This window comes from Aquarana catesbeiana, linkage group LG08, assembly GCF_042186555.1.
Source record: "Aquarana catesbeiana isolate 2022-GZ linkage group LG08, ASM4218655v1, whole genome shotgun sequence".
In the NCBI taxonomy this organism is placed as follows: Eukaryota; Metazoa; Chordata; class Amphibia; order Anura; family Ranidae; genus Aquarana; species Aquarana catesbeiana.
Genome location: NC_133331.1, coordinates 281,067,721 through 281,356,078, shown reverse-complemented (window position 1 = coordinate 281,356,078; position 288,358 = coordinate 281,067,721). Strand labels below are relative to the sequence as shown.

General features: G+C 44.2%; 7 protein-coding genes and 1 pseudogene across 12 annotated transcripts in view; 3 read left to right on the top strand and 5 right to left on the bottom strand.

Moving 5' to 3' along the window:
* The window catches only part of LOC141104511 (uncharacterized), a 19,713-nt gene extending 3,316 nt beyond the window's left edge, over positions 1–16,397 (bottom strand). Inside the window, exons 1-10 of one of the 4 annotated variants that reach the window (XM_073594085.1) lie at positions 15,923–16,397; positions 13,617–13,711; positions 13,394–13,491; positions 13,198–13,303; positions 12,756–12,905; positions 12,375–12,656; positions 12,025–12,156; positions 11,289–11,393; positions 8,357–8,407; positions 1–892 (exon numbers count right to left, since the gene is read on the bottom strand). The exon at positions 1–892 is cut by the window's left edge and continues 3,316 nt beyond it. In XM_073594085.1, the coding sequence (XP_073450186.1) occupies positions 84–892; positions 8,357–8,407; positions 11,289–11,393; positions 12,025–12,156; positions 12,375–12,656; positions 12,756–12,905; positions 13,198–13,303; positions 13,394–13,491; positions 13,617–13,650 (1,767 nt within the window). In that variant the 5' untranslated portion in view covers positions 13,651–13,711; positions 15,923–16,397 and the 3' untranslated portion in view covers positions 1–83. Of the gene's footprint in view, positions 893–8,356; positions 8,408–11,288; positions 11,394–12,024; positions 12,157–12,374; positions 12,660–12,755; positions 12,906–13,197; positions 13,304–13,393; positions 13,492–13,616; positions 13,712–13,823; positions 14,999–15,922 lie in introns of those variants that run through there. The other 3 variants (XM_073594083.1, XM_073594084.1, XM_073594086.1) reach the window with 3 other exon arrangements.
* An 8,373-nt stretch (positions 16,398–24,770) lies between these two features.
* On the top strand, positions 24,771–41,163 carry LOC141104529 (uncharacterized). The gene is made up of 6 exons (XM_073594126.1): positions 24,771–24,898; positions 29,231–29,397; positions 29,522–29,619; positions 29,731–29,842; positions 30,440–30,547; positions 40,110–41,163. The coding sequence occupies exons 2-6, from the start codon at positions 29,364–29,366 to the stop codon at positions 41,114–41,116; spliced, it is 1,359 nt and encodes a 452-aa protein (XP_073450227.1). The 5' UTR covers positions 24,771–24,898; positions 29,231–29,363; the 3' UTR covers positions 41,117–41,163.
* Positions 41,164–55,119: 13,956 nt separating this feature from the next.
* LOC141104505 (uncharacterized) lies at positions 55,120–68,401 on the bottom strand. Of its 3 annotated transcripts, XR_012235485.1 has the most exons (8): positions 68,244–68,401; positions 64,571–64,665; positions 64,354–64,451; positions 64,166–64,292; positions 62,489–62,599; positions 62,009–62,101; positions 57,353–60,523; positions 55,121–56,542 (listed from the first exon to the last, which is right to left on the bottom strand). XR_012235485.1 is itself a non-coding variant. In XM_073594070.1 (7 exons), the coding sequence occupies exons 2-7, from the start codon at positions 64,602–64,604 to the stop codon at positions 58,941–58,943; spliced, it is 2,046 nt and encodes a 681-aa protein (XP_073450171.1). In that variant the 5' UTR covers positions 64,605–64,665; positions 68,244–68,401; the 3' UTR covers positions 55,120–58,940. The 3 variants fall into 3 exon arrangements, 2 of the variants coding, with proteins under 2 accessions (XP_073450171.1, XP_073450173.1); XM_073594070.1 differs by having other exon boundaries at positions 55,120–60,523; XM_073594072.1 differs by having other exon boundaries at positions 55,121–60,523; positions 64,166–64,271.
* A 96-nt stretch (positions 68,402–68,497) lies between these two features.
* On the top strand, positions 68,498–106,848 carry LOC141104566 (uncharacterized). The gene is made up of 9 exons (XM_073594173.1): positions 68,498–68,616; positions 78,002–78,102; positions 78,213–78,310; positions 78,466–78,571; positions 80,803–80,907; positions 80,998–81,032; positions 81,123–81,231; positions 83,079–84,227; positions 99,614–106,848. Exons 1-9 carry the CDS (start codon positions 68,606–68,608, stop codon positions 101,314–101,316), a joined length of 3,417 nt encoding a protein of 1,138 aa, XP_073450274.1. The 5' UTR covers positions 68,498–68,605; the 3' UTR covers positions 101,317–106,848.
* Positions 89,876–99,437, top strand: LOC141104536 (uncharacterized; annotated as a pseudogene).
* Positions 106,849–109,254: 2,406 nt separating the features above from the next.
* Positions 109,255–178,600, bottom strand: LOC141106755 (uncharacterized). Its single transcript, XM_073597682.1, is given in 16 exon segments — positions 109,255–110,562; positions 116,177–116,282; positions 119,192–119,289; positions 122,963–123,067; positions 125,191–125,346; positions 125,646–125,726; positions 127,908–127,957; positions 154,771–156,346; positions 157,857–157,962; positions 163,454–163,542; positions 166,042–166,146; positions 166,705–166,807; positions 166,904–167,001; positions 167,126–167,257; positions 177,676–177,830; positions 178,536–178,600. Coding segments are annotated over 14 exon segments (3,897 nt in total). The 5' UTR covers positions 167,160–167,257; positions 177,676–177,830; positions 178,536–178,600; the 3' UTR covers positions 109,255–109,372.
* Positions 178,601–183,571: 4,971 nt separating this feature from the next.
* On the bottom strand, positions 183,572–276,754 carry LOC141104564 (uncharacterized). The gene is made up of 11 exons (XM_073594172.1): positions 276,650–276,754; positions 263,431–263,562; positions 262,187–262,279; positions 259,210–259,307; positions 256,106–256,211; positions 249,012–250,238; positions 239,134–239,231; positions 236,575–236,686; positions 230,809–232,037; positions 206,500–207,219; positions 183,572–185,899 (listed from the first exon to the last, which is right to left on the bottom strand). The coding sequence occupies exons 2-11, from the start codon at positions 263,462–263,464 to the stop codon at positions 185,084–185,086; spliced, it is 4,533 nt and encodes a 1,510-aa protein (XP_073450273.1). The 5' UTR covers positions 263,465–263,562; positions 276,650–276,754; the 3' UTR covers positions 183,572–185,083.
* A 5,255-nt stretch (positions 276,755–282,009) lies between these two features.
* On the bottom strand, positions 282,010–287,723 carry LOC141104532 (uncharacterized). Its single transcript, XM_073594132.1, has 5 exons — positions 287,609–287,723; positions 285,666–285,832; positions 284,787–284,882; positions 284,390–284,494; positions 282,010–283,870 (listed from the first exon to the last, which is right to left on the bottom strand). Exons 2-5 carry the CDS (start codon positions 285,700–285,702, stop codon positions 282,858–282,860), a joined length of 1,251 nt encoding a protein of 416 aa, XP_073450233.1. The 5' UTR covers positions 285,703–285,832; positions 287,609–287,723; the 3' UTR covers positions 282,010–282,857.
* Positions 287,724–288,358: the final 635 nt, after the last annotated feature.

Below are 288,358 nucleotides of genomic sequence, written 5' to 3'. Positions count from 1 at the left end.
ATCTTGTACTGACATAAATTCATGAATTCCAATTATAACATAAAACTTAAATTATTCTATAAATTATTTTCTGGAGTTCAGCTTCACGGTATGACCACTGTTTGTATCATTTGATACGAGAGAAGATGTGCCCTTTTGTGAATTCGAAGATGTGCATTCAGGTTGGATTTCCTGTTAAACCGTTTCCCGCACTCGTGACAGCAGTACGGAAGGTCGCCAGTGTGAATTATCTCATGTGCAGCCAGATTCGATTTCAAGGCAAAACATTTCCCGCACACAGAACATGAATATGGCTTCTCTCCCGTGTGAAGCCTCTCGTGTCTTGTCAAGGAAGATTTATGAAAAAAGCATTCACCGCATTTGGAACATTTATATGGGTATTTCCCTGTGTGAATTTGTTCATGTCTGATAAGATACGACTTGATCGGATAGCTTTTGCCGCATTCTGAACAAATAAACGGCTTCTCCGCTGAGTGTGTTTTCTGATGGGCGGCAAAATTTGAAACTTTGGCAAAGCTTTTCCCGCATTCAAGGCATGAATAAGGTCTCTCCCCTGTGTGAGTTCTCTGATGTTCAATAAGATGGATTCTCTGAGTAAAACATTTCCCACATTCTGTACACGAGAACGGTTTCTTTCCTGTGTGACACATCTGATGTGAGATAAGATGACCTTTCTTGGAAAAACATTTCCCACAGTCAGAACATGAATATGGCTTCTCCCCTGCATGACCTCTCTTGTGTGAGGCAGCTTCTACTCCCTGGCCAGAGGACTTGCCACGCTTGTGGGTGGTAGGGTGACCAGGAGAACTTCCCTCATGTGTAGATGGCTCTTCTGTAACACCATCTGAATTGATCAAAGGTGTTTCATCTGAGTACCTTCTGTATCGTCCATCTGGTGGAAATAAGAAATGAATAATCATGATACAGTGGCTATAGAAAAGAATCACCCCCCTTTAAAATAATCACATTGTGTTGCTTTGCAAACGGAAAACAGACAGTGTTTGTTTTATCCAGCTGTATTTACTCAGTACAACTTATAACATCCAAGTGAAAGATATAACACCAACATGTCAGGGAAAATTTTAAAAGAATGCAAAATCAGAATCACCGAGTTTGAAAAAGGATCACTCCCCTCCTAAAAATGACTTGTTAAGACCTCATCTGGAATATGCAGTGCAGTTTTGGGCACCGGTTCTCAAAAAGGATATCAGGGAACTGGAGAAAGTGCAGAGAAGGGCAGCCAATTTGATAAAAGGCATGGAGGAGCTCAGCTATGAGGAAAGATTAGAGGAACTGATTCTATTCCCTCTTGAGAAGAGGAGATTAAGGGGGGATATGATCAACATGTATAAATGCATAAGTGGTTCAACTGAACTTGGTGTTGAGTTATTCACTTTAAAGGTCATCACGGAGGACAAGGGGGCACTCTTTGCGTCTAGAGGAAAAGAAATGTAATCTCCAAATACAGAAAGGTTTCTTCACAGTATGAGCTCCCTCAAGAGCTGGTTCTGGCCAGCTCAGTAGATTGTTTTAATAAAGATCTGGATTCTTTCCTATGTGTACATAATATAACTGAGTACTAACATTTATCGGTAAAGTTGATCCAGGAAGTATCCGATTGGCTCTTTAGGGATCAGGAAGGAATTTTTTCCTCTGCTGGAGCAAATTAGGTCATGTTTTGCTTGGGGTTTTTCGCCTTCCTCTAGACTAGATCAACTGTGGGTATAGGATTGTGTAAATGGGATTGTATGTTTTTTATTATTGGTTGAACTAGATGGACGTGTTTTTTTTTTTAACCTAACTATGTAGCTAATCACCTTCTCAATGGCACACAAAGCCATCTGATTTTCAACTGTTATCAGCTGTACTTATTTTGATTAGCTCACCATGAAAAGAGCTTTCCTGGAGCATTTCAGTCCCTGGTAGTGTAACTGAAGCAAACAACCAACAATGGGTGGCAAGGCACTGTCACCAAAAAAAAAAATTAAAATGTTTTATAAATGCCTAGAAGCACCAGGAAGTCTATTATTAAGAAGTGGAAAGTGTTTGGTACAACCCAGACCCTCCCTGGATCATAACGTCTCTCCAAACTGGATGAAAGAACCAGGAGGAAACTGGTCAGAGAGACTACCAAGAGGCCTACAGATACTCTGAAGCAGTTGCAGGAATTTATGACAAATAGTGGTCATTGTGTGCATGTGACAACAATAATCACAAATTCTCCACAAACATGGCTTGTATGGGAGGGTTGCAAGAAAAAAGCCACTCCTCGAGAAACACCACATGCAGTCACGACTGAGCTTTGCAAAAGGCACCTTGAAGATTCTGAGGCCACATGGTAAAAGGTGTTGTTACGGTCAGATGAGACCAAAATTTAATTATTTGGACTCAACATCAAACAATTTATCTGTGGGAACTCCAATACAGATCACCATCCAAATATTACCATTCCTACAGTAAAGCATGAAGGTGGTAATATCCTGTTATGGAGGTGTTTCTCTACAGCAGGGACTGGAGTATTTGTCAGGATGAAAGAGAAATGGATGGGGCAAAATCCCATCAAATTCTTTAGGAAAATCTGCTGCCCTCTGCCAGAAAGTTGTCAATGGGAAGAAGCACACAGCAATAATGACCACACAGTGGTTGAAGAAGAAAATGTCCTTGTATGGCCTAGTCAGAGCCCAGAGTTAAACCCCATTGAAAATCAGTGGAATGACACAAACGCTGCCATCAAATTTGAGCAGTTCTGCAAAGAAGAGTGGGCAAATATTGCAAAGTCTAGATGTGCAAAGTTAGTAGAGACATATCACAACAGATTAAAAAGGTTAGAATTAAAGCAAAGGGTGGTTACACAAAATACTGACATAAGGGGGATTTGTTATATGTTTTTTGATAGAAGGCAGTGCACTCTGCATGTGACCAGCATCCCCTGAGGAAGCCCGACAGATGGGCGAAACATGTTGGGAAGTACATCGCTTTTGCTGTGTTACTGTGTCTGCAACTAATTACATGCCATCTCTGTATTTAATCTCCTCTTTACATTTTTATGTAAATTTCTATTTTGTTTCTTAAAATAAAGAAAAAAAAATTTTTATACAATATATTTGATATTCATCCAATTGATTTGCACCTTAAAAATCCCCATGCTTCTTGCTTGCTAAAATAAAGCAAAAGGTGGTTACACAAAATACTGACATAAGGGGGATGATCCTTTTTCCAACTCAGTTTTTTTTTTTCTGACATGTTCGTTTTATATCTTTCACTTGGATGTCATAAGTTGCACTGAGTAAATACAGCTGAATAAAACAAAAAATGTGTCTGTCTTCATTTCAGGCTGAAAAGTAACATATTGTGATTATTTTAAAGGGGTCTATTTTTTTCTATAAACACTGTATAGGTCATGGTGCAATGATTTGCCACTGATCTATGGTGCCATGCCAAATCTATAAAGTGCCCAGTGTTCACAAATAATGAAATCATGCCACACCACAGCAAAAGCAGTGGATGGACTACTTTACAAAATGCAGAGCAACTGCATTGTATGGTACTTCTGTACCATGCAATCTGGTGCAGGCAAATAAACTGCGTTTGCGAAAAGTCCGCAAGTGCAGTGCGTTTCTCACATGGCATCCTGATGTGAACTGGCCTTTAGGCAAGTTGGAAAAAATTGTCAACAAGCTACGAGGGCTGAACCAAAAGTAATACAAAAGAGGGCATAACGTTTTAATTAACTTACATGGGATATTCAAATTTCACATGTTGGTAAAGTAATGCGTCCTCTATGCAGGGATATGCAATTAGTGGACCTCCAGCTGTTGCAAAACTACAAGTCCCATCATGCCTCTGCCTCTGGGTGTCATGCTTGTGGCTGTCAAAGTCTTGCTATGCCTCATGGGACTTGTAGTTTTGCAACAGCTGGAGGTGCGCTAATTGTAAATCCATGCGCTATAGTAATTTTTTTTTCATTGCAAGTAAATAATGGATTCCAAGCAGAAGCAATGTGTCGGTATTGAGTTCTTGATAACGGAGGGGTGCAGACTGTCCAACATTCACAGAAGGCTACAGAATGTTTATAGAGAGGACACCACCAATGACAAGATATTGCTCTTGGTAATGGTGCCATCTCTATAAACATTCTGTAGCCTTCTGTGAATGTTGGACAGTCTGCACCCCTCCGTTATCAAGAACTCAATACCGACACATTGCTTCTGCTTGGAATCCATTATTTACTTGCAATGAAATAGAAGGATTACTATGGAGGAAGTGCAAAGTAGGGTACACACATGAGAAAATCAGACGAACGGTCCTCCGATTCTCCACAAAGGTGTGTATCATGATGTAACCGCCAATGATATATGTTCTTTGTTCAGTATTCTGTGTTTGTAAACATAGAACTCTGTGCTGTGATTGGCAATAATCAGTATACAGATCCTCCTCTTCTGGGGTCCCCCGCCTGAGCTCCTGGCTACATCCCCTGCTGAGTACCCCCATAGCAAGTGGCTTGCTATGGGGGCACTCATGCATGCTCACTCCTGAGTGTGTCCATAAGACACACAGAGCAAGGCTCAGCCCCACCCCCTGCCACTGGCTCTGATTGACAGCAGCAGAAAGCCAATGGCTCCTGCTGTTGTATCTGAGCCAATGAGGAGAGTGAGAGCGCCTCGGCTCTTGTGCACATTGCTGGACCGAGATCAGGCTCAGGTTTGTATTTAGGGGGGCAGGCTGCGGTGGTAGCAACTTTAATCAACACAAACTATTTTTAATCCTTGTGCTGCCAGTCTTAGTAAATAGTTAGGAAGGTATATTACATTTACTTGTTTTAAACATTTTTTTACATTGTTTCAGGTGCTTCCTGGTTTCTGGCCTAGGACAAAATGATGTCATACATCCCAGGAGTCTTCATGGGCATTTTTGTTTTATCTGGAGGAGGGGCTTTCTCAGCCAAGCACTCCTGTCTGCATGCCTGAGCTAAGGGCAGATGGATTCCTGGAAGTAAATGCTACACAAATCATCTGCCCTTATTCAAGATGGCTGTAGCTGGAATTGCTAGGGGGGTTTTTTTTCAACGTTTTTTTTCTAGAAAACTAAGCAAGACGACATGGATGGATGGGTGGGTGGGTTTGCTTTGAATATTAAAAATGAATTAAACAGCGGTTTCAGTGTATGGCAGTCAGATACAGTTAAAGGAGTTGTAAAGTCTCATGGTTTTTTCACCTTACTGCATTCTATGCATTAAAGGTGAAAAACCTTCTGTGCTGCAGCAGCCCCCCAGAACCCCCCTTTTTCTTACCCAAACCCGATCGTTCCAGCGACGAGCATGAGCCCAGCAGCTCCAGCCACTGTCTCGGTTCCTCATTGGATAGATTGAATGCAGCAGACGCTATTGGCTCCCGCTGCTGTCAATCAAATCCAGTGAGGTGGGAGTCGGGTGGTGGGGCCGAGTCCTGCTGTCTGTGTCAATGGACGCAGCAGCAAGACTCCAGAGTGCTCCCGTACAGGTGCTTCCATGAAAAGCGGCTCTCCGTGGAGGCTCCCAATGAAAGGGAGGAGTCAGGAGTGCCGCCGGGGGACCCCGGAAAAGGAGGATCGGGGCCACTCTATGCAAAACCCTTGCACTGAGGAGGTAAGTATAACAAATGTTTGTTATTTAAAAAAAAAAACCTTTACAATCACTGTAAGGTGAACTTACACTGGACCACCTTCCCATCCCCCCCCGGTCCCGCTGACCTGGAGCGCGGCGATCACCCGCTAGCAGACCTTGTATAGCCGCCTCACCGTCCGGGACTTAGAAATCCCGTACAGCTTAAGCTCCTAAATGTACCTCGTAAGGAAGTATGTATAGGAGCATTCTAATTGGTCGGCGCCGACCAATCAGAACCCATTTAGCCCGTCCTGTCACTGCAGGCGAAGAGGAGAGAAAGTCACGGGGATTTCAAATCCCCCAACCGGTAAAGAGGTGATGTGATCGGTCAGAACAGGTGATCACCAGCAGGTTAGTGGGAGCAGGTGCGATGGGAAGGGGGTCCAGTGTAAGTTCACCTTACAGATTTCCGCTGCACGCCGATATACATCGCACAATGGCAGCGGTGGGCAAATGGGTGTACCTGTACCATCCCCTTTAATTGGCAGGGCTAGCGAGTGCACGCGCCCGTCGCATATAGCGTGACTGTGCCCGCGGACTTGATGTCCGCCGGGGGCCGCGATTGTGTCACGTAAACAAGGCATTTCCCCGTTCTGCCTAGTGACATGACAGATCACTGCTCCCCGTCATCGGGAGCAGTGATCGCTGTCATGTGAGTGGAAGCCCCCCCCCCCCCACAGTTAGAATCACTCCCTAGGACACACTTAACCCCTCGATTGCCTCTTAGTGTTTAACCCCTTCCCTGCCAGTGTCATTTACACAGTAATCAGTGCATTTTTATAGCACTGATCGCTGTATACATGACAATGGTCCCAAAAAAGTGTCAAAAGTGTCCGATGTGTCCGCCATAATGTCGCAGTCACGATAAAAATTGCTAATAAAAAAACCCATAAATGAATAATAAAAATGCCATAAAACTATCCCCATTTTGTAAACGCTATAACTTTTGAGCAAACCAATCAATATACGCTTATTGTGATTTTTTTACCAAAAATATGTAGAAGAATACGTATCGGCCTAAACTGAGGAAAAAATATGTGTTTTTTTATATATTTTTAGGGGATATTTATTATAGCAAAAAGTAAAAAAATATTGCTTTTTTTTTTTAAATCGTTGCTTTTTTTTGTTTATAGCGCAAAAAATAAAAACCGCAGAGGTGATCAAATACCACCAAAAGGAAACTATTTGTGGGAAAAAGAGGACGTCAATTTTTGTTTTGGTGTAACGTCACACGACCGCGCAATTGTCAGTTAAAGCGACACAGTGCCAAATCCCAAAAAGTGCTTTGGTCAGGAAGGGGGTAAAATCTTCTGGGGATGAAGCAGTTAAGTTTGGATTTGACAAATTACAGTATATATTTTTTTAATTATCTGTATGACAACTGCAGCCTTACTGGCTAATGTCAACATGCCTCTCTCAGTGTGAATAAAGTAATGTAATCACTATGATTGGGAAGCAATCCAAGTGGTTTCTGATCAATAATGTGAGACCAGTGCTGTCACTGTGGTCACAAAACCTGGAGCCTGCACTGCTGCAGTAAACAGGTTCACTTGAATTCCCCTGCTGCTCCATACAGAGAAGTGACATACCTAGTACTTCCAGGTAAAAAGAGCAGACGACTCACTCTCCTTATTTCCAAGTGACAAATCGGGGACTGGCCACTAGGGCATCCAATGCTTTTATATGGTAGAGCTTACACAAGGCTTCTACTCAATCCCATGGGTGGACAGAACTGTGGGAAAGGGAGAGTCAAGCACAAGTTCTACCCCAAGGATGCTGTGCTATCTGAGCATGGAGAAAGATCTTACCCAATTCATACATCTGACCCATCTATGGTTCTACTACTGATGGAAGGCAACATGGTTTAATATTATGTTTCTGGAGTTTCACTTCCTGGTTGTTACAGACAGGTGGCCTAAGTTGGAATGTAACAAGTTGCACATCAAAGCTTTGTAGAACAATAGCTTGGCCTCTGACCAACCGGTGTGATAAAATGGAAATCCTTGATTAGCACTCTGCAAGCAAGCTTCAAAGAGAGATAACTGATGAAGTTGAGCTACAGGAGATCAAAGGGCCAACTAATACTGAGGATGACCCAGGTCACATAGCGATGATACATGGACAAATGCTGCCCCTAGAGGCCAATAGCAGGACGGACAGAAATACTTTGATTCGTTAGAGACCTAGATGGGCTGGCAATGGGGTTGGGTTTGGACGATGTATGGACGGAGTTTAAAAAGTGCATACGGAGGAGAAAATCGTCCCTTTTTCACTCTTGGCTTGCCTGATGGCTCTCATGCCACATTGCTCTCTGTTACCATTTTGAGCCCAGCTGACGAGACAATATCTAGAGGACAGCCTTGCGATAAGTATCTTTGATGTTCTTTTGTAATATGCTCTGTAATATTTTCCTTTAGTGTTTTTATGTTAGCGTTTTCCTATTTTTTGGGAAATAAATAAGATGTTGTTTTAATAGACTAGCTGACTATAGGAATAGACAAGTTAATACCTGTATGCAATAAATAGAGGGAATCCGTACCCACCCTCGGATAATATTTATTTTAGTTTAACATTTATTTCAAATATCCACCCTCCTATAAAGACCACGAGAGTCATCATAAAAATTATTATTTTTTTTTTTTCGACAGAGAAAGAGAATAAAAGATGGCTGTCACAACCAGTGACTCGTATCAAAATTCAGCATTTATTACTCACCCATGTCGATCACAAGGGGAATTTCCTCTTCAGTTCTGGTGTCTCCGGGGGCTGTGAAAAAAGATGAGAGTGAAGCCCCCTGTACTGAGAGGAATGAGGGACCCCAGAGAGTGTGTGTGGGGGGAGACTAATACAATGACATGATGCGAGCCAAAGACAGTTTTTATCATGCGTTTTGCAAGCACATATAAAAAAAATCAAAAGAAACCCAAAACTCATCTCATCTTGCGCACAATCTTCACAGGGGAATAATTCTATATCCTCCTGATATATTGCATTAACACATGCATGGCATAAGCAACAGTGGGGTCTTGCAGCTACACAATAATGGTGGGGAACAAAGCAAAGAATTATATAAGTAAAGTTGGTGCACTGACCACAAAAATTATTTAGCAATCTTTATGCTTAAAGCGGAGATCCACCCAAAAATGGAACTTTCACTTATACGCTGCCACATTTGGCACCTTTCAGGGAGGAGGGGGGGGGAACGGGGGACCTGTTTTTGACAGGTCCCCTTCCCCACTTCCGGAGATGGGCTGGGGCCCGATCTCCCAGAAGTTTGGCCCCCCCTCCTCCTTCCCCCGCCGCCAGGCCAATTGGAAAGAGCAGCGCACTTCGCGCATGCGCAGTAGGGAACCCGCTGTGAAACGGAAAGGCTTCACTACCAGGTTCCCTTACCAGGAATGGAGGCAACAACACACAGGAGTCGATCTGAAGATCGGCTGGGATGCCGACATCGCGGGCTCCCTGAACAGGTAAGTGCCCTACTATTAAACGTCAGCAGCTTTAGAATTTGTAGCTGCTGGCTTAATTTTTTTCACCCAGGCTGGACCTCCTCTTTAAAATAGTCCTCCTTTAGGAGATCCAATGGTAAGAGTAGAGCAAAGATCTAGCACAGTGTTCAATGGGTACAAGGCTCTCTGTGTAGTGGGTGGTGCGCTGGGACCCAGCAGCTCTAGGATAGAATGAACAGAAACATACAGTAGTGCATTATGAAATCGCAACATTTTAAAAAAGGTTTGTGTGGTGTCCTTATATGTATTGGTTGTCAATTTATAGTGCGCCTAGAATAACCAGTTTCTCTCTTACATGGTTAGTTTTTTTTTTTTAACCACTTGACTTCCAGAAGATTTTACCCCCCCCCCCCCCCGCATGACCGGGGCATTTTTTTGCTATTCGGCACTGCGCTACTTTAGCCGGCCATTGCTCGGCCATGCAACACTGTACACAAAATACATTTATATCATTCTTTTAACACAAATAGAGCTGTCTTTTGGTTGTGTTCGATTATATAAACTAAAAAAATATCGAAAATGTTGAAAAAAATATTTTTTTTTACTTCCTCTTATAAAACATATAAAATGAAATCAAATGTCTTCATAAATTTAGGCCAAAATGTATTCTGCTACATGTCTTTGGTAAATAAACAAACTGTTTTTGGGGACACTGCACTATTGGGGACGCTAGTATAGTTCTGATGGTGATCAAGATACTGATCTGTACAGACACTATACTGGTAATGGCAGTGATCAGCGACTTATAGTGTGACTGTGATAGTGTGACAGACAATCTGGTGCTAACAGACACTGGTTGGGAGGGATACTGACTGACAAAGATGTCGCTAGTAACACTAATACAGTGATCAGTTATAATACTGTACACTGTATAAAATGACACTGGCTGGCAAGGGGCTAACATCTAGGGGCAATCGAGGGGTTACCTGTGTGCCTAACGAGTGTAATATGTGCTGCTTTTACTAACAGAAGAAAACAGTCAGATCGCTGTCTATGTGCAGAGATCTGTGTGTTTGTCAACACAGAACTCTGTGCTGTGATTGGCCACAGCCGATCAGCAGGTTTCAGCCGTAAATCGTTGGCTGGAATCTGCTAACAAACCTGTGCTGTGTCCAATCACAGAGGGTGCACGCATGCGCGCCCCAAACCTGGAAGTTTGGTGGTGGCTTATGAGTACATTGCCTAGCCTGGTAGTACCGCCCGTCCGCAGTAAATGTACTGTGGGCGGATGGCAAGCAGTTAATGTTATATCTCATTCCATGCCAACATGGCCATAAATATCCAGACACATATTCCTGTAGACAGTCTTGAGGCCATCACCAAAACATGCTTCTGGAAGTCAGATCCTTACACACCGGGTATATCAGTCTTCATCCACAAGGCTGTTGCTGCTTTCCACCACGTGGGACAGCTGCAGACTTTTGATCCCCTATCCAATGCAGGCCACAGAGGGCAGTAGGGCTCCCAGGTCAACTTCTGTGACCAGTAGCCAGGAGCATCTTCCGATTTTTGACTTTGTTCTTCCCCTACTATTATAATATTAGCATCTATGGGCAACAGGCTGTCCAAAAAAAAAAAAAAAAAAAATACATGCAATAAAAGCTTTTCTGCATGCAATTAAAGAGGATTTGTTCTTTTTAATTTTTTTTTACCGTTGTGCCCCCTATGTGTAAGTGCTTTCTAACCCTAGTTATGAGGTCCAACCTACCCCCCACCCCCTCTTGCCTCAGCTAATCTGACAAAGCAAAGGAGACAGCTAATTGATAGCTGCAGGCGTCTCAGCTATAAACACTTTTCTGAGACAAGCAATGGCAAGAGGAATGCAGAGGCTGACGTGTTCCCCTTCCCTCTGCATTCTTCTTGCCGTTGCTTGTCTCAGGAAAGTGCTCACAGCTGAGATAAGCTGCAGCTTTGAATCAGCCGTCTTTAGCTTTGTCATATCAGCTGCGGCAGAAGGGGGGCAGGTCAGATCTCATAAATAGGGTTAGAAAGCACTAAGCAACATGGGACAAAGTACTACATGTACTTTGCCCCATATGGGACACAACTCTAAAACAACATTATAATGATAGATATTCTTAAAGTGTGACAGAAGTAAAACAGAAACACTTTTTCTGCATATAGTGTTTATTACTCACCCATGCTAATCTCTATAGGAACTTTCTCCTCTTTAATTACTACAAGTCCTTTCTCTTCCTCCTCAACTTGATCGTCTGTCTGAGAGTCTCTGGTGTCTCCAGAGTCTGTGAATAAAGATGAGAGTGAAGCCCCGATGCTGAGATGTACGAGAGACCCCAGAGACTGTGTGTGTGGTAACCCCTAGCTCAGCTGATCCCTCACTCAGTAGGAACCCCCAGCTCTGCTGATCCTCTGGTTTTCTGATCCTCCTGGTCACATCTCTTGGCTGGTAACACACAATGACATGATGTGAGGAGGAGAGCCGGAGTCTAATAGAGTCTGATGGTTCCTGACTCCCCCACTGGGCACATACTGTCTCCCATTACTGTCTACTGACAGAGGAGGGGGGAGAAGAAGAGATTGTTGTAGTGACTGAACAAGGAGAATCTGGGACTCTTTTCTGGATCTAGTCTCGGTTCACATATCAGCGGTGCAAAAGAAGTGTGATTTGACCTGCGATTCAGCAATGCGAATTCCATGTGAGTTTCAAATCCCTCTAATCTCTCTTTGTGGAAAATCGGATTGCACCAAGCCAAACTCGCACAGGCCCCTTTTTTAAAATCGCAGTGCGAATCACCCGCATATATTTGAACACCCTTAATAGTAATACATTCTATTTCACTTGCCATGCAAATTCGCACTATGAAATCGCATCGCAAAATGCACAAGTGTGAACCGGAACTGTTTATTACTCACCTGCGGTGATCTTTGGAGGGATTTCCTCCTCCTTACATGGATCATCACCACCCGAATATGGCTCATCTGCTTCCAACTTAATCTTCACATGTTCTTCTTCCTCCTCCTCAGCTTCTGATGTCTCTCTGGTGTCTGTGAATAGAGATGAGAGTGAAGCCCCCTGTACGGCTGGTAACATGTAATGACATGATGTGAGGAGGAGAGCCGGAGTCTAACAGAGGCTGATGTCTCCTGACTCCCCCACTGGTCACATACTGTCTCCCCATTACTGTCTACTGATAGAGGAGGTGGGGGGAAAAGAAGAGATTGTTGTAGTGACTGAACAAGGAGAATCTGGGATTATTACTCACCAGTGCCAACCTCTGGAGGAATTTCCTCTTTTTTAACTTTTACATGTGTCACTTCCTCCTCGACTTTGACATTTCTGTGGGAGGTTCTTGAGTCTTTGGATAAAGATAAGAGTGAAGCATCTGGTACTGAGATGTATGAAGGACCCCAGAGGGTGTGTCTGGATGGGGACTGACTACGTCTCTTGGCTGGTAACATGCAATTAAAAGCTGTGAGGAGCTTGTGATTCACAGGATCTGGTGGCTCCTGACTCCCCCACCGGGCACAGCCTGTTTCTTTATCACCTTCTAGTGACAGAGAAGTGAGGGATAAAAGAGATCCTGTTAGTAACTGCACAAAGAAAATCTGGGACTCTTTTCTGCATTTGGTCTATATTTACTCACCTGTGCTAATCTCTGGGGGAATTTGATGCTTTTTAAACAGTTTATCACCTCCCACATAAGTCTCTTTTGCTTCCTCTTCAACCTCGATATGTTCATTGTCTTCCTCCTCAGGTTTGATGTCTCTTATAGTCTCTCTGGTGTCTCCGGGGTCTGTGAATAAAGATGAGAGTGAAGCCCCCTGTACTGAGATGTATGAGAGACCCCAGAGAGTGTGTGTGGGGGGAGACTGGTCACGTCTCTTGGCTGGTAACACACAATGACATGATGTGAGGAGGAGAGCCGGAGTCTAATAGAGGCTGATGTCTCCTGACTCCCCCACTGGGCACATACTGTCTCCCCATTACTGTCTACTGACAGAGGAGGGAGGAGAAGAAGAGATTGTTGTAGTGACTGAACAAGGAGAATCTGAGACTCTTCTCTGGATTTAGTGTTTATTACTCACCTGTACTGATCTCTGGAATTATTTCCTCCTCCTTGCACAGCTCATCACCTCTCACATTCCCCTTTCCTGCTTCCTCTTTCACTTGGACACCAATAAGATCTTCGCCCTAAATAGGACAAAAATAAACATGTGGCATTGTATTAAATAAAATAATTGAACTATATTACTAAACAAGAAGCCTCTCAGTCCAATTTACCTGATCATGGCAAAGGATTCTGTAATGTACACGTGTGGAGTCCCGGGAATACAGAGGACGGGGACATCTCTCTGGGGGATTTCTGTTACTGGATCCATCTGTAGGAAACACACACACTGACTGAATACATTGTTTCTATGTCTTTATATCAGAGGATGTGTGTATCTAGGGGGATCCTCAATACTCTTCTCTCCTTTTACAAGAAATTAAAGCCTCCTCTTACCTGGTGATGTGAGGGGTGGCCGGTTCTCCATCATGATTTCCCTTTAGAGATCCTTGTGTCCATCTGAATACTTACACTCTTCTGAATGACCGGGTCTGTAGTTGAAATAAAGGGTTGTAAAGCTCACATTAAGTTCTATCAAATCATTTACTGAACACAGACCTATCTTCATAATATAAAGAGAGAAGATAACTGGAGGATTCCTACAGATGCTCAGCTTAACATTCTCAGGTCTCATGTTCCACCTTCTTCTTTCCTCTCCTGCTTCACAAGGCCTAGCCCATGAGGCGATATGCAGCAAAAATCTGTGGTGTTGTGGACAAGTTCCTCTCACAGTAGGATCCCAAACCCATAGTTACAAGGCAACCCCCAGGTCAACACTTCCAAGGGATGCTTAACACTGCGGGCTCTCTGCCTTCCCAGCCCCCGGCCAGACAAGGTAGAACCACTTGAATCAGGAGGCACTGGGTCTTTGGATCCCTCCACACCAAAGAAATACTCACCACCCCACCTTACCCAGTGGGTGTGTAACTTGGTTTCTTTCCAATGAGGACAGCCCTCACGACCCCCATTGTACCAACAGAAATGCTATACAACCAGAAGACAAGAATGATGGTGGAGCACCGCTATTAGACAGTGATAAGAACATACCCCAATCCATAGCTTCGCTCAAGACTTGCTCCTCTTATCATAAATAGACAATCCAGGTGCTGGCTAGTATAGCCCATTCCCATCACAGATATGAAGAAAAAAAAAAAAAAAAATCAGCTGCACTCCAAACTTAGCCCCTCCTGCTGTATTTATTGATTGTCAAGAAATGACGGTATACCACGTCTCCACCCAAAAACCAACCTTCATTCCCCTATCCCACATATCTCCACCCAAAAAACGACCTTCCTTCCCCTATCCCAGTCTTTCTCAACTCCAGTCCTCAAGGCGCCCCAACAGGTCAAGTTTTCAGGATTTCCCTCAGATGAAACGGCTGTGGTAATTACTAAGGCAGTGAAACTGATCAAATTATCTGTGCAAAATAATGGAAAGCCTGAAAACATGACTTGTTGAGGCACCTTGAGGACTGGAGTTGAGAAACACTGCCCTATCCCATACATCTCCACCTGAAAACCAACCTTCCTTCCCCTATACCACACGTCTCCACCCGAAAACCAACCTTCCTTCCCCTATAAAACACGTCTCCACCCTAAAACCAACCTTCCTTCCTTCCCCTATACCACACGCCTCAACCCGAAAACCAACCTTCCTTCCTGCCCCTATACCACACGCCTCCACCCGAAAACCAACCTTCCTTCCCCTATACCACACGCCTCCACCCGAAAACCAACCTTCCTTCCCCTATACCACACGCCTCCACCCAAAAACCAACCTTCCTTCCCCTATACCACACGCCTCCACCCGAAAACTAACCTTCCTTCCCCTAAACCACACGCCTCCACCCGAAAACCAACCTTCCTTCCTTCCCCTATACCACATGCCTCCACCCGAAAACCAACCTTCCTTCCTTCCCCTATACCACATGCCTCCACCCGAAAACCAACCTTCCTTCCTTCCCCTATACCACATGCCTCCATCCGAAAACCAACCTTCCTTCCTTCCCCTATACCACATGCCTCCACCCGAAAACCAACCTTTCTTCCCCTATACCATACGTCTCCACCCAAAAACCAACCTTCCTTCCTTCCCTATACCACAAGTCTCCACCCGAAAACCAACCTTTCTTCCCCTATCCTTGTGAGCAAGCCAGGAGTAGCGAAACGTGTCATGGAAGTTTATTTTTTTAGGTGGAGACATGTAGCATGCAGTCATTATGTTGACAATCAAAAAAATAGCAAAAGGAGCAAAGTAAAAACTAACTAGTCCGTGGTAACCCATACATCCCCAGAAATGATACTGGAACATCAGCCATTATCATCTAAGCGTCCTACAAATGGCGTGCAGCATCTCAACCAACCGCCTCGTTTTATACGAGAAGTACCCACAAATCCTTGATAGTCACTATTCCATCCAGCCAACCTTATCTAGGTTAAAGAACGACCCTTCACTACCCATAACAGACTGACCTGGGGGGAAGACAACAAGCGAGCGACTCCATTCACTATTGACAGGTTGTGTCTTTCCGAAAAACACATACCCCTGCGCCATCAGAGCTGACCATCTAATAGTCTACACACCAGAGGACTTGCAGGAAGATGATTTGTGGAGGTGACATGATCCCCCCATCCAGAACACACAGAGTGCTGGGACCCTCTATTCTCATCTCAATATAAGAATATATTTATTATTATTATTACCTCCTCCTCACTAGCACACACTCTCCAGTCGAACCTCCACCACCATCTGCTGGAAATAAAGAGGAGAGTTCCTGTAAGTTTTCTTGGTCTTTTTTTTTTTTTTTTCAACTTGAGCTACAAGAAAATGGCCGACCACCTTCACGCCTGACTGGCTCTTCTTTCTCTCTGCGCACGCGCGAGCTACAAGAAAATGGTCTCGCACGCGCTCCTACGCTGGAGAGAGCTTAGTGTACTGGCGCTGCCTTATAAGAAAACCCCGCCTACTGGGCACGCAGGGTTACCGCTAGAGAACAAAGCTTTAACCTAACATTTCACCCTTCTGAAGAGTGGCGGCCATTTTCTTGTAGCGCAAGAACGATTTCTGAATCTCTGCATATAAACATGTTTTATAAATAATATATTTTTTAGAATATATAACAGATATTAAAAATTTACAAACTAATAAGTATAATTTATTAAGGGATAGGGTTAATAAACCCTAACCATATATATATATATATATATATATATATATATATATATACATTATTCATAAATTATATTTATTAGTTTGCATATTTTATACAGTATTGTTAATATTTATTATATATTTTAAAAAATATATTATTTATAAAACATGTTTATATGCTGATTATATGATTTTAAGGTCTCTGTCACATTTAATGTTAACCATTTTATAATAAAGTATTGTTGGTCTGTTGCTGATTATATGATATATATTAAATGTGACAGAGATTGTAAAAATATTAAAACCAATTATATATTATAATTATATAATGGATAATATATATATATATATATATATATATATATATATATATATATATATATATATATATATATATATATATATATATATATATATATTATATATATATATATATAGTTTTTTTATCTATTATAATATATAATTGTTTTTAATACTCTTTATGGTCTCTGTCACATTTAATGTTAACCATGTTATAATAAAGTATTGTTGGTCTAGCAGACATGTTTTTGTAGCTGGAGGAGAAGGAAGGTGTCTCAAACTGTATGGCTACTAATGAGGTGGTAATAAAGGGAAGAGAGATCAGGTCACCTCCACAAATCCTCATCTTCCTGTAGGTCCTCTAATATGTAGATCATTAGAGGAGGGTTCCACTGGGGCATCGGTACTATCTTTACAAGATAATAGTTTAAGCTGCCACATTGGGATTTTATTCTTCAGTGCTATAAAATTGGGATGTTTGCAAGAATAAACCTTAAAAATATGGAAAGTCTCTCGAAATCAGAAACGTTTGGTCGCTGTGATATTACATCAGGTGATTGGAGACATTAGGATAAGTGAGGAGCTCAGGTAGGTTTGAACAAAAAGCCTGAACTGACTTGAGCTATCCCACCAGCAAGCTGTCAAAGTGGACAGCCAGTCATAAGCAAGGCAGCAGAGGCGTGGCCTGCCCCACGTGTATACAAAGGGCGTGTATACGTGCCGCCTCTGGGACAGAAAAGAGTGCATCCACTGCCTATGATTGGCTGTCGGCTTTGACTGCTTCCCAGGGGGAATCCTAGTTGGGTGTAATCCTTGACTCTGACCTCTCCTTCAGCCCCAACATCCAATCACTGGCTAAATCCTGCCGCCTTAACCTCCGCAACATCTCCAGAATTCAACCCTTCCTGACTAATGACACCACAAAGCAACTTATTCACTCCTTGATTATTTCCCGCCTTGACTACTGCAACTCTCTCCTTAATGGCCTACCCTTATGCAGGGCATCCCCTCTTCAGTCTATTATGAATTCTGCTACTAAACTAAACTAATACACCTCACTAACCGGTCCGTGACTGCTGCTCCTCTCTGCCAATCCCTTCACTGGCTTCCCCTACACCACCATGTAAAATTCAAAATGCTAACCACAATATACAAGGCCATCCACAACATCGCCCACAGCTACATCACCAACCTCATCTGCAAATATTGCCCAAATCGTCCCCTCCGCTCCTCCCAGGACCTTCTGCTCTCTAGCTCCCTTGCTACCTCCTCTCATGCTCACCTCCAGGACTTCACTAGAGCCTCTCCCATCCTCTGGAAATCCCTGCCCCGTTATGTCCGATGACACCACAAAGATGTAATGGGGGACTCCGCTGCAATGTCTGATGTAAGGGGGGACTCCGCTGGCAATGTCTGATGTAAGGAAGGACTCCGGTGGCAATGTCTGATGTAAGGGGGACTCCGCTGGCAATGTCTGATGTAAGGGAGGACTCCGCTGGCAATGTCTGATGTAAGGGGGGACTCCACTGGCAATGTCTGGTGTAAGGGGGACTCCGCTGGAAATGTCTGATGTAAGGGGGGACTCCGCTGGCAATGTCTGATGTAAGGGAGGACTCCGGTGGCAATGTCTGATGTAAGGGGGACACCGCTGGCAATGTCTGATGTAAGGGGGGACTCCGCTGGCAATGTCTGATGTAAGGGGGACTCCGCTGACAATGTCTGATGTAAGGGGGGACTCCGCTGGCAATGCCTGATGTAAGGGGGACTCCACTGGCAATGTCTAATGTAAGGGAGGAGTCAGCTGGAAATGCCTGATGTAAGGGGGGACTCCGCTGGGGACACCTGATGGCATCTGGTGGCAGGCGACGTGGCAGGTGACACGCTTCCAATGATTCTGCATTATGGTGAGTTAAATAATTTCATTCTATATTACAATGTAATAATAGAAATAATGCACTTCAATCATCCTGACACCATAACAACCTTGGTGCCGGGATGATTGAAGCGCCAACACCAGGTGTTTGGAGTATCTTTATCTGCTGATTTGTTAAATTTTCTGGAATACACATATTTCTACTGTTGTGTAGGATCTGGGCCTGCTGTCCCTCCATCCCTCTTTCTTACTCTCTTTTTCTTTCTCTCTTTTTCTTTCTCTCCCTCTTTCTTTCTTTCTCTCTTTATTTCTCTCCCTCTTTCTTTCTTTCTCCCTCCATCCCTCATTCATCTCATACCACACCCCTTCCGCCCGTCCCTCCGAGTTTGCGCGCAGAAGCGAACCCATACGTAAGTAGCGCCCACATATGTAATCAGTGTTCAAACAACACATGTGAGGTATAACTACGATTGTTAGAGTGAGAACAATAATTCTAGCACAAGACCTCCTCTGTAACTCTATACAGGTAACCTGTAAACATTTTTAAAGCGTCTCCTATGGAGATTTTTAACCACTTGCCGACCGCCGCCTGTACATATACGTCGGCAGAATGGCACAGCTGCGCAAAGTAACGTATATATATGTCACTTTGAATTTTGCGTGCGCGCCCCTGCCGCAAGCTCCGTGACCATGCCCGCGGGACCCACGGACTCGGTGTCCGCCGGTGTCCCGTGAACGTGTCACGGAGATGCAGAACGGGGGGATGCCTGTGTAAACAAGGCATCTCTCTGTTCTGCCTCGTGACAGGACACTGATTACAGTGATTACAGCTCCCAATTACAGCGATCAGTGTCGCGTCACAGTAAGCCCAGCCCCCACACAGTTAGAATCACTCCCTAGGACACACTTAACCCCTTCCTCACCCCCTAGTGGTTAACCCCTTCTCTGCCAGTCACATTTATACAGTAATCAGTGCATTTTTATAGCACCGATCACTGTATAAATGTGAATGGTCCCAAATTAGCGTCAAAAGTGTCCGATGTGTCCGCCTTAATGACGCAGTCACGATAAAAATCGCAGATCGCTGCCATTACGTATGAAAACATAAATATACACATATCTACTATACAGTTCATCCTTGTGTTTTTATTTTGGAATTTTCTGCCAGGAATCAGATGTTTACAATAGTACTGGAGAGTAGAAGAACCTTAGGAGTAGTGTTGAGCGAACTGTTTGCCGAACACCCAAATTTGCAGTGTTTTCACCCCGCCAAACACCCTGCAATTCACCGCACATTGCACAGCGCATTCTGTGTCCTGATTGAGCAAAGTTTTTCCCAATCAGGGCGCAGTGTAAGATGGCTGTTAAAGAGGAGTTCCACCCAGGGGGCCGGTTAAAAAAAAAAAAAATGAAAAGTCAGCAGGTACAAATACTGCAGCTGCTGACTTTTAATTGGACACTTACCTGTCCCTGGGTCCAGCGATGCGGGGGATCGAAGCCCCACACGTCTCCCCCTCCGTTAAGCGGTGCCGGCATTGCAACTGTGGGCGCCGGGCTGTGGCTGCACAGCCTGGCACCCACTGCGCATGCGCGAGTGGCGCCGCGCGCCGTGATTGGCCTCTCAGTCACCTGGGACCTGTAATGGGTCCCAGATGATTGACAGGAGGGAGGGAGCAGAGCGGAGCCCTTCCTGTGCCGAGGGGGAAGTTATGTCACCAGCCCAGGCAGTGGAAGGGGCAGACTACGAGGGACCCCCTAGCAACAGGCATTTAGAGGTGAGTAAAAAAAAAAAAAATAGGATAGACCTCCAGACAGCCTAGCTGCCAGACGTCTCAGGATAGGCTTCAGGCTCTGGCCTAGCAGCCGGGGGCAATACAACACACATCCACCCAGACAGCTGTCCAGGTGGCACAGAACCCCGATCATCTGACTCCACCCAAATATATAGGTACTCCCAGCAGACCAAGGGACCCAAGAAAATCCCTGCCCATTGGCTGAGACACCCCATTCATTCCTAATGTGTCCTTGCAATGCCCTTGTCTTATCTAATGCCACCAGATACCCGGCCATCTAGTGACAGTAGAGTAGAGAGAAGTGCAGCAATTCCAGAATTAGGGTGAAATCAATTGACCTCCTATCAATTGGCCAAGGCAACTATCACTTGGCAAATACATTTACTAGGAACCCTGCCAAAACATCAGGGTGCTACATCTGTTTTTCAGGAGCAGTAGAACTGATGCTTAAAGTGCAACTATAAAAATTAAAAAATCCTTCAAATATAGTGCCTGGGTGGGACCCCTTAGTTTGCCAATAAAGTGGCACATCTGTAGCATGTATAGAACATGCTGCAGCAAAAATGACATTTCTAAAGAAAAAAAAAAAAAAAAACTAGTCAAATCACATTTAAATTGAATCGAGGTTGCAAATGCAAAATGAAAGAAAAAACTGAGTCATCAGCTGTCACTGGGCTTCCCTGCAGAAAGCTGAAAAAAAAAAAAGTGCAGAAAGAAAAAAAAAAACAGCGTCTGGTATGAATTTTAAGGGGAACCCCATGCGAAAATTTAAAAAAAAGGCCTCTTTAGAGCTCCACCCCAAAGCACCCACCCTCCCATGTTGAGGTAATGTGGCCTGGTATGGTTCAGGAGGGGGGTGGTACCCCCCCCCCTTTCCTGACCTGCCAGGCTGCATGCCTGGATAAGGGTCTGGTATGGATTTTGGGGGGGACCCCACACCAAAATAAAATAAAAAATTGGCATGGGGGTTCACCCTTAAAATCCATACCAGCTGATGACTCATCAATTGTTAAGGACGCTGTGGCTGGCTTCCAGATCCCGTTCCTTAAAGTGGGGTTCCACCCAAAAAACAAATGTTTTTTTGTTTTTTTTTTTTAGGATTTTTTATGTATTTTTGTTTTTTTGGGTGGAACCCCACTTTAAGGAACGGGATCTGGAAGCCAGCCACAGCGTCCTTAACAATTGACGAGTCATCAGCTGGTATGGATTTTAAGGGTGAACCCCCATGCCAATTTTTTATTTTATTTTGGTGTGGGGTCCCCCCCAAAATCCATACCAGACCCTTATCCAGGCATGCAGCCTGGCAGGTCAGGAAAGGGGGGGGGGGAGAGTACCACCCCCCTCCTGAACCATACCAGGCCACATTACCTCAACATGGGAGGGTGGGTGCTTTGGGGTGGAGCTCTAAAGAGGCCTTTTTTTTAAATTTTCGCATGGGGTTCCCCTTAAAATTCATACCAGACGCTGTTTTTTTTTTCTTTCTGCACTTTTTTTTTTCAGCTTTCTGCAGGGAAGCCCAGTGACAGCTGATGACTCAGTTTTTTCTTTCATTTTGCATTTGCAACCTCGATTCAATTTAAATGTGATTTGACTCGTTTTTTTTTTTCTTTAGAAATGTCATTTTTGCTGCAGCATGTTCTATACATGCTACAGATGTGCCACTTTATTGGAAAACTAAGGGGTCCCAACCAGGCACTATATTTGAAGGATTTTTTAATTTTTATAGTTGCACTTTAAGCATCAGTTCTACTGCTCCTGAAAAACAGATGTAGCACCCTGATGTTTTGGCAGGGTTGCTAGTAAATGTATTTGCCAAGTGATAGTTGCCTTGGCCAATTGATAGGAGGTCAATTGATTTCACCCTAATTCTGGAATTGCTGCACTTCTCTCTACTCTACTGTCACTAGATGGCCGGGTATCTGGTGGCATTAGATAAGACAAGGGCATTGCAAGGACACATTAGGAATGAATGGGGTGTCTCAGCCAATGGGCAGGGATTTTCTTGGGTCCCTTGGTCTGCTGGGAGTACCTATATATTTGGGTGGAGTCAGATGATCGGGGTTCTGTGCCACCTGGACAGCTGTCTGGGTGGATGTGTGTTGTATTGCCCCCGGCTGCTAGGCCAGAGCCTGAAGCCTATCCTGAGACGTCTGGCAGCTAGGCTGTCTGGAGGCCTATCCAGAAGCAAGAGAGCAGCGTAGGGTTGGGACTGCGGCTTGCAGTCCAATCAGAAGTGACGGTTCTTCCGGCCGGAGAACCTGTCGTGGTTGGAGGTAGAGGGGAAGCTGTCGCCACTAAGGGACCATCCACCTTACTACCAGGGACCATCGTGAGTAGTGGAAGCAAGTACCAGAGCGGTATTCTCACCAATAGGGGATGGTGAAGAATTGGGAAACTTCAGCAGATGACAAGCCAGGGATACAGCCAGCAGAGGTGACACTTGCAGAGCAATATTGTGTGCCAAGACAAGGACCGAGCAGGCCAGTCGGATGACACTTGAGGAGTATCTGTGAGTGCCAAGCTAGGGACCCAGCAGGGACGCTGGGGTGATACTTGAGGAAAATACTGAATGAGAAGATTGGAAGAGCTCAGGAGATCCAGTGGCAGTGGATCAGTGAGTCTAGTGAGAGACTGGGAGCTCAGTTGAGTGAAGATCTACAATAGGAGATTCTAGAAGTGAATAAGTTCATTACAACCTTTTTTAGAAACTGTTTCAAGATTGTTGGTATAGGAGACAGCGGTCCTAGTCATGCAGATGTGGTGTCTTGCTGGATGCCTTTCCCTGCATGGCTGTCTACCTATAGAAGTCTCAGAGTCTGCTAAATTAATGTTGCAAGAACTAAGGTGTGTCCTGGTCCTATCCATTTCTCCTATAGTTCTGTTTAAGAGACAATAAATATCTTTGCATTCAAGAAGTGTGTGGCGCCCATTAATCTACCTTTCATTGCACCCACCATGCCTTGTAACCCACTCTACACAGAAGGATGTCAGCTGTCCCTAACTCTGGAGGTCACCATTAGGACCTGGAGAGGCCCGGGACTTGGCTACACAATCTTTTTATTTTATTTTGCATTGATACATGTCCCTCAGGACAGTACGCGGACTCCCATTTATGGCGAATTACTTTTTTTCCTGTTTGGCTCCCATAGACTTCAATGGGGTTTCCTGTTCGGGTCAGAACATGTTCCCTGTTCGAGAGTTCTGCTGCAAACTGAACAGGGGGTGGTTTGGCCCATGTCTACTTAGGAGGCAGAGAAAACACAGTGGTATAGATAAAAGCAAAAAGTCTGGAATTACCAAAAAAGAAGTGGAGTTCCAACGACATCTAGCAATCTTTAAAAAAAATCCATCTATTATAAGCACACTCTTATAATGTGGCACTCATTACTCCTCTATATTGCGCCGCTATAGTTCATATTTTATACAAAAACAAACCTTATATTTCTTTTTCTTGTGCGTTCCCATCTTGCTTATGGGCAGGAAATGCCCACAAGGATGATCTTCCGGGATATGGTGCTGCTGAATAACCAGCATGCACCGCCCGATCTCGCGCATGCGCCTTATGCACACATCGCAGCGGTGGAAAATTGTCTGGTTGCCATCACAACAGGTGGCGGGGTCGGAAGTGCCCGTCCTGGTGTGACGGCAACCTAGCCCTCTGCCCTGCCCACTGACTCCTGGGAAAGGATGACACACATCTCCCAGAAGCAGTAGCGAGCACAGGCGCCAAGGGAAATGACGTCAGGTGCCGCGGAGAGGAAGTGGCAGAATACAAGGGACCCCATAGCAACAGTGCTGAAGGAGGGGATAGCAAAATAAAAAACCAAATGTTGATGCTGATGTATAATGCTGTTGATTTCTTGAACGTATATTTTTTGGGTGGAACTCAGCTTTAACCACACATAGCGTACTTACATATATTTTTTGTCCCATTTGCACAGGAATGAATAATAATAAAAGTCACATTGCGAATGATTGAAAAATAATTTATCAGAAAGGAAAAAACGCTGCAAGTAAACTGTGGAAATAATTGATTTTTCTGTGCTTTTATCGTTTATTTATTTTTTTTTATTTGTGATTGGGTCTCCTTAAATCCCCAGCAGAAGAAATTCCACGTCAGTTCTCTGCTTTCTCCACAAGGTGGCGACCGCCCTTCCTGATCCTGCCGTCCCTCTCTGCGCGCTCACGTGACCATACCAGCTGAGAAAGAAAGAAAGGAACTAGCACTGCCCTATAAGGAAAACCCTGCCTGCTGTGCTGCTCTTCTCAGAGCGACCGCTAGAGGGCAAATATTTACCAAATACTGTCCACATTCAACAGAGCGGCGGCCATTTTCTTGTAGCGCAGAGAAGAACAGATGTAAAAACATTATTACAGCTTTATTATAATCGGTTTTCAATTAGTAAGTCTAATGCTTCAATTCAGTGATAAACTCTTTTATTCAAATGAAATAGGGTGAAACGCCTTAAGCTGAGGCAGTAAGCGGCCATTTTGTCGTAGCAGCAGACACAAGACACTTCCTGGTGTGAGGCTGGAGAGAGTGTGTATCCATTGAGGAGGAGGTAATATTATTAATAATAATGTTCTTATTATGAGAGAAGGGGGTCCCAGCACTCTGTGTGTGGGGGGGGGGGGGGTTATGTCATTTCTACTAATTCCCATCATCTTGCAAGTCCTTTGAGCAGATGGGGGGCTCAGCTGGGGCTGTATTGTCTCATAGTCATCACTGGGATATCGTAGAAACAAGCCTATCCAATCAACAGAACCGTTCGTGGCTGCTGACTTTAACCTGGCGATAGTGGGTGGTAAGGCGTGCGGACGCAATGCGATTTCTGAACCATTTTCTTTTTGTAATTTGTTTCGCATTGACCCTCAGAAGCTATACATTGATATCTATGGGGACAGGGCGGGGGAAAGCGATGTGACTTATCTCTGGAAAACCAAAGTCATTGGCCTTAAAGTTGAACTCCCTGCTTAAAAATCTTCATTTAATATATTCCTCAACAGCCACAACCAATATAAATCCACTTTAAGTGCAGGAAATGCCTTTGAAAACCCAGATATTACCCTGTAAAAGCAGCAGTGACATCATCACTGTGCTCTACATACATTTTTACATATCGTAACCAGAGCAATGCTTTGTTACCATAGTAACACTGTACCACTCTGGGGAAGTGATCAGGATTTTTTTTTTTTTTTTTTTTACACACTATGACTGCTTATATCAGTGAATCTCAGTAAATGACTGCTTACAGCAGTGAATTTCACTGCTATAAGCAAACATTTTTACTGAATGAAAGCGTGTATTGTTGTGATTAGCTGCGATTAGCCACAGCTAATCACATGGTACAGATGGACTGTGATTGGCCTTGTCTGTGCCATGTAATCACTGTGACCAATCACAGTTAGCAGCACAGTTGTACACAATGAATGGCATGTATGGAAGCCATCCATTGTTTACAACTGTCACGTGACCTGCTGTGATTGGTCGCAGCGATCACATGGTACCGGGAGTCGTTACACTGATCCGTCATCCGCTGTGTCCGGTGGATGAGCATGATTACACGAGATGTCCATAGCCAAGTGCAACTTCAGTAATTTTTTCAACTTTCCATCTATTAAATCTTCTGCCCTTGTTGTTTTAACTTTGGATAGTAAAAAGCATTTTCTGCCAGTAAATCCCTTATACAGCCCACTTCCTGTTTCTTGTCTAGTAAAAAGCCTAGGATTATGACATCATGCACAGTTCTCTCTCTCAATCTTGTGAGAGTTTGCAAGGAAGGGAGGGGGGTGAGTCATAAGAGGGCCAATGAGAGCTGCAGAGCTGAAGGTGTGCCTCTGTGTGTCTGTGTAAATCCAGGAAGTGAACAGACAGCAGCTTCAGCTGGCCACAGTTAAAATGGTTGTAGCCAGACTCAGTGGAGGGAGATTTCTGCAGCATATTTGGAAAGTACAGAATCACAGTATATATAAAATAATATGCAAAGTGGTTGGAAGGAAGCCTCAGAATGGCAAATATTTTTTTTTATTACAAATTATGTGAGCAGACTGCAGTTCCTCTTTAACCACTTGCCACTTGGGCAAATGGGCGTACCTGTACGTCCCCTTTAATTGGCGGGGCTAGCGGCGATCGTGTCAGGGAGCCGCAGAACGGGGAAGTGCCTATGTAAACAAGGCATTTCCCTGTTCTGCCTTGTGACATGACAGAGATCACTGCTCCCTGTCATCGGGAGCGGTGATCGCTGTCATGTGATTTGAAGCCCACCCCCCTCCCCACAGTTAGAATCACTCCCTAGGACACACGTAACCCCTTGATCGACCCCTAGTGTTTAACCCCTTCCCTGCCAGTGTCATTTAGGCTGGATTCACACCTATGCATTTTTAGTGCTTTTTGCATTTTGCAGATTTTGCTCTACAGAACTTGTTCCATAGGAAACCATGTTAAATGGACTGTAGTGCAAATCTACAAAATGCAAAAAGCACTAAAAATGCATAGGTGTGAATCCAGCCTCACACAGTAATAAGTGCATTTTTATAGCACTCGCTGTATAAATGACAATGGTCCCAAAATAGTGTCCGATGTGTCCGCCATAATGTCGCAGTCACGATAAAAATCGAAGATCGCCGTCATTACTAATAAAAAAACAAAAATGAATAATAAAAATGCCATAAAACTATCCCCTATTCTGTAGATGCGATAACTTTTGCGCAAACCAATCAATAATCGCTTACTGGGATTTTTTTTACCAAAAATATGTAGAAGAATACGCATCGGCCTAAACTGAGAAAAAAAAATTGTTTTTTATATATTTTTGGGGGATATTAATTATAGCAAAAAGTAAAAAAATATTGCATTTTTTTCAAAATTGTCGCTCTTTTTTTGTTTATAGCACCAAAAAATAAAAATCTCAGAAGTGATCAAATACCACCAAATGAAAGCTCTATTTGTGGGGAAAAAAAAGGATGTCAATTTTGTTTGGGTGCAACATGGCACGACCGCGCAATTGTCAGTTAAAGCAATGCAGTGCCGAATTGCAAAAAGTGCTCTGGTCAGGAAGGGGGTAAAATCTTCCAGGACTGAAGCGGTTAAGGACCAGGCCTTTTTCTGACGTTTGTTGTTTACAAGTTTAAATTAGTAATTTTTGCTAGAAAATTGCTTAGAACCCCAAACATTATATATATATTTTTTAGCAGAGACCCTAGAGAATAAAATTACGGTTCTTGTCGTTCGCATGTTTTATGTCACACTGTATTTGCGCAGCAGTGTTTCAAATGCAATTTTTTTGGAAAAAATACACTTGCATGAATTTAAAAAAAAAAAAGCAAACCAGTAAAGTTAGCCCAATTTTTCTGTATAATGTGAAAGAAAGATGTTACGCCAAGTAAATAGATGCCTAACATGTCATGCTTCAAAATTGCGCACGCTCGTGAAATGGCGACAAACTGCGATACTTAAAAATCTCCATAGGAGACGCTTTAACATTTTTTACTGGTTACCTGTTTAGAGTTACAGAGGAGATCTTCGGCTAGAATTATTGCTCCTGCTCTAACGTTCGGGGTGACACCTCACATGTGTGGTTTGAACACAGTTTATATATGTGGGCACAACGTATGCGTTCGCTTCTGCATGCGAACTCGGAGGGACGGGTGCTTTCAATTTTTTCTTTTTTTTTCTTTTCCTATTTATTTTACTTTTTATTTTTACACTGTCTATTTAAAAAAAAAAAAAATGATCACTTGTAATCCTATTACAAGGAATGTAAGCATCCCTTGTAATAGAAATAAGCATGACAGGTCCTCTTTATTGTGAGATCTGGGGTAAAAAAAAAAAAAATTACATTTACTAATAATAATAAAAAAATGTCCCTTTAAGGCCATTAGGTGGAAGTGACGTCAACCGTCGCTCTGGTCCTCCAAGGGCATAGAGTCGAGTGGGGGCCATCTTGACCTCACTCGACTTCCTGCCCATCACTCCACGGGATTGGATCATTTCTGCCGCTACCGACAGCTCCGGTAAGCGGGGAAAACGACCGGAAAGCCGCTGTCAATAAAAGTGATCCCGTGGCGAATCCACCACCGGGACCACTTTTATGTGAGAGGATCACCCACTGTTTAAAAAATGGCAACTAGCTGTCTAGGCCATCTTTATATAGAGCAACAATTCTTTTTGTCAAATCCTCAGGGAATTTTTTGCCATGAGGTGCCATGTTCAACTTCCAGTGACCAGTATGAGAGAGTGAGAGCGATAACATCAAATTTAACACACCTGCTCCCCATTCACACCTGAGACCTTGTAACACTAACGAGTCACATGACACCGGGGGAGGGAAAATGGCTAATTGGGCCCAATTTGGACATTTTTACTTATGGGGTGTACTCACTTTTGTTGCCAGCGGTTTAGACATTAATGGCTGTGTTGAGTTATTTTGAGGGGACAGCAAATTTACACTGTTATACAAGCTGTACACTCACTACTTTACATTGTAGTAAAGTGTCATTTCTTCTGTGTTGTCACATGAAAAGATAGAATAAAATATTTACAAAAATGTGAGGGGTGTACTCACTTTTGTGAGATACTGTATATACAGTAGGTGGTCCAGAAGTGGATAGTCTGTCTCCGGTAGGCAGGCTGTGAGCTTTGACCCTGTTGCCATTTTTGGTTTCTCTGGAACCATTCACAGAGTTGGCGATAACATTTGCAGAGGGATCCACATTGGCAATATCATATGTCAATCTACGCTTGTGATGTTCAGAAACACTTGGCTTTATGGTAGCACTTACAATTGGGACAGGCTCTTCAATGTCCCCTTTCACTATAAGTAAAGTCCAACTTAGGACACACACACTTTGTCATGCTGTATATATATATATATATATTTTTTTTTTAATTTCAGATACACATTTAACGTTTATTTGTGATATAACGTACTGCATTGCGAGTGTTACAAACCAGACTTTTTCAAGGACAGATTCAGATAGAAGATTGTGAGTCTTAGGCAGAAGAGAAGGATCTTTTACAAAGACGTCATGATGGAGAACCGGCCGCCCCTCACATCACCGGGTAAGAGGAGACTTTCATTTCTTGTAAAGAAGAAAAGAGTATTGAGGATCACCATAGATACACACATCCTCTGATATAAAGACATAGAAACAATGTATTCAGTCAGTGTGTGTGTTTCCTACAGATGGATCCAGTAACAGAAATCCCCCAGAGAGATGTCCCCGTCCTCTGTATTCCCGGGACTCCACACAGGAACATCAGGAGATCCATCAGGAGGATCAGGTAGAAAAATGTTTTGGCAATTTGTACAGATAATACAGTAAAACTACAATATGTGATCCATCCCTGATAAAACAATATGCATGGCTAATTATAAACCTTTCTGTTATCCAGAGTAAACATTTGTTTGCTATTAAAGTTGAAGTGAAGGAGGAAGCAGAAAATCCATCTGTGATGGGTGATGTGCCATGCAAGGAAGAGGAAATTCCTCTAGAGATCAGAACAGGTGAGTAATAAACACCAAACCCAGAGAAGAGTCCCAGATTCTCCTTGTTCAGTCACTACAACAATCTCTTCTTCTCCCCCCTCCTCTGTCAGTAGACAGTAATGGGGAGACAGTATGTGTCCAGTGGTGGAGTCAGGAGACATCAGCCTCTATTAAGCTGGCCATAGATGGTTCGAATCTCAGCCAGTTAAACAGGGCCTGGCCGAGATTCGATCCATATATGGGTAGACTGATTGTATCCATGGCGATCTATCAATTGACTTGGGTACAATCAGCATGTTGGATTTGTAGCATGTGATTATTGCGAGCTGTTCCCCCCCCTCCTTCCCTGCCAGCCCTCCCCTCCCCAACACAATAGCTCTACAGGAGGGATTTCCCCATGAACACTGTGTTCATAGGGAATCAAGCGATTTTCCACTGGTTGCAGTAAAGAAAATCACATAGTTTATGGCCTGCCTTAGACTCCGGCTCTCCTCCTCACATCATGTCATTGTGTGTTACCAGCCAAGAGACGTGACCAGTCTCCCCCCACACACACTCTCTGGGGTCTCTCATACATCTCAGTACAGGGGGCTTCACTCTTATCTTTATTCACAGACCCCGGAGACTCTAGAGCCACTCAGAGAGACATCAAAGTTAAAGAAGAGAAAGAAGAACGACCTGTGAAGGTTATAGAGGAGGACATTGCTATAGAGATTGGCACAGGTGAGTAATAAACTCTAAATTCAGAAAACAGACAGTTTCTTTTTGCTGCTACAACTCTTTGGCATCTTAGTCCTGGTTCACACTGGTGCGATGTGGGAAACCCTGTGATTTGGTGCCGGTTCTCGCATGGCACACTGGTTCACACTGACACCTGCGAACCGCTGGGGGTGTCAATGTAAAGGTAATGACACTCCCAGATCGGATCGCATTGCGAACTCTCAAATGGTGCAGGAATTGGATCGCATAGGTGTGAACACCCTTGCGATACGATTCCAGTGCGGACCAACAAAAAGGGTCCTGCACCAAATTGGTGCGAATGCGATGCGATTTCAGCCATACAGTTTGTATGGCGGAATTGGGATTGCACAGACATGGCATGTGATCTGCAGAGTAATGCTGTGCAAATCACATGCAATGTCTGTGATCGCACAAGTGTGAACCCAGCCTTACTCTGTCAAAAAAATAATAATAATGACTTCTATGTTTTAAGAGCATTGTGGATCCTGAACGTGATTAGTGTGCAGCTCAGCAAAACACAGGTACAAGGTGATCATTTCTGTATCACAAGGTAGCACAGCAAAATGTTATCTTCTCATGTAAATTAGGATTTTATTTTGCAACCCTTGATGGGAAACAAAGGTGGATCTTGTAATAAAGGAGTCTCAGTTTGTCACATTAGAGTAGTATGTGTGCATCTCTATACAGTGGGGAAAATAATTATTTGACCACCTGCAGATTTTGTAAGTTTGCCCACTTACAAAGAAATGAAGGGTCTATGATCATTATCATAGGTGTATTTTAAATGATAGAGACAGAATATCAACCAAAAATCCAGAAAAAAACAATACAAATGTTATAAATTGAGTTGCAGTTCAGTGAGTAAAATAAGTATTTGATACCCAAGCAAAACACGAGTTAGTACTTGGTGGAGAAACCCTTGTTGACCAGCACAGAGGTAAGACGTTTCTTGTAGTTGGTTACCAGGTTTGCATTCATCTCAGGAGGGATTTTGTCCCACTCTTTAAGGTTTCTTAGCTGTCGCTTGGCAACTCAAGTTTCAGCTCCCTCCATATATTTTTTATAGGATTAAGGTTACATACATACATAGTTACATAGTAGGTGAGGTTGAAAAAAGACACAAGTCCATCAAGTCCAACCTATGTGTGTGATTATGTGTCAGTATTACATTACATATCCCTGTATATTGCGGTCATTCAGGTGATTATCTAATAGTTTCTTGAAGCTATCAATGCTCCCCGCTGAGACCACCGCCTGTGGAAGGGAATTCCACATCCTTGCCGCTCTTACAGTAAAGAACCCTCTACGTAGTTTAAGATTAAGGCTAGGTTTCCACTAGTGCGTCCCCAAAGTCGCGCGATTTTGCCGCGATTTTTTACCGCGATTTTACCGCGACTTTTTACCGCGATTTGAAGCAATGCCTGTATCTATGGACCTCAAGTCGCATCAAAGTGGGACCAAAGTAGTGCAGGGACTACTTTGAAGTCGCTGCGACTTGAAGTCGCACAGATATGAACGGTACTCATTGGAAATCATGGGAAACAATTTGTCATGCGACTTTTCAGTCCCAAGTCGCATGAAAAGTCGCACTAGTGGAAACAGAGCCTAAACCTCTTTTCTTCTAATTGTAATGAGTGGCCACGAGTCTTATTAAACTGTCTTCTGCGAAAAAGTTTTATCCCTATTGTGGGGTCACCAGTACAGTATTTGTAAATTGAAATCATATCCCCTCTCAAGCGTCTCTTCTCCAGAGAGAATAAGTTCAGTGCTCGCAACCTTTCCTCATAACTAAGATCCTCCAGACCCTTTATTAGCTTTGTTGCCCTTCTTTGTACTCGCTCCATTTCCAGTACGTCCCTCCTGAGGACTGGTGCCCAGAACTGGACAGCATACTCCAGGTGCGGCCGGACCAGAGCCTTGTAGAGTGGGAGAATTATCGTTTTATCTCTGCAGTTGATCCCCCTTTTAATGCATGCCAATATTCTGTTTGCTTTATTAGCAGCAGCTTGGCATTGCATGCCATTGCTGAGCCTATCATCCACTAGGACCCCCAAGTCCTTTTCCATCCTAGATTCCCCCAGAGGTTCTCCCCCCAGTGTATAGATTGCATTCATATTTTTGACACCCAAATGCATTATTTTACATTTTTCTACATTGAACCTCATTTGCCATGTAGTCGCCCACCCCAGTAATTTGTTCAGGTCTTTTTGCAAGATTTCCACATCCTGCGGAGAAGTTATTGCCCTGCTTAGCTTAGTATCGTCTGCAAATACAGAGATGGAACTGTTTATCCCATCCTCCAGGTCGTTTATGAACAAATTAAATAGGATTGGTCCCAGCACAGAACCCTGGGGGACCCCACTACCCACCCCTGACCATTCTGAGTACTCCCCATTTATCACCACCCTCTGAACACGCCCTTGTAGCCAGTTTTCAATCCATGTACTCACCCTATGGTCCATGCCAACGCACCTTATTTTGTACAGTAAACGTTTATGGGGAACTGTGTCAAATGCTTTTGCAAAATCCAGATACACCACGTCTACGGGCCTTCCTTTATCTAGATGGCAACTCACCTCCTCATAGAAGGTTAATAGATTGGTTTGGCAAGAACGATTCTTCATGAATCCATGCTGATTACTGCTAATGATATCATTCTTATTACTAAAATCTTGTATATAGTCCCTTATCATCCCCTCCAAGAGTTTACATACTATTGATGTTAGGCTAACTGGTCTGTAATTCCCAGGGATGTTTTTTGGGCCCTTTTTAAATATTGGTGCTACGTTGGCTTTTCTCCAATCAGCTGGTACCATTCCAGTCAATAGACTGTCTGTAAAAATTAGGAACAACGGTCTGGCAATTATCTGACTGAGTTCCCTAAGTACCCTCGGATGCAAGCCATCTGGTCCCGGTGATTTATTAATGTTAAGTTTCTCAAGTCTAATTTTAATTCCGTCCTCTGTTAACCATGTAGGTGCTTCCTGTGTTGTGTCATGAGGATAAACACTGCAGTTTTGGTTACTGAAGCCCCCCGATTCACTCGTGAAGACTGAGGAGAAGAATAAATTCAATACCTCTGCCATCTCCCCATCCTTTGTAACCAGATGTCCTTCCTCATTCTTTATGGGGCCAATATGGTCTGTCCTCCCTTTTTTACTGTTTACATACTTAAAGAATTTCTTGGGATTTTTTTTGCTCTCCTCCGCTATGTGTCTTTCATGTTCTATCTTAGCCATCCTAATTGCACCCTTACATTTCTTATTGCATTCTTTATAAATTCTGAATGCTGTGGATGATCCCTCAACCATGTATTTTTTGAAGGCCTTCTCCTTTGCTTTTATATGCATTTTTACATTGGAGTTAAGCCATCCAGGATGTTTGTTCGCTCTTTTAAATTTATTACCCAATGGGATACATTGGCTAATGCCCTTATTTAATATGCTCTTAAAGCAAACCCATCTCTCCTCTGTATTCTTTGTTCCTAATATTTTATCCCAATTTATGCCTTTTAGCCAGGTTTGTAGTTTAGGGAAGTTGGCTCTTTTGAAATTCAGTGTCTTTGTGTTCCCTTCATGTCTCATATTTGTGTGATTTATACTGAAACTAATTGACCTGTGATCGCTGTTACCTAAATTGCCCCGTATTTCCACATCTGTTATCAGGTCTGTATTGTTGGTAATCAGTAGATCTAGTAATGTTTTATTTCTAGTTGGTGCGTCTACCATCTGACCCATAAAATTGTCCTGCAAGACATTAAGGAACTGGCGAGCCTTAAATGAATGCGCGGTTCCCTCCGCCCAGTCTATGTCTGGATAATTAAAATCCCCCATTATGATAACACTTCCCATCCTTGCTGCTAATCCAATTTGTGATAGGAGATCCGTCTCCACTTCCTCCCTCAGGTTAGGGGGCCTATAGCATACTCCCAGTATTATTTTCCCCTTAGCTTCATCCCTTTGGAGCTCTACCCATAAAGATTCCACCTCCTCCCTAGCCCCCTCAGTGATGTCATCTCTCACACTCACTTGTACATTATTCTTGATATATAGGCATACCCCTCCCCCTTTTTTACCCTCTCTATCCTTGCGGTATAGGGTATACCCTTGAATGTTTGCCAGCCAATCATGAGAGCTGTTGAACCAGGTCTCTGAAATTCCCACAAAATCCAAATCCTCCTTGTACAACAGTATCTCTAGTTCACCCATCTTGTCCGCCAGGCTCCTGGCATTGGTGAACATGCCACATAGTTTAGACCGGTCGCATATTGTCCTCGTATTGGGTGTTTCAAGATTGCAACTTGGACTTGCTACTATACTCACCTTGCGTTTTTGTGCTTTGGTTAACCTACCACTAATGCCCCCAATATTACCCTCTGGAGTATCTTCCGCGCTGGCTATCACTGTCTCTGGACTCTCCCCCCCATCTCCTAGTTTAAAAACCCCTCTAACTTTTTGGCCATCTTCATTCCCAGCAGATCTGCACCCTCCTCATTTAGGTGCAGTCCGTCCCTTCTATAGTACCGGTTACCGACTGAGAAGTCGGCCCAGTCCTCCAGGAACCCAAACCCCTCCTTACTACACCAGCTCTTCAGCCACCTGTTTACTTCCCTAATCTCCCTCTGCCTCTCTGGTGTGGCTCGATGTACCGGTAGTATTCCTGAGAACACTACCTTGGAGGTCCTTTTCCTCAATTTAGCTCCTAAGTCCCTAAAATCGTTCTTTAGGACACTCCATCTGCCTCTGACTTTGTCATTGGTGCCAACGTGCACCATGACAGCCGGGTCTTCCCCAGCCCCTCCCAGTAATCTGTCCACAAGATCCGTGATGTGCCGAACCCGAGCGCCCGGTAGACAACATACTGTTCGGCGCTTCAGGTCTTGGTTACAGATTGCCCTCTCTGTCCTTCTAAGAATTGAGTCCCCTACCACCAGAATCTGTCTTTCCTTTCCCTTTGCTGCCCCCCCACTCTCACTGGAGGAGTTCTTCCCCTGGCAGCTAGGAGAGTCCCTCAGCTCCAGCAGTGCTGGTCCCTGACTGGTTACACCAATGTCACTCAATGGAGAGTACTTATTGGGATGCTCCAGTCCTGGATCGGCCTCCCTGGCACTTCCCCCTCTACCCCTCCTGACTGTCACCCATCTACTCTTTGCTAGTGCCTGCACCTCTTTGTCTCCACCCGCCTCTGTGCTGGCCCCTGCCGGCACCTGCCGTGTACATTCCTGGCTCACCTTTAGTATGGAGGGACTTCTCAGTGCTGACAGTTGCTTCCCCAGATTCAGAACCTGGGCTTCCAGGGAAACAATGTGCTTACATTTTGCACAGCAGTATTCGCCCTCGATCGGATGATCAAGGAACGCATACATGCGGCAAGATGTACAAAGAGTCGCCTCTCCACACCCGCCGGGCATCGTACCTATTAAATTTAGTGAGGATTTGGGGATTTTACCCTGTCCAAATTACCTAACAACTAGCTTCCTGGCACTAATACTCAAGACAATACACAGGTACACGACAAGACAATACACAGGTACACAATACACAAGTACTAACGATCCACACACACACTACTCAGACAACACTCAGATACTCACACTACACAGGTACTATGACCCCTGTTATAACCTCCTGTTTTAAACTCTTGTTTATAACTCCCACTTAATCCAGCTCCACTTACACCAAGCTCCACAGCTTCAAACTGAGCACGCTCAACTGAGTCCTACAACAAGTTAAATAGGCACCTGGGAGCAATTAACCACACCCTAAGTTCTAAGCCCACTCCATGACCTTAATGTGCTTCTTCTTGAGCCACTCCTTTGTTGCCTTGGCAGTATGTTTTGGGTCATTGTCACGCTGAAAGACCCATCCACGACCCATCTTCAGTGTTCTGGCTGAGGGAAGAAGGTTCTCATCCAAGACTTTACAATTCATGGCCCCGACCATTAGCTCCTCAATGTGGCAATGTCAGCCTGTACCCTTAGCAGAGAAACAGCCCGAAAGCATCATGTTTCCACCTCTGTGCTTGACTGTGTAGGGATGTGTTCTTAGGGTCATAGTCATAATTTTTCTTCCTCCAAACACAGCGAGTCCCCCCCTTTTCAAGAAGGCACATGTACAATCATGCCAATGAACATCTAAATGATTCAGAGGAGGATTGGGAGAAGGTGCTGTGGTCAGATGAGACCAAAATTGACCTTTTTGGCATTAACTGGACTCACCGTGTTTGGAGGAAGAAAAATGCTGATTATGACCCTAATTACGCCATCCCTACAGTCAAGCACGGAGGTGGAAACATTATGCTTTGGGGCTGTTTCTCTGCTAAAGGTACAGGCCGACTTTGTCACATTGAGGAGCCAATTGACAGGGTCATGTGTTGTAAAATCTTGGATGAGAACCTTCTTCCCTCAGCTGGAACACTGAAGATGGGTCATGGATGGGTCTTCTAGTATGACAATGACTCAAAACATACTGCCAAGGCAACAAAGGAGTGGCTCAAGAACAAAGCACATTAAGGTAATGGAGTGTCCTAGTCAGTCTTCAGACCTTAATCCTATAGAAAATTTATTGAGAGAGCTTTGAGTTGCCAAGTGACGGCCAAAAAACCTTAAAGATTTAGAGAAGATCTGTAAAGAAGAGAGGACCAAAATCCCTCCTGAGATGTTTGCAAACCTGGTCACCGACTACAAGAAACGTCTTACCTCTGTGCTTGCCAACAAGGGTTTCTCCACCAAGTACTAAGTCATGTTTTGCTTGGGGATCAAATACTTATTTTACTCACTGAACTGCAACTCAATTTGTAACATTTGTATTATGTGCTTTTTCTGGATTTTTGGTTGATATTCTGTCTCTATAATTTAAAATACACCTATGATAAAAATTATAGACCCTTCATTTCTTTGCAAGTGGGCAAACTTACAAAATCTGCAGGGGATCAAATCATTATTTTCCCCACTGTATAACAAACGTGCTGGTTTGAAAGGAGTTGTAAAGTCTCAAGGTTTTTCACCTTAATGCTTTCTTTACTAGCACATGTCAAAGTTGCAAAATTGTGCTTGGGCAATTAGATTTGTTTTACCCTGAAGGCACGAAGGGGTCAAGAGTCTGCCACTGGCACTTCCTGCTTTTAACTAGTGTTAGGGTAGATTCAAAAGCATGTAGAAAACTATTTTTAATTAGCAGCCAAGTTTTGGCTTCTGGATTGGAACAAAAGAGTTTGTTTTTTGTCACTGTAAATGGATGAGCTTTGGGAGTATAGGATCTAAGTTGAGACTTGGCAGATGTCAGTTCTGCTGGGCATGTTCCATGTGGGGGACGAGGTCCTCATCCTGAGTCAAGCCTAGTATACACGATCATAAAATCAGACGAAAAATACTGCTTTCTAACCAATCGGCCGATAATCTGATCGTTAGTACACAGCTTTCGAGAGCTGATCAGGACTGTTCATCCAAAATGATCAGAAGGGAAAAACACAATATTTTTTCTCCAACTATACCAGATTGTGCAATTTTCGTTTAACCACTTCAGCCCCAGAAGGATTTACCCCCTTCCTGACCAGAGCATTTTTTGCGATACGGCACTGCATCGCTTTAACTGACAATTGCACGGTCATGCGACGTTACATTAAAACAAAATTGACGTCCTTTTTTCCCCACAAATAGAGCTTTCTTTTGATAGTATTCAATCACCTCTGCAGTTTTTTTTGCTGTGCTATAAACAAAAAAAGAGTGACGATTTTGAAAAAAAAAGCAATATTTTTTACTTTTTTTATCCCAAAAAAATATATAAAAAAAGACATTTCTTCCTCAGTTTAGGCCGATATGTAATCTTCTACAAAAAATCGCAATAAGCGCAAACGTTATAGCGGATAGATTTATGGCTTTTTTTTATTAGTAATGGTGGCGATCTGCGATTTTTATCATGACTGCGACATTGCAGTGGACAGATCGGAAACTTTTGACACTATTTTGGGACCAGTGACATTTATACAGCGATCAGTGCTATAAAAATGCACTGATTACTGTGTAAATTACACTGGCAGGGAAGGGGTTAAACACTAGGGGACAATCCAGGGGTTAAATGTGTTCCCTCTGTGTGTTCTAACTGTAGGGGGGATGGGCTCACTAGAACATGACAGAGATCACTGCTCCTGATCACTGGGAGCAGTAGATCCCTGTCATGTTGCTAGGCAGAACAGGGAAATGCCATCTCCCTGTTCTGCCTCTCTGCGTCACGATCACGGGCCGCAGGCATGCTCACGCGGCGGGCGCGCGCGTGCCCACTAGCCTGCGATTTAAAGGGGATGTACAGATACGCCCATTTGCTCAGCGGTACCATTGAGCAGTTAATCAGCATAGTATTCGTCCGAAAAAAAAAAATCAGAAGAGCAAGACCATGCATACTCAGAAATGAAAGAATACATTGCAATACATTACATCACTTCAAAATTCAAATTGATTGTTTGTTTTTTCGTTCAGCCAGCGGGCTAAACCCCAAAAAACAAACTGAAACATTGTTGGCACTTCAACGACTGACAGATCTCCTGCTGTCATCCAGGAAAGTTTTCCAACTGAAATACTTTCTGCAAAGCCTGGGAGGGCGTCCTTTTGCACTTCGAACCCTGGTCCTTTTATGTGTTATACCCGTTCTCATGTACATGTATGGTATTTTGTTTCAGCGATTTGCTTTTCTACGATTCCATCTTGTACGGGGGTTCTCCCCGAAAATGTGGTGTTGTGTGTTTGTGTTGTTTTTTTTCTACCGAGTTTCCCCGAAAATAAGACCTACTGTGATTTTCAGGGAGGGCTGCATTATAAGCCCTACCCCGAAAATAAGCCCCAGTTTAAAAGGGTTGTAAAATTCTAAAATGCACTGTATTATATAATGTAAACTGTGTATGTTTGTTCGTTATAGCGCCGCTCAGCTGATCCCCCGCTTCTCTCCTCTCAGTTGTCAGCGGGGGATCTCCCCCCCCCCCCCCCCCTCTGCAGTGCTCAGAGCGGGGAAGACCAATCAGGTAGGTCATGAAAGAGCTATAAGAAGGTATTTATCACAAATAGATTACTGAAACATGCACAGTTTACATGATATAATACTGTAAAACAGTGCATTTTAGCATTTTACAAGCACTTTTAACTCAGTTCCACTGGCCACTGGGGATTTCTGACAGAGGTAGATGGGGAGAGAAGACAGCACATGACAAGCCCTACCCCGAAAATAAACCCTACTGGGTCTTTTGATTCCAAAATTAATATAAGTCCCGACATTGCATTCTGAGAGTGGGGATATCCACTGTCACAATACACCAATCAGCGTCTACAGCCTCCAATCAACAACAAAAGTTTTCCAACATTCCTGTTTGACAGAGTTCAATCTAATGATCAACTTCTATTGAACAGTTACGGCAACACATACATTGAAATTTGGCCAATCCGAGCAGAACCGAGTGAATTTCAATATGGCCAGCTTTAGATATGGCTTTTAGATTTGCCCATAACTGTGTTTGTTTGTTTTTAGTCTTGATCACACTTATTTCTAATTTCCTCCAGATGGACGATATAGAAGGTATGATACAGAAGAACCTCCCGCTGTCCTTTCAGGTGGTGAAAAAGGTGATGATGTCACATCAGATTCCTCAGAAGACGATGATGTCACATCAGATTCCTCAGAAGACGATGATGTCACATCAGATTCTTCAGAGAAAAAACATATTCCCCAAAAATTCCATGCAGCACCTCACAGTGCAGATATGCAATCTGATCCCTCAAAACATGGAAGGAGTGTTGCTGATCATTCCACTTGTGGCACTCATGATGGTCCCACACAGGACAAGCCGTACCCATGTTCAGAATGTGGGAAGAGTTACAGTTCCAAGCAAGGTCTTTTGATACATCAGAAAACACACACAGGAGAGAAGCCCTATTCATGTTCAGAATGCGGTAGACGTTTTGCAGAAAGGTCGAATCTTGCTAGACATCGAAGCACTCACGTTGGGGAGAAGCCATACTCATGTTCGGAATGCGGTAAATGTTTTTACCATAAATCGTCTCTTATCACGCATGAAAAAATTCACACGGGGGAGAAGCCCTATTCATGTTCGGAATGCGGGGAAACTTTTTCTTCTCAACATTCTAGATTTACTCACCAGAGAACTCACACAGGAGAGAAGCCTTACTCCTGTTCCGAATGTGCGAAAAGTTTTACTACAAAATCAAGTCTTGCCAGGCACCACACAGCTCACTCGGGTGAGAAGCCTTACACATGTTCCGAATGCGGTAAATGTTTCGCCGACAGAACCCACTTTTATTGCCATCAGAAATCTCATACGGGGGAAAAGCCTTTTTCCTGCCCCGAATGTGGGAAAAGCTTCGCCTTTAAAGCCAGTCTGGTTAAACATCAAAGAAATCGCACGTGTGTTGTCCAGTTTTCCTGTTCAGAGTGTGGAAGAGATTTTAGGAGGAAGTCAAGTCTGGTTGTACATAAGGAAATGCACAAGAGACTCCATCTCATGTTTCAACAGAATCACAAAGAGGAGAAACCTCAAGGCAGATATTAGCCACCTGTCCTGAAGATAATAAAGGTCCTTATATTGTGTTTTGTCAACTAATTCCCTATTGATTTAATAAAAAAAAAAATTCAAGACAATTTTTTTTTTTTTTTTTGATATACTAGTAACATAACTTACTTCTAAGGAAGGCTATCCCATGTCCTACTCTAATGTTGAATCCTTCTTGCATCTGTGAATTTACAATGCTGCACGGCTGGTGGCTTCCTCCTCCATCCTTCATTAGGAAATCTCCTTGTATTGTTTTCGCAGATTGTATAGTTACATAGTAGGTGAGGTTGTAAAAAGACACAAGTCCATCAAATCCAACCTATATGTGTGATTATATAATGCAACTTGTTCTGTGAGGGAAGGAGGGGATCCTGTCATTTAACTGCCCCTCCTCCACTCACAAAACATGTTACATCCTATGGAAACAATACAAGGAGCTTTCTTAACCACTTGCTTGCCAGCAGTTTAACTATTATTTCTGGGTTGGGTACCTGTACATCGCTGGGGAACTTCCTGGTTTACAGGCCTGTGCATGTGTGTGTGCGCTCCCTCTGCATCTCGTGCTGTGGTTGGAGTTCATCAGCAGGCTCGCAGCCAAAGATTTTGGCTGTGAACCTACTAATGGCTGAGGCCAATCACAGCACAGATCTCTATGTTCTAGTCAACACAACTCAGATCTGGCTGTTTTTTTTTTTTTATTCCTGATTTCACTTATCATTCAGAGCCAAAATCAGGAAGAAAAGTCAGTCAGTCTGTAAATAAAATCACATACACTTGTTAGGCACACCGTTAACCGTTTGACTGTCCTCCTGATCACCCCTTTCACCCAGCCACTGCCATTAGTGTACAGTATTATCACTGATCGCTGTATTAGTGTCACTGGAGATGCCAGTGTCAGTTAGTGTCCCTCCCAGCCAGTGTCTGTTAGTGCCAGATTGTCCGCCACACTATAAGTAGCTGATCACCGCCATTACTAATATAGTGTCTGTACAGATCAGTATCTTACTCAAGATCAGAACTACTATAGCAGGTATATATATTAGCGGACCTCCAGCTGTTGCAGAACTACAATTCGCATGAGGCATAGCAAGACTCTGAAAGCCACAAGCATGACAGAGGCAGAGGCATGATGGGACTTGTAGTTTTGCAACAACTGGAGGTCTGCTAATTGCATATCCCTGTACTATAGTATCCCCAAAAACGCAGTGTTAGCAGGATCAACTCCAATCACTGCCAGCATTTGCGACATGTATTAGAATACATTTTGGCTTAAATTTATAAAGAAGTTTGATTTTATTGGATATGTTTTATAATAGAAAGTAGAAAATATATATTTTTTTTTTTTTATCAAAACTTTTGGTCTTTTTTTTCGTTTTACATAATAAAAAATTAAAAACCCAGTGGGGATCAAATACCATCAAAAGAATGCTCTATTTGTGTGAAAATAATGATATAAATCTTCATTTGGGTACAGCGTTACATGAACGTGCAATTGGCGATTAGATAAGCGCAATGCTGAATAGCAAAAATCGGTCCGGTCCTGAAGAGGGTCAATTTTAGGTCGAGTGGTTAATGGAGGATGATGGTGGAAGGGGAGGTGTGGGCATCAGGAGACTTTCACAGCCACAGCGGCTGCTTTTAACCCATTCAGCACTGGAAGCTCACAGCTGTGAGGAGGATCCAATGTCAGTATAGAGGATTTCTACAATAAGGAACTGCCAGCAGGATGTACCTTTCATTAGACAAAGGTAATGACACACACATACCCCCCCACCCCCCCGCCGCTCCACATAGGCAGAGACCTGCAGAGCTGTGCTGTGACAAGACAAGCTCAACCCCCCACCACACAAATTTAAGGCTGGTTTTATCTTGGTTGATAGAGAATTGGTCCGAAGTTTTCATGCTGATAACAGATCAACGAAACAGCAGAAAGCCACGGGACTTAGTGCTTTGGAGAGAGATAAGAAAACACTACAGATATACCCTGTTTCCCCGAAAATAAGACCTAGCGTGATTGTCGGTGATGGCTGTAATATAAGCCCTACCCCCCCAAATAAGCCTTAGTTAAAGTCCTTGTAGGTCTTATTTTCAGGGTAGGGCTTATTTTCGGGGAAACAGGGTAGGGCTTATTTGGGGGGCAGGGCTTATATTGCAGCCATCACTGACAATCACGCTAGGTCTTATTTTCGGGGAAACAGGGTATGTGCCCGGGTCAAATTTCATGAATCAGGTTTTCATCCACTTTAAATAGTTATCACTTAAAAAAAAAAAAGGAAAAAAACTATTGTGTTAAAATACCATAATTTAAAAAAAGTTACTACTCTGTTCCTGTTCTAGCAATATTTTGGATTTTCCCTCTCTTTGGGCTGGTTCACACCTTCCCGCACATGAATTGCACAGGAACGCAATTCACGCCACATGCAAAACGCACTCCGTTTGCAATCTGCAGCAGGTGTCAATACAAAGTTAATGACACTGCACTGCAATTGCCTGCATCGGTTTTCTTGTTAGTTTCGTACCATGCAATCTGGTTGCAGTGCGTTTTCAAAAGCAGTACATGCACTGCTTTTGGTGCTGTGCGATAATAGCCCATTCAAAATAAATGAGCTGAAATTGCACTACACAGAACCACATGTGAGACGCACAGTGCGTTCCTGTGCGATTCTTGTGTGGGCATGGTGTGAACCGACCCTTTAAAGTGGTTGCATACCCCCAATGCGGAAGTTGTACCTATGGGTAAGCCTATAATAAGGCCTACCTATGGGTACTGTAAATATCTCCTAAACTACATACATATTTACCATGTAGTGCACCGATGATGTCGGCCCTCCATGCCGTTTCTTCACTAGCAAGTGCTCCCGCATGCATGGGAGTGATGTCACACGACCCCGGCCAGTCACAAAAGGAACAGGGGCGAAGATGGATGCGGCCACCAGCGGGGACACAGTGGGCTTCGTTTGCAGGTAAGTGCCACATAATGGGCTAGTATGGGATGCATACTAGCCCATTATGGTTTTACTTTGCAGGGGAAAAAAGAGGAAGTAAAACCCATCAGGGTTTACTTCCTCTTTAAATGGACTGCAGTGCAAATCTGAAAATGCGAAAAGCACTAAAAATGCATAGGTGTGAATCCAGCCTTAAAGGGAAAAACTCTGCCCTTTTTAGGAGGGGCCCAGGAAACTACAAAGTGTTTCCAGTGCTCAAAGAGGAATGATTTAATGAACAAGTGTAACAGGAAGGTCTTTGCAGCTGCGAGACCTCTTATGCCGCGTACACACGGTCGGACTTTTCGGCTACAAAAGTCCGACAGCCCGTCCGACAGACTTTCGACGGACTTTTGGCAGACTTGCGGCAGACTTTCTAATGAACGCACTTGCCTACACACGATCACACAAAAGTCCGACGGATTCGTACGTGATGACGTACACCGGACTAAAATAAGGAAGTTGATAGCCAATAGCTGCCCTAGCGTGGGTTTTTGCCCGTCGGACTAGCATACAGACGAGCGGATTTCTGGGTCCGGCGGAGTTATGACGTAAAGATTTGAAGCGTGTTCCAAATCTAAAGTCCGTCAGATTTGCGGCTGGAAAAGTCCACTGAAAGCCCGGGGAAGCCCACACACGATCGAATTGTCCGCCAGCTTTGGTCCGTCAGCGTCCGTCGGACTTTTGTAGACGAAAAGTTCGACCGTGTGTACGCGGCATAAGGCCCCTTTCACACATGCGGACCGTGCAGATCCGTCTGTCAGTTTTTTTCAGGCGGATCTGAGCGGTCGCTCCATACAGCTCTATGGAACGTCGGATGTGAGCGGTGACATCTGATCCGCCCCGATCCGCTCTGCAAAATCCAGACGGATGGATGTCCTATTTTCCACCCATCTGGCGGATCGGATGAAAACGGACAGGCGGTCCGTAATCATCCTAATAGATCCTAGGTTGGTCCTTTAGATTTAGGGTAAAATACACAATCAATTAGGATAGAAAGAACCCATAGTAAATCTGAGTTATCTGTAGGTGGCTCAAAAAACAGTTTCTCCAGGAGTAGACTGTTGGGAATCAGAGATGGTAACCGGGGTCTTGGGCACGGTTTGATTTAGAGGTCTGGAAGGGTCAGAGATAGACTCTGCTCTTCTTTCTCTTGGACTTCTGGTGTCTCATGGCGGCAATTTTCCTTGTTTTTAAATGATCCGGCTATGTAGGATATGACTGTATATCCATGTGATATTATTGTGTAACTATAACCACCTACCCCTGAAGAACAGGAATTACGAAATCTCTCGAAACACGTTGGGTATTACTCAGATCTTGGTTGTACCATTGACAGAGAATTGTGGTTATTCATTTTTTCAATTATATATTTACTGTAACCATATCAAATTGTTTATGGTTTAATTCTGCACTACAACTTTTTAATATTTCTAATCAATACATTTTGAACTTTTTATTATCAATCCTACCTCCTTGGAGTCTATGCCCTATAAAGTGCCATTAGAGGGTTTCTTTGTAAAATTGGTCAACAGGGGATGTGGGCATCCTCTCATAGTCCCTTTCACAGCAAGCAACATCCATATGGTACTTATATTAGCTGCATTGAAAATGACATTTTATATTTCTTTAACTGAATTTATTGGTGTTTTTCAGCTTTAAAGAGGAGTTCCACCCAGGGGGTCCAGTAAAAAAAAAAAAAAAAAAAATTAAAAGTCAGCAGCTACAAATACTGCAGCTGCTGACTTTTAATTGGACACTTAACTGTCCCTGGGTCCAGCGATGCGGGGGATCGAAGCCCCGCTCGTCTCCACCTCCGTTCAGCGGCGCCGGCATTGCAACTGTGGGTGCCGGGCTGTGGCTTCACAGCCTGGCACCCACTGCGCATGCGCGAGCGGCGCCGCGTGCCGTGATTGGCCTCTCATTCACCTGGGACCTGTAATGGGTCCCAGATGATTGACAGGAGGGAGGGAGCAGAGCAGAGCCCTTCCTGTGCCGAGGGGGAAGTGATGTCACCAGCCCAGGCACTGGAAGGGGCAGACTACGAGGGACCCCCTAGCAACAGGAATTTAGAGGTAAGTTAAAAAAAAAAAATATCCAAATGTTTTTTTTTGTTTTTTTTTTAGGATTTTTCATGTATTTTTGTTTTTTTGGGTGGAACCCCACTTTAAGTTTTTACTCAGTAGAATATCAGAGGTTACAGGAAAAAAAAAAAAACGCTGGAAATATGTTTTACATATTACAAAAAGATACATATCCACATCAAAAAAGTATAAAAATTCACAATAGACAGTGCACATATTGTCATTCACTTGAAGTAATTATAAACCCCAAATGAAAGTGAAAGTAACCAAAACATGTACTACTTACCTGCTCTGTGTAATGGTTTTGCACAGAGCAGCCCTGATCCTCCTCTTCTCGGGTCCCCCTTCGGTGCTCCTGGCTCCTCCTGCCTTCCAGTACTCATGTGGGCTCTCTCCCGAGCCCCGCTGGCTGTGTCCATAGACCCCGCTGGATTTGCCCCACACCCTTGTCATAGGATTTGATTGACCTCAGCAGAAGCCAATGGTTCCTGCTACTATCAATCTGCCCAGTGAAGGAGTGACCTTCTACTCTCGTGCACAGCGCTGGATTGAAGGAAGTATAAGGGTCTCGGGTAAGTATAAGGGAATGGGGGTGGGGGGCACTGAGGGGGATCCTGGACACAAGGTTTTTTACCTTAATGCAAAGAATGTATTAAGGTAAAAAATAAATTCTTGAGGCTTTAGAACCACTTGAAGGATATTTCATTTGCTAAAGCACTGTGCACAAAATAAAAAAAAAAAAAAAAAAACACACTTTCTTTCATTGCTAAATTTCAATGCTGCTAAGCTCCTTCTGCCTCTTTGCAGCCACTTCTCGACTACATGCACAACATTTCTCACAGCAGGTTTTCTGATGGTGACAACAGTTGGCCATGCCACCATGTGTAACAACCTCTTATAGTCTGCATGGGAGGCCTGTGTGACAGGGCGACAAAGCAGGAGCACAACTGAAAGACAGGGACATAACCTTGTCACCCTATAATGGGAAGTGCCGCCGACACAAGGAGCTTTAAGGCAGGATTCACTGGTATTATTAAAAGGTGCAGAAATTAAACATACTGAAAATGACTTTTGAAATTACATTAACATGTTAAACCTTAGATAAGATTTTAGTTATTGGGTTTACATCTAATTTAAATTGACACTATAATAGATTTGGTAAATTTTAATTGATATATTTTTAAAGGGACGTAATCTGTGTGTTTTGACCTTATAATACAATTTGTATTTTACAAATAAATAATTAATGCAGTGCGTACCCACGACAATGAAGTCTGAGCCATATGGGTATTCCAAAGACACAGTGCTGCAGAAACTGTTTGCTTTCAGACTGTCTACCACTAACTGGATCCTAATGAGCAGACAGGGAGCAGGGATAAACCGCCTTCTTTGTCCTTATCTGCATACCTGATCTGCATAAGTGACTCAAAGTATTGAAGCCACAGCTTCAGCATGACAGGGGGGCCAATAGCACTTTCATAATGAGCTGTTGGCAATGACTAGCCTTTATGTTTCGCTCAACATAGGTTTTCAAACTTTCTTTAGACGTTCTAAAGAAAGGGCCAGTTTACTTTCCTTCAGACTTTAGGGGGGCTGGGCTGTGCCTAGTGGGAGAAAACAATGCCAAATCTTTGGTATTAGGGGGAGAAACAGTTGGTGTTGTTGGGAGGAATAGTGCCCCATCGTTGGTGCTAATAGAAGGAACAGTACCCTAGTGTTGGTGTCAGTGGAAGGAATAGTGCCCCTTTGTTGGTGTCAGTGGAAGGAATAGTGCCCCATTGTTGGTGTCAGTGGAAAGAATAGTGCCCCAGTGTTGGTGTCAGTGGAAGGAATAGTGCCCCATTGTTGGTGTCAGTGGAAAGAATAGTGCCCCAGTGTTGGTGTCAGTGGAAAGAATAGTGCCCCTTTGTTGGTGTCAGTGGAAGGAATAGTGCCCCTTTGTTGGTGTCAGTGGAAGGAACAGTACCCCATTGTTGGTGTCAGTGGAAAGAATAGTGCCCCAGTGTTGGTGTCAATGGAAGGAATAGTGCCCCAGTGTTGGTGTCAATGGAAGGAATAGTGCCCCTTTGTTGGTGTCAGTGGAAGGAACAGTGCCCCTTTGTTGGTGTCAGTGGAAGGAATAGTGCTCCTTTGTTGGTGTCAGTGGCAGGAATTATGCCTCATGGGTTGGATAAAGGCAAGCAAAGGGCTGCAGTTTGGAGACCACTGCTTTAAGGCAACAAGAATCTGAGAGAAAATAACATTACCTAAAGTGTATCTGAAGCCAAATGTAAATTTTTACTTTTTGCTAGAGTAGGAAAGGGTTAAAACTCATCAGGATTTTGTTTTGGTACCACTAGGCAGATTAACACCCTCTATGTGTCGGGGTGGCCATTGTCATCAGGACTTACAGAGGTAGTAAACCCTGATGGGTTTCATTCCTCTTTGTTTCCCTGCAAAGGTAAAGCATAATGGGCTACTACATTATGTGTCACTTACCTGAAACAGGAGCCTGCGATGTCACCGCTGTCCCTTCTCCTACGAAGCGTCCATCTTCTTTCTGGGTATTGCGGCTCCGGCGCTGTGATTGGCTGGAGCCGCGATGACGTCACTCCCGCGCATGCTCTCTGGTGCCGCCACTGAGTGCATGATCGCCGTTAGAGATGGCACGCTCAGTGCGCCTGCGCGCTGTTGTCTATGACGCATGCGCCGTAGACATCGGTGCCTGCCTTTTGGAAATATCTCCTAAACCATGTAGGTTTAGGAGATATTTCTTGCGTCTACAGGTAAGCCTTAATCTAGGCTTACCTGTAGGTAAAAGTGGTCTGTAAGGGTTTACAACCACTTTAACTTGGTTTCCTATGGAACATGTTCTGTAGTGCAAATCTGCAAAACGCAAAAAGCACTAAAAATGCATAGATGCGAATCCAGCCTAAAAGAGAATTTATTACTCGGTGGTCTCTTCCCACTGTAGATGCTCTGGTGATCTACATTAACAAGCATAACACCAAACAGAGGGCTGGTATCTTCACATTTTGGGGTTTTTGCTAACAGGCAGTTGAATCCCCTTCTTAGAAACCAGTTTGAATTAACTGGAGTGGCTCTCCATTCTGCGTTGGAGGTGATTTGGATATGTGCAGCTTCCCTTAAAGCTGATGCCTCCATCACTGGGGTAGGCCCCAGTATTACAGAGCAGTTGAAGCAAATGTCTGGAACCTTGTGCTTTAAGTGTGATGGCTTGTTACAAGCATCTAAATGTGTGTCTTGCCTACAAAAGATAAACATCCAAATGTGCAGGGAGCTTTGGCTATGTGCCGAGGCGCTGATGATAAGGCCAATGACCGTTTGACTCGGTAACCTCTTGAGGGAAAGTGTCTCTTCTAACCTGCTCTTGACTCTTCTGGCCAAATTGCTGCCTTTACAACTTCTGCCTTTCCAGCTGGTGGATTTTTCCCTCTTTTGGGAATTTGCAGCCTTTGCTGTTCCACAGTGGCAGGATCCAGGTCCACAGACCCACAGACATATGGTCCAGCAAGTATAGGCAGGGGCACTATAAATAGTTTATGGCCCACTGAGTGATTCTGTTGGCAGCCAGGAAGGCCACCCCGCTGGACCATGTTCAGCCTCCCTGCATCCTTACAGCTGCTGTGCCAGAGTTGTCTCCTTCACCAGTTAGTTCTGTTCACGTACAAGAAAAAGTTTGGCATTTGTCCCTTTGAAAATTTTTGTTTGGAAAGCCTGAATCGGATGGCAAAAGTTGTATACACACTATATGAAAATCGAACGATCGCCGCTGGTACAGAATTGTTTTTCCGATTTTCTTATAGTGTGTACCCTACTTAACAAGATCTTCTCAAGAGACCCTGATGTGACATCATCATCTAATTCATGACTGGGAAGGATAATAAATCATTCCTGTGTTACTGTACTGTTTTCTTTTTGAAGAGAAGAAACGGAGAAAAAAAGGAATGCTTACTACAGGCGGTCCCCTAGTTACAAACATCCGACTTACAAACGGAAGGAGACAACAGGAAGCGAGAGGAAATCTACCCCTAGTAAGGGAAATTCTCTCCTGTAATGCCCCGTACACAGGATCGGAAATTCCGCCAGCAAAAGTCCGATGAGAGCTTTTGGTCGGAAAATGCGATCGTGTGTATGCTCCATCGGACTTTTGCTGGCGGAATTTCGGTCAGCAAAAGATTGAGAGGGGGTACTCAATTTCTCGGTCGGAAAAAGATCCGATCGGAAATTCCAATCGTCTGTACAAATACCGACGTGCAAAATTCCTACGCATGCTCGGAAACAATTTGACGCATGCTCGGAAGCATTAAACTTCATTTTCTCGGCTCGTCATAGTGTTGTACGTCACCGCGTTCTTGACGGTCGAAAGTTCAGAGAACTTTTGTGTGACCGTGTGTATGCAAGCCAAGCTTGAGCGGAATTCCGTCGGAAAAACCATCCAAGTTTTTTCCGACGGAAAATCCGGTCATGTGTACAGGGCATTAGAGTTGTTATGGGGGGCGACATCGCGGGCTCGCTGGACAGGTAAGTGTCCTTATTAAAAGTCAGCAGCTACAGTGTTTGACTTTAAAAAGAAGACAAAAAAAAAAAACGTCCGGAACCCCCCTTTGAGTTCATCTTTTTCCTCATTAATGTACACACAGCACCCCATATTGACAGAAAAACACAGAATTGTTGACATTTTTGCAGATTTATTAAAAAAGAAAAACTGAAATATCACATGGTCCTAAGTATTCAGATCCTTTGCTGTGACACTCATATTTAACTCAGGTGCTGTCCATTTCTTCTGATCATCCTTGAGATGGTTCTACGCCTTCATTTGAGTCCAGCTGTGTTTGATTATACTGATTGGACTTGATTAGGAAAGCCACACACCTGTCTATATAAGACCTTACAGCTCACAGTGCATGTCAGAGCAAATGAGAATCATGAGGTCAAAGGAACTGCCTGAAGAGCTCAGAGACAGAATTGTGGCAAGGCACAGATCTGGCCAAGGTTACAAAAAAATTTTATGCTGCACTTAAGGTTCCTAAGAGCACAGTGGCCTCCATAATCCTTAAATGGAAGACGTTTGGGACGACCAGAACCCTCCTAGAGCTGGCCGTCCGGCCAAACTGAGCTATCGGGGGAGAAGAGCCTTGGTGTGAGAGGTAAAGAAGAACCCAAAGATCACTGTGGCTGAGCTCCAGAGATGCAGTCAGGAGATTGGAGAAAGTTGTAGAAAGTCAACCATCACTGCAGCCCTCCACCAGTCGGGGCCTTATGGCAGAGTGACCCGACGGAAGCCTCTCCTCAGTCCAAGACCATCGGACAGATTTGAAACATGTTTCAAATCTAAGTCCGTCAAACTTTTGAGAAAACAAAGTCCGCTGGAGCCCACACAAGATCGAATTGTCCGACGAAATCCGGAAAGCCGGACCAAGTATGCCGTAAAGTCCGATCGTGTGTACGCGGCATGAGTGGTATGTGTGGAGAAAACCAGGCACTGCTCATCACCTGTCCAATACAGTCCCAACAGTGAAGCATGGTGGTGGCAACATCATGCTGTGGGGGTGTTTTTCAGCTGCAGGGACAGGACGACTGGTTGCAATCGAGGGAAAGATGAATGCGGCCAAGTACAGGGATATCCTGGACAAAAACCTCCTCCAGAGTGCTCAGGACCTCAGACTGGGCCGAAGGTTTACCTTCCAACAAGACAATGACCCTAAGCACACAGCTAAAATAATGAAGGAGTGGCTTCACAACAACTCCTTGACTGTTCTTGAATGGCCCAGCCAGAGCCCTGACTTATACCCAATTGAGCATCTCTGGAGAGACCTAAAAATGGCTGTCCACCAAAGTTTACCATCCAACCTGACAGAACTGGAGAGGATCTGCAAGGAGGAATGGCAGAGGATCCCCAAATCCAGGTGTGAAAAACTTGTTGCATCTTTCCCCAAATGACTCATGGCTGTATTAGATCAAAAGATTACTTCTACTAAATACTGAGCAAAGGGTCTGAATACTTAGGACCATGTGATATTTCAGTGTTTCTTTTTTAATAAATCTGCAAAAATATCAACAATTCTGTGTTTTTCTGTCAATATGGGGTGCTGTGTGTACATTAATGAGGGAAAAAATGAACTTAAATGATTTTAGCAAATGGCTTCAATATAACAAAGAGTGAAAAATTTAAGGGGGTCTGAATACTTTCCGTCCCCACTGTGTGTATGTATATGTATATGTGTGTATATATATATATATATATATATATATATATATATATATATATATATATATATATATATATATATATATAAAAATCCTCTAACTACCTTAGGCCTGTTTTGTATGCCCAGTGTTCACCCACTCTACCTGGTGAAATTGAAGGGCACCAGATGTCATTTTGACTGTCACGTCCTGCTCTGTGTATTAGGAACACAACCAGTGACTCATCTCCACCCACCAATTTAGCTGTCAGCCTAAGATTCATGACTGACAGGTGATTGTAAACAGCGGGGATAGTGCAAAAAGAGAAAAAAACAAAAACAAAAAAACAACAGCATGAGGTCCCTCTAAAATTCATACCAACATTTGCCTATAGAGACAATAGCTATAGGCTAAGAACAATTCGACCAGCAGGGGAAATAATTTAAAGGGAGACTTCAGCAATGTGTACAGTCAATAGAAATTCCTGTGCAAATGGCAGAGCGAACCTCCAGCTGCAGTATGAAGTGAAACATTTAGCTGTGTTATTATTACTACTGCCAAATGTGACATCTTTCTCTTGGTTGTTAGGACACTGGCACCCACCAGCATCCTAACAACCAATGACTCATCCTCGCTGCACATATTCAGACTGTCAGGACTGGTATAGATTTTAGGGGGACCTTGTGTTTATTTAACACTATCCCCACTGTTTGTTTTAGACCCCTTTCACACTAAAGGCGCCTGAAAAGCGCCTCTCAATCCTCCCCAGCGTGAAAGCCCAAGTGCTTTCATACTGGGGCAGTGCGCTTGCAGGACGGGAAAAAAAGTCTTTGGGGCAGTGCGGGAGCGGTGTAAAACATCCTTGTCATTAGAATCAATGGGCAGCACTGTCGAAGCTCCTGCAAAGTGCTTCAGCAGCGTAGCTTTTCAGACGCTTTTAACCCCTTGTTAACCCCTTCTTTGGGGTTAAAAGTGCCCTCTCCTGCCCGCACAGCACCATTAAAACTATCAACGCTTTACCACTAACTCCTGGGTGGTCTGAGTGTGAAAGTAACCTAAATCAGCTGTCAGCCAGACCCTACCTGACAGCTGAATGTGCTGGGCAAAGATGAATTACTGGGGAACAGCATATTACAAATGTTACAGTATTATTTGTTATGCTTGCACAAATGTTGAGGCATTTGCAAGGTGAATTTCTTGAAAGTAGAACCCCATAGAGGTGAACAGGTGAAATGAAGCAGGCAGCACATTGGCACATTGTTAGCACTTTTACATGGCAACACTAGGGTCCATGCTTTGAATCCCGGTCAGGACATGGATAATGTACCTCTGAGCAACTCTGATTTCCTCCCACACGCCAAAGACATGCTGGTAGGTTAATTGGTAAAACAAGAGATGACTTCTTTAAAGCTTAATGCCATGTTTCTTTTTAATTTAAATAGCTTGCCAAGCTGGCCCAAACAATTCCTATAACTAATGCCGCGTACACACGAGCGGACTTTACGGTAGACTTTGCCCGGCGGACGGGATTTCATTGCACGATTCGATCGTGTGTGGGCTCCAGTGGACTTTGTTTTCTCAAAAGTTGGACGGACTTAGATTTGAAACATGTTTTAAATCAATCTGTCGAAATCGAATCTGGTTGAAAAGTCCGCTCGTCTGTATGCTAGTTCGACGGACAAAAAGCCAAGCTAGGGCAGCTATTGGCTACTGGCTATGAACTTCATTGTTTTAGTCCGGTGTACGTCATCACGTACGAATTCGACGGACTTTGGTGGATTGTGTGTAGGCAAGTCCGTTCATTCAGAAAGTCCGTCGTAAAGTCCGTAGAAAAGTCCGCCGGGCAAAGTCTGCCGTAAAGTCTGACCGTGTGTACGCGGCATAAGTTTTTCTGCCACGCTCAGCATTGTATCATACTGTAGTAGCATCAGCTATACACATTATGCAGCCCAGTGTTCTGGGCATGTGACTCCCTGTCTGTTGCCGAAACAAAATCAAGTCGGGGTGGAGTGCTTCTTAGCCATTCGGCAGAATCCTTATATTTTTATGAATGAATACAAGGCTTCTTTTGATTGGCCAAGGTGGAGAGGTGGCCAAATGATGTCACAATTTTCACCTCAGCCAATCAGGGGAAGTCTTCTATTCATTCATCAAAATACAAGGCTTCCGCTGAATGGCTGAGAAGCACTCGATTTCATTCCGGCAGTACCCCCTTTCACCTGTCACGCAGCGTTATTCTCGATTGGTATATCCACCTGTGCAGTGGATCCAGAAATGATGTGATGTGATCTGCTGCTCAGGTGTGACAGTCTGGATCCTGTCCTGCCATCATGGGCCATCCCTGTCATCATATTCAGGATTCAGACAACCGACCCAGAATGCTACTCACCTGCCACTGTTTGTCTTACTCCTGCCGCCTACTGGGGTTTGTGATTTAGATATCCCAGGAGGCTGCAAGAGCAGAACATGTCAATCTTGCCTAGGTGAGAATGGCATTGAGGGGATGAAATAATCATTAACAAAAAGCAACAAAATAAAAAGGGGTAGGGGCTTTTCAAAATGCAGGGGTAGGGAGAGTAAAGGCCCCCTTTAACGCCATTTATGAATATAATAAAAGCCAACAAGTTCTTTTTTTTATCCCAAGCCATGACATGAACATATTTTAGTTATACATACAGTGGATATAAAAAGTCTACACACCTCTGTTAAAATGTCGTGTTTTTGTGATGTAAAAAAATTAGACAAAGATAAATAATTCCAGAACTTTTTCCACCTTTAATGTGAGCTATAAACTATACAACTCAAAACAATTTGAAATCTTTTTTTTTTTTTTTTTTGGGGGGGTAAAACTAAAAAACTAAAATAATGTGGTTGCATAAGTGTGCACACCCTCTTATATCTGAGGATGTAGTTGTGTTCAGAATTAAGCAATCACATTCAAGCTGATGTTAAATAGGAGTAAGGACACACCTGCCATCACTTAAAGGGCCTCTGATTAACCCCAAATAAAATACAGCTGTTCTAGTAGGTCTTTCCTGACATTTTCTTAGTCGCATCCGACTGCAAAAGCCATGGCCTGCAGAGAGCTTCCAAAGCATCAGAGGGATCTCATTGGTAAAAGGTATCAGTCAGGAGAAGGGTACAAAAGAATTCCCAAGGCATTAGATATACCATGGAACAGAGTGAAGACAGGCATCATCAAGTGGAGAAAATATAGCGCAACTGGACATCCCTCCAAAATTCATGAAAAGACAAGAAAAAAACTGGTCAGGGAGGCTGCCAAGAGGCCTACAGCAACATTAAAAGGAGCTGCAGGAATATCTGTCAAGTACTGGCTGTGTGGTACATGTGACAACAATCTCCCATATTCTTCATATGTCTGGGCTATGGGGTAGAGTGGCAAGACCGAAGCCTTTTCTTACCAAGAAAAATATCCAAGCCCAGCTAAATTTTGAAAAAACACATCTCAAGTCTCCCAAAAATACGTGGAAAAAAAAAAGAGTGTCCTGATCTGATGAAACCAAGGATTCCAAAAGATATGTTTGATACAAAAACAACATTGCACTAAACCAAAAAAAAAAAAAACACCATACCCACCGCATGGTGGCATGGAGCATGGTAGTGGCAACATCATGCTTTGGGGCTGTTTTTCTTCAGCTAGAACAGGGGACTTAATCAAGGTAGAGGGAATTATGAACAGTTCCAAATACCAGTCAATATTGGCACAAAACCTTCAGGCGTCTGCTAGAAAGCTGAACAAGAAAAGGAACTTCATCTTTCAGCATGACAACAACACAAAGCATACATCCAAATCCACAAAGGAATGGCTTCACCAGAAGAATATTAAAGTTTTGGAATGACCCAGTCAGAGCCCAGAAAACTCTCCTTAATCCGATTGAAAAATCTGTGGAGTGATCTGAAGAGGGCTGTGCACAGGAGATGTCCTCACAATCTGACAGATTTGGAGTGTTTTTGCAAAGAATAGTGGGCAAATATTGCCAAGTCAAAAGGGATTGCACGCTGAAATCCCTCTTCACCGCACCACATCCCTTGGAAGCAGATGCATCACGTTTGTTGTGCGGCACTCAGCTCTTTTCAAGCCTGTCTTTAGGGAAATATAAGCAGGAGGAGCTTTTAGGTTTCTGCTGCTGGTCACCAAAAAAAAAAGCCTTTGGGATGCAGAGTAGAAATACATAATTAATATCAATAAACTGTTTTTATTGGCATACAAATATATATTTGAAATGAAATATTTAATATTTTTTGTCAATAACATGGTGTGGGTGGATTTCTGCCACTCACGGGCTGTGTCACGCCTCTTCAGCCTGTATCTTAGAATAAGAGGGAGGTGAAGCCTCCATCAATCAAGATGAAATATCCCCTCCCCCCCATTGTGTAGAGCTGTTTATAGAACAAGAAGGAGGAGAGAGGGCGTGGGCTGTCACTTACAACTGTGTTTACACCCACATATGTGAATCCATAGTCTTATGGGCTGCTCAGATGTGATAGGATGGAAATGCTCAGGGTAAAAAATACACTGAAAACTGAGCATGTGCACCAGCTGCCAACACTGCTCTGAAAAATCTCCAACTGCAGTGGGACATGGACAGAAGGGGGAGATAGAGAGCAGCAGGATTAACCAGGATTTTTGCAGAATACAGAAAACAAATCTCATAGTGATGTAGTGAGTATGAACAGCGTGTAATACACCATTTATTGATAGTTTTTTTATGATGTGAGTGTAATGACACTTTAACTGCAGTAGACAAAAGTCAGGTCACCAACTTGACCCTAATGTCTAGTAGGACTGTGTATATCTCAGTATGAACACAAGTACAAATATTGGATATACATACGGTAAATCTATTTACGGCTAAAACAGCTTATATGTACAGTTTATATGTATTTAAACCATTTATTTATTGGTTTGCCTGTAGTTCAGCTTTTAGATTTATTTTTCTTAGAAAGACAACTCTCACCTTCAAAAAAGGAATATTAGCCAATATAAGTTCACTGATGTAATAGAAGACATCCTAATGGCTTCTTGATTGCAAGATTTCCTCACGCAGAAGTTTTTCTTCCCAGGTAAAACATTTTTTCATATTCTGACACTGAAATTACACCCATATGAATCTCCTGGTATTTGGTAAGATGAAACTTCCTTGTAAAACAAATCACACATGCATAGAAAAATAGTTTCGCTCCAGAGCTAGTTCTTTAGGAAATAACATCAATTCTATGTGGAACATTTATCTCTCATGGTCACAACATGAAATCATCTTCCCCCTGTATGAAGTTTTTTTGAAAAAAAAAAAAACACAGGACAACGTAAATGCTTAGTGCATTACCACTATCAACATTTATGGGATCCAAAAGACAAAAACACAAAAAATAACAGGCGTATCAAACACAATTCTAGCCGGAGGCGATGTCATCTGACCATGTATGCCAGAGTTGGAAGGCTAATGTGTTTCTGGGAATGTCCCCCTTCTTCAGAGCTCAGCCCCATGTCATCTGACCATGTATGCCAGAGTTGGAAGGCTAATGTGTTTCTGGGAATGTCCCCCTTCTTCAGAGCTCAGCCCCATGTCATCTGACCATGTATGCCAGAGTTGGAATGCTAACGTGTTTCTGGGAATGTCCCCCTTCTTCAGAGCTCAGCCCCATGTCATCTGACCATGTATGCCAGAGTTGGAAGGCTAACGTGTTTCTGGGAATGTCCCCCTTCTTCAGAGCTCAGCCCCATGTCATCTGACCATGTATGCCAGAGTTGGAAGGCTAACGTGTTTCTGGGAATGTCCCCCTTCTTCAGAGCTCAGCCCCATGTCATATGCATTCGATTTTGGCACACATCGTCTTCGACTGCAGTTGTGTTTGATACACCTGTTCTATCTTATGTTTGTGAGTATGTTTTTGTCGTTTGGATCCAATAATTGTTAATGTTGAGAAACCAATAGGCATTTGTGCCCTCCTGTGCATTTTTACAGTTCTTTTGGAGATTTCCCGGTCTAATGTGGGCCGCATCGGACGAGTCATTACAGGTTGTGACATTATTAGATGTATACGTCTGAGAGCTGGATTTTGCTAACTTTTTTATGGATGAGTTTTTTTCATGAGTGGCAAGAGTTGATTTCAAAAACATCACTCTGAATGTTATTCTCACACATATGAACAGTCTTGTGTTTGATAAGATTTGACTTCTGCGTCAAGCATTTTCCACACTTTGGACAGGAAAATGGCTTCTCCCCTAAGGTTTGTCCACTGGTGATTTACAGGAGTTGACCTTTCAGTAAAACATTTCCCGCAGTCGGCATATGCAAAAGGCATTTCCCTTTTGAGTAAAATGGCATCTGGCCTAAATGGGTTCTCAAAAGTAAATCGCTCTGCAAAACATTTTCCTTATTCGGATAATGAAAACAGCTTCTCGCCCGTGTGTGTTTTCTGATGTGAAATAAGATGGTCTCTCCGAATAAAGCTTTTACCACATTCAGTACAGGAAAAGGCTTCCCTTTCATGTTGGCCAGAGCTGATTTTTCGGCAAAACATTTCCCACATAAGGAACATGAATTATGGCTTCTCCCCGGGGTGAGTTCTCTGATGTGAAAGAAGATGGTCCTTTAGACTCGACCTTTCAGAAAAACATTTCCCGCATTCAGAACAGGAAAAAGTCTTAGAGTGTGTCTTTTGATGATACAGAAGGCTCCCTTTCTGGCAAAAACACTTCCCGCATTCCGAACAGGAATATGGCTTTACCCCTGTGTGGGTTCTTTGATGTGCAATAAGGTTGCTTTTCTTGGCAAAGCATCGCCCACATTCGGAACACGAATACGGCTTCTCCCCTGAGTGAGTTCGTTGATGATGGGCATAAGCTGACCTTTCTGCAAAACACTTCCCACATTTTGAACACGAATAAGGTTTCTCCCCTGTGTGAGTCCTCATGTGTGAAATAAGTTGACCTCTCCGGATAAAACCTTTCCTGCAGACAGAGCAGGAAAAGGGCTTCTCTTCTAAGTGAGTTCTCTGATGGTTGGCCAAAGTGGATCTTGCTGCAAAACATTTCCCGCATTTTGAGCACGAATAAGGTTTCTCCCCTGAGTGAGTTCTCGTGTGTGAAAGAAGATGGCCTCTCCGGCTAAACTCCTTCCCACAGTCAGAGCAGGAAAACGACTTCTCTTCTAAGTGAATTCTCTGATGGTTGGCCAGGGTGGCCCTTCCCGAAAAACATTTGCCACACTGGAGACAAGAATATGGCTTCTCGCCAGCATGAGTCCTCTGATGTGAGATAAGGTGTGCTCTTCGCTTAAAGTGCCTACCACAATCAGGACATGAACAAGGCTTCTCCCCCGAGTGACTTTTCTGATGTTTAGCGAGAGTTGTGGCTTCCCCAAAACACTTTCCACATTCTGAACAAGAAAAAGCCCTCTCCACTTTATGAGTCTTTTGATGGAAGATGAGATTAGCTCTCGAGGGAAAACACTTTCCACAGTCCGTACAGGAAAAAGGCTTCTCCTTTGTGTGGGTTCCCTGATGCTTAGTGAGTTTAATTCGAGATGTAAAACCTCTGCCGCATTCCAAGCACAAGAATGGTCTTTCTCCGGTGTGAACTTTTTCATGCGTAATGAGATTAGACCTCTGCGAAAAACATTTTCCACATTCTGAACAGGAAAACGGCTTCTCTCCTGAGTGTATCCTCTGGTGGTTGGCCAGAGTTGCCCTATCAGCAAAACATCTCGCACATTCAGAACAAGGAAAAGGCTTTTCCCCTGTGTGAGTCCGCTGATGTACGGTCAGTTGGGCCCTCCATTTGAAACATTTGCCACATTCTGAACAAGAAAATGACTTCTCCAGGAGATGAGTCCTGTAGTGTCTAATGAATTGTTGTTTTTGAGAAAAGCATTTCCCACATTTGGAACATGAATAGGGTTTTTCCAATCCCTGAGCTTGCTGATGGGAGGAAGATTCTCCTCTGTGGGCCAAAAATTCTCCAGACTCAGAACATGGGAACAATTCATCCATTCGCTGAGATATTTGATCGGTGTTGATGGTGGAATTATGTGCAAATGTCCCCCCATGTGTAGAGGGATTAGATGATTCGCCATTTGGACAGAAAACTGGACATTTGTCTAGGTTATTCAAGTCGAGTGGTCTATCTAGCAGGAAAAAGAAATGGAGGAGAATAAGAATCTAGGCAAGGAGCACAAGAAATCCCTAAATGTAACCAATTTTTTAAAATTTGCCCTCCAACCACCAACCTCACAGTACCAAAGTCACCATTTTTAGAAACATTCCCTGAAAGACATACTTACAAATGCTCTAAACCAGAAATAATCTACAAATCATAACAAGGATCATATTTCTATAATGCTGAAAGAGCCAAGCATGCTATAAAATATTTAAACTGTCCTCTGAGTGGGATCAGTGGGGAGTCTCTAATCTTAAGTTCAGATGTGTTTGAATAACTTAACTGGATTTGCCCCAACAAAAGCGGACTGCCTGTCAAACAGTCTCGGGTTCAAGGCACACCTGCCAGACAAAACATTTAGATATGCAACATTCCTGTAGGCTACACTCAAGGAAGACAAACCAGCCTGGTGGAAGACCTGTCCCAGCTTGTGATTGGACTAGGAAATAACAACAATGGGGCAATGAGGTCATCACTCCTGTCAGCTGTCTCCTAGTGATTTTGATGGACCGCAGTAGGCAATGCAGTAAAACATGAGTGGATTACAGTGCTACCCTTCCCAGTCTTGTGCACCTGTACATCCTCCTGCCCCTTTCTGCACTTTGCAGTTCATCCATACAAGTACTCCTCTTCAGGGTGGACCCTGCTATCTTAAACAGCCCACTAAGTAAACCACCAAGAAATCTTTAAAGTGTAAGTTCACCTTTATAGAAAATCTGTAATGTGACCTTACACTGGACCCCATCCCACCCAGTTCAGCTGTACCAGATTGCACGAAAAGCTGATTCACTGGCCTGGGGACTTGAAACCCCCACGGTTTAATCTTGCGTCCATATTGCTTAGCCAGCACGGATTACAGGGATTCTAACTGGTCAACACTGTCACACGATTCAAACAAGGAAGACACTGCTCCAGGTGAGCAGTCACTAAAGTCTGGATGCGCTGGGTGCAAGCCACGGCTCGCCACCGATAAACCCAGGAGGTTCGGACACTCTGTCTTTGTTGGCTGTCATTTGCTATTTTTGGAATAAAATCGTTGGAACGTTCCTGTGGTGTGCAGTCTTTCTTTTCTTCCAACACTGTCACATGGATGTCACTGACCAATCAGAAGCCATCTAGCTCGTACTGTCAGTGCTGCTAGGAGAGGAGAGAAAGCCAGCAGGATTTGAAATCCATGGACCAGTGAAGTGGCTTTTCAGTGTCTGACAGCAGGGGTATCGTGGCAATCTGGTGCAGGGGGACCAGAGGGATGGGGAGTGGGTCCAGTGTAAGGTCACCTTACCAATTTTCTGTAAAGGTGAACTTACACTTTAAGGACTGTAGATCTGCGATTAATGCACCTAGGATGTTCAATGTCTATGGAAATCAATATATGACCTTTAATCGGTGCCTCCATAGAGAACACAAGGCTCATAAAGCAAAATACTTGACTTGTGCCTGTAACAGAACTCACCTATAGGTATTTCCTCCTCTTTAATCTTCAAGTGTATTTCTTCCTTAACTTCAACTTTGACGATTGTCTGAGTGGCTCTGGTATCTCCAGGGTCTGTGAATAAAGATGAGAAGCCCCCTGTACTGAGATGTATGAGAGACCCCAGAGAGTTGTTAAACGCATAGTGGGACAAGTCCTAGACAGGTGTGCACTTACTTTAGTGCATGAAGAAGTTAGCAAGCATGGGTTGGTTAAACCCTTAGATTACTGTGAGGTGTACTATACATCACTGACTACCTAGGAGATGCATAAATACATTGACAGTCAGAGATTTAATAAGACAAACAGAAGCCTTCCAGCTACAGTCAACTGACGATCCTCATGGGCGGGGACCCGGGTAGCAGACTATTAGTGTCTGAAATCTTTTGGGGGCTGATGTACATATTAGTAGATGCTGGACGGGATAAACGTCTTATGTTTTGTTCAGTGTCTATTACTCACCCGTGCTTATCTCTATAGGGATTTCCTCATCTTCAATTTTAACTCTTATTACTTCCTCCTCCTCCTCCTCCATTTTGAAGTCTCTCTGACTGGCTCTGGTGTCTCCGAGGTCTGTGAATAAAAAAAAAAAGAGCGAAGCACTGTGACAGAGGCTTTTGGAGGGGACTAGGGGCAAGCCTCCTACCAATGGCAGCTGGTGCTAAACTTTTCCGCAGCACATTACCCCCATGGCTTCCTCGGCTTCTCCTCCCGGCCAACCCGATATGCCTCCTGTACTGATTGGCTGGGAGGAGAAGCCAGAAGAAAATAGCGAATATTAATGCGCTATTGTCACCAGTGGGTGGGTTCGAGGCGTAGTGCTCTGCTTGAAAAAGCCCAAGTTTTTTCAAGCCAATTAGAGCCTCATCATGTGCTTGAAAAAAACAAAAACAAATACAAACGTATAAGTCTGGCACGCTGCATGCATCCCCGCATGCCAACTAGGGGGGCAGTACCCCTAATGGACCGTCTGCTCCTGCCTCCTACCCACTGATTATGGCCCATGGAGAGAGCAGATCATTCTCTAATGATGGACAACCATGTGATAAACGCAGAAAGCAAGGCTTGGATTAATTCTCTGACTAAGGACAATAAAGCTTCCCTTCCGTAGTGGATGGAAAAGTGTAATATTAATCTTGTACAGGTTCATGGTCAGAGGAAATATGGTGGCCCTCCTGCAGACTGGATTGGAGAGGCTCCTTCACTTGGTACAGAAATATTTTTCAACAATATCCCTCAAGACATCTATGAAGATAAATTAATTCCACCTTTTCAGACTGCTGGAACATTTTATGAGTTTGTCTCATAGACTGTTGTAGACTGCTGCTGGACAGTCTGAAATGAGGGGAGGATCACTGCTTGTTATGTGTTTATTATTAAGTATGTCTCTTCCATTGTGACCCTCCTAGGTGTGAATTCCCATTGTTAATAATAATAATTAATATTGTGACCACTCTTTCTTATCGAACCATTGTGGGATGTTATGTGTTTATGCTTTGCATATCCAGGGTTGTGGGCTGGGTGCCGAACGGTCTGGGCACCTAGGTTTGTTTAACTAGTGACTAGTTGCTAATTAGTTTATGTTAATTAGATCACTGTCAGCTATTAGCATAATGTTTATGTTGACTGTTCCTTAGCTATGTTAATTATATTCCTGTTTACAGTTTGTATTGTTAGGATAATGTGACCAGGCCCTACCTGATCTGGTGTGCTATATATTCTGTGTGAATTTACAATAAAGATCTCCAGTTCCAGTTTTCATCTAAGCTAATGTCGTCCAGTATCTTGCCGTGCAATAATTCCTGGTTCCAGACTGGAGGAAGCTATATGTTAAAAGGAGGAACCCAAGCCGGGTACTGGACGGTACCATCACAAGCCCCCTATACTGAGCTGTATGAGAGACCCCAGAGAGTGTGTGTGGGGGGAGACTGGTCACATCTCTTGGCTGGCAACACACAATGACATGATGTGAGGAGGAGAGCCGGAGTCTAATAGAGGCTCCTGACTCCCCCACTGGGCACATACTGTCTCCCCATTACTGTCTACTGACAGAGGAGGGGGGAGAAGAAGAGATTGTTGTAGTGACTGAACAAGGAGAATCTGGGACTCTTCTCTGGATTTAGTGTGTTTATTACTCACCTGTGTTGAACTGTGGAGGGATCTCCTCCACTTTACACGGCTCATCACTTCCCATGTTCCCCTTTTCTGCTTCCTCTTTCACTTTAACACCAATAAAATCTTCACCCTGAATAAGACAAACATAAACCTAGAGCATTGTATTAAATAAAAAACTGAACAACAACAATAAGACACTTAGTCCAATCTACCTGATCCTTCTGAAGGATCTCCTGATGTTCCTGTGTGGAGTCCCGGGAATACAGAGGACGGGGACATCTCTCTGGGGGATTTCTGTTACTGAATCCATCTGTAGGAAACACACACACTGACTGATTGTTTCTATGTCTTTATATCACAGGATATGTGTATCTAGGTGGATCCTCAATAATCTTCTCTCCTTTACAAGAAATTAAAGTCTCCTCTTACCCGGTGATGTGAGTGGCGTTCGGTTCTCCATCATGATGTCCTGCTACAGATCCTTGTGTCCTTCTATATACTCCCACTATTCTAAATGACTGAGTCTGTAGTTAAAATAAAAGTTGGATTGTAAAGCTCACAATAAATCAGTGTTATCCACAACATTTATTGAATATAGATCCACCTTCATCCATCACAATATAAAGTAAGAAGGGCACACCCTGTTTCCCAGATACATCTATTCCTAGGGGCACAGAGGTGGTCACTAAGACTGGCAGCTTTGCACCCACCCAATCCTGCCCTTCCGGCACTGATAGCTTACATGTTAGATTTACCTGCTCTGTGCAATTTTTTTTTGTAAATCCTCCTTTACAGTAGGGCTGCTCCCCCAATGTAAGGGTTAAATGCCTGCTTATGTCTAGGTCTTGATGACAGTAGAGGACCTATGACCGCATACAGGAGAAGATGGTGTGGTGACCAGTCTAGCAACAAGGAGAGAATCTGAGGGAGCGGAGGATCAAGTAGGTTGAACTACTTTTTGCGGTCCTTGGACATATACGAGCATTTAACCCTTGCAGTACGGTGGCATCCCCACTGCAAGGGAGGTTTTCTCTTAACCCCAAAGCTTTAAGTGCTGGCTCACACCAGATGCGGTGGGACTGAGTTGGATGGCTGATCAAGCGCAGTCTCAAAGCATGAACAAGGCGAAATGCGCTGTTTACATCCGGGGAAACTGGAAGTGATGTATGCTCATCGCTTCCTGCTTCCTATATCATAGAGGCGAACAGAGCCTTTCCAGTCTCCGTTTGCCTCTGTGATCAGCTAGTGGAAGCACCGGATGGTCGATTGGGTCCCTCTCACTGCTTGTAAAAGCAATCCACTTGCTAGGATTGATTTTACGTGAGAGTCCAATGTCCGCTCTAAAAAACAATAACAGGATGATGCCTGCAGCTACGAGCATCATCCCAGTATAACCAGTTGAAGTCCAGCGACGTACCAGTATGTCGCTGGTCATCAAGCAGTTAGTTTGGTTTCTTTCCCATATGGAGGGCCCTCAGGACCCCCCATCATACCAGCAGAGATAAAATACAACCAGCCTACCCAACCAGAAGGCCCCTACTGGACACTGATGAGCACAGATACCATACTTGATCTTAGCCAAGAAAGCTAACATCATCAACAGATGTGAACTCTGGCTTTCTCTGAACTTATCTCTACCCAAACTCTGAACGTGTGCTCTTTTTATAAATGTTTTAATTTTTTTTTTTTAACTCCAATGAGCTGTGGGCTAGGTCATCCCCACCATTTTATTTTCATGAGCTGTGAGGGGGAAGGGAACACCCAGCTACAGCCAATTGGTTAAAAAAAAAAAAAAAAGAAGAAGGAGCACGTGTTTGGATAGAGATGAGTTTGAAGGATTCCATGAGCTTATGTCTAGTCACTGTTAGGTAGAATCCACAAAATCTGTGAGGAGTCATCTATTGTACACTACCACAATATTTCCAAGGGGTATCATCCCCACTAAAACAAATTCAAAAAGGTATATAAAAAAGGACTTTGAATACGTACCCCAGGAATTAACCAATCATAAAACAGTACCCTGTTTCATAATCAATGAATTACTTCTGGGGAGCATATATAGTTACATAGTAGATGAGGTTGAAAAAAGACACAAGTCCATCAAGTCCAACCTATGTGTGTGATTATGTAAAGTCCCTTAAATACTTTTACTCATGAACACCAATGATGGGTGCACGATTCCTCAGACTGACACCAACGATGGGGTACTATTCCTCTCTAGGGTTGCCACCTCATCCCTTTAAACCCGAACACACATTAATTACACAGGTTCTGTGGCTGATTAAGGTGGTAATTTAACTCACTTGGTGCCTTATCTGTATTTAATTAGCCTCAGAACCTGTGTAATTCATGTGTGTTTGGGTTTAAAGGGATGAGGTGGCAACCCTTTTCCTCTCACGGACACCAACGATGGGGCATTGTTCACTCCCATCTACACCAGGACATTTTCCACTCCCACTGGCCACAGTCCGGACACTCTAAAGTCTGAAGGACAGTAAATTGGCCCATTGTTTAGAAAGTTTGGAGACCCCTGTTCTAGTGCAAGCATTCACCAATCAGACACAACTTTATCATTTCCTAATACTGAGTAGGTCCCCATTTTGCCATCATAACAGCCCTGACTCATTGAGGCATGGACCTCACTAGACCTCTGAAGGTATGCTGTGGTATCTGGCACAAAGCTGTCAATAGCAGATCCTGTAAGTTGGGAGGTGGGGCCTTCATGGATCAGACTTGTTTTTCCAGCACATCCCACAGATACTCGATAGATTGAGATCTGGCGAACTGTGGGGGGACAAGTAAACACCCCAAACTCATTGTTGTGTTCCTCAAACCATTTTTCAACCATTTTTGCTGAAATAGGTCACTGCCATTAGGGAATACTGTGTCCATGAAGGGGTGTATTTGGTCAGCAACAATGTTTAGGTAGGTGTTATGTATCAAGTAACATCCACATGAATGGCAGGAGCCAAGGTTTCCCAGCAGAACATTGCCCAAAGCATCACAATGTCTCTGACGGCTTGCCTTCTTCCCATACTGCATCCTGTTGCCATCTCTTCCCCAGGTAAGTTATGCACATACACCCAGCCATCCACATGATGTTAAAGAAAACCTGATTCATCAGACCAGGCCACTTTCCTCATTTGCTCCAGTTCTGATGCTCATGTGCCATTGTAGGCATTTTTGGCTGTGGACACGGGTCAGCATGGGCACCCTGATCGGTCTGCGGCTACACAACCCCATACACAACAAATTGCAATGTTCTGTGTGTTCTGGCATCTTTCTACCAAAACCAGCATTAACAATATGGGCTACAGTAGCTCTTCTATTGGATCGGACCACACAGGCTAGCCTTCGCTCCCCACCTCCATCAATGAGCCTTGGCCAACCATGACCATGTCCCAGTTTGACGGCTTTCGTTCCTTGGACCACTTTTGGTGGGTCCTGACCACTGCAGACCGGAAATATCCCAAAAGTTTTGGAGTTGCTCTGACCCAGTCATCTGCCCATTACAATTTGGCTCTTGTCAGAGTTGCTCAAATCCTTACGCTTGCCAATGCTTTCAACTTCGGGGACAACATGTTCACTTGCTGCCTAATATATCCCAACCCCTTTTAGATGCCGTTGCAATTAAAAATCCATTGTTATTCGCTTTACCTGTCAGTGGTCAGAACATTACGGCTGATTGGTGTATAAAGTGCCCAAATAGCAAAAAGTATCCCCAGAAATTATGCTGGACCATCAGCCATTCCCATATAAGCGTCATGTAAATGGGGTACAGCGTCTCAACTGACCCACTCCTTTTATTTGACATTTAAGTATCCACAATGATCAGCATTCCATCCATCCAAACTTATCTGGGTTAAGGAACGACCCTTCTCTACATACGACTGATCTGGGGGAAGATAACAAGCGAGCAACTCCATTCCCCATCGACAGGCGTAATTCTATAAGATGTGGGTAGTGAATATGTCCCAGCGCCATCAGAGCTGACCATCTAATGTTCTACACATCAGAGGACATACAGAGGTGATAGGATCCCCCCCAATTCAGTCCACACAGAGTGCTGAGACCCCCTTCTCTCATAAGAAGACATTATTACCTCCTCCTCACTGGATACACACTCTCCAGCCGAACCTCCACCACCAGCTGCTGCAGAGGAGAGTTCCTATAAGTTTTTAACTTGAGCTACAAGAAAATGGCCACCAACATTTACATCGAACTGGCTCTTCTTTCACTCTGCGCACGCGCAAATTATGACGGCGTCGCCTAATCTGACAAACACCGTGACAGTGAGCTGTTTTCAGCCGCCTCTAGAGGTCAACATCGAGAGGAGAAAGTGTCCTCAGTGCAGGAGGAGCGGCGGCCATTTTGTTGTAGCCAAAAAAAATCCACTAAAAGGTTGTTATTTATAGCACAAAGACATGTCCTTTTGGGGGTGTGAGGCTGGAGAGTGTGTGCCCAATGAAGAGGAGGTAATAATGTCTTCTTATTATGAGAGAAGGGGATCTGGATGGATGGGGGGATCATGTCACCTCCACAAATCCTCATCTTCCTACAATTCTTCTGATGTGTAGAACATTGGATGGAGATGAGGGGTCTGTTAGGCTGCATTCACACCTGAGCGTCCCAGGAACAATATTTCTTAATGGCTAGAGGGCAGCAGTCTCACGTTTTGTCGCACGACAAAAACATGCATTGCAAAATACGCTTGGCGTGCTGCCAATAAAAGGCGCAGGAGCTACTTTGGCGACTTTGTTGCAGGTAAGGCAGACAATTTAGGTGAATGGGCTGCCCTATGCTGTCAGGTAATTAATGTGCTAAAAAAAAAGTGTGTCCCGAAGGTCTGAATCCTATTAAACTAGAATAGAATCACAGTAGCAATTAATAACTTTCATAGCATTTTACCATCCATAGACATAAGAAGACAGCGACTAAATTAGGGGAGGATTTCTTATCTGGGGCTTACTCTACAAACACAGGACAGATCCTGGGAGAACAGTTTATATAGGGTGATCATACATCCCCGGTTTCCGGGGACAGTCCCCGAACTCAGGACACTGTCCCTGGACCAAGTCTGTCCCCGGTTTTGTCCCTGGATTCAGGGCCGGATTAATGTAGACAGGGCATCCCATGCTGGCTGAGAAACAGCCTGGTGACTCGGATGCCCGCGCCCCTGCTGGATGGTCTCACTGCCGCTCCTGCTGCTGTTCAGTGGAGGAGAGGCAGAGCCAAAAATTGACTGGGCTGAGACCAGGAGGTGAGCAGGGGGGGGGGGGGGGAGCTATGGATGTGGGGGGCAGAAGTGTCCTCTGTGCATAGCAAACCTCTGAACCCTGCACTTCTTGCCTAACAACCTCCTGTGTATTATGCAGTCCTGTGCCCAGCGCTCTGTGTATTATGCAGTCCTGTGCCCAGCGCTCTGTGTATTATGCAGTCCTGTGCCCAGCGCTCTGTGTATTATGCAGTCCTGTGCCCAGCGCTCTGTGTATTATGCAGTCCTGTGCCCAGCGCTCTGTGTATTATGCAGTCCTGTGCCCAGCACTCTGTGTATTATGCAGTCCTGTGCCCAGCGCTCTGTGTATTATGCAGTCCTGTGCCCAGCGCTCTGTATATTATGCAGTCCTGTTCCCAGCGCTCTGTGTATTATGCAGTCCTGTGCCCAGCGCTCTGTGTATTATGCAGCCCTGTGCCCAGCGCTCTGTATATTATGCAGTCCTGTGCCCAGCACTCTGTGTATTGTGCATTCCTGTGCCCAGCACTCTGTGTATTATGCAGCCCTGTGCCCAGCGCTCTGTGTATTATGCAGTCCTGTGCCCAGCACTCTGTGTATTATGCAGTCCTGTGCCCAGCACTCTGTGTATTATACAGTCCTGTGCCCAGCACTCTGTGTATTATGCATTCCTGTGCCCAGCGCTCTGTGTATTATGCAGTCCTGTGCCCAGCACTCTGTGTATTATGCATTCCTGTGCCCAGCGCTCTGTGTATTATGCAATCCTGTGCCCAGCGCTCTGTGTATTATGCAATCCTGTGCCCAGCGCTCTGTATATTGTGCAGTCCTGTGCCCAGCGCTCTGTATATTGTGCAGTCCTGTGCCCAGCACTCTGTATTATGCAATTCTGTGCCCAGCACTCTGTGTATTATGCATTCCTGTGCCCAGCGCTCTGTGTACTATGCAGTCCTGTACCCACCTTTCTGTGTATTATGCAGTCCTGTGCCCAGCGCTCTGTGTATTATGCAATCCTGTGCCCAGCGCTCTGTGTACTATGCAGTCCTGTGCCCAGCGCTCTGTGTATTATGCAGTCCTGTACCCAGCGCTCTGTGTATTATGCAGTCCTGTGCCCAGCGCTCTGTGTATTATGCAGTCCTGTGCCCAGCACTCTGTGTATTATGCATTCCTGTGCCCAGCGCTCTGTGTACTATGCAGTCCTGTACCCACCTTTCTGTGTATTATGCAGTCCTGTACCCAGCGCTCTGTGTATTATGCAATCCTGTGCCCAGCGCTCTGTGTACTATGCAGTCCTGTACCCACCTTTCTGTGTATTATGCAGTCCTGTACCCAGCGCTCTGTGTATTATGCAGTCCTGTGCCCAGGGGTCTGTGTATTATGCAGTCCTGTGCCCAGCGCTCTGTGTATTATGCAGTCCTGTGCCCAGCGCTCTGTGTATTATGCAGTCCTGTGCCCAGCGCTCTGTGTATTATGCAGTCCTGTGCCCAGCGCTCTGTGTATTATGCAGTCCTGTGCCCAGCGCTCTGTGTATTATGCAGTCCTGTGCCCAGCTCTCTGTATATTATGCAGTCCTGTTCCCAGCGCTCTGTGTATTATGCAGCCCTGTGCCCAGCGCTCTGTATATTATGCAGTCCTGTTCCCAGCACTCTGTGTATTGTGCATTCCTGTGCCCAGCGCTCTGTGTATTATGCAGCCCTGTGCCCAGCGCTCTGTGTATTATGCAGTCCTGTGCCCAGCACTCTGTGTATTATGCAGTCCTGTGCCCAGCACTCTGTGTATTATGCATTCCTGTGCCCAGCGCTCTCTGTACTATGCAGTCCTGTACCCACCTTTCTGTGTATTATGCAGTCCTGTGCCCAGCGCTCTGTGTATTATGCAGTCCTGTGCCCAGCGCTCTGTGTACTATGCAGTCCTGTGCCCAGCGCTCTGTGTATTATGCAGTCCTGTGCCCAGCGCTCTGTGTATTATGCAGTCCTGTGCCCAGCGCTCTGTTTATTATGCAGTCCTGTGCCCAGGGGTCTGTGTATTATGCAGTCCTGTTTCCAGCGCTCTGTTTATTATGCAGTCCTGTGCCCAGGGGTCTGTGTATTATGCAGTCCTGTTTCCAGCGCTCTGTGTATTATGCAGTCCTGTGCCCAGGGGTCTGTGTACTATGCAGTCCTGTACCCAGCGCTCTGTGTATTATGCAGTCCTGTACCCAGCGCTCTGTGTATTATGCAGTCCTGTGCCCAGCGCTCTGTGTATTATGCAGTCCTGTGCCCAGCGCTCTGTGTATTATGCATTCCTGTGCCCAGCGCTCTGTGTACTATGCAGTCCTGTACCCACCTTTCTGTGTATTATGCAGTCCTGTACCCAGCGCTCTGTGTATTATGCAATCCTGTGCCCAGCGCTCTGTGTACTATGCAGTCCTGTACCCACCTTTCTGTGTATTATGCAGTCCTGTACCCAGCGCTCTGTGTATTATGCAGTCCTGTGCCCAGGGGTCTGTGTATTATGCAGTCCTGTGCCCAGCGCTCTGTGTATTATGCAGTCCTGTGCCCAGCGCTCTGTGTATTATGCAGTCCTGTGCCCAGCACTCTGTGTATTATGCAGTCCTGTGCCCAGCGCTCTGTGTATTATGCAGTCCTGTGCCCAGCGCTCTGTATATTATGCAGTCCTGTTCCCAGCGCTCTGTGTATTATGCAGTCCTGTGCCCAGCGCTCTGTGTATTATGCAGCCCTGTGCCCAGCGCTCTGTATATTATGCAGTCCTGTGCCCAGCACTCTGTGTATTGTGCATTCCTGTGCCCAGCACTCTGTGTATTATGCAGCCCTGTGCCCAGCGCTCTGTGTATTATGCAGTCCTGTGCCCAGCACTCTGTGTATTATGCAGTCCTGTGCCCAGCACTCTGTGTATTATACAGTCCTGTGCCCAGCACTCTGTGTATTATGCATTCCTGTGCCCAGCGCTCTGTGTATTATGCAGTCCTGTGCCCAGCACTCTGTGTATTATGCATTCCTGTGCCCAGCGCTCTGTGTATTATGCAATCCTGTGCCCAGCGCTCTGTGTATTATGCAATCCTGTGCCCAGCGCTCTGTATATTGTGCAGTCCTGTGCCCAGCGCTCTGTATATTGTGCAGTCCTGTGCCCAGCACTCTGTATTATGCAATTCTGTGCCCAGCACTCTGTGTATTATGCATTCCTGTGCCCAGCGCTCTGTGTACTATGCAGTCCTGTACCCACCTTTCTGTGTATTATGCAGTCCTGTGCCCAGCGCTCTGTGTATTATGCAATCCTGTGCCCAGCGCTCTGTGTACTATGCAGTCCTGTGCCCAGCGCTCTGTGTATTATGCAGTCCTGTACCCAGCGCTCTGTGTATTATGCAGTCCTGTGCCCAGCGCTCTGTGTATTATGCAGTCCTGTGCCCAGCACTCTGTGTATTATGCATTCCTGTGCCCAGCGCTCTGTGTACTATGCAGTCCTGTACCCACCTTTCTGTGTATTATGCAGTCCTGTACCCAGCGCTCTGTGTATTATGCAATCCTGTGCCCAGCGCTCTGTGTACTATGCAGTCCTGTACCCACCTTTCTGTGTATTATGCAGTCCTGTACCCAGCGCTCTGTGTATTATGCAGTCCTGTGCCCAGGGGTCTGTGTATTATGCAGTCCTGTGCCCAGCGCTCTGTGTATTATGCAGTCCTGTGCCCAGCGCTCTGTGTATTATGCAGTCCTGTGCCCAGCGCTCTGTGTATTATGCAGTCCTGTGCCCAGCGCTCTGTGTATTATGCAGTCCTGTGCCCAGCGCTCTGTGTATTATGCAGTCCTGTGCCCAGCTCTCTGTATATTATGCAGTCCTGTTCCCAGCGCTCTGTGTATTATGCAGCCCTGTGCCCAGCGCTCTGTATATTATGCAGTCCTGTTCCCAGCACTCTGTGTATTGTGCATTCCTGTGCCCAGCGCTCTGTGTATTATGCAGCCCTGTGCCCAGCGCTCTGTGTATTATGCAGTCCTGTGCCCAGCACTCTGTGTATTATGCAGTCCTGTGCCCAGCACTCTGTGTATTATGCATTCCTGTGCCCAGCGCTCTCTGTACTATGCAGTCCTGTACCCACCTTTCTGTGTATTATGCAGTCCTGTGCCCAGCGCTCTGTGTATTATGCAGTCCTGTGCCCAGCGCTCTGTGTACTATGCAGTCCTGTGCCCAGCGCTCTGTGTATTATGCAGTCCTGTGCCCAGCGCTCTGTGTATTATGCAGTCCTGTGCCCAGCGCTCTGTTTATTATGCAGTCCTGTGCCCAGGGGTCTGTGTATTATGCAGTCCTGTTTCCAGCGCTCTGTTTATTATGCAGTCCTGTGCCCAGGGGTCTGTGTATTATGCAGTCCTGTTTCCAGCGCTCTGTGTATTATGCAGTCCTGTGCCCAGGGGTCTGTGTACTATGCAGTCCTGTACCCAGCGCTCTGTGTATTATGCAGTCCTGTACCCAGCGCTCTGTGTATTATGCAGTCCTGTGCCCAGCGCTCTGTGTATTATGCAGTCCTGTGCCCAGCACTCTGTGTATTATGCATTCCTGTGCCCAGCGCTCTGTGTACTATGCAGTCCTGTACCCACCTTTCTGTGTATTATGCAGTCCTGTACCCAGCGCTCTGTGTATTATGCAATCCTGTGCCCAGCGCTCTGTGTACTATGCAGTCCTGTACCCACCTTTCTGTGTATTATGCAGTCCTGTACCCAGCGCTCTGTGTATTATGCAGTCCTGTGCCCAGGGGTCTGTGTATTATGCAGTCCTGTGCCCAGCGCTCTGTGTATTATGCAGTCCTGTGCCCAGCGCTCTGTGTATTATGCAGTCCTGTGCCCAGCGCTCTGTGTATTATGCAGTCCTGTGGCCAGCGCTCTGTGTATTATGCAGTCCTGTGCCCAGCGCTCTGTGTATTATGCAGCCCTGTGCCCAGCGCTCTGTATATTATGCAGTCCTGTGCCCAGCACTCTGTGTATTGTGCATTCCTGTGCCCAGCGCTCTGTGTATTATGCAGCCCTGTGCCCAGCGCTCTGTGTATTATGCAGTCCTGTGCCCAGCGCTCTGTGTATTATGCAGTCCTGTGCCCAGCACTCTGTGTATTATGCATTCCTGTGCCCAGCGCTCTGTGTACTATGCAGTCCTGTACCCACCTTTCTGTGTATTATGCAGTCCTGTGCCCAGCGCTCTGTGTATTATGCAGTCCTGTGCCCAGCGCTCTGTGTATTATGCAGTCCTGTGCCCAGCGCTCTGTGTACTATGCAGTCCTGTGCCCAGCGCTCTGTGTATTATGCAGTCCTGTGCCCAGCGCTCTGTGTATTATGCAGTCCTGTGCCCAGGGGTCTGTGTATTATGCAGTCCTGTTTCCAGCGCTCTGTTTATTATGCAGTCCTGTGCCCAGGGGTCTGTGTATTATGCAGTCCTGTTTCCAGCGCTCTGTGTATTATGCAGTCCTGTGCCCAGGGGTCTGTGTATTATGCAGTCCTGTGCCCAGGGGTCTGTGTATTATGCAGTCCTGTGCCCAGGGGTCTGTGTATTATGTAGTCCTGTTTCCAGCGCTCTGTGTATTATGCAGTCCTGTGCCCAGGGGTCTGTGTACTATGCAGTCCTGTACCCAGCGCTCTGTGTATTATGCAGTCCTGTACCCAGCGCTCTGTGTATTATGCAGTCCTGTGCCCAGCGCTCTGTGTATTATGCAGTCCTGTGCCCGGGGGTCTGTGTATTATGCAGTCCTGTTTCCAGCGCTCTGTGTATTATGCAGTCCTGTGCCCAGTAGTCTTTGTATTATGCAGTCCTGTGCCCAGCGCTCTGTGTATTATGCATTCCTGTTTCCAGCGCTCTGTGTATTATGCAGTCCTGTGCCCAGGGGTCTGTGTATTATGCAGTCCTGTGCCCAGCGCTCTGTGTACTATGCAGTCCTGTACCCAGTGCTCTGTGTATTATGCAGTCCTGTACCCAGCGCTCTGTGTATTATGCAGTCCTGTGCCCAGCGCTCTGTGTATTATGCAGTCCTGTGCCCAGCACTCTGTGTATTATGCATTCCTGTGCCCAGCGCTCTGTGTACTATGCAGTCCTGTACCCACCTTTCTGTGTATTATGCAGTCCTGTACCCAGCGCTCTGTGTATTATGCAGTCCTGTACCCAGCGCTCTGTGTATTATGCAGTCCTGTACCCAGCGCTCTGTGTATTATGCAGTCCTGTGCCCAGGGGTCTGTGTATTATGCAGTCCTGTTCCCAGCGCTCTGTGTATTATGCAGTCCTGTGCCCAGGGGTCTGTGTATTATGCAGTCCTGTGCCCAGCGCTCTGTGTATTATGCAGTCCTGTGCCCAGCGCTCTGTGTATTATGCAGTCCTGTACCCAGCGCTCTGTGTATTATGCAGTCCTGTACCCAGCGCTCTGTGTATTATGCAGTCCTGTACCCAGCACTCTGTGTACTATGCAGTCCTGTGCCATTTGCCAATAAAAAAAAATATGTCCCCAGATTTTATTTAAAAAATGTGTTTACCTTAAGTTTATCGTTTCGGTCAGAAAATGTCCCAGTTGTTGTTCACTTGAAAAATAAGCAGTGGTGGTGATCACCTCTCTAGAGAAAAAAAAATGGCGGTCATCCAACCTGAACCTCCATGTCTATGTGTCATGATGCTGAGAGAAAGTCCTTGGAACTTGGAAAGTCCCTCCACCCTTGGAGGTCATTGAGAACCTTTATGACCACTTTTTCAATGACTGTACAATTTTTTTGTCATAATCTCTTGGTTTTGGAGTTCACCTTTTCCAGAAAATGCAGTCAAGGGGCCCAAGTAGGTTCTAAAAACCATACAGCTTTGTAAAATGTTCATTCATTTTATTGTCATACCTGTAGGCCATTTGGACCTCCTTGGAAGCCTGGCCCTAGTTAGCAACCTCAATGTCCTGCCTTGTTGTTAAGATGCAAAGTCTGCTGGTTTTCATCCATGTAATGCAGTAAATGAGTGTCCAAAGGTTTTCATGTCCTAGCAACAAAGCAGGACACGGGGAGTTCTAAGTGGGAGCTTTCTAAGGGGGGCAAATGGTCTACAGGTATGACAATATAATAAATGAGCGTGGAGCTTTAGTCAGAAAATGAATTCCTGATAGATCACTTCAGGCTGGCTCCTTTTGCTGTGTAAAACGTAAAAAAAAGTTTCTATACTGTTTTAAAAATTCAATAATTCACTGTCTCACCCTGTTCTGCACATGCTCAGTTGTTTTCCATTTAGGCATTTTTAGGTACTGCTGAATTTGTAGAGGCCGATTTGCTGACAGCCTTAAAGGGGTTGTAAACCCTCCTGGTTTTTCACCTCAATGCTTTCTATGCATTGAGGTGAAAAACCTATTGTAGTGCACCAGCCCCCCGTTTTTCTCACCTGAGCCCGGTCGTTCCCACGCCGGAGACGCGCACACCCTCTCTGGCTGGTGTCTCTGCTCTTGATTGGATAGATTGATAGCAGAGCAGCCATTGGCTCCCACTGCTGTCAATTAAATCCAATGATGCAGGTGATGATTTACAGCTTGGGGTTTTGGGCTTTAGCAAAATGGCAACCTCCAGCAAGAACAAACAGGAACACTGCTGGAGGCAATTTAAAGCACAAACTAATTTTGGTAGCATAATTATTAAAGTAGAATTTATGTTCCTTACTAAAGAACATTATTTTTTATCATGTTGTTATGGGTAAAGTTCCACTTTAAAGCGGAGTTCCAACCAGAAATGGAACTTCTGCTCATCCGGTTCCTCTACTCCCTCCAGTGTCACATTTGGCACCTTTCAGGTGGGAGCATATACCTGTCTAATACAGGTATTTGCTCCCACTTGTGGCAAAAGATCGTCACAGTATCCGCGGCGATATACGCCATGTCCGGACCCTCCTCCGCCCCCCCCCCGCTGTCTTCTGGGAGACACACAGGTCCCAGAAGACAGCAGCGACCACTCAGAAGGCGCAGCACGACTCGCGCATGCGCAGTAGGGAAGCAGGCTGTGAAGCCGCAAAGCTTCACTTGCTGATTCCCTTACTTAAGATGCCGGTGCCCCCACCCTGAGCTGAGGGATGGGTCGTCTTCGGGTGAGGACATCGCGGGCGCCCTGGACAGGTAAGTGTCCTTATTTTAAAAGTCAGCAGCTGCAGTATTTGTAGCTGCTGACTTTTATTTTTTTGCAGGCAGAACTCCGCTTTAACAAATCTGCACAGTTTTTTAATATCTACTGAGCCCCCTTGACTGCATAGGCCGGCCTTTCTCAACCTTTTCAACACTGAAGAACCCTTCAAATAATTTTGCTAAAAATGACTATATCTACAACTTATGATACATTAGTGTGATGGTCGGTGGGAAGAATGCTCCCTACACTTGTAATTGGAAACAGTTACCATCTTACATCAATGATGTCAGTGGGAACTTATCTGAGAGGCAGAATTTGCTCATTGCTCAAGTAGCCCTTAGCAACCTCTGGAGGAAACCTGGCTGAAAATCCCTGGCATAGGCTATCTTCTGGAATTGATGAACTTAGCTTTTAAAAAAAAGTGTGTGGTAATGTTGAAATGATCCCACTTTTAGCTGGGGAAATACGGTAAGGTGTATTTAGGATATTGTAAAAATACATATGTGTGATTTTATTGGTTCATTGTAGTGAAATCCTGTTAAATATGGAGGAGTGGGAGTATCTAGAAGGATGCAAAGATCTGTACAAGGACATCATGATAAAGTACCAGCTGCCTCTCACATCACCGGGTAAGAGGAGACTTCCATTTCTTGAGTATCGAGGATCCATCTAAATACACACATCCTCTGATATAAAGACATAGGAACAATGTATTCAGTCAGTGTGTTGTTTCCTACAGATGGATCCAGTAAAGGGAGCCCACTAGAGAGATGTCCCCGTCCTCTGTATTCCCAGGACTCCACATGGGAAGATCAAGATATTCCTCAGGAGGATCAGGTAGATAGAGCTGAGTTTATAAATCCTTTAGCATATCTGAGACCAAATAAACAACATGATTTACTGTATATGGCTGCTGGCGCTATATAACTCCTGTATAATAATAATAATATTGCTTATCTGAATAATATTCTGTATTATTTTGTATTTTCAAGATTGAAGATGTGATAAAATTTGAAGTAAAAGAGGATGAAGAAGAGATGTACATGACAGATGATGAGTCATGTAACGATGAGGAAATCCCTCCAGAGATCAGCACAGGTAATAAACGCTAATGCCGTGTACACACGGTCGGAATTTCCGACAACAAATGTTCGATGGGACCTTGTTGTCGGAAATTCCGACCGTGTGTAGGCTCCATCGGACATTTTCCGTCGGAATTTCCGACACACAAAATTTGAGAGATGGATCTCAAATTTTCCAACAACAAAATCCGTTGTAGTAAATTCGGAGCGTGTAGACAATTCCGACGCACAAAATTCCACGCATGCTCGGAATCAAGCAGAAGAGCCGCACTGGCTATTGAACTTCATTTTTCTCGGCTCGTCGTACGTGTTGTACGTCACCGCGTTCTTGACGTTCGGAATTTCCGACAACATTTGTGCGACCGTGTGTATGCAAGACAAGTTTGAGCCAACATCCGTCGGGAAAAAAACATGGATTGTGTTGTCGGAATGTGCAATCATTTGTACGCCGCATAAGTCTAGGTTCACACTTGCGCGGGCACAGCAGCCCTTTCATTTGAATGGGCTGCTGTGCCTCATGAAAACGCAGGGAAAAGGTCAATGACTAAGCACAGGTGTGTGAAACGCGTTTGCTGAAGCCACGCGAGTAGCGTGTGCATATCATGTTCCTGATTTTTATGAAACTTTAATAAACTACTATTTTTCTATGCTGGTCGTGCTGCCACCTTTCCTTTTTTGCTGTACATATCCTGGCTGTGGACCAAGGCTGTCACAGCAAGGGGAGATCTCAGATTTTACCTGGAGAGGTGCAACCTTTGTGTTATATCTTGCAGGGAAAAGGTCCCTGCTCCGTTTTTGAAAATGGAGCCCACACGGAAACGGCAAGTGCAGTGCGGTTCCCAGTGCCGGAAGCCAGGCTGCGGTTTATAGTGCGTGCGGGTGCCATTAGGATTAATTAGGAAAACGGCACCCCCACACATTTTCTAGTAGCAGCACGTTTTTCTATGCGGCTGTGGGAACAGGTCTGGTCCTGCAGAGGCAATCACCTGCACAGGTGTGAACCTAGTCTACATTCTGAAAAAAGAGTCCCAGATTCTGTTTCAATCGTTTTTATTAATATTTTGAGAACAAAAATAAAAAAAGGCACTGTGCAGAGCAGCGAACCATCCTCTCGTGCTCTATAGAGACAACAAGAAATGGTACATAAGTGGTGGGTAAACCGAACAACAGAAAATCTTGGCAATTGGGTTAGATCTTCTCTAAGGTCACAGGTAAGCACTTGGCCACCAACAAAAGTGGGTGAAAATGTAGCACTAGTGAGAAAACAGTGCTAGTAAACTGTGTAAATACATGAATAAACATATACATAAGTGATACAATCTAAACATAAATAAGTCCCAATTGTAAGACAATAGGAGACAAGTAATGAATCCCAAGTGGGTCAGTCCCAAGCAATGGCGGGTACACCACAAATGAAGGATTGTTCATATAAGGAGCCAGAGGCAACACAAAGTAAGGATTCTTCATATAAGGAGCCAGGAACACCAGGGTTAGTATCCGTAGCAAATGACAACAATAAAAAATGAGAGTGGGTACTCTTACTGGAACCAATGGACCTGGATGTCAGTGACACCAGGTCGGACAGGCATGGTTAACCGAAACCTCGGTATGACAGGAACAGTTCGGAGGATCCTGTAGTGTCAAACAGAGGGACAGGAGCAGTCAACAATGTCCTTGAGGGTCCACTATTCTCACACTGGAGTCACAACCATGGAGCCGCCACTGAGCCATGGATGACCGGATGGAAGGGTTGGGCAGGCTAGCAGTGTTCACCTTAGATCAAGCCACAACAATGAGTGGCCAGGGAGAAAATGAGAGTCCCAGATTCTGATTGTTCAGTCACTACAACAATCTCTTCTTCTCCCCCCTCCTCTGTCAGTAGACAGTAATGGGGAGACAGTATGTACCTAGTGGGGGAGTCAGGAACCATCAGCCTCTATTAGACTCCGGCTCTCCTCCTCACATCATGTCATTGTGTGTTACCAGCCAAGAGATGTAACCAGGAGGATCATAAAACCAGAGGATCAGCAGAAATGGGGTTTTTACTGAGCGGGGGATCAGCAGAGCTGAGGATTACTACTGAGTAGGGGATCAGCAGAGCTGGTGGTTACTACTGAGTGGGGGATCAGCAGAGCTTGGGGTTACTACTGAGTGGCGGATCAGCTGAACTGGGGGTTACCACACACACTCTCTGGGGTCTCTCATACATCTCAGTACAGGGGGCTTCACTCTCATCTTTATTCACAGACCCCGGAGACACTAGAGAGAATCCGAGAGATGTCAAAGCTGAGGAGGAGGAAGAAGAACATGTGAGGATTAAAGAAGAGGAAATGCCAATAAAGATCAGAATTGGTGAATAATGAACACGAAATGCAAAAAAATTCTTTATAATTTTCCACTTTTACATGAATGTTCATTAACTTTCCATGATTTTTCTAATAGGAGAGGAACATCACAAGATCTGTCACTATTATCAGGTAGATGGAATGTGATTGGCAGGTTGTAGCTCTTGTGTTCAACCCAGTCCAAGAAATTGCACAATATATTTTGCTTTTCTTGATATGTAGGAAGAAAACCAGTATGAATATAAAACCCAAGATATAGAAGACGAAGAGATAATTGTGATGGTTGATGAACGGTTTAAAGAGGAGGAAATTCCTACAGAGATCCGCACAGGTGATTAATAAAAACGAAATCAAGAAAAATAAAAAATCAACAGCTTATTTTTGAGGCCCATCCACTACCCGAGACAATGTTTGCATCTTCAGATTATCCTATGGAGCAGGCAGGGTCCCAGGAATCTCTGTGTAAATACTGACCATAGCTTCTGTGGTTGAATTTTTGCCCACCTCCACATGGCCTTTTTCCCTGTCTTGATGAGAGGAGAAAATTGAAGCTGAGAATAATACTTAATAATTTGTTTTAAATTCACTTCCCATAATGCATTGTGTTCATTTTCTGTGGTCCTGTTCCACAGGCTTTGCTACCAGTCAGTGTGATATAGTGATGGGAGATATCAGGTGAAATGTCAGCTGCATTTTACTGTTTTCCCACCCACTGACCTCCCACAATGCTATGTGGACACCTCAGCAGCTAATAAAGAGCTGCAAACGCTTTACTATGACACGCCAAGGTTGAAATGTTTTGGTGTGATTGTTGTACAGGAGGTGTCTGGATTTGGGGATTTCTGGGCAAGACACGTTTTTAAAAGTATGTACAAACTCTTACTGCCTGCTGCTACTGAGATGTTTTTTACAACTTGCCCACAGTACTGTTACTGCGAGTGGGCAGCAGCTGCAGGAACCGCGACACATACACACTGGGGCACGCTTGACCACTGTGTCTGGTGGAAGCAGTGGATCATGGAGCTTGGTACCCGTATGACCAAACATAGCGATCAAATTCATACATGTAAGCAAAACGGTCATGAATGGCTTCCATTCATGATTGTTTTACTTACTATTGTGATAATGTGATTGTTCCACAACTATCACATGGTAACTGGGCCAATCACAGCACCTTGTACCATGTGACTAGTTGTTAGCCAATTACAGATCACAATAGTAAGCAAGCTGCCATAAATAAAAGCCATTCATGACGGCTAAAACTACTGTTTTTAACAGTGAATCTCAACAGTGAATAGTGTAAAAAAAAAAATCACTGGTCAACCCCCCTAGAGTAGCACTGAATTGCTCCAATGAGAGTATGTAAAAGAATCTTAAAAAAAAAAAAAAAACTTAAAAAATAAAAATAAGTTGAAAAAATTAAATAAAATATTATTTAATCTTTTTTTTTTTTTTTTTTACATACTGTTAATAGGCGGTATCCTTTAGCACTGCCACACCAGTCATATGATGCTTTGCAGGGAAAAGAAACAGCACATCACTGTTGACAAGGACAGAGCTCTGCATTGTTTAAATATGCAGAGCTCTATCCTGTCTTCCTCCTCGACGATCAGCGGGTGCCTGTGTCCTGTCAGAAAGCCGCTACCCATCAGAATATGTAACAGAAGTGATGTTTCGGCACGGCCATCTTGGTACCTCAGCACTCGGCCGCAGTAAGCCTACAGTCAGAAGGCGGCAAGCGGAACGTCACTAAGGTTGCATTTTCTGATGGGTAGCAGCTTTCTGATAGAACACCGGCAGTCATCCATTGGCTGGCACCCGCTGATCGGCTTCTGCTGTGGCTAATCATAGCACAAGTGACGTGCGTGCCTCCTACCTGGAAGAGCAGAATCACATCTATACAGTATATACATGATTCTGCACAGCCGGCCCGCACTGTAGCAGTAAAGCTACAGTGCACGGTCGGCAAGTGGTTAATGTCCTAATAGATACATGGTATCACAAACAATTGCAACTATGCTTGGACATTTTAAGGCCAGGTCTTTCAAAGACTGTGTTCTATACATAATCAGTTACATTTAAAGAAATCAAGGACTTTTAAACTATGTATTTCCATTTAATGAGACAGAAGTTATTCCTTTGAAATTCTGATTTCCCTTTATGGCTGATTTCCTCCAGATGGACGACACGGCTGGGGGAATTGCTGGAAACATCCAATTGTCTCTCCAAATATGGGTACACAAGATGGAGACATTACAGCAGACACTTCATTATTAAACTGCATCCACCCAAATCGCTCTCCTGTAATTCAGAGCAAAGATCTGTTATCTGATCTCTCTACACATGAGCTGAGGTTTCCTGAACCCTCTAATACCATCACCCATCACACAGATTATAGAAGGGCTGAAACCCTCCCGTATTCACAACAATGTTTAACCCAGAGGGAGGACCTTACCACACACCAAGGAGGTCATGAAGTGGAGAAACGTTATTCGTGTTCTGAATGTGGGAAAAGTTTTGGCAAAAGATCTATTCTCTCTAAACATCTGGTGACTCACTCAGGGGAGAAGCCATTTTCCTGTTCAGAATGCGGGAAAAGTTATACCCAAAGATCAACGCTTGCTATACATCTGAGAAATCACACGGGAGAGAGGCCGTACTCCTGTTCAGAATGTGGTGACCGTTTTTCCCAGAAAGCCTGTCTTGTCTCACATCTAAAGGTTCACACAGGGGAGAAGCCGTATTCATGTGCAGAATGTGGCAAAAGTTTCTCTCGGAAATCCTCTCTTGCAAGGCATATAAAGTTTCATAAGGGGGAGAAGCCACATTCATGCCTGGAATGTGGGAAATGCTTTTCGCAGAGAGCCAAACTTAGTTTACACCAGCTAACTCACACAGGAGTAAAGTCATATTCATGTTCGGAATGCGGGAAATGGTTTTCCACTAGAGTACGCCTTAACTCACACCAGATGACCCACACAGGCGAAAAGCCTTTTTCCTGTTCTGAGTGCGGAAAATGTTTTACTGAGAGGTCGAACCTCATCTCACATCAGAAAATCCACTCGGGGGAGAAGCCGTTTTTCTGTTCAGAGTGTGGCGACAGTTTTGCCCGAAAATCGTCCCTTGTCAGACACATAACAATTCACACGGGGGAGAAGCCACATTCATGTACAGTATGCGGGAGATGTTTTTCTCAGAGAGCCAAACTTCTTTTACATCAAAGGACTCACACCGGGGAAAGGCCGTTTTCATGTTTGGACTGTGGAAGGAGTTTTACTGGAAAAGCATATCTTGTGAGGCATCAGACAACTCATAAAGAGAAGCCAAATTCCCAGGTAATGTCTCTGAATGGACATGAAAAAGTTTTCACGGGATAAAAAGAGGTTAAAATAAATGTTCAATACAACCTTCCATTTCCTTTTTTTAATTTTTACACACTGATCTTCTACTTCATCACCAAACTCTGTACATTCCATCAATGGATGGAACTTGGGCCAGAAATTTCGTTATCAAGGGGGCTTGGGGCAAAGATTTACGTACCTCAGCTGCGACCCTGTGCTAGAAAATGTTTGACACAACATTTTTGGAGTTGAACAGCCACTGGGCCTGTTCTCCTTGTCCTGAGGGTGGGCAATCCATCATTTAAGGCTTGTTTTTGATGTAACTGTGCTCCAGTTTGACACAATAACCGCACAATAATTTGTCAGGTTCTGTCAGTGGGTCCACTACCAGAGGGACGAGGTAATTCCTATAGCCTGTTAGACCCCTGTCACACTGAGTCGCTTTACAGGCGTTTTTAAATATAAAGTAGCGCCTCTTCTGCAGCCCCAGTGTGAAAGCCCGAGTTCTTTCACAATGGGGCGGTGCGTTTGCAGGACAGGTAAAAAAAAAGTCCTGCAAGCAGAATCTTTGGGGCGGTGGGGGAGCGGTTTATATACCGCTCCTCCACCGCCCCTGCCCATTGAAATGAATAGGCGCCGCTTTCAAAGCGCTTTGAAAGCAGCGCTAAGCGGACGCTTTTAACCCCTTCTGGGGGGTTAAAAGCACTGCTAAAACAGCATTAAAGTGCTGCTTAAACTAGCGGCGCTTTACAGCTAACACCTGCACCGCCCCAGTGTGAAAGGGGTCTTAAAGTGATGTTCTGTCAAGAGCAATGGCAAAACCATCCACCCGTCCCCACATGTCAGGGTGCTAGGTGTTATCCTGGATTCTGAACTCTCCTTTCGGCTCCACATCCAATCACTTTCCAAAGCTTGTCGCCTCAACCTCCGCAACATCTCCAAACTACATCCCTTTCTAACCAATGAAACCACAAAGCTCCTGATTCACTCCCTGGTTATCTCCCGCCTCGACTACTGCAACTCCCTCCTCATTGGCTTACCTTTAAATAGACTATCCCACCTTCAGTCCATCATGAATGCTGCTGCCAGACTCATCCACCTTACAAACCGCTCAGTGTCTGCTACCCCTCTCTGCCAATCCCTCCACTGGCTACCACTCGCCCAACGAATTAAATTCAAAATACTAACAATAAGTTACAAAGTCATCCACAACTCTGCCCCCAGCTACATCACTAACCTAGTTTAAAAATACCAACCTAATCGCCATCTCCGTTCCTCCCAAGACCTCCTGCTCTCTAGCTCCCTCATCACCTCCTCCCATATCCGCCTCTGGGACTTCTCCCGAGCCTCGCCCATCCTCTGGAATTCCCTACCCCAATCTGTCAGACTGTCTCCAAATTTATCCACCTTTAGGCGATCCCTGAAAACTTCAGAGAAGCCTATCCTGCCTCCATCTAACAACTGCACTATTTTCTCCATTAGCTCATCCCCCACAGCTATTACCCTTTTGTATAACTTGACCCTCCCTCCTAGATTGTAAGCTCTAACGAGCAGGGCCCTCTGATTCCTCCTGTATTGAATTGTATTGTACTTGTACTGTCTGCCCTAATGTTGTAAAGCGCTGCGTAAACTGTCGGCGCTATATAAATCCTGTATAATAATAATAATAATAATAATAATAATAATGTTCTGACCCACTGATTGAGGAACCAGATCTGGAACATATGGGAATGCCAGTGTGCCTGTTTGGTCATTGGAAGAGTTGAAGACAGTGTACCCAGGACACCCCGACTTCGAACAGTCAGAAGATGAACTGCTTCAGGACATTTCTCAACTCCTAAACCGTTTTTATTTATTTAACCACTTCCCGCCCGCCCTATAGCGGATTGACGTCCGGGAAGTGGTTGTGTTATCCTGACTGGACGTCATATGACGTCCAGCAGGATAACATGCCGCAGCGCGCCCCCGGGGGCGCGCATCGCGGCGATCGGTGGAGCGGTGTGTCAGTCTGACACACCGCTACACTGATCTTGGTAAAAAGCCTCCGGCGGAGGCTCTTTACCACGTGATCAGCCGTGTCCAATCACGGCTGATCACGCTGTCAATAGGAAGAGCCGTTGATCGGCTCTTCCTCACTCGCGTCTGACAGACGCAAGTAGAGGAGAGCCGATCGGCGGCTCTCCTGGCAGGGGGGGTCTGCGCTGATTGTTTATCAGCGCAGCCCCCCCTCAGATCACCACACTGGACTACCAGGGATGCCACTAGGACCACCAGGGAAGGGGCAACGTGGATGGCCAGGTATGTACCCCATGGCCATCCACATGTGCCCAATCTGTGCCAATCAGTGCCCACAAATGGGCACTGATTGGCACTATTATGTCCATGATATGCCCAGATCTGCCCAGCAATGCTCTATCAGTGCCACCTGTCATTGCCCATCTGTGCCACCTGTCATTGCCCATCTGTGCCACCTGTCATTGCCCATCAGTGCCACCTGTCAGTGCCCATCAGTGCCAATCTGTGCCCACCTATCAGTGCCCATCAGTGCCACACATCAGTACCACCCATATATACCAATCAATGCCACCTACGAGTGCCCATCAGTGCCGCCTATGTGTGCCCATTGGTGCCACCTATGAGTGCCCATCAGTGCCGCATATCAGTGCCCATCAGTGCCGCCTATCAGTGCCCGTTAGTGCCACCTCATCAGTGCCACCTCATTGGTGCCACCTCATCGGTGCCCATCAGTGCCGCCGTATCAGTGCCCATCTGTGCCGCCGTATCAGTGCCCATTATTGAAGGAGAAAGCGTACTTATTTACAAAAAAATTTAACAGAAACAAAGAAAAACTTGTTTTTTTTCGTAATTTTCTGTCTTTTTTTATTTGTTGCGCAAAAAATAAAAACCGCAGAGGTGATCAAATACCACCAAAAGAAAGCTCTATTTGTGGGAACAAAATGATAAAAAATTTGTTTGGGTACAGTGTAGCATGACCGCGCAATTGTCATTCAAATTGCAACAGCGCTGAAAGGTGAAAATTGGGCTGGGCGGGAAGGTGTCTAAGTGCCTGGTATTGAAGTGGTTAATCTATTTCAGGTACTTGTATAGCGCCGTCAATTTACACAGTGCTTTACACATATTTATTTTACATTAACATTATTCTGGGATTTTTTTTTTATCAGGAGGAAGCTTGACCAAATGCTTCTGGGTGTCTGATATGGTCGCCAATCTAACAAATTGGTCGTCTGTGAAAAGGCAGGGCATTGTGTGGAGGAAATACCGGGCAACAAGTATGACAGGAGCTGTGTGGGTGAAGATAGTGATAAACAGATAAATTGCCCAATCGGTGAAGAGTGCAGTGAGCGGCTGAATGTCAAATGCAAGTGCAGAGTGCAGCCAATCAGCGTCAGTGGACGCATGCAGCACATGGTTTTGACATTAATGCTTCGTACACACACATACACCGCCATTGCTAAGGAACCTGACGGCCATCTTAAAGAAGTCCAACTTGAACAAGTAAATGTAATTTATTTTAATTTGCAGGTAAAATTTTTCATTGCAGTCATAGTCCTTCTGCTGCACTCCTGAGTGGGGTGGCAACTCGGGAGCCAACTTCATGCTACTTAATTCCCCAAAATATAATATCCTAACATTTGTCCCTATGGAGTTCAGTGTTTAACCGTTTGCCGCCCGCCCAACGTCATATGACGTTGTCGGGTTTGAGTGGTGATATATGAATGATGCCTGCAGCTACGGGCATCATTCAGATATCTTCTTTTAGAGCTGGCGATTCCCTTCACCATAAGAATAATCATAGTGACAGTTCAGCCGCTTGATCGTCCTTACAGGCAGTGGGAGGGGACATCCCCCCCCCCCCCCCCTGCTGCTTCTACCAACTCGCCTGTGCGATCGATGTGCCAGAGAAGGGATCTGCTGGCGTCGGATGCTGACAATAAGATTTACGGAGGATCAGATGGTCCCCGGAGTCTCTATGGATCTCAGGCTTCCCAGCTTAGAGGTGAGATGTGGGGACTTATTGACCCCAGATCTCCCTGTAAAGAGGACCTGTCATGCCATATTCCTATTACAAAGGATGTTTACATTCCTTGTAATAGGAATAAAAGTGATAAAAAAAAAAATGTAAAAAGAAAGCATCAAACTAAAAAAATTAACAATAAAAATAAAATTTAAAGCATCCCTGTCCATGCGTGCTTGCTCGCAGAAGCGAATGCATACGTAAGTTGTGCCCGCATAAGAAAACAGTGTTAAAACCACAAATGTGAGGTATCATTGCGAACGTTAGAATGAGGGCAATAATTCTAGCACAAGACCTCCTCTGTAAAAACATAAAACCTGTAAAAAATGTTAAAGAGTCACCCATGGGGATTTTCAAGTACCGAAGTTTGGCGCCATTCCACGAGCGTGTGCAATTTTGAAGCATGACATGTTAGGTATCAATTTACTCGGCGTAACATCATCTTTCACATTATACCAAAAAATTGGGCTAACTTTACTGGTTTTTTTTTTTTTCAATGCATGAAACTCTTTTTCCAACAAAGAAAACGCGTTTGAAAAATTGCTGCGCAAATACCGTGCGAGATAAAAAGTTGCAACGATCGCTATTTTATTCTCTAAGGTTTCTTCTTCTAAAAAAAACATATATAATGTTTGGGGGTTCTATGTAATTTTCTAGCAAAACAAATGATTTTTACATGTAGGAGAGAAATGTCAGAATTGGCCTGGGAAGAAAGTGGTTAAGGAAACGCTCTCCCTTCTACACACTTTTCGAGCGCCGCCATCTTTAATCGAGAAACGGCGTGTGAATCTCTGCCAGACTTACTTTTCAAATAAATCGTCATTTTCACTTATATGGAAGGGGGAAGGAGGCAGGACCTTGAAAAAAAATGGGTAAATTTCCACTGTAAAGAGACCCTGTCACTTTGCATATTCCTTTTTGCCCGTGGAGTGTGTACACATGTGTGGCATCTCGCAAATGACCCCTGAGATAGTGACATCCCAGGAAGCACACATACATACACACAATGGGTGTGGGGAGAGTTTCATCATCCTGACCATATGTATTATAAGCCTGGAGGGAGGGAGGTAATTGAGGTGTTGTCAATAGCAACCAGACAAATCCTCTCAACCCTTAACCAGCATTAAAATAACTCCTGCTGATAATTGCTTGGCCATTTAATAATAATGCTATTTGATACGTTTTACATGCTATTACACTATTATTTTCATTACTAATAATTATAATTCTAACTCAAGCTCGGATCAGATACATGCAGACCATTCTCACACTCTCCTGCACCCTCCCTTTTCCAAACATATGAAAAGCTCCTCCCACTTCCGCCTAGCGTCACTCTGGCCTCTGTTGTGCGTTCCACGGCCGCACTTCCGTTACACTCTCTGACGGGTCGCCACTTCCTGGTTTCTATTGTGAAGTAGAGGCTGCGCGGTGGCCATTTTCTTGTAGCCGGAGTGCTAACCCTCTTTTGCTATATCCTTGAAAAGAGAGTACAATCATTCCTCTAAGCCCCCGAGTGCAGACAAGTTAATCCCTGATTAAATTTAGTGTCGGGGTTTATTTATTTGTTTTTTTTATTATAGTCCTCAGTGCCACAGGCGGCCATTTTTCCGTAGCCCAGGTGAGCTGTTGGGGAGGAGTTCTTGTAGTTTAGGAACTTCCTGGTTGGGGTGTGGGGCTGCAGAGTGTGTACACAGAGAGGAGGAGGAGGAGGAGGTAATAATGTCTTTTTTTGTTATGATAGATGGGGGTCCTAGTATTGTCTATAGATTGGATGGAGGGGGGGATGTGACCTGTTGGGTTGGGTGACATATCCTTTGTACAGCACACAGTCAGGGGTCAGCAGGCTCTGCACTGGGGGGAATTAGCCTCTGGTGTGTTGGGGTCTCTAGTGCTGGACCAAGGCAGAAGAGGTGTCCCCTTTGGGAGCTTTAGTGGGAGGGCGGCGCAAAACAGATGGTGCAAGAACTGCAACCTATGCTGCCGCAGTACTTAACAGATCATTGGGGGGGGGGGGGGGGGGCACTTTGACCTTTTTTGCCCCTGAGTGCTAAAGAAGCTTGTCCCGCCACTGGGGGGCACTATAGAGTTCAATATTTCTAAAGAGGACCTGTCACTATTGGACGGTGTCGTTTGGCACAAGGAATGCACAGGGTACATATTATGGTCTTGGTATAATTCATCCTCTGAGCACCCAAACCCAGGGTGTATATAGCATAACGATCATGGCTTCAACTCAAGGCACTTTCCCCTGCGTTTCGAAGTGCAATATGGCCGCCTCTGAGGTTTCTGCAGTGTGGATGTGCCACATACACTAATTCTCTCATCAAGATTCACAATCAGTAAAGGCCCTTACACACAATATGAAAATCGGAAGTAAAATTTCATCCGACAAACCAGCTGATGATTTTCGGATCATTAGTACTAAGGATGAGCTCAGGCGTGTTTGCAAACAGCACGTGCACAGCCCGCCAGGAAGTCGGCACTGCGGAGCGCTAATCACAAGCAGTGAGACATTGTCCCCATGTGCGGCTGCAGAGATCAGGAAATGTCTCACTGCCTGTGATTAGCGCAGTGCCGACTTCCTGGCGGGCTCTGCACGTGCTGTTTGCGAACACGCCTGAGCTCATCCTTAGTACGGTGCTTTCGACAGCCGATTCTCTTTTTTTCACCAGACAAAAGCTGGATGTGCAGACTATACCATTTTTGTCGTACATGAACTCAACATCCGATTTTCGTTTCATCAGTACGGTTTTCGTCCGAAAAAAAAAATAGTAAAAGCAAGACTACGCCTGCTCTGCGTCATTTCTGAAGTTGTATTCTGTCGTACGAGAATTTTCGTATGGTGAGTAACCTCTTCACTTTCGACCTGAGACTAGCATGCAACAAAAAATGGACGAACGGTGGTCCAAAAATCTGATCATGTATACAGGTCTTAAGAATAGGCTCGGGCGTGTTGGGATCGAACCCGCCAGGAAGCTGGCACTGCACACCGCTAATCATAGGCAACGTGTGTATGTGCAGCTGCTGGTCGGGAAATGCCTCACCGCCTATGATTGGCATTGTGCAGTGACAGCTTCCTGGAGGGTTCGATTCGAACATGCCCGAGTCCATCACTAAGAGCCCTTTCACACAGTAGCGTGTTCGCGGTAAAGCACCGTTAGTTCTAGTGGCACTTTTTGGCCGCTAGCGGCACGCTTTTAACCCCGCTAGCGGCCAGGAAATGGTTAAAAAAAAAATTTAGGTCCTGCAAGCGCACCGCCCCAGTGTGAAAGCACTGGGGCTTTCACACTGGGGAGGCATGAGAGACGCTTTACAGGAGCTATTTTTTCCACCAAAACGCCTGAAAAGCTTCTTCAGTGTGAAAGGGGTCTAACAATCAGAGGGAAAAACATGGACAGCACATTAAAGGGGTTGTAAACCCCCCTTTTTTTTTTTAAATAACAAAACTGTGCAGTTAGTTTTGCACAGAGTGGCCCTGATCTACCTCTTTGGGGGTCCCCCGGCGGCGCTGGTAGCTCCTCCCCATATCGGGTGTCCACGCTGGAGAAGCACTCTTGTTGGAGGACACTCGTGCGCGTGCGCTCCTGAGTCCTGCTTTTGTGTGTATTAACACAATGCAGGACTCGCCCCCGCGTCATTGGATTGATTGACAGGCAATGGCTGCGCTGCTATCAATCTATAAAAATCAGGACAGGAGACACCAGCTAGAGTTGGTGTGCTCATTCTTAGCCTGAGGAAGACAGCTTTCAGGTAAGGAGTGAGGGTAAGGCCTCGATCACAAGGGCACACTATAGTCTATGTCCATGCAAGGACTGTGTTTACCCATGTGGAGCTGCACAGGTGTTCGGTGCTTCTCCTTTTGTGTCATGTGGGATGCAGCAGCTGCACGGACACAGCCGATGGTCCCACCTGACCTGCAGACAGTGTGCATTCGGTGCTGTGCATCTGCTTTAAATAATACGCCCATGTGAACGAGGCCTAGGGCTCTGTTTCCACTAGTGCGACTTGTCATGCGACTTTGTACACATAAAGTTGCAAAACAAGTCATAGCCTATTTATTTCAATGGCACTTGCCCCAATCTTTGTGACCTAACCACTTATCCTTAGGTGGATGTCATATGACGTCCTGGACTTTAGGACTCAGTTCACACTGGTGCGATGCGGGAAACCCTATGAATCCAGTGCGGGTTCCCGCATCGCACCTGAATCACCGGTGGTTCACACTGCCCTATGCGAACCACTGAGAGTGGCAATACAAAGTTAACGATACTCCCAGATCGGTTTGCAGATCGCATTGCGAAATGTGAATTCGGACAGAAATTGGATCGCATGGGTGTTCTGGTGCAGACAAAAAAGAGGGTCCTGCACGGGTTTGGTCCGAATGCAATGCAAATTCAGCCATACAATTTGTATGGCTGAATTTGCATCGCACAGACATCGCATGTGATCTGCACAGCAATGCTGTGCGAATCACATGTGATGTCTGACATCGCACCAGTGTGAACTGAACCTAAGTGGTGTTATCTGAATGATGCCTGCAGCTGCAGGCATCATCTAGATATCTTTTTTCAGCAGGTAATTCCCTGGAATGTAAAAGCAATCATATCGGCTATTTAGCCGCTTGATTGCTTTTGCAGAAGGGGACCACCGGTGCTGCTCGCCCGAGCGATCGTGGAGCCGGAGAATAAATCCGCTGGCGGTGGCGGTTTACCATAAAGCTAGCCGTGGTCCCCAGCCATCTCTATAAACCTCAGAGACCAGAAGAGATGTCATGACATCACTTCCAGCGCCGACAGATGTAAACTCTGCTATTTTTTTGCTGGAAAGCCTGAGATCGTTTTTTTTTTTATCTCAATCTCAGGCTTTCCAGCATAGAGGAGAGATGTGGGGACTTATAGACCCCACATCACCCTGTAAAGAGGACCTGCTATGCCCTTTTCCTATTACAAGGGATGTTTACATCCCTTGTAATAGGAATAAAACTGATTAAAAAAAAAGAGAAAGTGTAAAAAAATAAATAAAATAAACAATAATTTAAAAAAAATGTAAAATGCTTCCATCCCCTCATGCTCTTATGCAGAAGCAAATATATACGTAGGTCATGCCGCATATTTAAATGGTGCTCAAACCACACAATCATTCTAGCACTAGACATCCTCTGTAAACTGGTAGCCTGTAAGAATTTTTAAAGTGTCGCCTATGGAGAGTTTTAAGTAACAAAGTTTGACACCATTCCACGAGCACGTGCAATTTTAAAGCGTGACATGTTAGGTATCTATTTATTGTGTTTTTTTTTTTTCTTTTATATATATATACATATAATGTTTGTGGAGTTTGAGTGATTTTCTAGCAAAAGATTATGATTTTTACACGTAGGAGAGAAATGCCAGCATTGGCTTGGGCTGGAAGTGGTTAAAGTCCTTTGATGCAACTTTCTTGCGACTTGAGTGCCAGAGTTTAAAGTCGCACTCCAAATTTGCACTCGAAATTGCGCAAAAAAATATTCAGGTGGTTTTTAAGAGTATAGCTTTCCTGTAGGAATTAATGGGGCTGCGGGCTGCATGCACAGTACAAACTGGCCATTTTTAAAAGAAAGGCTGTGTGCTTCGTAGAGGGGCACACAGTCATCATCGCTGAAGGTATTGTACTTGTGGGATGCGCTCAGGGAGTATAGGAAAATTGGACAAAGGTAATGGTGTATATTAAGCTGGCCTTAGGTGGCGCAAAATCCAGTGGCAATTTGACATGTCTTGTGGCACCACTTGTCTATTGTTCATATGCGCCACACTCGAGTTTGAAGGTTATCTTTTTAATACTGACCCCATCCAGAAATATAAGCCAGAAGGACCTGGTTGCTTCTTATCACTCCCCTCTCTGCAAAGAATAGACTCAGCATTCCAATCTTTGCAATTACTGGATGTTTTAAGGCTCCTTTTAAATGTACATGTGTATTTGTATGGACACGTATGCTGTCTTGCATTTCTTATTATAATATGCGTTCTTATCTACATTTCACAAGGTATTTACTTTAAATAAAAACATCAGAGCTTTCTTCTATATATGTTTAAATATCTATTTTGTATTTGTTCTGGTTTTAGATTTTTCATTTTATGGTTCAGCTAACACAGCTTATTAGAAGGCCAAAGAGTTTACAAGGACGTGACTAAGGATGGAGAAGGACCAGGGTCACGTGTCTGAGAGGATAATAAACCTCACCCTGGAGGTTATCTACCTGCTGACTGGAGAGGTGAGGAGGATTCTGGGAGGTCACATGACATCACTTTTATCTCTAATAATAAAACACAGACCTGACCGGGGAGGCGAGGAGGATTCTAGGAGGTCACATGACATCACTCTTGTCTCTATTAATAAGACACAGACCTGACAAGAGAGGTGAGGAGGATTCTGGGAGGTCACATGACACTTTTTAATTACAAAATTACTTAGACTTTATTAATTGGATACAATAAGAATATTTAGACCTGAATGTTTTAATTTAAAAGTTTTGCTTTTGTATATAGAATTATATAACTTTCAAGTTATCTGATGGTTTGATGGCTTCCAACATGATGAAGACCCAAAGTCCCGGTATGGATCCTCCATCTCACTGCCTGAGAATGAACAAAAAGGTTGAAGAAGTCACCAGTGAGATCATTGAACTGCTGACAGGAGAGGTGAGCGGTGTCGGGAATTCTGGGACATTATCCAGTAACAGACAAGGGATGTGTCTGGATGGTGACTGTATCATTGTGTGTGTCAGGTTCCTATAAGGTGTCAGGATAGTACTCTGCTATTCTCCATGGAGGAGTGGGAGTGTTTAGGAGGACACAAGGATCTCTACAAACACGTCATGATGAAGAACCGGCCACCCCTCACATCACCGGGTAAGAGGGGTAAGGAGACTTTAATTTCTTGTAAAGGAGAGTAGATTATTGAGTATCCACTTAGATACACACATCCTCTGATATAAAGACATTGAAAAATCAGGGAATTTAACCTTCACCATTGGTGTGTGCCACTAAGCAGATAGACCTGTTTCAAAGTGAAATAGAAACTGGTGCATGGTCTGCACCTAATTAACAAAGAAAAGGCGTTAGTTTTCAAAATAGAAAACTGCTGTAAATTACCACCAGGTTGGACCTGGAATACGGAATGTGAGCTGTCACCAAATGGCTCACATCCCTCTCTCTGCTCCTGCAGTGATTACATTGCACAAGCAGAGCCTGCAGTGTTAACACCCTGCCTTTTCTCTCCTGCATTGAGCTGAGTGGGGGGTGAAGGGATGGGCAGAGGAATCCAGAGAATGCAGATCCAACTGTACTGCTGTCTGTGTTGTATCTATCAAAGGCATGCCATTGCACAGGTAACAGATTGATCATAATTAACAAATGGGGTTTGCGCCATTTTGTTAATTAGGAGCAGCTTCTGCTCTGATTTCTCGGTTTAGAAAAGTGGCACAGACATTTTATAATCCCCCCTTCTCCCATTGTATTTAGTCAGTGTATGTATTTCCTACAGATGGATCCAGTCTGTATCCCCCAGAGAGATGTCCCCATCCTCTGTATTCCCGGGACTCTACACAGGAACATCAGGAGATCCCTCAGAAGGATCAGGTAGATGAAACTAAACATTATATATTATTTTTAGAATTCTCAATCTGAAAATATAATAAATACTGTATCTGTGTTCTTTTTTTTTGTAAATGTAAGAATGAAGAGCCATATCTGAGAGTTGATGAACAATGGAGAGAAGAAAAAGCAGTAGAGCTGTATATGACGGGTGATGATCAATGTAGGGATGAGGAAGTTCCTCCAGAGATCAGCACAGGCAAGTAATTAAACACTAAATCCGGAGAGGAGTCCCAGATTCTCCTTGTTCAGTCACTACAACAATCTCTTCTTCTCCCCCCTCCTCTGTCAGTAGACAGTAATGGGGAGACAGTATGTGCCCAGTGGGGGAGTCAGGAGACATCAGCCTCTATTAGACTCCGGCTCTCCTCCTCCCATCATGTCAGTGTGTGTTACCAGCCAAGAGATGTGACCAGTCTCCCCCCACACACACTCTCTGGGGTCTCTCATACATCTCAGTACAGGGGGCTTCACTCTCATCTTTATTCACAGACCCCGGAGACATTCGGACAATTGTCAAAGTTGAAGAGGAAGAAGAAACACACTTGAAGATTAAAGAGGAGGAAATTCCTATAGAGATCTGTGTAGGTGAGTTCTGTTACAGGCAGAAGTCAAGTTTTGTGCTTATGAGCCTTGTGTTCCATATGGAGGCACCGATAAAGATCCTGTATTCATTTCAATGGACAATAAACATCCTAGCTGCATTAATCACAGATCTACAGTCCTTATCCACCTACCGACCAGCAACGTACTGGTACGTCGCTGGATTGTAAGGGTAATATCTCAGTCATCACTTCGCAGCTATGGCCGAAATATTATTTTTCTCAACTGCTAATTCTGAAGCTGGTAAAATGAATGATTACTTTCACAGGCGGTGGAAGGGGGTCCCTCCCTCCTGCCGCTGCCTTTACCGAGCTCTCCCGAGTGATAGGGGGGCCCGGTAAGGATTCCATCGGTGGCATCTGGTTCCTGAGACACAGTGAGAGGAACAGATGTCATTCCTCCCATGTGTGACGTCAGAAAAAAGGCAAGGAGGATCCTGGGAAGTCACATTACATCTCTCATCACTATTAAAGTGGTGTTCCGGACGAAATTATACTTTTTAAATAAAAATACCCCTATAATACACAAGCTTAATGTATTCTAGTAAAGTTAGTCAGTAAACGAAGGTCTGTTTTGTTAGTTTATAGCAGTAGTTTGTTATTTTAAATAACTTCCAGCAGGCCGTGGCCATCTTAAGTGTGGGCATCTGAAGCCAGACTGTATTTCTTCCTGGATCTCATCCTTGCAGATCTCGCACATGCTCAGTGCAGCACAAGCAGTGTAATAGGTTTCAGGTCAGGTTTCCATAGCAACGGCCGTTTCAGAGGAAGTTGCCGCCCCTTCCCAGAAGGCATTGCAAACAGGAAATGATGCGATGGGCCGCGGCCAGGGAGGAGGAAGTGAAAAATGAATACAACAGATATACAATAGGTGCTGAGAAAAAAAATTAAAAAGTATCCAATTTGTTTACAGTGCGCAGTTTAGTGAGAGATGCTGAGGAGTTGTAAAAGTGGGTGGAACTCCACTTTAATAAACACAGACCTGACCGGAGAGGTGAGCAGGATTCTGGGAGGTCACATGACATCACTCTTATCTCTATTAACAAAACACAGACCTGACCAGAGAGGTGAGGAGGATTCTGGGAGGACACATGACATTACTCTTATCTCTATTAACAAAACACAGACCTGACCAGAGAGGTGAGGAGGATTCTGGGAGGTCATGTGACATCTCTCTTATCTCTATCAACAAAACAGCTGACCGGAGAAGTGAAGAGGCTGTTGGGAGGTCACATGACATCACTCTTATCTCTGTTAATAAAACACAGAGCTGAACGGAGAGGTGAGGAAGATTCTGGGAGGGCACATGACCACTCTTATCTCTAGACATGTGCAATTCGTTTTGTAACTAACCAAAATTCGGACGAAAAAAAATTATGGATTTCAACTAATACGAAAGAATTTATAACGAAAATAACAAATGAATTTGGCAGGATTCGTTAATTCATTAAAGGTTTAATGAAACAAAAGGTCAACTCGGAGTAAATCTTACAGTCCATTAAGCAGATTCATTTTGTGCTGGAGGTTGGATTACTGACAAAGTGCATTCTTGAGAAGTGAGTGAGAAGGGTGTTGTATTGTATTTGAGCAGAGGAGAAGAGATATTGTCATTGTGTGTGTAAATGGATTCAATAAACAAATGACTTTCCGAACTACGAATCGTTATCATAAATATATATACATACATAAATAACAAATTATCCGAAAACAAATTAACTTAACAGAACAAATATAACAGAACAAAATTTTGTATTTTATGAATGAAAAATGAAACAAAACAACATTTTTCGCCGTGCACAAGTCTACTTATCTCTATTAAAAAAAACACAGACCTGACCATAGAGGTGAGGAAGATTTTGGGATGTCACATGACATCACTCTTATAAATTTGATTGGGCTCAAATCACACCAAGGACGTGCATGCAGCAATTTTGGAACTGCACTGCAACTGGATCGCATGGTTGTTTTGTACAATGCAATCTGGTGCCTGCAAGTGCACTGTGTTTGCGACCTGCGTTTGGGCTGTCGTTAGGATTGCACTGAAACCAACTGCAATTCGCAAGGCAGTGCAATTTGAATGCAGTGCAGAAAACACGCATGGATTGCTGTGTTTCCCGCACAGCATTAGTGTGAACCTAGACTGAATGTGTTGTGTAGCAGGTGTGCCTTGAACATGAGACTGGTTGAACAGAATTACAAGTGTGCATTTAAATGTTTGACAGGCAGTCCGCTTTAATGTGCACAACATGAATTATGACCAGATTTTTTTGTTGGGGAAAATCCAGTTAACAGTTATTCAAACACATCTGAACTTAAGATTAGAGCCTCCCGACTGATCCCACTCAGAGAACAGTTTAAATATTTCATAGCATGCTTGGCTCTTTCAGCATTATAGAAATATGATCCTTGTTATGATTCCTAGGTAGGTTCAGATTTAGAACATTTTTAAATACAGTATGTCTGGAGATGTTTCAGGAAATGCTTTTAAAAACAGTGACTTTGGTACTGTGAGGTATGTGGTTGGCAGTGTTAATTTTGACATTAAATTTCAATTTAGTTTTAGCCATAGTCTTTTGACTAAAATGCCATTTTAGTTTTAGTCTTATTTTGGTCATCTGAATTGTTGTAATTTTAGTCGATTAAAATAGTGTTCAGTTCATCAATGATAATATTTTCATTGACGAAATTAACACTGGTGGTTTAATGGCAATGTTCAAAAATCAGTTACATTTAGCAATTTTAACTGCTCCTCACCTATATACTTATTCTTCTCAATTTCTTATTCCTCTAGATAGACCACTTGACTGGAATAACCTGGCCAAATGTCCAGTTTTCTGCCCAAATGGTGAAGCTGATGGTGATAACATTACAACAGATTGTCCAGGAGAAGACCCCATTACCCAAAATTTCTGCGTAGTACTTAATGGTGAAGATCCATCATCTAATCCCTCTACATATGAGGGATCTTTTGCACATAACTCCACTCTCAATAGTGATCATATACCTCAGCGAATGGATGAATTGTCCCCATGTTATGAGTCTGGAGAATTTTTGGCCCACAGAGAAGAACCTTCCTCCCACCAGCAAGCTCAGGGATTGGAAAAACCATATTCATGTGTCAAATGTGGGAAATGTTTTCCTCAAAAACAACAGTTCATTAGACACTACAGGACTCATTTCGTCGAGAAGCCATTTTCTTGTTCGGAATGTGGCAAATGTTTCAAATGGAGGGCCCATCTGACTGTACATCAGCGGACTCACACAGGGGAAAAGCCTTTTCCTTGTTCCAAATGTGGGAGATGTTTTGCCGAAAGGGCTACCCTGGCCAATCATCAGAGGATACACTCAGGAGAGAAGCCATTTTCATGTTTAGTATGTGGAAAATGTTTTTCACAGAGGTCAAATCTCATTACTCACGAAAAAGTTCATACCGGAGAAAGGCCATTCTCGTGCTTAGAATGCGGGAGAGGTTTTACATCTCGAACCAAACTTACTGTACATCAGAGAACCCACACAGGAGTGAAGCCTTTTTCCTGTTTGGACTGTGGGAAGTGTTTTTCCTTGAGAGGAAATCTAATTTTTCATCAAAAGACTCATAAAGTGGAGAGGCCTTTCTCTTGTTCCGAATGTGGAAAGTGTTTTGTGGAAGCCACAGCTCTTGCTAAACATCAGAGAAGTCACTCGGGGGAGAAGCCATATTCCTGTTCTGTCTGTGGTAGGCAGTTTATCCGAAGGGAACACCTCATCTCACATCAGAGGACTCACACTGGCGAGAAGCCATATTCTTGTCTTCAATGCGGGAAATGCTTTGCGGAAAGGTCCACTCTGGCCAACCATCAGAGAATTCACTTAGAAGAGAAGCCCTTTTCCTGCCCCCACTGCGGGAAAGGATTTATCCGGAGAGGTCACCTTATTTCACACATGAGGACTCACACAGGGGAGAAACCTTATTCGTGTTCTAAATGTGGGAAGTGTTTTGCAGAAAGATCGACCCTTACCAATCACCAGCGAACTCACTTGGGGGAAAAGCCATATTCATGTTCTGAATGTGGGCGATGCTTTGCCAGGAAGGACAACCTTATTGCACATCAAAGAACCCACACAGGGGTAAAACCATATTCCTGTTCTGAATGTGGGAAGTGTTTTTCCCAGAAAGGCAACCTTCTGTTTCATCAGAAGAGACACTCTAAGACTTTTTCCTGTTCTGAATGTGGGAAATGTTTTTCTGAAAGGTCAACTCTAAAGGACCACCTTCTTTCACATCAGAGAACTCACCCCGGGGAGAAGCCATATTCATGTTCCTTATGTGGGAAATGTTTTGCTGAAAGGTCAACTCTGGCCAACCATGAAAGGACTCACTCACAAGAGAAGCCCTTCTCCTGTACTGAATGTGGCAAAAGCTTTATCCGGCGAGACCATCTTATTTCACATCAGAGGACACACACGGGTGAGAAGCCATTTTCATGTACTGAATGTGGAAAATGTTTCGCCGAACGTTCCACTCTTGCCAATCATCTAAGAACCCATTTAGGGCAGAAGCCGTTTTCCTGCTCTGAATGCGGCCGATGTTTTACACGGAAGGACAACCTAATTTCCCACCAGAAAACTCACACAGGGGAAAAGCCTTTTGCATGCCCCGACTGTGGGAAATGTTTTGCTGAAAAATCGACTCTTGCGAATCACCAGCGGACCCACTCAGGGGAGAAGCCATTTTCCTGTCTGAAGTGCGGAAAATGCTTTTCACAGAAGTCAAATCTTATCAAACACAAGAAGGTTCATATGGAGGAGATCCATGTTCAGAGTGGATAAGATTTTTTTAAAATCATCTCTTGCCACTCATGAAAAAACTTCATATGGGTTGGGGGGGGGGGGGCTGCTTTCATGCTGTGACCATGAGAGATGAATTTCCCACATAAAAATTATGTTATTTCCTAAAGAACCAAATACCAGGAGAATTCATATAGGTTCAGTGTCCGAATATGGAAAATGTTTTACCCGGGAAGAAAATCTTATGTTTTGTGAAATCCTGCAGTCAAGAAGCCATAAGGATATATTTTGTTACACCAGAGAACTCTTAGTGGGTAATATTAATTTTCTGAACATGGGAAATGTTTTTCTAAAAACAAAACCAAAATCTTAAAGTTGAACTACTAACAAACAGCTCAATACATGATTTAATTACAGAAAATACATACAAATTGTAAATATAAGCTGTTTTATCTGTAAATAGATTTATGTCTATCCAGTAATTGTACTTATGTCCATCTTGAGTATATATGTGTATATATATATATATATATATATATATATATATTTTACACACACCCCCCTACTAGACATCAGTCAGGTTGGTGACATCGGAGTTAGGTTCTGCTCTCTCCTCCTATCAGAATGTTGCTTTTCAGCTCATATGTATTGGCTACACCAGAGTGCCTGCCCCTTCCTCTCCCAGTTTAATTCTGTTCAGGGGATTACAAGATCACAGCAAGAGTGCCAGATTAAAAATTGACAATTAAAGGGATTGTAAAGCTTCATTTTTTTTTTTTTTAAATTTAAAAAAATTTTAAACAGGTAATACCTCCACTGTGCAGTTTGTTTTGCACACAGTGGCCCTGATCCTTGCCCTTGAGTGTCCACATCGGAGAATTTCACTCCCGAGCCCTGCATCTGTGTCAATTTACACAATGCAGGTCTCGCCACCGGCCCCCCTTACATATACCCAGTAAAGTGACTGGCCTCAGGTGATCCACAGAGATTAAACAAATCCTCCCACACAAATTGCACCTGTCCATCTGCAGTCTTCTCTTCTTTACAGCCGTTCAAAGTGCTGAATCCTAAAGCTTGTCCGAGAGTTCAGAAAAAGTGGGGGCAGAGAGCTGAAGTTACTCTCTGCAGAAGTCAGTGATGAGAGCTGATTGGAGGGAAGGGACACATCTTCCTTCACACAGCTCACAGGAACAGACCTGAGGCTGTCAATCAGCTGGAGTTCTCTCCCCTGTCACCATTTTTCTCTTGGTGTCAGAAGTGATTCATGCTGATAGCAGAGGAGCGAGGCAGCGGACAAAAGTAAAACGTAGTGCTCTTAATTGAGTGTTTTTTCATATTTCAATGTTTGCAATCCCTTTAACGTTTGAGGGCCGCTTTCACATGGCCATGCCTATGCGGTAAATACAGGCAGTGCAGTTGGCATGTGTACGATATTCAGTTATGTGACTGGTTAGCATGTTGGACAAAAATTTTCTGCAATTTTGTTACATGAGGATACTGCAACCTTGTCAATATGAAATAAAGACATTTCAAATTTCAGCATGTTGCTTGCCATTTCAGATCTTGAGAAAAGAGTACAGAAGGGTAATTTGAGATTAGAGAAAAGAAAGTAAAAAAAGGAGAAGAAGAGGGAGTAAAGTAGGGACAAAGGAGGAACAGGAAAAGGGGGGGGGGGGATGAAGGGAAGTACAGAAGGGAGGCCTGGTTTAGAAATGCATGATGGACACAGATAATCTTATTCTAGAGTAAGAAGCCTTTATGTAAAGTATTCTTTGAGTTTAGGTGTTTCATTAAAAATTGGGCCACAGTCACACCTGTGAATGGGCCTGATCACCTGTCAAGCTGTCTGCATCCAGGGGCGATCACTTGCAGATGATCGCTCCATGAGCGATGACATGCGAGCGGCTGCATTTAGTTGTGGGAGTCGGCACCCTCCCATTGCTTTCACCAGGGCTGCCTCCCACAGCTAATTGCCAGGAGCCCCACTAGAGTTATTGCATGCAGGGCCTGGACAACGGGGGGAGGGGGGGGGCACAACTTTATTATGTGGAGTGAACGCACTGGGAGCTTGCTGCACAGCACCTTTCCTGCCTCCTCTTTGGACCCTCCAGATGCCACCTTGTCCAGAGCACTGGATCAACACCATTGCTTACAACTGAGTCTATGTCTTACACCCCCTTCCTTTTCACAGCACCGTAAAACAGTGGGGCTCCCTTGCAGCTGCCAGCTTCTCCTCTCCCACCACCTTTGGGTGCTACAGGGGAGCCACAGGGGGATTTAAACCAGTTGTAAAGGCTCAAGGTTTTTTACCTTCATGCATTCTATGCACAAGGGTAGAAAACCCTCTGTGTGCAGCAGCCCCCTCCATTGCTTACCTAAGCCTCAATTCGATCCAGCGATGTGCATGAGATAGCAGCAGGAGCCATTGGTTTCCACTACTGTCAGTCAAAACCAGTGAACCAATGAGGAGAAATTGGGGTGGGGTTGAGCTGCAGTTCATGTATGAATGGTCACACGTAGCATCAGCTTGGGAGTCCCCATAGCAAGCTCCTTGCTGTGGTGAACTCGACAGGAGGAAGGGGCCGGGAGCGCTGGCGAGGGAGCCGAGAAGAGGAGGATCGGGGCTGTTCTGTGCAAAACCACTACACAGAGCAGGTAAGTATAGCATGTTTATTAATTAAAAAAAAAAAGAAAAAACTGCCTTTTAATATCACTTTAACTCTGCAAATAGATCCCCCACTGCTCTCACCTCCTGTGCACTGCCCTGCCCATCATTTCCCAGCACCCCCTCCCCGCAGAGCTGCTGGCCAGCTGCCCATCCTCCCTGCTGCAGAAGCCGGAGATCGATGTCAGGATCGAGAGCCTGGGGCCAGTGAACATGTCATGCTTACCAGCCCCTTCCTGAATGAATACAGTTAGCGACCAGTACCAATCGCTTCTGTGTTCATTCATCACTGAGGCATAGTAAGCTGTGTATTTTTTAATATGATTCAGTTTGTAAATGAACAGGAAGGCTCTAACAGATTCCTTTTCATACATCTCCAGTGCAGCTGAGGGTGCAGAGAAAAGAACTGAGGATCTCTGTCCTCAGTCCCTTTCTCTGTACCAAAAAAGAGACATCAGGGGTTACTTCTAGACACTCATTCATGGTGGAATGTCACAACCACTGCATACGTTTTAGCTTGGTGCTAAACATGCTGTTTTTATCCCACCCACTATTCCACCTGGGGGGGAGGGTGCGGACTGACATCTTTGCCCTGGACACCAGTTCACCTTGTCCCACCTCTGGCTGGGATCCCCTTCTCTTTCTTTTATTACCACCTCATTAGCAGCCACACAGTTTGACACACCAGGAAGTTATCAATATCAACATCTCCCTTCTTTTGCAGCTACAATAAAATGGCTGCTAAACCAACAATACTTTATTATAAAACGATTAACATCTGGCATTTGACAGAGAACTTAATATTAATAAAAACAATAATATATAATGTTAAATTAAAAAAAAAATATATCTTTGTTTATTTTCATTTCATAAATTGTTCTTTGCACTACAAGAAAATGTCCGCCTCGCTTCAGAAGAGGGAAAAGTTTAGCTATGTTTTCTAGCAGTCGTTCTGCGTGGAGAAGCCCAGGGGGCGGGGTCTTTCTTATAAGGCATACTAGAACCCCCAAGCTGTCTACAGCTTATGTTTCACAGGGTTGCTATGGAGATACTCATGCGCAAAGATAAAAGAAGCGTTTTGCGGCTATGGTCTTGAATCTTGCGCTTGCGTGGAGAAAGAAGGGACAGATGTGAGGCTGGGCGGTGTTTCGTCAGATTAGGTGACCCGTCAGAATTTGTAATGGAAGTGACGTTCCGTCGCCGCCATCTTGCTACACCCCACTCACCCACAGTAAGGATACAGTGAGAAGGCGGCAAGTAGACATCTTGTTACACCCACCAGAGTCTTGCACTTCACACTTATTTTTTTAACAGTAAACAGCTTTTATAGTGAAATACAGTATTTTGAAATCTGTCAGACTGTTTTGATGTTGATTTTTTTTAAAGCAGCAGTGTTCTGTCAGATTAGAAAACATGTGAGATCAAATTCTGATGGGTTGCCTCATCTGACGAAACAACTGAAGATTGACCAGTCTCTATGGGAAACAGAAAGCAGCTGGGAGGCCGTGGAATGCATACAGCGGAAGAGCGGGAGCCACAGGGCGGACGTGGGAGGAGAGGAGCCATGATAGAAAGGAGACAGAGCTGCTTTGGACAAAGCAGCAAGCCTGAGCTGGCTTAAAATTATACAAAAATATTTTATATTAAAAATATTAATAAATCCATTGTCCTATGCTGGAAGCGAAAGACTCCTCCCTCTATAGGTCTATGGAAAACATTTGTTAACAATGTGATACCCCTTTACAGGGACACCTATATACATAGAGGCTGTCCGAAAAAACATGACAGAGTCTGGAGTAAGTGGTTAGCGGAACCCTCTACTGTTGCAACAGATCAGGTGACCTCTCTGATATATGATGGCTCTCCTTGCCATCCTAATAGACCAGTCCGGGATAGCATGATAATTCAGGGGAGATAGCTCATTGTCAGTCCACCCCTGGAGCAAGAGCCATGACAGCCTACTGATGTTGAGACATTACGGTAGCCGTAGATATTCAAATGTTTTTTTGATAATGTAATGACACCTTATGACCCCTGCGTGGGTCCCCTTCCTGTTAATAGCCAGGTGATGGCTGTGCTGTTGTACGTCTGTATTGTCTATGTGGTTGTTTATTAAGAAAATTAAAAAAGTTAAAAAAAAAAAAAAAGAGATGTTCCCATTTGAGTAAATACAATAGACTAATATGTCCAGATAGGTGGAGCTGATGGGCGGTGCTAATTGACGGCACTGATGAGCAAGCACTGATGGACACTGATATGTAGCACTGAAGGACACAGACTGGAAGCACTGATTGGCGGAACTGATGAGCAAGCACTGATGGACACTGATATGTAGCACTGAAGGACACAGACTGGAAGCACTGATTGGCGGAACTGATGAGCAAGCACTGATGGACACTGATATGTAGCACTGAAGGACACGGACTGGCATCGCTGATGGGCACTGATTGGCGGAACTGATGGGCACTGAAAGGCAGCGGTGAATGGCATCAGTTCTGGGCACTGTTGGGGCTGCACTGATGATCCGTGCCTTAATTATCTGTGCAGATCTCCCCTGTGAAGAAATTCCATTGATCGGCTCTCCTCTCCCCACACGCTGTCAGTGTGAAGACAGGAAAGCCGATAGCCGCCATTTAACTTGATTGGACACAGCTGATCACATGGGTAAAGAGCCTTGTCATTAGCTTCATACCGAGATCGGCGGGCGGGAGGTGGTTAATGTATAAAAGATAATGGTTCTATTAAGTCATTTCACCATTGATTTAACGACTTATCTTAATTTTTCACATACATGTTAAAATTACAATTTTTTTTTTTGCTAGAAAATTATTTACAACCTTTAGACAATATACATTTTCTGAAAGCAGAAGCCCTGGAGAATAAAATAGTGGTGGTTGCAATGTCTTATATTTCACTGTATTTGCACAGTCATTTATTGAACCCAAATTTTCAGGAAAAAAAATACGCTTAAATGAAGTTTAGTGCACACAAAATAAAATATAATGCCCAATTTTTTGGTAAAATATGATAATGTTACATCAAGTAAATAGATACCGAGCATGTCAAGATTTAAGGTTTGCACATGCCTGTTAAATGGCGTCTTTTGTTTACCATTCAGAACTATGGTACTTAAAATTGCCTATAGGCGACATTTTAAAAGCATTTACAGGTTATTAGTTTAGAGGTAAACACAATCTCTGGCACTAAAATGATTGCTCTCCTTCTGATGTTTGCGGCAATACCTCACGTGTGGTGCGATCACCGCTTGCCTTTGCGTGTGAGCACAGGGGAAAGGGGTGCTATAGCCAGTGGCACCGATAATTTATAAAAACACGACAGAATGGTTGCACACAAGTTGTGTGATAGACTGACTTGTTCCCAACCAGCCTGCCCATATATGGATCGAAATGTGTCCAGTCCCTGTTGAACTGGCTGAATTTTGATCCATATATGGCCACCCTTAGTGTTTCCAAGTGCTTCCCTGTGGAGAAAGATTCCTAGTGTTCCCAAGTGCTTCCTAGTAAAAAAAAGATTCCCAGTGCCCCCTCATTGTTTTCTAGTGGAGATTCCTAGTGTTTCCAAGTGCTTCCTTGTTGAGAAGATTCCTAGTAGCCATGACTATGACTAAGGCTACACACCAATTGTATTATTCTGTACCACATCTGGATTAAAAAATGTGGTTAGATGCAGGAAGGTCCCAGCAAACAACCACCAGTGTTGACACAAACCATGCGCTTGCTCCAGTAATCTAAGGAAAACAGAACTTCCTCCTTCAGTGCTCACCCCCTCATCCTGCTTCCTGCCACACTGATAACCGGGACCCTGATGCAAGGAGGGACTCTGGGCACTCCGATTTCAGGTTATCAGGAAAAACTGTGCTTTTTTAGTACATTTTTCATGTTTTGTCATGGGTAGCCATAGTGGGGTGGGCTGGAAGAAGAAGTAACATTTTCTCTAACTAAGCCTGTTTCTACCACCTTTGGAGATTAGAGGTTGCATGAATGGATCAGAATACAGTGTTTAGGTTTTGCATGGCCTCTGGACAACTCTTCCTTAATCTGGCAGGCATGGATACAATTTGCTGGGACCCACCTGATGGAAGTGTTCCAAGAATAGACAGCGAACTTGTGTGTATGAGATTTGTAGTGAGATTGAGTATGTTAGCCTGAAAGGTAGATGTCAGGACTTGGATTACCTTCTGGTGGCACTGTGCTTCCCAGTGCAGAAAGTTGTAGTTCCGAAGTCAATCAGCGGGTGTTTTCCAGCAGGCTGCAGATCCCAGTAATAAGTTTTCACCTGATGCTAGCTACTGGAAGGGTATTTAGGCCCTCCCTTTCAGTGCCTCCTGTATTTTGTTTTGTTGCTGCTGCCAGATACAGTTGCCATTTATCCAGTTCCTGTTCTATACGCTGTACCCTGCTGCCATGAACCTGCTGTCCTGTCTCCCAGAAGCTTCTAGTAATCAGTTTCCAGCTGATGCTGGGAAGGTATTTAGTCTTTTCTCTGCTAATAAACTTCATGTCAGTGTTTTGCTTTGCTGTGCTAAGTCAGATGCTGTTTGCCATTTATCCTGCTCCTGATCTTGCCCTGCATGCTGTACCCTGCTGCCTTATATCTGCTCCCCTCGTTCATGATCCCAGTCCTGGTTCCCCCTTTCCTTGTATCTATGGTATTCCCTGTGACATTTGTTCCTCATATTGTATTAGCCCGGGTTCACACTATACCGGGCTGCGGATCGCACAGGAGCGCTGTGCGTCCCTGTTCCCAGTTTCAGGGACGAATCAGGGCCGATTCTATGCCTGAATTCGGCCCTGAAACGGAGCCAAAGATGCACAGCGTTTTTGTGCAGTGCGCTCCACAGCCGCCCTGGAGATATGTGAACTGGCTCCATAGGGAGCCAGTCACATTCTCCTACTATGCGAATTAGATGCGGGGAAACGCACATCTAATTCGCATAGGTGTGAACCCGGGCTTATAGTTAGGTGGTCAGTTATTTTGTCATTTGGTTAATTGTCGCTTATATCTTTCTCTTTGCTGGTTTTTGGATGTCTTTTGTTTACCATTAATAAACTCACTTTACTATATATATGCTTTGGTTTCAGTTTCCTAAGTGTAGTCATGCAGATCTGGCCATCCCTGCTGCTAATTCCTGATATCCATCACCACATTCTACGACCTTGTCATTTAGCAGTCATTGCTAGCTTTCTTCTAAAGATGCTTCTGGCCTGCCTGTGTCTGGCGTCTATACTTTTTGTGCCACAAGTTTTTTTTTTAAAGTTGGTGATTCATTTGAAAGAAAGCATTCAAAACCAATAAAAAAAAAAAAACATATTTAATTTTTTTTAATAACATCTGGACTTTTCCACTTTGAATACAAGACATCGATGTGCACCTCTCCAAACTTAGTTTTCTATTTACTGCCACCGGAAGCTCTTATCTCTTATGGGACCCAAGATGGGTATAAAAGGAGGACTTCTTTGAAAAGCCTTCCCCACACTCCGAACATACATATGGCTTCTCCCCTGTGTGGACTTTCTCGTGTCTGATAAGATTTGATTTAATGGAAAAACATCTCCCACATTCCGCGCATGAATACGGCTTCTCTCCCGTGTGAACTTTCTTATGTGTCAAAAGGGTTGACTTAAGGGAAAAACTTTTACCGCATTCCGAGCACGGATACGGCTTCTCCCCTGAGTGAACCTTTTCATGCGCGTCAAGGGATGACTTGTGTGAAAAACACCTCCCGCACTCCGAACACGAATAATGCTGGACCCCCTTGTGAACGTTTTCATGACTGGTGAGAGTTGATTTATGGGAAAAACGCTTCCCACATTCCAAACAGGAGTATGGCTTTTCAGCCGCGTGGGTCATCTGATGCGCGATAAGGTTTGGCCTGTGAGGAAACTGTCTGCCGCACTCAGAACAGGAAAAAGGCTTCTCCCCGCTGTGAATTTTCTTGTGCTTAAAAAGAGAAGAATTAAAAGCAAAACATTTGCCACATTCAGAGCAGGAATACGGCTTTGCCCCAGTGTGAACTTTTTCGTGCGTGGTGAGAGCCGACTTATGGGTAAAACTTTTCCCGCACTCTGAACAAGAGAACGGCCTCTCCCCTGTGTGAGTCATCTGATGTCCGATAAGGTTTTGCCTATTGGAAAAACACTTCCCACACTCGGAACATGAATACGGCTTCTCCCCTGTGTGGGTCATCTGATGTCCAATAAGATGCTGCTTGTGGGAAAAGCTTCTCCCACACTCTAGACACGAATATGGCTTCTCCCCTGTGTGGACTCTCTTGTGCTTAATAAGAGATGAACTAAAAGAGAAACATTTTCCGCACTCCGTACACGAGTACGGCTTCACCCCTGTGTGAATGCTCTGATGCTGGGTCAGTATCCATTTTTCAGAAAAAGATTTCCCACATTCCTGGCATACAAATGGCTGCTTGGTCGAGTGAGTTTTCTGGTGTCTTGTCAGCTGCTGTTTCAGAGAAAACAGTTTCCCGCATTCAGAGCATGAATATGGCTTCTCGCTGTTGTGAGTCCTCTGGTGGGAGAGAAGTTTGGTTCTCTGCAAAAAACATTCTCCGCACTCCGAACAGGAAAAGGCTCCACCCCTAATGGCTGCTGTATGAAAGAGACAGAAATAAAATATATTAAGCCTAATTCCAGGTTGAGCACCCCCCCTCTTCCCTGTTCTTACTCCGCACCCCATGTGTTTTTTGTTTTTCTCTATGCATACTATTTATTCTGAAATCTTTTGCCCAGTTAAGCACCACCATTAGACCTTTCCCTCCTCTAGCAATGAGTGGTCCTGAATTCTGCTGCATGTATAAGATATATGTTACCAGCACATCAACAAGCTTATTGTTTTGCTGGGGACATACCTTACCCATGCTGTACACCGTGCCCAGTTGGGAGTCACAGTGACCCCTGCACTGTGTACTGGATTTGCACAGAGCAGTCTGAATCCTCCTCATCTTGGGTCCCTCTTCAGTGCTCCTGGCCCCTCCCTCATGTTGAGGGCACCCGAAACCAGCCATAGCTCCCTGTGTCCATCAAGACACAGAGCTGTGGCCCGGCCCCGCCCCCTTTCTCTCCTCATTGGCTGACTGACATTGATTGACAGCAGTGGGAGCCAATGGCACTACACTGCTGTCTCAGCCAATGAGGTGGGGAGTCCTGGGCAGCCAAGACAATCCCACAACATCACTGGATCTAGGTGGGGCTCAGGTAAGTATTAGGGGGGCTGCTGCAAACAGAAGGCTTTTTATCTTAATGCATAGAATGCACCTTCTGCCTTTACAATCACTTTAAATGCCTTCCTGGAGAGTGCAGGGCACATGGTGATGTCTTGATAAGCATGTAGGAAAAAAAGGCCAGCACTTGTTTACAAAGCCTCCAACTTAGTATATAAGGTCATACATGCAAAAATCCAAATATATCATTCCAATGATATTTTGGGGACCCCCTTTTCTTAATGTGAACACTTCTCTGGAGTATTAAGTTAAGGCCTTTCCAGTGAAGGGTACTGTTATTACTACAGCAAACAATTGTGCGCTAACAACCTTGTTGCAGCAGTTTGGGGAAAGACGCTTTTCGGTTCCAGCATGACTGTGTCATGTGTACAAAACCAACTCCATATAAATATGTGATTTGATGCTTTTTTTTTTGTAAAAGGAACACAAGTTGCAACACACAGAGCCCTGACCTTAACCCTAGAGAACCCCTTTGGTATGAATTATAACACCAACAGTAGAACAGGTCTCATCAGTACCTGACCTAATCAATGATCTTTTAACTGAATTGGCACAAATCCCAACAGAAGCACTCCAAAGTATTGTGGAAAGCTTTCCCAGAGGGTCTTCTCATCCAACATCAGCATCTGAGCTGAACAGGCACAAATTTCTACAGACACACTTCAAAATCATATGGTATGGGGGGGATGTAGCTACCTGGCTAAAAAGTGAACCTTAAAAAACATATAAACACTCGTGCTATGTTTCAGTTTGTGCAAAATGCTGCAGCTGCTGTCCACCAAGTGCCAAATCACCTCACAAATGTAGACTCACTTATACAGTGCTTGCAAATCAAATTAAGTGCATATATGAAACCGTGCAAACAGAAAAAACAAACAAAATCTAAAGTCTTTCCAGAAATCTTCATATAATGTGCTCCAAATTCCATACAAAAGTTCTTAAAGTGATACTAAAGGTAATTTTTTTTTCTAAAAATAACAAACATATACTTCCCTCCACTGTGCAGCTCGTTTTGCACAGAGTGGTCCCGAACCTGGTCTTCTGGGGTCCCTCGGCGGCTCTCTACCTTGCGGGCACGCTCCCGCATCCAGCATTTGGCGTCCATAGACGCCGAATGCAGGACTCGACCCTGCCCCCCCAGCGGCCGTGTCATTGGCTTTGATTGACAGCAGCGGGAGCCAATGGCTGCGCTGCTATCAATCTATCCAATCAACAGCCGAGAACCCCCTAGCAGAGAGACAGTGCCTCCCCGTGGGACAAGTTTGAAGGTTCAGGTAATTAAAACGGGTAAATTGTCAGGTGTTTTTTCACCTTAATGCATAGGATTGCAGGGCGGAAACTGACGTTGGTTGCGTAACCGGAAATTACGTCAACGCATTTTGCCCCTCCTCCAGGGCATCATCAAGGACCTGTTTTTAGCTTTTTATTTATTTGGGCAATAACAAATTCACTTACAGGATAAAAATAGGTCTTTGATGATGCCCTGGAGCAGGGGCAAAACGCGTTGACGTAATTTCCGGTTACGCAACCAACGTCAGTTTCTGCCCTCCGTGGGACGCATGCCAAGCCGCGGCAAACCCGGAAGAGCCTCATGATTGTTTTATGCCCGTTTTTTACCTGGAATTCTGTAAGTGGATTTATATTATTGCACAAATAGTTTTTACAGTACTTCATTGTGAGTACCATTCTGTTTTATTGAGTTCAGTGGATATCCCAGTCGCCCCAAGATTAACATTTTGGAGACCCTATTGAGGATGCCAAGAGACCTAGCACTCCCATCACCAATTATAAGCGTGTTTCACCCCCCAGACTGAAAAGCTGAGGGTCAATTTTCTCTGGTGAGTGGGAATATGAGAGGGGAGTGTGGCACACTACACAGCATGTTTATGTGAAGCACTTTAGTATGGAATTTGGAGCACCAAGCACTTTATATAAAGATTTCTGGAAATACTTGATTTTGTTTATGCCTTTTCTGTTTGTACTGTTTCATATATGCACTTAACTTGATTTGCAAGCGCTGTATTATTGAGACTAAAAAGTGAATCTGTCACAATGGAGGTACTTTAGACCTTATTAATTTATTCTGTCACAATGAATGTGCTTGGAGTCAATCTCTGGTTTTGAAAAAAGATTTCTAAGGAGAGGGAATAGCCTGTCCCCCTGACGATGTCAGCTGTGATGAAACGCGTAGGTTGGGGCCTATGAAAAAGGCGCCATCATGCACACCAAGCTAATTGAGCATGAAGGGGTGACATGTCCTACATCTGTCTCGTTACCCTTTCTGGGTTTAGAAGTGTTGCCTTGGCACAATCAAACTGACCTCCTGGATTTACCTCCATTCCCTGGGCAAGAGGCCCTCTCTGCAATACTTCTCCCTCCCCCCTTATGCCGTTTCTTTCTTGCTCCGGGGTCATTTTATACCCTAATCCTTTTCCCCTCTGGCTGCTTTCCCTCCACCTTTCTGACTCAGTGATGGGCTATGTTGTTTAGATATGGTGTGTATCTCTGCATATATTTCCCCTTTTACAACATCCCACTACTGGGCTAGGCAGGCCATAGCGAAGCATTGTCTCTCATTATGTAAAGAGGTTCTAATCTAAGTTACTCCACTTTATTGTATCTTAACATACATTTTTTATGCATTCAAATATATATGTCCTGGGTCTTTCATATAATTGGTTGTTGGGTTCCCCAGCGTGATGCACTGACCACTATCTTCACAACCGTATTAGTTCTTTCTGACCACCTATACTGTGCAGCGCTGGGCATGTTGTTCTATAACTCTGCTTATGCGACCCTTTCTGTGCTATTTGACTGTGATGTTGGTTATCAATGCATACTTTGGCTGTTGACTGTAGCTTTCTTCGAAAAATAAAGGAATTTAAAAAATAAAAAAGTGTTGTCTTCTGCTCCTTATCTAGAGGCAGAACTGATAATAAAGTGGGCCAAATCTGCTCTGCCTGCCTAGAGAAACCCTACGGTTTGGGACAGGTCTTGGAGCTTGATTATTCTGTGAGTGCGCACTTTATTTTTTCAAATTAAATCATTTATACTGTATCACGCTATGGGATCACCCCTTATTCTTTGCTTTTGAGAGACATAGTGGCGGTACACTTCCCATGTGGTTTGTGGAGGAGATATGGTGATTAGTGGGAGACATTAACCTCTCATGTGCTGATTGACCATTTATAACAGTAATGGGCAATAGGATCTGGTAAGAATCCGGAGTTTGGGTTTCTGGTTCGGGTACACTGATTTGTTTTATTGCACACTGGTAAACACAACTTTCAAGATTGGATCAATACACTTTGGTTTTGTAGATTTTATATTGAATATATTGGGATTTGATAGGTCTATTAACAGATCATAGATCACTTGTTTTTGTTTAGTTTTTATATGATTATTGTACTGTTTGATGATTAATACCATTTAAAATCTTTATTCGCTGCACATTTTCTTTGCACGTTTATTGCAAATTTGGTATCACAAATTTATTGCGCTGGCAGCTTATCCCTGTAGATCACCTAAGGGAATACACCGATAACAGAGAAACCGAGCTAACCTGGATGAATTGTAAAACCACACAGCCTCCTCTCTTATGATAATCCAAGTCCACTTTACAATGAGTTCTGTCTTAACAAGGCTTCTAAACCCAGAAAGGGTGATGAGACAGATGTAGGACATGCCACCCCCTCTGGCTCTCTTCAGATTCATGTTCAATGGGCTTAGCTGTGTATTTTGCTAATTTTAAAGTAGTATGGCCAAAGCTCTTTTGGCTATACATCCCATGTAGGTCACAAGAGTGCACTTAGTTCTGCACTCTGACTCAGATTCAGACCAACAGCGGGCAATAGATCGCTATCAGCCGAGGGGTCCAGGCTCTAAAGGGACCCTGACAATAATGTCGGGTTCCACCCAGATGCCTGACCAGCAGCTGGCTTAGCCTCTCAGTGTGCCGCTGATAGCCTCAGCCAGCCGCTCCTGTCCCCTCTACTGCCTGGCGCTCCAGTGAACAAAGCAATTATTCCATACAAGTCACATATGTGACCTCTACCTCCGAGAAATACAGATGTACCATATGGGGAACAAAGAGGTCTATCATCTGTATAAAGGTACATTCCAAAAAGCATAAACTTAGAGCAAGTCTTTACAGTACCAGATTAATATGCAAGACATTACAAGCTCCCCCAATAAGAACACGAGTGGTAAGACTAGAGGTCTCCTCTATGGTCCTTAATGTGATGTAGCATGTTTTTAACACACACACGTACACAAACCAAGTATGACTTGCTACTCTAATGTGAAAATAAAGCGGATTCCAAAAAGGCAGCCTCAGGGCCAGTTCACACCATGAATCGTACAGGAACGCGCTGTGCATTCCTGTGCAATTCATATGTGATCCGGGTGCTATGCAATTTCACCCCATACATTTGAATGGGCTTAAATCGTGCCGGATCGCAGCAAGCACTACTTTACACAACTTCTGTAGCATGCGATCTGTGCATTTACAACCTGCATTGGGGTGTTAGCAATGCACCGATACCCACTACTGATCGCAAGTGCAGTGCGTTTTGAACGCAGTGTGGAAAACGTGCACAGAATCCAAGTTTCCTGCACCGCATTCTGGTGTGAACTAGCCCAAAAACCTCATTCTGCCACACGTCTCATCTACAAATAACTTGCTCCAGGGAGCTGTACTCCACAGATTTGGAATAAGGTGACCAAGGATACAGGTGTCAGCCCAGGGACAGACAGATACTTACTTTATTTAGCCGATTCTCATCTGCTCAGTTATGGCCACACAATTCTACATACATAGTAGGTGAGGTTGAAAAAAGACACAAGTCCATCAAGTCCAACCTATGTTGTTCTAACAGATGGAAATCATTTTCTTTTTTTTACCTTCTCAAAAAAAGGAAGGATTCATGGCATGAATAAGGAGAATCCGGGACTCTTCTCTGGATTTACTGTTTATTCCTTACCTGTGCTGATCTCTGGATGGATTTCCTCCTCCTTACACACATCATCACCCATCATATACGACTCTTCTGCTTCCTCTTTAACTTCAGCTTTAACCATATTTTCATTCTGAATAACACAAAATGACACAAAGCTCAAGGTGAATGTTTTGTTTGTGCAGGAAGAAAAAGAAATGAAAAGAAATAGCACAAGAACTGCATACATGGTCAGATGTGGTGACAGTACAACAGAAGCTATAAACATGACTTTCCATTTCTGATCATCTCAACAACAGGAAACATTATATTATATGTAGGCTCTAGTGTTGGCCGTTAGTGCATACGTAAGGGCAGCTCCATAGATCCCTGCCAGGGAAAGAAGCCACCCTGAATCTGGAAAGGGGGACGATGCTGAGGAGACCAGGTGATTGTGGGGAAAAGGTCTAATAAAAGAAGAAGCTGCATATGTTGTAAGTATTGATCTCAGCATTAGAATTTGCCCCCCCCAAAAAAAGATTTTTGACTTACCTGTAAAATCTGTTCTTGGAGTACAGTACAGGATAAAGGAATCCCTAGATGACTGGGTTATAAGTTGCTATCTTCAGGTGATTGAACACTGGCAAACACAAATGTAAGTACCCCTATATAACCCCTCCCACTGACAGTTATCCTCAGTTATGTAGTAAGCAATATGGACAAACAGGACCTGAGGGGGGAGGCTTGTGTCCTGTGCTCCAAAAAATGAATGTCAAAGATCTTTTTTTTTTTTGATCATACAGTACAGGACACGGTTATATTGTTAGATGACTGGGATCTCCAAAAGCAATACAAAAAAGAGGGGTGGGCAGCACAGCAAAGAAACTGCCAACAGGCCCCTAACCAGACAGCTGCTTGAAGTACCTTACAGGGGGAGCTGGGATCAGGAGAGGCTTGAACATCCTCCTGGTAAAACTTAGCAAAAAAGTGTGAATAAAGGACCACGCGACAGCCTTACAAATCTGTAAAACAAATGCTTGATGATGAAAGGCCCACCGACTATCAAGCCTCCAATAAAAACACGGCATGAAGAACACATAGGGGGTTATTTACTAAAGGAAAATCCACTTTGCACTGCAAGTGCACTTGGAAGTAAAGTTGCTGTAAATCCGAGGGGGACATGCAAGGAAAATAAAAAACAGCATTTTAGCTTGCACATGATTGGATGATAAAATCAGCAGAGCTTCCACTCAGTTCAGATCTACCCCTTAGATTTAGAGCGACTGCACTTTCAATGCAAAGTGGATTTGCCTTTCGTAAATAACCCCCATAGTGTGTCACAGTAGTGTCCTGTACCCCCCCCCATTCACATTACTACTCCCCAGTAGTGTCCCCTGCCCCCCTTCACATCACTGTACTGTAGTGTCCTCTGCCCCCCCATAGGAGTGTCCTCTGCCCCTTTCACCCCCCACTGTAGTGTCCCCTGCCCCCCTTCACATCACCCCCCACTGTAGTGTCCTCTAACCCTCCGCCTCCCCCATAGTAGTGTCATCTACCCCTTTGCGCCCCTATACAGTAGTGTCCGTCCTCTGCCCCTTTCACATCACCCCCTACTGCAGTGTCCCATTGACCCCCCCATAGCAGTGTCCTCTGGCCCCCCCGCAGTAGTGTCATCTGCCCCTTGGCACCCCCATACAGTAGTGTACCCTGCCCACCTTCACATCACTCCCCATAGCAGTGTCCTCTGTCCCCTTCACATCACTCCCCACTCTAGTGTCCTGTGTTCCCCCAAAGCAATGTCCTCTGCCCCCCTCAACTACACCCCCCCCTCCACTGTAGTGTCCTCTGCCTTCCCCCATAGCTGTGTCCTCTGCCCATAAAAAAGCATTGTCCTCCTTGCAAGTCAGTTCAGCTAAGGAAATGTAGGCCATGAGCAAAACTGAACCCGTGCCGGAAACAACAGCATCCATCACATTAAGGACACTAGCAAAGAACTGAGGGTAACTGTCAGTGGGAGGGGTTATATGGGATCTTTTCAGGTGCGTTTGTCATTCACCTGAAGGTAGCAACAAATAATCGAGATGTCCAAGACTATGCCTGTGACCAGTATTGTATGATCATGAAATAAGTTTTTAATATCACTTTATTACAGAATGTAAGATGATTTCATATCATGCAGACCTGTATGTTGATGTGATTTTTAGTAAAAGAGGGGAATAGTTTGCTTTATTTGCTTGCCGTCTGCTCACAGTAGGCAGCGGGCTGTGAGCGGGCAGCATAGCCAGGCATCGCAACGTACACGTATATCACAATGTACTTCCTGGTTTGGTATGCGCCCCCTGCTGACCTGTGATGTGATTGGAGCTCGGGTTTGTCAGCAGATTTGAGCTAATGATTTTGACTGAAATCTGCTGATCAGTTGTGGCCAATCACAGCACAGAGTTCTGCATTTACAAACGCACAGAACTCTATACACAGACAGTGATCTGTTTTTACTCATCAACTCAGAGTTCAGAGAGTAAAAGCAGCACACATTACACTTGCATAGCAACAAATGCCCTGGTCATGAAGGGGGTAAAACCTTCTGAAAGTCAAGTGGTTAACCCCTAAGCAGGTAGGCATTGGTGCAGAGAGGCCACATATTTGGGCACCAATTAGCAGACAGCTGTGCCGAGGCAGTGCGCCCTTCACGCTCCTGGCAGTTACCGGGGGCTAACGGAAAGTTCCTGATCACTTCTTACGATCGAGAGCTTTCCGATCATGTGACCGCTTTGACAGCCAATCACAGCAGTCACGTGATCATAAACCCCGCCTCCCGGCACTTGAAACCCTTTAAAGGGCCAGGAGGTGCTGGCACAAATGGGTTAAGTAACTGCTCAATGTTTAAGCTGATTTGCACCTATATAAATACTACAATAAAAAAAAGCAGAATAAATGGAGTGTGTTATTATTTATTATGTTCAGGCAATTAAAAAAAAAAAAAAACAAAATAAAAAAGATCCTTGATTGTTAAATCAGGTACTTATTTTAGCAAGTAAGTTCACATTCAGGTGAAGCACCTACTTGATCATCTTGTGGGATTTTATAGTCTTCGTCTTCAGAATCTGAGAAATATAAAGGACTGACACATCCCTCTACTATATGTTCATGACTTGGTGCCCCTGTAAGAAAAATACACGGAGCTGTTAAAAGATTCTGTCACTATGTCCATCCAAGGCAGAGTGACAACCGTTCTTTACATACAAGCAAGAAAATCACTGTAAAGGGACTCTGAATGGTACTATAGACCAGGGGTAGGCAATCTGCGGCCATCAAGCTGTCGTGGAACCACAAGTTCTATGAGGCTGGGTTCACACCCATGCAAATTGGATGCAGGTTTCCCCTGCATCCAATTTGCATAGCAGGAGGTTGTGACCGTCTCTCCATGAAGCCGGTTCACACATCTCCGCAAGGCTCCGGTGCAAATTACACAGGGGTCCTGTTCATTTTTGGTCCGTTTCAGGTCTGAATTCAGCTTAAAATTAGGGGCTGAAATCAGAAAACACCGGACTCCTGCTGTGAGCCGCTGCATGTTCTAGTGTGAACCCAGTAGTAAAAGGGTTTACAACCACTTTAAGTCCTGTCAGTTGTGAGGTGAGACCTTCATGGATCGGACTTGTTTTTCCAGCACATCCCACAATTGCGCTATTGGATTGAGATCTGGAGAATTTGGAGGCCAAGTTAACACCTCAAACAAATTCTATTGCTTCGTGATCCAGTTCTGATGCTCACCTGCCCATTGTAGGTGCTTTTGGCCGTAGACATGGGCCAGCATGGGCTACACATCCCCATACACAACAGACTGCGGTGCCCATTTTTTCTGCTTTCAACACATTAAAGGTTAAATAATCCCCAAGCATTAAAATCAGTCTGTATATGTATTAAAGCATGCTTGTTATACTCACTGTGGAACCTAAGGGGTTAATGCTCCATATTGTGTAAAAGTGCTGTTTGCTCCTGTGTACTCTGATCCTCCCCTTATTCCACAGTCCCCAATCCATCTGCTGATAGAACAGAGCCATGGGGGCACTCTGCACATTTGGTGTATATTGCTAGAAAGGGTTTTTTGTTTTTTTTGGGAGGGTCCGTGTGATCAGCACAATCAGAAATGTCTAGACAGAGTCAGGGATCCTGCAGCCTCATAGGACAGTCAGAGCAGAATGAAAAGTCCTCCTACAAGCTTAACCCAGTGTTTGGCTGGACACTGATAGAAGTCACAAGACTGCTATATACTGCTGATGAGAAAAAGTATTTAGCAGTTCATATTTACTAAAATAATTGCATTTCCATGTTCTGTGTGCTGTGGGAGACCAGACATAGTGCATGCAGGGTCCTGGGTTTAGTAACACATGATGGCTGTCAGTAATTTTTTACAAAGTTTACTACCGCTTTAACCTGTCAGTGAAGTTATGGCTGATCGGTATACATTTATGGGATTTTTTTTATACTGGACAAACATGGGGACACCTGGGGGTGTGTGGTTTTTCACATAACAGTGACCTGTGATGGTCTTTCCGTCTCACTTTTTAGGTTTAGGTAGTTAAAGTAAAGTGTGTGTGTGTGTGTGTGTGTGTGTGTGTATGTGTATGTGTATATATATATATATATATATATATATATATATATATATATATATATATATATATATATATATATATATATATATATATAAAATAAATGCATAGAATTAATGAATAAGGCGCACTGTAGGAGATTGTTATAGATTGCGGATGGTCATATAAAAAAACTTAAGGAACACAATACCCACTGGGACGGCTTTTGATATTGTTGTAGGATGGAGAGTGGCTTCCCTTATGCTCTTGTGGTTTTGAACACATTGGCGTGGGTTGGCCCCTGCTGGTTGGACAAAGCTGAGGATTTTACCCGGCATACAAGTAAGTTGTATTGGTACAACATGTAAAATTGTATTATTAATAATATGTACTATACTTCGAAAATGATACTGTATAGATCAGTGGTCTCCAAACTGCGGCCTGAGGGTCAAATGTGGTGCCTTGCTTGCCTTTATCTGGCCCTCGGACCACTATTTCATCAACTAACACTAATGACGGGACACCATCAATGGCACTATTCTTCCCATTGATACAAACAATGGGGCCTTCTTTTTCCCATTATAACCAAAAATGGGGCATAGTTTATGCTTAGTGATGCTGAGACATTTTGTACTCCCACTGGCCACCGCCCTGCCCACCCTAAAGCCTGAAGGACAGTAAATTGACCCTTTGTTTAGAAAGTTTGGAGACCTTTAGTATAGATTAGAACATTGTGTTATGTTGTTGTAGAATATCGCCTGCACTTACCTCCTGAAGAAGTGGACATATGTTCTGTGAAACATGTCAAGCCTGAACAAGCCCTGCCTTGATACTTTGTGGTTTAAACAGACATGTAATGGGCAAGTATGTCTCTGTTTAACTTAAAATAAGTGTTTGTAGCTGTCCCTTGAGCAAGACCTTTTTGGGGGAAATTTATTTTGATATGGATGTATCAATTATGCGATGATGGATATTTTATAGGTTTTAATATATATCTTTGAGAAGGATGTGCAAGAAGCAATACTTTTAACAGAATATCTTAGTCTATAACCTATGGAGTACCATAAAAAGTCCCTTTACACTGACTGTATTGTTTGTTTTATAACAAATTTGGGATGTAGGTACTGTTGATTAAAGGAGTTGTAAAGGCAGAAGGTTTTTTTTTTGTCTTAAAAGTGATCCTGTGTCACTGAATTTGATTGACAGCAGCGGGAGCCAACACAGGAGGACCCGAGACAGCGGCTGGAGCTGCTCTGCTCATCCCTGTCACTTGAACTATCGGGCTCAGTTAATAAAAAGGGAGGGTCTGGGGGGGTACTGCAGCACAAAAGGTTTTTCACTTTAATGAATAGAATGCATTAAGGTGAAAAACCATGAGGGTTTACAACCCCTTTAATGCATTCTATGCGCTAAGATAAAAAACCTGTGTGCAGCAGCCTCCCCAGCACCCCTTAATACTTACCCGAGCCCCATCTCTCTCCAGCGATGTCCATAAGTGTTTTAGCCATCCGGGACTCTCCTCCTAATTGGCCGAGACACAGCAAATGCGCCATTGGCTCCCACGTCTGTCAATCAAAGTCAGTTAGCCAATCAGAAGAGAGAGGGGGTGGGGCTGGGTCGGGGCTCCTTGTCTTAATTTACACAGAGAGCTATGGCTGGGTTCAGGTGCCCCCATAGCAAGCTGCTTGCTGTGGGGGGCATTTGACAGGAGGGAGAGGCCAGGAGCAGTGAAGAGGGACCAGAGAAGGGGAAGATCCAGCGAACAAATACTCTTGCACACAAGTGTGTTGATCAGGTGATATAAAGTTCAGGGTGGATAACGTCTCAGGCCTTGCTGCCCTCCAGGAGTCCTCAGAGCCTCTGAGGAAGAAGGTATCCCTTCGAAACGCGTCAGCCAGTAGTGGTTTTTATGTCCTCTCTTTCAATACCTATCGGGCCGATTGCCATCTTTTATATTGCCGGTTTCTGTCACATGCTTGTGAGTAATTTTCAAAAAATGTTTTTTAAATAAATCTATCAAAGGATAATGCACAAGGCTGGTGCGCCCTCTTTTCTCGATTTCTTTTAAGAGGAGGATCCAGGCTGCTCTGTGCAAAACTAACTGCACAGGAGGCAAGTAAAACATGTTATTTTTTTTATTTTATTTTTTAAACGAGATGTTACAATCACTTAAAGCAGGAGAATTGTACAGAACATGTATTGGGACAAGCTATGTATCTCTCCTGTGCTTAGAGTTACTCACCTGTGCTGATCTCTATAGGAACTTCCTCCTCTTTAATCCATACATGTCCTTCTTCCTCCTCCTCAGCTTTGACCTCTGTCTGAGTGTCTCTGGTGTCTCCGAGGTCTGTGAATAAAAGATGAGAGTGAAGCCCCCTGTACTGAGATGTACGAGAGACCCCAGAGAGAGTGTGTGTGTGTGTGGTAACCCCCAGCTCTGCTGATCCTCTGGTTTTCTGATCCTTCTGGTCACATCTCTTGGCTGGTAACACACAATGACATGATGTGAGGAGGAGAGCCGGAGTCTAATAGAGGCTGATGTCTCCTGACTCCCCCACTGGGCACATACTGTCTCCCCATTACTGTCTACTGATAGAGGAGGGGGGAGAAGAAGAGATTGTTGTAGTGACTGAACAAGGAGAATCTGGGACTCTTCTCTGGAATTAGAGTTAATGTGCATTAGAGCGTTAATCTGTGTCTTAGCACAGATGTAAAATGCAGGTCAATGCAAGGACAAAGGAAAAATACAAAACCAAGTATTGGACTGTTTCCTGACTCTGGGAGCCTGAGGAAATTTAACGTGCCTGGTTGTGCAGGATGGGGGGATCCCTTTTCACCAGCGGCTCCTACATCGGGTGCGCTACACAAGAAACACTCCAAAACACTCTCCAAAAATGAATAGGTCTAAAACGCCTAGCATTTTAACACGAGCTGAAACGCGCATCAAGGCACGTCAAAATGCGCATCAATGCAAATCAAGAAATTAAAGTGCAAATTCACACCTGTAAGCCGTGAAAACACAGAGAACCCGGAACGACTCAGCGCTCTGGCTGCTGTGTTGGCGGCTGGCTAGGGGGCAGTGTGGTGTGCAATTTAGCACACTGAACGTCCCTTTTTTGTTTTGGTTTGTGTACAAAACATACAATTCATTCACTGCAATGTCGGCGATGCGTTGCACTGCCTAAAGTTGTACTGCGATTTGAACTGCTGCCCCATGATAAAATACAGCATATCTACATTTTAGTGTGGCACTAGAATGCACTGCAGTGTAAATGGGACGCAATTGTTTCCTGTGTGTCCCTGTGGTGACAGACATTTTACCACGTGGTAAAAAGTTTGCCACCACAGATAGTGTGAAATGGCCCTTAAAACGCACGTAAAATTGATGGAAATGTACATCCATTTTCCCTGCACTTTACCGCAAGTCATTGTGAATTCAGCCTTATGCCTCGTACACACGATCGGACTTTCCGCCAACAAAACCATGAAATTTTGTCCGAAGGGTACTCAAACTTGTCTTGCATACACACAGGCACACAAATGTTGGCCAACAATTACGAACGTAGTGGCGTCCTAGATGTACTACGTGGTTTTTCAGCTCTTTAGCACAACCCTTTGGGCTCCTTCTGCTAAATTTAGTGTTAGTAGAAGTTTGGTGAGTGTTGATTCACGCTTTTCTTTTCGCGTTTTTCATTTAGCGCTTTTCAGTTCGTTTTTGAATGACCGTTCATCAACCAGAAATGTTGCGGAATCGGAGGAGATAACGTGTTGTTTATTATTGGCCTTGGAGTTATTGCTTTGACATTATTTTTTTGGTTGAATAATGATTTGATTTATTCTATTGGCAGATAGCATGTCTAATTTTTTTTTTTTTTTTTAATTCACAATAAAAAAAAATTGTGTAGAATAATACTTGGCTATGTATTTTACTTCAAATGACAGTTTGGGAGTCGGCAGTTACATTTAAAAAAATACAATGTAAAATTGCCAAGGGACACCAACATAGTTGTAGCTTTGTTCTTAAAAACTACGGGATAATGGTGTTGAAAATTTGTTTGCAATAACTCCCATCAGTATCACCAGCAAAGCAGCTTCATTATTATCCCATTAAAGAAGAAGAGAATTGTGCGCTGCATTTTGAGATTTCATAATTTGCCACGTCACGAATGTGAATTCTCCATCACGAACACTGATTTACAAGACCGACCGCTTCTGCTTCCGAGCATGCGTGTTTGTACTTTGGACTTTTGTCCGACGGACTTGTGTACACACGATCGGACAATCCGACAACACACATTTGTCCGCTGAAAATGTAAAGACATGCTAGCCAACATTTGTTGGCGGAAAGTCCGACAACAATTGTCCGATGGAGCATACAGACGGTTGGATCTTCCACCAACAGCCTGACATCCAACATTTCCCGTCGGAAAATCCGATCGTGTGTACGGGGCTTTAATGTTTATTACTCACCTGTGCTGATCACTGGTGGGATTTCATCCTCCTTGCATGGCTCATCACCTCCTATATACAGATCTTCTTCAGGTTCCACTTTAACAACAAACAGTCCATCAATTGAATACAGAGGATGGGGACATCTCTCTGGTGTGCTCCCATTACTGGATCCATCTGTAGGAAACAAACACACTGACTGAATACATTGTTTCTATGTCTTTATATCAGAGGATGTGTGTATCTAGTAGGGTTGCCACCTCATCCCTTTAAAACCAAACACATTAATTACACAGGTTCTATGGCTGATTAAGGTGGTAATTAAACTCACTTGGTGCCTTATCTGCATTAAATTAGCCTCAGAACCTGTGTAATTCATACGTGTTCGGGTTTAAAGGGATGAGGTGGCAACCCTAGCATCTAGGTGGATCCTCAATACTCTTCTCTCCTTTACAAGAAATAAAAGTCTCTCTTACCCGGTGATGTGAGGGGCGTCCGCGTCTCCATCCTCAAACAGATCCTTGTATTCTTCTGATTACTCCCACTCCTCTGTATATCTGTATATAGAATAAAGCTGGTTTATATTGTATCATTGTAATCAATTGGACATCATCTCACCAGAATCTTCTTTCCCTGCTTCTGCCTGTGTAGTAGAGCCCCAAGGACCTCTATGGAATGGCTTCTGCATTGGGAGATGACCCCATTGATGTTGGTATGCGGTTGTATTAAGCATCAGTGACTGACCTCACAAATGCACTTCTGGAAGAATGATCAAACATTCCCATAGACACACTCCTAAACCTTGTGGACAGCCTTCCCAGAAGAGTTGAAGCTGTTATAGCTGCAAAAGGTGGGCCAACTCATTATTGAACCCTATGGACTAATACCGCGTACACACGATCGGTATTTCCGACACCAAATGTTGGATGTGAGCTTGTTGTCGGAAAGTCCGACCGTATGTATGCTCCACTGAACATTTGCTGTCTGACTATCAGCCAACAAATGTTTCTTAGCAGGTTCTCAAATTTTCCGCTTTGTTGGTCGGAAAGTCCGATCGTGTGTACACAAGTCCGTCGCACAAAAGTTCACGCATGCTCGGAATCAAGCAGAAGGAGCCGCACTGGCTATTGAACTTCCTTTTTCTCGGCTCGTCGTACGTCTTGTACATCACTGCTAAGGATGAGCTCCGGGGTGTGTTCGCACAGCCCATGTGCAGAGCCCGCCAGGAAGTCGGCACTGCGCTGCGCTAATCACAGGCAGTGAGACATTTCCCGATCTCTGCAGCCGCGCATCGGGACAATGTCTCACTGCCTGTGATTAGCGCTCCGCAGTGCTGGCTTCCTGGCGGGCTCGGCATGTGGGCTGTGCGAACACGCCTGAGCTCATCCTTAGTCACCGCGTTCCCTCGTTCGTAATTGTTGGCCAACATTTGTGTGACCGTGTGTATGCAAGACAAGTTTGAGCCAACAACCTTCGAATAAAAATCCACGGTTTTGTTGGCGGAAAGTCCGATCGTGTGTACGAGGCATATGACTGGGATGCCATTAAAGTTCATGTGCATGTAAAGGCAGGTGTCCCAATACTTTTGACAATATAGCGTATGAGTGATTTTATTCCTCCTCCACTTGTTGTGGCTTTCCGGAGACTCTTTCCCAGCCGCAGCAGAGTTCACTAATGTTCCAACACATCAGACCACCTAAGCGTTTCGGTAACAAGGGCAGAAATACATGTTTCTGCCCACATATCTAAAAACAGATGAAAAATGCGGCAAAACAAGCATTGCGCTTGCACTGGCACCACAAACTGAGGAGCAGCCCTGCATTTTGCTGCGATGACAAAACGTGCAGCGCAAAAACACGCCTGGCTTGGGGTAAGAAAAAAGAAACATACGCTATTTGGTGCGTTTGTCACATAAAGGGCAGTTTAATTCAGGTAAGTGGACTGTCCTATGCTGTTGCATGACAAATGCACTTAAAAAAAAAACACCACAGTGTCGCAAAGGCGTGGATCCAGCCTCAGAGGACTTGCCAGAAGATGATTTGTGAGGTGACATGTTCCCCCTATTCATCCAGTCCACACAGTGCTGAGACCCCCTTCTCTCCTAATAAAAATATATCAACCATAATACCTCCTTCTCGTTGGGGACACGCTCTCCAACCTTATATCGCTACAGGAAGTTTTTTTTTTTTAAAGCTAATTTCCCCTGCTTTCTCCTCCTCTGGTCTCCAACAAAATGGCCGCCGCCCCTCATGTACTGAGGACACTTCCTCCTCTCAGACGGTGTTTCGTCAGATTAGGCGACCTCTCAGAATGGGTACGGTCGCTCTCTAGTAGGGAGGGAGGGTCTTGGCACTACTGTATCACTGTACAGCCTCTAGTTGTGTTACTGGGACAACCAGGAAGTGGCGGGGCAGCCGTGGAACGCAAACAGGAAGTATGGAAGCCATAGGGCGGAAATTGGAAAATAGTGATGCGATAGAGAGGAGACAATCAGTGGCTTAGGCTCTGAGATTGAGTAATAATTATCGTAACAGAATAATAAATGAGTTTAGAGTAACTATATTACATAATTGGAATTACTTTTTTTTTTTTGTATGTGAAGTTTTAGGCCTTCCTACTCATTTTCAGGCTTTAAAGTGGTTGTAAACCTACTTTTTTTTTCTTCAAACTAACACCTGTAAGACAAGGGCATAATGAGCTAGTATGCATAGCATACTAGCTCATTATGTAATACTCACCTGAGATCGAAGCCCCCACTGCGGTGCCCATTAGAGTTGCCACCTCATCCCTTTAAACCCAGACACATATAAATTACACAGGTTCTGTGGCTGATTAAGGTGGTAATTAAACTCACTTGGGGAATTATCTGCATTCAATTAGCCTCAGAACCTGTGTAATTCATATGTGTTCGGGTTTAAAGGGATGAGGTGGCAACTCTAGTGTCCGTACACCGGCGGCGCTGTGATTGGCCGGTGCCACAATGACGTCGCTCGCGGGAGCCGCCGGTGGCGGCACACTCACTGAAGCAAATGGCACGTATGTGCCGTTTGCTTCAGTGCGCATGTGCCGATGACGTCGTCACATGCAAATACAGGGGGTATCTTTTAAACCGTGCAGGTTCAGGAGATATCCGGGGTAGCTACAGGTAAAGCAGTCCATACACGGTCGAATTCCGAACAAATTTTCTTTCAAAATCAGAAATTTCGTTTTTTTTGTGATCCGATGACGCCACCATTGATTTTCGAAATTCGGCCGACCAAGCCTTCAATTTCACCGCATGTTGCTACAGAAAAGAATTTTCGTGGCCGGGAATCTTCTTTTCTCTCTGTAAATTTTCTTTTCTTATTACATTTCTCGCACGATTCTCCCATCATTGATTAGAAAATCGTTCGTTTTTCTAAAAATTTCCAACATGTCCGATTCCTCAAATTTGATTGCAGCACGAAAATCGGTCGTTGTTGCAGCCCACTAATGGTGCAAAATTCATACGAAAATTCTTTCATACGGTTTTCGAAAGAAAATTCCTACGAAATTCGAACCGTGTATGGCCGGCATAAGGCTTACCTGTAGCAAAAAGTGGTCTGTAAGGGTTTACAACCACTTTAAGTGCAACTTTACTCATAACTATTTGATAAAAAAAAAATAGTTATTTAGCCAGGAACATACATTCCACATTAATATGTAGGCTACCAAAATTAAAGTGTTTGTTAACGCAAAATATTAAAAAAATTGCCAGCCCCTCTATTAAAGGCAGGCATGCCACATTGTTTAAAGTGGAGTTCCACCCAAAAAAAAAAAAAATTCATTAATGTGCATGAAATAAAGATGTATTAAAAATTTGGGGATTTTTTTTTTTTTTACTCGCCTCTTAATGCCTGTTGCTAGGGAGTCCCTCGTAATCTGCCTCCTTACTCACCTCGGCTCCTTACGTCACTTCCCTCGGCGCCAGAAGGGAGATCAGCTCTGTCCCCTCCCTATAGACAATCATCTGTGACACGTCACAGGTCCCAGATGATTGCGCGGCCAGTCACGGCTCGCACATACGCAGTGGGTGCGCCGGGCGCCCACAGTTACAATGCCGGCGCCGCCGAGCGGAGGGGGAGACGAGCGGGGCTTCGATCCCCCGCATCGCTGGGCCCTGGGACAGGTAAGTGTCTGATTATTAAAAGTCAGCAGCTGCAGTATTTGTAGCTGCTGACTTTTATTTTATTTTTTTAAGCTGAACTCCGCTTTAAGTCTTTTCTAAAAACGAGACTTGTAAATATCTTTTTAGAGCAATCTTCACATGACTCGCAGGTGTTTTACAGCTTCGATATATATGGCTACTGCAGGAGGGACAGAGATCTCCCTCTGATGTCAGCCGGGGAGGTCACGTGGCCTCTCAGCCTCTTCTGCAGAAGCCCTGTCTTGGAGATGTAAAGCGGCCGTGAGTCACGTGACCGGCCTGAAGATAGCTCTAAAAATGTATTTGCAATCCTCATTTAAAAAAAAAAAAACGTACCCAGTGTGGTATGCCTGCCTATAATAGAGGGTCTGGCAGTGACCATTGTAAGTTTTATTATTTTTACTAATAGTGGTGGTGGTGGTGGGGGGGCAGAGACAGAGACACAGAACACGGAGCTGACAGGCAGGGAGGAGGGGGAGAGAGGAGAGCTGAGAGGACAGCTGCGGATAACAGAGGGACGTGCACTGATTACAGTGGTCAAGGCTCAGCAGCACTGATTATCGTGGTCAGCGCAGAGTGGGGACACAGGAAAGTGGCAGGATCAGCCAGGTTTTTATAGTTTAGAGGGGAGTAGATTACACAGCACAAACACTGTGCTGTTTAATCTGCTTTAAGGGAACAGGGTCTGAATTTTTTTTTTTTAGGGTCAACAAACAAAAATTGCCTCCAGAATGACTCCTGTCTCTTCTTGCTGAAGGCTGTCATTTTGCTGAAGCCCAGAGCCCCTGAACAGCAGTAAATAATAAAGTGGAACTAAACCCATCAATTTAATGGTTTAAAAAAACTGTTACATTAATGGAATGCCGGGATTGCTAACTGTCACATTTTCTTGTTTCCTCAACCAAACTGTCAAACCATCAAATGGCTGGTTTTATAACTGATCATCACGTGCAGCACCATGGCATTTGCAGATCAAACAGAAGCAGCTTCCTTGCCTATAAAGGATAGGAGGATTTCATTTTGCTTTATGGCTGTCAGCAGATCAGGCTCTACAAATTAGACAGTGCCTAAAATAGAGAGCAATTGAGCATGTGCAGAGCAGAGTAGGACAGTATATTGGATTTTAAACAGTATAGACACTTATTTTTAATGGTTTACACAGCTATACCTGCAAAAGAGAGCAAAGTCATCTAGCAGGACTTAATTTTTGGACAAAAAAAAATCCACCTTAACCACTTGCCGACCAGCCGCCACAGTGCAGCTCTATTGCGCGAATCGCCGTACCGGTACGGCGCTTCGTGTAATAGATACAGCGTGCCTGCTGATGCACGTGACCGGTGGCCGTGATGTCCACTGGCCACCCATAAGCGCTCCACAGAGAGGCAGAATGGGGATGTAAACAAAGCAGATCCCCGTTCTGTTAGGGGAGTACAGTGTGATTGTCTGTTCCTAGTGATTAGGAACAGCGATCTCTCTGTACTCCCAGTCAGTCCCATCTTCCCCCCACAGTTAGAAAACACCTCCCTAGGACACACTTAACCCCTTGATCGCCCCTGGTGTTAACTCCTTCCCTGCCAGTGTCATTCATACAGTAATCAGTGCATTTTTACAGCAATGATCGATGTATAAATGTCACTGGTCCCACAAAAGTGTCCGAACTGTCCGCCGCAATGTCACAGGCCTGCTAAAAATCGCTGATCACCGCCATTACTAGTAAAAAAAAAAAAAAATTAATAAAAAAATTCCATAAATCTATCCCCTATAAGTTATAACTTTTGCGCAAACCAATCAATATACGCTTATTGGGATATGTTTTTACCAAAAATATGTAGAACAATACATATTGGCCTAAAATTCGCAAAAAATGGCCTGGTCATGGAGGGGGTAAATTCTTCCGGGGCTGAAGTGGTTAAAGCTAACCTGCCTCTTCATAAAATCCCTAGAGCTCAGTTTACAGGGGACCAGGCCAATCCTTACTTGAGAACTTGCATCCTCAGCGGCGCGTGTGGCATGCAGCATACACATAGTTGCCAACATTGCAAAAAAAAAATTCGGGACACTTTTTTGCATGTAGGCGGAGCCTGCTGTAATTAGGGGGCGTGGCATTTGTTTGTAGGCGTACTGTAACAGAAAAATGTGGCGCGCAAAGCCAAAACTGGGCGTGGCTTGAGCGGAATAGCGGGCGTGTCTTAAATGGGCGTGGCTCGGAAGGGGTGTGGTATGAGATGAATGAGGAATGGAGGGAGAAAGAAAGAAAGAGGGAGAGAAAGAGAGAAAGAAAAAGAAAAAAAGAAAGAGGGATGGAGGGACAGCAGGCCCAGATCCTACACAACAGTAGAAATATGTGTATTCCAGAAAGTTTAACAAATCAGCAGATAAAGATACTCCAAACACCTGGTGTTGGCGCTTCAATCATCCCGGCACCAAGGTTGTTATGGTGTCAAGGTGATTGAAGTGCATTATTTCTATTATTACATTGTAATATAGAATGAAATTATTTAACTCACCATAATGCAGAATCAGTGGGAACCCTGAGCGTGTCACCTGCCACGTCGCCTGCCACCAGTGGCCATCAGGTGTCCCCAGTGGAGTCCCCCCTTACATCAGGCATTGCAGCGGAGTCCCCCCTTACATCAGACATTGCAGCGGAGTCCCCCTTACATCAGACATTGCAGCGGAGTCCCCCCTTACATCAGACATTGCAGCAGAGTCCCCCCTTACATCAGACATTGCAGTGGAGTCCCCCCTTACATCAGGCATTGCAGCGGAGTCCCCCCTTTCATCAGACATTGCAGCGGAGTCCCCCCTTACATCAGGTATTGCAGCGGAGTCCCCCCTTACATCAGACATTGCAGCAGAGTCCCCCCTTACATCAGACATTGCAGCGGAGTCCCCCCTTACATAAGGCATTGCAGCGGAGTCCCCCCTTACATCAGACATTGCAGTGGAGTCCCCCTTACATCAGACATTGCAGCGGAGTCCCCCCTTACATCAGACATTGCAGCGGAGTCCCCCCTTACATCAGACATTGCAGCAGAGTCCCCCCTTACATCAGACATTGCAGCGGAGTCCCCCCTTACATAAGGCATTGCAGCGGAGTCCCCCCTTACATCAGACATTGCAGCGGAGTCCCCCTTACATCAGACATTGCAGCGGAGTCCCCCCTTACATCAGACATTGCAGCGGAGTCCCCCCTTACATCAGACATTGCAGCGGAGTCCCCCTTACATCAGACATTGCAGCGGAGTCCCCCTTACATCAGACATTGCAGCGGAGTCCCCCCTTACATCAGGCATTGCAGCGGAGTCCCCCCTTACATCAGGCATTGCAGCGGAGTCCCCCCTTACATCAGACATTGCAGCGGAGTCTCCCCTTACATCAGGCATTGCAGCAGAGTCCCCCTTACATCGGGCATTGCAGCGGAGTCCCCCCTTACATCAGGCATTGCAGCGGAGTCCCCCCTTACATCAGGCATTGCAGCGGAGTCCCCCCTTACATCAGACATTGCAGCGGAGTCCCCCCTTACATCAGGCATTGCAGCGGAGTCCCCCCTTACATTAGCCACTGCCAGCAGAGTCCTGTCTTTACACCAGGCATCCCCCAATGGAGTCAGGCATTCCCAGCAGTGCAGAATGGGACAAAATAGCCGGGTGACTGCCAATAGCAATTGAGCTGCAGCGCCACCCACCCCCGCCCCTTCCCACATCAGGTCGCAGCGGGGCGGGAGGTGGAAGCGGTGCCACAGCTCAAATTCTATTGGCAGTCACCCGGCCATTACTAAATAGTAATTTGGCCTCCGGGAAAATGGTGAAGACATTGTCTCCATCGGCCACAGACCTCTAGCGGCGGGCGGCGGCGAAAAAAAACAAAAAACGGTAAAATTAGAATTTCCCGGGACATTTCCCGGGAATGGCTAAATCCGGGAAACGGGGCTAAATCCCGGGAATGTCCCGGGAAATTCATGACAGTTGGTAAGTATGCATACACACTGTAGTTGATTTACTAAAACTGGAGAGTGCAACATCTGGTGCAGCTCTACATAGAAACCAATCAGCTTTCATTTTTTTTATCAAATCTTTATTGAACAAGCTGACGTTAGAAACTGGTTGGCTACTATGCAGAGCTGCACCACATTTTGCAATCTCCAGTTTTAGTAAATGAATGCCATTATTTGAACACATTTCCATAGGCAGCTAAAGCTGTCTTTGTTTCTCTGTGAGATTCCTCGGGGGCGGGCCTCATTGCTGACTTTTCCAAAAGTCTGTGTTTGTAGGTATCACAGGACTTTGGCGGATCCTGCGGGTACCACAGAACACAGCCGGAAACCAGAAATCAGACAGATTTAGACATTTGGATAATTTTCCAGACAGTGTTTTTTCTTCACTATAGCAGAGATTAGGGCAAGAAATAGTAGTATTAAAGCAAAACTCCATCCAAAAATAACCAAATAAAAATTAGGGAACTGCAGAAGGCTGATACAATACCTGGTCAGATTCAAGTCCTTACATTCCTTTTATTTAAAAAATACATCTAACGATAGATTAATAATTACAGACAGTGGCGGCGCATCCATAAGGGCGCACAGGCGCCGCCCCCTCTCTCCAGCCACCCCCTCTATGACCAATGGACAGATTCATGCATTGCAGGAATCTATCCACGGCCACCGCTGCCAACCCCTATTCCTGCGCCCGGCCCCTTTTGTGGGTGCCGGGCGCCTGAATTACAGCGGCCAGGGGGTGTTTTTAAAGCACCCGATTAGAGCCATAGGCTCTAATAGGCATCAAAAAAGGTGACCTACGAGCGCCATGCTTGGCACTCGCAGTTCACCCAGGTGTGTTAGAAAAGCAAATGAATATTTGCTTTCCTAACACTGGACCACCTCTCCGCCAATCAGGTGCTTGGGTCTGTTACCTGTCATCTGAATGGCTGAAACGATAGGCACTGTGATTGGACGCCTGATAGGAGGAGAGGACGGGAAGAGACACATTGAGGACACCGCTCGCCGTCGTCACCCGCTGCCCCACCGAGACAGGGTAAGTGCCGGGCAGATGGCGAGCGGGCGGGGTTACAGTGGCGGCATTTCATGGGCAGAGTGGCAGCATTTGATGGCACAGTGGCAGCATTTGATGGGCACAGTGGCAGCATTTGATGGCACAGTGGCATTTGATGGGCACAGTGACAGCATTTGATATCACAGTGGCAGCATTTGATTGGCACAGTGGCAGCATTTGATGGCACAGTGGCGGCATTTGATGGCACAGTGGCAGCATTTGATGGCACAGTGGCAGCATTTGATGGAAACAGTGGCTACGTTTGATGGCACAGAGGTAGTATTTGATGGGCACAATGGCAGCATTTGGTGGGCACAGTGGCAGCATTTGGTGGGCACAGTGGCAGTATTTGATGGGCACAGTGGCAGTATTTGATGGGCACAGTGACAGCATTTGATAGCACAGTGGCAGCATTTGATGGGCACAGTTGCAGCATTTGATGGCACAGTGGCGGCATTTGATGGCACAGTGGCAGCATTTGATGGAAAGAGTGGCTGCGTTTGATGGCACAGTGGCAGTATTTGATGGCACAGTGGCAGCAATTGGTGCGCACAGTGGCAGCATTTGATGGGCACCTTGGCAGCATTTGATGGCAAAGTGGCAGCATTCGGTGGCACAGTGGCGGAATTTGATGGCACAGTGGCAGCATTTGATAGGAACAGTGGCTGCGTTTGATGGCACAATGGCAGCATTTGATGGCACTGTGGCAGCATTTGATGGGCACAGTGGCAGCATTTGATGGCAAAGTGGCAGCATTTGTTGGCAAAGTGGCAGCATTCGATGGCACAGTGGTGGCATTTGATGGCACAGTGGCAGCACTTGATGGGCACAGTGGCTGCATTTGATGGCACAGTGGCAGCATTTGATGGGCACAGTGGCTGTGTTTGATGGCACAGTGGCAGCATTTGATGGCACAGTGGCAGCATTTGATGGCACAGTGGCAGCATTTGATGGGTACAGTGGCTGCGTTTGATGGCACAGTGGCAGTATTGGATGGGCACAGTGGCAGCATTTGATGGCACAGTGGCAGAATTTGATAGGCACAGTGGCAGAATTTGATGGGCACAGTGGCCGCGTTTGATGGCACAGTAGCAGTATTGGATGGGCACGGTGGCTGCATTTGATGGCACAGTGGCGGCATTTGATGGGCACAGTAGCTGCGTTTCAATTTGTGCGCCACTATGGACATGGTGCACGGCATCTCCAATTCAATATTGACAGAAGATGGAGGTACCAATATTATTTGGTGATGTGAGGAAGTTTAGTAACAACTGCCCAAGTAACAAATATGCCCAAAATAGAATAAAAAGGTACTTTTTCAAAGAAAGCCTGCTGTGCCTGCAAGTACATTTAGAACTGCGTGAGATCAATGTAAGCACTGCACATGCGCAAGCAGCTCTTGCGCTCATTGACATGAGTTTGTTCACTGCGCAGCCAAAATCTTAGTAAATGTCAAGCAATGTATATGCAATTGCACGGGATGATCAGGCGCACCTCTAAACTTGCACAATTTTTTTTTTTACGCTGGTTCACCTTTATGTATTTTTTTAAGGAGATTTGCACACAGGTCATGTTAGTATGTTACGTTGCCAACACGTGACATGCACCTTGTTAAAATTATGTAAAAAGACTCTCGCTACTCTAGCTCCTCCTAAAAGGCCATTTAACCTTCCCCCTCTAATGCATATGATTTCCTTTGGGCTAGCTTTTGCTTTTAAAGGGGAACTCCACACTCCATTCTCCAATGCTCTTGTCTCCCCCCTCTAACCCCTTGGATTTCCATGGGCTTACTTTTGCTTTTAAAGGGGAACTCCACACTCCACTCCATTCTCAAAAGGCTGTGAGCTGCCTTCACCAATCCAAACCACATCCTTTTTCATCTAGGAAAGGGGCAGGAAGAGCGATTGCCCAACCCCTTCCTGAACCATACAAGGCCACATGCACTCAACGTAGCTGGCTGAATTTGGGGCATTTTGGGCTCAGCTCAATACCAACCACAAAGCACCTTGTACCCACTAGTTTAAAGGGGCTTTCCACATTTCATAAAGCCCCCTTTCTGCAGCCCCCCACAACCCCAGCCTAGGGTTTGTATGGAAGAGGGTCTTGTCCCCTTGAATATGGGAACAAGGTGGTTGACTTTTGGGGTGCCCGAGCCCCTCCTGCCCCCAAGCATCCATCCCCTTTCATGGGCTGGCTTGCTGTGTGTTTGGCTAGGGGTTTGTTAGTGTGTGGGAGGGGCACAATATTTTTTTTTTCATTTGTGGTGGTATTTTTCACGTGGGGGGGGTTCTCATTTTAAGCCTTAACAGACCCAAATGGCCACGTATGTATTGGGGAGGGGGCAGGCTATTTTTTGTTTTGGGTTAAAATCTTGCAGCTGCAATGTAGATTTGTAAGTTTTCCCTAAAGCCGTACATCTCTGAAGCAGCATTTTGGATACATTCTACAGATGCACCACTTTACAGGCAGAGTAAGCCCCCCTTCCCCAAGTAACTAGTTTTTAAGCAATTTTACATTTTTAAAGGCACTTCTCCTTGTTTCGTTTTTTGGGGTTGTCCAAATTGGTGACATTGATATATGTCCCTCACAGTGGGACCTGGGCTCCTATACCCTTATTAAGGCCAATAACTAGAAGATAAGCCAGCCAAGTGGGGACTCGCAAAATTAACAAGTCAGTTCCCATAGACTGCAATGGTATTTGTTGTATAACTTTTGCCCATGGGGGGCTCTTTGTTTGCCCCCCTGGACCGGATTTTGTAGCATGCTGGATGATGAGCTTAATGTGTGTGTGTGTGTGTCTCAAAAGAGTACATTTGGGTGTCCTTATAGAGTTTGTAACAGATGTATTTCCTCTTTGTATTTTGTCTGTTATGTCTTTGCAAAACAGATGTGTTTTAGAGCAAGTATTTTTTACTTTTGTTTATTTTTTTTATTTATTTTTTGGGGGAGGGATATTTTTCCATGAAATATTTTTGATGTTGTCAATGTGTGTTGTTTTGTAGGTTGTTAGTTACACTTTGATTTAATTGTCTGTGCTGCATTATTTTGCAAAATCTCCCTCCAAGATGTTGTGTCTAATAAATGTTTAAATCTTTAAGAGACTGTCCGATAATGGGCGCAGTCCTTTTAACTCCAGTTAATTTCCTCGCAAAATGGTCAGACCTCAAAACCATATTCTGTTAGTGTCTCAAATAACCATACATGTGTTTTTTTTTTTTGCTTTCCTTGCTCTTTCCCAAGTCCTGTTTTGTTGATCAATAAAATTTGTAGCATATTGTTATGTTTTATGTGTTTTGTTAATAATTTGTTTTGCAGATGCATGCTCAATCCAAGTAATGAATTTTACACTCGCGCCCTTCCCCCCCCCCCCCCCAAACAATTTTCAAGCAACAGATTTCCCAGCTGCAGCTTAACTAGGCTGATTGGCATGGCAAACCAAAAAAAGGTGTGATTTGTCTAAAAGCTACTTTCCTGGTGCCTTCATGGTAGCATATGCATGGATTGTGCGTATGCTGCCATGGATAGGCACCAGGAAAGGAAAATTACAGAGAGGTAAGTATTCCATTTTAGCGCAGTGGTTCTCAGCCTCAGTCCTCAAGTACCCCCGACAGGACATGTTTGGGGAATTTATCTTAGCTAAAATAATAGCTGTCCAAAATACCAAGCCATTGACTCTGATTTAAAGCACCTGTGCAAGATGAAGGAAAACCTGCAAACATGGCCTGTTGGGGGTACTTGAGGACAGAGTTGAGAACCACTGATTTAGAGCACTGAGCTCAAATCTAGCTCAAGGCAATCCTATTCTAATTGTGGGCATTTGAGGGAAACCAAGTGAGTGTTAGAACCCCTGTTTATCTTTTTTAGGTTGGGCTTTGTGTCCCTTTTCTGAAAATTGGCTTCACTTCCTGTCACATAGCCAAACAGGAAGTAAGGGAAAAAACACTACCAATGTCTTCCTTGGGGACACACAGGTCAATCTAACTAGTCTTCCCATTAAGCAAATTGCACTCTAGCACTTTGTTGTGTACACCTCAAATTATTAGGTATTTTGGGGTTTTCTTAAAGGCAAATCCACTCTGCAATACAAGTCTACTCGCTGTAAATCTGAGGGGAAGCATTGGTGATTTTATCACCCAATCGTGTAGAGGCAAAGATGCTGTTTTTTTCTTTTCCTTGCATGTCCCCCTCGGATCTCCAGCAACTGCACTTCCAAGTGCACTTGTAATGCAAAGTGGATTTGCCTTTAGTAAATAAACACCCAAAGTCCAAGATACCTAATAATTTGGGGTGTACAGAGCAAAATGCTGGAGTGCAATTTCCCTAATGGGGAAACTATTTAGATTGACCTGTGTGTCCCCAAGGAAAGACATTGGTAGGGTTTTACCCTCACTTCCTGTTTGGCTATGTGACAGGAAGTGAATCAATGTGAAGGAGAAACTAGCAAAATTTGGGCGTGGTCTTGACCCTATCAGGGGTGCAGACATCCCCAAAAACTGACAAGACTTCTAATCCCTCTGCACTCTATCCCCAAGCAAAAATAAGAAAGGATTTCATTTAGCTTAACTTTGCAAAGACACATTCCTTCAACTGTGATGCAGTCAAAGGTCGAAAGGCCCATTTCGACCTTGTTTAATAGAAAACACCAGTTGCCTTTCACTATAAACATTTGTTGGTCCAGTCCTGGAAATCTGCATCTGCTTTACTATTAATTTCCCGAAAAATCGTGTTCCTGCATCTAGATGCGCCAAATGCCTCTAGACGCGTGACCGCTGTGTACGTGGGATCCGCAACTGCTGTGTGTGCGGAGGTATGTACCCATGGCTCATATTTGGTTCACAGAAGCGGTGGCCAGCACACAGGAATGACATCACGCCCCTACAGGAAGTTGCTTGTACACTGCTAATTTCTTCCCACCACCATGCCTGCTCACTGTTCTCTGAGGAGGAGATGATTCTTATTTGCAAATTAAGATAATTTTTGAATTATTTTTACATGGGGTGGTGTTTGTGTGGGTCATGTGTGTATGTCTAAATGATTTGGCCTCAAAACACACACCTACGTCCTGTGTACAGATTCACTTCCGGGCCAATGTATATTGCTTCCTGCTTCAGTGTGTGTGTATATATAGATATATCTATATATTTAACTAAAAAAAGAAAAAAACACATTTCAAATATATATTAGAAGTGATAGGAATGAGATTAGCATCAAAAGGGTTAATTAACTGAGAACACCTACTAATTGCCTAACAAGACACATCCAATGAGATGAAATTAACCATTTGTATTGGGCATGCGCTATTATCAATGGAAATGCGGGTATTTTTTTTTTAAATCAAATTCTTTTTATTTTTATATGCAAACATTAAAAACAATACAAATTATCTAAACAGAATCACATAAACCAAACAGACACTACATAAAAAAATATAAAATAAAAAAAAATAAGACAAACCCTCCCCCACCCCCACCCTATTTCTTGGAGTATATAAAAAAAAGAAAAAACCTTTAATGCTTAGAAGCACTGAGGATGCCAACAAAATATATATGTTTTTCAAATATCATAATCCTATTAAGGTCTGAAATCCAGTCAGATACAGTCGGTGGATGGGGAGAGGTCCACTTAAGGGCAATCTGTCTGCGGGCAACAAAGAGTGCTCACCTAATAGCGTTGCTTATAGAAAAAGTATAAGTAGCGATATCACAGTAGCCCAATAGGCACATAAGTGGTTCAGCCAAGATATTGAAATCCAGTAGCCCATTTAATGTACCAATCACCTCCGCCCAGTATCTCTGGAGTTTAGGACACCGCCAGAGAAGATGTATCAACGTTCCTGTGTTACCACATCTAGCACAGGCTGGCTCAGATCTCAAGCCAATGGTATGGTAAAGTTGAGGAGTTCTATAAACCCTATGAAGAATAAAGATCTGGTTCAGTCTGTGTGATGGAGAGAGGGTTACTCGAGGCAAAGAACGGAGAACATCTTCCCAGACCTCTTCCGGAATGGGACCAAGATCCTGTTTCCATCCGGCCCTAGAGCGAATGGGAAAGTTCAACAGAAACCGATACAGCACCCTATATATCACAGAGGTAAGACCTTTTGTTAACCTTGCTTGTATGATCTTGTCAAAAACAGGGGTAGGGGGAAAGAGTATTTCAGCGGACAATAACTGAGCATGCAGAGCATGTCTCAATTGAAGGAATTGATAAAACCAATTTGATTGTAAAGGAAACTCTCCCCTTAACTCTTCAAAGGACTTAAGTAAACTGTTCTCATACAGCTGAACTAGTGTTGTTATTCTTGATTTTTCCCACCTCTGAAAGACTCTAAGAACTGAAAGTTGGGGGAGACTATAATTTTCCCATATCAGAATATAACTAGTGGGGTACAAAATACCCATCATTTTTTTTACTGTATCCCATATTTTACACATTAACTTACAGGTGGGCATATCTGTACAGGAAACACCCCTCTTACCCCGTCTAGAACATATAGTAGTGAGGATCCTTAAATACATAGGAAAATAATCGTCGAGCAGGAAGGGGTAGCTGTTCAAGCTCCCATCCAGCAAAATGCTGTAGTTGTGATGCAAAGAAATATATCCTTGGGTTAGGAACTGCCAGTCCACCCGCATTTTTGGGAAGTTGAAGAGTCTCCAATTTAATACGGGGAGTTTTACTCCGCCATATTAAACGCCTAAATATACTATTAATCTTAGTAAAAATCTGAAAGGGTATCCAGATCTGAGCATTATGTAGGAAATACAGAAGCCGAGGCATCCATATCATCTTAATTAGATTAATATGGCCTATTAACGAGAAAGGGAGTTTATTCCAGATTTTACTTTGATCTTGGAATCTAGCGAGTAGTGGAAGGATGTTGTCTACAATATACGACTGAAGGGAGTCAGAAATAGCTATACCCAAAAATTTTATGGAAGACACAACCCTGATCTGAGAAAGTGAGGATGGTAGTGGGTCCTGGGGAGATCTAAGGGCATCAACGTGGACTTCTCCCAAGTTATACCTAACCCGAAAAACCTACCAAACCCCTTAAGATATTTCATCATTGCCAGTAAAGATGAGCGGATATTGGTCAAAAAAAGAAGAAGATCTTCTGCATATAATGATACCTTTTCCTCCATGTCTACCCTAATCAGACCGGTAACATCACATGAAGCCCGCATAAGACAAGCCAGGGACTCTATAGCTCAGGCAAAGAGCAGGGGGGACAATGGGCACCCCTGCCTAGTGCCCCAGAAAAGTCTGAAACTAGAAGATTGGGGGCCATTAACCCAAATTGATGCCATAGGAGCTGTACATAACAACCGCACCCATTGGCAAAAATTAGAACCAAGCTCAAATTTTTTCCAGAATGGCCCATAGATAAGGTCATTCAACACTATTGAAGGCCTTTATGGCATCCAGTGCCAAAAAGGGACAATTTGGATGATCCGGGACGGGAACCTGCATATTTAAGTATGCACGTCTAATATTAACTGCTGTTGACATATTGGGCATAAATCCTACCTGATCTGAGTAAATAATATGTTTAATAACCTTGTTTAGTCTGGTAGCGAGTATTTTGGCAAGAATTTTAACATCTGTAGACAATAAGGGAATTGGTCTATAGGACTCAGGGTGTAACAGGTTTTTATCTTTTTTAGATATAACTATTATAACAGATTGACCCATACTGTCTGGAAGCCTACCTAAATGGAAAGCCTCAATTAATGTATCAAGAAGGGTAGAAAGCATCTCCTTATTATATTTTTTTTATAGATCTCTATAGGGAGACCATCAGTCCCTGGAGCTTTGGAATTAGAAAAACTAGCCACCGCAATGTCCAATTCCAATAGAGTAAGTGGGGCATTGAGGGTCTCCCTCTCTTCAATTGAAAGGGCCGGGAGATTAATGGTAGCCAGATAAATAGATAACTCGGCTAACGTATAATCTGCTCTAGAAGTATATAGATCCTGATAGTAGAACTTAAAGGTGGATACAATAGGGCCAGTCTGGTTAATAACCTCTCCTTCTCCATTCATTAAAGCCGAGACATGTGTGGGGTTGGATTGAGACCTTACTATCTGAGCCAACAATCTACCATTTGCCTCTCCCTCTGCCCAGCTAAGTCTCTTCTGAAAGAAAATGCCCTGGATTCCAACAGTTCATTCAGCCTTTTTTGAGATGAAAGCCATTCCTGTTGGGAATCAGGAGAGGGATCCTGGATATATTGGGCTTCCGCTGCAGAGGTATTGGCCTTTGCAAGTTTGAGCTCTCTACGGGAAGCAGTTTTAATGACACTAATTTTTTGGATCAACAGTCCCCGAAGGTAGGCCTTGAGAGCACCCCATACAACCCGTATGGGAGCAGAGCCCAAATTAATAGACGAAAAGTCCATAATGCAAGCAGCAAAAAATCCTCTTTGGGAAATAGTTCAAGCCAAAAGGGGTTCAACCTCCATGGCATATTGGACACCTGATGCCCTGATGTTAAGGTGACTATCAGAGGGGAGTGATCTGAAATTCCTCAAGGTTTTATACTAACATCTACTATGCATGGTACAAGCTCTGCCGAACAAAGAACTAAATCATTTCATGATAGTGAATTGTGTGTTTTAGAATAGCATGTATAAGCACATTCTTCAGGATGTAACCTCCTCCACATGTCATAAAGCCCTAATTCCCTACATAATCTTCCAAGAGGGGAAAGATGCTCAGAGGTCAGTGACCTTGGATCTGGGCATCTGTCTCGCTTCAGATCAATTACATTATTGAAATCTCCAAGTACCAATATTGGCATCTGGGAGGAGGACCCTGCAAATGAAATAAGCTGACAAAGTATTTCTGGATTATATGGAGGAGGTATATATATATAGCAGCCAGAATTAACTCAACTTCATCCAGCTTGCATTGTAAAAAAATATATTTGCCGTTTACATCTATCATAGTCCTACTACATGAGAACACTATGCCAGAGTAAACTAAAACAGAGACCCATCAATAGGGATGGAGGCATATGCTTGTTTGACCATATGCCTCATTCAAAGTCTCAAACCCACTCTCTTTTTTATAAGACAAGAATACTTCTTCTCCAATGGGCCGCCACCCGAGAGGTCCCACGGTGGCACTGGCATCCTTTTTAGGGCTTCTGTATGCTGGTCTTCAGCCTCTTTGATTAGCCAGCGCAGGAAGCCATTACTCACAGGAGTCATTTATCCCAACACTCTGGCACTGTGCTGGAAAAGTAAACTGAGCTGTGCATGCATAGCTCAGTGTACATTCTACAGAAGATTGTGAACAGGCAGGTAAGTTTATTGTATTGCAGGAGAGACATCACATGTCTCTTTTGCAATAACGAGCCAGCCTGTTTATATATTATTATTATTATTATTATGATACAGGATTTATGTAGTGCCAATAGTTTGTGCAGTGCTTTACAACATGAGGACAGACAGTATAGTTACAATACAATTCAATATAGGAGGTATACAGAGCTTACAATCTAGAAGGGAGGGTCAAGTGAAACAAAAGGTAATAACTATGGGGGATGAGCTGATGGCAAAAATGTATATACAGTTGTTAGGTGTGGGTAGGATAGGCTTTTTTGAAGAGAAGGGTTTTCAGGGATTGTCTAAAAGCTAATAGAGTAGGAGATCATTGGACAGATTGGGGTAGATTGGGGTAGGGAGATCCATAGGAATGGAGAGGCTCTGGAAAAGTCCTGGAAGCGAGCATGGGATGAGGCGAAGAGGGAGCTTGAGACCAGGAGGCAGGAGGCCTTGAGCGAAATGAAGAGAATGATTAGGTTGGTATTTTGAGACTAGGTTAGTGATGTAGCTGGGGGCAGAGATGTGGGTGGCTTTGTAAGTAGTTGTCAGTATTTAGAATTTGATTTGTTGGGTGAGCGGAAGGATTGACAGAGAGGGGTAGCAGTAACAGAGCGATTGGTAAGGTTGATGAGCCTGGAAGCAGCATTCATGATGGACTGAAGGGGGGATAGCCTATGTAGAGGTAAGTCAATGAGAAGGGAGTTGCAGTAGTCCAGACGAAAGATGACCAGGGAGTGAATTAAGAGCTTTGTTGTGTCATTGGTTAGAAAGGGCGTATTTTGGAGATGTTGCAGGGGTTGAGGCAGCAAGATTTGGACAGTGATTGGACGTGGGGCTTAAATGAGAGTTCAGAGTCCAGGACTACACCTAGGACCTTGGCATGCAGGGATGGGCTGATAGTTGTGTCATCGATTTTGACAGAGAGATCAGGGGAAGGGGGATGCGGAGGGAGAAAAAAATTATAAGTTTGGTTTTGGATAGATTGAGTTTGAGGAAGTGGTGTGACATCCAGACTGATATATCTGTTAGTAAATTAGTGATACGTGAGGAGACGGAGAGAGTGGGTTGAGGGGTAGAGAAATAGATTTTGGTGTCGTCAGCATAGAGATGGTATTGGAAGCCATGGGAGGCTATCAGCTAACCCAGGGATGAGGTGTAGATTGAGAATAGGAGAGGTCCAAGAACAGAACCTTGGTGGACTCCGACAGAGAAAGGAAGAAGAAAGGAGGAAGTACAATTGTAAGTACCACTAAAGGTGCAGTTGGAAATGTAGGAAGAAAACAACTGAAGAGTACTGTCAGAGACCAAAGGAGTGGAGTTTTTTAAGGAGAAGGGGGTGGTCAACCATATCAAAGGCAACAGAAGGGTCCAGGGGTAGGAGTACAGAATAGTGTCCATTGGTTCTGATCGTTAGTAGATTTTTTGTTAGTTTTAGGAGAGCAGTTTCTGTGAAGTTTTGAGGACAAAATCCAGACTGAAAGGGATCAAGAAGGCTATTCTCAGCAAGATGGTCGCTCAGTCGGTTGTAGACCAGACGTTCTAGGAGTTTGGATAAAAAAGGGGAGCAAGGAGATGGGGCATAGGCTGTTAAGATTGGTTGGGTCCAGTGAGGGCTTTTTAAGTATGGGGCTGACTAGTGCATGTTTTAGAGAGTTGGGGAAGATGCCAGAAGAGAGGGAGAGATTAAAGATGTGGGTTAGAGCAGGGATCAAAATTTTAAGTCCTGAGCTACCAGCCAGGCCTCAAGGGTTACTCGCCACCAGTTGCCCCACCCAACCCCGCCCCTAATCCCGCCCTAAACTCGCCCCTAATCCCACCCCTAAACCCGCCCCCATAAATTATCTCATGAATTGACACTTAAATGTTTTATGCAGAATTAACCAATGCAGCCTGCCCGTGTCCACCAATGCAGCCTGTGCCCACCAATGCAGCCTGTGTCCACCAATGCAGCCTAGGCCCACTAATGCAGCCTTTGTCCACCAATGCAGCCTGTGTCCACCAATGCAGCCTGTGTCCGCCAATGCAGCCTGTGCCCATCAATGCAGCCTGTGCCCACCAATGCAACCTGTGCCCAGCATGCAGCCTGTGCCCAATGCAGCCTGTGCCCACCATGCAGCCTGTGCCCATTGCAGCCTGTGCCCACCATGCAGCCTGTGTCCAATACAGCCTGTGCCTCATGCAGCCTACCTGTGGAGGGAAAGAGAGGGGAGTCGCCGGCCGGATGATCAGACTAGGGAACATCAGAGCTTTAATTTCAATAGCTGTGTGTTCCCCCGCCGTGCACCGTCACATAAGCCCCTCCCCTTGTTTGGGGAACTTTGATACATATCACCCGTCCTAGGATTGGACAGGTGATCTGTCTGTCAAAGTCCCAGAAAAAGAGGAGTGGCTGTATGTGACACACACGGCGGAGGAACACGCAGCTATTTAAATTAAGGCTGTGATGATCCCTGCTCTGATCATCCGGCCGGCAGCCCCCCTCTCTTCCCTTCTGTGATCGGCGGTGCTCGCTCCTAGGCAGCCCTTCTTGCCAGCCCTCAAAATCCACAATGCAAGTGGGTGAGTGGAATTTTTGAGTGCTGGGTTAGGGAGTGTAAAATAGAGCCAAAGGGTGAACATAGCATTTGGGAGGGAACAGGATCCAGAGGGCAGGTAGTTAGCTGGACGTTAGCAAGTAGTTTAGCAACCTCGTCTATAGTGGTGGGGTTGAATGAGTTAAGTAATGATTGTACCTGTGGGCATGAAGTGTAAAGCATGGAGGGTACCTAAACAGCAGAAATCACCTCACAAATTGTATCAATCTTCTGTTTGAAGTGATTGGCGATCTCCTGGGCAGTGAGTTAGTTTGGCAGTGAGAAGGCTGGAATTGTATTTTTGGAGGGCAGATTAATATTTGTTGAAATCTTTCTGAGATTTAGTCTTATGCCACATGTGCGTAAGAGCGCGGCTATGTTTTTTTAGACTTCTAGTGTCATCTGTTTGCCAAGGTTGAAGGGGTCGAACAAGGTCAAGGGTATTGCCTTCAAAGTGAGTAGAAGCATGTATCCATTGCTTCAGGTCAAAGAAGGAAGTTAGACTGAGAATATATATATATATATATTTTTTTACTTTAGTTCTACTTTAAAGTAACACTAAATTCTGATTAAAAACAAAGTTCTATTCAAGTATGTTCCTTCTATTGTTCTCAGCCTCCTCCAAATTTCCACATTCCTTTTTTTTTGCTGCTGTGATCTCACTTCCCGCAAGAGAGTGGCTATATTTGTTCTCCATGATCCCACTGTATGTAGGAATATAGCCATCTTCTCTTGCTCACTCCCAAGATGGACACATGACTGCAAGTAACATATGCTCCCCCTCAGCTATGCCCTCCCCTTACCCTCACCCACCCGTGACCTGAACCCGACTCCAAGTATCTAGGGCTTTTCTGCGGCAGCCCCCACCACTCCTCTCCCAAATTCCTCTTATTTACCTCCACCCGCCTACTTACCATATGACCCTCCACACCCACCTATTCTATGCATTCCAAAACACACTCCAAATGATTACCCCTTTGACCCATGGGCACACACTTGCCCCCTCACAGATGTCTGTCTCACCACCATTGCCCCTCCTATATTGTAACATAAGCTTGTAAGCCCCCAATTCCCATGGGCATAGGGTTTTGGTTTTCTGATCCCATCCCACACCCAAATGCACTTCAATACCGTTTCACATTTTCTTGATTCTGTTGTAACAATGAAAATATATATATGTTATATTTTGAGCCTATTGTGTCTTTATGTGCTTGATGGACCATGTCAAATTATTATAAAAAGTCAGTTGGCTCTGGTCTATTTACATTCTTTAATTTGGGATGCAGATTCCAGAAACGTGTTGGTGTTCATCTGTCCAAAGTCCTCCTCCATTGAAACTGTGTTTGCTTGCAGCCTTATTGAGTAGAAGCACAGGACAAACCTGCTGGGACTGTCCTTGGGTGTCCCTGTACTGTGCTTGGTCCACCACTGCCAATACCAGTTTACCAGTTGAGCCTTAGTCTATATACTGTATATTGTGGAATTCGGGAGATTATACTTATGTGGTAGGTGCTTTTCCAATGAGTTGCGCTAGTCCCAACTGCATTTTAGGGTATGGCAGAACACTTTTATTAAATAAAGCAGAAAGTTCACATATACTGTACATCAGTTGCCCTGTAGGGGTTTTTCCACATCAATATGAACAGTCAAATAAAAATTCCAAGCCACCTGGCTCCCTTGTTAGCAGCACCACTGCTCTTCTTACCAGTTCCTCTGTGTTGTCCAGCTCTGCTGGTTCCCTTGGCACTCTTAGCCATTAGTGGCAGCGCCCTGCTGCATGGCCCAATCCTGACCTCTGGATAGGGGTTCGCCTGACACCTCAATAGGAGCCCATCTGACTCAAGGAATGAGACCTCCTATCTGGGGGCACCTCTGACCCCTGGATGAGACCTCCTGTCTCTTGACTCCTGGCTGGGGCACCTCTGACCCTTGTGTGTGACCTCCTGTTTCCTGGCTGGGGCATCTCTGACCCTTGTGTGAGACCTCCCGTCTCCTGGCTGGGGCACTTCTGACCCCTGGGTGAGACTTCCTGTCTTCCGGCTGGGGCACTTCTGACCCCTACGTGAGACCTCCTGTCTCTTGGCTGGGGCACCTCTGAAACCTGGGTGAGACCGCCTGTCTTCTAGCTGGGGCATCTCTGGCCCCTGGGTGAGAACTCCTATTTCTTGGCTGGGGCTCCTCTAGAGTTGCCACCTCATCCCTTTAAACCCGAACACCTTTGAATTACACAGGTTCTGAGGCTAATTAAATGCAGATAAGGCACCAAGTGAGTTTAATTATCACCTTAATCAGCCACAGAACCTGTGTAATTAATATGTGTTCGGGTTTAAAGGGATGAGGTGGCAACCATAGGCTCCTCTGACCCCTGGATGAGACCTCCTGTCTCTCGGGTTTTGGCTAGGGCTCCTCTGACCCCTGCATGAGACCTCCTGTTTCTTGACTCCTGGCTGGGGCACCTCTGATTCCTGCATGAGACTCCCTGTCTCCTGGCTGGGGCACCCCTGGATGAGACCTCCTGTCTCTTGACTCCGGGCTGGGACTCCTCTGATCCCTGGATGAGACCTCCTGTCTCTTTGGCTGGGGCTCCTCTAACCACTGAGTGAGACCTTCTGCCTCCCAAACTGGGAGCCCTAAACTATCCTTAGCTTTGAGTGTATTATGACCCTGCCCACCTGTGTACTAGTAAAATTTGGACACAGAATTGAAAATCCCCATCCAGAACTACAGAATTCAGAGAAAACCAAAATGAGCTTTTTCCACTCAGAAACAATACCCCGATACCTTGCATCAACCCTGCATCCAATTCGCATTACAGGAGAATGTCCCCGGCTCTCAATGGGGCCGATTCACACATCTCCGTGGAACGGCTTGCACAGGGGTCCTGTGCGTTATTGGCTCAGTTTCAGGTCTGAATTCAGGCAAATATTCTAGCCTGATTTGTCCCTGAAACAGGGAACAGGGATGCACCAGGACCCCGGCTGCTAACTACGTCCGCACAACAGTGTGAACCCAGCCTTAATGCGATTCCTGTGTCATATTCTCCTCCATTTTCATAGTGACAGGATCTCGCTCTGTCACAATAGATATATACAGTATATATATATATATATATATATATATATATATATATATATATATATACACATACACTGTATATACAAACACAGTTGCAGGTGTTATATAATGTTATTAGTATAGCCTAAACCAGGGGTGCCCAACTTTTTGAAGAGCGAGGGCCACTTAAGCAACTTGGTAACCGACCGTGTGCCACAATGAGCAGAGCGGGTGGATGACAGGTCTGTGTCCACTCCGCATATGTAGAGCAGACAAGACACACACAGCACGCTCTACTCTATGGGCCCTCCAATCCTATCCACCCAGACGGAAGCAGACTGATCCCCTTGTTTTTTTTTTTAGCGGATCAGAATGGAGGTAGGCGGGTATAAACGGACACAAATTCGTATACATCTGCTGCTCAATAGAGGTGAATGGAGGGTCCAATTGGGTTTGCCTAAAAAACAGACAGGTTTACCCGATTGGACTGATCGTGTAAAGGGGGCCTAAAGCCCCATACATACTACTAGATTTTCTGCAGATTTTTGTCTTCAAGAGAAGAAGAAGACTGCGTGGGACATTTTTATTTTTTAATAAAGGACTTGTCCCAAGCCGTGTCTTGTCATTTTTACCATTTTGACACTTTTTTTGTAAAATGGTAGGGGTACATTTGTACCCCATTGCCATTTCACATGGGGGGGGGGGGGGTCGGGATCTGGGGGTCCCCTTGTTAAAGGGGGCTTCCAGATTCCGATAAGCCCCTCGCCCGCAGACCTCCACAACCACCGGGCAAGGGTTGTGGGGGAATGAGGCCCTTGTCCCCATTAACATGGGGCCAAGGTGCTTTGGGGGGCTACTCCAAAGCACCCTCCCTATGTTGAGGGCATGTGGCCTGGTACGTTTCAGGAGGGAGGCGCCCTCTCGTCCCCCCCCCCTCTTTTCCTGTGGCCTGCCAGGTTGCGTGCTCAGATAAGGGTCTGGTATGGATTTTTGGGGGGATCCCCACGCCATTTTTTAAAAAATTTTGGCGCGGGGTTCCCCTTAAAACCATACCAGACCTGAAGGGCCTGGTATGGAATTTGGGGGGACACCCACACAATTTTTTTTTTTAAATTTTGGTTCGAGGTTCCCCTTAATATTTATACCAGACCCAAAGGGATTGGCAATGGACTGGGGTGATCCCATGCCATTTTTTTCAATGACTTCTTTTATCTGTATTGCTGGGACCGACAATTCATTATAGCTGGGAGTAGTTTTAAATGGCTTTTTTTCCTGTAGAAATGTCATTTTGTACAGGGACTGTTCTAAACACAGGAAACATGCACCACTTTACAGGCATACTATAGACACCCCCCAGGTATGAAATTTAAAGGAATATTACACTTTTATTGTTTCACTTTAAGCATTATTAAAATCACTGCTCCCGAAAAAACGTCCGTTTTTAAAACTTTTTTTTTGCATTGATCCATGTCCCCTGGGGCAGGACCCGGGTCCCCAAACACTTTTTATGACAATAACTTACATATAAGCCTTTAAAATTAGCATTTTTGATTTCTCCCATAGACTTTTAAAGGGTGTTCCGCGGCTTTCGAATTTGCTGCGAACACCCCAAATTGTTCGCTGTTCGACGAACACCTGATGCTTGAGTCGAACTTACGTTCGACTCGAACATCGGGCTCATCCCTACTGTTTACATACTGAAAGAATTTCTTGGGATTTTTTTTGCTCTCCTCCACTATGTTTCTTTCATGTTCTATCTTAGCCGTCCTTATTGTAGTGACAAGCTTCGTAAATGTATAGAAAATACACAGTTGGGTAACATAAAACATTCTCAATGGGGGGGGGTACGCAGGGGTGGTTATGGGGGTTTTTGAAATGTTAACAAGGGTCTATAATGTTGATGTTTGTAACTTTGGTATTTTTTTAATATAACATTAAAGATTAAAAAAAATAAATAAAACATTCTCAAGAAACAATCACAACTAGACACAGTGTTTTTTTCATGTTTATTGATCCTTTAATGAAAAAAATAAGGAGATGATCATCTGTAAAGCATCTATTGTTAGGATGGAGATAAAAAAAGGAAAATAGACGGCAGATCAATTACTATGAAAGTAAACTGCCCTATACAGGTTGATTTCAAGCTGAACAACGGGAAAAGTTCTACCTTGTAGTGGGGCTGCACCCATACTGCAAGGGTTAAATAAACATTTAGTCTATGGGACACTAAAAGCAGTTTTAAGTACTTAAAGCAGAGTTCCACCCAAAAGTGGAACCTCCGCTTTAAACACTCTTCACCCCCTGACATGCCACATTTGGCATGTCATTTTTTTTTTTTTTGGGGGGGGGGGGTTGTGTACCCTTTTTACGTGGGACTTACTGATTCCTATCTTCGGCTGCCTATGCAACTACTCCTCTCGCCCTAGGCAGCCCCTCCCTGCCAGCATTCTACTGGGACACAACTCAGGTCCCAAAAGATTGGCTGGCCAATAGGAGAGCGCAGTGCGCGCCCGGCAGTGAAGTCGTAAGCTAACCTCTGAAAAAAACTGTGAGTGGAATAAATGTTCCTAATGGAAAGATCTACCCTTTTCTCCTGTTCTAATAACGACTCTAAAACGTTTGAGTTCCATCACTTTTTGTACCGGGGCAGTGGTCACCAAAACAAATAGATGGTGAATCTTCCCGGTGGGTTTAGCAGCAGCCAGTGTAGTCTACATGTCCCTCTGCTATTATACAAGTCCTAAAGCGGAACTTTACCTATAACAACTTGATAAAACATAATGTTCTTCACCAAGAAACATACATTTCACATGTTCCTGCTTTTTCTTGCTGGAGGCTGACATACTTCCAAAGCCCAGAGCCCCTGAACAGCAGTAAATCTTTAGGTTGTCAGCATATGTAAAGGCCTACATTTTCAGCACAGTGCCAAAACATAGAAAGCAACTGAGCATGTGCAGAGCAGGGTGACGCAGTGTATTACTGGATTTTAAACAGTATAGGCATTTATTTGTAGAGTTTTACATAGCTATACCTACAAAAGGGGTCAGCCTGATGGCACATAGCAGGACTTAAAGCGGAGTTCCGCCTGGAAAAAAAAAAAAAAAAAGTCAGCAGCTACAAATACTGTAGCTGCCGATTTTTAATATATGAACACTTACCTGTCCAGGGAGCCTGCAATGTCGGCACCCAAAGCCGATCTTCGGATCGACTCACGGGTGCTGCTGCTGCCATTCCTGGTAAGGGAACCAGGCAGAGCGTAGTTTGCCGCACAATGTGCAGCGCTCTTTCGCCAGAAGTGGGAGTAAATACCTGGATTCGACAGGTATCTGCTCCCCCCTCCACACTGAAAGGAATCCAATCAGTGGAAGTTCCATTTCTGGGTGGAGCTCCGCTTTAAGTTTCTGACTAAAGTTTCACTTTAAGCGCTTACCTTTTCCTGTCCTCACCCCGTGCCTCATCACTCTTACACTATAGAGTATTCTTATTCTACCTTATTCTTCCCCTTCTCACCAACCCAACATAAGCTCTTTCTTCTGATACACCTACACTACCAGCAACTCCCCCACCAACCCTTTCTTGTCCACAATTTCCCCCCACCCTACATTGCACATTCCTACCTAGACCTAGCCTTGCACTTGACCCGCGGTCAGATGCATTGCTTCAGCCAATCAGGGCTTAGAATGCACTGTGCAGTGCATTATGGGGTGCTCGGCAGGGGTGAACATCCTGCCGAGCCCCCCGCTAATTCGGGTGTTCCCCGAACGTGCGAACAGGCGATGTTCAGGCCAAACTTATGCTCGGTCCGAAATGCTCTCCCAACACTACCCCAGGGATGTTAAAACGGTTTAAATAAAAGCATACTGGAAGATAAATGTCCAGCTCTGAGGAAGGAGGCCCCTGAAACCCCAAATGTGTTGGTATTTCCTTTTGTAAATAATACATTTTATCTGTATTATATGAACACCTTTTCTAACAATAAAACGCCTGACATGGGTTATAACTTTTCTCACAGCATACAAACCCAGGGGAAAAAAAAAATGGTTCAAGTTACATTTTCAGACCTGTATTTTTCTCTATGAACATAAGAGAGTTGAATACACCTACCCAAACTCATATTCCACCTTCCAGCAGCGTGGTCTCCAAACTGTGGCCTGAGGGCCGTATGCAGACTTATTTTTGCCTTTATGTGGCCCTTGCAACACTATTTCTCTCATTGATTCAAGGCATTGTTTTCTTCTGCTGACACCAATGATGAGGCATCATTCTTTTCACTGACACCAACAGTGGTTCATAATTCCTCTCATTGACGACAACAGTGGGGTTGTATTTCTTTCCACTGGCACCAATGGTGGGCCATACTTCCTTCAGCTGATATAAACATTGGAACACTATTCCTCCCACTAATATCAAAGATGGATCACTATTCCTCCCACTAATATCGACAATGGGGCACTATTCCTAAAACTAATACAGACAATAGGGCACTATTACTTCCACTGACTCTAATGATGGGGCCCTATTCCTTCCACTGACACCAATGGTGGGGCCCTATTCCTTCCACTGACACCAATGGTGGGGCCCTATTCCTTCCACTGACACCAATGGTGGGGCCCTATTCCTTCCACTGACACCAATGGTGGGGCCCTATTCCTTCCACTGACACCAATGGTGGGGCCCTATTCCTTCCACTGACACCAATGGTGGGGCCCTATTCCTTCCACTGACACCAATGGTGGGGCCCTATTCCTTCCACTGACACCAATGGTGGGGCCCTATTCCTGACACTGACACCAATGGTGGGGCCCTATTCCTGACACTGACACCAATGGTGGGGCCCTATTCCTTCCACTGACACCAATGGTGGGGCCCTATTCCTGACACTGACACCAATGGTGGGGCCCTATTCCTGACACTGACACCAATGGTGGGGCCCTATTCCTTCCACTGACACCAATGGTGGGGCCCTATTCCTTCCACTGACACCAATGGTGGGGCCCTATTCCTTCCACTGACACCAATAGTGGGGCACTATTCCTTCCACTGACACCAATGATGGGGCTCTATTGCTTCCATTGACACCAATGGTGGGGCCCTATTCCTTCCACTGACACCAATGGTGGGGCACTATTCCTTCCACTGACACTAATGATGGGGCAACTATTTCTTCCACTGACACCAATGATGGGGCACTATTCCTTCCACTGACACCAATGATGGGGCAACTATTTCTTCCACTGACACCAATGATGGGGCAACTATTTCTTCCACTGACACCAATGATGGGGCACTATTCCTTCCACTGGCACCAATGATAGGGCAACATTCCTTCCACTGACGCCGACGATAAAGCATTATTTCTTCCACTGACGCCAATGATGGGACTCCATTCCTCCCACTAATACCAATGATGTGGCAATATTTCTTCACCTGATGGTGCAGGACTCCCCCTCCCACTGACCAAAAGCACTATGTATTTTTTTTACTCTCACTGACCACCAAGCCCTCGAGGCATTTTCTACCACCAATGGCCCTCCTACAGTCTGAAGGAGACTAAACTGGCCCTTTGTATAAAAAGCTTGGAGACCCCGCTCTAGCACAAGAAGCCAGTGTCCCCTACAGGAACTGAGATGCGACATAAAGGAGGAATTCTTCTTGAATCGACAAATCGATTTGTGGACAAAACATTTCCCGCACTAAGATCATAAAACTGTCTTTTCCCCATTGTGAGTTTTCTTGTGCTTAAAAAGAGATGAATTAAACGAAAAACATTTCCCACATTCAGAACATGAGTACGGCTTTGCCCCAGTGTGAATTTTTTCATGGCTGGTAAGAGCGGACTTATGGGAAAAACATCTCCCACACTCTGAACATGAATACGGCTTCTCCCCTGTGTGAGTTATCTGATGTGCGATTAGATTTCGTCTGTTGGAAAAACATCGACCACATTCTAGACATGAATACGGCTTCTCCCCTGTATGAATTGTCTGATGACCAATAAGATTTCGTCTGTTAGAAAAACATCTCCCGCATTCTGAACATGAATACGGCTTCTCCCCCGTGTGAACTTTCTCATGAGTGGTGAGCGTCGACTTCTGGGAAAAGCTTTTTCCGCATTCCAGACATGAATAGGGCTTCACTCCCGTGTGAACTTTCTCGTGAGTCGTGAGAGTCGATTTTTGAGAAAAACATTTTCCGCACTCCGAACACGAATACGGCTTTTCACCTGTGTGAACTTTCTCGTGCGTGGTAAGAGTTGCCTTCTGGGAAAAACATTTGCCACATTCTGAACATGAATACGGCTTCACCCCCGTGTGAACTTTTTCATGAGTAGTGAGATTCGATTTCTGGGAGAAGCATTTTCCGCATTCCGAACATGAAAACAGTTTCTTCCCAGCGTGAGCCATCTGATGCCCGATGAAACTTTCCCTGTTGGAAAAACACCTCCCACACTCAGAGCATGAGAAAGGCTTCTCCCCAGAGTGAGTTCTCTTGTGCTTAGTCAGAGAGGAATTGAAAGCAAAACATTTCCCACATTCTGAACATGAATACTCCATCTCCTTCATGTGAATACTCTGATGTTTAGCCAGTATCCATTTTTCCGTAAAGCATTTTCCACGTTTCGTACATAAAAAGGGCTGCTCAGCCGAATGAGTTCTTTGGTGTCTAGTGAGCTTCACTTTTTGAGAAAAACACCTCCCACATTCGGTACAGGAATATGGCTTCTCATTTTCATGACCTCTCTGGTGGGAGGTGAGGTCCTCTCCCTGAGTAAAACATTCACCACATTCAGAACACGAGAAGGTTTCACTCTCTTTGTGAGCCCTAGGATGGGTTTTAGGGTCCAAGTCACCAGGAGAACCCCAGGATGTTAGATCTGCACTGAGAATAGCTGGGTTAACCGGAGGGTGTTTTGGAGAATCTGCTATCATGTCAACAGTTTGTATTTCACTTTGCTGAGAAATAGTGGAGCATTTTTCCCAGTTCTTAGTATTGTATCTACCATCTAGTAAAAAAAAAAAAAAACACATGGAAGGAAATTCAGGTATTTGAAGAAGGATTTTGGTCTTATTGAACATCAGTCATTTGTTTCAACTGGAACGTCTATTCTTTTTGAAAGCTTGATCTTAAAGTGCTTTCAGACTGATGCAGTGTGATTTGACTGCAACCTAGGTGCAGCAAAGCTTACCCATGTGTTTGGAGTGGGTTAGATGCGCTTTCCCATAGAGTTATTCAGAAAGTGCACCAAACCTGCAGGACATAGGAGGTGTGTATAAAAAGTTTGGTGAATGGTATTCGAAAACAAGAAAAAAAAAAAAAAAAAAAACAGAAGATACAAATAAATTACATTTATTGGCCTTCAAAATAGTCGCCATCCTTCACAACACACTTTTGGCAACATTCATAAAGCTTCTGGAAACTGTCAGCAAAGGACTCTTTAGGAATCGATTGCAAAACTGCTGTCACACATTCTTGGATTGCCGCCACGTCCACAAAACGGGCACCTTTCATAACGCTCATCAGGCAGAAAAACAGAAAGGAGACCCTTTTTGGGTCGAGGGGAAGACGGTGAATGCCATTCCATCCATTGCCACTTGGATTCGTAATGGAACTGGTAGAACCAGCTCTCATCCCCTGTGATGATGGTTGGCAGAAAGGTATTGGATCCTAATTACACATGGTAATGAGATCTCCAGAGGTTTCCATCCATTTTGTTTGTCTGTCAGCTTGTGGAACAAACCAGGAACAGATCTTCCGCTTACCCAAAACTTTGCGGACGAAGTTGCGCACCATGTCCTTGCTAATGCCCAATTCCTCATCAATCGTAGAATCAGACGCTGATCTTGTGCCAGCATTTGTCACATTCACTCAATCATGTCTGGGGCTCTGCTTATCGACAGCCATCCCGAACGTGGCTCATCCTCAGTCTTTTCCTTCCAATTGCAAAAGCGTTTGAACCAGCCGTAAAGACATTTTCTGCTCACGGCTTCCATCCTGTACACTTGCACCAAAATTTCATGTGTCTCCATTGACATTTTCTCCAAATTTGTAGTAGAACTTGATGTTCTGTAGTTGCTCCATTGCACTGTGACCCTACCTCTCACACTGACTACGTTCAACTGCCTGCAGCGGGTTTACCCTGACGGTCACGTGTACTCCACGCTAGGTGGTGCTTTTTGACGTGTCTCTGCATAGCCAGGTGCATGCGCATCTCGGAGATATCGGACCATTCACCAAACTTTTTAGACACACCTCACGTTATAACTCTATGGGAGACTGCAGCTAACCCATTCCAAACATAAAGGTAAACTGCACTGCATCCAGGGTGAGGTCAAACTGCACTGCATTGGTCTGAAAGTAACCAAAAGAGGAACTTCTTCTTTATGTCCTCCCCCCTCCTCTACTACATTTGGCACGTTATTTTTTTCTATCTATCATAACTAGGTTTTTCTTAGGGGGACGCTATATATACAATCAGAACCTAGGACCCTTTACTATATTTTTTTATTACGTACCTATTCCAATCTCTGGAGAGATTTCCTCCCCTTTACACAGCTCATTGCCTCTCACATACGGCTCTTCTGCTTCCTCTTTAACTTTGACGTTGAACAAATTTTCACTCTGAATAACAAACAATTATAGAAATATTCAGGGCTACAAATGAATTCTTTATTTGTGCAAGAAGCAAAGGAAATGGTGGTATAACTGGCATATACACTACATGGACAGATATGGTAAATATACTACAGGATCTATAAATAAGAGTGTTCAGTTGCTGATCATCTAACGACAACAGGGCCTAATATATTGTCTCATATGAAGAGCAATTGTCGGGAGATGAGTCTGACCGTCACGTTTTTATGAAGATGTAGTACATATAGAAAAAAAAACAGAGTTGACCAAACACAGTAGTCATGGGAGCGTGCTGCTGTGTGCCCCAGGGAGTTCGCCAGTGCGCCTGTGTCAAGCAACGTCCAGTTACGTTGCTTAGCCTGCAGCTGCTGTCCGCTCACAGTAAAAGTACTGAGGGCGGATGGCAAGCAGGTAAATAACAAACATGTTATACTTACCTGCTCTGTGCAATGCTTTTGCACAGAGCAGCCCCAATCCTCCTCTTCCCGGGTCCCCACTGGCGCTTATGGCTCCCACTGCTGTGTCTGTATGAAAGAAGGGGGGGGGAGAAACATTGGGACTTTAAATGGAACATGAGGGAAAGTTCACACCCCCATCCCTATACTATATGCAAAGAGGGGGGAGGTTGGGACTTTGAATGAGGTGTGCGTGGTGGAACCAAACAAATTCACATAGGTATAAACATCTGTGTTGTGGAAAGGGGGGGGGAAACACTGCGCTAAACAAGATGTGAACAAAAAAGCTGCTATACACTCAAACAGAGTTAAATAAGAATGGGGTAAAATAGTGTAGCGCTATAAGGTGTGTATGCCAAAATACAATGATGTGTGGCTGTACAAAAAAAGGGCAAATGCCAATACATGTGTTAAATTAGTAATATAAACCACACATTGTGACCAATGTGATTATGAAAAAAAGTGTGCAAAACACAGAGAGTACGTGTATCCAAAGGTGAGCAAGACTATAATAAGTCATATAAAATAAATTCCACAAAAAACGAGGGGTAGAGAAGATGTGCCTCTTCCTGTTGGGATGACACCAAAGCAAATAGAAAGGGAAACAAGTTGTCTGTAGTCACTTAAAGATAAGATGGGTACTCTTACTAGCTGGGGTGGCCACACATGTTATACAACAGTGGGTCAAACGAGCTTGTGATCCAGCAGTATCTAAATCAGGTGCTGTACACGGGAGATGAATCAGATGGGGGGGTCCTCTGTTTTCCAGCAGCGAACTCCAGAAACAATGTAGTGCACCCCACATTGCTTTTTATGTAGTTTTATGCTTTGTGATCACTTTTATTATTGTCAACTTTTTTGATATACATCAATAAACCTATTGGTTTGACCTGCACCATCTGGAGCCCTCCTTCTTTTCTTCTTTGCTATGTCCATTGGAGTCCACAAGGAGTTGTCTTGAGGTAGACCTTGCTGGATACTACATTGTTTCTGGAGTTTGCTGCTGGAAAACGGAGGACCCTCCATCTGATTCATCTCCCGTGTACAGCACCTGATTTAGATCCTGCTGGATCACAAGCTTGTTTGACCCACTGTTGTATAACATGTGTGTCCACCCCAGCTGGTAAGAGTACCCATCTTATCTTTAAGTGACTACAGACAACTTGTTTCCCTTTCTATTTGTTTTGGTGTCATCCCAACAGGAAGAGGCACATCTTTTCTACCCCTCATTTTTTGTGGAATTTATTTTATATGACTTATTATAGTCTTACTCACCTTTGGATACACGTACTCTCTGTGTTTTGTACACTTTTTTTCATAATCACATTGGTCACAATGTGTGGTTTATATTACTAATTTAACACATGTATTGGCATTTGCCCTTTTTTTGTACAGCCACACATCATTGTATTTTGGCATATACACCTTATAGCGCTACACTATTTTACCCCATAAACATCTGTGTGTTTATTAGTAAACCAATGATTGACATGACATAAAACAGTATAACATGTATGAAAGCATAGGAGATAACAATATACATAGTAAAATATATATTTAGCAGCATGGCACAAGCAAATAAAATTGGACATCATAATCCCCCATGTGAAGGATAAACCACATCAGAAAATGGGATCTAAGAGAGGGTAAAACCATCTAAAATTCTCGATATATATTGGATGCATCAGAATGAGCTTGACGCGTTTCATGGACTTTTATCCACTCATCAGGAGCAATTGCATTGATGTTCTGTAAAGGGATATAGATACCAATGTAATTTGGTGTAACTACCCACATGGGGAGAAGGGAGTAAATTAGAGATGACTAGCCATGTCGAAAAATACTCACATATAAACCAATAATGGGACTGTGCAATGCCACATACCAGGGGTCAGCCAAATGAGCCTGGCCCGGGACCTGAGGAAGGGACCCAACAGAAAAACTGGGAGCACACACACCATACCCCATGGAATGTCATGTGTGAAAAATCTTCATGTTGTAATGAATGGGACTTCTATGATGTATGAAATAAAATAAGTGGCAGGTATCCATGACAATGTACGTCAATGGGACAAGAATAGGATGAAGCCCATAGCCACGGTGAGAAAATGGTAAGAAACATATGGCCAAGGTGAAAAGAAGAATGGTGACCAGATCAAGGATAAGAAAAGTTAAGGAAATAATCACTTAAAAAGGAAAATAAAAGAGGAGAAAGGAAAACAGGAGTGAGTGAATGTTACAAATATTGGCTCAAAAAAATGCTGAAGTGAGAACAATGTGCATAAAATGCTCACTGTGTGTTTACCTTAGTGAATCCTAATGGATTAGGAGCCAAGCTGAGAAAACAGTGGTCTGGAAGTGCATGGGATGTGCTGCCTCAACAATGGAATACCAGTGAATGGGGACTAGGATGTGAGCCCAGCATAACTATCAGTCCCCCCCCCCCCCCCCCCCCAGCGTCACGCTGGCAAGGCACAAAAGGATAGACATCCCAGCAGAACGCCGGAGTGACGCCCCACATGTCAGCCAAGCCGATATACCAAGCGCGTGCGTGTGTGATCGGACGCCTTGCAGGACATCACACGTGTGTGTGCTCCCAGTTTTTCTGTTGGGTCCCTTCCTCAGGTCCCGGGCCAGGCTCATTTGGCTGACCCCTGGTATGTGGCATTGCACGGTCCCATTATTGGTTTATATGTGAGTATTTTTCGGCATGGCTAGTCATCTCTAATTTACTCCCTTCTCCCTATGTGGGTAGTTACACCAAATTACATTGGTATCTATATCCCTTTACAGAACATCGATGCAATTGCTCCTGATGAGTGGATAAAAGTCCATGAAACGCGTCAAGCTCATTCTGATGCATCCAATATATATCGAGAATTTTAGATGGTTTTACCCTCTCTTAGATCCCATTTTCTGATGTGGTTTATCCTTCACATGGGGGATTATGATGTCCAATTTTATTTGCTTGTGCCATGCTGCTAAATATATCTTTTACTATGTATATTGATATCTCCTATGCTTTCATACATGTTATACTGTTTTATGTCATGTCAATCATTGGTTTACTAATAAACACACAGATGTTTATACCTATGTGACTTTGTTTGGGTCCACCACACACACCTCATTCAAAGTCCCAACCTCCCCCCTCTTTGCACTGCTGTGCCTGAGCCAATGAGGAGAGAGAGAGCTAAAAGAGCTGCCACTCTTGTACACATCACTGGTTCGAGATTGGGCTCAGGTAAGTACAATGAGGGGGGGGGGGGGGGGGGGGCTGGGGAGGTAGCTGCAGAGGATGCATTAAAGTGGAGTTCCACCCACTTTTACAACTCTTCAGCATCCCTCACTAAACTGCGCACTGTAAACGAATTGGATATTTTTACATTTTTTTTCTCAGCACCTCCTGTATATCTGCTGTATTCATTTTTCACTTTCTCCTCCCTGGCCGTTGCCCATCGCATCATTTCCTGTTTGCAATGCCTTCTGGGAAGGGGCGGCAACTTCCTCTGAAACTGCCATTGCTATGGAAACCTGACCTGAAACCTATTACACTGCTTGTGCTGCACTGAGCATGTGCGAGATCTGCAAGGATGAGATCCAGGAAGAAATACAGTCTGGCTTCAGATGCCCACACTTAAGATGGCCACGGCCTGCTGTAAGTTTATAAAATAACAAACTACTGCTATAAACTAACAAAACAGACCTTAGTTTACAGACTAACATTACTAGTATACATTAAGCTTGTGTATTATAGGGGTATTTTTATTTAAAAAGTATAATTTCGGCCGTAACACCACTTTAAGGTAAAAAACCTTCAGCCTTTAGAAGCACTTTATCAGTTGTCTCAAAGAAGGTCAAAAAGCCTAATCATTAACGGCTTCAATACTGAGCATATTTACCCCCTTCCTGCCCAGGCCAATTTTTAGCTTTCAGCGCTGTCACACTTTGAATGACAATTGCTCTGTTATGTAACACTGTATCCAGATGACATTTTTTTATCAGTTTCTTCCTATAAATAGAGCTTTCTTTTGGTGGCATTTAATCACTGTTGGGTTTTTTATTATTTGTTGAAAAAAGATCAGAAATTTTGCAAAAAAAAAGTTCTTAGTTTCTGTCAGTAAATTTTGTAAGTAATTTTTTTCCTTCACTGATTTGCGCTTATGAGGCGGCACTGATTAGGTGGCACTAATGAGCACTGATAGGCGGCACTGATGAGACGGCACTGATTAGGTGGCACTAATGAGCACTGATAGGTGGCACGTATGGGCAGCACTGATCGGCACTGCTGGGGCTGCACTGATGATCGGTGTCCTGATTACCTGTACAGTCTCCCCTGCGAGGAGATGCCACTGATCGGCTCTCCTCTTCTCGCACTCTGTCAGTATGAGACGAGGAGGCGAGGGGAGCCGATAAACGGCACTTCCGTATATACATGTGATTGGCTGTGATTTTATTAATAGTAATAAAAATGCCATAAATTAGTTCCCATAGTTTGTAGACGCTATAACTTTTTGCGCAAACCAATCAATATACGCTTGTGATTTTTTTTACCAAAAATATGTAGAAGAATATATATTGGCCTAAACTGATAAAGAAATTTGTTTTTTTAAAAAGTTTTTGGGGATATTTATTATAGCAAAAAGTAAAAAAAAAATGGGGTTTTCTTTTTCAAAATTTTCGGTCTTTTTTTGTTTATAGCGCAAAAAATAAAAACCGCAGAGGTGATCAAATACCATCAAAAGAAAGCTCTATTTGTGGGAAGAAAAGGACGAAAATTTCGTTTGGGTAGAGCATTGCATGACCGTGCAATTAGCAGTTAAAACGACGCAGTGCCATTTGTAAAAAGTGCTCTGGTCAGGAAAGGGGTAAAATCTTCCGGGGCTGAAGTGGTTAAACAAACAATGTTAGGACATGGTCCACAGTTGTCACCAACAGGGAACCCGCTCTTGGGAATACAATACAACCATCACTGAAGTGGCTGCAGAGTTTACTTTTGCTTTTAAACCCAGTGTTTCACCTACCTGATCATCCTTGTGATCATCCTGTGTGGAGTCCCGGGGATACAGAGGACTAGGCCATCCCTCTGTTGTGTTCCGGGTCCTGAGTACATCTGTAGGAAAAAAAGACAAAAACGGACCTTTATATGTAATGACAGAATGTTTAGTAAGACTACTGATAAATCTAGGACAAGCAGAGCTCTGTGGCAGTCTGCAGGCAGAACAACCAATTTTTTATATAAAAAGTCAGTGCAATCACATGGAGTATCACAGGAAGACAAACTAAAAACCAAACATGTAATATATTGCAGATTACACACCAATCGTTTGGTGTGAGGGCTGCACTAGTTTTCTTTTTTACGTTTTTTTTCTTCTATTTTCATCTGGTGATCCAGCCAGTAAGTCTGTTTTTCACAACACAAACTTTCCAGCTGAATGTATTCGTTTACATGGATGAAACAAACCATTTAACAATGACAGGGGGGATTATAATGATCAGCTTTTATTTATTCACGCAAAACCTTTATCCCAAAAAAGGAAAAAAAAACTGTTTGCTGTAAATTAGTGGTGCACCGAAATTAAAATCCTGTTCTGAAACTAAAAACTCAGGATGCACTTGGCCGAAAACCGAAATGGACAGTTTTTAAATTTTAAGTTTAATAACCCCGACCGCCGCACAACGTCAATTTTGTTTGGGTGCAACGTCCCACGACCGCGCAATTGTCAGTTAAAGCGACTCAGTTCCGAATCGCAAAAAGTGCGCTGGTCAGGGAGGGGGTAAATCCTACTGGGGCTGAAGCGGTTAATGTATCTGCCGTTTTTGCATTGAAGTCAAAGGGATGCGATTTTGCGTTGAAGTCAACAGGGGGCGTATTTGCACTGAAGTCAATGGGACGCAATTTTGCACTGAAGTCAATAGGAGGGTACTACTGAACCCCTTTAAAACAAATAGAACATCAACACACACAGGGCACTTGTCAAGCTTCATTAAACCTTCAAAAAATGCATCACAGAAGCATTAAAAACATATCAAAAAAGCATTTTGAAACTGTTGGCGCTTTAACCACTTGCCGACCCCCCCACACCAATGCACGTCCCTAATTTGGGGATGGATATTGTTGTTATGGCAGCAGCTAGCTGCCATAACCCCGGTATCCCCATGTTCGGCTGGCAATCGGCTACAAGATAAAAGTGGTCTCTGCGGCAGATTCGCCGCGAGATCACTTTTATCGGTGGCAGAAGAGGGCCCCCCCCTCCCGCCGCGATCTGGTGTCCTCCGCCGCTCATCAGGGCAATCAGCAGCGGCAATCACGTCCTTTCACTTGCTGTGCATGGAGACGAGTGAAGGGAAGATGGCCCCCACCCGTCTCCATGATATTGCAGGCTGGAAGCGACTTCAAAACATCACTTCCGCCCATTCATCTTAAAAGGCACATTTTTTTTTTTTGTTTTTTTTTTTTAATTGCATTTAAGTCCAAATATGAGATCTGTGGACTTTTTGACCCCAGATCTCATATTTAAGAGGACCTGTCATGCTTTTTTCTATTACAAGGGATGTTTACATTCCTTGTAATAGGAATAAAAGTGACCCAAATTAAAAAAAAAAAAAAAAAGTGTAAAAATAAAATCAAGTAAAATAAATAAGAAAAAAACGCCCGTCCCGACAAGCTCGCGCCCAGAGCGAACGCATGCGTGAGTAGTGCCCGCATATGAAAATGGTGGTCAAACCACACACGTGAGGTATCGCCGCAATCGTTAGAGCGAGAGCAATAATTCTAGCCCTAGACCTCCTCTGTAACTCAAAACTGGTAACCTGTGGAATATTTTAAACATCGCCTATGGAGATTTTTGAGGGTAAAGGTTTTACGCCATTCCATGAGCGGGCGCAATTTTGAAGCATGACATGTTGGGTATCAATTTACTTGGTGTAACATTATCTTTCACAATATAAAAAAAAAAAAATGGGCTAACTTTACTGATGTTGTATTTTTTTATTCAAAAAAGTGAATTTTTTCCCCAAAAAAGTGCACTTGTAAGACCGCTGCGCAAATACGGTGTGAAAAAAAGTATTGCAATGACCGCCATTTTATTCTCTAGGGTGTTAGAAAAAAAGTGAGATGAAGAGGTGAGTTTTCCACCAAAAAATTGCATTGGCAATAAATTGCAGTTCTTTGAGCATTACTGCCACATCACACCCCAGATTGGAGGCTCCTGAACTACACTGACAATGAGGCCTCCCGAGTCCTCGTTCCTTAAAGTAGAACTATAGGTAAAACTTATTTTTAATTTTGGATAGTGTTAAGAAGGGTCATGACAGTTTAGTTTTTTTTTCCCCCATCTGTGTCCCACTGGGGAAGATTTCCCTTCACTTCCTGTCCCATAACCAAAACAGGAAGTGAGAGGAAATCCCTCCAAATGAAGGGAATCCCTTGGGGACCCCCAGGTCACCAGAAATAGTTATACCACATATATAAATGCAAAACTATTCTGCTTATTACCTTTGAATTACACGCCACAAAGACAAGACAGCTGAAGAATAGATGTACAGAACCAACCTGCCAAACACAATCAGAGTCCATAAATACTTTCTGTATTTAGAGTTCATTGCTCACCCATGCCGACCACTACAGGAACTTCCTCCTCTTTAATCCTCACATGTCGTCCTTCCTCCTTCTCAGATTTGACACCTCTCTGAGTGGTTCTGGTGTCTCCAGGGTCTGTGAATAAAGAGGGGTGTGAAGCCCCCTTCTGTACTGAGATGTATGAGAGACCCCAGAGAGTGTGTGTAGTAACCCCCAGCTCTGTTGATCCCCCGCTCAGTAGTAACCCCCAGCTCTGTTGATCCTCTGCTCAGTAGTAACCCCCAACTCTGTTGATCCTCTGCTCAGTAGTAACCCCCAACTCTGTTGATCCTCTGCTCATTAGTAACTCCCAACTCTGTTAATCCCCATCTTAGTAGTAACCCCCAGCTCAGCTGATCCCCCATTCAGTAGTAACCCCCAGCTCAGCTGATCCCCCATTTGGTAGTAACCCCCAGCTCGCTGATCCTCTGGCTTTCTGATCTTCCTGATCACATCTCTTGGCTGGTAACACACAATGAGATGATGTGAGGAGAGCCGGAGTCTAATAGAGGCTGATGGCTCCTGACTCCCCCACTGGGCACATACTGTCTCCCCATTACTGTCTACTGACAGAGGAGGGGGGAGAAGAAGAGATTGTTGTAGTGACTGAACAAGGGGAATCTGAGACTCTTCTCTGGATTTAGTGTTTATTACCTGTGCTGATCTCTGGAGGGATCTCCTCCTCCTTACATGGATCATCATCTTCCATGTACAAATCTTCTTCATCTTCAAGTTTTATAATAATCATATCTTCATTCTAACAATACAAAACAATACAGAAAATTACATTTATTAACCAAGATCCACAAAACTTTTGTATATGGGTTGCTGTAAAGCATTTAGGTCCACCTACCTGATCCTCCTGAGGGATCTCCTGATGTTCCTGTGTGGAGTCCTGGGAATACAGAGGACGGGGACATCTCTCTGGTGGGTTCCCATTACTTGATCCATCTGTAGGAAACACACACACTGACTGAATACATTGTTTCTATGTCTTTATATCAGAGGATGTGTGTATCTAGGTGGATCCTCAATACTCTTTTCTTCTTTACAAGAAATGAAAGTCTCCTCTTACCCGGTGATGTGATGGGCGGCCGCTTCTCCGTCATGACGTCCTTCTACAGATGTGTTCTTCTAGATACTTTCACGTCTTTGCATTTTACAGCTCATAATTAGAACACTGAGTGGTGTGTACAGCTAAATACATCTGAAAAACATCATCATGTAAAACTAATTTTAAAGAAATCTAAACTTCATCTTTATATTGATTTTTTTCAGTATCAAAATGTAAATATCATCATTTCAGAACATATTTTAAGAACTTTACTCCCGGCCATTCTGACACTTCTCCCATACATGTAAAAATCTACATCTTTTTGCTAGAAAATGACTTAGAACCCCCAAACATTATATATTTTTTCAAGCAGAGGCCCTAGAGAATAAAAATGTTGCTAATTTTTATGTCACACAGTATTTTTACAGCGTTTTTTTCAAACACCAATTTTTTTGGAAAAATACACTTTACTAAATTTTAATGCACAAAAACACAGTATAATACCCAATCATTCGATAAAATATAAAAGATGATGTTACGCCGAGTAAATAGATATCTAACATGTCACACTTTAAAACAAACGACGGTATTTTAAAAATCTCCGTAGGCGATGCTTTAATAGCCTTTACAAGGTTACCAGTTTGGGTTTCCACAGGAGCTCTAGTGCTAGAATTATCGCTCTCGCTATAACAATTTGCAGTAACACCTGACGTGTGGTGTGATTGCACATGAGCACGGGGGCGCTTTAAACATTTTTATTTTAAATTGATTTTATTTTTATTTTTTTGATGGTCTCTTTAATTTTATTTTTTATCACTTTTATTGCTATCACAAGGGATGAACAACATCCCTTGCAATAGCATAGGCAGTGACAGGTTCTCTTTACCGAGACATTTGGGGTCTATTAGACCCCAGATCTCTGCTCTGCCCTCAAAAGCATCTTATCAAATGGAGATCCGTTTGATCCAAGGTTTTCCCAAGCCAGTAATGGCTTGTTTACATGCTGGCAAATCCGAAATTGCCAAAATCCTTGCTGCTTCCGCTTTTCTTAGACCAAATGAGATGATCGGGGGTCATCTCTATGGTAAGCCGGTGAATTTAACCGCTTCATGGGCCGTGCTATAGCCAAAAGACGAATACACAAATTTCCGGGAGGGCGTCTATTGACATCCTCCTCCTGTGGCGCACATCAGCAGGGATCTGCGATTGCTGTGTCCTTTGCACACAGCTGATCACAGATCGGGGTAAAGAGCCAATCACAGCGGCACTTTAACACGTGATCTATTACAGTGTTAACAGGATTTGCAGGTTATCAGCATTCCTCTCCTCAAGCTGACAGCGCATAAGGAGAGCTGATAAGTGGCAATCCACACAGGGGACATCTTCACTGATAAACAGGGCACTGATCATCAGTGCAGCCCAATAGTGCCCATCAGTGCTGCCAGTCAGTGCCCATCTGTGTCGTCTATTAGTGCCCATCAATGCTCCCAGTCAGTGCCCATCAGTGCTGCCAGTGTCGCCTATTAGTGCCCATCATTACTGCCTATCAGTGCTGTCCATCAGTGCCGCCTATTAGTACCCATCATTGCTGCCTATCGGTGCCACCTACAGGTGGCCATCATTGCAGCCTTATCAGCGCACATCATTGAAGGAGAAAAATGGCTTATTTACAAAATTGTATAACAGAAACTAAAAAAAAAAAAAAATTATATATATATATATATATATATATATATATATATATATATATTAATTTTTACTTTCACCAAAAGAAAGCTCTATCTGTCTAAAAATATATAATAAAAATTTTGTTTGGGTACAGCATTGCATGACTGCGCAATTGGCATTCAAAGTGTGACAGCGCTGAAAGCTGAAAAGTGGTCTGGGCAGGAAGGGGGTGAAAGTGCCCGGTAGGCAAGTGGTTAACCTTCACATACGGAAAGGCTTCTTCACAGTAAGAGCTGTAAAAAAAGTGGAATATACTCAAGAACTATTTCTGGCCAGCTATATATTGTTTTAAAGAAGAGCTGGATGCATTCCTAAATGCACAAAATATAACTGGATAATATTTAGAGGGAATAGCACCGGGGATAGTTGATCAATGGAATATCTGATTGCCTTCTGCCTTCTAGATCATGCTTTACGCTTTTTGTTTTCTTTTGCCTTTCTCTGGATCAACTGCGGGTATAGGATATAGTGTACATGGAGGTTTTCTATTTGTGTTTTTTTTTTATTGGTTGAATTAGATGGACTAGTGTCTTTTTTTCAACCTAAGTATGAAACTATGAGGAAAAACAATATGCACGTCTGTTAAAGTGGAACTAAACCCTTCTCTCCTTTAAAGCCCTCTTTTTCGTCCGGCGGTCCAGTTTCCGATAATAGTGGTCTCTGCGGAGGATTCGCTGCGAGGTCACTTTTTTTTGCAGGTGGGAGAGGGCCCACCGCACTCAGGTGCCCTCCGCCGGTTACTGGTGCCTTTCGGCAGTGGCGGAGGCGATCGGATCTTCACCCTTGCTGGGTATGGAGACGAGTGAGGGGAAGATGGCCCCCACCCATCTCCATACCATAGGAGGGCGGAAGCAACTTCAAAACGTCACTTCCACCCATAGCTCTTAAAGGGTCTTTTTTTTTTTTTTTTATATTGCATTTTAGTGTAAATATGAGATCTGAGATCTTTTTGACCCCAGATCTCATATTTAACCACTTCAGCCCCGGAAGGATTTACCCCCTTCCTGACCAGAGCACTTTTTACAATTTGGCACTGCGTCGCTTTAACTGCTAATTGCGCGGTCATGCAATGCTGTAACCAAACGAAATTTGCGTCCTTTTCTTCCCACAAATAGAGCTTTCTTTTGATGGTATTTGATCACCTCTGACGTTTTTATTTTTTGCGCTATACACGGAAAAAGACCGAAAATTTTGAAAAAAAATTATATTTTCTACTTTTTGTTCTAAAAAAAATCCAATAAACTCAATTTTAGTCATACATTTAGGCCAAAATGTATTTGGCCACATGTCTTTGGTAAAAAAAATGTCAATAAGTGTATATTTATTGGTTTGCGTAAAAGTTATAGCACCTACAAACTAGGGTACATTTTCTGGAATTTACACAGTCTTTAATTTATGACTGCCTATGTCATTTCTTGAGGTGCTAAAATGACAGGGCAGTACAAAACCCCCACAAATGACCCCATTTTGGAAAGTAGACACCCCAAGGAAATTGCTGAGAGGCATGTTGAGCCCATTGAATATTCATTTTTTTTGTCCCAAGTGATTGAATAATGAAAAAAAAAAAAAAAAAAAATTACAAAAGGTTGTCACTAAATGATATATTGCTCACACAGGCCATGGGCATATGTGGAATTGCACCCCAAAATACATTTAGCTGCTTCTCCTGAGTATGGGGATACCACATGTGTGGGACTTTTTGGGAGCCTAGCCGCATACGGGGCCCCGAAAACCAATCACTGCCTTCAGGATTTCTAAGGGCGTACATTTTTGATTTTACTCCTCACTACCTATCACAGTTTTGAAGGCCATAAAATGCCCAGATGGCACAAACCCCCCCCAAATGACCCCATTTTGGAAAGTAGACACCCCAAGCTATTTGCTGAGAGGCATGTTGAGTCCATGGAATATTTTATATTTTGACACAAGTTGCGGGAAAGTGACAATTTATTTATTTATTTATTTTTTTTTTCGCACAAAGTTGTCACTAAAGGATATATTACTCACACAGGCCATGGGCATATGTGGAATTGCACCCCAAAATACATTCTGCTGCTTCTCTTGAGTACGGGGATACCACATGTGTGGGACTTTTTAGGAGCCTAGCCGCGTACGGGACCCCGAAAACCAATCACCGCCTTCAGGATTTCTAAGGGTGTACATTTTTGATTTCACTCTTCACTGCCTATCACAGTTTCGGAGGCCATGGAATGCCCAGGTGGCACAAACCCCCCCCAAATGACCCCATTTTGGAAAGAAGACACCCCAAGCTATTTGCTGAGAGGCATGGTGAGTATTTTGCAGCTCCCATTTGTTTTTGAAAATGAAGAAAGACAAAAAAAAAAATTTTTTTTTTCTTTTTTTAATTTTCAAAACTTTGTGACAAAAAGTGAGGTCTGCAAAATACTCACTATACCTCTCAGCAAATAGCTTGGGGTGTCTACTTTCCAAAATGGGGTCATTTGGGGGGGGTTTGTGCCACCTGGGCATTCCATGGCCTCCGAAACTGTGATAGGCAGTGAAGAGTGAAATCAAAAATTTACGCCCTTAGAAAGCCTGAAGGCGGTGCTTGGTTTTCGGGGTCCCATACGTGGCTAGGCTCCCAAAAAGTCTCACACATGTGGTATCCCCGTACTCAGGAGAAGCAACAGAACGTATTTTGGGGTGTAATTTCACATATTCCCATGGCATGTTTGAGCAATATATAATTTAGTGACAACTTTGTGCAAAAAAAAAAAAAAAAAAAATAATAATTTGTCTCTTTCCCGCAACTTGTGTCACAATATAAAATATTCCATGGACTCGACATGCCTCTCAGCAAATAGCTTGGGGTGTCTACTTTCCAAAATGGGGTCATTTGGGGGGGTTTGAACTGTCCTGGCATTTTATGCACAACATCTAGAAGCTTATGTCACATATCACCCACTCTTCTAAGCACTTGAAGACAAAGCCCTTTCTGACACTTTTTGATTACATGAAAAAATTATTTTTTTTTGCAAGAAAATTACTTTGAACCCCCACACATTATATATTTTTTTAAAGCAAATGCCCTACAGATTAAAATGGTGGGTGTTTTATTTTTTTTTTTCACACAGTATTTGCGCAGCGATTTTTCAAACGCATTTTTTGGGGAAAAAACACACTTTTTTACATTTTAATGCACTAAAACACACTATATTGCCCAAATGTTTGATGAAATAAAAAAGATGATCTTAGGCCGAGTACATGGATACCAAACATGACATGCTTTACAATTGCGCACAAACGTGCAGTGACAACAAAATAAATACATTTTTAAAAGCCTTTAAAAGCCTTTACAGGTTACCACTTTAGATTTACAGAGGAGGTCTACTGCTAAAATTACTGCCCTCGATCTGACCGTCGCGGTGATACCTCACATGCATGGTGCAATTGCTGTTTACATTTGACGCCAGACCGACGCTTGCGTTCGCCTTAGCGCGAGAGCAGGGGGGACAGGGGTGCTTTTTTTTTTTTTTTTTTTTTTTTTTTTTTCTTTATTATTTTTTTGCTTTTTTATCTTATTTTAAAACTGTTCCTTTCATTTTTTTTTAATCATTTTTATTGTTATCTCAGGGAATGTAAATATCCCCTATGATAGCAATAGGTAGTGACAGGTACTCTTTTTTGAAAAAATTGGGGTCTATTAGACCCTAGATTTCTCCTCTGCCCTCAAAGCATCTGACCACACCAAGATCGGTATGATAAAATGCTTTCCCAATTTCCCAATGGCGCTATTTACATCCGGCGAAATCTAAGTCATAAAATGCTCGTAGCTTCCGGTTTCTTAGGCCATAGAGATGTTTGGAGCCACTCTGGTCTCTGATCAGCTCTATGGTCAGCTGGCTGAATCACCGGCTGCATTCTCAGGTTCCCTGTTGAGACAGGAGAGCCAGAGAAAAACACGGAAGACGGTGGGGGGGGGGGGGCATTCTCTCCCACTGCTTGTAAAAGCAGTCTAGAGGCTAATTAGCCGCTAGGATTGCTTTTACATGAAAGCCGACCGCTGGCTGAAAAGAATGATACCAAGATGATACCTAAACCTGCAGGCATCATTCTGGTATAACCACTCAAAGTCGTGAATGCTGTACCTGAAGACAAAAATATGGTTAACAATAAAGCACAGTAAACGGTAAAGTATAAAAAATTGCAGACCTGAAAAGCAAACATGATAAAACATAATAACAATAAAACATTGCAGAATAGAATACAGTAAAAAAGAGCAGAACAATAGAGAGAATAGAGAGAGAGAGAGAGAATAGAGAGAGAACAATAAAACTACAACTATTATTTTTTATTTTATATTTTTGTTTGTGTTTTTTTTTTTTTTTTTTTTTACACTTTTTTTTGTAACTGTAACTTTTATAACTGTAACCGGTTCCAGGTTCGGGTCTCTCAAAATGCGATGGCATCTTGGGAGACCCTGTGAAAGTGTGTCCTAGTCTGTGCAATGCTGTACCCTACGCTAATACTCAACTAGTGAATGGTAGCGTTCAAAACATTCACCAATGCAAAGACCAGGATTGTCAGGACAGGAGGGACAATAATAGTGGGTGTCACGCCTATATCCGTGCTTGCTGCAGACACGACATCTTTTTTGGGGGGCGTTGGGTAGGGGTACTCGGGAGGACATAAAAATGCCTCTCATGCAGCCGACTGCATTTGGTTGGGGATGTGAATGGGGGAAGTACGGGCGCTGCAGAAGTGGTGGGTTCCCAATTAGGATTGGCGAATGCAGCAGGAAGGGCACTATGGGCATGACGGGCCTGTGTTTGTCTTCTTGGTGGCAGCGGGACACTATTTGTGCTTGCCACCTCACCAGCTTGAACTGCACTTATGGGACTCGCCACGTCACCAAGTGTTACTGCAGTGCTGGTTTGACTACGACCGGGGTGTACTAGGCCGCTGGCGCTTGCCAGTTCACCAAAACGCTACCAAAAAAACTGTTAGCGATCGCAGGGATCAGGCCTGACTCTGCGAACGCTGCAGTTATGCATTTAGTGTTTTGTAAGTGTCAGTGATCGATCGATACTGCACTTGGGTGGGCTGGGCTGGGCCGGGCGGAGGGGCAAAACGCAGGTGCTAGCAGGTATCTGGGCTGATCCCGCTGACACTGCGTTTTTGGGAACCCTAAACTGCTGGGGACGCCAGTATAGATCTGATCGGATCAGATATTGATCAGTTCAGATACTATACCACTAAGGGAGGTGTACGGTGCGTGCGTGGGTGTTAGCGCTACTGGCACTAACCTGACGCTGCCTGGGGCTGGTGCTTGCCAGTTCACCAAAACGCTACCAAAAAAAACTGTTAGCGATCGCAGGGATCAGGCCTGACTCTGCGAACGCTGCAGTTATGCGTTTAGTGTTTTGTAAGTGACAGTGATCGATCGATACTGCACTTGGGTGGGCTGGGCTGGGCCGGGCGGAGGGGTAAAACGCAGTTGCTAGCAGGTATCTGGGTTGATCCCGCTAACACTGCGTTTTTGGGAACCCTAAACTGCTGGGGACGCTAGTATAGATCTGATCGGATCAGATATTGATGCGTTCAGATACTATACCACTAAGGGAGGTGTACGGTGCGTGGGTGTTAGCGGTACTGGGACTAACCTGACGCTGCCTGGGGCTGGTGCTTGCCATTTCACCAAAATGCTACCAAAAAAACTGTTAGCGATCGCAGGGATCAGGCCTGACTCTGCGAACGCTGCAGTTATGCGTTTAGTGTTTTGTAAGTGACAGTGATCGATCGATACTGCACTTGGGTGGGCTGGGCCGGGCGGAGGGGCAAAACGCAGGTGCTAGCAGGTATCTGGGCTGATCCCGCTAACACTGCGTTTTTGGGAACCCTAAACTGCTGGGGACGCTAGTATAGATCTGATCGGATCAGATATTGATCTGTACAGATACTATACCACTAAGGGAGGCGTATGCTGCGTGCGTGGGTGTTAGCGGTACTGGCGCTAATCTGACGCTGCCTGGGGCGACGCATATCACCGTCGGGTGATCAGGGGGCTAAATCTTTATTCGGTAATAAACGGCGGGTGCCCTGACACTATAAAAAATAAACAAACTAACCAGCGTCACCCGTAACGGTTATACAGTGATCAGTGGTGAAAGGGTTAACTAGGGGGCAATCAAGGGGTTAAAACATTTATTAGGTAGTATATGGGGGTCCCTGTCGCTATAAAACGCTGACGGCGAACCTAAATATTTACGTCCCTAACTAGCGTCACCAGCGACACTAATACAGCGATCAGAAAAATGATCGCTTAGCGACACTGGTGACAGGGGGTGATCAAGGGGTTAAAACTTTATTAGGGGGGGTTAGGGGGGTATCCTAGACCTACAGGGGGCCTAACACTCACTGCCCTGACACTGTAACTGTCACAAACTGACACCAATACAGTAATCAGAAAAAAAAAAAAAAAAAAAAAACCTGCTTGGTGTCAGTTTGTGACGGGGGGGGGGGGGGTGATTGGGGGGGGATCGGGGGGCGATCGGGGGGGGGATCGGGGTGTTTAGTGTGCCTGGCATGTTCTACTGTGTGTGTGTGTGTTGTGCACTCACATTGCAGTCTTCTCTCCTCGGCCCGGAACGGAAAATACCGAGCCGAGGAGAGATGACATCATTTCCTCTGCCTCTGTGTACAATACAGAGGCAGGGAAATGATCCCATTGGCTGAGAGCGATCGCGAGGGGGGGGCCACGAATGGATGGCCTCCCCCTCACCTCCGATCGCCGGGGGAGATTTGCCGACCACCGCAGGCACCGGGGGGGGGTCCGATCGGACCCCCCACCCGCGGGCAGGCAAGGACGTACATACACGTCCTTTTGCCTGCCCGTGCCGCTCTGCCGACGTATATAGTCGTGCGGCGGTCGGCAAGTGGTTAAGAGGTCCTGTCATGCTTTTTTTCCCTAATACAAGGGATGTTTACATTCCTTGTAATGGGAATAAAAGCAAAACATTTTTTTTTAAAAGAACAGTGTAAAAATAAAAAATAAAAGGTAAAATAAATAAGAAAAAAAAAAAAAAAAATTTAAACACGCCCCGTAGCACCGAGCTCACGTGCAGAAGCCAACGCATACTTGAGTAGCACCCACATATGAAAACGGTGTTCAAACCACACATGTGAGGTATCGCCGTGATCGGTAGAGTGAGAGCAATAATTCTAGCCCTAGACCTCCTCTGTAACTTAAAACATGCAACCTGTAGAATTTTTTAAACGTCGGCTATGGAGATTTTTAAGGGAAAAGTTTGTCGCCATTCCACGAGCGGGGGCAATTTTGAAGCGTGACATGCTGGGTATCAATTTACTCGGCGTAACATTATCTTTCACGATATAAAAAACAAAATTGGACTAACTTTACTGTTGTCTTATTTTTTTAATTCAAAAAAGTGTATTTTTTCCCAAAAAGTGCGCTTGTAAGACCGCTGCGCAAATATGGCGTGACAGAAAGTATTGCAACGACCGCCATTTTATTCTCTAGGGTGTTAGAAAAAAAAAAAAGTATAATGTTTGTGGGTTCTAAGTAATTTTCTAGCAAAAAAAAAAAACAAAAACCTGTTTTTAACTTATAAACAACAAATTTCAAAAAGAGGCTCGGTCCTTAAGTGGTTAAATGAATGGGATTTTTGCTTGTTGGGCGTTTTTTGAGCTGCAAACGCTCAGGTGTGAATGCAGCCTTAAAGCAGTATTAACCATATCCTACGAAATCACATACCTGTAAGTCATTCTGCTTCAAGTGGTTGTCCCGGGTGATATGCAGCTGCGGCCATCACCCCGGTACCATTGGCCAGAGACCTGAACAAAACCCAGAATCGGCTTTGATGGGGTTTTTGATCTAGTAACCCGGAAGAAATGTCATGACATCAGTTCTGGTTTACTGGAGCCTTAAAGGCACCAGATTTAAAAAAAAAAAAAAATGTCAGTATTCATAACAGCCTTACTTGGCGTTTAGAATGATTTAAGGTGCAAAGAGGGATTTGGGGTCTTAGAGATCTCAGATCCCCCCCCAAAAAAATACCTGACACGTCACTATTACTGTCACAGGAGATGTTTACATCCCTTGTGACAGCAATAAAAGTGATAAAAAAAAAGGGACAATGTAAAAATAAAAAAAATATAAAAAAGTTAAAGCGCCCTGTTCCTCTGTGTTTGTGCACAGAAGCGTACACATACCTAAGTTGCACCCGCAAAAATGTAAACGGTGTTCAAACCACACATGTTTGGTATCGCCACGATCGTCAGAGCAAGAGCAATAATTCCAGTCCTAGATCTCCCCCGTAACTCTAACCTGGTAACCGTTACAATTTTTTAATGCATCGCCTATGGAGATTTTTAAGTACCGTAGTTTATCGCTATTCCAGTGTGCGCAATTTTAAAGCGTGACATGTTCGGTATCTATTTACTCGGCATAACATCGTCTTTCACATTATAGAAAAAAATTGTTCTAACTTTAGGGTTTTGTTTTTTTTTTTAATTCATGAAAGTGTATTTTTTACAAAAATAAACATTGCACTTGAAAGACAAAAGCTACGCAAATACAGTGCGGCATAAAATATTGCAACAACCTCCATTTTATTCCCTAGGGTGTCTGCTAAAAAAAAAAAAAAAAAAAAAAGTATATATATATATATATCAGAAACTCTAGGCAATAAAATGGAGGTTGTTGCTTCAAAATCATATATATATATAAAATGTTTGGGGGGTCAAAGTAATTCTCTAGCAAAAAATACTGAATTTTAACATGTAAGCAACAAATGTCAGAAAAAGGCTTAGTCTTCAAGAGGTTACAGCTAAAAGCAAACATTTATTATATAGCAGCTTACCAATTATTAGATGTGATGGCTGCAGTTGTTTTTTTTTAGGCTTTCTTTCCTCTATTTCCATCTGATGATCCAGCCAGCAAGTCTGTTGTTTTTCAGAAGCACAAGCTCTCCAGCAGAATGTATCAGTTTACATGGATGAGACAAACCATTTAGCACTGGTAGAGGAGATTACAATGATCAGTTTTTATTCATTCATTTGTATCCCAAGAAAAAAAAAAAAAATAGAAAAAAAAAAATAGTTCCCTGTAACTGCTTATAATGTGTGAGCTGGAGTTTGTTAGTGTATCTAATTCTGCTAGTACAGCTAACACTTCCCCAACCCCAGACTGACAATGCTGCTGTGCCTCCTGTGCGCCTTCATACAGAGTTGTGTCTCTAATACAGGAGGTGTGCTATTGGCCGGATCACCAGGTGAAAACAGGGGGGGGGGAGTCAAAGAAAACAAATGCAGCACATCTAAGCTGCAGTAGCTTACACTGTTGGTTTTGGGTGTACTGCTCCTTTAAATCGATGGGTTTAGTTCCACTTTAAGATTGTTTCAATTAAAAAATAAAAGTGATTCCGCCAGAATGTGTTTTTATTCTACGCCTCTGAGCAGAGTGGGGAATCTCAGAGACTCTCCTTCTATCAGTGTATTTGTTAATGTATTTCTATTATTACTTTGTAGAAAATACATCCCCCATCTTACCCAGCAGAGACCCCCTCCATCTAATGTTCTATACATCAGAGGACTTGCAGGAAGATGAGGATTGGATGAGGCTACATGAACACCACCACCCTTTCCACCATTCCCCATCCAGTCCACAGATAATGCTGAACCCCCTTCTCTAATAATAAAAATATATGAATATTATTATTACCACCTCCTCCTTGCTCTGCACACACTCTCCAGCCTCACACCCCCAGCAGGAGGATTCTGAAACAAATAGAACTACTTCCTGTCTTCAACTATAGACTACAACAAAATGGCAGCAATCCTGCCAGCTATAACTCAAGTACAGAATAGCTTCAAATTATCCTTTTTTGTATAGCAACAAGCAAGAAGAACGCAATATTGGTGTAACGTATTGATTAATAACCCTTTTTTGCTCATATTAATTTTGGCGAGGTAACACTCTGCGCGCTACAACAAAATGGCCGCCGCCCTTCCCACACTGAGACGCTTCCTGTTCGCCACGTTAAATCGTTAAATAGCACACGGTCGCCCTCTAGTGGTGGTTCTGGCTCACACTAGAACAAACCGATCGCTGCCCCGCCTGCCCGCTGGAAGATTGTCCAACCACACAGCTGGGCGTTACTATCCAGGAGGCCTTGAAACGCATACAGCGGAAGTGCGGCAGCCACAGGGCGGAAATGGGAGGAGATAAGTGATGATAGAGAGAAGACAGCGGCCTCTAGAGGGAGGAGGTGGTGATGATTGCAGGTGGTGGAATAGATTTCTGATAGTTTTCTTCTTTCAGATCAGCTGTTGTTGTTGCCTCAGTGGGATATGAAGGGGAATTCCAGCCAGAGACAATCATTTAATTAGCTGGATAGGTGGGGGAGGCACCTTGGGATCTTCTACTTACCTTCTTCCCATGCTATAATGGGGGAGGGGGCAGATATCAGTAGGTAGATCTGTGATCAAGAACTTTATTGATCCTTCTGTCCAGAATAAACTTCACTTATCATCTGGCAGAGTGACCTGATCAGAGGATGGGGGATGGTTGTTCTTTGTTTACACTTACGTTTACAATTTATTTACAGTTTTTACACTAGTGAACCAATCACAGCAATCAAAAGGTACAGAGCCACTCCGATTGGCTCTTGGGATTTTGTCTGTGATCCGCACTGTCAAATAACTGCCCGACTGGCACTTTAGATACAATGAGGGTTAAGGAAAAAGGGTCATTCTTCAAAGAACATTTTGACCATGCCTGTGCAATCTGGCATGGTCAATATGGCACATCTCCTTCTAGTGTCCATTGGGGTTGCACGTAACGGGGCGACAAGGCAGAAGCACAATTGTGGGACAGGCACAGAGCATTGCCACTCTATAACAGGAAGTGCCTGAACAAGGACCTTTATGGTAGGATCAACAACTTTTGCAATGACATTAAAGGGGTTGTAAAAGTTTCTTTGTTGAAAATAATAAACATGTTATACTTACCTCCACTGTGGAAGGGTTTCGCACAGAGTGGCCCCGATCCTCCTCTTGTGGGGTCTCCCAGCGGCGCTGCTGGCTCCTCCCCTCATCGAGTGCCCCCTCAGAGACCTACATTTCAAAGGGACACCCGTGCGGGCGTGCTCCCGAGTCCTGCTGCTGCGTCCATTGACACAGACAGCAGGACCCGACAACGCCCCCCCCCTGGATTTGATTGACAGCAGCGGGAACCAATGGCTCCTGCTGCTATCAATCTATCCAAGGAGGACCTGAGACAGCGGCTGGAGCAGTTGGGATCGTTCTGGTCACTGGAAAGATCGGGGTCAGGTAAGTAAAAAGGGGGCTCTGGGGGGGCTGCTGCAGCACAAGTTTTTCACCTAATGCATAGAATGCATTAGGGTGAAAAACGTTGTGGTTGTAAACCTCAGACATGAAATATGAACAAAGCATATCCCTCTATAGCAGGGATCTTCAAACTACAGCCCTCCAGCTGTTGCAGAACTACACATCCCATGAGGCATTGTAAAACTCTGACATTCACAGACATGACTAGGCATGATGGGAATTGTAGTTCCTGAACAACTGGAGGGCCGTAGTTTGAAGACCCCTGCTCTATAGTGTGTACTTGTCTCAGTTAAGATCACTAAGGCCCCTTTCACACTGGGGAGGTAGGGGGCGTCGGCGGTAAAACAGCGCTATTTTTAGTGCTGTTTTACCGCGGTATTCGGCTGCTAGCGGTGTGGTTTTAACCCCCCGCTGGCGGCCCAAAAAGGGTTAAATCTACTCGTATAGCGCGGCTATAGCCGCAGTATTGCCGCGGTATAGCCGCGCTGTCCCATTGATTTCAATGGGCAGGAGCGGTTTAGGAACGGTGAATACACCGCTCCTTCACCGCTCCAAAGATGCGGCTGACAGGAGATTTTTTCTTCTCCTGCCAGCGCACCGCTTCAGTGTGAAAGCCCTCGGGCTTTCACACTGAACAAACAGCGGAGGCTGTTTTGGGGCGGTATTTTTAGCGCAATAACGCCTGCAAACCGCCCCAGTGTGAAAGGGGCCTAAGGCTCGATTCACATCTATGCATGTTGCTTTTGAGCGTTTTTGGAGTTTTTTTTGTGATGCTTGCCACGTTTTTGAGCAGCGTTTTTACAGCGTTTTTGCCACGTTTTGCTTTTTTTTTTTTACAGTTTTTTTAGACTGTATACAGTCTAAAAAAAAAAAAGCCAAAAACGCATCAAAAACGCTGTAAAAACGCTGCACTTGCGTTTTTGATGCTGGTCCATTGAATTCTATTACATGCAAAACGCTGCATTTTGCACGAAAAAAAGTCCCTGACCCTTTCCAAAAATGCAGAGAAACAAAAAGGCATTGATGTGAACATGTTCCATAGGAACCCATGTTAAAAAATTCCCATGCATTTCTGCAAAATGCATCAAAAAACGTGCTAGTGTGAATGGAGCCTAAGTGTAATTTCTGTCTTCTACATTGTTCCTCTGCTATCAGCATGAATCACTTCTGACAAGTTTTCCTGACAGCAAAAAAAGGTGACAGGTGAGGGGTCTCCAGCACACAGCCTGTGATTGACAGCCCCAGCTCTGTTCCTGTGTGAAGGGGGTTTGTTCCTTCTCTCCAATCAGCTCTCAGACCTCTCCTCACTGAGCTCTGCAGTGTGTGACTTCAGCTCTCTGCCCCCGTTTTTTCTGAACTCTCAGACAAGCTTTAACATGCGTGGTGCGTTTTGCCACGATCGCAGTGCGATTTGGAATTGCAGGCAGAAAAATTGCAAAGAGTGTAAATGGGGCCTTTTTGTTAATGTTTTTTATGTGCGGCCCAAGAGAATTCCTGTCCCCTGAGAGTCAAAAGGTGGACGCCCCTGACATACAATAATGGAATTGAATTACCCTTTATCACAAAGACATACTTACAGTACTTCTCACTGGACTTTCCATACATTTTAAGACACTTAACAAGTCTTCAGCGCTCACCATTCTGTGATCTTCTAACAATCCATGAAGTCCCAGATCCACTATGATGGGCCCTACACATCAGAGGCGTAACTAGAATCTTCAGGGCCCCGATGCAAGAAACCATTAAGGGCCCCCCTGACCCCCGGACAGGGCTCTTTTCTCCGAGCCCGATGGCGGAACACCAGGGTCCGGTCGCAAGTGGGTCCCCCCCCCCCGCTTCTCCTCCTCTCCCTCCCACATGCATTCAGCGGCTGCAGGAGGAAAATGGAGAGATGGGTTCCTCTATGAGGAACCCATCGGTGTTTCTCAATCTTTTTCCAGTCAGGGCACCCTTGAAGTGGCTGCACTGCAACCACCCTGCAACTGTGTGCATTGCATGCAGTTGCAGCATAGTGATGATGCATTTAAGGGGTTAAAACAGGCGGTCAGGAGGCAACATATTGCCTCTTTACCGGCTGTCAAATGCCTCTGAAAAGCGATCTGGGCATGGATCACTTTTCAGAGGAACAACATTTTTTTTTTGCTGGTACTATGAACAAGCAAAAAAAAAAAAAAAATTGGTTCTAATGGGACACATATAGGGGGTCAGGATTAAAAGCGCATACATAAAATGTGCATATATACATGTAAACATGCATACATACACACACACACACATACATAAATACACACACACACATATAAACCAGTGGCAGATGGTGCTCAAAATTTTTTGGGGGGCGCAAGCAAACTGAAAAATTCTTTAAAAAACGCATCAATTGCAGCCTCACTGTGTTCATCAAACGCAGCCACTGTGCCCATCATATGCAGCCACTGTGCCCATCAAACGCAGCCACTGTGCCCATCAATTGCTGCCACTGTGCCCATCAATTGCTGCCACTGTGCCCATCAAACACAGCCACTGTGCCGATCAAACGCAGTCACTGTGCCCATCAAACGCAGCCACTGTACCCATCAAACGCAGCCACTGTGCCTATCAATTGCCACCACTGTGCCTATGAAACGCAGTCACTGTGCCCATCAAACGCAGCCACTGTGCCCATCAAACGCAGCCACTGTGCCCATCAAACGCAGCCACTGTGCCCATCAAACGCAGCCACTGTGCCCATCAAACGCAGCCACTGTGCCTATCAATTGCCACCACTGTGCCTATGAAACACAGCCACTGTGCCCTGAAACGCAGCCACTGTGCCATCAAATGCTGCCACTGTGACCCCCCTGCCCGCTCGCAGTCTGCCCGGCACTTACCCTGTCTCGGTGGGGCAGCGGGTGACGTCGACGAGCGGGGTCCTCCATGCGTCTACTCCCATCCTCTCCTCCTGATAGGCATCCAATAGTGGCGCCTGTCGTTTCAGCCAATCAGGTGACGTGTAACAGACCCGAGCACCTGATTGATGGAGAGGCGGTTCAGTGTTAGAAAAGCAAATAAATATTTGCTTTCCTAACACACCTGGGTGGACTGTGAGTGCCAAGCATGGCACTCGCAGTTCACCTATTTTGAAGCCTATTAGTGCTTTAAAAACACCCCTGCCGATGTAATTCAGGCGCCCGGCGTCCAAAAAGGGGCCAGGCGTCTGAATAGGGGGGCAATGGCGGCCATAGATAGATTCACAATATGCATGAATTTATCTATTTGTGATAGAGGGGTGCCTGGAGAGAGGGGGTGGCGCCCATGCGCCCCTATGGACGCACCGCTACTACATACATACGTACACACACACACACATACCTACATGCACATAAACACACATACAGTAGATAAAAAACGGCAGAACTTTACCTTAGCTCTTCCTGTCGGGTACTGCATTGTAGGGGGAGACAAAGAGCACAGCACACACTGCTTTCACTTTGTAATCAATGTGAGCAGCTCCCTGCACAGTGCCGAATACAGTTCGGCTTAGGATCGGGGAGCTTGTCTCCGCTCCCCTATCAAAGTAGTGTATACAAGGGGCCCTCAAGGGCCCCCTGCAGCAAGGGGCCCGGTCGCCATGGCAACCTCAGCGACCCCTATAATTCCGCCACTGCTACACATGTATAATATATGTACATGTCTCAGCATGGGCAATATGGCCTACAGTGGGGGTGGGGAGCATCGTAGAAGATAGCCACCCATAAAATCTGCAGAGAGCGAACATAAAACTCCAGTATATATATGAACATGGAATGAGCATAACCAAAGCAAAGAATTTAGCATTCTACTTTTTATTGACATTTTTTTTTTTTTTTAGAGTAACAGCCAAAAACAAGGGGAAGATTACCTTTAAAATACCCATCTAAGGCCGGGTTGGATGCGGATTTCTTGCATCCACTTCACAACAGGAAATTCTGACCGACTCTATGGAGCCAGTTCACATATGTCCACTGCATCTTTTGGTCCAGAGGGAACTATTCCTCTCATTAACACCAATGATGGGAAAATATTCCTCTCACTGACACCAATGATGGGAAAATATTCTTCTCACTGACACCAATGATAGGGGAACTATTCCTCTCATTGACACCAATGATGGGGCACTATTACTCTCATTGACACCAATGATGGGGAACTATTCCTCTCATTGACACCAATGATGGGGCACTTTTCCTTCCACTGATGCCAACAATAGGGAATTATTTTTTTCCACTTACACCAACAATCAGAAAAAAAATTAGACACTATCCTTCCTCACCGACGCCAACGATGGGGCCTGCTTGCCTTCATCCAGCCCTTGAGACACCATTTCATCCACTGACAACAATAATGGGGCACCATGCCTCCTACAGACGCCAATAATGGGGCACTATTCCTGCCAATGACACCTATGATGGGGTACACCAACAATGGGGCACAATTGCCCCCACTGACACCTACAATGGGGCACTGTGTAATATTTTTACTCCCACTGACCACCAAGCCAGAGGCATTTTCTACTCCCAGTAGCCATATTGGGCTACTGGTCTTCCTAAAGTCAGAAAGGACAGTAAACTGACCCTTTGTTTAAAAAGTTTAAAGACTCCTGGTCTGGATGAAGTGGACCTCTTGTTGGTATGCTGAGATGTCCCGAAGTGATAGATATTTTATAATTAGCTGAAATGTAACACAGATGTATGTCTGAAGGTCAGTTTAAAGTTTTGGTAAGTTAGTTACAAGTAATAGATGCCAAGTTTATCTCAAGGTGGCCGTTCCACCTTGTGGAGCAAGGCCAAACTCAAGACACTATGGGGTTTGTTTATCAAGGTTTTCACTCGAGACTCAAACAACTTTCACCCAAGATTCAAATACAAAGGTTCCTTCTTTCCTCAGAAATACAAGACAGGAAATTCAGCTTCCATCTCCCAATATAGGAAGTTCCTTCCTGTGGGAACTAATATGTGACATTAAAGAGGATTTCTTTGAGAAGCGTTTCCCACATTCACATGAAAACGGCTTCTCCCCTCTGTGAATTTTTTCATGTTCGATAAGATTTGATTTCCGAGAAAAGCATTTACCACAATCGTTACAGCAAAAGGGCTTCTCGCCCGTGTGAGTTCTCTGATGTAAAATAAGGTGGGTTCTATCGGTGAAAGCTTTTCCGCATTCCAGGCACGGATATGGCTTCTCCCCTGTATGAACTTTTTCATGTTTAAGAAGGTTGGACTTCATGGAAAAACTTTTACCACATTTGGAGCATGAAAATGGCCTTTCCCCCGTGTGAACTTTTTCATGCGCAATAAGATTTGATTTCAGGGAAAAACACTTCCCGCACTCCGTACATGAAAACGGCTTCTCTCCAGTGTGGACTTTTTCATGTCCAATAAGAGAAGATTTATGGGAAAAAGATTTCCCACATTCAGAGCAGGAATACGGTTTCACCCCTGTGTGAATTTTTTCATGGGTGGTCAGAGTTGACTTTTGGGAAAAACATTTGCCGCACTCCGAGCAGGAATACGGCCTCTCTCCCGTGTGTGTCATCTGATGTGAAGCAAGATTTCTTCTGTGGGAAAAACATCTCCCGCATTCAGTACATGAAAACGGCTTCTCCCCGGAGTGACTGTTCTGATGTTTAACCAGCATCCATTTTTCGGTGAAACATTTCCCGCACTCCAAACAGGAAAACGGCTGCTCAGCCGAATGAGTTCTCTGGTGTCTAACGAGTTGCTGTTTCTGAGAAAAACATTTCCCACATTCAGAACACAGAAAGGGCTTTTCTTTTTGCTGACCCCTCTGGTGTGCGTGGAGGTCCACTCTCTGGCCAAAAGATTCACCAGGCTCAGAACACAGGAAGGTTTCTCCTATGGGAAGTACCAGATGTGAACTTGAGACCACGTGGTTGCTTTCTGAAGATTCAGCTGTGATGTCATCATCTTCTATTTCCCCATTCAAAGATGAAACTGGATATTTCTTCACACTGTACCTTCTGTATCGTCCATCTGAGGGGTATAGGAAGGTTTAAAAGGACTCCAATCTCAAACAATAACTACATATTTTAAAAGAGAAGAATGGGAATTGAAAAAAACGAACAATTATACTTACCAAGGTGGATGCAGCATCTGTACTCCGCTGCCTCTAGGACCAAGAATGGAGCACCCCCTTAGTATCCTACAAGCTTTATTGCAAGTAGCAAACTCACAAGGCCAGATTGTGGCACACTGTTACACCGCCAGTCCCTCTCCTGCACCTTCAACACGTTTCACCCTAATAGAGCTTAGTCATGAAGGAGCGAGTCAAAAGAGTAGCAGAGGCTCTGGCAGTAAAGCGATGTGCCACAGTCTGAACTACTTTCAATAAAGCTTGTTGAATATCAGAAGCGCAGCTTGTATCTGGACAATCCAGGGAGCAACAGATGGTATTCACCCACGGCCAGTTGATGGCTCTTTGCTCTGCCCCTCCAGTGCTCATTGAGTGCTGGGCTGTGCAGGAGCAGCTGACTCAGTCTCCCATCGACTCGCTGAGAGGCTGAGCCAGCTACCAGTCCAGGCATCTGGGTGGATCCCGATATTAAAGTCGGGATTGATCCAGAGCCTGGATTAGCCTAGTGACGTCAGCCGACGTGGCCACCTGTCTTTCATCTAGACGTTTAGTCTCATTTTAAATTAGGTGTTGGAGATGGGTGTCAATGTTTTCTTATTATCTATGTGTTTGATAAAAGTTTTTGGATAATCAATAAATGATTTTTTGTACTTCACCGGCCTGTCCTCTATGAAGAAATTCTTTGGGTTTTCCAAATTTTTATACGACAGCAGACTTTAGCCTGCCGTTGGCTGAAAATGGATCACAGGAGTGCAGAACTAAGTGCACTCCTGTGACCCATGGGAGAAGTAGGGCCAAAAGAATTTTGGATATTTTTCTCCTTTAAAGCTGATGTTTAATATGCCTACATTTTGACTACTCTGATTCCTCTTTTCTCTCTTCATCAACATGCTAATGAAATTTTATTGTTTTTATTTGTGATATGGGGGTTGTTAGCTCTCATAGTAGACACATTTTTTTGAAGTGAGTTCATGTCAGTCTGAACTATGTTTAACCACTTGCCGACCATAGGATGTCCATGGACATTCTTAGGTTGCAGTGGCTATACCAGGATGATGTCTGCACCTGTATCAAAATTTGCAGCCAGAGTTTGCCTTCAAGGCAGAAGCGATTCAAGTGGCTGGGGGTCCCCCCAATCGTGGAGCCCGCAAGCAATGCACCCGGCGGTGACAGGGGCACTACACAGGGAGAGAGGAACTGACGTTGTTCCTCCCCTTCTCTGACCCCGGAAACAGAAGGCAACAAGGATTTAGTCACTTCCGGTTTTGGGTCTATGTTTACCTGGCATGACCAATCTGTGTCTAATCGGCTGAATTGGAGGCCACAGGAGAGATTTGGGGGTCTAATAGATCCCAGATCTCTTCATAAAGAGGACCTGTCACGGCCCATGCTGTCACAAGGGATGTTGTTCATCCCTTGTGACAGCAATAAAGTTAATTAAAAAAAATAAAAGAATTCCATGCTTACGTGCAAATGCGAATGCATACGTAAGTCAGTCCAGCACGCATATGTAAATGTTGATCGCACCACACATGTGAGGTACTGTCGCGAATGTCAGAGCAAGAGCAATAATTCTAGCACCAGACCTCCTGTGTACCTCTAAACTGGTAACCTGTAAAAGTTGTTTAAAGCATATGGAGAATTTTAAGTATTGTAGTTTGGCGCCATTTAATGGGCGGGCGCAATTTTAAAGTGTGACATGTTGGATATCTACTTACTTGGCGTAACATCATCTTTTATATTTTATAAACAAATTGGGTATTAAACTGTGTTTGTGTGCAATAAAATGAATTAAAGTGTATAGTTTCCAAAAAAATTGCTTTTGAAAAAAACACTGCGCAAATACCGTGTGACATAATAAATTGTAACACCCATCATTATATTCTATAGGGCCTCTCCAAAAAAATAGTTATAATGTTTGGGGGTTCTAAGTAATTTTGTAGCAAACAAAAGTAGATTTTTACATGTATGTGAGAAGTATCAGAATTGGCCAGGTCAGCAAGTGGTTAAGGGGCCTGGTAGCCCACTTTTATTAAAAAAGAAAACAAGTCTTTACAACAAAAAGGTTCCCAATGCAGGGGGCTTCAGCTTCACAAAAAAACAGCGTTAAATGGAAACGCAGACCTACCTGGTTCTTCTGTCAGCAGCGCCGCTGCTCTCTCTGGTCTCCCAGACCACGGGGTTTTCTGGCTCACTCAGCCTTGGTTGCAGCACCCTACTGTACAGGCCCACTCCTGGCCCCCTGAGAGGGTTCTCCTAACACTAGGGTTGCCACCTCATCTCTTTAAAATCGAACACATATTAATTACACGGTTCTGTTGCTGATTAAGGTGGTAATTAAACTCACTTGGTGCCTTATCTGCATTAAATTAGCCTCAGAACCTGTGTAATTCATATGTGTTCAGGTTTAAAGGGATGAGGCGGCAACCCTACCTTGCACCCTGGGTTCTCCCACTTTTCAAGAATATAGGACTCCCTCCAACCCTCTCTGTGGACTCGCTAGTCAACACAGCTTTCTCAGTCTCTCTAGGCCCATGTAGCTGTCCTAACTTTCCCAGTTTTTTGGGCAAGACGTCCCCCCAACATAGGGTCTCGTCTTCAGGGAAGGTCACCCCTCCTGGCTGGAGGACACCGATATCTTCACAGGGACGCTCTCTACAAATGGCAGCAACTGCCCTGAGCTATGCTCAGACCTGGCTTATATTGATCCTGCACACTAGGGATGAGCCGAACACCCCCCTGTTCGGTTCGCACCAGAACATGCGAACAGGAAAAAAGTTCGTTCGAACACGCGAACACCGTTAAAGTCTATGGGACACGAACATGAATAATCAAAAGTGCTAATTTTAAAGGCTAATATGCAAGTTATTGTCATAAAAAGTGTTTGGGGACCTGGGTCCTGCCCCAGGGGACATGGATCAATGCAAAAAAAAGTTTTAAAAACGGCCGTTTTTTCAGGAGCAGTGATTTTAATAATGCTTAAAGTCAAACAATAAAAGTGTAATATCCCTTTAAATTTCGTACCTGGGGGGTGTCTATAGTATGCCTGTAAAGGGGCGCATGTTTCCTGTGTTTAGAACAGTCTGACAGCAAAATGACATTTTGAAGGAAAAAACTAATTTAAAACTACCCGCGGCTATTGCATTGCCGACAATACACATAGAAGTTCATTGATAAAAACGGCATGGGAATTCCCCAAAGGGGAACCCCGAACCAAAATTAAAAAAAAAAAAATGACGTGGGAGTCCCCCTAAATTCCATACCAGGCCCTTCAGGTCTGGTATGGATTTTAAGGGGAACCCCGCGCCAAAAAAAAAAAAAAAAAAAAACGGCGTGGGGTTCCCCCTAAATTCCATACCAGACCCTTATCCGAGCACGCAACCTGGCAGGCCGCAGGAAAAGAGGGGGGGACGAGAGTGCGGCCCCCCCCCCCTCCTGAACCGTACCAGGCCACATGCCCTCAACATTGGGAGGGTGCTTTGGGGTAGCCCCCCAAAACACCTTGTCCCCATGTTGATGAGGACAAGGGCCTCATCCCCACAACCCTGGCCGGTGGTTGTGGGGGTCTGCGGGCGGGGGGCTTATCGGAATCTGGAAGCCCCCTTTAGCAAGGGGACCCCCAGATCCCGGCCCCCCCTGTGTGAAATGGTAAGGGGGTACAAAAGTACCCCTACCATTTCACTAAAAAACTGTCAAAAATGTTAAAAATGACAAGAGACAGTTTTTGACAATTCCTTTATTTAAATACTTCTTCTTTCTTCTATCTTCCTTCATCTTCTGGTTCTTCTGGCTCTTCTGGTTCTTCCTCCGGCGTTCTCGTCCAGCATCATCTCCGCGGCGTCTTCTATCTTCTTCTCCTCGGGCCGCTCCGCACCCATGGCATGGGGGGAGGCTCCCGCTCTTCTCTTCTTCTCTCGTCCCCCCCTCTTTTCCTGCGCCCAGCCAGGTTGCGTGCTCGGATAAGGGTCTGGTATGGATTTTTGGGGGGACCCCACACCGTTTTTTTTTTTTTTTTTGGCGCGGGGTTCCCCTTAAAATCCATACCAGACCTGAAGGGTCTGGTATGGAATTTAGGGGGAACCCCACGTCATTTTTTTTTTAAATTTTGGCCGGGGTTCCCCTTAATATCCATACCAGACCTGAAGGGCCTGGTATGGAATTTAGGGGGACTCCCACGTCATTTTTTTTTTTTAATTTTGGTTCGGGGGTTCCCCTTTGGGGAATTCCCATGCCGTTTTTATCAATGAACTTCTATGTGTATTGTCGGCAATGCAATAGCCGCGGGTAGTTTTAAATGAGTTTTTTCCTTCAAAATGTCATTTTGCTGTCAGACTGTTCTAAACACGGGAAACATGCGCCCCTTTACAGGCATACTATAGACACCCCCCAGGTACGAAATTTAAAGGGATATTACACTTTTATTGTTTGACTTTAAGCATTATTAAAATCACTGCTCCTGAAAAAACGGCCGTTTTTAAAACTTTTTTTTGCATTGATCCATGTCCCCTGGGGCAGGACCCAGGTCCCCAAACACTTTTTATTACAATAACTTGCATATTAGCCTTTAAAATTAGCACTTTTGATTTCTCCCATAGACTTTTAAAGGGTGTTCTGCGGCATTCGAATTTGCCGCGAACACCCCAAATTGTTCGCTGTTCGGCGAACTTGCGAACAGCCAATGTTCGAGTCGAACATGAGTTCGACTCGAACTCGAAGCTCATCCCTACTGCACACCTGTGCCCTTACACAGGCTGCAAGGAACTAGCAAAGCCTGGACATGGGATTGAAGGTTCTGTCCCACCCAAAACACTTTGGAGCCTTCAAACTTCTGGCCCTGATCCAGGATTACAAAACCTGGAGAAAACCTAAAGTACAGCTTTCTCCAATCATACAAAATGTCCTGGAGCTTGTCATTAAGCTTTAATACGAATAATGTGCCATTTTCACATAAATGCACATAGTCACACCGTCACACATTACATACCTTATTTTTATCTTATTCTCATCCGACTATACCCCCCAGAACAAAAATCCATGTTATTTTTAAAATGAACCTGACAGTTTAAAGTATAGTGCCCTTCCCTTGCTGGGAAAGATTGATGCGCACACGAGCACCTGTCACATTTTTCTGGAATAAGTGTTTGTTACCTGTGCAGATCTCTGGAGGGAATTCTTCCTCCTTACACGACTCGTCCCCTCTCACATACAGATCTTCTTCATCTTTTACTTCAATTTTGATGAAATCTTCATCCTGAGTAACACAAAATGATCCAAAATAATAAAGCAAGTGGTCATATAACAAACTTAGTCTTGCATGCCAGATCAATTTCTAAGTCCAGCAAATAGGCTGAACTATCCCATGGGCCCTATTCCTCCCTGCAGTACCCAGATACAAACAAACAAGGTGCCCTTATTCTTTTCTTAGTATCCTACAAGCTTTATTGCAAGTAGAAAACTCACAAGGTCAGATTGCGGCACACTGTTTCACCTCCAGTCCCTCTCCTACTCCTTCAATGAGTTTCGTCCTAATAGGGCTTAGTCATGAAGGTGCGAGTCGAAAGAGTAGGAGAGGGCCTGGCAGGAAAGCGATGTGCCACAGTCTGCACTACTTGCAATAAAGCTTGTTGGATATTAGAAGTGCAGCTAGTTTGTATTTGGACAATGCAGGGAGGTCCGATTGGGGCACACTGCTTCACCGCCAATCCCTCTCCTACTCCTTCAATGCGTTTCTTCCTAAAAGGGCTTAGTCATGAAGGTGCGAGTCGAATAAGTAGGTGAGGGTCTGGCAGGGAAGCGATGTGCCACGGTCTGCACTACTTGCAATAAAGCTTGTTGAATATTAGAAGTGCGGCTAATTTGTATTTGGACAGTGCAGGGAGGAACAGACAGTGTTCCCCCACGTCCGAAGGACGATCTGTAGGATCTCAAGGAAGCAAAGAAAGTGGTTTATCATAAAAAAGAGTACAACAGCACATACAAATGCAGGTGTCCAGTAACTGATCATCTTATTAATCACAGTAAGAATCCTATATCCTATAGGCAGCAAAGTTTTTGGCAACTGGATCTAAACAGCCCTCTACTACAATAACTGGCCTGTGTTTACACACAATATTAGGGGCATATGTATTACATAGAAGGCAGGGCTTGACAAATTTGCTTGGAATCTAGGAGCCAGCTAAAAAAGTTAGGAGTCCGTTCTGTTTTTAACTAACAACAAAGCTTTATTTTTAAACACAAATTTCTTTGCTGAGCAGGCCAATGACAGGTCTGTGTCCGCTATAAACAGAGACACAATCCTGCTCACCTCTATGGGGCAATCAGATGGAAATAGACCGCCTGTCCGTTTTTATCCAATCCGATCTGCCTGATGGATGGAAAATAGAACAATCATCCATTTGTTTTTAGCGGACAGAATCAGATCGGATGGAGGCGGGTGTCTGCTCCATAGAGGAGACTGGAGGGTCCGATCAGGTCCACCATAAAAACTGACAGGCGGACCTAATCGGACAGCCAATGTGAAAGGGGCCTTCAGCTGTTTGGCTGTGGCATGACAGGGAGAGAGTGAAAAACTGAAGAAAATGAAAAAACAATAAAAATTACTTAATTACTTTAATGAAAAAAATGTATTAATATAAAACAGTTTCCATCTTTGGGGGGGGGGGGGGTGTGTAAATAGAACTGGGGCCATTACAATCAGCTGCCCCACACTCCCTGTCCACTCACTGTTAAGCAAAGGGCGCCAGATCAATCCCGCAACACCTTCAACCTCTTCCCTCTTGGGAACGAGATGTAAGAGGTGGGTGGGCAGTGAGAGCAGGCAGGGGAAGCCCTCAGTTTGTTGAAGCCCCAGCCACCAGTAGAAGGTGCCAGTTCCCTGGCCAATGCAAGCATTTTACTCCAGCAGGCCTCAAAGCCGGGGCCTCAATTAACGGCCAGCGTGCCATCTTAGGCCGCACACCCACGGGAGGGGTCGCATGGGGACAAAACACCTGCTGCAGTGTAGCCCAGGCACCAGGCCGTTAATTTTAGTTGCCAATGTGATCTGGCCCCTTGGATTTGTCGAGCCCTAACATAAGGAAAAAGTCTTAATTTCAGTTCACTTCATGGTTTTTAGCTTACACTATTAAGTTCCTCTCTAACCTTCACTAGCTTTACAAAGTATATTGCTAGTATAAAAGCCTCCATTCAATCTACCTGATCTTCCTCAGAGATCTCCTGATCCTCCTGTGTGGAGTCCCGAGAATACAAAGGATGGGGGCATCTCTCCGGGGGATTTCGTTTATCGGATGTACCTTTAAGAAATTCACATACAGTCACATCAGTGAAAGAATATAACAGAACTGTATTTATTGCTGTAAGAAAATACATACACTTACAATGTGAAGGAACATCAGGAAATCAGACCTTTCACTTCATCGCTATGAGATAGAACAAATAACCTTCTATGGCGCAGCCTTTCCTAACCTTTTTACTCTTTTGGAACTCTTTAAACAATTTTCAGGCCTCAGGAAACCTTTACTTAAACCAATTCATTGGTGGTCAGTGCAAAGGTCAGTGATAGGTTAAAAGATCATTGGTGTCATGTTGAAGACACAACCGAATGAGAGATCAATTGACCACAGCTCAAGGGACCCCTAGCGATCTCAGGAGGAACTCTAGGGTTCTCTAGATCCCTGGTTGAGATTGGCTGCAATAATTAATCTGGCAAAGTTGTTGAATGGCCCAATTGATAACATGATACCTGTGTAGCTTATACCCCTTTGTTTCCTCTACTTAAAGAGGAACTTCACCCAGGTTCCAAAAAAGCAGCAGCTACAAGTACTGGGTCCACCATAGCTACTTTTGCATCATATCAATTTGCATTATTAATTTGGCTATTTTTTTTTATGAGTTGTATATCGATGGTCAATAAAGCAATATATAGAAGTCAAGGATGGTCAATAGCATTTGTACACCCATAGAGGGTGGCACCATTATTGCTAATAGTCCATTCACACACAGAGGGTGACACCATTATTGTTGTACATTTTTTTATTTATTGCACTTTTGTGTTTGGCAAGTATATTTATGGTACACCATCGGAGACACCTAGGCACAGAAGGTGCCAATATAACCTATTTACATTTGCAATATTATTTATAGAACTGGTAGATCTGCATTTTTTTCCTTTTCTGTTATTCAATTAGGTGTGGGGACTCATATCAATGTTGGCAGCTACCTATTCATTTGTCAATTGAGATTACTAGGAAGGCTTACGCAGTGGTTCATTTGTTGCAGTTGTTTGTACGCATATACAGTATGTGGCAGCCTGGAGTTAAAGCCCTCGGTTATGTTGCCACATATATGCATATGGCCGTCATTAAGGAGTTTAAGCGCAACCCCAGTAATTAGAAAAAAAAACTACCCTTGCAGTGGTGCCCACATACTGCAAGGGTTAAATGCTTGTTATGTCTAGGGGTGCCAGAATAAAGAGAAATACCTATTCCCCACTCCAGCATAGTCCCAACAGCACTGCAACTGGTCCCCCCCAGCCGCCACTCTAAGCTATGGTCTATGGGTGCTTGCCCCCACCATATACAATGCTGGACTGTATTGTATGTAATGATGCCGACCACCTACAGCCCAGAGCTTCAGGAAGAAGAGTGCAGAGCCAGCACAGGGGACAGGGTAAGTAATAATGCCGATTCCTCTACCCCCTAAACATAATGAGCATTTAACCCTTAAACTGCAGGGGGGCCCGTTTGCAGGTAGTTTTTTTGCTATTTTCTGGGGTTGGGCTTTAAAAATAGAAGTATGGGATGTAAAAAAAACCAAAAAACTATCAATTATACTCACCTAGGTGGATGCAGCATTGATCCGATGCTGCATCTCTCCCCTGCTGCCTCCAAGATAGAGAAATGAGTGATCGAAGACCACTGATTGCTCAGTTCCCAGTCTTCAGTGAGCAAACAGCAGGGACAGTCAGTCACTGGCTCTCTGCTCTTCCCCTCCAGCATTCACTGAAGCGCTGGGCTGTGGATGGGGCGGGGACAGCTGGCTCAGGCTCTCAGCGTCATGCTGAGAGCCTGAGCCAGCTGCCAGTCAGGTATCTGGGTGGATCCCAACATTAAAGTCAGAATCCCTCCAAAGTCTGGACCAGCTGAGTGACATCATCCGACAGTGGACTTTAGCCTGCTGTTGGCTGAATAATGCTCACAGGAGTGCAGAACTAAGTGCACTCCTGTGACCCAAAGGAGAAGTAGGGCCAAAAGAGCTTTGCCCCTTCTCCTTTAATATCCATTGTGACAGAGGTCAGTTGTGTTTTATGAAATTGACAGTCTCTAGTCCAAATGCCGTTTGTAACAAAGTCAACTTATCTGCATAATTTGGTTTGTGAGTTCCTGTGTCCCCACAAGGGGGTATGTCATGAAGCTGCACTCAGTAGGTAGTGCATACATTATTGTATACTGTAGCAGGAAAGAGCCAGACACCTCGGCACCACCTGAATTTGAGGGGAAGTCTTTGGCTAAATTCAAAGGACCCAGATAACAGAAGAGTGTCAGACTGTTAAGAGTTTCTTCAGTGATGGACGGAGGAGCTGATGGCTGCATGATGCTAGAAGACGCATGGGACTGTGGAGACAGTTCCATATGGGCTGTGCTTTGCTTTCTGCACTGCTGGGATTTGTAGTTCTGCATTGTCTGTGTAGCTTTCTGGACACTCGGACTTTACTCTATTTTCTGTCCTTCCTGCAACTGCTGTCTGTGTGGTCATGACACTGCGGCCAGTACAAACAGCCCTCTGAAGACCCATGATGTGCCTATGAAGCACCTCTACCCACCAGACTTCCTTTTCCCTGTCAAGCTGCCTAGACTTCCTCTGGTGAGGCCACTGTTGGCTGGTGAGTCCCTGAATTACCGCCCTAGACTTTGCTGTACTGGATTGTGTGCTGCTACTCACTGTGCCCGGAATGTGCCCGATCATTGTGGACTAAGTCCCTGCAGTACTAGTTTGCTGCCCTGTGCCTCTGGACTTATCCCTTGATGTGCTGTATTGCTACACTGTTATATATTTCTGCATGTCCCTCATGGTGTTGGAATTATTGCCCTGTGGCCTTCCCCTTATTTGAATACCTGTTTTTGAACCCCCCAAAATAATAACCCCTTGGTCAGGGGTCCCTGTTGATCTCTGCATGTGTTCTGTTCCACCCATACCTCCGTCACATCCATTTATGCCTGATAACAGCAACACAGGTGAATAATGGTACAGAACTAACCAGCCAGTAAAATGCAGCATCTGCGATTATAACCCACCTGTACTGATCTCTATAAAAATGTCCTCCTCTTTGATCCTCACATGTCCTCCTTTCTCCTCTTCGTCTTTGATGTCACTCTGAGTGTCTCCGGGGTCTGTGAATAAAGATAAGAGTGAAGAGGAGAAGAGATTGTTGTAGTGACTGAACAAGGAGAATCTGGGACTCTTCTCTGGATTTAGTGTTTGTTACTCACCTGTGCTGATCTCTGGAGGGACTTCTTCCTCCATACATGATTCATCACCACTCACATAGGATCCATCAGCTTCCTCCTTCACTTCAACTTTAATGGTAATCAGATTGTCATCCTTCCAAATACAAAACAATACAGATATTAAATTAACTAAACCTTTTTACAATAAATGTTAATAAATTGAGTTTCATCTACCTGATCCTCCTGAAGGATCTCCTGATGTTCCTGAGTGGAGTCCCGGGAATACAGAGAACGGGGACATCTCTCTGGGGGATTTCTGTTTCTGGATCCATCTGTAGGAAACACACACATTGACTGAATACATTGTTTCTATGTCTTTATATCAGAGGTAGAGATAAGCTCAGGATCCTTGTCTGAACCCATTTTGATTGAGCCTGCTGGGAAGCTGTCACCTGTACTACGCCAATGATTAACAGCCGAGGCATTCCCCGACCCACAGATGCTCAGCACAGGTGAAAGCTTCCTGGTGGGCTTGGCCATGTGAATTTGGACTAGGATCTGAAGTCACCTGAGCTCATCCCTAATCAGAGGATGTGTGTATCCTCAATACTCTTCTCTCCTTTACAAGAAATGAAAGTCTCCTCTTACCCGGTGATGTGAGGGGCGGCCGGTTCTTCATCATGACGCCCTTGTAGAGATCCTCGTGTCCTTCTATATATATTCCCACTCCTCATATGGGTAGTTTGTAAAGTTTTAACTGCAATAAATTTGTAAAATTCCATATGAACATTTCATAATATCTCAGAAAACGCCAATCGGTATAATGAACTTAATGATGAAGAAAGCAAACGTGACCTTTACTACAAACCACAAGCATTCTACCCCCTTCTACTAAAAACCTGCAGGAGCCACAAGCATATAGATAGGGGCATTTACAAAAATATGCCCAGAGGAGCCGACAATGTAATGTTATACACATCAGAGGACTGATGGAAGATGAGGATCTGTGGATCCCCCATTCAGTCCACACAGAGTGCTGGGAGCCCCTTCCTCATAAGAAGACATTATTACCTCCTCCTCACTTGGCACACATACTCCAGTCTCACACCCCCACAAGGAAGTTTCTTTAACCATTGAAGAAACTGCCCCCTCTTCCCCTGGTCTACAAGAAAATGTCCGCCCTCTTTGGTTTGCTAAAATGTTTCAAATACATAAAAATATTTTTTTTCCCCTAAAATTCAACAAACTTTTAATTAGTACGTGATTTATGACATTTCGGTTAGAAAGTATTTTCTAGTACATTGATTATAAACAGCTGGAATGAATAATTAGCAAACAACAGATAGCGGGCTACAATAAAATGGCCACCACCTCTCTTGTAACGAGGTCACTTCCTCCTCTAACACGGCAGGCGGCTGCCCTCTAGTGTTGGCTTTGGAAATAACAGGGTCTTGTTCACACCCCAGCTCCCATCAAAAGACATACATTTAACCCTTTTGCTGCCAGGGCTGTTTTTGGACACATGTTAACCCATTGGTGACGGAGGGTAAAAAACAAATGTTAATGTCTGAACACAATTTTGCAACATTGACACGTGTTAGTAAAACTGTACATATCATTACAACAACTTTGTGTATGCAGGTGGATTATACCTTGATTTTGTCAGGACTAATTGAGCTTTCTTTTGGTGGTAAAAAGTAAATGATTTTTTTTTTTTATTATCGAAAGAAAACTAGCCTAAAATAGTTAAAAAAAAAAATAAATAAATAAATTTGATTTAGCTGTATATTTCTTGCTATTACCATAACTGTCCACCAAAGAACAACCCAAAATAAACTCTCTTACTCCTGACAATCGCGGCGATCAGATATGTTATGTTATGTTATTTGTATCCATGGTACTGACCAGAAACAATAGTACACATATTTTATGTTTTTTTTATCCTACCTAAAACACACTAATTCCCCGTACACACGGTCGGATTTTCCGACGGAAAATGTGTGATAGGACCTTGTGTAGGCTCCATCACACATTTTCCATCGGATTTTCCGACACACAAAGTTTGAGAGCAGGATATAAAATTTTCCGACAACAAAATCTGTTGTCGGAAATTCCGATCGTGTGTACACAAATCCGACGGACAAAGTGCCACGCGTGCTCAGAATAAATAAAGAGATGAAAGCTATTGGCCACTGCCCCGTTTATAGTCCCGACGTACGTGTTTTACGTCACCGCGTTCAGAACGATCGGATTTTCCGACAACTTTGTGTGACCGTGTGTATGCAAGACAAGTTTGAGCCAACATCCGTCGGAAAAAATCCTAGGATTTTGTTGTCGGAATGTCCGAACAAAGTCCGACCGTGTGTACGGGGCATAACACTGATTTATAAAATATATTTTTTTTCAAAAAAACCCTACTCAAAATATATTGACCCTGAGCGTTGACCCTAAAATTAAGCCTGGCTCAACCTAGATTAACCTTAATCTAGCTGTTTTTCTTTTTTTTTCTTTCTTTCTTTTTTTTACACACTACAAGGAGAGAAAGATGCAATGTACAGTACCTGCTCGCAAGAATGTGTGGATCACGCTGGTTATCGGCGACAGGGTACTGTACATCTTGTGCTGGCTGCAATAGGAAAAACACATTTTCCTACTGCAGCCAGCGCGAGAAAGAATTCCCCTCCAAGAGTATACTAGGCCCTTAGGTCTCGTATAGATTTTAAGGGGAACCCCCTACGCCGAAAAAATGGCGTGGGGGTCCCCCCCAAAATCCATACCAGGCCCTTATCCGAGCATGCAGCCCGGCCGGTCAGGAAGGGGGGTGGGGACGAGCGAGCGCACCCCCCCCTCCTGAACCGTACCAGGCCACATGCCCTCAACATGGGGGGGTGGGTGCTTTGGGGAAGGGGGCGCCCCGCGTGTCAACATCAGAAGAAGAGAAGAGGAAACAAGACGACGGAGAAGACCGGGTCACCACTAACAAAAAGAGCGGCAAAAGAGCAGAAGATAGCGGAGGAGCCCGGCAGAAGAACCGGAGAGCGGGAGAAGAACCGGAAACCTGGAGAAGAGGCCGGAGACCGGGAGAAGAGGCCGGAGAGAGGGAGAAGAACCGGACACCGGGAGAAGAGGCCAGAGAGAGGGAAAAGAACCGGCACTGGGAGAAGAGGCTGGAGAGAGGGAGAAGAACCAGACACTGGGAGAAGAGGCTGGAGAGAGGGAGAAGAACCGGACACTGGGAGAAGAGGCGGAGAGAGAGGAGAAGTTGGAAGAGACCCCCGAAGTCGGAAGATGACCCCCGGAGCTGCCTAATAAATTACTTTAAAAACCTGTCTAGTGTGTTTTTTTATTGACACTTTTTTCCCCCAGGTGAATGGGTAGGGGTACGATGTACCCCATACTCATTCACATAGGGTGGGGGGGCCGGGATCTGGGGGCCCCCTTATTAAAGGGGGCTCCCGGATTCTGATAAGCCCTCTGCCCGCAGACCCTGACAACCAATGGCCAGGGTTGTCAGGAAGAGGCCCTTGTCCCACACGCCCCCACCCCAAAGCACCCACCCCCCGTGTTGAGGGCATGCGGCCTGGTACGGTTCAGGAGGGGGGGGGGGGGCGCTCGCTCGTCCCCACCCCCCTTCCTGACCGGCCGGGCTGCGTGCTCGGATAAGTGCCTGGTATGGATTTTGGGGGGGAACCCCATGCCATTTTTTCGGCGTAGGTGGGTGCCCTTAAAATCCATACCAGACCTAAGGGCCTGGCATGCTCTTGGAGGGGAACCCATGCCGGTTTTTTATTTAAAATTTGGCGAGTTCCCCCTCATGATTCATACCAAACACATGTCAGCAATGCTTGTCGCTCATCGGGAAAGGAAAAAAAACACGTTTCCTTTCCCGTTGAGTGAGCCAGCTCCGCGCTGGCTCCCGCAACGGAGCTCGTAGGTGTCAAATCTCGCCGATAACAGCGGCGAGATTGACACAATATCGCGGTCACCTACTGTATCTTTCTCTCCATTCAGAAAAGAACGAAAACACATGGGCACACTATACAGTGACTGATCACTGTGATAGCCAATCAGAGGTTATCACAGTGATCAGGTGGCCAGGAACTGATTGTTAGTCTTGAGGCCCACTTACGTGAGGCCACATATCTGCATACAGTCGGTGGAAAGGTGTTGAAATGCACCTTTTAGGTCTGAAAATACCCCCCTAAACAATATATATTTTCTGAAAAGGGTGACCCTTATTTATGTCAACTTTGCCTGCTCTTTGTGCAGCAGGGTCACCAACGAGAACCACTGGCTTGGAGTGTACAGGTGCTGATAACAAGAGGCTGGCTGGAACTCTCAGGGAAAAACACTGGTGCAGAGAGACTGACAAATGGAGTGCAGAGGGAGACACTCTTGTGAGGGAAGACTGGATGCAGGCAGGTGTGCACATGTTAACTGGAGGCAGAGGAACGTTGTGATCATACGGCTGAATGCAGGCTGGGCCATGATGGGAACACAAGTCTGCAATCACTAACAAAACTGGGAAGTGCTAGAGATCAGTGGAGCAGGGTTGCCAACCTCCCAAAGTGAAATTTACTGACATAACACAAAAAATGTACTGAAAGAAACAATTTTTTACCGACAGTTCAAAAGGTTATCAGTTTTCCATTTTCAGTTCAAATATCAACCATATTTTTTATGGGCAGCTGCTGCCCCTGACAGACATTTAAGGACAGTATGCAAAAGTGACGATTTTCAAAAACTGTCCGTAAATTAACTGGCCGTTAGCAACCCTGCACTGGAGTCACACAGAAGTGCAGGTTTTCCTTCATCCAGTAGGTAGCGTTGTGCCATCTTATACTGTAGATGGAGAAATTGTCCCACATGGACTTTGGTGGCCATATTGGGTGGGGAAACATTTTAAATAATGGCCCCACATCATTTTGGCAGGCTTCTGGCCAGTGGATGGCAGTGAGATTATTAGCTCAGGGTCAGGTTCCTGAAGGGATAGCTTCAGGAAGGCCCCTTCTTCACTACACACACTGGTACGCGGTGCAGAAACATGAAGGAACGAACATATACTGCCAAAGCTGGGTGTCTCTCTATTCCGTGAACTGTTGATATCAGTGCTGAAGATCAGTTTACCTGTTGCCACAAACCATCTGTGCAAGAGTTTTATAAAAGTCATTAGTGCCATATACACTGTGTGTATTTCCTCCCAATAAAAGGTACCCAACGTGGACCCCACCTACAGAGGCTGTGTACAGATTAGACAAACACTGCAAACACTAGAAGTCATTGAAATAACACTGGGAGGCATGGGAAATCACTTGAAAAGTCACTAGGGAACCAGTCCTGTAGCAAAAGCTTATAATCCTAGATTTTAGGTAAATAGGAAGTACCATAAGATGGCACATCTTACCGTCAGGCTTGGATCACATTGCTGCGACATGGGATCTGACTTGTGAGTCACATTGCATCAAATTCAATGTTTCCCTATGAAAGCCATCTTAACTGATACTACACAAGTCGTTCCCACTTTAGAAAAGGTTACTGCACTATTTTGGTCCGACTTGGGTGCAATTTCAGCCCTGGTACAAGCTCCTAAATAGCATCCAAGTCGGATCAAGTCAATAGGAAGTCGCAGGCAAAGTCGTAACATTTTTGCCGTTGCAGCAGTGTGAACCGAGCCTTAGGGTTACAGCAGAAACCCTCAAAGAGCTGCCACAGCTTCTGAAAGATCCTACAAAAACAATACCTTCTAAAAGTTGCTATTTGATTAGCAATGCCCCAAGAGCCCATGTAGCGTTAGTTTACAGGAGAAGTGAGGATAAGGATGAGCTTATCAAGCTGCAGCTGCTCCTTCTCTGTCCAATCAGAGCTCTGGTGACCAAGGCATGGCGACTAGTGGTTTAATGAGCAGCGGAACAGAGTATATGGAAGTGTTTGTGAACACCGGACCATCACATCTGTATGAGTTGAACTAGAAGACCTGGCTTGTAATCTACTTTCCAATTTATCCCAAAGGTGTTCAGTGGGGTTGAGTTCAGGGCTAAATCCAGCCCATTAGGGTTTCTTTACATCAGGGGTCTCCAAACGTGCTAAACAAAGAGCCAGTTTACTGTGTTTGCGACTTTTGGTGGGCTGGACTGTAACCACTGGGAGTAGAAAAATGCCATAGCATCAGTGGGAGTAGACGAAAATTCAGTCTTGGTGCTCAGTGGGAATAAATAAACCATACCTGTGGTTAGCAGGAAAAGGAAGTGCCCCATCATTGATGTCAGTGAGAGGAATAGTGTCCCAACAGTCCCATCATTGAAGTCAGTGGGAGGAATAGTGCCCCATCACTGGTGTCAGTAGGAGGAATAGAGCCCCATCATTGATGTTCGTGGGAGGAATAGTTCGCCATCATTGAAGTCAGTGGGAGGAATAGTGTCCCATAATTGGTGTCGCTAAAAAGGAACAGTGTCCCATCATTGGTGTCAGTGGGAGGAATAGTGTCCCATCATTTATGTCCGTGGGAGGAATAGTACCCCATCATTGGGTTGGTGTCAGTGGAAGGAATAGTGCCCCATCCTTGGTGTCAGTGAGAGGAATAGTGTCCCGCTATTGGTGTCATTGGTGTCAGTGAAAAGAATGGTGTCGCATTATTGCTGTCAGTGGTAGGAATAATGCCTTGTATCAGAGGGAGGAATAATGCCACAAGGGCCAGATAAAGGCAAGCAAAGGGCCACGTCTGGCCCATGGACTGCAGTTTGGAAACCTCTGCTCTACACTAAACTCATCAAACTATGTCTTTATGGAGCTGGCTTTGTGCACAGGGGCACAGTCATGCTGGAACAGGAAGGGGACTTCCCCAGACTGTTATCGCAAGGCTAGAATTCAAGAAGTGGAAACTTGGTATAGGGAACATCTAGAAATGGTTAGTTTGCCAAATCGTGACCCTAAAAATGTACCTTTGTGTCTTGAATTCACCCAAAGAAAATAGTAGTGCATTGCCTATGCCTTGTAGGACATTGCTGCCTCTGCCTGCTAGTCTCAGGGTATTTGGAGTGAGATTTGGGGATGTCACTACTGTGTTGTCCACTGTACTCCTTGATTGAGGCCAAGATATGAAGAAAGAGAACTCTGTCTCTACCAAGATGGTGGCCTTCACACAGAGCTACATAACAGAACAAGGTGTAGTAAGTTAGCAATGGGGGGGGGGGAGATAAGCTGCGCTTAGACTACAGGCAGTACTGGTGACTAGCCCTCTGCCATCTGCCTGCCTTTTTTGGGGGGCTTAGCTTTCAGATGCCAGCTTCTCTTTAACCACCTGCCAACAGCTTACAGTAAGTATACTGTGAGTGCGCAGCAGGTTCAGGCACATTCACATACCTGTATGTCAGCTTCTTCTTCCGGGTTCGGCGGTGCACAAGCGCGCACCCTCTGTCGACCCGTGCTGTGATTGGACACAGCACAAGTTTGGCAGCTGATTTCAGTCAATGTTTTTGGCTGAAGTCAGCTGATCGGCTGCGTCCAATCACAAACAGAGTTCTGTGTGTACAAAAACATGGAACTCTGTGTACAGAGAACAGCGATCTGGCTGTTTCTTCTCCCTGCAAAGCAGAAAGGAAAAACAGCCAGATCTGTTAGTAAAAGCAGCACCCATTACACATTGTTAGGCACACAGTAAACCCCTTTATTGCCCCTAGATGTTAACACCTTCCCAGTCAGTGTCATTAGTACAGTGACAGTGTACAGTGTTATCACTGTATTAGTGTCACTAGTGACCTCAGTGTCAATTAGTAAACCTTCCAGACAGTGTCAGTTAGCATCAGACTGAATGAAGGAAGAAATTGGCTGCACACTGACGTGATTAAAGTCCATTTATTGAATGTTCCATGCAAACAATGACACACACCACAGTTGCAGTAGCCGGAACAGAGGTGGACTAGTTTCGCACAGCTACACTGTGCTTACTCCTCACAAGTTAGTGTCAGATTGACCACCACCCTACCACAGTCATACTATAAGCCGTTGATCACTGGCATTACAGTATAGCATCTATAGCTGTGTAAATTCCAGTATCTATAACATGGTTTATAGACTCTATAACTTTCATACAAACCAATTAACCATTTGCCCATTGGGCACTTTTACCCCTTTCCTGCCCAGGCCAATTTTCAGCTTTCAGCGCTGTCGCACTTTGAATGACAACTGCGCAGTCATGCAAGCTGTACCCAAACAAAACTTTTATCATTTTTTTCACACAAATAGAGCTTTCTTTTAGGGGTATTTAATCACTGCTGGGTTTTTTTATTTTTTGCTAAACAAATGAAAAAAACTGAACGTTTTGAAAAAAAATAAACTTTTTCATAGTCTGTTATAAAATTTTTCTCCTTCAATTTATCTCCTTCACCGATGTGCGCTGATGTGGCTGCACTGATGGGCACTGATAGGCAGTATTGATGGGCATTGAGGGGCACTGATTAGGCGGCACTGGTGGGCACTGATGAGGCGGCACTGATAGACGGCACTTAAGGGCACTGGTAGGCGGCACTGGTAGGCGACACTGATGAGGAGGAACTGATAGGCAGTGATTGGCATTACTGGTGGGCACTGATTAGGGCCCTGATTTTCAGTGTACATGTCCCTTTTAGAGAAGCCGGTTATCGGTTCTCTTCTCCTATCCTCATGCTGTCAGCATTGGGAAAGGAGTGCTGATAACCGGCTTCTATTTACATCTGTGATCAGCCGCTGATTGGCTCTTTACCTCAATCTGTGATCAGCAATGTCCCCTGGACACTGTAATCACAGAGCGTGCCCACACACACACAGCGGGCGCAATCACGGGAGGCTGTCCTATGATGGCCTCCCAGAACTAGCTGTCATTCGGCTATAGCGTGAAATGTAGCAGAATACATTTGACCTCAATTTATAAAGAAATTAGATTTTTTTGATTGGATAGGTTTTATCACAGAAAATAAAAAATATTGTTTTTTTTTTTAGTTTACAGATTTTTTTGTTTATATAATAAAAAACCCAGTGATGATCACATACAACCAAAAAAAACCTCTATTTGTGTGAATAAATGATAAAAATTTTATTTGGGTGCAGCGTTGCATGACTGTGCAATTACCAGTTAATGTAGCGCAGTGCTGAATAGTAAAAAATGCTCTGGTCATGAAGGGGGTAAAACCTTCCAGAGGTCAAGTGGTTAAAGAGATGTCAGAGCCCCCTAAAGTCCCCATGAAAACCCCAGATTTCTAAAAGTTAGTATTTGAAATTCAATGCTCCCATCTGACTTGTATCATTAGCTTACAGGTGAAAGGAGTACAGAGATGACCTTATCAGCCTCCAGCTTCCCCTTCATTGTCCAATTAGTGAGCTGGTGACCAAGAAGTGACTAGTGATTTGATGAGCAGTGACAAAGACATGGAGGAACCGCAATGCCCTTATCAGTTTTCTGAGTTGGTGGCATAACTTGAACCAACTTTAATTTTACCGCGGCCAACATCTTGTGCCCCCTCAGTCAGGGATATAATAAATATATAAATATGCATGTTAAGAGCAATAATAAGGATAAGAACAACACATACAGCATTGGTTTATAAAATCATAAAGAACAAAAACTGCACCAAACTAAAAATTCCATCAAAGTACAAAGCAACATCTGTTCAATCAAATATTGCAATTAAAGGCTTTACTAATCATATCTTAAAATTAAATAATAATATTAATATTAAGAATGAAAAATTCCATCATGATTTAAAAGTACGACTTCTGCCCCCTGTGAACCCTTTCGTGTTCCATAAGAACTGATTTCCGGGCAAAGCTTTTCCCACAATCAGTACATGAGAAGGGCTTCTCCCCCGTGTGACCCCTCTGATGAAAAATAAGGTGGGTTCTGTCGCTGAAACCTTTCCCGCAATCCGAGCAGGAAAACGGCTTCTCTCCTGTGTGCACTTTTTCATGTTTTACGAGAGATGATTTGTGGCTAAAACATTTCCCGCACTCCGAGCAAGAATACGGCTTCACCCCCGTGTGAACTTTTTCATGTGTGATGAGGTTTGACTTCAGGGAAAAACACCTCCCACACTCTGTACATGAAAACGGCTTCTCTCCAGTGTGGACTTTCTCATGTCCGATAAGAGACGATTTGTGGGAGAAGCATTTCCCGCATTCAGAGCAGGAATACGGCTTCAGCCCCGTGTGAATTTTCTCGTGAGTGGTCAGAGTTGACTTTTGGGAAAAACATTTCCCGCACTGGGAACAGGAAAACGGCCTCTCTCCCGTGTGCGTCATCTGGTGCGAGATAAGGTTCCTTCTTGTAGAAAAATATCTCCCGCATTCCGAACATGAAAACGGCTTCTCCCCGGAGTGATTTGTCTGATGCTTAGCCAACATCCATTTTTCGGGAAAACATTTTCCGCACTCTGAACAGGAAAAAGGCTTCTCGGCCGAATGAGTTATCTGGTGTCTAACGAGTTGCTGTTTAAGGGTAAAACATTTCCCGCACTCTGCACATGAGAACGGCTTCTGCTTTTGAGGAACTCTTTGGTACGAGGTGAGGTCTGCTCCATGGGAAAAATATTCACTCTCGTTGATATGATGGTTGATGGAAAGCGTAGAGGGACCAGATGATGGATCTGCACTGTGAGGTGTTGGATAGAAATTTAGGGTAATGATGTTCTGTACTGAAGATTCTTCTATGATGTCGCCATCTTCTATTTCCCCATCTACAGAGGTACCAGAATTTTTATCCACACGATACCTTCTATATCGTCCATCTGGAAGAAAAAAGAAATTTTTCAAGAATCGCTGGCGATAAACAACTACTGAAGTACATCTTGGAAAATTAGGCACAATAAGGCCTGATTCACGAGGCCGACCAGGGCCATACCCCGCCAAGAATTAGCATAGATCTGTGATGGGGATCAAATGTGTGTGCGATCAGCTGCAGCCAGGAAGTCTGTACAAATCAGTAATAGGCGCCATGCTTGTTACATCAGGAGGATGTATTCAGAAGTACAGCAGGGAAGAACTATGGTATAATTTAAAAATAAAATACTGCGCTAACAATCTAAATATAAAAGGTGGAGCAGCGACTACAGTGTTATACAGCACAAAACAAGATATTAGAGAAAAAAGTCGCGCTAGTAAATAGTGAGGCAAAACACAAATAAGTGCCACAACCTAAATAATATAAATAATGAAAGGACCCAAAAGGTGTTAGATACACCTATGAGTCAAACACATAGTAATACAATATCCATCTAATAAGTCCACAATGAAGTGATTTAAAAATTGAATTAGTCCATTCATATAAAGGTATGAAAAAATTAAAAAAATTTCCAAAGTGATAAGTGATGAAAATTCTTGTTGTAGTGAACAAAAAAGTGCGTAGATAGGACCTCCACCTTGAAGAAAATACTGCCGCTTACCAGAGGGAATTGGTCCCTGGTTAGGGGGACCACACTGAGCAGACGGCTGTAACCCCAGCCCGGGATCTCACAAACAGGCACTAGATGGCATCACGTCCAACAGGCTCCACGTCATATATCCCAGAGTAGATGCAGAGTACCGTATTTAACATAGAAAACGACACAATGCTCCACATAGCGTAAAACCATAAGACATTTATTGAATAAAAACTTAAGCCAAATGGACACTTACGAATCAACAGCTAAATATCAGCATAAAGGAAAAGCCGGCCGGCTCCACATACAGCCCGTACCTTCCGGGACTCACGAATAGCGGTGACGTCAGGACGTGGCTCCTCCTCCCTACGTCGTTTCATCACAAGCGGACGTGGTCACGGGAATGTGAATGGACTAATTTTTATATCACTTCATTGTGGACTCATTAGATGGATATTGTATTACTATGTGTTTATGTGTTTGACTCATAGGTGTATCTAACACCATTTGGGTCCTTTCATTATTTATATTATTTAGGTTGTGGCACTTATTTGTGTTTTGCCTCACTATTTACTAGCGCAACATTTTTCTCTAAGAACTATGGTAGGCCATATCATTTTAGAACAGGGGTAAAAAAATTGTAGCAACTGAACAAGGAGAATCTGGGACTCTTCTCTGGATTTAGTGTTTATTCCTCACCTGTGCTGATCTCTGGAGGGATTTCCTCCTCCTCATATGGATCATCAACCATCAAAGATGGCTCTTCTGCTTCCTCCTTCACTTCAACTTTGAGGAAACTTTCATCCTGAATAACACAAAGTGATACAATAACAGTGGGACGGGCTCTAGAGCATTGGTTCTCAAACCTTATTGAGACCGGTGCCTATTAAAATGGTTGTAAAATCAGTTTTTTCCTTTTCTACTAAGAAAACATATTCCATCAAACAGTATATTAACTGCAATTCTAAATCGGTGGTTTATGTCATTTAGTGTAGTGCCTGCAGCCTGCAATACGTTGGGTGCACTATACGCCCGTTGAGAGTTAGACTCTCAGAACATGTGAATGACACTACAAATATTAATTCTAAAAATATCTCAAATGTGTCAAAACATTTCCGAGAATTTCATCATGGTAATCTTGATACTCTTTCCTTTTTTGGTGCTGAACAGGTTAAAAAAACTCCCAAGAGGAGGTGGCACTCATCATATTTTGCTTAAGTGTGAAGTGTGGTGGATCCATACCCTCAATACTAGAAAATCGTATGGCTTGAATGATAGGATGGACATAAATCTTTTTCTAACATAATCTCATTGTTTTGATATATCTATTGTACCACTTTGAACGTGTTTTATTTGTTCATGATATTTCCTTCATATGCCTGCTGTGCTTCTTCCTTTCTTTTCTCCATGTGTTTTTAATTGTTTGATTGCTTCTGATCAGGATGCACCTGCCCCATTTGGAGTGCTTACTTTGTTACAAATTTTAGTTTTTAAATCAAATATGTATGCTTTGATGAAGGCTTCTTAGCCGAAACGCGTCAGCATATAGCCTGTACCCAATAAAGTACTTTTTTTCAAGAGCATCCGAGTTGCCAGCCCTTTTTGATTCAAGTATTGTATTTGTGGGGCCTGAACGTCCTGGCTAGAGCACCGGATCACAGCTTGTGGACTTCTATATTGGCAGTGGAGCTGGGGTAACATTTTGTTTCTCTTAAATTTGGGTAATGCCTGGACACTACCTTTAAGCCTGGGTTCACACATGTGCGGTGCGAACTGAAGCTCAGGTTTCACTGGGAAGATAAAAATCAGTTGTTCAAAGGTTCATCTGCGTTTTAGCTGCGGATCAGTGAGCAGGGAGAGGGGGAGGGAGAGGGGGAGGTGTAGTGAGGAGAAGGAGAAAATCCATGTTCAGAACGCAGTGCATCTGCGAATCAGATGCGTTCCCATAGGAGATAATGGACTTGTAATTCGCACCGCAATGCCCAAAAAACGCAGACGCTTTTTGTGCAATGCGCAGTGCGAATGCAACGCACATATGTGAACAAGATACATTCAAATTAATGTATTTTAAAATGTCCTGCGAATTGGATGCGGTGGAAGCCGCATCTAATTCGCATAGGTATGAACGGGGGCTGAATCACTGTGCGAATGGGGCAAAATGTAATGTTCTCCTTCTATTTCCTCTATTAGTCGAATTTTATTTATTTGTAAAAGGTAGAGTGGTTCAGGAAAATACTGCATTATGGACAAACAGATGGTGCAGTTTCGCTGGACGAAGAGGTATGTGAGTGGTTTAACCGCTTGCCGACCAGCGCACGCCGATTTACGTCAACAGAATGGCACTGGCAGGCAAAAGGGCGTACAGGTACGTCCCCTTTAAGAAGCGGTGTCGCGAGCTAGTGCTCGAGGGAAACTGAGGACAAAAATATTTTTTTTTATATATTTTTGGGGGATATTTATTATAGCAAAAAGTAAAAAATAATGCGTCTTTTTCAAAATCATCGATATTCTTTTGTTTATAGCACAAAAAAATAAAAACCGCAGAGGCGATCAAATACCACCAAAAGAAAGCTCCATTTGTGGGGAAAAAAAAAGGATGTCAATTTTGTCTGGGTACAACATCGCACGACCGCGCAATTGTCAGTTAAAGCGACGTAGTGCGGCATTGTAAAAAGTGCTCTGGTCAGGAAGAGGGTAAAATCTGAAGTGGTTAAAATACACCCCACATTGTAGATCCCCAGAGAACAATGTACCAAGGAAGGAATAACTGAGTGTGCAACTAAGACAACTATACTATCAGTTTGGAGCTTCTTTTGAACTTTCCCCTCTATTGTCCTAATGTCCTTTGTTTCATCACATCTACCTGATCATCTTGAGGGATCTCATCATTTTCCTCTTTGGAATCCCGGGAGTTATGAGGACCAGGACATCTCTCTGGAGGGTTTTGGTCATTTGATGCACCTTTAAAAAATCCACATATAGTCAGATAAGGACTTTATGTTATACCCACACAAGATAAATTTGCTGCCCACCAACTACACAGCCATTTTGAAAATATACACCATATCCTGCTCCAAATATTGTTATACAATGCATGCGAAAGATGGAGCACATGACACATTGCACCTTGTCTGCTGCATGCACTTACGACATTATACTCATCAGCAAAAAAACAAAAAACAAAAAAAAAAACCTTCTCTGGGGATTTTGCAAGATCTCGACAGCCATGTGTTTCATCTAGTACATGTGCAGTACAAAATATTGCAAGATCTAGTGATATCTCGAAGATTATGTACGAGATCTCTCTGAAGCCACTGAAGATGTTGCCTTTCCAGGAGACATCTGTACAGCCGGGACAACAACATCAGTGCGTTCAGGGAAACCAGAAAGTGTGTTCAAAAGTTGTGTTCCGCTGAAAAAAAAAAGGCCAGCAGCTACAAAAAGTGTAGCCGCTGACTTTTAATAATCAGACACTCACCTGTCTCGTGGTCCAGCGATGCGGCACACGAAGCCCTGCTACTTTCCGCGGCGCTGGCATTCTTACTGTGGGTGGCTTCACAGGCGGGCACGCACTGCACATGCATGTGCCCGGCTGCGCCCTGTGATTGGCCGGGCAATTTTCTGGGACCTGTGATGTGTCCCAGAAGATTGCAGGGAGGGAGGGGGGAGAGGAGAACTTCCTTCCGGCACTGCGGAGCCCCGGGAGGAAGTGGGAGCTGGATGCTTCTAAAAAGAGGGTATCCCCCCCCCCCCCCCCCCCCCCCGAAAAAATGACATACCAAATGTGGCGTGTCAAGGGGTCACCTACACTTAAAGAAAAACAGAAATGGAAGGCGCGCACACCTAGTGCATTACCAAAGATAATTTAATAATAAAAATGTTTTATATAAAAGTGGGTACTCACAAAATGCATCACCTACACTTAAAGAGGAGGTCCACCTTAAAAAAAATGATTAAAAGCCAGCAGCTACAAATACTGCAGCTGCTGACTTTTAATAAATGGATACTTACCTGTCCAGGGTGCCCGCGATGTCGGCAGCAGATGACGAGCAATCACTCGGTTCTCGGCTGCCATTCTCTGTGAGGGAATCAGGAAGCTTTACTGCCCGGTTCCCTACTGCGCATGCGCGAGTCGCGCTGTGCGTCTTCACTGGTCCCCGTTGTGTTGTGGGAACTGTGTGTTTCCCAGAACACAACGGGGGGCATCTGTGGCTAGCTATTCCCGGAAGTGGGTGCAAATATCTGTATTATACAGGTATCTGCACCCCCCTCTCCCCAAAAAGGGGCCAATTGTGGCATCGGAGGGGGGAGGAATCCGATGAGCGGAAGTTCCACTGTAGGGTGGAGCTCCGCTTTAAAGCAGAGGTTCCATTTTTGGGTAAAACTCTGCTTTAAGAAAATAAAACAATTACATTAAAAATGACATAAATATCACATTAAGGAGAATCTGGGATTCTTTTCTGGATTTAGTGCTCATTCCTCACCTGTACTGATCTCCATAAGATCTTCCTCCTCTTTAATCCTCACATGTCCTTCTTCCTCCTTCTCAACTTTGATGTCTCTCTGAGTCTCTCTGGTGTCTGTGAATAAAGATGAGAGTGAAGCCCCCTGTACTGAGATGTATGAGAGACCCCAGAGAGTGTGTGTGGGGGGAGACTGGTCACGTCTCTTGGCTGGTAACACACAATGACCTGATGTGAGGAGGAGAGCCGGAGTCTAATAGAGGCTGATGGCTCCTGACTCCCCCACTGGACACATACTGTCTCCTCATTACTGTCTACTGACAGAGGAGGGGGGAGAAGAAGAGATTGTTGTAGTGACTGAACAAGGAGAATCTGGGACTCTTCTCTGGATTTAGTGTTTATTACTCACCTGTGCTGATCTCTGGAGGGAATTCCTTCTTCTTATACAGATCATCACCCATCACATATGGCTCTTCTTTGTGTTTTGCTTCAACTTTATTATTAATCACATCTTCTTTCTTAGAAATACAAAAAGAGAAACATTATATTTATTATTAAAGCAGTTGTAAACCTCAGATATGAAATATGAACAAAGCATATCCCTCTATAGTGTGTACTTGTCTCAATCCAGAGCACTAAGTGTCATTTCTGTCTGCTGCTTCATTCCTTTGCTATCAGCATGAGTCACTTCTGAAAAGTTTTACTGACACCAAGAGATAAAAAGGTGACAGGGAGGGGGCTCCAGCACACAGTCTGTGATTGAGAGCCTCGGCTCTGCTCCTGTGTGCTATGTGGGGGGGTCCCTTTCCTATAATCAGCTCTCAGAGTTCTCCTTTCTCCTCACTGAGCTCTGCAGAGTGTTTTTTTCAGCGTTCCACCCATTGTTTTTTGACAGCTCGGGCACGCTTTATAAATTCAGCACTTTGAACGGATGTAGAGAAGTAAAGACTGCAGATAAAGAGGTACAACTTATTTTATGGGGATCTGTTTCATTTCTGTATATTACCTGAAAATAGTCACTTCACTGGGTATATGTAAGGATTTACAATCTTAGAGCAACTAAGCCATACTGACCTCTGGCAAGACTCCAGCTCAACCTACCTGATCCTCCTGAGTGGAGTCCTGGGAATACAGAGGACGGGGACATCTCTCTGGGGAATTTCTGGTACTGGATCCATCTGTAGGAAACACACACACTGACTGAATACATTGTTTCTATGTCTTTATATCAGAGGATGTGTGTATTATTATTATTATACAGGATTTATATAGCGCTAACAGTTTGCACAGCTCTTTACATGAGGGCAGACAGTACAGTTACAATACAATTCAATACAGGAGGCACCAGAGGGCCCTGCCTGTTACAATCTATCTATGGTGATCCTCAATACTCTTCTCTCCTTTACAAGATATGAAAGTCTCCTCTTACCCGGTGATGTGAGGGGCTTCTCCATCATAACTTCCTTCTACAGATCCTTCTAGATGCTTCCACTCCTTTCTACACCCAGTTCCATTCTTGGTATAAAGCTGGATTGTAAAGCGTCTCTGTAATACATCATTACAAACTCATATGAATATTAAAAGCATATCTAAAAATAAACCTGCAATTCTAGAAGTGAAGTATGAGGAAACTCTGAGAGATAAAAGTGTGTGATAATAAATACCCCAACCTTAGCTCAGTCACATGCCTCTGCTCCTAGGAGTAACTGTCAGTCTTCCCACCATGCCTCTGCTCCTAGGAGTAACTGTCAGTCTTCCCGTCATGCCTCTGCTCCTAGGAGTAACTGTCAGTCTTCCCGTCATGCCTCTGCTCCTAGGAGTAACTGTCAGTCTTCCCATCATGCCTCTGCTCCTAGGAGTAACTGTCAGTCTTCCCGTCATGCCTCTGCTCCTAGGAGTAACTGTCAGTCTTCCCACCATGCCTCTGCTCCTAGGAGTAACTGTCAGTCTTCCCATCATGCCTCTGCTCCTAGGAGTAACTGTCAGTCTTCCCGTCATGCCTCTGCTCTTGGGAGTAACTGTCAGTCTTCCCGTCATGCCTCTGCTCCTAGGAGTAACTGTCAGTCTTCCCGTCATGCCTCTGCTCCTAGGAGTAACTGTCAGTCTTCCCATCATGCCTCTGCTCCTAGGAGTAACTGTCAGTCTTCCCATCATGCCTCTGCTCCTAGGAGTAACTGTCAGTCTTCCCGTCATGCCTCTGCTCTTGGGAGTAACTGTCAGTCTTCCCATCATGCCTCTGCTCCTAGGAGTAACTGTCAGTCTTCCCGTCATGCCTCTGCTCCTAGGAGTAACTGTCAGTCTTCCCGTCATGCCTCTGCTCCTAGGAGTAACTGTCAGTCTTCCCATCATGCCTCTGCTCCTAGGAGTAACTGTCAGTCTTCCCATCATGCCTCTGCTCCTAGGAGTAACTGTCAGTCTTCCCATCATGCCTCTGCTCCTAGGAGTAACTGTCAGTCTTCCCGTCATGCCTCTGCTCCTAGGAGTAACTGTCAGTCTTCCCGTCATGCCTCTGCTCCTAGGAGTAACTGTCAGTCTTCCCACCATGCCTCTGCTCCTAGGAGTAACTGTCAGTCTTCCCATCATGCCTCTGCTCCTAGGAGTAACTGTCAGTCTTCCCATCATGCCTCTGCTCCTAGGAGTAACTGTCAGTCTTCCCATCATGCCTCTGCTCCTAGGAGTAACTGTCAGTCTTCCCATCATGCCTCTGCTCCTAGGAGTAACTGTCAGTCTTCCCATCATGCCTCTGCTCCTAGGAGTAACTGTCAGTCTTCCCATCATGCCTCTGCTCCTAGGAGTAACTGTCAGTCTTCCCACCATGCCTCTGCTCCTAGGAGTAACTGTCAGTCTTCCCATCATGCCTCTGCTCCTAGGAGTAACTGTCAGTCTTCCCATCATGCCTCTGCTCCTAGGAGTAACTGTCAGTCTTCCCATCATGCCTCTGCTCCTAGGAGTAACTGTCAGTCTTCCCATCATGCCTCTGCTCCTAGGAGTAACTGTCAGTCTTCCCATCATGCCTCTGCTCCTAGGAGTAACTGTCAGTCTTCCCATCATGCCTCTGCTCCTAGGAGTAACTGTCAGTCTTCCCATCATGCCTCTGCTCCTAGGAGTAACTGTCAGTCTTCCCACCATGCCTCTGCTCCTAGGAGTAACTGTCAGTCTTCCCATCATGCCTCTGCTCCTAGGAGTAACTGTCAGTCTTCCCATCATGCCTCTGCTCCTAGGAGTAACTGTCAGTCTTCCCGTCATGCCTCTGCTCTTGGGAGTAACTGTCAGTCTTCCCGTCATGCCTCTGCTCCTAGGAGTAACTGTCAGTCTTCCCGTCATGCCTCTGCTCCTAGGAGTAACTGTCAGTCTTCCCATCATGCCTCTGCTCCTAGGAGTAACTGTCAGTCTTCCCATCATGCCTCTGCTCCTAGGAGTAACTGTCAGTCTTCCCGTCATGCCTCTGCTCTTGGGAGTAACTGTCAGTCTTCCCGTCATGCCTCTGCTCCTAGGAGTAACTGTCAGTCTTCCCATCATGCCTCTGCTCCTAGGAGTAACTGTCAGTCTTCCCATCATGCCTCTGCTCCTAGGAGTAACTGTCAGTCTTCCCGTCATGCCTCTGCTCCTAGGAGTAACTGTCAGTCTTCCCATCATGCCTCTGCTCCTAGGAGTAACTGTCAGTCTTCCCATCATGCCTCTGGGAGTTTAGCTTGTAACTGTCAGTCTTGCAATGCCTCATGGGACTTGTAGTTACACAACAGCTGGAGGGTAGCAGTTGCCCCCCCCCCGCTAAATATAAACTCCATGGCGGGTTTTACCACCTTAATCCCATCCTAACCTCCTACAGGAGCTGCAAGCAATTCTATTCCTCGACAGACGTATTTCCATAAGATGCAGGTTGTGGCTTCCCATTGAATACGGCCCACAGAGCCCCACAGAGCCCCCCATCCCATGTTCTACACATCAGAGGACTTGCAAGAAGATGAGGATTTGTGAATACAGAGTGCTGGGACTCCCTTCTCTGATAATAAGAACACATTATTATTATTACCTCCTCCTCACTGGACACACACTCTTCTGCCTCATATCACCTCCAGAAGAACTCATGAGTTAAAATCCCCCTCCTTCCACTTATCGTGGTCTACAACAAAATGACCGCCGACCCTCCTGCGCTGAGGACATTTTTATCTCTTACACTAAAGATGCTCGCCCTCTAGTGGTGAATCTAGACTAAACGTCTCTCTGTCACTGCGCCAAACACTCGGTGGGCGTCACCATGGTAACCAGGAAGCGTGGAACGCACACAGCGGAAGTGCAGGGACCACAGAGCGGAAATTATGATGTTAAAGGCACTACAGTACACCTTTTTTTTAATCAAAAGTCAGCAGATACAAAATTCCAAATATTGATATAATGTTGTATTATTAAAATTGTAATGGCTAACTCAAAAAATCTGATACTTAGTCCCTGGAGCCCAGCACTGTCGTCCTGCGGCATCACAGCTGGCTCCCCACTGCACATGTGTGAGATCGCACAGCGCTGCATGATTAGGATTGCCACCTCATCCCTTTAAACATATGAATTACACAGGTTCTGGGGCTAATTTAATGCAGATAAGGCACCAAATGAGGTTATTTACCACTTTAATCAGCCACAGAACCTGTGTAATTAATATGTGTTCGGGTTTAAAGGAATGAGGTGGAAACCTCATGCGTGATGTGTCCTGGGCGGGTACCTCCTTCCCTCCCGGCTCCTGTAATGGAAATGGTGGCTGGCAGGAAATGGTTTCATGCATGCTGAGCGCCATGATGGCACATAATGCCCAAAGCGCATGCGCGCCAAAGACCGCTGAATGGCAATCGTCCAGCTTCAGCACTGCTCATGTGCAGCCCCCCCCCAATCGCTTATTGGTGGTTCTCGGGCTGACCTGGATGATCGGTAGCCCCGAGAACTGATCTGGCGGTTGTGGCGGCTGGTATGGTAGAGATGACCGGAGGAAAGATGGCCTCAGCTCATCTCTATGGCCTAGGTCTCCAGGAGGACCAGCACGACGTCACATGTAAACAAGGCCTTTTTTTAACCACTTAAAGGGGCTGTAAAGGTTCCTGTTTTAAAAAAAAAAAATAACAAACATGATATACTTACCTCCACTGTGCAGCTCGTTTTGCACAGAGTGGCCCCGATCCTCCTGTTCTGGGGTCCCTCGGCGGCTGTCTCGGCTCCTCTCCGCATCAGCTAACCCCCATTCTGGGGCACGCTCTCCCAAGGTGGTTAGCTTGCGGGTGCGCTCCTGTGCTACAGTTGGCGGCTTAAGCCGCCGACTCTGTCACTCAGCCCTGCCCCCCGACACGCTGCGTCATTGATTTGATTGACAGCAGTGGGAGCCAATGCCTGCGCTGCTATCAATCATCCAATGAATGAGCTGAGAAGCCAGTTGAGAAGCCAGCGCATTCACGACGCGGGACTTTCGAGGGCTCAGGTAAGTAACCGGGGGGGGGGGGCGCTAATCGTCAGATGTTTTTTCACCTTAATGCATAGAATGCATTAGGGGGAAAAAACATGTACCTTTACAACCCCTTGCAACCTTAAAGGAGTTGTAAAGCTTCATGTTTTTTAAAAAAAAATAACAAACATGGCATACTTACCTTCTCTGTGCAAGGGTTTTGCACAGAGTGGCCCCGATCCTCCTCTTATGGGGTCCCCCCATGGCGCTCCTGGCTCCTCACTGCATCGAGTGCCCCCTCGGAGACCCACTCTCCAAGAGGGCACTCATGTGGGCGTGCTCCCGAGTCCTGCTGCTTCGTCCATTGACACAGACAGCAGGACTCAACCCTGCCCTCCATGTCACTGGATTTGATTGACAGCAGTGGGAGCCAATGGCTGCGCTTCTATCAATCTGTCCAATGAGGACCCAAGACAACGGCTGGAACTGCTTTGCTCGTTCTCGTCGCTGGAACGATCGGGTTCAGGTAAGTAAAAGGGGGGATCTGGGGGGCTGCAAAATCGCATACCTGTACATTAACTTTTCCAGGGCTCTGGGGCACGTGTGCCGCCAGAGCCCTGTTTTTGCTGTGGTTGGACACAGCGGGAGCCAATCGGTGGGTCTGGCAGACCCGATGATTCCCAGAAAAACGGTTATTGTTTGGAGAGAGGCAGAATGATGGTCTGCCTATGTAAACAAGGCAGATTGTCGTTCTGCTAGTAAGAAAGATGGAGATCTTGTGTTTCTGTGTTCTCCCTCTGTTCTTCTTCCAATGTTGATACAACGCTCACTCCCCCTCTAATGCTGGGTGCACGGTGTGCCACTGCTTACATGATTGGCATGGGGCGGGGTCACTGGAGGCCCATCTCTTATGACATCACCACCCAGGGCATGTGGCCTGTTACAGTTCAGGAGGGGGGGGGGCACTCGCTCGTCCCCACCCCCTTTCCTGCTGTGTGCTCGGATAAGGGTCTGGTATGGATTTTAGGGGGAGCCCCACACAGTTTTTTTGGCGTGGAGGTTCCCCTTAAAATCCATACCAGACCGAAGGGCCTGATATGCTCTTGGAGGGGGAACCCATGCCGTTTTTTTTTTTTTTTTTTTTACATTGTGCATGGGATTTCTTTAGGAGTTCTCCCTAAAGATTCATACCAGACAGTGCCTGGTATTGTCGGGGATCAAAGTCGGATCCCTGTTCATTGAAGTCGAACGCATGTCGGACTTCAAGTCGCAGGGCAAAGTCGGATCCACAGTCGTACGACTGTCGTGTCGTACAAGTGTGAAAGGGGCCTGTAAAAAAAAATATATCATCTTTGGGGATTCTAAGCAATTTTCTAGCAAAAAACCCCCACAGATTTGTACATATATGAGAGAAGTGTCAGATTTGGCTTGGTTGGCTACCTATATTTTCTTTTCCCTCATTCCTCCTTGCACTCCCCCATCAACATGCTAAATGCATTTTTCAATACCTTTCTATTTTCATGGCATACCCGAAATTGGCAGCACTGGGTCTCTGTGCTCCTCTATGCAATCCAGACAGATCATGGCGGGCTGGAGGGGCCGGAAGAGGGCTGTACAAAGCTTCCTAAAAAAATCACAGCACCCTGCTTCAGTACTCCTCTGAAGAGCCCTCAGTCCTGATGCACGCAAGCTTCTTCAGGCATCAACTCAGGGTCACGCCGCTTCACAGATGACATTTTCAAGAAAATCCTGGTGCCTGTGCAGTTGTTGGCTGTGGTCACAAATGCCTGGCACAGATCAGCCCCAGACATGCTACAAAGTTATAATGTACAGTCTGAGGGATCACTGGGGGGGGGGGAGATTGAGGACATGCCCCCTCATGCCTGCAGCAGACTAACGGCATCATCTCAGCCTAGGCAAGTTGCTGACTTGAGCTCAAGTCCTGCCTTTTCAATCATAAAGGTGGAGCTGATATGAAAATGTATGTCGGGAATGTTTTTTTTTTTAAGATGTGTAGTTACTAAGCATTAAAAAAATCACACAAGCTTCCTTTTTTTTTACATTGCTGCAGCTGGTATTGGACCAACTGCTTCCCCATTTCCATCCATCTCTACTATGTTACCCTTGGATCTTTCCTGGCCTCTAGTTGGAAGAAAGGAGCCTTGCGATTGGCTGAATGGTCAGGCCGTGTTTGGGATCGTAGGGATTGATCAAGAGATGGCCTTTATGGAGAAGGCATGCTCATATCATACATGGACACGTGGTGCTGCCCACCTGTTCGGTTGATTACAAGGGATCAGTGTTTGGTCTAGAAGTTCAGGAAAGATCTCAGGGTACTATGTCACCTATAGATGTGGTAAAGGGATGGTTACAGTATCAAATGTGGACAGGGGGGGGTTCTAGAAAAACCTCCTTTCCAATCCCTTTTTTGGATCCTGAGGAAGTCTTGACAAATGCTTCGACATTTAGAGAAATCCCTTCTTCTAGCCTACGTGGAGGGGGGGGAGGGTTCTAGAAAAACTTCCTTTCCAATTCCTATTTTGGATCCTGACGAAGTTTTGACAAATGCGTCAACATTTTGAGAAACTCCTTCTAGCCTACGTGGAAAGGGGTGATTGAACACCTCTGGCGTGCACCGTTTCACTCCAGATCTCTCCCTTCCCACCTTAATGTCATAAACTCCCATTGGTAGCCCAAGTGTTGTCAGGATTGCAGAGAAGCCTACACCTTTCCATATACACCATCACCACCATGGTTCTAAGAAAACGTCCTTTTCCATTTCTATTTCTTTCTGTACACTGATGAAGTCTTGACAAAAGACAAAACACGTCAACATTTACACAAATCCCATCTTCTTGCCCACATAAAAGGTGGGGGTGGGGGGGGGGGGGGTGGGGGTTAATTGAACATCTGTGCCATGCAACGTTCCACTCCAGATGTCTCCTTTCCCCTTAGTCCATTTTTAACACGTAATGTAATAAGCTCCCTTTGGTAGCCCAAGTATTGTCAGGTGGGCCTATGCCTCCCCATATACACCATTACCACCATGGGTCTAGAAAAACTTCCTGGCCCATTCTTATTACTTTCTAGACACTAATGAAGTCTTGACAGAGGATAAGAAGTGTCAACTTTACACAAATCCATTCTTCTTACCCACGTGGAAGAGGTGGTTGAACACATGTGGCATGCACTGTTCCACTCCAAATCACTCCCTTTCCCTCTAGTCCATTTGTAACTCATGTTATATAATAAGCACCCATTGGTAGCCCAAGTATTGTCAGGATTGCAGGTGAGTCTACACCTCTACATTTACATCATCACAGTTCTAGAAAAACTTCCTTGCCCATTCCTATTACTTTCAAGACACTGATGAAGACTTGACAGAGGATGAACGTGTCGACATTACACAAATCCCTTCTTCTTACCCATGAAGAATGGGGAAGGGGTGGTGGTGATTGAAGACATGTCCTGGCCCATTCCCATTACTTTCTGGACACTGATGAAGTCTTAACAAATGATGAAACACGTTGACATTTCCACAAATCTCATCTTCTTGCCCACGTAGCATGAGGGGATGATTGAAGACCTGTGGCATGCAACTTTCCACTCCAGATCTCTCCTTTCCCCTTAGTCTGTAACATGTAATGTCACAAGCTTCCATTAGTAGACCAAGTATTGTCAGGATTGCAGGTGAGCCTACACCTCACCATGGTTTTAAAAAATACTTCCTTACTTATTTCTATTACTTTCTGGACACTGGTGAAGTCTTGTCAAAGGATGAAACATGTCAACATTACACAAATTCCATCTTCTTGCCCATGTGGAGTGGGGAGGTTGGAGGGTGGTTAAAGACATGTTTTGTGCAATGTTAGTCAGTGTGTAACCCATGTTATGTCCCATGTTATGTCATAAGCTCCCATTGGTAGCCAAAGTATTGTCAAGATTGCAGATAACCTTCACCTCTCATTATACACCATCACCACCATAGTTGTAAAAAATGCCTTGGCCCATTCCCATTACTTTTTGGACACTGATGAAGTCTTGAAAAAGGACAAAACGTGTTAGCCCATTCCCATTAATTTTTGGACACTGATGAAGTCTTGACAAAGGACGAAACGTGTTGACATTTACACAAATCCAATCTTCTTGCCCACGTGGAATGGGGGGAATGATTGAAGACCTGTGGCATGCAACGTTCCACTCCAGATCCCTCTCTCCACCCCATAGGCCTTTTGTACATAGGTCGTCCAGGTGCAGTGCGTCCCTCCTGGTGTTTTAGTGAGCCCAGGAGGATGGACAGGTGCAGCATCCAGCCCCATCAAAGTCTGAGGCAGGCTGCGGAAGGACAGAGATGAACGCTGTAGTGAGTGGGTCCTGTGTGATCAAGGACAAGGGTTTCTGCTCCTAGACGGCCCCATGTGCAAGGGGCCATAGAATGGGAATACAATATTAGGAAGATTACAGGAGGGGAAAAAATGGTGAGACCCACGGGGTCAATAAAATAACCATTACAGGGGTCCATGCCAGGTATCATTCGTACAAATTTGAAATTAAGATGACCTATCAAGGCTAAGGTGTGTCAGCCATCCATGCTTTAATATTAATGTTGCATAACATAGCGGTACCCAACACAATATATCGACTATATGATCACTTGGAATACTCCGCTCATGTGACAGGATGTATGTGTAAGAAAATTGTACAGCTATTCATCCTGCACAGCTCAATGTACATTTGTCCAGTGTGAAAGGGAAAAAATTGAATGTCATCTGGCTGTTTTCTCTCCAGGTCAAAGGTTATTCCCTCATAAAGCATTGAAACAGGAAAAAGTGAAACAGGAAAATACAGCATTATGACCAGTAGAGGGGAGCTAATGACCATAAGAAATACTTATTTACTTTTTTCTATTTTTTTTGCTTATCTGTTCTATTTATTTATTCTATTTTTTTCTACTCATTGAACTGTAAGACCTGTGTCTTTTTTTCAACTTAACTATGATCATCAGCTCCATCTAGTGGCCATAATAGGGTATTTCCCCAAACCACTTTAATCCAAGTATGAATAAATAACATTCGACCTGGACAGGAAAAAAGCCTGAGAACGTTTGATATTGCAAATGTTTCAGCAGTTTCACGGGATGAATGTGAGTTTTTTGTTTGTTTTTTCTATACGCCTCTTTGACCACACCGAAGAATATTTTCTCCTTTAATAGATTTCACCAGCTAGAGTGCATTGAATAAAGTTCTTTATCTAATGGCAGTTTGCATTCCAACAATTGGCAATCTATAAATATTTTCATTAATTGGATTTTACTGGTGTGCAGATATGGGACAGGTATATGGAATACCTGTATAGGGCACCTGCTATTGCTATTAAATGTGTTTTTAATACTTTATTGCATCTCTCATTTAGCCTATAGAATGGTATGTGTTATTACATAGTTAGCCTAATAGGATGTTTTTCTGCCTCCTTGTAATGTCCTCCATGAACTCCTGAACCTCCTCCTTTCCCCCTCACGTACAGTAATTTGGAATGAGCAGTGCTCTATACACATTACACATCCCATAGTTCATCTCAGGAGTTAGCAAGAAAGGGTGGCTATGTTTCTACATACAGCTGGGCCATGGAGAATGAACGTAGCCACCCTCTAACAAGAAGTCAGAACACAACAATGGCTGCCCCCTTCCTATTTATTCCTAAGGACTCATTCACACTAGCTGTTGAGGGGGAAGTAAAACCCTGTGATTTTACCGCTCCTTAACAGCGCCCCCCTTAAGCTGCAGAAGCAGCAGCCAGGGGTGGACACATGGCGCGGCCATGGCAGAAATGCAACTCATTCAAGCTGTTGCAGCGAGCTAAAGCGGGCTTCAAGGGGTTAAAGAAGGCAGTGAGGATGTGATACAACACCTTAGCAGCACCTGTCAAATGCTCTCTGAAGAGCGATCCAAATGCTGATCACTCCTTAGAGATCGAGGCATGCATGAACAAGCGCTAACAGCGCTCTTGCTTTTAGCAGCCAGTCAGAGCCCTTCTATCCACCACAGTGCTGCATGCACATATCATCTGCTGGCTGATTGACTCCCTGCATGCCGTTTACCCTTCGCCAGAGAGTGGGCAGTGTCCTGCAAGGGAGAATGTGTATCGCTGGCAATGCAGTTGGAAAAGGCTGTTCTGGATACTTTAAGGAATCACAGGAGGGTGCAAATGGCTAGTGCATTACTGCTACCAAATTTTATTTAGTAAAAATTGCCATAAATATACTCACATGAGAAGACTCAAGCACAGCAAATCTCAACTCTAGCTCAGGTGGTGCCCAAACTGCTGTGGTTGGAAAGCTGACGTGTTTTAGGTGACAAGCCCCCTTTCTCAGGTCTCTGAGGAAGGGGGCTTATCCCCCGAAACGTGTCAACTTTCCAACCACAGCAGTTTGGGCACCACCTGAGCTAGAGTTGAGATTTGCTGTGCTCGAGTCTTCTCATGTTTGTGTGTATGTTTTTGGCAATTTTTACTAAATACAATTTGGTGGCGGTAATACACTAGGCATTTGCACCCTCCTGTGTTTCTTTACAGTGTTACATGGAGTTTTTCCACTTGAGGTGGGCAGCATCAATTTAGACACTGTGCAGACACCATTGGATGCGTGACGGAGTGAGCGCTGAAGTTTTGTTACATTCTTGTGTTCTGGAAAGAAAGAATAGAGAATATACAGCAAGTTCCTGAAGGTCCTCGAAAATATTAGGGTCTAGATCTGTGGTCTCCAAACTGTGCCCTGAGGGGCTGGATGCAGCCCTTTGCTCACCTTTATGCGGCCCTTAAGGCATTATTCCTGCCACTAACGCCAACAATAGGGACCCCCCCCCCCACTTACACCAACAATGGGGCATTATTCCTCCCACTAACACCAACAATGGGGCATTATTCCTCCCACTGACACCAACATCGGGGCATTATTCCTCCCACTGACACCGACAATGGGGCATTATTCCTCCCACTGACACCAACAATGGGGCATTATTCCTCCCACTGACACCAACAATGGGGCATTATTCCTCCCACTGACACCGACAATGGGGCATTATTCCTCCCACTGACACCAACAATGGGGCATTATTCTTCCTACTAAAAATTACTATTTCTCCCCCCGATACCAAAGATGGGGGATTGTTTACTCCCAATGGGCACAATCTGGCCCCCTTAAAGTCTGAAGGACAGTAATCTGGCCCTTTGCTTAGAAAGTTTGAAGACCCCTGGTCTAGATACATGGCACAATCAGGAGCCTAGTTAAGTGTACAGCCCGGTGATATGAATCACATACAGTACATTTTACTGCAATCAGCACAACTAAGAATAAAATATTTTTCCACTTTTTAATTATGTTTTTTTTGCAGGCATAAAAAAATAAAACTGAAACTTAGACAGGAGTTTGAAGGGGCTCTAAAGTTGGTGGGGGCCCTTGGTATGGGTAAAAATGGGCACCTTATGGTGCCTGCTACAAAAGCTAAATATCTTACAGAGTACAGGCTTAATTGTCAATTATAAAGCACAGCATATATGGGAGGAGTGCCAGACTAAAAGAGTCCAAATTCCTTTATTGATATTATGATAAAAGACAGTCAACGCGTTTCAGGGGTCAAACGAACTTCCCTCTTCATTCAGTTAAAAATTAGAACCTTGAGTGGACTCAAAGTAAGACTTTCTTGTTTGAATCTGTGCAGGGAAGCAGATAACTGGATTAGGATTTCTGGCCAGCAGTATCTTCGTCAGCAGTCAAAATAAGAAGATAAAATAAGGTTTCCTATTTTGACTGCTGATACAGATACTGCTGGCCAGAAATCCTAATCCAGCAATCCGCTCCCTACACAGATTCAAACAGGAAATTCTAATCCATCAATCCGCTTCCCTGCACAGATTCAAACAGGGCATCCAAATCCAGCAATCTGCTCCCTACAGAGATTCAAACAGGAAATCCTAATCCATCAATCCGCTCCCTACACAGATTCAAACAGGAAATCCTAATTCAGCAATCCGCTTCCCTGCACAGATTCAAACAGGAAATTCTAATCCATCAATCCGCTCCCTACACAGATTCAAACAAGAAATTCTAATCCAGCAATCTGATCCCTACACAGATTCAAACAAGAAATTCTAATCCATCAATCCGCTCCCTGCACAGATTCAAACAGGAAATCCTAATCCAGCAATCCGCTCCCTACACAGATTCAAACAGGAAATTAATCCACCAATCCGCTCCCTACACAGATTCAAACAGGAAATCCTAATCCAGCAATCCGCTTCTCTACACAGATTCAAACAGGAAATCCTAATTCAGCAATCCGCTCCCTACACAGATTCAAACAGGAAATCCTAATCCAGCAATCCGCTCCCTACACAGATTCAAACAGGAAATCCTAATTCAGCAATCCGCTTCCCTGCACAGATTCAAACAGGAAATCCTAATTCAGCAATCCGCTCCCTACACAGATTCAAACAGGAAATCCTAATCCAGCAATCCGCTTCCCTGCACAGATTCAAACAGGAAATCCTAATCCAGCAATCCGCTTCCCTGCACAGATTCAAACAGGAAATCCTAATCCAGCAATCCGCTTCTCTACACAGATTCAAACAGGAAATCCTAATTCAGCAATCCGCTTCCCTGCACAGATTCAAACAGGAAATCCTAATCCAGCAATCCGCTCCCTACACAGATTCAAACAGGAAATCCTAATCCAGCAATCCGCTTCTCTACACAGATTCAAACAGGAAAGCCTTATTATGAGTCCACTCAAGGTTTTCATTTTTAACCACTCAAGCTTTGGAAGGTTCATAACCAGGCCATTTTTTTGTTTTTTTTTAGCACTGTGCTGCTTTAACTGGTAACTGCGCGGTCATGCAGCGCTGTACCTAAACTAAATACATTTTTTTTTTTTTTTCATACAAATAGTTTTTTTTTTTTTTTTTTTATGGTATTTGATCATCACTGCATATAGAGTTGATATAAACGAAAAAAGACAAAAAAAATTGAAAAGAAAAGTATGCTGACATACTCCTGCTGTGCACAATTACAGTGGGGTCGGCGGTGGGGGTGGGGACGCACATGCACACACCCTAAACCCGGAAGTAAGCAGTGACGTGCGGGATGCCCTCCACAGTACATTGCGGGTGGTCCAGAAGTGGATAACTAAAGCCCTGATGAAGGGGGAGTTCTTTTGATCCCCGAAACACGTTGGATGTCTTTTAACACATCAATAAATTATTTTGGACTCTTATCTTTTGGTCTGTCGCGCCTTCCCTATATGCATTTCCTAATAACCTGAGTACCCACTGGAGTGTAGCCTTGTCTGTTGTGAGCAGCCTAACCTGAGCCAGTGGGCTCTTCAAATGTTTCTGGCCCTCTCACTACCTTGTTTAAACTCATATCAAAGTCCCAGTTCCTCTTAGATGCCATTCTTTTTCCATTGGAATTATAAAGTGCGGGCACCCAAGACTTGCTGCCGTAACGATGAAAGCCGCACATCCGTCACCTATTTTATTATATTTCCAAAAGCTTTATTGGCATTTGGATATATGCACAGAATCAAGCCAGAGCACATAGCACCTTCTTCTCTGATGCGCTAAGGCTAGGCCCCTGTTGGGGTGAAATGCGTAGAAGGAGAAGGTGCTACGTGCTTTGGCTTGGTTTTGTGCATGTATCCAAGTGGCAATAAAGCTTTTTGAAATACAGAAAAAAAGGATGTGACTAGGAATGCACCGATATCGGTGCCGAGACCAAGCATTTGTGCAAGAATCGGTACTCGCACAAATGACCCTGATCTTGAAAACCAATACTTTGCAGTGCGAGTTACTTCAATACAAAATGAATGGGTGCAAATCGCACTTACAAAGAATCGCATGCGATTTCACCCACTGCTCGTGTGTGTGTGCATAGAAAGGGAAAAGCATCATATAATGGGCAGTTTATTAACCCCTTCAATACCGGGCACTTCCCCCCCTCCTGCCCAGACCAATTTTCGGCTTTCAGCGCTGTCGCACTTTGAATGACAATTGCGCGGTCATACAACACTGTACCCAAACTAAATTTTTATAATTTCCTTCCCACAAATAGAGCTTTATTTTGGTGGTATTTGATCACCACTGGGTTTTTTATTTTTTGCTAAACAAACTAAAAAAGACCGAAATTTTAGAAATAAAAAACTGATGGGCACTTATAGGCGGCACTGATGGCCACTGATAGATGGCACTGGATAGGCAGCACTGATGAGGGGCTACTGACAGGCATTACTGAGTGGCATCTGAAGGGCAATGACAGGCATTACTGATGGTGCACTGATTGGCACATTCATGGGCACTGACAGGCGCTGTTTATAGGGCACAGGCTGGCAGCTGATGGGCAGTGATTTGCAGCTGATGGGGCTGTGCTAATAATCAATGTGCTGATTATTAGCGCAGACCCCCGCTCTGACAGGGAGAGCCGCAGGTAAAGTTCAGACACTTTCTGGTAATGTCCAAGCCAGGGCTGGGACAAGGGGTGAGCAGGAGGGGAAGCTGCCCTGGGTTTAGTGGAGCAAGGGGACAGACAATGGACACAGGGCAGAAAAAACCCATTCTACGGCATGCATTAAAAATGGGTGAGGGGCGCATTCTTGCCCTGGGCGGTAGATGAACCTGTCCCGGTACAGTTCGAAGTTTGTCCACCCCATCAGCCTCATACTGTACATGTTTCGGTTGGCCCATTACTGTGATGGGCTGCCTTACTGGCCAATAGGAATGTGCAGATGGCAGGAGGAGGTTCAACAGTACGAGGAGCTTTGCCAGTCACAAGGGTCGGGCCTTCAGGTGGGACAACAAGGCTTGGAAGCTTTGAAATACTGTATATAGAGTAAATTTGACCTTCCTGTCTCTGTGATTGCAATGGATTGAAAGACATTAATAACCTGAGAGGGGGTCACAAGAAGTTTGGGCTGGGGCTGACCTTTAGGTCCCATGTACACGGGACGCTGAGGCAAAGTCCTCTGAACAAATTTTTTTGACACCTTGAAACCTGCGTTTAAAGCGCCCGTTTACCAGCGTTTGCGTGCTGCGTTTAGCCGCGTTTGTGTCTAGAAGTGTTTATTAAGATTACCTCATTTAAGACCCTCCCCAAGCTCAAAAAACATTGTTAGTAAACTATTTCAGCCATTTTCACCAGAATGAGTAGCAACAGCAAAGAGAGCAGTTGTCTACTTGTATTTTCCTCTATTTCTGTGCTTTTTTTTGCAATGGATCCAATAATGAGCATACGTGAGGAAATGCTCCTGGCATTGTTCTTGATGAGGCTAGAATGACATAGAAAATTGCGTGAGAGGTCCAGAGTCACCTGCCACAAGTTGTGGATTGTCCACTTGCCACGTCATTTGCCACGTCACCTGCCACAAGTTGTGGATTGTCCACTTGCCACGTCACCTGCCACAAGTTGTGGACTGTCCACTTGCCACGTCACTTGCCACGTCACCTGCCACAAGTTGCGGATTGTCATTTGCCACGTCACCTGCCATAAGTTGTGGATTGTCCACTTGCCACGTCACCTGCCACAAGTTGCGGATTGTCATTTGCCACGTCACCTGCCACAAGTTGTGGATTGTCCACTTGCCACGTCACCTGCCACAAGTTGTGGATTGTCCACTGGCCACGTCACCTGCCACAAGTTGTGGATTGTCCACTTGCCACCCACAAGTTGTGGATTGTCCACTTCCCACCCACAAGTTGTGGATTGTCCACTTGCCACATCACCTGCCACAAGTTGTGGATTGTCCACTTGCCACATCACTTGCCACATCACCTGCCACAAGTTGCAGATTGTCATTTGCCATGTCACCTGCCACAAGTTGTGGATTGTCCACTTGCCACGTCACCTGCCACAAGTTGTGGATTGTCCACTTGCCACCCACAAGTTGTGGATTGTCCACTTCCCACCCACAAGTTGTGGATTGTCCATTTGCCACGTCACCTGCCACAAGTTGTGGATTGTCCACTTGCCACGTCACCTGCCACAAGTTGTGGATTGTCCACTTGCCACGTCACCTGCCACAAGTTGTGGATTGTCCACTTCCCACCCACAAGTTGTGGATTGTCCACTTGCCACAAGTTGTGGATTGTCCACTTGCCACGTCACTTGCCACGTCACCTGCCACAAGTTGCGTATTGTCCACTTGCCACGTCACCTGCCACAAGTTGTGGATTGTCCACTTGCCACGTCACCCGCCACAAGTTGCTTGTTCAAATCTAATAAAATATGGGTCAAATTCCAATTATACTTCGGATAACAGCAATGCTAGTGGTGTATTGGATTGGATCAAGGGCTCATAAGGTTATATAAATGGTCTATGAATCATTGCAAGCGATCACAATTTTTTTCAAATTTTTTTTAATGTTTTTTCATTATTTGCCATCAATTTTGAGATTTTTAATGTAAAAAAAATAGGGCACCTTTTAAAAACGAAAATGCGGCTAAACACCGGTACAGCGTTTAGCCGCGTTTAGCTGCATTTGGTGTCTGAAACGTGGAAATCTTCTGCGTCTGAACCCATTTTTTTGCTCCCAAAGAAATGCTGTTAAACGCAACTGCAAAAAAACGTCAATAAACGAGACTGTGTACATGGACACATAGGATAACATTGAATGGGTTCAGGGGCAGTTGAAAAAAGCGTCCAGCTGCCTCTGAACGCGTGTTTAGCAGCGTCCCGTGTACATGGGGCCTTAATATGTTTATAAACCATTTGTGTGTATTTTTCCTATTTTTCAGCATCCATACTAGACCCCGAACTTAACTTCCCCCGCCCGACACAAGAAGATCTTGCCCCCTGTGGGAATTGAGATGAGACACAAAGAAGGATTTTTTTGTGAATCCTTTCCCGCAGTCAGAGCACCAGTACGGCTTCTCCCCCGTGTGGACTTTTTCATGGGTTGTAAGGTATGACTTTTCGGAAAAACATTTCCCGCACTCTGGACATGAATAAGGCTTCTCCCCTCTGTGAATTTTTTCATGGGCCACAAGATTCGATCTAACGGCAAAACACTTCCCGCACTCCAAACATGAATATGGCTTTACCCCGGTGTGAGTCCTCTCGTGCATGATAAGTTGAGCTTTCTGAGAAAAACATTTCCCGCACTCTGAGCAGGAATGCGGCTTCTCCCCAGTGTGGATTTTTACATGAGCGTTAAGAGACGATTTACAGGAAAAACACTTCCCACATTCAGTACACGAATACGGCTTCTCCCCCGTGTGGATTTTACCATGTACGATAAATGAGGACTTGTGCGAAAAGCACTTCCCGCACACATTGCACGAAAATGGTTTCTCCCCCGTGTGCACTTTTTTATGGGCGACAAGAGATAGTTTGTGCGAAAAACTTTTCCCGCATTCAGTACACGCATACGGCTTCTCTCCCGTGTGAACCTTTTCGTGGTTGATCAGAGTCGTCTTCTGGGCAAAACACTTCCCGCACTCCAAACATGAAAACGGCTTTTCCCCGGTGTGGGTCTTCATGTGTACAATCAGATTTCTTCTATGGAAAAAGCTTCTCTCGCATTCTGAACACGAGAAAGGCCTCTCGCCGGAGTGAATTCTTTGATGCTTAGTGAGAATACATCTTTCGGTAAAACGCTTCCCGCACTCCAAACAGGGATATGGCTTCTCTCCGGTGTGAGTTCTCTGGTGTCTAGTAAATTGCTGTTTTTCAAAATAACATTTCCCGCACTCTTCACAGGGATAGATCTTCTGCCTTTTGTGATTCTTCCGGTGTGAAGTGAGGTCCACCCTCCGTGTAAAACATTCACCACACTCAGAACACAGGAAGGTCTTACCCTGTCTGCGGCCTAGGCAATGGGTTCTATGAGGTGCGGGACACCTTGCATGAAGAAGTGATAATCTTTCACTGGGAAGTACCAGAGGGACAGCTGAAGTCTCGGTGTCTTCTTTTGAAGAATAAGATGCTGTCTCATTATTGTCTTCTAATTTACCATTTGGAGGGATCACGGTACGATTCTCTTGGTTAGTACTGCCATGTCTTTCCTCTGGATTAAATAAAAAACATTTAAAGTGGTTATAAACCTCAGACATGAAAGCATATCCCCCTACAGTGTGTACTTGTCTCAATCCAGAGCACTAAGTGTAATTTCTGTCTGCTGTTTCGTTCCTCTGCTATCTTCATGAATCACTTCTGACAAGTTTTCCTGACACCAAGAGAAAAAAGGTGACAGAGGAGGGATCTCTAGCACACAGCCTGTGATTGACAGCCTCAGCTCTGTTCCTGTGTGCAGTGTGAAGGCTGAGTGTGTCCTTCCCTCCAGTCAGCTCTCAGAGCTCTCCTGTAACTTCAGCCCACCCCCCCCTTTTTTTTTTCCTGACAGCTCAGACAAGCTTTATAAATTCTGCGCATTGAACAAATCTAGAGAAGACTCCAGATACACAGGTACAACTTATGTAGGAGGGTTTATACATCGCCTCAGCTCTGTTCATATGTGCAGGGGGTGTGTCTCTTCCCTCCAATCAGCTCTCAGTGAGCTCTGCAGAGTATCATTTCAGCTCCCGCTCCCTGATTTTTGAAAGCTCAGATGAGCGTTATAAATTCTGCACTTTGAACTGATCTAGGGAGGAGAAGACTTCAGATATACAGGTGCAAATTATGTAGGAGGATTTGTCGTCTATGGATATTATAATATACAGTGCATCCGGAAAGTATTCACAACGCTTCACTTTTTCCTCATTTTGTTATGTTAACCGCTTCAGCCCCGGAAGATTTTACCCCCTTCCTGACCAGAGCACTTTTTGCAATTCGGCACTGCGTCGCTTTAACTGACAATTGCGCGGTCGTGCGACGTGGCTCTCAAACAAAATTGACGTCCTTTTTTCCCCACAAATAGAGCTTTCTTTTGGTGGTATTTGATCACCTCTGTGATTTTTATTTTTTGCGCTATAAACAAAATAAGAGCGATAATTTCGAACAAAACGCATTATTTTTTACATTTTGCTATAATAAATATCCCCCAAAAATATATAAAAATTTTTTTTTTTTCCTCAGTTTAGGCCGATCGTATACTTCTACATATTTTTGGTAAAAAAAATCGCAATAAGCGTTTATTGATTGGTTTGTGCAAAAGTTATAGCGTTTACAAAATAGGGGACAGATTTATGGCATTTTTATTAATAATTTTTTTTTACTAGTAATGGCAGCGATCAGCGATTTTTATTGTGACTGCGACGTTATGGCGGACGTGTCGGACATTTTTGACACATTTTTGGGACCATTGTCATTTATACAGCGATCAGTGCGATTAAAAATGCATTGATTCCTGTATAAATGACACTGGCAGTGAAGGGGTTAACCACTAGGGGGTGGGGAGGGGTTAAGTATGTCCTAGGGGAGTGATTACTAACTGTAGGGGGGAGGGGCTGTGTGTGTCACTACGCTGATCACTGCTCCCGATGACAGGGAGCTGTGATCAGTGACACTTGTCACTAGGCAGAACGGGGAGATGCTGTTTACATCAGCATCTCCCCGTTTGTCCTCTCCGTGAGGCGATCGCGGGTATCTCCGCGGCGATCGAGTCCGCGGGACCCGCGACCCGACTCACGGAGCTCCCGGCCGCTGCGCGCGCGCGCCGGCGGCGGCGCGCACGCAATGGCACGGCGGGGAATTCAAATGGATGTACCTGTAAGTCCATTTGCCCAGCCGTGCCATTCTGCCGACGTACATCGGCGTGCGCCGGTCGGGAAGTGGTTAAGGCTTTATTCCAAAATGGATTAAATTCATTATTTTCCTCAACATTTTACAAACAATACCCCATAAAGACAATGTGAAAGAAGTCTGTTTGGAATCTTTGCAGATTTATTAAAAATAAAAAAAACAAAAAATGCCATGTACATAAGTATTCACAGCCTTTACTATGACACTCAAAATTGAGCTCAGGTGCATTCTGTTTCCACTGATCATCCTTGAGATGTTTCTACAACTTGATTGGAGTCCACCTGTGGATAATTCAGTTGATTGGACATCATTTAGAAAGGCACACACCTGTCTATATAAGGTCCCACAGTTAACAGTGCATGTCAGAGTACAAACCTAGTCCAAGGAATTGTCTGTAGACCTCCGAGACAGGATTGTATTGAGGCACAGATCTGGGGAAGTGTACAGAAAAAGTTCTGCAGCATTGAAGGTCCCAATGAGCACAGTGGCCTCCATCATCCGTAAATGGAAGAAGTTTGGAACCACCAAGACTCTTCCTAGAGCGAGCCGCCCGGCCAAACTGAGCAATTGGGAAAGAAGGACCATGGTCAGGGAGGTGACCAAGAACCCGATGGTCACTCTCACAGAGTTCCAGTGTTTCTCTGTGGAGAGAGGAGAACCTTCCAGAAGGACAACCATCTCTGCAGCACTCCACCAATCAGGCCTGTAGGAGACAGAATCCACTCCTCAGTAAAAGGCACATGACAGCTCTCCTGGAGTTTGCCAAAAGGGATCTGAAGGTCTCTCAGACCATGAGAAACAAAATTCTCTGGTCTGATAAAACAAAGATTGAACTCTTTGGCCTAAATGGAAAGCGTCCTGTCTGGAGGAAACCAGGTACCGCTCATCACCTGGCCAATACCATCCCTACAGTGAAGCATGGTGGTGGCAGCATCATGCTGTGTGGATGTTTTCAGCAGCAGGAACTGGGAGACTAGTCAGGATCGAGGGAAAGATGAATGCAGAAATGTACAGAGACATCCTTGATGAAATCCTGTTCCAGAGCGCTCCGGACCTCAGACTGGAGTGAAGGTTCATCTTCTAACAGGACAACGATCCTAAACACACAGCCAAGATAACAAAGGAGTGGCTACAGGACAACTAGGTGAATGTCCGTGAGTGGCCCAGCCAGAGCCCAGACTTGAACCAGATTGAACATCTCTGGGGAGATCTGAAAATGGCTGTGCACCGACGTTCCCCATCCAACCTGATGGAGCTTGAGGGGTCCTACAAAGAAGAATGGGAGAAACTGCCCAAAAATAGGTGTGCCAAGCTTGTACCATCATACTCAAAAAGACTTGAGGCTGTAATTGGTGCCAAAGGTGCTTCAACAAAGTATTGAGCAAAGACTATGAATACTTATGTACATGGGATTTTTTTTGTTTTTTATTTTTAATACATTTACAAAGATTGCAAACAAACTCCTTTCACATTGTCATTATGGGGTATAGTTTGTAGAATTTTGAGGAAAATAATGAATTTAATCCATTTTGGAATAAGGCTGTAACATAACAAAATGTGGAAAAAGTGAAGCGCTGTGAATACTTTCTGGATGCACTGTACATAGCTTGTCAGCCTTCCATGGGCATGCACAGTTTTAAAGCGTGACATGTTTGGTATCTATTTACTCGGCGTAACATCATCTTTTATTATTTTACCAAACAATTAGGTATTTTAACTTATGAATTAAAATACTTTAAAGTGTATTTTTTCCCCAAAAAACTGTGTTTGAAAAACCTCTACACAAATACCGTGTGACATAAAAAATTGCTACCGTAGTCATAAAAAACACACCTTGATACCTACATCTGTACAGTTACTATAATATATCACTACCACTTATAGAGGTATTTAAGGTGTAATTTGACTATTGTACTGTTCAAAAATGTGTTTAATTCTTTGTTTACTGGATATACGGTACATCATACTATGTAAACGTATGCTTCTTTTGTTTAATTAATTCATTGTGAAAAAAAAAATTTGCAACACCTACCATTTTATTCTGAGCTTGGGGTAGGGAACCTCGGCTCTCCAGCTGTTTTGAAACTACAAATCCCATCATGCCTCTGCCTCTAGGAGTCATGCCTGTGATTGTCAGGGTCTTGCAATGTCTCATGGGACTTGTAGTTTCAAAACAGCTGGAGAGCCGAGGTTCCTGGGCCTCTACTTAAAAAAAATATATTAAATGTTTGGGGCTTTTAAGTAATTTTCTAGCCAAAAATACAGATTTTTGCATGTATGAGAGAAGTGTCAGAAAAAGGCCTGCTCTTTAAGTGGTTAAAGTGATTGTAAAGTCTCATTTTTTGTTTGTCCGGGTCCCTCTTCACTGCTCCTGGCCCCTCCCTCCTGGCGAGTGCCCCCACAACACACAGTTTGCTATGGGGGCACTTGAGCCGAGCTGCAACTCTGTGTGTCCATTCAGACATGGAGCTGCTCTTCGGCCCCGCCCCCTATTTCCCCCGATTGGCTATTTGACTTTGATTGACAGCCGTAGGAGCCAATGGTGCCACTGCTGTGTCTCAGCCAATCAAGAGGGAGAGTCCCGGCCAGCCGAGGGACTCGTGGACATTGTTGGACAGAGATGGGGCTCAGGTAAGTATTAGGGGGTGCTGGGGAGGCTGCTACACACAGAAGGCTTTTTATCTTTATGCATATAATGCATAAAGATAAAAAAAAAACCTTCTGCCTTTACAACTCCTTTAAAGAAAACTTGTTTTTACTGCACACTCTATTTTAAACCCAATGATGTCATCACTGGATCTCTGTGCTTCACTATGCAGTGAATGCAGATTGTGGACGGAAGGGGCTATTGTACTAATACTCACCTGTGCTGATCTCTGGGGGGATTTTCTCTTTCTTAAATGACTCATCACCCTCCACATACAGTTCTTCTGCTTCCTCCTTCATTTCCACTTTAACAACAATCACATTTTCACCCTGCCCAAAAGGAAACAATACAAAAGATAAATCTGGAGATTTTGGAATAAACTCAGTCTGTGCTGGAACAATCTCAAAGTTTTGCATGTTCAGAGCTTATGATGGACACCTAGAACTGATGGTCTTGTTACGTGATAGGTATGTACAATTTACTTCCTACAGGCACAGTGACGAACCTGTACATCTCCGGCCTCATCCCGGTACCGGGTGCACAAGCCCGCCCCCACCTACCGACTCCCGCTTTGATTAGACACAGCGGGATTTTGTCAGAAGGTCCCGGCCAATGATTCCTTGGCCGGGACCTGCTGATCGGCTGTGTCCAATCACAGCCCAGAGCCCTGTTCATGGCCGAGACCAGCTGATCGGCTGTGTCCAATCACAGCCCAGAGCCCTGTTCATGGCCGAGACCAGCTGATTGGCTGTGTCCAATCACAGCCCAGAGCCCTGTTCATGGCTGAGACCAGCTGATTGGCTGTGTCCAATCACAGCCCAGAGCCCTGTTCATGGCCGGGACCTGCTGATCGGCTATGTCCAAACACAGCTCAGACTCCTGTGTCAATACTCAACACAGGGCTCTATACAGAGGGAACAATCTCTTTGTTTCTTCTTCCTACAAAGCATGGATAAGAAACAAAGAGATCTGTAGTAAAAAGCAGCACATAATACACACATTACACAGTGTTAGGCACACAGTTAACCCCTTGATTGCCCCCTGATGTTAACCCCTTCCCAGCCAGTGTATAATATTACATGGCTCCCAACTGTCCCTGAATTCTAGGGACTGTCCCTGATTTGAAACAAACTCCCTCTGTCCCTCTTTCCTCCTCATTTATCCCTCATTTTGGTCTGATCTATATAGATGTAAATAAAATGCACTACTTATCTACCAAAAAGTGTTTCCCAGTGCTAAACCTTTCAGAAAATGTCTACATTGTTGCATTTGTAAACTTCAAAAGATATAGTAGTGGTAAAAAAAAGCACTTGTGGGTTTAATCATCTTTTTTTTTTTGTATCTCTTTTAAGGGGATGTGGTAGGGGGTGTGTCCTATGCCTACGTACTTTTACTAATAGATGTCCCTCGTTCCCTCAAAAAGTTGGGAGGTATAGTATTTTCACTGATCACGGTATTAGTGTCACTAGTGATGTCAGTGTCATTTAGTCAGTTCCCACTACTGCCAGTTAGTATCCGCACTATCACAGTCCCATTGTAACTCGCTGATCACCGCCATTACTAGTATAAAATTTTTTTTTTCAATTCCAGTATATATCCCATAGTTTGCAGACACCATAACTTTCACTATAACCCATCAATATACACTTATTGGGATTTTTTTTACCAAAGACATGTAGCGGAATACATATTGGTCTAAATTTATGAATATATTTTATTTTTTCATCTTTTATATTGAATATGTTTTATAACAGAAAATAAAAAATATTTTTTTCTCAAGATTTTTAGTCTTTCATGGTTTATATAATAAAAAATAAAAATAAAAACTAATGGTGATCGAATGCCTGGAAAAAAAAAATCCTGTATATACACCATAGTTTGTAGACACTATAAATTTCAGGGCCAGTTCACACCACATTTTTTTTTTCTGCATCAAAAATGCATGGAACGTAAGTCATATGGTTTCCAATGCATAGTTCACAGCTGTACTGTCAGCTCCAGAAAAAATAAAAAGTAAAACATGCTGCATTTTTCCTGCAATGGACTGTACTGGAACGTAGTAAAACGCATCAGAAACGCACCAGAATGTACTGGAACGCACCAAAAATGCACCGGACCTTGGGTGGATGCCAGGAATCTTACCTTTTTAGTGGAAGCCATTACCCTGCCCTTGACAAGGGTTTGTGACCTACTCCCCTTCCTTCCTGAGAGACTTCATAAGAGTCATAAGATGCAGAAACACATCCGGATCTGGAGTGCGTTTTTGTGGCGTGAACCAGCCCTCACACAAACCAATAAAATAAACACTTTTTGGTATACATTTTGGTCTAAACTTATGAAGAACTTTTTTTTTTTTTTTTATTGAATATGTTTTATAACACAAAATATTGTTTTTCTTTTCTTAAAAAATTGTCGTTTTTTTTTTTTTCCGTCTATATAATAAAAGAATAAAAAAAAAACAGTGGTGAACAAATACCACCAAAAAAGAAAACTCTATTTGTATGAAAAATATATATATTATAGATTTCATTTGGGTACAGTGTTGCATGACCGCGCAATTACCAGTTAAAGTAGCGGAGTGCTGAATGGCAAAAAAAATGGCTTGGTCATGAAGGGGGTAAAACCTTCCAAAGGTAAACTGGTTAAGGGGAATGTCCCCACAGATGGTTGGAAAAAAAAAACTGACAGGGGTTTTAACCCCTTCTTTACTCTACCCCAAACTAAAAAAATAAATTGGCTTTATTAAATAGATTTTAGGACCCTCCGTTTCATCTACCTGATGACCTTGAGGGATCTTGTGAACTTCCTGTGCGGAACCCTGAGAACTCAGCGGACTGGGACGTCCCTCTGGTGGGTTTTGGTTACTGGGTTCACCTTTAAGAAATTGACATATAGTGACATACATTTATAATAAAATACTCCCCAAGACTGTATTTTGTACAATAAGACACTACATACAGTACAGTCACATCATGAAGCAATGAGAGGCAATGAATGAAATGATAGAAAAGCAGATTGATACTCGAAGCGTATTTGTCAATTGGCTGTGTTTTCCTTGTGTCCCCTGCTGCAATGCCTCTCCCCCTGGCCCCAAAATGTTTCGTTTTTGATGGACTGTGTAAGTGTTACCACCTCTGTTTCTATATATGTTGACTTCTTTGATGTACAGTATATTTTATAGCCCTGATGAAGAGGGTCTCTTGGAACCCCAAAATGCATTGCCCATTTCTACCAAATGAGACGACAAATAAAATTGTTCTGGACCTACATTTCTGGATTGTCACTCTCTTACCTTATCCTTTCACCACAATATTTAACCACTTGCCGCCCGCCGAACATTTACTGTAGACGGGCGACAGCTGCAGGCTAAGTGACACACTGGTACGTTGCTCAGCACTGGCGTGCCCCAGCAGCACGATAATGTAACACCACGGATCATGGTGCTCGGTACCCGCCCACTGTGAGCAGCTAGGGTATCTTGTGATCGCTATGTCCAATCAAAGCGATTACAATGGAACCTCGGATTGCAAGTAACGCGGTTAATGAGCGCTTCGCAATACGAGCACTGTATTTTTAAAAATCGTAACTCGGTTTGCGACTGTTGTCTCGCAAAACGAGTACGATTCAGGCCAAAGCGGTGTGCAGTACCGCTTTTGGCCTGAGGTGGGGGGCGGAGCCGAGCAGAGCCGAACGTCGTCGATCGCAGCCGATCATCGCTGTTCAGAAATGCACAGAAAGCCCAGAGGACAGCACGGCTGAACTTGGCAAATCTCAGGTAGGAAGTCTTTCCGAGGTTTGCTGAGGTCAGCCGAAGTGTCCTCGGGCCTTTTTGGCTGTTTCCGAGGCTCTCCGGCACCCCCTCCGCCTCTGCCCGCATGCGGTATTGGCAAATTATTTTCGTTTCCATTGACTTCAATGGGAAAACTCACTTTGATACGTGAGTACTTTGGATTACGAGCATACTCCTGGACTGGATTATGCTCGTAATCCGAGGTTCCACTGTACATGATTACATGTACGCAAAACTGTCATAAAATTGGCTTTCATTCAAGACAGCTTGCTTACTATTGTGATGCTGTGATTGGCCCACAGCTATCACGTGGTACCTGGGCCAATCACAGCACCCTGTACCATGTGATTAGCCAATCACAGTAGTAAGCAAGCTGTCATTAATGAAAGCCATTCATAACAGTTAAAACTATTGCTTAGAATAGTGATCATCACTGTTATAAGCAATAATAGTGGAAAAAAAATTCACTTACCCCCCCCCCTTATGAGACAACAAATAAAATTGTTCTGGACCTACATTTCTGGATTGGCACTTCCTTACCTAATCCTTTCACCACAGTATTTAACCACTTGCCGCCCGCCGAACATTTACCGTAGGCGGGCGGCAGCTGCAGGCTAAGCGACGTACTGGTTCGTTGCTCAGCACTGGCATGCCCCAGCGGCATGATAATGTGACATCGCAGATCACAGTGCTTGGTACCCACCAACTCTGAGCAGCCGGGGTATCATGTGATCGCTATGGCCAATCATAGCGATCACATGATTACATGAATGCAAAACGGTCAGGATTGGCTTGCATTCATGACAGCTTGCTTAGCATTGTGATGGTGTGATTGGTCGCAGCCATCACGTGGTACCTGTGCCAATCACAGCACCCTGAACCATGTGATTAGCCAATAGTAAGCAAAATTTCAGTATATTTTCATTTTTATAGCAAGGAACAAAAGCCCCAGTGGTGATTAAAAACCGTGAAAAGAAAGCTCTATTCGTGTAAAAAAAAAAAAATTATATAGATTTAATTTGGGTATGGTGATGCATGACCGAGCAATTGCCAGTTAAAGTAGCGCAGTGCTGAATAGAAAAAAAAACCGACCTGTTCATGAAGGGGAGGAAATCTTCTGGAGGTCAAGTGGTTAAAGAAGAAATCTCACTTTGATTTTCATTGTGTTCGGTCTCCCAGAGGACAAAGTACATGTAGTACTATGTTACATAGTAGGTGAGGTTGAAGTCCATCAAGTCCAACCTATGTGTGTGATTTATGTCAGTATTACATTGTATATACCTGTATGTTGTGGGCGTTCAGGTGCTTATTTAGTAGTTTTTTTTTAATTATGGATACTCCCTGCTGAAACCACTGCCTGTGGAAGGGAATTCCACATCCTAACTGCTCTTACATGCCATTGCTGAGCCTGTCATCTACTATGTGTTGTCCAAGGCTAGCTTTTAGGTCGAACAGTCCCAATAGCCGCTCAGCCACATAGCTAGCCTAGCAAAGAGATGGCTGTTTGGAAGATGGCCATTTTCTCCATTTCTAAGGACTTGCCTGAGAAAAGTATCTCAAAGAATGCAGTGGGAGGAAGAACTTTTCAGCAAAAATGTTCCAGGCAAGTGGACAAGTACTTAGAGATAGAGAAAAGTGCCGTCTGTCAAAGCAGCCATCTCTTTGCTAGTTGCGTTGTCAGATGACCATTGAGGAAAGGGGGCTAGGCTTAGACAGCACCTAGGAAGATGGGACATGTATTTTGTCACCTGGGGAACAGAACGCGTTAAAAATTGAGGTGAGACTTCTTCTTCTCCACTTCAGCCTCAGCAACGTACCCTAGACATGTGCAGGATGAAAAAATTTGTTTAGTTTAGTTTAGTTTCAATTCGTTATTTAACTTAATTTGTTTAGTTAAATTCGTTGCATTCATTACATTCGTTTTCGGAATTCGTTTCGTTTCTTATTCAAATTCGAAAAAATTCGACCGCATTCGAAAAAATTCGACCGCATTCGAAAAAAACGATCAAATTCGAAAAAATTCTAACACATTCGAAAAAAACTGTCAAATTCGAAAAAATTCTACCACATTCGAAAAAAACTATCAAATTCGAAAAAATTCTAACACATTCGAAAAAAACTGTCAAATTCGAAAAAATTCTACCACATTCGAAAAAAACTATCAAATTCGAAAAAATTCTACCACATTCGAAAAAAACTGTCAAATTCGAAAAAATTCTACCACATTCGAAAAAAACTATCAAATTCGAAAAAATTCTACCACATTCGAAAAAAAATGTCAAATTCCAAAAAATTCTACCACATTCGAAAAAAACTATCAAATTCAAAAAAATTCTACCACATTCGAAAAAAACTATCAAATTAAAAAAAAATGTTACTACATTTGAAAAAAATATTAAATTCGAAAAAATTCTACCACATTCGAAAAAAAACTGTCAATTCGAAAAATTTCTACCACATTCGAAAAAAACTATAAAATTCGAAAAAAACAATAACTGAATTTGAAAAAGTAAACTATATATAACCATTTTGCGAAATTTGAAATTCATATAGAATGAAATCGAATTCCAATAGAAAAGATTAGGATAGAATAGAAAGTATAAAAGAATAGCATAGAAAAACAATAGATCAGAATAGAAAAAAATATAATATATTGTATTCTAAGCTTTTCTATTTGAATTCGAATTCATTCTGTACCAAATTCCAATTTTGGAAGATGGTTAAATATATATATTATATTTTTTTTCTATTCTGTTCCATTGTTTTTCTATGCTATTCTTTTCTATTCTATTCTAAACTTTTCTATTCGAATTTGAATTAATTCTATGCGAAATTCGAATTTCGGAAGATGGCTTCTAAAATTAGAATTTCGTATAGAATGAATTCGAATTTGAATAGAAAAGATTAGAATAGAAATAGAATAGACTAGAAAAACAATAGAACAGAAGAGAATAAAATATAATATATATATTTTTTTCTATTCTGTTTCATTGTTTTTCTATGCTATTCTTTTTTATTCTATTCTAAACATTTCTATTCGAATTTGAATTCATTCTATACGAAATTCGAATTTCGGAAGATGGCTTCTGAAATTCGAATTTCATATAGAATGAATTTGAATAGAAAAGAATAGACTAGAAAAACAATAGAACAGAACAGAATAAAATATAATATATATATTATATCTTATTCTATTCTGTTCTATTGTTTTTCTAGTCTATTCTTTCTACTCTATTTTAATCTTTTCTATTCAAATTAATTTTATACGAAATTCGAATTTTGGAAGATGGTTTTATATATATAAAATTTTTTTCTATTCTGTTCTATTGTTTTTCTATTATTTTCTATTATATTCTGATCTTTTCTATTTGAATTCAAATTCATTCTATACAAAATTCGAATTTCAGAAAATAGTTATATAGAAATAGAATGAAATCAAATTCTAATAGAAAAGAATAGAATAGAAAAACAATAGAACAGAATAGAAAGAAATATTTTATATATATATAAAAATAAATAAAACCATCTTCCGAAATTGGAATTTGGTACAGAATGAATTCGAATAGAAAAGATTAGAATAGAATATTTTATATTTTTTTCTATTCTGTTCTATTGTTTTTCTATGCTATTCTTTTATATTATTTTCTGTTCTATTCTAATCTTTTCTATTTGAGTTCATTCTGTACCAAATTCCAATTTCGGAAGATGTGTGTGTATATATATATATATATATATATATATATATATATTTTTTTTTCTATTCTGTTCTATTGTTTTTCTGTTCTAGTCTTTTCTATTAGAATTCGATTTCATTCTATTTCATTCAGTTTCTGCATAACCATTTTCGGAAATTCAAATTTCGTATAGAATGATTTCGCATTCAAATAGAAAAGATTAGAATAAAATAGAAAAGAATAGAAAAGAATAGAAAAACAATAGACCAGCATAGAAAAAAAAAAAAAATAAAAAAAAAATATATAAATATATATACCGTATTTATCGGCATATAACACGCACTTTTTTCCCCTTAAAATCAGGGGAAAATCATGGGTGCGTGTTATACGCCGATCCCTTGCGATCCTGAGCTGACAGATCTTCAAAATCGCCGACCGCTATTTGAAAATGGCGCCGAAGTACACAGAGCCGGTTCTCGGCTCTTCTCGGCCACTTTCGGCTTCACTCGAGTGCCGCCCGAACCTAGCCGAGTGTACTCGGCTAGGTTCGGATAGCTCCGCTCACAGTCACGCCCATCCCGGGCGGGACTACGAGTGGAGCCGAAAGTGAATGAGAGCCACCGAGAAGAGCCGAGGACCGGCTCTGTGTATTTTGGCGCCGGCGGCACCATTTTCAAATCGCGGTCGGCGATTTTGAAGCTCAGGATCGCAGGGGATCACAGGATTTTCAAACTGCGAGCTGCAAGGCTGCACTGGGATAAGGCTGCAATGGACACTGGGAAGGCTGCACTGACAAGGCTGCACTGACAAGGCTGCACTGACAAGGCTGCACTGGGGCAAGGCTGCACTGAGAAGGCTGCAATGATGGGCATTTAAATGTAAGTTTTTTTCCCTTAAACTTCCCTCCTAAAAGTTTTTTTTTCCTTAAAATTCCCTCCTAAACTTGGGGTGCGTGTTATACGCCAGTGCGTGTTATACGCCGATAAATACGGTAATTTTTTTTGTATTATTCTCTTCTATTGTTTTTTTATGCTTTTCTTTTCTATTATTTTATATTCTATAATAGTCTTTTCAATTCAAATTCATTCTATACGAAATTCGAATTTCGGAACATGGCTTCTGAAGTTTGAATTTCTTATAGAATGAATTCGAATTAGAACAGAAAATAATAGAAAAGAATAGACTAGAAAAACAATAGAACAGAATAGAAGAAAATATAATATATATATATATATTATATTATATTTTCTTCTATTCTGTTCTATTGTTTTTCTAGTCTATTCTTTTCTATTATTTTCTATTCTATTCTAATCTTTTATATTCAAATTTGATTTCGGTCTATATGAAATTCGAATTTTGGAAGATGTTTTATATATATATATATATATATATATATATATATATATATATATATATATATATATATATATAAAATTTTCTATTCTGTTTCATTGTTTTTCTATGCTATTCTTTTCTATTCTATTCTAAACTTTTCTATTCGAATTTGAATTCATTCTATACGAAATTCGAATTTCGGAAGATGGCTTCTGAAAGTGGAATTTCGTATAGAATGAATTCGAATTTGAATAGAAAAGATTAGAATAGAAAATAATAGACTAGACAAACAATAGAACAGAATAAAATATAATATATATAAAATTTTCTATTCTGTTTCATTGTTTTTCTATGCTATTCTTTTCTATTCTATTCTAAACTTTTCTATTCGAATTTGAATTCATTCTATACGAAATTCGAATTTCGGAAGATGGCTTCTGAAAGTGGAATTTCGTATAGAATGAATTCGAATTTGAATAGAAAAGATTAGAATAGAAAATAATAGACTAGACAAACAATAGAACAGAATAAAATATAATACATATAATTTTTTGTATTCTGTTCTATTGTTTTTCTAGTCTTTTCTCTTCTACTCTGTTCTAATCTTTTCTATTCAAATTCAAATTCATTTTATAAGAAATTCAAATTTCGGAAGATGGTTTTATATATATATATATATATATATATATATATTATACATGTACACACACACATATATATATATATATATATATATATATATATATATATATATATATATATATAATACATATACACACACACATATATATATATATATATATATATATATATATATATATATATATATATATATACATATATATTTATATATATATATAAAACCATCTTCCGAAATTTGAATTTCTTATAATATGAATTCGAATTTGAATAGAAAAGATTAGAATAGAGTAGAAGAGAAAAGACTAGAAAAACAATAGAACAGAATAGAATAAATTATATATATTATATTTTATTCTGTTCTGTTCTATTGTTTGTCTAGTCTATTATTTTCTATTCTAATCTTTTCTATTCAAATTCGAATTCATTCTATACGAAATTCCACTTTCAGAAGCCATCTTCCGAAATTCGAATTTCGTATAGAATGAATGCAAATTCGAATAGAAAAGTTTAGAATAGAATAGAAAAGAATAGCATAGAAAAACAATGAAACAGAATAGAAAATTATATATATATATATATATATATATATATATATATATATATATATATATATATAAAACATCTTCCAAAATTCGAATTTCATATAGACCGAAATCAAATTTGAATGTAAAAGATTAGAATAGAATAGAAAATAATAGAAAAGAATAGACTAGAAAAACAATAGAACAGAATAGAAGAAAATATAATATATATATTATATTTTCTTCTATTCTGTTCTATTGTTTTTCTAGTCTATACTTTTCTATTATTTTCTGTTCTAATCTTTTCTATTCAAATTCGAATTCATTCTATACGAATTTCAAACTTCAGAAGCCATGTTCCGAAATTCGAATTTCGTATAGAATGAATTTGAATTTGAATTGAAAATACTATTATAGAATATAAAATAATAGAAAAGAAAAGCATAAAAAAACATATATATATATATATATATATATATATATATATATATATATATATATTCTATTGCTTTATTATTTTATATTCTACCTTATTGTTTTTTTTTAGAAAAACGTTTTCTATTTTTTTTTAAATTTGAATTCGATTCGAATATGTTTTCGAATATGTTTTCAAATTCGATTCAAATATGTTTTCGAATATGTTTTCGAATTCGATTCAAATATGTTTTCGAATTCGATTCGAATATGTTTTCGAATTCGATTCGAATTCGTTCGTTTTTTTTCGGATTCGTTTAAATCCTTTACTTTTGTCATTCGGAAATTCGGATGCATCCGAATTTCCGAATAATGAAAAATTCGTCCGAATTTCGATTCGGAACGAAACGAAATGCACATGCCTAACGTACCCATACATCATTCAGGTTGAAGGGGTTATACCGGGATAATGCCTGCAGCTACAGGCATCATCCCATATCTTTTTTTCCAGTTGGTAATGGGATTTAATATAAAATGATCCTAGTGGCTAATTAGCCGATGGATTGCTTTTACAAGCGGCGAAAGATGGTCCCCCTCCCACTTTCACCAACTTCCCAGGGCTCTCCCGTCCCACTGGGGAGCCCAGGACTGAAGCCAGCAGTTCCATGGGCTGACTATAGAGATGACCAAGGACCGGAATGCCCCCAGTCATCTATATGGTCTAAACCGGAAGCGACTAGTATTTTGATGGTTTCGGTCTAATGTAAACAGGCTGTTACTGGCCTGTGAAAGCATTGGATCAAACTGATCTTGGTTTGATCTGATGCTTTTAAGGTCCGAGGAGAGATCTGGGGTCTAATAAACCACAGATTTCTCAGTAAAGAGTACTTGTTGTCACTGCCCATGCTATCACAAATGTAAAAAGACAGTGTAAAAATATATATTTTTTTAAATAAAATAAATAATAAAATAAAAAAAAATTGAAGTGCCCCAGTCCAAAGGTGAATGCATGCATCGATCGCGTACGCACATGTAAACAGTAAACTCACCACATAAAGTGGTACTCTGTAAAGGCTTTTAACCTCCCTGGCGGTATGATTATTTCGGATTTTAGGTGCTGAAAGCGGTACCATTATTTTGCATGGAAATTTGGCGTTTTATATTGTAGGTCTGTAAATCTTAACAATAACACACTTAAATCTGTCCAAACAAGAGTCTAGTAGATATCCCGGGTATGATAAAGTTTGAAACACAAAAACATAAATTATAATATAATAAATAAAAATAAATAATTAAAAAAAATTAAAAAAAATAGTAATAAAATAAATTTCCCCACAATTCACTATCGCACAATTCTGCAAGTGTTCTAATTTACTATCGCTGTTTTCTAGCTGGTCTAAAGCCACTTTTGACGTAAAGGGACACTTTTTGGTTGCTATGGACAATCTCCAGTTTCCAGGCAGAAAGAACAGTGTATATCATGTAAAACTGCATGCAGGGCATGGGCCAAAGCACTGGGGACAAAAGGGATGTGAAATCATTTCATACAGTACTGTAATCTGTAAGATTACAGTACTGTATGTGTTATGATTTTTACTTTTTTTTTAATTTGCCGCCAGGCTCCGCCCCCCTGTGCGTCGCGCCGCTCGCAGGGAACGGAGCCTGGCACGGAGAGGCTTCGGAGGAGGACAGAGCCCTCGGACACTGCGGGTGACATCGCAGGATCCCGGGGACAAGGTAAGTAACGCCGCCCCAGGATCCTGCAATGCGATCCCGAGTGTGGCTCGGGGTTACCGCTAATGGTACTGAATTTTAACCCCGAGCCACACTCGGGAAAACCGCCAGGGAGGCTACGGCATAACCTATGGTTAATTCAATGTACTGTAGTTTGTCGCTGTTCTACGAGCGTGTTCAATTTTAAAGCATGACATGTTTGATATCTATTTACTACCATTAACATTATTGTTTATATTTTGCCAAGAATTGGGTATTAAATAGTGTTTGTGTGCTTTAAAATAAAAGTGTATTTTTTCGAAACAATCTGCATTTGACATTGCATCATCCACCAGTTTATTCTCTAAGGCCTCTGCTTAAAGTATTTCTAAGCAATATTCTAGCAAAAAAATGTAATATTTTTATATATATGTGTGAAGTGTCAGATATGGCCGGGGGCTGGACTGGTAAAAACCAAGCAGAACTCCCCACTCCATCCAAAACCAAGTCAGTTTTTTTTGTTTCTGGATAAAAACCATTGGCCACATTCCACGCACCTCCTTACCTTCATGAAAACCAATGTGTTTAACTAGACTCCTTTTTCGAGCAAAACTCATCCCACATTCAGAACATGAAAATGGCTTTTCCCCCGTGTGGACTCGTCCATGTTTCGTAAGAGCGGACTTCTCTGAAAAATGTCTCCCGCACTCAGAACAAGAAAAGGGCTTCTCCCCGGTGTGGGTTCTCTGGTGTAAAACAAGTTTGGCATTTTGATAAAAACACTTTCCACATTCCGAACATGAAAAAGGCTTCTCCCCTGTGTGAGTTTTCTGATGGGCGATAAGTTGTCCTCGGAGGGAAAAGCATTTCCCACATTCGGGACATGAATACGGCTTCTCCCCTGTGTGGGATCGTTGATGCAAAAGAAGCTTGGAGTTTTGGTAAAAACACTTCCCACAATCCAAACATGAATACGGCTTCACCCCCGTGTGAGTTTTCTGATGGTAATTAAAACCTGACTTGTTTAAAAAACATTTCCCACATTCTGGACATAAATATGGTTTCTCTCCCGAGTGAGTTCTCTGGTGCTTGTTAAGACGCGATCTATCCACATAATGTTTTCCACATTCAGAACACGAGAATGGTTTCTCTCCCATGTGAGTTATCTGATGTGAGAGAAGATATTCTCTCTGAAAAAAAGATTGCCCGCATAGTAAACAGGAAAATGGTTTCTTTTCCAAGTGAGTTCTCTGGTGTTTGACTAGTTCCCACCTTTCAGAAAAACTTTTACCACATTTAAAACACGAATATGGCTTTGGAGCCAAATGAGTTTTCTGATGTCTATCAAGTTTTTTTTTCATACAAAAACTTTTCCCACAATCGGAACATGAATATGGCTTGTCTCTCTTATGGCCTCTCTTGTGGGAGGTGAGGTCCTCCCTCTTGGTAAAACGTTCACCACACTCAGAACATGAATATGGCTTGTCCCTCTTGTGACTTTTCTGGTGGGAGGTGAGGTCCTCCCTCTGGGTAAAACATCTGCCCCATTCAGAACATGAGAAGGCTTCATCCTCTCTATGATCTGTGTGAAAAGTGAGGGGAGGTGAGTGCTGAGGAAAATTCGTCCCATGTGTTGAGGGATCAGATGACGGATCTGCCGCAAGATGTGAAGGATGGAGATTCTGGGTAACGGGTTGCTTTTCTTCTGAAGCCTCTGCTGGGATGTCTCCATTTTCTTTTTCTCCTTCAAAAGCCTTAATGGGACATTTGCCCCAAGTATTCCTGTTGTGTCCTTCATTTAGAGGAAATGAACAAAGGTAAATCTGAATCTTTAAAACCAAATGCTTATTTTTAACAGCAGAAAAAACCTTAAAGCCAGACTCCAGGCAAAAAAATATGTTTTCCCATGCAGTGGGACTGTGCCCACACTGCACTGGTCAACTGCTCATTTTGTCCAGGGGTGAGAAGAAAGCTGTATACTCACCCAATCCTCCGCTCCACCAGCAAACAACGCTCCCCACAATCCAGTGGTGTTCCTGATGTCCTTCAGAGCAGGACTATGAGTGTGATGACGTCAGAAACAGTTCACAAGACCACTATACTGTGGCGGTGCAGGAGCCATAGGGGTCAGTCTTGTGCAGGGAGGATCAGAGGATTAGGTAAGTATGTTTCCGTTCTCCAATCCCCTAGACAAAAATGACCAGCTGACCCATGCAGTGCGAACACAGCCCTATTGCATGGGAAAACATTTTTTTGCCCAGAGTTGGTCTTTAAAGCAGGACTCCAGACACAAAATAAGAAGAAACAGCCCATTACAATGTACAGTAACAAATCCAGCTTTTGCTGCAATATTCACCATAAATCCAGAGATTTCCCCTGCAGTACTTTTTTTTCAGCCCCTAGATTTCCTCAGGCTGATGACCAGCTTCATTCAACCCACCTCTTCTGAGCCCAGGTCATCCTGGTCCTATCTCCCGACTGTGACTGGACCGAGAAAGTAGAAGCAGCACAGTGATGGGCTTATCTCTCATCTCTCTCGCACATGAACTTATTAGCTCCTTATTCTGCTTCTACTGCTTGTATTTAACCACCAAGGTGCATGGCATATGATGCCCTTGGATTAAAGTGCTTATATTGGAATGAGGGATATGGGATCCTGGTATCAAAATTTTCAGCAGCCAATGTTCTTAATGTAGAAGTGTTGGATGGGGACCACCTATAGAAGTGATCAAGTGGCTATAAAGCCACTTGATCACTTCTATAGGTGGTCCCCATCCACTGCTGCAGCCAACTTTCCCAGGCTCACCAATCCTATCAGGGAGCCCAGGACCTCTCAGACCAAGAAAGAGGAACTGGCGTTGTTCCTCCCCCACTGTGAGATCGGAAGCCGGAAGCGACAAAGATTTTGCCACTTTCAGTTTCGGTTTGATGTTTACTAACCGTTATCAGCTTGTACAAGGATCTGATCCATCTGATCTTGGTTTGGTCGGCTGCTTTGGAGGCCAGAGGAGACATCTGGGGTCTAATAGACTCCAGATCTCTCCACAAACAAGATCTGTCATGCTTATTGCTATCACAAGGGATGTTGTCCATTCCTTGTGATAGCAATAAAGTTGATAAAAAAAAGTGTAAAAAAATTGATTTAAATAAAATAAATGAAAACATTTTTTAGGTGCCCCTGTCCCTCTGAGCTCATGTGGAAATGAGAAGGCATATGTGAGTCCTACACGCATATGTAAACAGTGATCACACCACACATGCGAATGCCAGAGTGAGAGCAATAATTTTAGCTCCAGACCTCTTGTGTAACTCTAAATTGGTAAGCTCTAAAGGCATTTAATGCGTTGCCTATGGAGATTTTTAGGTACCGTAGTTTGAAGCCGTTCCACGGGCACATGAAATATGTAGAGCTTGACATGTTAGGTATCTATTTACTTGGCGTAATATCATATTTTATATTTTACAAAAAAATGGGTATTATATTGTGTTCCTGTTCATTAAAGTGTATTTTTCTTTTTAAATTGCATTTTAAAAACTGCTGCGCATATATCATGTGACATGAAAAATTGCATTTACCATTTTATTCTCTGGGGCCTCTGCTAAACAAAAAATATTTAATGTTTGGGGGATCTAAGTAATTTTCTAGAAAAAAATTAAAATAAATGGACTTTTGCATATGTGTTAGAAGTGTCTGAATTGGCCTTGGAGTCAAGTGGTTAAATAATACATTTAATGATGTATTAACCTCTTGTCGCCCGCGCTGTAGCTGAATGATGGCCACAGCGCGGACCTGAATTTCTGGGAGGCCTCCCCTTTGCATGTGCCTCGCGTGCGCCCTGCAGGCTGTGATCACCGAGTCACTGGGACTCGGGTGATCACAGATCGGCGTAAGGGGCCGATCCCGGTCCCTTACCACGTGATCAGCTGTCAGCCAATGACAGCTGATCACATGATCTAAACAAAAGCTTTGTAATCATTTTTTTTTCTCCTCACGCTGACAGTGTGAGGAGAAAAAGAAGCCAATCGCTTATCTGCAAGGGACATCGGTCCTGAAGAGGCAATTCTGCCTCATCTGTGCCACCAGTACCCCCTGCCAGTGCCACCTGCCAGTGCCCACAATGCCCACCAGTGCCACCCATAAATGCCCATGAGTGCCATTTATCAATGCCCACAAGTGCCACCTATCAGTGCCCACCAGTGGTGCCAATCGGTGCCACCTAGCAGTGCTTGCCTATCAGTGTAACCAACCAGTGCCAATCAGTGCCCATTATTGCCACATATCAGTGCCCATCACTGCCACCCATCAGTGCCTATCATTGCCACCTATCTATGCCCATCACTGCCGCCTCATCAGTGTACATCAATGAAGGATAAAAATTACCTGTTTGCAAAATTTTATAACAAAATATAAAAAAAATAACATTAAAAAAAAAAAAATCGGTCATTTTTAAATTTTTTAAACAAAAACTGCAGAGGTGATCAAATACCACCAAAAGAAAACTCTATTTGTGGGAAAAAATGATAAAAATTTGATTTGGGTACAGTGTTGTATAACCGCGCAATTGTCATTTAAAGTGCATCAGCACTGAAAGCTTAAAATTGGTCTGGGCAGGAGGGGGGTTTAAGTGCCCAGTAAGCAACTGGTTAATGATTACAGAGCTGATGTTTTTTGGATCTTTTCTTTTTTAACCTCATTTTACAATCCCTCCTTTGGGTCCCCAAACCTGGAGATTTGCAACCAGAAAACCTCCTGGCAGATGCCTTTGTTCTTATCAGTGTCCCATCAGATAGAGGTTATCCTACACCAATTATGAAGCCACCCATGGAGTGAGACCTGGGCTCGCTGCTCCAATGTGCCCCTCTTCCTTGGCAGAGGGGGGGGGGGGTTCTATGCAGGGGCGTAACTAGAAATAGCAGGGCCCCATAGCAAAATGTTGTATGGGGGCCCCCTGCAAACAGCCCCCCCCCCCCCCCACAGCTGCCCTAGTGTCAACGCAGCGTGACCCGTGCCCCATACAGTGTGACCCGTGCTCCATACAGCGTGACCCATACAGCCTGGTCTGCCTGTGCCCCATACAGCCTCACCTATGCAGAGGAAGAGGCAAGCCACCCGGATCAGCAGAGAGCGGGATTGCCCGCTGTAATAGCTTTAATTTGAATTTCCCGTCTTCCCGGGGCTCATTGTCACATAGCCTCACCTCTTGGCCCGACGCCTTTGATGACGTCACATGTCCCGCATTGGATCTGCGTTCTGTCTATCAAAGGCGCCGGGCCAAGAGGTGGGGCTATGTGACGTGAGCCCCGGGAACACTGGAAGTTCTAATGAAAGCTATTACATCGGGCAATTCAGCTCTCTGCTGATACGGACAGCACGCATTTTTCTCTCCTCTCTTCCCCTGGCTGGGAGACTGTGCCGGCGGTGCTCTCATCCTCACTGGGCCCCACTCGGCTGAGGGCCCCATAGCGCCCGCTTGGGTCGCTATGGTGGTAGTTACGCCCCTGGTTCTATGCCAATTGTCCATCTTTAGCTGAATCCTCCTTCCTCTCGATTCAGTAGAGTCAGCATTTTTGCCTTGAGAATATCATGGTGTCCACTGCAATTAGGGAAGTCTACCACCTACTGTCACCCTTCCACCGATTTTTGCCATCTGCTACCTGCCTGAAGAAGGGACAGTAGCTGCGTCCTCTTCCCCAACTTTGTTGTCTTTTTTATAAGCCCTGGGGATGATCCCTTCTTTCTCTACAACTGTTTCTGGCAGCCATTGTTGTTGGCTACACTGTTGGCAGGAAGTGGGCAAGCATGCTTTCCCTCCGTAGGCCAACTTCACCCTCATGGATTGTGATAATGTGCACGGTAACGCAACACGTGTTTAAGCACCATGCTGTATTTGTGCATTGCAGCCTTATTAGTTTTGAATGAACCTGCCTTGCGGTGTGAGGCAGGGTGCATCAGAAAATAGTGCAGGTGAGTTTTTTCCTCTGTTGTGCAGCACTGGCATAGGTTGCCTTAACTTAACACATGGTAATGCACAACAAAGGTGTGAAGCCGACCTTGAAGTGGTTGTAAACCCTCACATATACCCAAGGAAGTGAATAGCCTCAGATGATACGCAAAGATTAAACAAACCCTTCTACATAGGTTTTACTTGTATATCTGCTGTCTTCTCCTTTCTACACTCTTTAACCGGTTCCGGACATTTACTGCGGCAAAGTGGCCCGGCTACATGAAACGACATACCTGTATGTCACTTCGTGCAGTAGCCTTAGTAGTAGGGGGCGTGCGGGAGCCGATTGCGTAGCCTCAGTAGCAGTATTAGGGGGCGTGCGCGAGCCGATTGGACAGAGGGGGAGCCAATCAGCAGGTCTGGTGGACACAATGTCCGCTGGCCACCCGCAATCGGTCCCCAGAGAGGCAGAACAGCAATCTGGCTATGTAAACAAGGCAGATTGCCGTTCTGACAGGTGAGAACATAGAGATCTTGTGTTCCTGCTAAGCAAGTCAGAGCAACCCCAACACAACTAGAAAAGCACCCCCTAGGGACACACTTAACCCTTTGATCGCCCCTGGTGTTAACCCCTTCCCTGCCAGTGTCATTAGTACAGTAACAGTGCATATTTTTAGCACTGATCACTGTGTTAGTGTCACTGATCCTCAAAAAAGTGTCAAAAGTGTCAGTTAGGTGTCCAATTTGTCTGCCGCATTGTCGCAGTACCGCCAAAAATTGCTGATCGTCGCCATTACTAGTAAAAAAGAAAAATAAATAAAAATTCCATAAAAATATCCTATCGTTTGTACATGCTATAACTTTTGCGCAAACCAATCAATATACGCTTATTGTTTTTTTTTTTTATTGGATATGTATTATAGCAGAAAGTAAAAATAATATATATATATATATATATATATATATATATATATATATATATATATATATATATATATATATATATATATATATAAATATATATATAAATATTGGATTTTTTGCAAAATTGTTGCTCTTTTTTTGTTTATAGCGCAAAAAATAAAAACCCGCAAAGGTGATCAAATACCACCAAAAGAAAGCTCTATTTGTGTGAAAAAAGGACATAAATTTTATTTGGGTACAGCATCGCACGACTGCGCAATTGTCAGTTAAAATAACGCAGTGCTGTATTGCAACAAATGGCCTGGTCTTGGAGGGGGTAAAACCTTTGGGGGCTTAAGTGGTTAAAAAGTGCAGATAGTGTTAGAAATCTTTCTTCCTCTTTCAGCAGTGGGTGGGGAGTCTGGGCTTACACTGTGTGAGAGCTTATTGGAGGACACACCCCCTCCCCCCCTCCGCATAGGCAGAGGAACGAAGGAACATGCAGAACTGTAGTCTGAATAGACCAGCTCCCTGCTTATCTATCTCCAAGCTCCCTCCCTGACACCAATTTTCAGCTACTGTTATCTCGTGTGTTGGAGAATTTGTCAGAATTGACACTGCTGATAAGAGAGGAAGGAAGCACCAGTGAGAAATGGCACTCAGAACTTTGGAGGGAGATAAGTAAACACTACAGATATATGTGCCTAGGTCAAATTTCATGAATGGGGTTTACAATCACTTTAAGGTAGGGATTGCCAATCATAGAATGTTTTTTCTCTGTACTGCTGAATGGTACGATACACTCACTTACCTGTGCTAATCTCTAGAGGAATGTCCTCCTCTTTACACTGATCACCTCTCATATATGGTTCTTCTTCCTTTTTAACTTCAGTTTTATCATCCATTATATTTTCCTCCTGCATAATACAACACAAAGCAACTTATAAAGAAGGTGCTTGTGCAACACTTGGTCTTGTATGCTAGAACAGTCTTAAAGGTCTGCAAGTTCAGAACTTAAAGTGTACATAAACACAAGAACAGAAAAGTCATATATTTCAGCTTACAATCTGCTGTATTTGTTTTCATTTTTTGTCTTTTACCTCCACCTGATGATCCTGCCTCCAAAACACTTCCTGTCCTAGGGTGAAAACGTTCACTTACTGTATCTATGGAGGAGCAGTGTTGTCACCCCAGGACAGGAAGTGTATCGAGACAACAGAACTCCTCCTCCAGTTCGCTGTAACATGGGGGGAGGTGTTCTGTAGTTCACAGTCAGAAAACTGGCAGCAATGTAACTGATAAGAATGCAGCTCAGGATTCCAGGTACCCATCACTCTCAATATTTCTGGAAGGATCAACAGGTATGTTTGTCACATTTTTAACAAATATAACAAAACACTTTCAATTGAACATTTAACCACTTACCTACTGTGCTATAGCGAAAGACTGCTATTGGCTACAAGGCAGCTCTCCAGTTCGGGGAGTGCGTCCATGGACATACCCCCCCAGTACCTTGCCTTCCGCATACCCCTTGGGGCATGCATCAGGCGTGCTCTGTGACCACTATGTCCAATGGACACAGCTGATCACAGATCGTGGTAAGGGCCAATCACAGCTGGTCACATGTAAACAGACTTGACAGTCATTGGCATTTGTTTCTTCACACGTTGTCTCTGTGTGAGGAAAGGAGAGCCAATAACTGGCAAGGCTGACAGGGCACAAGGAGCAAATTATTTACAGTGATTATCAGTGCAGCCCCATCTGTGCAGATGACTGCAGGTTATCAGTGCCCATCTGTGCACATTGGTGCAGCGTATCAGTGCTCATTAGTGCTGCTTCATCTGTGCACATTGGCGCAGCTTATCAGTGCTGCCTCATCAGTGCCCATCTGTGCACATTGGTGCAGCTTATCAGTGCTGCCTCATCAGTGCCCATCTGTGCACATTGGTGCAGCTTATCAGTGCTTCCTCATCAGTGCCCATCTGTGCACATTGGTGCAGCTTATCAGTGCTCATTAGTACTGCCTCATCAGTGCCAATCTGTGCACATTGGTGCAGCTTATCAGTGCTCATTAGTGCTGCCTCATCAGTGCCCATCTGTGCACATTGGTGCAGCTTATCAGTGCTCATTAGTGCTGCCTCATCAGTGCACATCAGTGAGGAAGAAAAATTACTTATTTGCAAAATTTTATAACAGAAACTAAAAAAAAAACTTTTTTTTTTTTTTTTTACATTTTTGTTTTTTTCCTCGTTTGTTTAGCAACATATAAAAACCCACTGGTGATTAAATACCACCAAAAGAAGATCTAACTGTCTCAAAAAAATTATAAAAATGTCATTTGGGTACAGTTTTGCATGACCGCGCAATTGTCATTCAAAGTGCGACAGCGCTGAAAGCTGCAAATTGGCCTGCGCATGAAGGGGGTGAATGCATTCGGTATTAAAGTGGTTAAATGACCAAAAAGATGCAAAAAGTTAATTGACAGCAATTACATACACTTTAATGCAAAATCTGCATATTAAATAAGGCAACAGCAATAAAAGTCATGGACCGAGATGAACAACAACAGCAAAGGTAAGCCTGGAACAAATATACAGTTGTACAGGGCTGACCCTACATGACATTGAATGTCTCTGGTTTTGGTGTTTGAAAGATATATAAAGGGACCTACTCTGTTAAATTTGAATTTTGTTGTCAACTTCTATATGTACAGTGCCTTGAAAAAGTATTCATACCCCTTGAAATTGTCCACATTTTATTGGGATTTTATGTGCTAGACCAACACAAAGTGGCACATAATTGTGAAGTGGAAGGAAAATGATAAATTTTCAATTTCTCTTACAAATAAATATGTGAAAAGTGTGGTGTGCATTTGTATTCAGCCCCCCCGAGTCAATACCTTGTAGAACCACCTTTCACTGCAATTACAGCAACAAGTCTTTTTGGGGATGTCTCTACCAGCTTTGCACATCTAGAGAGTGAAATTTTTGCCCATTCTTCTTTGCAAAATAGCTCAAGCTCTGTCAAATTGGATGGAGAGCGTCTGCGAATACCAATTTTCAAGTCTTGCCACAGATTCTCAATTGGATTTAGGTCTGGACTTTGACTGGACCATTCTAACACATTAATATATGCTTTGATTTAAACCATTCCATTGTAGCTCTGGTTGTATGTTTAGGGTCGTTGTCCTGCTGGAAGGTGAACCACCAGCCAAATCTCAAGTCTTTTGCAGACTCTAACAGGTTTTCTTCTAAGATTTCCCTGTATTTGGCTCCATCCATCTTCCCATCAACTCTGGCCAGCTTTCCTGTCCTTGCTGAAGAAAAGGATCCCCACCACATGATGCTGCCACCACCATGTTTCACCGTGGAGATGGTGTGTTCAGGGTGATGTGCAATGTTAGTTTTCTGCCACACAAAGCGTTTTGCTTTTAGGCCAAAAAGTTCAATTTTGTTCTCATCTGACCAGAGCACCTTCTTCCACATGTTTGCTGTGTCCCCCACATGGTTTCTCACAAACTGCAAATGGGACTTCTTATGGCTTTCCTTCAACAATGGCTTTCTTCTTGCCACTTTTCCATAAAGGTCAGATTTGTGGAGTGCACGACTAATAGTTGTCCTGTGGACAGATTCCCCCACCTGAGCTGTGGATCTCTGCAGCTCCTCCAGAGTTACCATGGGCCTCTTGGCTGCTTCTCTGATTAATGCTCTCCTTGCACGGCCTGTCAGGGGTATGAATATTTTTTCAAGGCACTGTAGGCAGAAAGGTCATAGACCATTGCTGAATGTGAAAGTATGAACATTGGAAAACAAACAAAAAACATTTAAAAAAAATACCTTTAAAGTGGACCTCTATGATTTTCCCACCCCCTATGCCCCTCACATCCCTTAAAGTCTCAAACCAACTGATATGTACCTGATCCTCCTGAGGGATCTCCTGATCTTCCTGTGTGGAGTCTCGGGAATACAGAGGATGGGGACATCTCTCTGGGGGATTTCTGTTACTAGATCCATCTGTAGGAAACACAGATATAGAGTCTAATAGGTGCAATGATATGCGCAAACAGGGCAGATGGTGCTCCATTAGCTTCTTCCCCAGCCACAGCAGCCAGGGAAAGTGACAGTTCAAACAGGAAGTAATAAAATACAAGTAATTCTGGATTCTTTCTAGCTAGGAGAGATCAGTGAACAGGATGCAAATTTTGGGGTCTGTACAGCCACCGGATCGCTTCCACCTGAAAGTCTGACGTTCATTTTGTATACAGAAACCGAAGTGTGTGTAAAACTTACTGCTGTTGTCAAAGTATGACATATGTCTAGGGCAATAAAAGAATCAAAGTGTAAATCCCAGCACAGAAGTGTCTTACAGCCTACCAGTCTTTAGATGTGGTGGCTATACTTTTTATGGATGTGTTTTCCTTTATTTTCAATGGGTGATCCTACCAGTAACACACTGGTACAGTGTCAATGCTCATTGTGCTGCTTCTAAGAAGGAGTAGTGTTGTCAACCTGGAATAGGAAGTGTGTTAGGACTGTGGAAGGCCTCCCCCTCTCTATTACATGGGGGGGAGGGTGTTCTGAAGGTCACACAGGTAACCAAACGTGGGATTTCAGTGGAGCAGGGTGTGACGGACCACTTGGCACCCCACCTGGGTGCTTCCACCAAGATACATCTTCCTCCACTCTGGAACCAGGAACCAGGTATTATAGCTGGGAATTGCACTCAATAACTAGACAACGCTAGCTTAGGTGCAAACTGGAACTCTTCATTGTAAATTCACACAGAATATATACCACGCAAGATCAGATAAGAACTTGATCACATTATCCTAAACAATGTAAACTTTAAACAGTAATATCGGGTGTCACTGTCTCTGCCCCTCCTTGTCCCTTACACCCCAGAGAGCTGTCCCCTGCTGGGATCATTTGGAGTGGGGTTGTATTCCATTGTTTGTGTCTGCCTTGGAAGAAACGTATATTATGGGATGGATGTCCATGTGGAGGGAAGGGGAACTCCTTCAGCAGCCCCTGCTGATAAGCTTGAATACACCTGACCTGTGTGGCTATTGTCATTGGACAGTTTAACCCGTTTAAGTGGTTCAGTCATTCTGACTTGGCGTCATATGACATCCAGCAGGATAAGCCACGATTGTGTGCCCACAGGGGCGTGCGGCGATCGGCGGTGTGGTGTGTCAGTCTGACATACCGCATCTCAGATCTTGATGAAGAGCCTCTGACATAGGCTCCTTACCATGTGATCAGCTGTGTCCAATCACAGCTGATCACAGTGTAAATAGGAAGAGCCGTTTATCGGCTTTTCCTCCACTTGCACTGCCAGACCTGAGTAGAGGAGAGCCAAGAGGCTGCTCTCCTGACGGGGGGGTCTACGCTGATTGATTATCAGTGCAGCCCCCCCCCCCCCCCCCCCAGGATGCCCACCCAGGACCACCAGGGATGCCACTCAATGCCCAGTAGGGATGGCGCTCAGTGCCCATCAGTGATTCCTGCCATTGCCTCCTGATCAGTGCTGCCTAACAGTACCATCTATCAGTGCTGCTTATCAGTGCCGCCTATCAGTGCTGCATATAAGTGCCTCATCAGTGCCCATCAGTGAAGGAGAAAACATCCTTATTTACAAAGTTTTGTAACAGAAACAAAGAAAAACTTTTTTTTTTTTTCAAAATCTTCGGTCTTCGGTCACCAGTGGAGATCAAATACCACCAAAATAAAGCTCAATTTGTAGAAAAAAATGATCAAAAATGTTGTTTGGGTACAGTGTTGCATGACCGCGCAATTGTCATTCAAAATGCAACAGCGCTGAAAGCTGAAAATTGGTCTGGGCAGAAAGGGGGTGAAATGCCTGGTATTGAAGTGGTGAATAAACTGATTACACATAACAGTAGGAGACACCAGCATTGGGTTGTTTTAAACTGATCATATTAAAGCGGAGGTCCGCCCCAATTTTTTTTTTAAAAGTCAGCAGCTACAAATACTGCAGCTGCTGACTTTTAAAATAAGGACACTTACCTGTCCAGGGCGCCCGCGATGTCGGCACCTGAAGTCGATCTCTCCCTCTGCTCTTGGATGCTGCCGCCGCCATCTTCGGTAAGGGAATCAGGAAGTGAAGCCTTGTGGCTTCACTTTCTGGTTCCCTACTGTGCATGCCCGGAAGTGGGAGCAAATACCTGTATTAAACAGGTATCTGCTCCCCCCTGGTGCCAAATGTGACACTGGGGGGGGGGGTTAAGAAAAGTGGAAGTTCCATTTTTGGGTGGAACTCCGCTTTAACATCTATTCCGAGTCTCTCAGTCTAGGATGGGGGTGAAGCAGTCATCGCTGGTTTGATCACAGAGGCCCCAAATTGTATCCAGGTCCTAGGTTCCCAGAGTCAGTGTGTTTCGGGGAGACATGGATCCCAATCCGAACCAAAACCACTCCAAAAGCACCCCAGGCACACACCTCCCAAGGAACATAGCCCCCTCAAAAGCCAGGGCCCATAGTCAGTAGGCAAAAGGCTACCCTGCAGTCCCCTCCAAAAGCCCCTGTGCCGGTTGGGTCCGTCACACAGAAGAACTGTGTTCATAATTTACTACAGGAAGTTAGAGGCTCACTGGATGGATCAACATTGATTTATAATTAACTTACTAAAAAGATATAACAAAGCACTTCCAATGGTATATTTAACAGTCTATATAGGAGCAATAAGAGTAATTGATATCCAGGGTTTACATACACTTTAAACTTTGAGATGAATAAATCTCAAAATAGCGGGCAGAAATTAATATTGCTGGGCTCTTCCATTGCTCCCTTAAATAGAGAACTATGGAACAAGACAACAAACATTATCTGAATAAATAGAACCTGTGAATGTATTTTTATTGTTTATTCCTCACCTGTGCTGATCCTCATAGAAACGTCCTCCTCTTTAATCCTTGCATGTCCTTCCTCCTCTTCAGCTTTGACAGCTCTCTGAGTCTCTCTGGTGTCTGTAAATAAAGATGAGTGAAGCCCCCTGTACGGTGAAAATGGGCAGAGGTATCAGAGTATGCAGCGATATGTGCCTTGTCTGTTACAGACACAGCATAGAACAGGGAACGGATCACTCCTATTTAACAAAGGGGATTGTGTGCCTTTAGTTAAAATGGTTGAAAACCTAGTTACACCACTTTTTTACCTACAGGTAAGCCTATAGTAAGGCTTACCTGTAAGCAGGGCTTTCCTTCACAGAAAATAGGTACAGAAACTCAACCACAACCCCACAAAACCCCCCCCACACACATCCTCTAAACAGAATCAAATTGTGTGTGCGTGGTCAAATTTCACTAACAGTGGGAGGGTCTTAAAGGGGCAGGATGCAGAGAGACCATCACGTGGGGGTGTGGGCATCTGCATTGTACCCTGGGCACCTGCATCTCCCTTGCCCGCATCTTAGACTCAGTGGGAGCCATTGGGAGACAAACTGTCACTTGTAAACACAGAAGCCGGACTTCTGTGTTTACAAGCGATAGAGGTGAACAGGAAGCAGAGGGCTTGAGTCAGAAGTGGTGGAACTGAGTTCCACCAAGTTCCAGCTGAAAAAAAGCCCTGCCTGTACGTACTGGAAATATCTCCTAAATGTGCACGGTTTAGGAGATATTTACCATATACGCTTGCGCTGACGTCATCGGTGCATGCGCACTGAAGAAAGGGTATGACTGTGTCGCTTCTAAAGGGCCCGTGCGTTGACCGGCGGCTCTTAACCTCATGCGCGGGAGTGACGTCATGCGACTCCAGCCAGTCACAGAGCTGGAGACCACGGAGTAAGAGGGGTGAAGATGGATGTGGCCATCAGCGGGGACATTGCGGGCTTCGTTAAGTGCAACATAATGGGCTAGTATGTGATGCATACTAGCCCATTATGCTTTTACTTTGCAGGGGAAAAAAGAGGAAGTAAAACCCATCAGGGTTTACTTCTTCTTTAATTGGGGGCATCATCTGCTCCTTTATCTAATTTTAGAAGCATGGTGCAGGCTTTTTGCCTGCACCACTCTTTGTTAATTCCCTCCATTGTTTCCATGTCTTTATATCAGAGGATGTGTGTATCTAGGTGGATCCTCAATACTCCTCTCCATGACAAGAAATGAAAGTCTCCTCTTACCCGGTGATGTGAGGGGTGGCCGCTTCTCCATCATGACGTCCTTGCAGAGATCCTTGTGTCCTTCTATATGCTTCCAAATCTTGGTATGTCTGATTCCAAATTTAGAATAAACACTGTATTGCCAAGCCCACACTGCAATAAAATCAATATAATTAAGCTCACCTTAAAGTGTAACTTTAGTCAAAAATTTAAGTCCTGCTAGAGGTTATGTAAAACATTAACAATAAGTGTCTCATGGAGGAACATGCGCGGAGGCTCCTGTGATGGATGGCTAATTTAGGAGCTCCGTCCCACTCCGGCTGTTCTCCGCTCCTAAAGGCCACTTACACCCGGCGATCTCTGGCGGCCATAGGAGACAGATCGAGGGACAACGCCTGGAGCACCCCGGTATACCGAATACCGGTGTACACAGCTGGTAAACAAAGCACTTGGAGATCGGGACACAGCCGCTTAGCCCATTATGGCGCCTGCACCTCAGACACGTACGGCAGCCTAAGCCTCTCAATCCACATGCAGGGAGGATTTCTCCTCTCCACACAGGCGCTCGTACTTGGCTTCCGTCAGTGAACTAAGCACGGATCTCCTCTGCCAGCCTCCAGAGCTTCACAGCCCACTGACAGAGGATAACTTTCCCCATTACACAGGGACCAACAACCAGAGCCTGGAGATGAGGTAATATACTCCTCAGCTAGCTCCCTGAGCCTCACAGCCCGCAGACAAAAGGAAACTTCCCCCATTTTGCAGGGTCCATCGCAAGGGGATAAGGTGATATTCATCTCAGTTAGCTCCCGGTCCCTCACAGCCCACAGACTAAAGAACACTGCCATTTTACAGGCACAGATACCCGGAGCCAGGAGACAGGGTGTTATTCACCTCAGATAGCCCAAGGAGCCCAATAGCCCACAGATAGTGGGAGACGTCCCACAATTTACAGGGACCATTACCCGCAGCCACAGGTCGAAGTAACATTCACCTCAGCTTGCTCCCAGAGCCTCACTACCTTCAGACAGTGGGATTAATCCCTTATTACACAGACGCCCTCGGCCCTCAGGCTGACAGAGGATGGACATCACCCCTTCTTGCCTAATGTCACAAGGGACTGTAGGGAGAAATCTGAGGTCACAATTCACAGTGAGCGGAAACATTGCTGAACAGCACAATATGGAAGCTGTACCTCAGGTAATTTCTCCAGCTGATCTACACTCCCAGGGTCTCGGCCTGCTCCCAGACTCCCCTGCACCTAATCAACACCTGGGGTCTTTACTGAATAATCCTATTACTGGTTAGATCTTACCATCCTCCACAGAGTCCCTTATTGGACACACCATGGAAGAGATGTTGCTCTCCCCCCTGACACCAGACAACATGGTTGTTCCTTGCATGCAACCTCCATCGAACATGTCCACCGAACAACCTGCGGGTTTCACTGAAATGTTCAGTAAACTTGCGGACCTATTGGATTGTGACCTCACCAACATAGCGAACAAAATTACTAATGAGTTCAAAGGCGACTTCCAGAACCTCGGTGTGCACATGGAGGCAATTGAACATAAGCTGGACTCCACTATTTCCAAAACAACCAGAATGGGGATCGTATCCAGGACCTCCAATCCCAATTAGATACCACCCTGACCAAATTAGATGACCTGGAAAACAGGAATAGACGTTACAATTTTAGAATTAGAGGCATCCCTGAAACATTCAAAGATACCCTGGAAGTGGTACGATCCTTCATCAAAGACCTTATCCCGGAAATTCCTCAAAACAGATTGGATTTTGACCAAGCCCACAGAACCCTCGGTCCACCAAGAAAAGATGGTCTGCCAAGGGACATAGTCGTTAAACCACACTACTTCACAGTTAAGGAAGAAATTATGCAGAAGACACATTCCACGAAGCAACTACAATTCCAAGGACATGCTATTCAACTCTTTGCAGACCTTTCACCTACAACAATCCAAAAAAGAAGAACCTTCAAACCACTACTAACAATCCTAACTCAACGTGATATTAAATATTGGTGACTTTTTCTATTTGGTTTGAAACTCCTTTACAAGAACAAGCCATTCACCTTTGCGACACCTTTGGTCTCATCTCCCACGATCCTCCTCTGTCACCTCCAGGCTCCACTACTAACGCTACCAAATGCCAACTTCCCACAAGCCCTCTGACTCCACTTTGGAACACAGTCAAATCTAAGAAATCAAGGGAGGGTCGACCTCCCTGATTAACACGGCACAAAATATTGTTGTTCTGATAACTTAGTTCAAACTGGACTGTTCCTTGTTCTCTAAAAAAAAATGACGGAATACTTGTTCTAATAATCAACTATCTTGGGGCCTATGGGTCTCATTGAGCTTTAAATTATTTTTCTGTTTAAATAAGTTGATCCCTGTTACTCTAAACTATATTTTGTTCTTATGTTAACCCGCTAGGGTTTATTTCTGGTTCAACGGATTTGATTAGGCTCTACACCGAAATGTTCACTACAGGGTGTAACAATACTCCTAAAGGGATTTTTAATCCCCTATATCTTAACATCAACCAAGGAGTGGCTGAAGGACGGAGTGGTACTCATGTACCTCCACCTGTTTGTCAGCTTTGCGCTTCGACTCACTCTAAGACAGGTTAGTCTCCTCTCTAGAAGAGGTGACACAAATTCTTCTAACTTCTCCCCCTTTAGACCTGGAGGGAAACCACCCCCCAGCCTAGAGGTTATGTTTTTGACCCCCCTTTCTCCTACTGTCTGCATATGTTTGCTATCTGACCTTACCTGTGAAACTAAATCCCTTTCTCTTCTAGTGACCGTCCCTGGAGATCCCAAATCTTTCTTCATGGTACTTGAGATGTATCATTCCACCCATCAAACGCAGGAATCGGGGATATTTACATCTATGTGAAGCGAGATAATCCCCCTTTCTTGTTCCGTGGCCAAGTCCGATTTAGACTGACCTACTATGAAGGTAGTCACCCATATTGTACAGGGTCTAAACTCACCTATCAAAAGACGTAAGACCTTACAACATTATTATAGTCAGAAAACTGATATCATCCTATTGCAAGAAACCCATTTCCCCAGACATTATAAACCTTCCTTCCTTCATGCCAAGTTCCCAATCTTCTATTTAGCAAATGCTGAGGGCAAAACAAAAAGGTGTTGCTATAATATTCTCACATAAATGCAAATTTACTCTGATCTCGGAATTTAAGGACCCAGAAGGGAGATTCATATTGGTCAAGGGACTTATTGATGAGCAAATCTATACATTCATTTCATATTACTCTCCAAACACTGGTCAGGACAAATTCTTTCAACTTATGTTAAAAAACTAGGGCCTCTGGTAGAGGGCACGGTGATCTATGGGGGGAGACTCCAATGTGGCTTTTGATGAAGGTCTAGATAAAAATTAACTCAGAGGTGATCATCTTATACGACCATCGAAAAAGAGCTTGAAGATTGCTAAAATTATCTATTCTCACAGTCTAATTGATATCTGGAGGGAAATCAACCTTACAATGCGTGACTATACCCACTACTCTGCCCTGCATAATTCGTTTGCACGAATCGATCACATATTCATCTTAGCAAAGCATTCTCCTTTGGTCACTAAATCCTACATTAAAGACTCGGTGGTCACTGATCAGAGGTTTTTGCAGTCTTCAAACGTCTTGGGCTCGAATAGCCATGGACACTGGAGACTCAACAAATCTATTTTAAGTGACCCTATTAAAAAAGAGGAAATTGAAATGGCCATTAAAGAAAAAAAAGTGAAATATTCCTTTAAATATTGTACCTGGGGGGTGTCTATAGTATGCCTGTAAAGGGGTGCATGTTTCCCGTGCTTAGAACAGTCCCTGCACAAAATGACATTTGTAAAGGAATAAAAGTCATTTAATGTAATGTTGGCTCCCGGCAATAAGTTTGACAAACGGCATGGGTACCCCCCCCCCCCGTCCATTACCAGGCCCTTTGGGTCTTGTATGGATATTAAGGGGAACCCTGCACCCAAATTAAAAAAAAGGCCCTATACTCTGAACAGCAGTATACAGGTGGTGCAAACAAGACAGGGACTGTAGGTTTGTTGTTAAGTAGAATCTGTTTGTAATTTTGAACTGGTACATTTTTAAAGTGTAGCTCCAGCTTTTTGGAAAACATAGGGAAGGGTTATCACCCCTGTAACATTTGTTTTGCTGTCTGTGCACCTCTTCAGAAGATTTCACCTCACTTTCTGTCCCAATGACAAATGTTTTTGAAAATTTGGGGTTTTTAGTGAAACAAGGATTGGTGATAAAGCATCAGTGGAGAGGAGACACGTTTTTCCCATATTAACTCTTACAGGAGAGAATTTCCCTTCCTAGGGGTAGATTTCATCTCACTTCCTGTTGTCTCCTTCCGTTTGCAAGTAGGAGTCGTTTGTAAGTTGGATGTTTGAAAGTAGGGGCCTGCCCTATATACTCTGCAGAAATTGGGGCCTTAGGTGTTGGTGTTGCCACAACACAGTAAGCCCTAACAGTTACTCTTGGTGGGCGCAGGAATGGGCCCTGCTCTGAAATATTAGATCAAGAATTGTAATTACATGCCATTGTTGAACAGTGGTAGAAACATTTGGCCTTTGGTGGTGGTGCTGGTGCCACAACACTGTAAGTCCTCACAGTTACTCTTGAGGGGCGCTGGAATGGGCCCTGCTGTGAAATATTATTTAAGAATTGTAATGACATGCACCTGTTGAACAGTGGTAGAAAAATTGGACCTTTGGTGGTGGTGGTGTTGTTGCCACAACACTGTAAGCCCTCACAGTTACTCTTGGTGGGCACAGGAATGGGCCTGCTGTGAAATATTAGATCAAGAATTGTAATTACATGTCCCTGTTCAACAGGGGCAGAAAAATTGGGCCTTAGGCACTGGTGCCACAACACTGCAACCCCTCACAGATGCTATAGTTGGAGCGCAGGAATGAGCCCTGCTGCAAAGTATTGCATCAAATATTGTAAATATATGCCCCTGTTAAACAGGGGCAGAAAAATTGGGCCTTAGCCACTGGTGGCGGTGCCTAGAACCAAAAATGTTCTTACAAGCTATCAGCATGAAAATTGAGGAGGAAGAGGATTGTCACTCAGCATAACATAATAGTCACTCAGCATCAGCATAGGCAGTCTTGAAGGGATCTCATATAAAAAAAAAAAATTATTCGACTACATCAGCATCAGGTGCTTGGTAGCTGGTGATCCAAGACTGATTCATTTTTATGAAGTTCAGCCGATCGACCAATTCGGTGGACAGACGCACCCTGTGATCGGTTACAAAGGCTCCAGCAGCACTGAATGTGCGTTCCGAAAGAACGCTGGATGCTGGACAGGCCAGTAGCTCAATTGCATACTGTGCAAGCTCTGGCCAATGATCCATCCTCAAGACCCAGTAACCCAGAGGATTTTTGGTGGGAAAGGTGTCCAAGTCAGATCTTGCCCCTAGGTAATCCTGCACCATGTGAATCAGACGCTGGAACTGATCATACCTTGGGGCTGCGGACTAAAAAATTGTCTGAACGCATCGGTCAGATGGCCACCTTCTCCACCACTCCTTCTGTGACTGACCGAAGCCTCAGCAACATGTTGTCCAGGAGGACCAGGAAATTGTAACCTCCCAGGCTCTGGAAACGCGTTGCACAAACCTTTCTGCAGGGCCTCCCGAAGATGTTTCATTCTCTGCTCCCTCTGCGACAGCAGACTTACCCTTGTAACGTGGATCAAGGAGAGTTGCCAGCCAGTAATGATCCCTCCCCTTGAAACCACGAATACGAGGATCCTTCCGCAGGCTTTGCAGGATCAGGGAGGGCATGCAGCATAGGTTTGCTGAGGCATTCGGTCCGGAGTCCTCTGGGTCACTAAGGACGACATGATCCGCAGCCACCTCCTCCCAGCCACGTACAAGTCCATGGGTTTCTTTGGACTGTAAATGATCCCTTAAAAACTGCTGCTGATGCTGAGTACCAGGCTCCACCTCCATGCTGACACAATCCTCCTCCTCGTCCTCTTCCTGTGTGATCGGCGGGAACGCAGGAACACTGTCTGGATAAAGGGGGCCTTGAGAGGTAAGGAAGTCCTCCTCTTCCTCCCTCTGTTCTGCCTCAAGTGCCCTGTCCATTATTCAACGCAGCGTGTGCTCCAACAGGTGGACAAGAGGGACAGTGTCACTGATGCATGCACTGTCACTGCTCACCATCCTCATGGCCTCCTCAAATGGTGACAGGACAGCGCATGCATCCCTGATCATAGCCCACTGGCATGGGGGAAAAAAAACAAGCTCCCCTGACCGTGTCCTGGTGCCATAGTCGCATAGGTACTCATGATGGCCCTCTGCTGCGTGTGCAGCCACTGCAGCATGGCCAACGTTGAGTTCCACCTGGTGGGCATCTCACAGATTAGGCGGTTTTTGAGCAGGTTAAATTCCTTTTGGAGGTCAGCTAGCTGAGCACTGGCATTATAAGACCTGCGGAAATACACACAGACTTTCCTGGCCTGCCTCAGGACATCCTGTAAGCCCGGGTACCTGCCCAAGAACCACTGCACCACCAAGTTAAGGACGTGAGCCAAACAGGGCACATGGGTCAGTTGTCCCTGTCAGAGGGCGGAGAGGAGGTTGGTGCCATTGTCCCAAACCACCATTGCTGGCTTAAGCTGGCGTGGCGTCAACCACCTCTGAACCTGCCCCTGCAGACCTGACAGAATCTCTGCCCCAGTGTGGCTCCTGTCCCCCAAGCACACCAGCTCAAGCACCGCATGGCATCTTTTTGCCTGCAAGCTTGTGTAGCCCCTTGAACGCCCACGGAGCACCGCTGGTTCCGAGGACAAATCAGCACAGAAAGAGGCCATGGAGGAAGAAGAAGAGGAGGGGGTGGAGGAGAGAGGTGTGGCAGAAACACCACTATTAGAATTTTGGAGGTGTGGTGGTGGAACAACCTCCAACACTACTGCACCCTGTCCTGCATCCTACCCAGATGCCAGAAGAGTCACCCAGTATGCAGTGAAAGATAGGTAACGTCCCTGTCCATGCCTGCTGGACCATGAGTCAGCGGTAATATGCACATTACCGCTGACCGCCCTGTCCAGAGAGGCATGGACATTGCCTTCCACATGCCGGTAGAGAGCTGGAATCGCCTTCCATGAGAAAAAGTGGCGTTTGGGAACCTGCCACTGAGGAACCGAACATTCCACAAACTCACGGAAGGGGGCAGAGTCTACCAACTGAAAAGGCAGCAGTTAAAGTGCTAGCAATTTAGCCAAGCTAGCATTCAACCATTGGGCATGTGGATGGCTGGGAGCGAACTTCTTTCGGCGGTGCAACAGCTGGGGCAGAGAAATTTGCCTGGTACAATCTGATGCCGTTGTACCGAAAGCAGATTGCCCACAAGTACTTGGCTGTGACACACCTAATTCTACACCTTCATTCCTCTCAGTGCAGGTTTCAGAGAGGACTGAAGGTATAGTGGGGTTGGAGATCCCAGCTGATGAGGAGCAAGGAGAGGTCCGCTTTGTACTTTGGTGTGGGTCTGCATGGCAGGTTGATATACGTCTGGTCAAGCATGTGGTGCCCAAGCAGGTGATGTTTTGGCCACGCGAGATATGCTTGAGACATATGTTGCAAATAGCAGCGGTGGGATCTGATGCACTTGTCTCAAAAAAGCCCACACCAAAGAACTTTTGGAATAACGTGCAGAGACAGCAGCGCCCTGCACATGTGGAGCTCTGCGGTGTGATGCAGTCAGTGTGCTGCCCTTAAGCTGGCCCCTGGAGGGCACCCTGCCTCGTTGGAGATGTGCCTCCTCCTCCCCCTCTCTCCTATTAGGCACCCACGTGGAGTCAGTGACTTCCTCATCATCCCCTCCCTCCTCATCACTGGAGCAAAGCTGGCAGTATGCTGCAGCTGGGAGAACATGACTGCCAGATTGCTGTCCTTCTTGGGCACCCCCTCTCTCTGGGCTCACGTTACTGCCTTCCTCTAGCTGGGTACCATCATCAGAGCCTTCAAAACGCTGGGCATCCTCCTGGAGCATGTACCCAATACTGTGGTCAAACAGTTCGGGGGACTCCTCAGGAGGACATTGTGGGGCTAGGGAAGGACTGACTGATGCCATTGAGCCGAGGGAAGAGGCCGTGTTGGAAGCTGCTTTGCCAAACAAAGTACCCTGGACATGGGTGAGAGAGAATGAGGAGGATGAGAACGACTTGGTCATCCACTCTACCAAGTCTTCGGCATGTTGCGGTTTAACAGGGCCAGCTGCCGAAAAAAAGGACAAGCGTGTCCCACGGCTACGTGCTGATGAGGATGCACCGTGTTCACGACCAGCACTGTTGCTTCTAGACACAGAGCCTGCTTGCCCTCTTTTATTGGCTTGTGACTGTCTGCCTTTCCTTGTTGGCCTTCCAGACATACTAATGGCCTGCAGTGAGATGTAGCTGCACAAAGATGGGATGTATATATATACGGATTATACTGCAGCTAGCAGAATCAACTGACTGCCTGTGGTATTAATAGGATCAGAACACCAGCAATTGTCTTCAGGTAGCTTTAGGTGCACACTGCGCAGAGGACACAGTACACTAACTATATTATAGGATGCATATATATACACAATACACTGTAAGTGCAGCTAACTGACTCGCCTGCCTACTCTATCTAACTTAAATGACACTGTCTCTCTGTCTATCTCTCTCCGCCACCGCAACACACTACACAAGGCTGCCACACAGGCGGCCTTATATAGTGTGGGGCGTGTACTAAACCCCCTGAGCCGTAATTGGCCAAAGCCACCCTGGCTTTGGCCAATTACGGCTCTCTGTACAGACGGCGCTGTGATTGGCCAAGCATGCGGGTCATAGTGTATGCTTGGCCAATCATCAGCCAGCAATGCACTGCGATGCTGCAGTGAATTACGGGCCATGACGCGACACTCAAATTTGGCGCGAACGGCCCATAACGTTCGCAATTCGACAAACAATCGAGTCAAACTCGAAGCTCATCCCTATTGGTGGTATTTGATCACCTCTGCGGTTTTTATTTTTTGCGCTATAAGCAAACAAATAAAAAAAAAAAAAAAATTTAGAAAAAAAACCTATATTTTACTTTCTGCTATAAAACATACCCGATAAAAAAATCTAATTTGTTCATCAGTTTAAGCCAATTTGTATCATGCTATATATTTTTGGGAAAAAAAAAAATCTCAAAAAGCGTATATTGATTGGTTTGCGCAACAGTTATAGCTTCTACAAACTATGGGATAGATTTATGGACTTTTTAATTTTTTTTTATTATTATTACTAGTAATGGTGGCGATCAGTGATTTTTAGTGGGACTGCGACATTGCGGCGGACAAATCTGACACTGACACTTTTTGTGGACCAGTGACACCAATACAGTGATCAGTGCTAAAAAAAATACACTGACACTATAAATGACACTGGCAGGGAAGGGGTTAACATCAGGGGCGATCAAAGGGTTAAGTGTGTTCCCTGGGTGTGCTTTCTTACTGTGTGGGGGATGGACTGAGTGGAGGAAGAGAGACTGTGTTTTCGATTAGCAGGAACACAAGATCTCTCTCTCCCTCTGTGACAGAACAGCGGTCTGCCTTGTTTATATAGGCAGACTGCCGTTCTGTCTCTCCTACGAACGATCGGCGGGTCCCGGCGGCCATCGAGACCGCCGCACCCACTGATTTACTGCCGCCGTGCCCAATCACAGCGGGAGCGTGACTCTAGCAGCGCACGTGCGCACCCCAGAGCCGACAACAGGAATCACTTACAGGTACGTGATTTCGCGCTTAAGGGCCGCTCTGCCGCAGTAAATGTACGTAACCCTGATGGGTTTTCCTTCTTTTTTTTGTTCCCTGCAAAGTAAAAAGCATAATGTAAAAGTATGCATCACATACTAGCACATTATGTGACACTTGTCTGCAAACAAAGCCTGTGCTGTTCCCGCTGGAGGTCGCATCCATGTTCGCCCCTCTTCCTTCCGGGGCTATGTGACTGGTCGGAGTCGCGTGACGTCACCCCGGCGCATGCACACAGGAGCCGCCAGTCACGGTACTCGCTAGTGAAGAAACGGCACGAGGGTCGTTTCTTCACAGCGCATGTGCCAATGACATCATCGGCGCGGTACAAAGTAAATATCTTCTAAATGGCGCACGTTTAGGAGATATTTACTGTATCTATAGGTAAGCCTTATTATAGGCTTACCTATAGGTAAAGCTTGAAAATTGAGGTTTTACAATCTCTTTAATGCAGAGGTCCAGCCTGGGTAAAAAAAAAAATAAAAGTCAGCAGCTACAAATACTGCAGTTGTTGACTTTTAATATTAGGACACTTACCTGTCCAGGGCGCCCACGATGTCGGTCCCCGAAGCCGACCCGTCTCTTTGCTCCAGGTACAGGCGCCAGCATCTTTACTAAGGGAAACAGGAAGTGGAGCCTTACAGCTTCAGAACCTATTTCCTACTGCGCGAGTCACTTTCTGAATGGTCCCTGCTGTCTTCTGGGACCTGTGTGTCTCCCAGAAGGTAGCGGGGGGGGGGGGAGGGGTCGGACATTGCGTAGTTCGCTACACAAGATTGCGGCGATCTTACCCTGAAAGTGGGAGCAGATACCTGGATTTGACAGGTATCCACTCCCCCCTGAAAGGTGCCAAATGTGGCACCGGAGGGGGGGAGGAATCCGATCCGCAGAAGTTCCATTTCTGGGTGGAACTCCGCTTCAAGTGGTTAAAATCCAGCAACACACTTTCTCGCTCTGCTCTGCACATGCTCAGTTGCTCTTCATTTATAGGCACTGCCGAGTTTGTAGAGGCCGATCTGCTGACAGCCTTCAAGCAGAATTAAACCCTTCTATCCTTTACAGCCAAGGAAGATGCTTCTCTTTTATCTGCAACTGCCATGGTGCTGCACATGTGATCAGTTATGACACCAGCCATTTGATAGTTTGACAGTTTGGTTGAGGACACAATCAAACGTGGCAATTAGAAATCCCGGCATTCCAGGAATTTAACTGTTTTTTGAAACTTTTAAATCGATGGGTTTAGTTCCACTTTATGATTTACTGCTGTTCAGGGGCTCTCTGCTTCAGCAAAATGGCAGCCTCCAGCAAGAAAAAACAGGAACAATGCTGGAGGCAATTTACATCACGCACTAATTTTGGTAGCGTAATTATTAATGTTGAATGTATGTTCCTTGCTAAAGAACATTATTTTTTATCAAGTTGCTATGGGTAAAATATGGCTTTAAAAAGTATACATACATTGGGGGGACTCATCAAAACTGGAGAAGTCAGGATCTGGAGCAGCTGTGCATGGCAACCAATCAGCTTCTCTCTGTAGCTTGTTCAATTAATGCAGAACTAAACCCATCACTTTAACAGTTCCAAAAAACAGTTACATTCCCGGCATGCTGGGAATGTAACTGTCACATTTGCTTGTGCTCCCAACCAAACTGTCAAACTATAAAATGTCTGGTGTCATAACAGATCACATGTGCAGCACCATGGCAGTCGGAGATCAAACAGAGGCCAAGATGGCAGCTTCCTTGGTTGAAAAGGAGAGGAGGGTTTAATTCCGCTTTAAAGCAGAACTAAACCCATTAATTTAATAGTTTTCCAAAACAGTCATGTCATGAATGCTAACTGTCACATTGGTTGTGCTCTCAACCAAACTATCAGATCATCCAATAGCTGGTGTCATAACTGATCACATGTGCAGCACCATGGCAATGGCAGATCAATGCAGCTTCTTTGGCACTAAAGGAAAAGAGGATTTTATTTCCGTTTTAAGCTTTGAAAATGAAAGCTCCAGAAGTACAATGCTGAAGCGTATCTAAACTAGGGTTGCCACCTGTCCAGGATTCACCTGGACAGTCCAGGTTTTGAATCTTATGTCAAGGTTTCAGGCGGACTGAAAATCGGACACGTTATACAGACCGGGCTGTGGCTCCCCAAGTAACCAAGATAGTCACACACAAATTTGTTGCCATCCGGGAGCTGTGGGTGGCTGTCTGGGGACAGGTTCGGTATCACTGGGGCGCATGACGATCATGTCAGCAAGAGCAACTGGTTTACACCCACTGTTCACTATGCACACCGCATTACTACTCTCCTTGGGCACCCAAAGATGTCCCAGGCCGTTAAATTGTTCGGGTTTGGCTTGAAGAAAAGGTGGCAACCCTAACCTAAACCCTCCCATATTTCACTGTTGGTGTGTACCATGGTGCTGCACATGTGATCATTTATGACAACAGCCATTTGATAGCTTGATGGTTCGGTTGTGAGTACAGGTAACTTTGACAGTTATCATTGACAGCATGCCTTGAATGTAACTGATTTGGAAAACTGATCAGTTTAGTTCTGCTTTAATCCTAGGAGCACATACTGGTATATGAAGCCTTCAGCACTAAGGGTGACCTAAATCTTGGGGTATAATACCAAGCACCTTGGTTCCTCTTGGGAATGTTGAGAGCTGGTCCTCCCCCTCCAGGGTATTATATTTGCCAGTACAGGTACCCAATTAAACAGAGGGTCAAAAGGAACACACCGAAGGCTAGGGTCCCAAGTTGAAACTTGTTCATGAATGACTCCTCCTGGTGGGCAAAGGCCAAGAAAGGCCTGGGGTCATCACCTGGTCAGGCCAATAGCGTTATATACATTGCAAGTGCCACAAGCAGTCTAGAAAACCTTGCCTCCCCCCAGTTCTGGGGGGCCATACCACACAAGTTCTGACTTGGGCCCCCAGCCTTTGGTGCGTTCCTAATGGCCGTCCACTTCTTCTGATGGCCATACTGGCAAATATAATGTCCTGGGGGTGGAGGACCAGTTCTCAACACTATCAGCAATAGCTAAGGTGCTTGTTATCCTGAACCCTGAGCCTGGTGATTGGGCCATCCATAAAATGCACTGATGGTCCTGGAACGAGGAATTGTGCCTCACAGAACATTTGACTTATTGCATGTCATTTCATGAGTCACTCACCACCATTGATTCTATTACACAAGTCGTGGCTTTACTGAGATTACGTCCCAAGTACCATTAGCCCCAGCTCCTGCGGAGATCTCCAGCATAATGTGCTACACATCAGAGGACTTACAGGAAGATGAGGATTCATGGAGGTAACATGATTCCCCTATCTCCAGTCCACACAGTGTGCTGGGACCCCCATTCTCTCATAATCAGAATATCAATATTATTACCTCCTCCTCACTGGGTACACTCTCTCCAGCTGCACACCCCCACCAGGAGGATTCCCGAGCTGAAATACCCCCTCCTTTTTTTATTCTGGTCCACAACAAAATGGCTGCCTCTCCTCCTGCATTGAAGACACATTCTCCTCTCACAGGGAACACTCTCGCCCCCTAGTGGTGGTTCTAGCTCCGCACTGGAATAGACAGCTCCCCTACCACCTTCTGGGAGAATGTGTCGTCACTATGGCAACCAGGATGCGGCTGAGCAACTGTGGAACGCACACAGCGGAAGTGAGCCACAGGACGGAAGTGGGAGAATAGTGACGATAGAGAGGAGAGAGGGAGCGGCTCAAAGCTGAAAGGTGGGGATTTTTCTCCATGTGAGCTGGAGACATAATTAATAATAATAATAATCATTAAAAATATTATTATTATTATTATTTAATTCTAGACTAATTATAATGAAATAATATTAATTAAAAGTATTTAACCACTTGAAGACCAGGCTTTTTCTGTTAATTGTATTTGTTGTATTTGTTGCTAGAAAATTACTTATAAACCCCAAACATTATATATTTATTTGTAGCAGAGACCCTAGGGAATAAAATGGCGATCATTGCAATTTTGATATTACACTTCATCCTGGTATATAGGATTGGTTAGCAGCTTGTTTTTTTGTTATCTGCAGCCTTGGAAGCTGCCCGATCAACTCAGCTCCCCACATTTTTAATAGTGTTTCTCTTCCAAAAGGTTCAAGGCATGTACCAAGTTAAACATGGTAAACATAAAAACTACACACGATATTAACTGAGTATGCCCAAGATGACTGCCTTCCTTTTTCCATGGATGTGAAGCAGACACATCATCTCATGGACACATGGGCATCGGATTTGGAAGTAAGTTAAAATAAGGCTTATGTTTCAGATCAGTCTGGGTCTTAGACAAGGACTAGGTCACTTTGGGTCTTAGACTAGGGCTATGTCAGTCGGGGTCTTAGACTAGGGCTGGGTCAGTCTGGGTCTTAGACAAGGACTAGGTCACTTTGGGTCTTAGACTAGGCCTAAGTTAGTCTGGGTCTCAGACTAGGGCTAGGTCAATCTGGGTCTTAGACTGGGTCACTTTGGGTCTTAGACTAGGGCTAGGTCAGTCTGGGTCTTAGACTAGGGCTAGATCAGTCTAGGTCTTAGACTAGGGCTGGGTCAGTCTGGGTCTTAGACTAGGGCTAGGTCAGCCTAGGTCTCAGAGTAGGGCTAGGTCAGTCTGAGTCTTAGACTGGGTCACTTTGGGTCTTAGACTAGGGCTAGGTCAGTCTGGGTCTTAGACTAGGGCTAGATCAATCTAGGTCTTAGACTAGGGCTGGGTCAGTCTGGGTCTTAGACTAGGGCTGGGTCAGTTTGGGTCTTAGACTAGGACTGGGTCACTTTGGGTCTTAGACTAGGGCTATATCAGTCTGGGTCTTAGACTAGGGCTAGGTCAGTCTGGGTCTTAGACTAGGGCTGGGTCAGTGTGGGTCTTAGACTAGGCCTAAGTTAGTCTGGGTCTTAGACTAGGGATAGGTCAGTCTGGGTCTTAGACTAGGACTAGGTCAGCCTGTGTCATAGACTAGGGCTATACTTATATTCCCATCGCACACGTTCCTGGATAAGCTCTCAAAGTTTGGGTGCTGCAGCAACAACCAGGCATGTGACGAAGGGGTCATTGCACTCTCCTTGTGTTGTGATCATGCAATAAATAATCAATTTGTACTCTACTTTGTGTCGATCCATGGTGTGCTGGCAAATATCTACTTTTTAGACTAGGGCTAGGCCAGCCTGGGTCTGGACCACATCAGCCTTAAACAATATGGAGGGGTCAAAGAAGAGAAATCTAGGAAGCACCTATCAATGTAGGTTCTGCTCCACCAGATCCTGTTTGTGATTTAAAAGCTCCATTCCAGATCTTTCAAAAGTACTTTCTAGCCCTAAGACCAAAATCCAAACAGTAACTCGTACACGTAGCAGTTCTAATTACTAATCAATCCCTAAGTCACTGCTGGATATTTATGGACCGCCTAACCTTCCTAATGGTGACCTGCCAAGTAGCTGTACCCAAACAGCTCACTACCCCCCCCCCCCCCATTATGACAACAGACAGACAGATTAGGTCCTCCAATCTGTTTGTTGCAATTCATTGTCTCAAATGTCTTGCAGAGTGGAGGTTAAGGGTACAGGATACCCAAAACAGCAGCAAAATTCCTCTCAGATTCCACTTTGTAGACTCCTGAAGGAATTCTTTAGGTCCGGATGGACTATCTTCCAGTACTCTTTTACCTCTACCACAGGTCAGCTGTACAACTCTTTGTGCCTATGTCACAGTCTAATGTAGACTCTGTGGGCCTGGACGGGTGACTGCCTTACAATTTTTTCAGCCTATGCCATGTTAGAACTCCTCAGGACTCTGCCAGGCCAGGTTAGGACACTTTAGGCCCAGATGGGGAGATAGGAGAACAAACACCCTTCAGGCAAAGGGCCTGGGGCGTAAAGACTGGAATTCTCAATAGCTACACCCTCCTTAAGCAGGGAGGGGAGGACTGGACTCTCCTTCTATACTCACATACTTGCTGCACAGAGCCTGGGAGACAGGGACCCTTGGCACACATGGCAATGGTTTCTGATATTGGACAATCGGAAAAGTACTACAACCCCAAAATCCCATGATGGTTAGCGGATCAAGACATTTGTGCCCGGACTCGCCTAGTACTAGATGTCCAAAGATCCAATAGAAAATTATAAATCTGGCACCAGGACATTTGGACATAAAAACTGTTACTTTATTTCATCCAACAAAACATAAAATTGAATAAACTCCTGTAAAGATTAACACGTTTCAGCCTCCTACATAGGCCTTAGTCGTTAATTAATTGAGATGTCCTGGTGCCAGATTTGTACTTTTCAAGTCTTTCTGATATCGGACCTTCTAGAGATCTGTGGCGGGTGCATTTAAGCATAAGCAGGAATACCCCCCTGCCATGAGGTGGCAATCCTTGTCATGGGTCTGTAGCTGTGGAGAAAGGACAGTCCTGGTGATTACAGGAGGGTGGAGAGGCAGCAGAGGGTAATGATAAGCCAGACAACTGCAGGGATTATCAGAGGCTGCACTCAGACACAGGAGTCATGGAGGAATCCAGGGGTGCACTCGGAAGAGATGAGGTGCACCTAGAGACATCGGGTGCACAGGAACCACACTTGGAGACACAGGGGAAATAGGAGCTACACTTGGAGACACAAAGTACACAAGAGCGCACTTGGAGATGCAAGGGCACACTTGGAGGTTCAAGAGCGCACTTGGAGACTAGGAATACACTATCAGACTGTCAGAGATTTTGTACAGCAGGTGCTCATTCTTATGCGCATGTGCAGAGTCATGAGCATAGAAGCCCAAGATGAGCAAGGACTAGAATATGCACACAACGGTGCATTGGTGCATACATGAGTGTACACGTAGTCGTGCGCACGCATTCACATATTCTGGTGCCCAGCAGCCTATTTAAACTGAGAGTCTGCCTGGCTTCGGTGCTGGATTGTCTTCAGCTTCGGTTCCTGTTTTCCTAATTCGAATCCATGTCTACTATCCTTGTTCCTGACCCGGCTATGGTTGACACCTCTCTTGGATCACCCCTGCCTGTTATATCTGCTGCTCGCTTATGTTACTGACCTTGGCTTGGATTTATGACTACGTTTCCGCTTCCTGATTTGGTGCCCCACCTTGAGCCTGATCTTGCACCTGTCTGCCTGGCTCCCAATGAACAAAGCTTGTGACCAGACTGCACCACTGGAAGGACTCCTGGGTCTCCAAGCTACAGCTGACTACTACAGCTTCCTGGCACCTGCACCCTGCCCTAGCAGTCCCTGTCTCCACTAGCAGGGGTGCTTGTATGGGAATTGTGCAAGAGGCCACCCTCATCATCTTGGGCTCCACAGTCAGGTACGTGACACAGACACTGGGGATAGGGGGCACAGAGGTGGGAGAAGCACTAGGGTGCTTGGACACAGGAATCATGGAAGAACCCAGGGGTGCACTTGAGTAGATGGGGTGCATCGGGAGACATGGGGTGCATAGGGACCACACTTGGAGACAGAGGGGGAACAGAAGCTGCATTTGGAGGCACGGGGTACACAAGAAGGCACTTGGAGGTGCAAGAGCGCACTTGGAGACTAGGAATACACTGAGGTGAGAGAAGGGCTAAGGTGCTTGGACACAGGAGTCATGGAGGAACCCAGGTGTGCAAGGGCACACTTGGAGACTAGGAATACACTAGGACACTGGGTATAGGGGGCACAGAGATGGGAGAAGGACTAGGGTGCTTGGACACAGGAGTTACGGAGGAGCTCAGAGGCGTGCTTGAAGAGATAGGGTGCACCGGGAGACATAGGGTGCACAGGGACCGCACTTGGAGATGGGGTACACAATAGCGCACTTGGAGGTGCAGGGGCACACTTGGAGACTAGGAATACACTGAGGTGAGAGAAGAGCTAGGGTGCTTGGACACAGGAGTCACAGAGGAACCCAGGGGTGCACTTGAAGAGATGAGGTGCATCGTGAGACATGGGGTGCAAAGGGCCAGCACTTGGAGACACAGGGGGAACAGGAACTGCACTTGGAGACATGGGGTGAACAGGAGTGCTCTTGGAGGTGCAAGGGAACACTTGGAGACTAGAAAAACACTATCAGACACAGGGCATAGGGGGCACAGAGGTGGGAGAAAGGCTAGGGTGCTTGAACACAGAAGTCACGGAGGAACCCAGGGATGCACTTGAAGAGATGCAGTGCATCGGGAGACATGGGATATACAGGGATCACACTTGGACACACAGGGGGCACAGGAGCTGCACTTAGAGACGCAGAGCACATAGGGGGCGCACTTGGAGACATGTGGTGCACAGGAGCGCACTTGGAGGTGCAAGGGCACACTTAGAAACTAAGAATACACTAGAAGCCACAGAGGTGGAAGAAGGGCTAGGGTGTTTGGAAACAGGAGTAACTGGGGAATAGGCAGACACTGAAGGCTTGGGGGGGTTGGGGCTTTGCTTGGCCCTTTCAGAGATCACCTGGGACTCTAGGTGAAACCAGTAGTCTCAGCAGCCACGTGTCAAAAAAAGACCCAATGCTAGATCCCAGGAGAAGTGAGAGTTACAATCCTTAGTCCTGAAGAGGGATTGGTCAGACACAGAGCACTTTACTATAGGATATGATTACCAAATCTGAGTTCTGGCACCACATGTTGTTTGCGTTATCCTAATTTATTGCAGGCTACCCCCAGATTTACTAATAAAACAGAATCACCAGTGCAAAGAAGGAAATCTTTGATGAAAATAAAGAAACAAAAAATATTTTGATGAAATTGATAGTGTTATATTTGTTTATTAGTATAAAACAAATTCCAGCCAAAAGTTGTTAAAATTTTTGTACACGGTGAGAATTAGCACCTCTGGGTTTTTTTTTTCCTGTGGCCCCACTAGGGAGATTTCCTTTTACTTCCTGTTTCAGAAAATTGATGGAAAATCTCTCCAATGCAGACAGAGACATCAGAGACAGTTATCTAGTAGCATAGAGAATTTTCAGAAACTTGGTCAAGATCTTACCTTGTATTAGTGCTTATCTGTGCCAGGGACCTCTTCCTAGCCCTCGTTTCTTATTTTGGTATCACAGGGATACAGTGTGAAGGGAAATCCAATCGAGTGACATACATCAGTGATGTATACTTGACCTTTTTAGTACTTGGTCAGTTTGTAATGACATTCCTTTGGTTTTAGGTTATCTAAGGTAAAAGGATCTTGGAGGCGTTCTTAGATATTGTGAGACAAATTTAATAAGGAAATATGAGATATGCAATTTCCCCATCAATACTGTACCTGTCAATCAAAGCTGACAGACCTTCTAACTCCTCCCTTCACACAAAACCCCTTGTGTAAAAAGTAGGAGCAGCCTAGACTCCATCCAGGTCACGCAACCCCCGCCTACGCGTTTTGTCACAACCACAAGGCTTTTAGTCTCAATGGATGTTACTCTTTAAATGTCACACAATTCATTCAGTTTCAGTCTCCCCCAAGGTAAAACAACTATATTTCAATCATAAAAATGGTCTCTTCATATGAACTTCTCATGTTTAAGAGATGACTCTCATACAAAACCTTTCCTCCATTCCCATTCTAACATCTATCAACCCTTGATCGTTCAGTTAAATGTTCTCCACATCTCGACTCGAATATGGTATCTTCCCAGCATGGGTCTTCGAATGGGTGATGAGGTTTCCTTTCTGAGAAAAACCCTTCCCACATTCAGGACAGAAAAATGGTCTCTCTCCAGTGTGAGTTCTCTGGTGGATAATTAGCTCCTTTTTCTGACAAAAACATTTGCCACATTCAGAGCATGAATAGGGTTTCTCCCCCGTGTGGGTCTTCTGGTGGGACACGAGATTCCCTTTGTGCGAAAAACGTTTCCCACACTCCGAACATGGATACGGCTTCTCCCCTGTGTGGACCCTCTTGTGCTTTGTAAGATCTGAATTAAAAGAAAACTGTTTGCCACATTCACGACAACTATATGGCTTCTCTCCAGTGTGAGTCCTCTGGTGTCTAATGACTTCCCGCTTTTGGGAAAAACACCTTCCACATTCCAAACAGGAATACGGCTTCTCCCCAGTGTGCGTTCTCTGGTGTATAAGAAGACTGCCTCTGCCGCTAAAAGATTTTTCACAATCCACACATGAATATGGCTTTTCCCCCGTGTGAGACCTCTGATGTATTAAAAGATTGTCTCTACGGGTAAAACATTTCCCACATTGGGAACAAGAATAAGGTTTCTCCCCAGTATGAAGCTTTTCATGGGTGATAACATGCGATCTCCGAGAGAAACATTTCCCACATTCTGAACATGGATATGGCTTCTCTCGTTCCTGGGATCTCTGGCGTGAAGTGAGGTCCTCCTTTCGGGCAAAACATTCACCATTCTTGGAATAAATTGTACCTTCCCGTTGAGATCCATGGTGGATGATCAGAGGAGAAGGATGAGAAAAACGCCCACTGTGAGTAGAGGGGTCAGGTGATAGATGAACACTTTGAAGTACTGGATGGAGAATAGGTGTAGTAGGGTTTTCTTCAGAAGAATCAGATGTGACATCGTTACAGTCTATTACACCTCCTGGAGAGATAGTTTGATGGACCTCTTGGTTTATCTGATTGTATTGTCCATCTGGAGGAAAAGAATTATAAGAATGTTTGGAAGGAGAACTTTAGTCCAATTTAACATAAAGACAACATGCTAATATGAATCCATAATATGAATATGTCCATAATGTTCAGTTTTCGGAGGAATCCAACAAAGAGGGGACCAAATACCTTTAGGCAGCTGAGTTTAAAAGGAAGCAGTAAGGGTAGAAATACTGTAAGGGAGGCCCCATGGCTTGTTCATTGCAGTACTGGCTTTGGGGTTCTCATCACACCTAGCGTGTGTCTAATCTGGAACAAGCACCTAGTGGATGTCACGCATTTTACATAATTACATAGTTAGTCAGGTTGAAAAAAGACACAAGTTCATCTAGTTCAACCATAAAAATAAAAAATATCATACAATCCCATATACCCAATTTTATACCCACAGTTGATTTTAATTGTTAATTTATTAAAAGTTCCTGACAGGCAAAAGAAAGGATCATTGTATTGACTCAATCAGATGCTTGGTCATATTCTATATGTAGTTTGTATTGCCCACCTGTTCCAATCTCCCAAGGAATTTCCTCTTCTTCAGTTTTCATGTCTTCTTCCGCCTCATCCTCAGCTTTGAGATATCTAGGAGTCTCACTGGTGCCTCCAGGATCTGTGAATAAAGATGAGAATGAAGCCCCCTGTAATGAGATGTATGAGAGACCCCAGAGAGTGTGTGTGGGGGGAGACTGGTCACAATTCTTGGCTGGTAACACACAATGACATGATGTGAGGAGGAGAGCCGGAGTCTAATAGAGGCTGATGGCTCCTGACTCCCCCACTGGGCACATACTGTCTCCCCATTACTGTCTACTGACAGAGGAGGGGGGAGAAGAAGAGATTGTTGTAGTGACTGAACAAAGAGAATCTAGGACTCTTGTCTAGATTTAGTGCTTATTACTTACCAATGCCGATCTGTATAGGAATTTCCTCCACTTTAATCCTCACAGGTCCTTCTTCCTCCTCCTCAGGTTTGACTTCTCTTTGAACGGTTCTGGTGTCTGTGAATAAAGATGAGAGTGAAGCCCCCTGTACTGAGATGTATGGGAGACCCCAGAGAATGTGGCTTGGGGGAGACCGGTTACAACTTTTGGTTGGTAGCACAGGAGAGCCGGAGTCTAATAGAATGGACTTATGATTTGTCTTATGATGTTTAGCTGATTAGTACATCCCTCTAGCGCCACTATATATATTTGTGGAGTCTAATAGAAGCCTATGGCTCCTGACACCCCCACTGGGCACATACTGGTGGTAATTCAATTATACATTTGCAAAATGTTTCTGGTTTATCACAACCTATGCTTAATCAAAGCTGGAGTTTAGGTGCAACAAATTCAACTAGCCCTAAATTGCATCACATTAAGAAACTGTGACTATGATTTTGACAAAGAGAAAAATAATTACTGCCAGTTTGTAGATTAGGAAACTGGCAGTAATTAAGACCAACTCTGAGCTGGTATACAGAGAGCCACTAGTGCTCATAGTCAGGCAAGTATGTGCGGGGAAGCTCTCATGAATGTTACAGCTTCCCACTCAGGTTGTGTGGGTTGCTAGGATGCCAGCATTCGCTGGCATCCTAGCAACCAATAATGAATCCCTGGCCCAACTTAGCTCCTGCAGGGAGATTCCTCAGCTAACAGATGAATGTAAACAGAGTTCCGGGATGCTCACTGATGACATTCTCCAAATATGGCCAGGTAGCTGAATGGGGTGTCTACTTTATGGACACTCAGGTTTCAGTGCCCCCCTCATCCCAATCCATGTCTCCTTATGAAAAATTGTACCTGTTCCCGAACTTGTGAGGGGGGGCCGGTTCTCCATCAAGAGGTCCACCTTCTGTTCCTTGGACTTTCTTCACTTGCTGAAGTTTATCGAGAAAGCTGGCCTGTAAAGTCCTGTTAGATGTCTATGCTCAGGAAGATCGCTCCATGACAATCTGTGCTCATCCAGGCTGTAACAAGGGTAAAGAATGAACAATGGTAAGCGTTGGAATGCTACCTATGGAGATTAACAATTTTGCCATTCTGCCATTCTACTGGTGAGGCATAACTTACATGCACTGTTGGAATATATTTGTTTCATGTGGCCTTGATTAAGATGGTATGGCCTTGTAAGGAGAGATGAAAGCCAACCCTCCAATATTGTGCAAATAATATTAACAAATACACGTTTGGCCAATGTAAAGTATGAGCTAATTGGTCTGCAAAAAAAAACTCCCATGTCAAATTCCTCGTACCATGACAGAAAGCACAAGTGGACATTGCCATTGTTCAGACACTTCCTGTTTAAGGGTGACAACGCTCTGATCCTGTTTCATAACTGTGCTCCTTTGTTGTCACCCTGTAACAGGGGTTTCCGATGGAGACTACAAATGGCCGTTTCAACAAATATTACATAGGCATGGTCCACTGTTGTCACTAGATAGGAAGTGGCTGAGATCAGCGTTGCATGTAGGGCAGCCTATTCATTTTAATGGGCTGCCCTATGCATGAGAACCCTTTTGCGAAAAATGTGCCACACTGAACCACATGGTCCTGTGGCAAAACTAGAGCATTAGCAGATGCGTGGTGGTGCTGTCAACGATTAATGGCACTGCTGCACATCTGCTATGGGGCAGTGCGTTTCTGTGTGTGTTGAAAAAGCGCGTGCTTTTGTACGCGTTTCTGACACACAGTAGAACCTAGCTTAGAAAGTACAAAAGCAAACAGTCACTTCCAGCACTAAGAGGTCTTCCTCGGTGTAGAAACACAAGGACAACGAGTAATCCAAAAAAAATAGGCGGACGCTGCCTTCTTGAGATGGGGTGGTCCGGTAATACTATAAAAACAAACAAAAATAGAAGGCGCGCACACCTAGTGCATTACCAAAAATACCTAATTGAACAGTAAAATCGATAAAACATGGCTACTCACAAGATGTTAATTAGACATGAGCCATAAAAACACAGTGCCGAAAAGGAGGGACATAGATGTGCCATATAACAACACGGGGTGTAAACTGACGTGTTTCGGGGGGCGCACCCCCTTCTTCAGGAGTAGCCTAGCTCTGAAGAAGGGGAGTGTGCCCCTGAAATGTGAGTAGCCGAGCTCTGAAGAAGGGGGCTATACACCCCGTGTTGTTATATGGCACGTCTATGTCCCTCCTGTTCAGCACTGTGTTTTTGAGGCTCATTTCTAATTGACATCTTGTGAGTATCCATTTGTTATCGACTTTACTATTTGATTTAAATATTTTTGGTAATGCACTAGGTGTGCGCGCCTTCTAGCCTAGAAAGTGACTGAGTCGGTCTTTGCAGTGACTGCACGGAAGGATTAAATTTCATCTGAAGCAATCAAATATAAGGTTACTACGTTACAGCCAATGGAAAGCTTCAAGTAGGTACGACCCTTGCTGCTCTCAGTATAGCGCCCTCTCTCCGCTATCTAGAGGAACGTAAAATGCGTAAGTACTTAGAGATTGAAGCCAATATTCACATATTTCAATTGCTTATCACAGATAGAATTCTAGATAGTGAACACGCAAGTTTCAGTTTTCCGGAGAACATCATCCCCAACCCCCACAGAGCTGACCATCTAATGTTCTACACATTAGAGGACTTGCAGGAAGATGATGATATGTGGAGGTGACATGACCCCCCATCCAGTCCACACACAGTGCTGACCCCCTTCTCTAATAAAAAAAAAAATATATATATTATTTTTATTAACAATATTATTATTATCATTACCTCCTCACTGGGAACACACTCTCCAGCTTCTCATCAGGAAGTTGCTATTGAACTATAACCATCCCTCCGCCTTCCTCCTCTGAACTACAACAAAATGGCTGCCTCCTGCACTGAGGACAACTACAGAAATACGAATAATTATATGCATTTTTATGAATGGGACCATTTATTTTTCCAAGAAAAAAAAAGTCTCCAGCCCTCTTTCACAAAAAACTCTCATTAGTTCTCTGAATAAAGAGTACAAGAGCTAACAAAGTGAGCTACAAGAAAATGTCCGCCATCCGTCCTGCTCTGAGGACACTTCCTCTTCTTCCATGGAAGAAGGTCGACCTCTAGTGGTTGCTTTGGCTCAGTTAGCAGTAGAGTGTTCACCCTTTCATTTCTGAACAGTTTTTCACACACATGCTGAAATGTTCATTATTGAATGATTTCTAAAGACCCCCAAACCTATATATTTATTGAAACACAGGGGAGCCATAGAATTTAAAATAAAATGGCAGTGCTGACTTTATATGGTGCAAATGTTTATGGTAAAAAAAAATAAATACATGCAGATGAATTAACGTCTCCATCATTAATCAATTATAAAAATATAAAGGTATTTTAGCTTTATATTCAAATGCGCTAGTCAAGTAGTAGTAATAAACAATGACAAACAAAACTGGATATAGAGGACACTTTATTGCGTATAAACTTTTGGGGTCCCGTTTACAGCATTCTGACGCACATAATAGCAGATACACGGGTTAG

Bases quoted from the DNA above. Each gene is read 5' to 3' on its own strand.
- LOC141104532 (XM_073594132.1), bottom strand. From the start codon at position 285,702: ATGGAGAACCGGCCCCCCCTCACAAGTTCGGGAACAG. The intron at 284,495-284,786 runs GTAAGTAATAAG...CTTTATTCACAG, and splicing joins TCCTATACAGATCGGCATTG to ATCCTGGAGGCACCAGTGAG. The intron at 283,871-284,389 runs GTGGGCAATACA...CTTTTCCTCCAG, and splicing joins TCCTTGGGAGATTGGAACAG to ATGGACAATACAATCAGATA.
- LOC141104566 (XM_073594173.1), top strand. The intron at 78,311-78,465 runs GTAGATAGAGCT...TGTATTTTCAAG, and splicing joins ATATTCCTCAGGAGGATCAG to ATTGAAGATGTGATAAAATT. The intron at 81,232-83,078 runs GTGATTAATAAA...GATTTCCTCCAG, and splicing joins TCCTACAGAGATCCGCACAG to ATGGACGACACGGCTGGGGG.
- LOC141104564 (XM_073594172.1), bottom strand. From the start codon at position 263,464: ATGATGGAGAAGCGGCCACCCCTCACATCACCGG. The intron at 262,280-263,430 runs GTAAGAGGAGAC...CTTTATTTACAG, and splicing joins GCCACCCCTCACATCACCGG to ACACCAGAGAGACTCAGAGA. The intron at 236,687-239,133 runs GTAGATGAAACG...CCTTTTGGGCAG, and splicing joins AGATCCCTCAAGGTCATCAG to GGTGAAAATGTGATTGTTGT.
- LOC141104529 (XM_073594126.1), top strand. From the start codon at position 29,364: ATGATGGAGAACCGGCCGCCCCTCACATCACCGG. The intron at 29,843-30,439 runs GTGAGTAATAAA...CTTTATTCACAG, and splicing joins TCCTCTAGAGATCAGAACAG to ACCCCGGAGACTCTAGAGCC. The intron at 30,548-40,109 runs GTGAGTAATAAA...AATTTCCTCCAG, and splicing joins TGCTATAGAGATTGGCACAG to ATGGACGATATAGAAGGTAT.
- LOC141104505 (XM_073594070.1), bottom strand. From the start codon at position 64,604: ATGATGGAGAACCGAACGCCACTCACATCACCGG. The intron at 64,452-64,570 runs GTAAGAGGAGAC...TGTTTCCTACAG, and splicing joins AACGCCACTCACATCACCGG to ATGGATTCAGTAACAGAAAT. The intron at 64,293-64,353 runs GTAGATTGGACT...ACAATGCTCTAG, and splicing joins AGATCCTTCAGAAGGATCAG to GTTTATGTTTGTCTTATTCA.